The sequence below is a fragment of the Mesoplodon bidens genome (assembly GCF_964165515.1).
Source record: "Mesoplodon bidens genome assembly, chromosome: 2".
Lineage (NCBI taxonomy): Eukaryota > Metazoa > Chordata > Mammalia > Artiodactyla > Ziphiidae > Mesoplodon > Mesoplodon bidens.
In genome coordinates, this window is record NC_138177.1 from 42144110 (window position 1) to 42432467 (window position 288358).

The following is a 288358-nucleotide window of genomic DNA, read 5'->3' on the forward strand; positions in this document are numbered from 1 at the left end:
TTACCAAGGCATTGAGAAATATACTGCTGAGCAGAGAACTACACCCTTGAGAAGCTTTACAGTATGTCTGTAGGCCCATGAATGCCAGTGGGAGATGCATACATTGAAATGGACTCCTTGATGCAGTGGCCATTGCCAAAACTTCAGTGTGTCAGAAACCAAGTAGTTCCCTTAATGCTAGACTAGAAAGGTGGTGTAGTTACTATAATAGGCAGTAGGACTAACAGGGTGGTCAGTATAGTCTGTTTTTTTTGGGTTTGGCTAATTGATTGTGTGATCCAAAGGACAGCCCAACTTTTTAAATTTTTATTAATTAAAAAAAAATTATTATTATTATTATTATTGGCGGTACGTGGGCCTCTCACTGTTGTGGCCTCTCCTGTTGCAGAGCACAGGCTCCGGATGTGCAGGCTCAGCGGCCATGGCTCACGGACCCAGCCGCTCCGTGGCATGTGGGACCCTCCCGGACCAGGGCATGAAACCGTATCCCCTGCATCAGCAGGCGGACTCTCAACCACTGCGCCACCAGGGAAACCCTCCAGGCCTATTCCCATAGCCTTAACATCGCAAGTATGTTCCTCTTTATCTTCTCCAAAGTAACCTGTGGCCGTTTACCAGAGCAATTATGCAACAAGGAAATAAATTCCTAGACATTTTGGGATTACTGAACTGGTCTTGAGTTAGTTCTAATTTGTGGAAACCAGACCATCATGCATTTATTCAGAGTGGAGGCTTACGAAAGGTGATAAAATGGAGTTTTAACCCATATCTGCTACAGTGGCCCCTAAACCCATCTCTTGGTTACTTCTCATTCATTTCATGAGTGTATGGTTAGAGTATTAACAATAGCAACTAGCAGAGTCTAGTTCCTGATGGTGGAGTAGGAACTGGTTTCTTGTGTTTACCAAATTTTAATGGAGGGATACAACTGATATTACTTTACAATGTGATCAACATTTACAGTGTCCTAAATTGCTACTACTGTTATAGTAACAAGGTGCTAATGTAAAATTAGATGGAATTTAAAAGATATTTCCTCTTTAGGTTGATAAAGTACCTTAACAGAGTTCCAGACTACTTCCTACCAAACTTTCTTTGGAAAATCTGCGTGTATATGTGATATTAATACATATAGATATGTAAGTGATTCAGTATTTTTACAGATTATGCTCCATTTAAAGTTATTCCAAATGGGGCTTCCCTGGTGGCGCAGACGTTAAGAATCTGCCTGCCAGTGCAGGGGGCAAGGGTTCGATCCCTGGTCCGGGAAGATCCCACATCCTGCGGAGTAACTAAGCCCATGCGCCACAACTACTGAGCCCATGAGCCGCCACTTCTGAAGCCTGCGTGCCTAGAGCCCGTACTCTGCAACAAGCCACCGTGATGAGAAGCCTGCGCACCGCAACAAAGAGTAGCCTCTGCTCGCTGCAACTAGAGAAAGCCTGTGCGCAGCAACAAAGACCCAACGCAGCCAAAAATAAATAAATTGAAAAAATAAAAATAAAAAAATAAAGTTATTCCAAATGCTTATATTTCCCTGTGCTGTACAATATGTCCTTGTTGCTTATTTCTCTTTTTTCTTTTCTTTTCCTTTAAAAAAATTGGAGTATAATTGCTTTACAATGTTGTGTTTCTGCTGTACAATGAAGTGAATCAGCTATATGTATACCTATATCCCCTTCCTCTTGGACCTCTCTTCCACCCCCCTGCCCCATCCCACCCATCTGGATCATCACAGAGCACCGAGCTGAGCTCCCTGTGCTATATATAGCAGATATCCCGCTAGCTATTTATTTTACATATGGTAGTGTATTTATGTCAAACCTAATCTCCTGGGCTTCCCTGGTGGTGCAGTGGTTAAGAATCTGCCTGCCAGTGCAGGGAACACGGGTTCGAGCCCTGGTTTGGGAAGATCCCACGTGCTGTGGAGCATCTAAGCCAGTGAGCCACAACTACTGAGCCTGCGCGCCACAACTCCTGGAGCCTGTGCACCACAACTACTGAAGGCCATGTACCTAGAGCCCGTGCTCCACAACCAGAGAAGCCACCACAATGAGAAGCCTGCACACTACAGCAAAGAGTAGCACCTGCTCGCCACAACTAGAGAAAGCCCATGCACAGCAACGAAGACCCAACGCAGCCAAAAGTAAAATAATTTAAAAAAACCCCTAGTCTCCCGATTTGTCCCACCCTCCCCTTCCCCCCTCATATGTCCACATGTCTGTTCTCTATTTCTAAGTCTCTATTCCTGCCCTGCAAATAGATTCATCTGTACCATTTTTCTAGGTTCCATATATATGCATTAATATATGATACTTGTTTATCTCTTCCTGGCTTCCCTCTGTATGACAGACTCTAGGTCCATCCACATCTCTACAAATGACCCAATTTTGTTCGTTTCAATGGTTGAGTAATAGTCCATGATATATATGTACCACATCTTCTTTATCCATTCCTCTGTCGTTGGACATTCAGGTTATTTCTGTGTCCTGGCTATTGTAAGTAGTGCTGCAGTGAACATTGGGGTACATACGTCCTTTTGAATTACGGTTTTCTCAGTGTATATGCCCAGTAGTGGGATTGCTGAGTCATATGGTAGTTCTATTTTTAGTTTTTTAAGGAACCTCCATACTGTTCTCTACAGTGGCTGTATCAATTTACATTCCCACCAATAGTGCAAAAAAAGTCCCTTTTCTCCAGCATTTATTGTTTGTAGATTTTTTGATGATGGCCATTCTGACCAGTGTGAGGTGATACCTCATTGTAGTTTTGATTTGCATTTCTGTAATAACTAGTGATGTTGAGCATCTTTTCACATGCCTCTTGGCCATCTGTATATCTTCTTTGGTGAAATGTCTATTTAGGTCTTCTGCCCATTTTTGGATTGGGTTGTTTGTTTTCTTGATATTGAGCTCCATAAGCTCTTTGTATATTTTGGAGATTAATCCTTTGTTCATTGCTTTGTTTGCAAATATTTTCTCCCATTCTGAGGGTTGTCTTTTCATCTTGTTTATGGTTTCCTTTGGTGTGCAAAAGCTTTTAAGTTTACTTAGGTCCCATTTGTTTATTTTTGTTTTTATTTTCATTACATTTCATTACATTTCATTTCATTTCATCTAGGAGGTGGGTCAAAAAGATCTTGCTGTGATTCATGTCAAAGAATGTTTTTCCTCTGTTTTCCTCTAAGAGTTTTATAGTGTCTGGTCTTACATTTAGGTCTTTATACATAATAAATTGTATATCTTAATGCCACACTCCTATCTTCTCCCCCTTTCCCTTCCCCACTGGTAATCACTAGTTTGTTCTTTATATCTGTGAGTCTATTTCTGTTTTGTTATAAACGTTCATTTGTTTTATTTTTTAGATTTCCACATATGTAATAACATCGAGTATTTGTCTTTGACTTAATTTGACTTAGCATAATACTGTCTTGGTTCATCCACATTGCTGCATATGGCAGAATTTCATTTTTTTATGGCTAATATTCCATTGTGTGTGTGTGTATGTGTGTGTTTACCCACATCTTTATCAATTCATCTGCTGATGGGCACTTAGGTTTCTTCCATATCTTGGCTATTGTAAATAATGCTGTTATGAACATTGGGGGTGCATGTAATCTTTTTGAATTAGTGTTTTTCTTCAGATATATACTCAGCAGTGGTATTGCTGGATCATAAGGTAGTTCTGTTTTCAGTTTTTTGAGGAACCTCCATTCCATTTTCCATAGTGGCTGCACCAATTTACAGTCCCACCAACAGTGTCCTAGGGTTCCCTTTTCTCCACATCCTTGCCAGCGTTTGTTATTTGTAGACTTTGATGATAACCATTCTGACCAGTGTGAGGTGGTATCTCATTGTGGTTTTGGTTTGCATTTCTCTGATGATTAGTAATGTTGAGGATTTTTTTTTCATGCGCCTGTTGGCCATCTGTATATCTTCTTTAGAAAAATGTTTACTTGGGTCTTCTGCCCATTTCTTAATCGGGTTTTTGTTTTTTTGTTGTATGAGCTGTTTATATGTTATCAGATATTAACCCCTCATCAGTCATACCATTTGCAAATGTTTTCTCCTATTCAGTAGGTTCTCTTTTCATTTTGTCAGTGGTTTCCTTTGCTGTATGAAAGAAAGCTTTTAAGTTTAACTAGGTCCCATTTATTTATTTTTTGCTTTTATTTCTTCTGCCTTAGGAGACAGATCCAAAAAAGTATTGCTACAGTTTATGTCAGAGTGTTCTGCTTATGCTTTCTTTTGAGAGTTTTATGATTTCAGGTCTTACATTTAGGTCTTTAATCCATTTTGAGGTTTTTTGTGTATGGTGTTTGGGAGTGTTCTAATTTCATTCTTTTACATGTAGCTGTCCAGTTTTCCAAGTACCACTTATTGAATAGACTGTTCTTCACTATATATTTGTGCCTCCTTTGTTGTAAATTAATTGACCATGATTGTATGGGTTTATTTCTGGGCTCTCTGTTCTGTTCCACTGATGTGTGTCTGTTTTTGTGCCAGTACCATGTTTTGATTACTGTAGCTTTGTGTAGTATAGCTTGAAGTCAGGGAGCATTTCTGCATATTAATCTTATGTCCTGCAACTTTACTGAATTCATTTATTCTGATAGTTTTTTGGTGCAGGTTTTGTGGTTTTTCTATATTTAGTATCATGTCATCTGAAAATAGTGACAGTTTACTACTTTCCTTCCAATTTGTGTGCCTTTTATTTCGTTTTCTTGTCTGACTTCTATGGCTAGAACTTCAAATACTATGTTAAATGGAAGTGGCAAGAGTGGGCATCCTTGTCTTGTTCATGATTTTAGAGGAAAAGCTTTCAGCTTTTCACCATACAGTATGATGTATGCTGCCATAATGTCCTTTATTATATTTAGATATATACCAACGTATATGAGATATAACCTTTATACCAACTTTGATGAGAGTTTTTGTCATAAATGGGTGTTAAATTTTGTCAAATGCTTTTCTGTGTTTATTGAGATGATCATGTGATTTTTCATCCTTGTTGCTGATGTGGTGTACCATATTGATTTGTGAATATTGAACCATCCTTGCATCCCTGGAATAAATCCCACTTGATCATGGTGTATGATTTTTTTTTTTTTTTTTTTTTGCAGTACGCGGGCCTCTCACTGTTGTGGCCTCTCCCTTTGTGGAGCACAGGCTCTGGACGCGCAGGCTCAGCGGCCATGGCTCACGGGCCCAGCTGCCTGCGGCACATGGGATCTTCCTGGACTGGGGCACGAACCCATGTCCCCTGCATCGGCAGGCAGACTCAACCAGTGCACCACCAGGGAAGCCCTCCTTTTTATATATTATTTTTATTTATTTATTTATTTATTTTTGGCTGTGTTGGGTCTTCATTTCTGTGTGAGGGCTTTCTTTAGTTGCGGCGAGCAGGGGCCACTCTTCATCGCAGCGTAGGCCTCTCACTATCACGGCCTCTCTTGTTGCAGAGCACAGGATCCAGACGCGCAGGCTCAGTAGCCGTGGCTCACGGGCCCAGCCGCTCCGCGGCACGCGGGATCCTCCCGGACCAGGGCCCGAACCCACGTCCCCTGCACTACTAGCAGGCAGATTCCCAACCACTGCGCCACCAGGGAAGCCCTTTTTTATATATTATTGAATTCAGTTTGCTAATATTTTATTGAGGATTTTTGCATCTGTATTCATCAAAGTTATGGCCTATAATTTCCTTTTTTGGCAGTGTCTTTTTCTGGTTTGGGTTTCAGGGTCATGGTGGCCTTGTAGAATGAACTTGGGAGTGTTCAATTTTTTGGAGTAGTTTGTGAAGGATAGGTATTAGCTCCTCTTTATATGTTTGGTAGATTCTCCTGTGAAGCTGTCCAGTCCTGGACTTCTGTTTGCTGGGAGTATTTTTAAATTGAAGATTCAATTTCACTACTAGTGATTAGTCTGCTCAGATTGTCTATTTCTTCCTGATTCAGTCTTGGAACGTAGTATGTTTCTAGAAATTTGTCCATTTCTTCTAGATTGTCCAGTTTGTGGCATATTGCTGTTCATAGTATTCCCTTATGATTTTTTGTATCTCTGTGGTATCAGCTGTTATTTTTTTGTTTCATTTCTTATTTTGTTTATTTGGGTCCTCTCTTTTTTCTTGATGAGCCTGGCTGAAGGTTTATCAGTTTTGTTTATCTTTTCAAAGAACCAGCTCTTGGTTTCACTGATCTTTTCTGTTGTTTTCGGTTTTTTTGGTCTCCATTTTATTTCCTTTCGGATCTTTATTTCCTTCCTGATCTTTATTTCCTTCCTTCTCTGCTGACTTTGGACTTTCTTTGTTCTTCTTTTTCTAACTCCTTTAGGTGGAAGTTTATGCTATTTCTTTGGGATTTTTCTTGTTTCCTGAGGTAGGTCTGTATTGCTATAAACTTCATATTAGAACTGCTTTTGCTGTATCCCGTAGCTTTTGTCTTAAGGGATTTTCTGATTTCCTCTTTGATTTCTTCATTGAGCTCCCCCACCCCCAGTAGCATGTTGTTTAGTCTCCATATGTTTGTGTTTCTCCCATTTTTCTTCCTGCAATTGATTTCTAGTTCCATATGGTTGGGAAAAATGCTTGATACATACTTTCTGTCTTCTTAAAGTTGTTGAGACTTGTTTTGTGGTCTAGCATGTGACCTATCCTGGAGAATGTTCCATTGCACATGAAAAGAAAATATTCTACTCTTTTGGGATGGGATGTACTGTAGATATCTATTAAGTCCAACTGGTCTGTTCGGTCATTTAAGACCACTGTTGCCTTATTGATTTTCTGTCTGGATGATCTGTCCATTGATGTAAGTGGGGTGGTGAAGTCCCCTACTGTTACTGTATTATTGTCAGTTTCTCCCTTTGTGTCTGTTAGTATTTAGCTGCTCCTGTTTGGGGAGTGTATGTTAACCAGTGTAATATCCTCTTTTTGTATTGGTCCTTTTGTCATTATATAATGCCCTTCTTTGTTTTTTGTTATAGCCTTTGTTTTAAATTGTGTTTTGTCTGGTATGAGTATTGCTACCACCACTTTCTTGTCATTTCCATTTGCATGAAATATTTTTCCATCCCCTCACTTTCAGTCTTTGTGTCTTTAGCTCTGAAGTGAGTCTCTTGTAGGCAGCATATAGAAAGGTCTTATTCTTTTTATCCAGTCAGCCACCCTGTGTCTTTTGATTGGAGCATTTAGTCCATTGACATTAAAGTAATTATTGATAGGTATATACTTATTGCCATTTTATTGTTTTCTGGTTATTTTTGTTATTTTCTTCCCTGTTCTGTTCTTTCTTTAGTTTCTTCTCTTGTGGTTTGATGATTTTCTTTAGTGGTATGTTTGTGTTCCTTTCTGTCTTGTTTTTGTATATCTATTGTAGGTTTTTGATTTGTGGTTACCATGGGGTTCATATATGTTGACCTATATCTATTTGTTTTAAATAGGTAGTCCTTTAAGTTCAAACACATTCTAAAAAGATCTATTTTTTTTTACTACCTTCCCCTACACTTTGTATTTCTTATATTTTACATCTTCATGTTTATCCCTTTACTGGGATATCAAGTATCCCAGTATCAAGTTATACTTGATTTTATAAGTTTTTTGTTTTTTAATCTTTGTACTAGCTTATTTAAGTGGTTGATACTCAGCTTTTACTACATATTCACCTTTACTAGTGGGATTTTCCTTTCCTATAGAGAATTCCTTCTTGTTATTACCTTTTCTTTTCCACTTAGAGAAGACCCTTTAACATTTTATTTTAGGGTTGACTTAGTATTGATGAATTCTTTCAGCTTTTGCTTGTCTGAGAAATTCTTTATCTCACCTTCAATTCTAAATGATAATCTTGCTGGGTAGAGTATCCTAGGTTGCAGGTTTTTCCCTTTCATCGCATTATATATATCATGCCACTCCCTTCTGGCCTGTGGTTTCTGAAGGAAAATCAGTTGATAGCTTTATGGGGGTTCCCTGGTGTATGACTGTTTTTCTCTTGCTGCCTTTAGAATTCTTTTAACTTTCACCTTTTTTTCTTTTTTTTGTGGTACGCGGGCCTGTCACTGTTGTGGCCTCTCCTGTTGCAGAGCACAGGCTCCGGACACGGCTGATGGGCCCAGCCGCTCAGCGGCATGTGGGATCCTCCCGGACCGGGGCACGAACCCACGTCCCCTGCATCGGCAGGCGGACCCTTAACCACTGCGCCACCAGGGAAGCCCCACTTTTGCCATTTTTAATTTTGATATATCTTGCTGTGGGTCTCTTTGGATTCATCTTGTTGGGAACCCTTTGTGCTTCCTGTATCTGGGTATCTGTTTCCTTCAGGCTTTGGAAGTTTTCAGCCGTAATTTCATTAGTACATTTTTGACCCCTGTCTCTCTTCTCCTTATGGGACACCTATAATGTGAATGTTGGTACACATGATGTTACCCCAGAGATTCCTTAAACTGTTTTTTTTTTTTTAGTTTTTCTTTTTGCTCTTCTCATTGGGTAATTTTCATTAATCTATCTTCCCAGATCACTTATGTGTTCTGTATCACCTAGTCTGCTGTTCATTCCTTTTAGTTTGTTTTTCATTTCAGTTATTGTGTTCTTCAATTCTGACTGGTTCTTTTTTATATTTTCTAGTTCCTTTTAAAAATTCTCACTGTATTCATCTATTCCTTTCCCTAATTCAGTTAGCATGCTTATTACTAATGCTTTGAATTCTTTATCTGGTAAATTGTTTATTTCTGTTTCATTAGTCCGCCCCCCACCCCCAGCCATTTTCTCTTGCTCTTTCAATTGGGACACATTCCTCTCTCCTTATTTGGCTTATCTTTCTCTGTCCCTATGAAATTAGGTGTGACAGGTATCTATGGGATTCTTGAAGGGGTCCTTATGTGGGAGTGTCTCTGTATAGTCTGCATGTTTTTTGGTGGGAGAGCTGGATCTGACATAAACACAGGTCACATCTTTCTTCAGCATGTGCTGGCAGCTATCACCTTGGTGGGAGATGGGGCTGGAGATGGAGGGGCTAGGGCTGGAGTCAGGTGTGAGGCAGGGCTTCCCATGTTCTCAGTGGCCTATCAGGGTGGGGTCAGGTCCCAAGTTGCTGGAGCAGAAGCCCTGAGGGTCAGGACTAAGCTGGCTTGGTTACCTTTAAGTGTGTGCTTTTGCCCCTCCTAGCACTGTCACCCTCACACCAGAGGGGAGCAGTGCTGGAGCAAGAGGTGCAGAAGTGGGTATTCAGCGAGGGTCAAGGGTTGAGGTGCTGGCTATGGGGGTCTGGCCTGTCAGAGATCCTGAGTGCCTCTGCAGCACTGCCTGTGCAATTACCAGTGATGGCTGCCCACCTCCCTGTTAAGACAGCCCTTAGGGTTTGAGCTGCCTTGGCATCTTATGGCCAGCTGAGCTTTTTCCTTGGTTGTGGCAACCCTTGCTCCAATGTGAAGATGTGATGCGAGGCAAGCAGTGCTGGAGTATCTGCTCAGCTCAGGTTGGGGGGTATACCAGAGCGTTCACAGGAAAGGAGTCAGCCAATCGCAAGGTTTCAATTTCAGTCTCCCTTTCCGCCCAGCTTTGAGAGCAGGTGAGTATCCATGTGCTCATGAGTGGACTGCAGGCTTCCCACAGCCCACCTGTTAGTCTCACTGGCCCTCCAGCCAGCCAAGGGGGCTCATCTTCCCTTTGTTGGACCCCAGGGCTGAGGCATCCAGTATGTGGCTTGAACCACTCACCCTGCAGGGAGGGCCTTTGCCCATGTAATCTCCCTTTTCCTCTAAGTCCCCTCCCAGGGTCACAGGTCCCAACCCGATTGCTTGTTTTCCCTTCTTACCCCTTTCTGTTTGAATCTTTCTTTCAGCCTTGGTTGTACAGGAGTCTTTCTGACAGTTTCCAGTTAGTTTTCAGTGAGAATTGTTCCACATGTAGATGTATTTTTGAAGTGTTTGTTTGTAGGGGGATGTGAGTTCCACATCCCCCTCCTCCTTCACCTCGACTCCTCTCCCCATACACATATATTGTAAATAATCAGATGGTCCATGTGCTGGTTTGTCTTACAGATTTATAGTAATTTTTCTTAAGTATACAAAAAAAGTAATAACTTTTATTTCTTTTTGTGCTCTTTTGTGTGTTATAATTTTAACTGGCAGGAATAATAAAGATATTTTAATGGTCATTATAGAGACTAACTTGCACTTCACCTGTTCCTTTATTTTACTAAAATTCTATTAATTGGAGACAAGAAAAAGCATCCTTCTAGGACTATGCTGTAATAACACAAAGAGATTTTCTTTTATTTCCTCTAAGTTAATATTCTATGTTGATGCAACCTAGACTCCCTGAATTTCTATATATGTCATGGGAGTGCTTACATGGTGTATTTAAACCTTTCAGTTGTTACTCTCCCTCAATTCTCAAGCTTACTGCTTGTAAAAAGTTACTTCCTCTAACAAGGTAAATATGTATTAAATCCTTGAGACAGAAATCTAAATTTTTGGTATATCTTTTCATCCAAAGTCTTACATTCAAATGAAGCAAGAACAATATTTATTAATGGAAACGAGATTTTTTTCCAACTAATTTTCATAGTCATGTTAGCCTGAGCTACTTGTACAAAAAATTAGCACATACACACACCAAAAAACAAGCAAAACAACAAAAAAACCAAACCACCCCCTAAAAAACAAAATCCTCACTTCATAAAGTCAGAAGGTGACAAGTTTTACTCCTGAGAGGTAGACAACCAAGCAAATGAATATTGTACGTGCATTAACTGAGGCACTTGAGATCACCCAGTTTGTTTAATTCATAACAAAACCTCTCTTCAGAATTTAGTGCTTGTGAACAGTCACTATATAAGAACAGTGGTCTGAATTTACTTTAACAAAATCTTACTCTGAAGTTTAGTCATGTAGACCTTAAACTTAAAAGAAAATGTATTTCTATCTCAGGCAACTATTTAATTTCTCAAAAGCTAGTAATGAAAGATCAATGTGGGGAGAGGTATGATTTCTTGAAATTGGAAATATATTTTAGCTTCTATTTGTGAAAAAATATATTAGTGACCTGAAAGGACATTGTTTCTCCTATTCTATTTACGGTCATTTTAATAAAAGGCTTCCTCTTATACACTACAAACAGAAAAACATAAACATCATGAATCAGTTTAAGCAGAGATGTGATTAAGTATAGTAAAGGATGGTTTCCATAACATACATAAAATTCCAAACACTTTGCATGTGAAAAATTTCTGAGTATTAAACAGTAGGGTGATCTCAATCACAAACTTGGCCTTCACATGAAATGTTTTCATTAAAATTTTAAGTTTTCTTTAAAATAAGAAAAACTTGGAAAGCATAGCTCCCAAACCAGCTAAGTTAGAAACTGCTAATTTTCTGAATGAAAACAGCACTGTTTTTTTTATTTTTACACAACTGAATTGAAAGAATAGAAAAAGCACTACAGTTGATATAGAGAACTATTAGGCCATCAACACAGACATCTGGGAATAAACTTCTTTTACATTTACCATCTTCTGCAGCCACTTGCTTCTGCTTTGTCATTCACTGACATTTCAACCCTGTCGGCTACTGTATCTTCGGACGCTGGTTGGACATGGCCCTCTGACTGTCCTCCAGTGTAGGTGGGGGTGCTGTACTTTAAAAGGATAGATTTAAACTGCATTAGAGGTGCATCTGTACGGATACCCATCGGGTCAAAATGAGTTCGGCTTACTCGAAAGCCTGCTTGAGAAAGACAGCACAAAAACTTTTTTAACCTGGAACAAGGAAAGGAAAAAAATAATGAGGTTCTTGTACTTTTATTTAAATCACAATGTCATTAAAATATTAAATATATACACTGTCATTCACTGACTGTCTTACTTTGGCATATTCATTCCTTTAATACTGTGTCTATGGATGTTGTAATAAAAGGGAGGATGTTCAGTATTGACATCAGTCTTTTGCCTCTTGGCTAAATTTGTGGTTGTTTCGTTACTTCTTCTCTTTCCTGAAACATACATATATAAACACAGAAAGTTAGCATTCTCTTAAAAATTACAAGCCAAATACTTTTATAACTGCGTACTGTCTTCGAGTATAAATCCTCTGACACACCATTTCAACCTATCTATCTAATCTTAATTCTAGATAGCTTTTACTGTAAGAGTAAGATATATATTCTTGATACTTTCACTATCTGTCACCCATGTAATTTTAATATTTAACTGTTTGCTGAATCAGAACTTCTTTTCTACCTTCTTCAATTTTAAGCCTCAAGTCTATTTCCACCTTCTGTAGAAAGCCATTTATGAATTCTGGGCCAGTCATCCCATACTACACTACTCAGAGTTTAAGTTCTGTCATTTTTTGTTTTCCTTGTTTCACATATTTAGGTCTTTTATGTGTATAAATCCTTTCTTCCCAAATTATATTCTAAGTTCCTGGGAATAATGTCCTTTATTTCTATACTTGTATTTTCTACTGAATGCCAATACAGTTGATCCTTGAACAATGCATGTTTGAATTGTGTGGGTCCACTTCAACATGGATATATTTTAATAGTAAAAACCACAGTACTACATTGTCCATGGTTGGTTGAATCTGTGGATGAAGGGCTGCTAAGTTATACATGGATTAACCCTGGGGTTGTTCCAAGGGTCAACTGTATTTGATATACGGTAGGTCTTCAATGAACACAAAACAAAACCAACACAAAATCAGTCTCAAGGGCTTGGATACAGGAATTTAAAAAGGTATAATGTATGATCTCATTGCCTACTTCTTACCACAGTACTTAGCCTTTACATTTTAAGTGAAAGGCAGCTAGCAAGTTAAGTTTCTAGCAGTGTATCCTTCCGAAAATCACAAAAGGAAGACAATTGAGATATCCAAGTTACTATGAGATTCTTTCTGAATGTTCAATTCTATTATTTCTACAAGGATGTTATTATGGCCAAATTTAAAATTTTTATGAAAACATTCACTTAAGCAAAAGTATTCAGAAGCGAAATTTGATGCATGAAAATGATAAACTGCATTCAAAGATAAATATAAATTATTGTTGAACTGTTGCCTCATGACTCCCCCATTAAATCAAATAATTAAAACTTGATTATACTCTCACATTAAATCTAAGAAGATTTAGGAAAATCTGAGACTAAAAATCTGATACCAAACCTTAATAATTACTACCATCAGCAGTACATGGATTTTTTTTTTGCCTGATATTTTCTATCATGGAAGATTCTGTATGTTGATATACTGGTTTAGAATAATCATATAATTTCAGAGCTATAAAAGAACCCAAAGAGATTAGTCTAATTTCCTTAATTTATACATGAGAAAGGCTCAGATTTTAAATATTTTAAAAACTTATGTTTTACCTTATTCTAAAAAGGTTTTATGACAACTCTTTTGAAGGTGGGGGACCTGGCTGAGGTTACACAACAAATGACACAAAGAAGTAGAATGATGCTCTTAAATCTAATGCGCTTCACAGTATACCATAATGCCTTTTTCTTCCTCCAACAGAAATTAAGGAGAAAAAATCATTTAAGTGATTTGAATCTTTGCAAATTAGTTGAAGATGCCAAATGAACATGACTGTTGCAAAGAGTATGCAGTAATTACTAAACCGTAAGCTATTAGCAGGAGTTGAAATTTTCTTGTCTTTGAAGATCAACACTAAAATGTTGAGCAACTAATACAAAATTATAGCTTGTAATTATAGTCCTGTTCTTTCAGTCTTAACACTGTTTTCTTTTTACCTGTATACAAAACACATTTAGAATCTAACATTGTCTTTTAAAAACTATAGACATTAAGGCATTGACATTATAAACCTTAACACCCTTTTGATATGAATTTGCAGTGTCTAATATAAGTAAAATTTAAAGTATGCACACACCCCAAATTGTAAGAAAGGCCATGTAATAAATTCTTACAGCCAGAGTGTAGGGTCTTCTGGTTAATCAATGGAATTCCTATAAATCATATGTTGATGAGAAAGTTTATAAGAATTAGAATAAAATTTAATCTTAACTCTATAACCTTTATCAAATATAATTTGATCTTATTTTGGTTCACATGGTTAAGATCTTATAGCTCTTGCAAGGGGATCACCATATATTAGAGATGTGAACTAAGTACATATTAATAGAAACCTTGAACTGTGCAAATGCCAGATAAACAAGGTTTATTATAATTTTGTTGTTGGTATAATATGAAAATGCATTTTGAAGTACGCTACCAAAGCAATCTCTTCCCTTCCAATTACCCTTCTGCTATGTGCCCTTTTGCACAGACACATACATACATATATACGCACATATATACATACATACCTTGTGCGATGTAATTATCTGTTGTGGTATCATCTGTAGTTTTAATAAATACACCATATTCTTCTAAAATAAAAACAAATGGAAATGATACAATATTTTACAGAATGACGGTAAGCAACAATTCGAAGTTTAAATAAAAGCTTACTTAATTCTATGCACACTACTTTTATGAATATATGAGATTCTGTGACCAAAACAGGCTACAAGAATTCATTTTTTAACCCTTTAATAAGAGCTACTTCTTCTAATGACTCATGACAATGCCAGGATGTCTAACAAGCCCACCCTTACATCAATAGACAGATAAAGGAGAAAAAACTTAGCTTTACTGAGTGATAAGTGTAAAGCTAGCTTCCATGTCTTAATGGATATTACAAAATTTTTGGCCACACTATTCTCTGAGTGATCTCAGAATTCTCTTTCTAGGAAGCAGATGTAGGGTAATAAAATCACAACAGACTTTTATAGTTCTTTTAATCTACTAAAATTTAAAAAATACATCTGTCTTAACAAAATCATTATTTATTTCATGCCCCTAATATAAACCTGAAGAAAACTATGCAATTAAAAAAAAAAGTTAACCGGATTATGATTAGACTCATTAGAGAGGATTTACTTAAAGCACACAACTTATACTGCTTTTGATTATAACATCAAATAAAGATAAAAAGATGGAGTATTTCTGATAACCAATTTGTAAGCCAGTAAATTAGTGTTCAATTAGTCACCTTGCTTGTTGAGATTTGAAGATGCATGAACTGAAAATTGACTTTGAGGAGTACACTCTGACTCAAAGATTAATGTCTTTATTAGGGTCTGAATGTCATCTAAACCATGGTGAAGAGATTCAAATAGCATTCTTTTGAGGAATCCAGTATTGAAAAGGGAACTTGACCTGAAAAAGGAACATAGAATTGGGTTTGAGAAATGTTTTCTTTAAAAAAAAATAAGTCTTCATAATTTAACAAGTAAGATAATTTGCCCACACCTTTTATCATGTCAGTTCTCTAAGCTAGTGGGATTAGTCAAGGATATTTTATTCACATTATGTCAACAAGAATTTATTGAGCCCTTATAAGGTGTATAAGTCCTGTGGTACATAATAGAGGTGTAAGATATACCAAAGTATAAAATTCAGTGTTTACCTTATGAAAGCTTATAAATCTAGACAGAATCTAGACAGGGACATAGTGTAAGGCAGAGGTTTTCACAATGCATATTCCAGCAATAGTAAACCTTAATTCCAGTGTATATATGGTGGGACAGGGTGAGATACATGAGAATTACTATGCTGGTGGTGATGTAGTTAAAAAATGGCCCAGGGCTGAGTCTGATATGCTTCCCATTTAATTTGAGAGTCACAGGTATAATGGACAGAATATCAGTTCCAAGTCAGATAAATTTGAATTCCTGTCCTCGCTCCACCACTCACTAGCTATGAAATCTTGAATAACTACTGCTTTTGAGTCTCATATTCCTCATCATAATATGGAAAATAAAACCTCTCACAGACTTGTTATGGGAATTAAATGAGATAGTACACCTACGATCCCTAGTACAAAGTATATCCTCAAGGAAGAGAAGCTGTTATTATTAAGGTTAGCAAATTATGAAAGGATATGTGATTTTAAGTGTCAAATGAGTGATCAATATAAGCTTTACTAAAAGACAATTTAAAGATTATTTGGGGTTTAAACACTTAAGGAGAAACTTCAAAGAGGATGGATAATTTAAACTGGAGGTGAGGAAGGGGTAAGAGACTGGATGAGTGTAAAGACATGAACAATGGCTTTAAGTGAGAAAATCTTAAGTCACAGTTTAGACCTCAGTTTTGGAGGTCAGAAAACCTGAGTTCTGGCTCTGCCTGTGCTACTAACTAAATTTTAGGGGGTCAGTTTTAGCCAGCACTTAAATACACTGTGCCATAATTTGCTCATCTGTAAAATGAGGGGGGAGTTGGCCTAGGAGATCTTTCTGGATCCAGCAACCTGTTGTTCTTAATTTCCCTAGTTCCAAGATCAGTCAGTAGGATCAATGTGATATAAGTAAGAGAGTACTAGAAGGTAAGGCTGGCCAGGTCATTCTTAATCTACAAGTATTTACATGAAATGAAGATAAAATAATGGGTATCAGCACAAATATGTTTACTATTAGGTTAATTTTTAGGCTTAGTAGATGGCCAAACCTTGGCCTGGTAAAGTAATGAGGTTGAAGTTTGCAGTGATTCTTGTCACGATGCTGTCAGGAATCTCAAATTTCTACAAGAATCTCTAGTAACATACGCTTACGGGAAGGATTCTGAGTAAAAGCAATTCAACTTTAAGGCATTAAAAACACAATAACTAGTTACTAAGGATGCAAAAGCACACATACATTAAATATCTGCAGCTGCGTCCTGTCTAAACAGCTTTACCTAACACAAAAGCAGACGTTTACTTTCACATGCCCTTCTTACTTAAAACCAATTCCTCAAAGACCTTTTATTAATATATTAGTTGACTGGTCTATAAAAGTGACACTTTACAATCACACCCTAGTTCTATAGTTATTAACTGAAAAAAGCCTCATTCTTACTATGCAGAAATAAATTATTTGCAGATCAGCTAGGCTTCTCTTTGATCCTACTGCATCTTAGCCCTGTCATGAACTTGGAAGAATAATGGTATAGAAAAATCTGAAAACAAAACACCTCAGGTTCATAGGGGGAAAAGAATCATAATTATTTTCCTATGCTTAAAAAAAATTGAACCTTAATTTGCTTGTCTTTTACCACATAATCAAAAGTCAACAATCAAATCAATACATACATCAATTTTGAATATATTATGCTTAGGCACATACCATAGAGGTCCAAGTTCTATTGCTGTCTTTCCAGGCATGCTTCCATGACAGTTACAGGGTAGCTGTCTATATGGGTTTTCTGTGAAAAGATAATAAACAGAGAAGTCAAAGGGGAAATGACAATGTAAACAGTAGTAAGTATTATATTAACAATAATTTGCAGCTACAATATACTGAGGATCTACTATGTGCCAGGTATTGTGCTAAGTATTTTATATTCATTAAAAAAATTTAATCCTTACAACTCTGAAGTAGGTACTGTTAAGATCTCAGTTATATAGATCAGAGGATTAAAGCTTAAGAAAGATGTAGAAATCCACATCAAACAACTTATTAGAGGCATAGTTTTTAGTCAGTATACTACCTGAAATAATTTAAGTAGAAGAAAGTCCTGTAAATTCCACAAGATGTCCATATTTTAAAATCAACTGATTGGGGTATAATTTACATGCAGTAAAATGTATACATTTTATGTGAAAAGGTTGATGAGCTTTAACAAATGTATATACTCTGGTAACTAACATCCCATCAATTAAAGACATTTCTTATAAGTTAACTCTTCTGTAACTGGGAAGAAAATGAATTACTCTATTCCCTAGGCTCGATGCATATTCAGCCCCAAAAATCTAGGCTAGAAACTAATTCAGTTTAAAGAGCAATGAGGGGCCTGATGTAATCACAAGGTGACTGGGGAGGTACGAGAGCTATTCTTAGTTTCCAAAAAAGGGTGATATTCTACCATGGACTTTTCAGTTCACTTCAGACCCAGAATAGTCATTTTAAATCAGACTCTGAGTTCCCCCAGGCCATTCCTGGGTTGATCATTCACTTTCTTGGAATGGCCTGATCTGATCAGTGGGTCCTAGATATATCCAGAACCCAGGAATTATGGTGGTAGGGACATGGGTCTATAACCTCTTGCTATCTGGTATCACTCTGTCATTCAATGCAATTAAATGGCAAAATGCACAGTTGTAAAATCTTATATTTACTTAAAGGCTTCCTTCATTGTTCGTTCCTAGGTCTACCTTTCAGCCTTAAAAGAAGGTGTGGTTATCATTAACCTTAGCTTTGTTGAGAATGATGTTCCTCAGTTATTATATTAATATATTCAAAAAGTTCTCCCTGAAACCATTAAATAACTAAACTACAAATACTACAGGCAGGGTTACTGAAATTAGGGCAATTTACAGTACGGTTCTGTCAGTCACACCAACTTACCGCCGACAGCACAGATATAAATTTGTATTTGTTTCCTGATGCATTTTGCAAAATGCTCCCATCATATAAACCTGTATCTTTTTTCAAGCCCCTCACCTAGGATTTCTCAGTGCCTGGTCAGCATCAGCATCTTGAGGGATCAGGGCTCTCATTTCAAGTTACCAGTAGCAAAAAATGAAGGGGTAAAAAAATAAGAAAACTGGTATTTCTATGTCACTGGTAAAACAGGCTATGAAGGTAATTCCAGATAAGGAATTCAAACATATTTAGAGACTTTTATTTAAATGCAATGGACTGAACACATACTTTATCTCTGCTGTTTCTTAAAGCATTATTAAAATGAGAACAAAGGAATAAAATTCAAACCCCAAAGATAAATAAAATCGGAAAGGAGATAACAAAAGATGATGAGAGATGTCAATACAATTTTAGAAGTGGGAAGCACATACACAAGGGGATTTAGCAGGTCAGAGAAAGCTAAAGCCTAAGCCTGAAATGGGTAGAAGGGCTACCAATAAACAGCAAGCCCACTGGTGTGGGGGACCTGGAAAGGCTTCAGAATTGAAGGTATTGATGGTCTCTGAAGATGGGTATAGGGTGGTACCACACACACACAAAAAAGGCCTCGTTTAAAATTTTAAGACTTGTGGATCTTCTCTAATACCAACAGTCAGGCTTCTCCATCTTCCCCATCCCAAAAGAGGAAGTTAATCTTGGGTGAGGCTGAACCACAGAGAATCTGGAACCAGGGATATTAGTCACAGTTAAGAGTGAGGAGACATATGAAAAGAAAGGGACTAAATAAAAGTCTGTACAAATGTTAAGACCTTCCAGTCTCCTTCCTCAACATGGTTCCTAGAAAGCTGATAGAAGACTGCAAAATTCCTCTGTAGAAATACTTACCAATCCAAGAGAAAAGAGATATACACACACACACACACACACACACTCACTGACTGACTGACTGACTGACTGGCATTTGGGGGTTCTTGTAGTGAAAAGGCAGACTGCCTTCTCATTACAGTAAAGTCTATCTGTTTATAAGCCCTGCCGCAAGTACTTCCACATAACTTTCAGCATGGAAAACTAAAGACCACTAGACATTTGAGATATACTATGACAGAGAACAAAATTACAAAAGAGAGCAATAGGAAAGAGAAGAACTAAAACAAAATAATGGCAACAATACAAAAATAAGCAAAACAAAAACCCTATCCTCCCCTAAAATATAAAATATACCCAACTATAATCAATAGTCTTAGGTAAGATTAGATTTTACATCTCTGAAACAAGAATAGGATACTACTAAAAAGGGAGCAATGAAAAAATATGAAATAACTCTTGGAAATGAACCAAGTATGACAAATTTAAGCAGGAAAGTTGGAAAATAAAACTCAAGGAAATCTATAAAGTAGAACTAAATGCCAAATAAATTAATAGTAGAGATATAAAAAAATTAGAATTAATCTAGAAGATCCATCATATAACTAAAATGAGTTCCAGGAGGAGAGAAGAGATATTTTGAGAGAAGAAAATTATCAAAGAAACAATAGAAAAAAATTTACCAGAACTGAAGAACTCAAGTTTAAGTGCTCACAGATTGTCCAGCACATTGAATTAAAAAAGATGAATTCACACACAAAATGAAGTTATTTTAGAATACTGGGTTAAGAAGAGATGTTTTAGGAGCACTCAGAGACAAAAACACAAAGGACCATATATATAAGAACAATAGCAGACTTGTCAATATTGGAGGCTAGGAGACAATGGAATAATATCTTAAGCATTCTGAGGAAAAACAATTTCCAATTTCTAGGCTTCTATACTTGGCCATGCAATCCTTCTCAGGAAGCTATGGGAAAAAGTGTAGTTTCAAAAGGTGAAAGTAAAGAAGGAAAAGTGGAAAATACATAAGATTTAAGATATAGGAAATTCATCAGAAGGAGAAAGCCAAAGAAAATTTCCAGTATGATGGTCTAAAAGGAAGCCCTAGGGCAACAGCTCTCAGCAGACCTAAAAAACAACCCAAGCTAGAGCAGGAGGACTGTCTCCAGGGGAATGAAATGAAATCCAAAGATTACTTGATGTTCTTAACCAAAATCACAGGAACACTGAAACTGGATTATGGATTATGAAAAGTATATACACAAAAGGTGACAAATACATAGTAATTATTAATTCCAGAGTAAGCAAATAGTCATATAAAAATGTTATTACAGCATATTAACTGGTTTATCTGTGTTGTAGCAGCCTTCTAAGATAGATAGGCAGCAATGATTCCTGTCTCTGGCATTCATACCATTCTATAATCCCTTCCTCTTGAATGTGAGATCACTGGATCTAGAGACTCATTTCTAGTGACTAGAATATGGCGATATTCTTTTTCTCTTTCCTTCTCTTCCTTTCTCTCTCTGGTTCTTGCTTAATCCTTCTGACGAAGTGAGCTGCTATGCTGTGAGTATGAAGAGGACTGCATGACAAGCAGTAACCATGTGAATGAGCTTGTAAGCAGATCCTTCCCCAGTCAGGCCTTGATGATTGCAGCCCTGGCCAACACCTTGACTGTGGCCTTGTGAGAGACCCTCAGCTACTGGACCCAACTGAACCATACCCAGATTCTTGACTCAGAGAAACTATGAGATAATAAAAGTTGTTTCAAGCCACTAAATTTTGGAGTAATTTGTTACACAGTAATAGATAACCAATATGACTTGTGAACAATATTTTTATATTTATAAAAATATAAACACTGAATATTGATTAAGCCAACACTGGAGAGGAGAACTACATGCATGTGACTGGGCTGGCTTGAGATGCTGAATACTCTTCTTCCATGAAGGGAAGTTACAGGCAGTATAAGCATGCTACTTAGAAATAGGGAAGACACTAAACATTAAAGACTTTAAATATTAGAAGAAACAGCTATGAGGTTTTACCTGTTGACTTTAGGGAGTGGGGCAGATATCATTATTTTATTAATAAGACTTATGGAACTATCTGACTTTTTAAATTATGTATTACAAATTGATAAACATAAAAAATTCTAAGTGACCTGACATTTTTGAAAGACATAATCATTTACACTCTGCAAGTCCTGTATGATTACAAACAAAATGCAGACAACACGGGCCTCCCTGGTGGCGCAGTGGTTGAGAGTCCGCCTGCCGATGCAGGGGATGCGGGTTCGTGCCCCGGTCTGGGAGGATCCCATATGCCGCGGAGCGGCTGGGCCCGTGAGCCATGGCCGCTGAGCCTGTGCGTCCGGAGCCTGTGCTCCGCAACGGGAGAGGCCACAACAGTGAGAGGCCCGCGTACCGCAAAAAAAAAAAAAAAAAAAAAAAAAATGCAGACAACAAATCATATTGCTTTATAGCAATTTATTAAGTAAAAAATCCTTTAAAATGTTTAATTAGGGGGAGGGGGCAGGATGGATTGGGAGTTTGGCGTTAGTAGTTGCAAACTATTACATTTAGAATGGGTAAACAAGGTCCTACTGTATAGCACAGGGAACTATATCCAATCTCCTGGGATAAACCATAATGGAAAAGAATATAAAAAAGAATGTATATATGTGTATAACTGAGTCACTTTGCTGTACAGCAAAAATAAACACTAAATCAACTATATGTCAATTAAAAAATATTTTTAAAAAAGAAAAGAACCCACTGTAGTAACAGTCCAAAATTATACAGCAACATGAAGCACTTCTGATGGAGAGGGAAAGATGTTAGGTTTTTATGGATTCAGGATCAAATCTGAACAGAGTGTATTTGAGTTTAGTTACTTGTTGATCCTGTAAAACACATACGGTGAGATATGAAAGGATAATAAACTCCATGTAAGAAAGAATTGATTCATAATTTTAAGGGCAGGAATACCATCAGTAACACTGGGGTATAAAGTAAAAAACACTGAGATTCTTTTTTATTGAGGGAAACTCACATTACTGATACCCTTTTAAACACTGAAGAGGTCTGTTATTTCTTACATAAAGGAAAACTGAATTAGGAAAAAACAGAAAAGAAACCATAGGGCACTAAACCAATTATCCAGGAGGACCAAAATTTTCCAAAGTTTCATCAAAGATATTTATGAAATCTATATTTTAAAAAGCCAGAGTGGATTCTGTAACTCCTCTGATTTTGTTGCATTGAAACCAAGATTAGGATGGTGGACTGAGCATTTAAACCTGTCTTCTCTTCTTATTCCAAATCTCTAGAAATGATAGAAAATATATTTTTATGAAAAATTCCTAAGTAGCGCTGGAAAATAAGATGAGTCATCACACATCCCAAATCATTCAGGGCTTTCTGAAAGTCTACAATCTGTGAGATCATGCTACTGGAAGAAAACCACACTGGGGAGAATAGCTATTAAAGGCAGAAATAGCGTAGGGGCTATATGAACCTAAAAAGCAAGGATGAATGACACCAGAGTAGCTCTAGGACAACTGTTAAAGGGATTGGTTAGAAAACTGTACTTGAAGCAGCTTATGATTATATAACTCCTCTAATCCATGATTAGTAATTACACAAGATATTTGTCTTCAGTTTGAAGTGATAAAGGTTTAGGTTGGAGAAGCAAGATAGTGCCCCAAATTTGATAAAAAACAATTATCTAGGGCCCTAAGAAGCTCTGAATTCCAAGTAGGATAAACACAGAGACTCACTCAGACACGTCATAATCAAACTGCTGAAAGCTACACAGAGAATCTTGAAAGCAGTAAGAGAAAAATAACTTATCAAGTATGAGGGGACAACAATACAATTAATGGGGACTTCCCTGGTGGCGCAGTGGTTAAGAATCCGCCTGCCAAAGCAGGGGACATGGGTTTGAGCCCTGGTCTGAGAAGATCGCACATGCCACAGAACTAAGCCCGTGCGCCACAACTACTGAGCCTGTGCCCTAGAGCCCACGAGTCACAACTACTGAAGCCCACGTGCCACAACTACTGAAGCCCGCGTGTCTAGAGCCCGTGCTCTGCAACAAGAGAAGCCACCGCAATAAGAAGCCTGCGCACCACAATGAAGAGTAGCTCCCGCTCGCTGCAACTAGAGAAAGCCCGTGCACAGCAACGAAGACCCAATGCAGCCACAAATAAATAAATAAATTAAAAACAAACAAACAAAAAAACAATTAATGGCTGACTTTTAATCAGAAATAATAGAGGCCAGAAGGCACTGGAATGACACAGTTGAAGTGCTGAGAGGAAAAAAAAACCTATCAACCAATAATTCTACATCCAGCAAAACTATCCTTCAAAAAAGAAGGTGAAATAAAGACATTCTCAGGTAAACAAAAACTAGGAGAATTTGTTGTAGCAGACTCACCCTATAAGAAATACTAAAGGGGGTTCTTCAGGTTGAAATGAAATTTTACAGAGTAACTTGAATCCAAAGGAAGGACTAAAGAGTACTGGAAAGGTAATTATGTGGGTAACTATGAAACATATGTGTGTGTGTCTCTTTTCTTAATTTTCTTTTAAACTCATAAGATTTAAAAAATAATACTATATTATTGGATTGGGTCTGTAGATGTAATTAACATATGACAAAAATAGCACAGGAGGTGAGAGAAAAATAGAATTATATTAGAGCAAAGTTGCCACATTTTGCCAGTCTTAAGTCAGTATTAACCTGAGGTAGATCAAGATAAGTTAAAGGTATACATTATAATCCCTGGAGAAACCATTAAGAAGATAACTGGAAAAAACATAGCTAAGAAACCAACAGAGGAATTAATTAAAATGACACAGTAAAAAAATATTTAACACTAAGAAGGCAGCAAAGGAGGAACACAGAAGACATGAGATACATATAAAACAAATAGTAAAAGTGCTGAAAAGCCAAACATTTTAATAACTACATTCAATATGAATGGTCTAAACACACTCATCATAAGGCAGAAACAATCAGACTGGATAAAAAAGCAAGATCTAATAAGACACTTACAGGTTAAAACTAAAAGGATAAAAAAATATATTATGCAAATAGTAACTATGAGAGTGGTATTTGTATTAATATCAGACTATAGGCTTTCAGATAAGAAATATCAGGGATAAAGACAGACATTTCATAATGACAAAAGAGCCAAAGATGGGGCTTCCCTGGTGGCGCAGTGGTTGAGAGTCCGCCTGCTGATGCAGGGGATACAGGTTCGTGCCCTGCTCCGGGAAGATCCCACATGCCGCGGAGAGGCTGGGCCTGTGAGCCATGGCCGCTGAGCCTGCGCGTCCGGAGCCTGTGCTCCGCAACGGGAGAGGCCACAACAGTGAGAGGCCCACGTACCGCAGAAAAAAAAAAAAAAGAGCCAAAGATGATACAACAATTATAAATATATACGAATATTTTTAGATAAAATGATAGTTAAAGAAGACAGGTTGAAGAGAGCACACGCATAATAGTACAAGGTAAGACAAATATTAGAATTAAAAAATATTTAAGAAAGCTTTCTTGAAATGAAAGAATATTTGAAGCTACACGATGAAAGGGGATGCCATGATTAGGAAAACTGATCCTAAAAATAAGGTTAGAACATAGTATTTCAAAAATAAATATTCCTTTGGGCAGCCAGGCAAAATATTATGTCATATAAAAGAAGGAAAAGTGGGGCTTCCCTGGTGGCGCAGTGGTTGAGAGTCTGCCTGCCGATGCAGACGACACGGGTTTGTGCCCCGGTCCGGGAAGATCCCACATGCCGCGGAGCGGCTGGGCCTGTGGGCCATGGCTGCTGGGCCTGCGTGTCCGGAGCCTGTGCTCCGCAACGGGAGAGGCCACAACAGTGAGAGGCCCGCGTACCGCAAAAAAAAAAAAAAAAAAAAAAAGAAGGAAAAGTTACAGTAATATTCAGTAATAGAAGACAATAAAAGAATTTCGAGAAGGCACTCAAACTTTAAACGTTTTAAGTATAAAGCTATAAACAAGGAGCTTTAAACATGCAAGAAATCAGAGTATTTTCCCCATGAACCCTCTTGACTAAACTCAGAAAGTTAAATTTAGCCAACCAACACATAATTCAAGAAATTATGGCAAGAACACTGATGATGAGCACCGAATATATTTAATGTGTGGGTTATACTGGCAAAATAGAATATAAATGTTACATATAACATAAAAATGGTATAATGGACAAAAACTAGGAAGGGAAAATGGCAGGCTCTTACCTCATTTATGTTACCAAAAACCCAAAGTATATTACTTAAAACCGATAAATCCAAATTACAGAAACATACACATATTTGCTACTACAAAAGTAAACATTAAGAAAATAAACAACAGACTAGATAAATCAGTATCTAATATAGTTAAGAGAAAAGGGCAGAAAGGACAAATACTAAAACTTTAAAAAATAAGGAGAACCATAGAAACCAAAGAAATTAGAAAGAATCATTAGACAACACTTGGCTCAACTCTATGCAAATAAATTAGAAAAGCTGAGTGAATACTATTAACCCTTTAGTGAACAAATAACTCTGATGCTAGCTAAACTGTTCCCAAGCATTGAAAAAAATGTAAAAGTTCCCTTTTTGAAGGGAATTTAAACTAATTCTAAAGCCCAACCAAAATTATTCTAAAAAGGAAAACAATATACCATCTTATTTATGATACTGAAACAGAACTCCTTTAAAAAATTAGTAAACAGAATCCATAATAAAAGAATACTTCCTAACAGAGTAGTTTATTCTAGAAAGTCAGAATGATTTGATATTGGGAAATTTTATTACAATTAATCAAATTAATAGATCTAAGGAGAAATACCATATAATCACCTCCACAGATGCTGAAAAAACGTGACAAAATTCAACATGGTGATAAAACGTAGTAAAATTGTAAATGAAGGTTACTTTCTCAACCTGATAAATGATAGGTATCTCAGATTCAAGTATGAATCAGAAAGCACCAGAGCGAACTAAAACAAGGAACATGACAGGATGCCCTCCATTCCTACTATCAATTAACACTGTAGCAAAAGTATTAACTCTTGGACAAAAGAAAAGCATACTGGGTTCTTAGGAAGCTTCAGAACTGTAACAATATCTCTATCCTCCTCAATGTGATCAAGATAAACCACCAACTGGTTTATTTATTTATTTTTTTGTTAAGCCAAAACAAAGGATCCAATGTCAGAACACTGAAAATAGAGCTATGAGAAGGGATTGTCTTAACGGATATTAAACAACACTAAAAGTCTTCTGTAATCAAAACAGTGGGATAGAGATGTATGAATATCCAACCACTGGAAAAGAATAGAAAATCCAGAAACACACTCAAATATACATGTGGGATTTTAGTATAAGATAAATATGGTAGTCTCATATCAGTGAAGAGGTGAACTATTCAATGAAACAACCTTCCTTGAATAATATAGGATAGGAAAGCTCTTTCCAACTACAGACAAAATTCAGAGTACATTAAAAGTCTGATTAACTTAACAACAGCAACAATGAAAAACTTCTGCATGAAAAGGTAAAAAAAAAAGATGCAAACAGTGACAAAATGAGAAAAAATATCTGCAACTATCGTATCATATCACAAGGGTTAAACTCTAGTATATAAAGGAGTTCTTAAAAATCCATATTTAAAAAATGCCAAGAACCTAACAGAAAACAATGGGCAACTCTATGTCCCAGAAAAGCAAAATAAAAACAGCTTGATGAGGGCACAAGCCACATCTTTTTCCTTGATTCCCCAGGCCTGGCATATAGTAGAGGCTCAATAAATGTTTACTGAATGAATTTTATAACTGATGGCTTTTATATTCAGTCAGAAACATGAAAATTATTTTTATAGAATTAATGATTTGAAACATCCTAGACAAAGAGGTAATCTGACTTAATGTTCCTAAAATTAGTGACAGTGGAAACTAAGTTATTTCTAGATGTTTCAACAGAGGGCAGGGCTAGAGAGCATAAATTATGATGAGTAAATGATTTTAATGAACTCACACGAATGTCTTGTCTGTTGATGAAAGGAAATCCAGTATAGGAAATAAAGTTAGCACTGTAATCTTTAAAATCAAAGGACAACAATATGTATAATTAGGGATGTGATAAAGGCTTATTCATTGGAGGCTTATACATAAATTAAACAGAATATACAGTCAAAAGAAACTTGAATTTACCTTCTACCATATTACCATCCTTCTGAAAAATTCTCTCTTCACACCACTGACAATGGATGAGGTACTGAATCTTCTTGGCTGTTTCATCTGCAGAAGTAGGCCCCCTCAAAACTCTCACAACAACCAATACAAAATGTTCCAGAGCCACTGCAAACAGTACTTCTATGCCTTTGTTACATCGGGCTGCAGCTCTGGAAAAATTTTTTAAAGTTATTTTGGGAGCTTATCATTTTCCTTTGTTTGGCATTATACTGACAATACTAACTTGGACACTAAACTATGGATGGGTTATGGGAAAATAAGGAAAATTCGATTCTTAGTAGCAGTGATTTTAAAAGATCATTATTATAACTTCTACACAAATTGAAACACAGGATATATAGGATGCTTGGCAGGATTTTAGTAACTACACATTTTCCCTTATGAAATCTTCTCAATATTCTCTGGTTTTCAGTGTCACTTTGTTTCTTGTCATCACAACCATCTTTCTTTCTTTTTATCTACTTTTTTCTATAAAATCTTCCTCTAAACAATATGTGTTTATTGAGTACTAACTACATGCAGGAACTGAACAGTCAGTGAAAAATGAATAAGCAAAGTCCTTGCCATTATTACTTTTATATACTTTTGGATTAAATTCTACTTGGTACACCATTTATGTACTTAGTTTTCCCTCTACAGTTCTAAACTAACTTAGACTTTGTATATGTATTGATTTGAATCAAGTTTATAAGCCATCATTTTTTTTAAACTACATAAATAAAAGATGAAATGGACATTAAAAAATGATTGTTTCTAAATCTAAAACCAGGCTTTGCTTTCCCTTTTCATGGTGCTGTCCCCTACATTGTTGAAATAAACTGATTTGAAATTAACTTTCAATGTTTTCTTTCTTACTACTTTAATTATTTTAATAACACTTTAAATTGAAGAGTAAACTATTTTAGGCACAAGCTTTTAAATCAAATTCTAACATAACATAAGATTACCAAACAAATCAAGATTACATATATGGAATACGGAATTTGTATTTCGTGCATATTTTGAAGAATGAAATAAACACTTCTTGTAATACTATTTCTTTTTATCATATACCCAGACGAGGTACACTGTTGGCCATTTGGTACCTTGCCACTGCAGCTACAACAATTCTGGCTGCTAGCTCCTTGTAATATTCAGTTCGGACAATGTTACAGCCGTAGTGACGCCGGGCAACATGTTGTGCCTTGGCATATAAAGAACTGATATCTGTAGAAGTCACCGACACTATGCCAAGGTTTCTTATATTTCTGAATGCAGAATCAAGATAGTTCACAGATGTTCCAAAAGGGTCTAGGTGTCTAAAATCACAAAGAATATAGACATATTTAAAATCATACTAGTATCCAAAATAATACCATTGTCATTATTTCTAATGACAAAATTCCATGGATTCAAAAGGACTTCATAAATCTATTTTAAATACATAATTATGTTTTTAAAGTAAGCAATAAAATGATGATATGTAAGACATGTAAAAATAAATCAGGCTTAAAGGAAATTGTCATGCCCAGGCATTTTATTTCAAATGCTAGAAAATGTTCTTACTGCATTCCTTAGGCCAATGCCAAAAAACTGTATTAATTTAAACAAACAAACAGTGACAAACTATGTTAATTTTTAACGGCCCCCTCCCTACCCTGCCTCCCGCCAAATCCAAGTCAGTTTAGAAAGCGACACAATTTTTTTCACTTACATGAAATCAAAAGATCTCAAATGCATCAGTACATTGGCATCCATTTTGGTCACCTTAATATTACCAAAGTTTTCCTCTCCTTCTTCAGGAATATCATCACTCTCTTCCTTTTCCTTACTGTCCACCACCACTTTCAATTTGTTTAAATGGCAGTTCTCCTGAATCAACGTCACAGAGTTTTCATTCAAATCATTAATTGTAACCTTGACTGCATTTCCAAGGTGTTTTGCCCATTGTAATCCCATTATCCCTTGGGAGAAATTGGAGGAAAAATGAGTTTTTAAATTGTAATAAAGAATAAAAGTAGTATAATAATAATAAAGAATATAATTTTATAAAAAACAAAAACAATTCTTTCAAAATCTTAATACTTTCATTAGTAATTCTTATTCTACTTCCTCACTAAAATGCCTCTGAAGAAAATTTACCACAAGAAAGTGTCCAACAGATTTCCATTAATAGTTTGTAAAAAACTTTTCTATAATCCATGTTCAAATAAAATATCCATCTATGTTCTTTATTTGGGCTTTGGTAGGATTTTTTTTCTTTCTTTTTACAATGGAATACTTTTTTGAAACAAAATCTTACAGAGAAACCCAATATACAATATGAGTAAGAGTGCAGTTACTGTACTTGAAGGGAAGATGGGTAGTTGGAACTCCTCCTGCTGAAGTTTACCCTAATGTACCAAAATATGAAAACAACTTTCCTGGATCAGTGCTTTTCAAATACTGAACAACAGCATCATTGTGAATGAAAAAGAACAACTTTGTATGTGTAAGCAAATGACCAAGAGGAATTGAGACCAAGAGGGCCCTTCTCACAGGCTTTCTATTCCTATTGGACTTGAGTCATAAGGCACATTCACTACACAGTGGGAGATGGTGACACAAGCCTAGCCAATATGGAGTAGAAAGACCCCTATTTACGGGAAGTATTAACCATCTTCTCCCTACATGTGCTTCATAAATGTAAAAAGTTAGCATTTACTATGTGCCATGGTCTTTACATATATTTTCCTATTCTTATAACAAGCTTGTGAAGTAAGTTCTAATATTCACATTTTATATTTATTTATTTATTTGGTTGTGTTGGGTCTTAGTTGCAGCAGGCAGGCTCCTTAGTTGCAGCTCACTGGCTCCTTAGTTGTGGCATGCGAACTCTTAGTTGCATCATGCATGTGGGATCTAGTTCCTGGACAAGGGATCAAACCTGGGCCCCCTGCATTGGGAGCGTGGAGTCTTAACCACTGTGCCACCAGGGAAGTCCCTATCCACATTTTAGAGATGGGGAAACATGCAAAATGACTGCTATGGCTTGATTTAAGTTTACTAAGGCACATTAAAAAGAAAAGGCTGAGAAGATCTTACTTAAATGATAGTTTTAGTGATTTCAGGTAAAAAAATGAGTAGTTCATTGCATCATTATTTACAGTAGCCAAGACATGGACACAATCTAAGTGTCCACAGATGGATGAATAAATAAAGAATATGTGGTGTGTATGTATGTGTGTATATATATATATATATATATATATGTATATATATATATATATATATACCCAGTGGAATACCATTCAGCCATAAAACAGAAGGCAATCCTGCCATTTCACACTACATGGATGGACCCTGAAGGCAGTATGCTAAGTGAAATAAATCAGAGAAAGACAAATACTGTATGATCTAACTTATATATGGAATCTAAAAAAACCAAACTCATAGAAATGGAGATCGGATTTGTGGCTGCCAGAGGTGGAGACTGGAAGGGTGGGAGAACTGGGTGGATATGGTCAAAGGGTACAGACTTGCAGTTATAAGATAAATATGTTCTGGGGATATAATGTCTAGCAGGGTGATTATAGTTAATGATACGGTACTGTTCACTGGAAAGTGACTAAGAAAGCAGAACGTAAAAGTTCTCATAAAAGCGGAAAAAAAAATCTGTAACTATGTGAGGTGATGGATGTTAATTTTTTTTGATGATCATTTTACAATATATACATATAGCTAATCATTATGTTGTATATCTAAAACTTATACAATGTTATATGTTAATTATATCTCAATAAAACTGGAGGAAAAAAAAAGAAAAAAAATGACTCCACTATCAAGAGACGTATATAGTACCCAGTCTAGGATAGACATTTAATAAATTTTATTGAATGTAAAAAGAGAGAGAGAGAGAAGTTGTGTCAGGAAAATGCTGGGAAATAAATCTGGAAAAGTAGGTTGGGTCAGATTATAGAGGATATTAAATTGCAATCTGAGATGCTGAACTCTATTTAGGCAATAAAGATGCATGATTTTTTTTGACTGAGAAGTAATATTATCAATTCAGTGTTTCAGAGGAAGGGCTGTTTGCAATAGCATACAAGACAGACTGGGTGGGAGAGATATCATTGCCAAAAATCATGACATTGGTGGATATGGAATCGAAAAGGAGTATGAGTCATAATAAAAAAGAAAAATTAGAACAGATCAGTGGTTGAGTGTATGTGGGGACAGTGACAGGAAAAGGAGTAAAAACTGATTCAAATTTAAAATACGACTGGTGGGACTTCCCTGGTGGTCCAGTGGTAAAGAATCTGCCTTCCAATGCAGGGGACGTGGGTTCGATCCCTGGTCGGGGAACTAAGATCCCACATGCCGTGGGGCAACTAAGCCTGTGCGCCACACTACAGCTCACCCGCCTCAACTAGAGAGCCTGCGTTCCGCAAACTACAGAGCCTATGTGCTCTGGAGCCCACGCCACAACTAGAGAAGAGAAAACCCGCATGTCACAACTGTAGAGAAGCCTGCGTGCCACTACGAAGAGCCTGCGCCACAGTGAGTGCCACAACAAAAGATCCCACATGCCGCAATGAATATGCTTCATGCATATTCATGCTGCAACAAAGCTTCATGCTGCAACAAAGACCCAACCCAGCCAAATAAACAAACAAATGTTAAAAAAAAAAAAATCCAACTGGCTCAGAGGATGTGATCAGCTTAAAATCACTACTTCATCACTTTTACCATATTTAAAGAGACATTACTAATGATGATGATGATGGTAGTAGAAGTAGTAATAATGCAATAATGATGATACTGAATACTTTTATAGCATTTGCTATATACCAGACACTGTTCCAATTTCTTTACATGTATTAATTTACCTAATCTTCACATTATTTTATGGTGGGTACCCTCCTTTAGATAGATGAGGAAACTGAAGCATAAATTTCCTGTGGTTAGACAGCTGCCATGTTATAAAGCTGTGATTTGAATGCAGCCAGTTTGATTCCACAGTCCATGTTTTTAACCACTAGTTCTCCCTGAGGAGAGGAACTTAAGGAGAGCTAAGTCATGCTTTCATCCTATTGGTACAAACTTCCCAAGAATACTCTCCTATAACCTTTAAGAAGTAAGACGTGGATTAGGTACAAGTGGCTTCTTAGAAATTTTCTACTTTTTCTATTATCTTTTCTCTACTGTTAAGTCCTTTTGGGAAAAATGTTCTCAATCTTTAAAATTTCACCTTACCCTACTGCCTAATGACTATGCAATATTTACTGCACCACAAAAAAGAGACAACCAAACACCAACTGATAACTGATCGCAGTAAATGTGTATTCTTGCAAAAAAAAAAAATCCTATCTGAATCTGATCAAACCTGAAGATCCAACTACCAATTTACAGAAATACGAGAGATAGAGGAACCATGTGATGGTTCATCTTATATGAACCATGGTAATGCAATCAGCAAAAATCTAGACTGTGGGAAACTCTACAGGGCCAATGACCTGTTATATCAACAAATAATTATCACACATACACACAAAATGATGGAAGGTAATATAGATTAAAAAGAGACTTAAGAGACATATTAAACAATTGCAATATATAGTCTTTGGATTCTGATTTGAATTTAAAAAAATTATGAAATAGGCATATCTAAACATTTGATGATATTAAATAATTATTCTTAATTTTTTAGGTGTGATATGGTATATGGGTTTTAATTTTAAAAAGTCCTTGTCTTTTACATATCCCATTGAAATATTTACAGATGAAATGATCTGTGATTTGTTTCAAAATAATGGGGATATAGAATGGAGGAATGAAGTATGAGGGAAAGTGCATGGGAATACATAGACAAGACTGAGTATGAATTGGTAATTTCTGAAGTGAGTGATGGATATAAAGGGATTCATTTATTATATGCTCTACTTTTGTATATATTTGAAAATTTTCCACAATAAAAAAATTTACCTTGGATCTTTTTTTATATCAAAATATTTTGCTACATATGATATCCATATAAATTTCCTAAGAAAAGATACTGTGCCGGAAGATGGGCAAAAGGTACAAATTTCCAATTATAAGATAAATAAGTACTAGGGGTGAAATGTACAACATGATGACTACGTATAGGTAACACTGGTATATAGAAACGTTAAGAGGGTAAATCCTAAGAGTTCTCATCACAAGGAGAAATATTTTTTCTTCTTTCTTCTTATGGTATTGTATCTACGTGAGATGATGGATGTTAGCTGAACCTATTGTGGTAATCATTTCACAATATATGTAAAGCAAATCATCATGCTGTACACCTCAAACGTGTATATCTGTACAGTGATGTATGCCAATTATTTCTCAATAAAACTGGGGAAAAAAATCTCTTCAGGTTCACATGATATAAACAAACCCTTAGTTTTCAAAGTGGCTAAACAACAAGAAAAAAAAAGGGAAAGAAAAGATACTGTACAGATCTGATAAAGTGGGGTTCCAAAAAGGCTTCATTACATACCAGTAGCTCCAAAGGCATCTAGACATTCCAAAGGTTTTCGTTCCTTAGCCAAAGCAGCCAGTGTACAGAATATTAGCTGCCTAGAAGGAAGTATAACAATCAAATAATTTTACAGCACCATGGTTTCATCACTGTAGATTTTATTTTAAGAATAGTGAGAAATGGGGCTCCTATTTACTATGCAAACTATTTTGGAAAGAGACCTAATATTATATTCCTTACTTAACAGTACAAGAACTAAAAATCTGTGAAATTAAACTACAAATCGAATTGGGTTTTTTTAACAAGTATTCATGATGAATAATGATTTTATAAATAAAACTTGCCCACAAACTTGCCCAACATGTTCATTTAATTATATAAAGTTAGACCTATTTTACTCTCTGAGAAAGAAATTGGTTTGGCAGAAAAATAAAAGAGAAAACAATCATTCTGAGGAAATTCTAAAATAAATGATTTTCAATCTATACCTAGTTTTAAGTTTCAATATATTAGAACAAAAAGATTAAGAAAAGGTACATCTGTAATTATTTGAAACATCCTATAACCCTGTTTTCAATGTATCTTACCGATTTAGTTTCATTTTGGGATTAAAATAGGAATCTGTTTTCTGAGGTACAGAATAGTTGGGACAAACTTGTACATCTGTGTCTGCCTCTTTCAAAATTTCATTAGGTGGTTTGGCAGCAGCAGCTAAAATTACAAAAAAAAAATTTCCAGTGAAATACAAAATAATTCTAAATATCAAAACCAATATATATTAAAAAATAACCTTCCTTTATAATATTTCATGTTAATGAAATCAGTTGAGTAGATGCCAAAAAAGTCCCCCCAAACTGACCTACCTAGCACTGTCTCTGGAAAAGAGTAGTAGTACTCAGTTAAGTATTTGGTGAATTAAAGTTTGTCAGCTTAAAATCTTAACTGTCTAGCACATCAATATATCTGTATACCTAGTTAAGAATAATCAACCTAAGATAGCACAAAATCCTAAAATACCTTTATTACTCATCAAACACTACATTGTGTTTATATAGGTTGGTTGCTAAATATATTTTATTGTGGTTTAAACATTAGAAAATTAACCTTTCTGTGTAGTTACATTCCATTAGCTGGCATGGATGACTAAGAGTCACTATATTTCCTGAATGTGCTTGACTTCCGAACACTTTCTCATAATTATGATTTTAAATCACAAATTATATTCAAACAGCTATAAGCTGATGTAAAAAAATATTCTACATTTAATATACATTTAGAATCATTTAGCTATAAACCCAAATGAAACAGTGATGTGTTTGTGTGAATATACTTTAAATATTTAAGAAAGGAGACATGTAATATGTGTGGGGGAAATATAATTGAGATTCTCTATGTTTGGATTTCTTGATAACATTACTATCAGAATGTTAACTAAATGGGAACCATATTTACCTTTCTACAATGCCAAATAAAAGTAATCTTTCCTAGTATTGTGTTATATATCTTTCTATACTCAACAAAGTGTCAAGTCACATATCTCACAAGATCAGCCTTTCTCAAACCAGGTTCTGTGAGCAAATTAAGCCCTTCAAATAATTATTTCAGTGACTTTTTTTTTTCAATTCTTAAAGGGAAGGTCCAGAGTACCATTCTAGATGTATAACAGAGAAGTTCATTCATTACATATAATGGATGCCTTAGGGCAGGAGGGCTTAATTCGTAACTCTTGAGAAGGAACTGTCTCAGTATTAACAAGCTACTAATAACTTGATATCACTCAGGATAATAAAGAGTCTTTATATATCACTCTACCTCCTTTTTCCAGTGTTTTTCGATAATAAGTATAACACAGTTATTGGTACAGGAGCCATCATTCGTAATAAAATTCTATAGTCTTTCATTAAGATACCTATATTTACTTGAACATCAGTTACTTTTTTCTACCCATATTTAATATCTATCCCAGATATTAAATATATCTGTTAAATTGAGAACAGTTGAATATTGTTGGGAGTCTCACAGAAACAAAACAAAACCTGACAGATTAGTAGTTAACTAAATGATTTGGTTAAGTCACTGTATTTTGTCTGCCTGATATCTGAAAAGAATAATTAGACCATTGTTTAAGAATTTACTTATTAACATGTTAATAAGATTGCTCAACTTACCAGCAATATACGTGGATTTAGTCTCTCCTTTATTCACATGGCGCCTAACATGTCCTAGCATATCCGTCCTTCTGGTGATTGTTGCTGAACAAATAATACAATGATAATGGGCTCCCATTTTACTGGATATCTATCAAACAGAGTATTTAATTTAAATACATAAATAAGTTACCAAGTCCATGAAATATAAGTTTATTTAATGTTGTAAATTTATGTATGTTAGTGTATTTAGGGTTTAACGTATAGAAGATAGTATTCATTTTGCCATGTGACTTTGAAAGGATTTTTACTTCCTTACCTATATTTACATATGCTTTTTAATCTTACTTTACAATAGGCCACAAGTTTAATTTCTTAGTTTTTTCCTTTCATTCTAATCAGCAAATAACTGTACTCTATCTTCTATAAGCAGCACTTAACAAACGGTATGACACTAGCAGCAATGTGCTGGTAGATGTATAGCAACTGGCTCTCCAGGAAAATAAAGCCCTGATTTGTAGTGTCTGCAGCTGTCTGTGGTTTATGTACTCTACCATGGCCGATGTCAAGCTACAACTGTGACATGTGAAGCTACCAATGTGACATCACTGAACATGAATTTGGGAAGAGATGTGCAATATCACACCAGAGAACACTGCCACCGTGCAGATACAGAATACATAAATAACGTTAAGAGCACAGGTAAAAGTAAAATGTAGTAAAATAAATGGGAAGTAGTGAGTTGTGAGTATTCATTACCTTTGTTTTTAATATAATTTATTTACTTCTAAGTTTATATAATTTAATTTTTGCTGATGGCCACATTTAACAACGAGCATTCAAGATTTCTGGAAAATTGAGCTAGTTCTAGCACACTACTAAATGTTAGAGACAGAATAAAAAGTCTATTTTTCCAAGTAAAAATTCTCACTTTATAGTTCCTTATTTAGCTAAGAACAAAAACACCACTCCAACAGCTCTTTCCTGCTTTTGATGCCTTTTTACTCTTATGTCCTATTTACTTGGGATCATAGAGCAAGGAGAGAATAGTCAAGAACATTGCACAAGGTTCCTTATGGCATTGTGGTTATCATATTCAAAATATCTTAGATAGGGTTAATGGACTAAGCATTATCCTAACTACTTAAGAAATGTTTGTTTTTTCCCCCCCAGTTCTTTACTTTTTTTAGTGACTTGAAAGGAAAATTAATAATGAGGACCCATTAAACTAATGTGCATTCAGGATAGTGTCACTATAAAATATTTTATAATTCGTATTCCCCAAAGGTCAAATCTATCCTAAAAGTAAACACACATACTTTTTAAAAAAAGTTAGTGAGATTTCAGAAAGTTTCTTCATTCTGTGCTTTGACAAATTAAGAGGAAGAACATAGGGAGGATGAGTATGAATCGACACATATTAAGATATTTACTAAACCACAGAAATTAAAGGCTCTTATTCCATGATCAAAATTTATTTTGAAACAAAAAAATTACTATTTAAAAATCTCCATTGCAAAATTAGTAAGTGGGTTAATTTTCCTTTTGAACACAAGAGAGCAGGTGATTTGACTGAAATTAAAAACTTTAAAATGAAAAGTTCAATACAGCAACTTCTTTCATACATTTCATATTTTTCCTACTATGGTAATCGGAAAGCCCTTGTAAAAAAAATCTTAAACTCATTGCTGAATATGCACATTTTAGTTGTAAAGCAAGTCAAAATTGCACTTTCTTTAGGGACAGCTAAATCTAAAAAAAAAATCTACCATGTGATTACCTGTTCTCCAATAATGTTTGGTTTCACTGGTCGACAAGGTAAGTGACAGATGCACATCCTGTAACCTAGAATGAAAAATGAAGAATTGCTGCTTGTCTATCACTGTTCATTAAGTATTCAATTATTATTAAAAATTACTAGCAAATTTTATTTTATAAGAATAATTGAGATTATTCTTATATTTGTAATGTCATAGTTTATTTGAATGAGATTGCCTTAGTTTTATGTAGTTGCTGTATATGACACAGTATAAAAACAAATACAGGAGATCTAGGGTCAAAATCTGGTTCTGCCAAAAATATCTGTGTTACCTTGGTCTAGTCATTTAGCTTCTTTGGGACTCAGTTTTATCGTCTTTCTGCCATCTTGACTTTTTCTTAGGCTTCATCTTCTCTGCCTTATGCTGCGTTTACCGTTATACAGCCTCTTCTTCATTTATGATACGGCACTATCTTAGTTCTCTTCCCATCTTTCCTACTTAATCTTCTTTACAGATTATTTTCCCTCTCTCATAGTCGAAAATGTAGATTTTCTGTATGCTTGATGTGCTACATAAATTTTTTCTCATTTCCTTGGTAACTGTAGTGCCTTTCATGATTGCAACTATCTCCCCTGTGAGAAGGAATCCCAAATTATAGCTCTCTTACCAACTCATTCCTGAGGGCCAGATCTCTACTTCCAATTGCCTATTGAAGACATATGACTGGTTATTTCAAAACCTACTGTCGGGAATTCCCTGGTGGTCCAGTGGATAGGACTCCACGCTTCCACTGCAGGGCACATGGGTTTGATCCGTGGTCCCTGTTTGGGGAACTAAGATCCCACAAGCCGTGTGACACAGCCAAGTAAAAAAAAACAAAAACAAATAAAAACCCAATAACAACAGAACTCCAAAAAATCTACTGTCAAGGACTAAAATTTTCATTTCCTCTTGAACCAGGTCTCTTTTTCACCTTTTTAATGAATGATAATGCCTTCCAGTTACTCCCAATTCAAAAACTAAGTTATCTTTAACTCCTTTCTTCTCATACTTTACATCCAATCATTTATTTGTATATGTTGAAGTGTCTCAGGACTCAGACCTTGGACAACAACTTTTTTCCACCTCTATGTACTCTTAAGGTTATCCCACCCAGTCTTACGGCTTTAAATACCATCTATATTCTGACAACTCCGAAATATGTATCTCTAGCCCAAACCTTTTCCCCAAAGTCTAGATTCATGTAGCCTCCAGGCTACTTGATATCTCCATTAGATGCATCTCAACATTTGCATGCCTAAATCTGAGGACCTGTCCTTCTTTCTCACACCTAATGCAGTCTTCTCCATCCCAGTAAAGGACAGCATTTTTCTAGTTGCTCAAGTCTCAAACACAAGCATTCTTGGCTTTTTCTCCCTCATCTCACTTCTATTCCTTCAGCAGATCTTATTCAACATATTTGCCAACTACTCTGAAGCCTGCTCACAAAGACAAAATCTATCATGTTCACCATCTACTAGATGACCACCATGTGAAAGAACCCAACAACCTAATGTACATGACAGAGTAAAGCAATACTATGAGCCATCAAAGAGAAAAGAATAACTTGGAGGAGGGAGACCAAACCTAAAGATTAAACAATGGCTTAAATAAAGCAAACGAAAGAGACCTTTGTAATTAAAATGAGATCTTTCCTTTTTGATAAGAAGTCAATATGGTTTACTATACATTCTTATAAATAATTAAACATACGGCTTCTGAATTTGTCTCTAATTCCCTTTTCTCTAAGTAATTAGTGATAATCTAAGAAAATAATTCTGTATAGTTCTGGCTTCTTTTTTTGGGTGTCTTATAATGGCTATTTCATTCAGTCTGGTTGAAATCCCAGATAAGCACATTTAACAATGACTATACTTATATAATCATATACAAATATAAGTATATACATGTTTAAGATTGATATTTAGGGCTTTTTTGGGGGGGTACTTTTTGGTTTTATCCCATATATTGCTATTTTCATTAGTAGTTTACCATGGAAATCCTTCCAAGTAAACTGGTACAGATCTAATATACTCTTTTCAATGGCTGCATAATATTTCGTGGTATGTACATACCATAATTTATTCAATCTCTTATTTTAGTTCCAAGTTTTTGTCACTAAGCACATGCTGCAATGAATATTCTTGTACACCTATCCTTGTGTATTGCTGCTTTTATTCCTAGGAAAGGGAGTGCCTGGTGGATGAATATTTTAAATTTTTAAAATGTTGCCAGATCTCTTTCCAAAAATGCTGTAATATATAATTCACTATCTCAGAATCTAATAATTCACTGTCTCTAAGAAGTATTTTAACTTGGTAAGATGTTGTTTTTTTTCTTCAACTTTATTCATTTCTTTGAGTCCTCCTGTTAAACTTACTCCCTCAAATTGTGTCATTTTTGTCACTATTATAATTGTTTTTTTTCTAATTTCCATTTGTCTAGAGTAGAGAGACTGATCAATCTTGTATCTCACCACTGTTACAAATACTCTCATCAACTGGCTTTTTTAAGCCATCAGCAGAAAAAAAAAGATGCTTCTTTTTTTTTCCAATATTCATACCAATTATTTTATTTTCTTGTTTTACTACATTTATTATATCTTCAAAAATATGTGTAAAATTGTAGTTGTTCTAATATAAAAGGAAAAGTATAACTTATTAAAACATGGTTCAATAAGTAATGTGGATCTTCAGCGCCAAGCAGGTACCCCATACAGAAGAGATGCTTAATAAATGTTTGCCACACAAAACTATTGGTGTCACATCTATCTATTGCCTAGAGAACTATATGGTCTTTTATTAATAAATACATTAAAAGAGGGGCATTAATCCCTCATAATTTTAAACTGAAAATATTTGATTATGTTTTCATTAAAATTCCAAAACTGGTACCAAATCTTTAATTTCGTTTACATCACTTTCAGCAAGCACAAAAATACTAACCTTCAAATTCAACTGAGACTTTCCAGTGTAAATTTTGAAGGTGACGATGAAGCTTATGACTATTACAAGCTCTGAATTTTTCCTTGGGGCACAATGGACAAGCCTGTTTGTTTCCTGTTAAAGGAAAAGAAACTAATAAAGCAAAGAATATACTAGCTATTAATGCTTAAATTTAGCTACAAAAGAAGTAACGGGGAACCTCTCTTGCCTCTGCCCATTACCCCCCAAAACACACACTCACACACCTTAGAAAATATCCTTCTTAACATTAGGGAGAAGTCATTCCTGCCTCAGCAGGTACTTAACAATAGTTGTTTTAGCACATGGTTAGTGACTTATTTTTTTTACCTAAAACTCTCCTCTCTGTGGCTAGCAGATAGCCTTGTTGCCACTGGGAACAGAGAGGATGAGGAACTGATAAACTACATGATATCCCTCCAGCCAAAGAGCTTGTCAGAGAGAATGTCATTCTGTACTTTGGGCAGGAGAAAAGGCAGCAGTTGTCACACTCCCAGAGGGCTAGGAGCTGGGCAGAGAGCATAAGTATCTGCTCTGATACTCTTCTACTCTAGCAGCAACAAAAATAGTTAATGTGCGTAGTTAGAAAAATGGAAGAAGGAAGTGGAAGGAGTACCTTGGATCCTATATAATTGCTATTCTGAGACTGGGGTCATGGTTACAACCACTGTATCCTATTACTAAATTTGTAAGTTCTTCCTTCTTTATTAACATGTTCTTGGAAAGATTATGTATTAAATAAGTTTTATTTAATTAGAAATGTAATGTATCTTAATAAAAACTTTGATAGTATACAAAAGAATTAAAATCTCAAATCCAGGTTTAAAGCAATAAAATATACAGAAATAATAACTCAATTTTTAATCCAACAAATATCTTTCACACATAGCACATGGCAAGTATAAGCACAATTTTATTTATTTATTTATATATATATATATATATATATATATATATATATATATATATACTCTGCCTACTTCAAAAAACTGTGAGGAGATCTTGAGGATGGAATCCAAGCACTAAGGATGGCAAAGTATAAAGAGAAGAGCTTGGGGCGCTGACAACATTGTGAAACTCTGTACCAGCCCTAAATTGCCAGCCTTGGGACTTCTTTTACATGAGAGAACATAAGCCTCCCGACTACTTTTTGGATTTCTGTTACTCATAGTAAAATGTAATTCCTAACTTTTAGCATACAAAGCCCTTATATATCCATGAGACTGTAATTTCCTTGAGAAGTTGTGAAATAACTTATCTCATAGCACCTCTGCATATAGAAGGCTATAATTTCCTAAGTAAAAAACCATTATTTCACTTCTGCTCTAGTTCAGTGAAAATAAACAAGTCTATGCTTAGAAAAATTTTCATGTGTTGAAAGATGACAAATCATTAGAAACTGAGAAAAAACACATTTTCAAATCATGGAAATACCTGCATCAAGATTATCTGAGTTCAGTGAACTGGCAGAGTCAAAATCCCCTTCAGTTACGAAAGCTAACTTCTCTAGATCAGCAAGCTGCCTTTGAATTGAGATGTGTCTCTCTGAAAGGAAATTTGAAGAGTTAGAAAATTATGCTTTAACAATATTCCAACTTCATTTTTATTTGATCATGTCACATGGAATTTTACACTTTTATTTCCTATAGCTCAGTGCCCTAGTACCTAGATGGGAAACTCAGTTTATAAAATGACAAGTGTGCCTACGAAGGCAGAGTTGGGGAAAAAACTCCGCTGTGTAACCTCACAGCTTTCAAATTCTATCTTATTATTCAATATAATTCTACAAAAGAAAGGTTCTAGTCTGTACAAAACACTGAAGCCATGTTTCCTGTTTTCAAAGAACTTTCAACCAGGTGAGAGAGATTAACACATTAACTACTAACTAGAACACAAGGCAGGGTGAAATGAACATTAGGGGTAAAGGTAATATAATGGTGGCCTCCAGAGGAAGAAGTAATTCATTCCAACAAGTGCCCCTGGGAATGTTTTCACTGAAGAAGTGGCATTTGAGTGAAATTTAGGGTATGAAGGGAATTTTGTAAGGTATGAATAGAATTTCAATAAGTAGAGATTTGGTGTCAGGCCTTATAAACTGAAGTAACCTAATAAACGAAGGCATGTGGTGTAAAAATACACAGCCACCTCTATACCACTCCTGGCTGGAAAGTAGTATGTTTGGGGGATAGAGTTGGTAGAAAGATATGCAGCCAAAAATGTATCATGGAAGACATAAATTCTATGCAAGTTAGTTTGGACTTTACTCTTCAGGCCATGTTAATTCAGGTTTCTGAGGAAATCAAAGACATGATTTGAATGCATTTCAGGAGGTTATCTCTGGCTGTAGTACCAAGGATCAATAATTGAGGTGAGAAATTAGTAACAGAAAAGTACTGGAGAAGAGAAGGTAAAAAAAGAAGCAAAGAACTTGGGATGTGAAAGTAAAGGTGAAGATTAAAGGATGATCCTGAGATTTAATAATACCGTTAACCAATAAAGGAAGCAGAAAACACTTTTGGCAGAAAGGAAGAAGAAAGAGGAGACAAGGGAATTTAGTTTTTTTACACAGTGTGTTTGATTACTACTGGTATTAGGTACTCAAGTCCAGTAGGCAGTTGAATTGTTTTTGGAGCTCAGGAGGGATTCTGAATAGATATAACTCATAAATACACATTAGGTGAAACTATGAGCATGAATAAGAAAGCGTAAGGGAAAAATGTTGTGAAACAGAGAAGAAAAAAGCCAAAACTCAGTCCCAGTAACACATTTTTGGGTTACTCAAATATTATACATTCTTCAAATTACATACCTGTAAATTTTGGAATATATGAATAAATCTTTCCAAAATATATTTAACATTCTTGAGTAAGTCATGTGTGGGTTGCATTCCCCAATGCTACTGAACCCACTACTGATTAATATAAATGGATACAATTTGTAAGTGAGGTATGGAGGTATGTAGATATTTGTAAGAGACGTTGAGGAAAATCAAGAGCGTACATTCAAAAAGGAAAAATGGTATGGAGAATCAAGATAATGCAGAAGCCAAGAGAGAAGAGACTGTAAAAGAGAAATGCTCAACAGTAAGTATCACAAATAGTTGCAGAGATCAAGAAAAGACCACTGGATTTAGTATTTAGCAAGTCTCTAGTGACCTTTAAGAAAGAAGGTTCAGTGAGGTGTCAGAGTACAAATGGGATTGGAAGGAGAAACCAAGTATAGAAAATCAGCATAGATTATTTTTTTCAAGAAGTTTGGTAGTATAAAAAAGGAGATGGATGGGATTGTAACTTGTTTTTTCTTTCTTTTTAAGGATAGAGAGACCTGAATATGTGTAGCCCCAAGGAAAGGAACATTTACAAAGTGGAATCCTGAATATGCAAGACTAGGAGATGTAACTGACAGGAAAGGATCCCCAGTGAGATAGGAGTCAATGGGGGTAAACCACAAGGCTCTCTAGTATTAATTATATAATTAGAATATACAATTTCTCGGCACTGCTGTCTTCCTGCCTATCCCTCTCCAAGCTTCATGCCCAGTTGCTTTGTTTTCCTTCTGTATAATTTGTGTTCTTGTTTGTCTCCCCTACAAATAAGCAGTAAGTAGGCAAGGGCTATGTCTTATTCATCTTCGTAACAGTTAAGTGCCTAGTGCAGTAACTTGCACACCACAGGCACTAAAGTTTTAAACTAATTTTTTACAAAAATCATTAGTCTTTTTGGATGCAGTAGCACACTGAGTCAATAATTTTGGAATTCAATTCAGCACTGTCAGACATTCCTGCTAAAATTTATTAAAAAAACAATTTTTACCTAATTCTAAAATGAGAAAAACAAGGAGCAACAAATGCTATTGTTTAACTTCTTATATCAGGTATTGTTCAAATGACTTACAATGAGATGATTTCTATAAACAGGTAAAAATTTTTCCCACATTACAAAAACCTTTAATTGTTAGGTGTCTGACCTTACTGTCTAGTAAGATTCAGGCAATGAATCCACGTGTACAAACCAACCTATATAATTTGAAATCATGAAAGCTTTTGGCTTCCATAGTTCAAAGATCTGTGTGTGTAAAACAAGATATATAGTGCTACATAACGATGTGCTTATTTAAATCATTCCAACTACTAAGTAGTACAAAGTAAGTGAAAGGGGCCTGGTAAGCTAGAAAACTGAAAATCCTGTGGCCCGCTATTGAAGTAAGCTCTAAAAGATCTGTCTAAAGAGTCCTGATATGCCTATGTACATCTCTGAAATCACTTTCTGGTTCAACACAGTAGTTATCAATCTGTACTTAAAATCACTCAATCTTTTTGTAACACACTAATCCAGAAGTCAATAGGCAAACCTCTTGTTAAATCAGATGAGTCCAAGATGCTAGGAGGTTCTTTTAAAACTTCTTTTTCCTCAGTTTTCAATTCTATTTCAGATATGCCATCTTCATCTTGCCCAGTTAAGACTGATTTCAGAGGGCTAACTAGACCATCTAAAAATAATTTTTAAAATGTGATTAATATGTTTCTAATGCATTTCAGATTCTCAGTCATTACCTACTTGTCCCAGCAATGCATTTTTTAGGTTTCTCAAACATCATGCATTCTTCAGATTACATACTTGTAAATTTTGGAATATATGAAGAAATCTTTCCAAACTATATTCAACATATTCTTCATGGTGGGGAGGTGGAGAAGGCATGCATTCCCTAAAGCTGTTCAACCACCTCTGATAAACATAAAAATATCCCATCTAGAGATGAGTTAGGGAGGATACCTTACTCAGGAGAGTGTTCCTCCTCCTCCCTCACTGTAGTTGTGGATGAAGAAACAACTGGCCTTATTTTGCACCTACTAGCTCTGATCTTCTGTGATTGAGGAAGAGCCTACCAGAGGCCTGCTGACTTTGTCTTTTCTGTGATCTGCCCTACTCTTAAATCTACTATAACAATTTATATGTTGTTTTAAAATTGTAAAATAATTCTATTAGATTATAACTGTCCAAATGTTTTATAAACATTAATCTCACAACTGGCTTAGAAGTAGGAAAGACAACGAATTAATTTAAGATATTTTGTTATGATTCAGAAAGAGCATAAAGGTCAATTTTGGGACTAAATTTTTAAAGAAAACTTTCTTAGACCTTACATATGAAAATGTTCAGAAGATTCTTAAGAAAGTGTTACTTATCAATCTTTTAAATTCCTTTATGGTCCAACAAATCATCACTTAGAAAACATGCAAGCACATTCAGAAGCACAATAATACGGGCTATTAATTTTCAACAGCCGACTTCTGATGGGAAAACGTACAAAATTCAATTGGTATTTATGTCTGAGGGAAGACATCTGTAATTTAGCCGACTCTTTCTTAAACTATTCATCAGTCTCAAATTCTTTTTGGAAGCAAGCTGCTAAAGAAAATGAAATAATGAGAAAAACCCATCTCTTGCCTCTGTCGAGGCACAAAAGCTAATTGACAGCAACGGCTGCTAAATCTTGGCAGTTAGCATCTACTACAGTAAACAGGTTGCCTCGGTTACTCTATCCTGTTTTAAAGGACTTAGTGAACCATGGCAGACGGGGCTGAGAGGGAAACTACCAAATTAGGTGTAACTTCTAATTTTTGTACCAAAAAAAGACTCCCTTTAACGAAGAAGCCCACAACCTCATTATTTCCTTCTATCTGCAGCACACCTGCCCCCCACAGACCCTTCACTGTGAAGTCCCCAAGGTTTGTGGAGATGCCTTCCCCCATCCTACACCCGTTTTACCCGCTGTACGGGTTCCTCCTTCCTCCCCCCATTTCTCTAAAACTGCTTTTCCCCACAAAAACCATCCCAGGGGAGAAGGGCCTCCCCTACTTCCCAGCAAGGCGCACTTTCTCGCTTCTCCTGCGGCAGACAGATCTGGGCCTCCTGCACTTACTGCTTTCAGCCTCATCAGGGGCAGAGGCTAGGGACGGGGACAGGGTCGGAGCCTGGGCCAGGGCAGGGGCTGGGACTGGAGCCGAGGCCGGAGTCGGGGCCGAGGCCGGAGCCGAATCCGGGGCCGGAGCTGGGACCCGAGCCGAGTCCAGGGCCGGGGTCGGGACCTGGACCTGGGCCACTTCCACCTCCTCCTCCTCCTCCTTCTCCTGGGGCAGCAGCTCCTCCTCCGCCATATTCTCCATAGTTACCGCCTCCTTGCCAGGCCCGACCGGGGACCAGGAGGGGCTCACGGCGGGGTGAGACAAACTGGCGTGAAAGCCCAGAGGGCCGGATCCGAGGAGTGGGGAAGCAAATGGGGAGGGCGGGATGCGTGCAACAGACAAAAGACGAAGAACCAGGGACCAAATCCAGTCAGCAGAAAAATAAAAAGCAACAGACAGCGATTCGCGGTCCCATCCGCTTCCTTTTCCCCGAGATGTTACGACGCCAGCCCAGACTGCGCAGGAGCGGGCTGGGGACGGCGTCCAATGAGGTCAGAGAGTTCCGTTTCCGCGGTGCGTCTCCGTCCCAGGCGTCAACCACCGAATCCAGCCAAAACTGCAATACCCAGGGTGCACCGCGCCGCACGGGGGGGCGGAGCCGGAGTTCCAAGTCCTCAGAGGAAGTGAACGCAAAGCTAAACAAACGCTCGGGAGCGTTCGAGCGGTACCTGCCTCAGAGCGCAGAACTACATTTCCCAGCGGGCATCGGGCTCGGGGTCCCTTTCCCTTGGCCTGGGCGTCACGAGTCGCCACCGGCGCGAGGGCTGGTGAATAAGGTAGGGAGCCGGGGCGGGGTGGTGGGGGAATCGTTGACGTTACGCTGGGCAGGCTCCGCGCCTCACTCCGGTACCGTAGCGGGCGGCCGGCGGGACGGACGGAGGATTCCGGGTCCCTTCGAGCCTGGGCTGGGCGACTCTGGGGGCGGACCCGGGGTTGAGCCTGCTCTGTGGAGGGTGGGGTTCTGGCCCGGCCGTTCCTCTGAGGCTGCCCCTCGCCCCGGCTAGGGTCAAGTTTGTGAGTACGCGAGCCCGTGGGCCTAGGCGGTTTACAGGACGCTGACAAGCTCGCCCGTCACTCAGGTGGACTTCGAGTTGGGGGTCTGCTCCTCATTTCGCACCTTCACGCACACCGTGACTCGAACACTCTTTTCCTTTTGTTTTTATTTTTGCCCTAACCTACGTATTCCCAGTATCAGCGCTGCGCCGTGGCTGTAAGATTCCTGTGGATAGGGAATTTGGCCGGGTGGGGGCGGGGGGAGTGCTCTGTGCTTATATTTAGGCTGTTAATACCCAAAGCTCGTTAATATGTTGAGCTTCGGGGCACTTGACTGATGCGATTCACATTCCTCAAGGCGTATGGAAGTGAGTTCCCCGGCCCCCGTACTTCTCTTGCCTTTACTCTCTGAGCCTGCTTGAGCTTAAGCCGCGCTCCTTCAAGCCCGCTGGGGTAGGCAAGGGGAAAATTTTTGAGTTTTCTGGCTACTCTGCCTGGAACTGGTCCGAATGTTACAGGCAGCAGGGCAGGAGAGGGAAACTCTTTTTAGTCTCAGGTTCTCGCACTTCAGTTTGGTTTTCCTAGTTAATAAAGCTGATACTTAATGCTTATCTCATTGGTCTATTTATTTTCTATTTGTTTCAGTCCGCAGGGGAGAGCGAGTGTGATTATTTGGCAATTTGAAACTCAAAACAAGAATCTGGCCCTCCCTCCAACCCCCCAGTACCTAGGAAGTATATTTGGAGGGTTCCCCCCCCTCCTCCCCAATTTAATGGAAACACAATTTATCCCCTGGAAGTTTTCGTGAATTATAGTTCTAAAGCCCTCTTCGTGGCCCCATCCCCAAGTTTTAACTGTTATTCCTGGATGTATGCTGCTTCACTGCTCGTAACAGTTGATTAAAAAATGGCATAATAACACGTTATAACTTACAGACATGAGTAGTAGATATTTGCGCATAATCCAAGAACCAGTGATTTTTTAATTTCTAAAAGACTAGATGGTTCATTGAAAGCTTGATTCGGTATGTCAATCTCATTAATACCAGCTGGAAACCAGAGATGAAATGGGTTAGATTTTTAGCCTGTGCATTCTGTGGGAATTTTAATTTTCTAAGCATGGTCCCTGCTCTTGAGACATCCTGAAGAAGGTGTCTTCAGAGTTTGGAAGAATCATATTAAGTGAGTATATTACTTATCTGTTGCTGCCTAAGTTATCTCAAAACTTAGTGGCTTAAAACAACAAAAACACTTATTACCCCACAGTTTGTATGGGTCAGGAATTCAGAAATGGCTTTCTGGGTATATCTGGCAATGGGTCTCATGAGACTGCAGTGAAGATACCTACCAGGGTTGCTGCCATGTGAAGGCTTTCTTTGGGCTACAGGATCAGCTTCAAAGGTGGCTCATTCACATGCCTGGCAGTTGATTCATTTTTGGCAAGAAGTCTCAGTTCTTCCTTGGTGGGCTTCTCTTCGGGTTATTTGAATGTCCTCATGATATGGTGATTGGCTTTCCCTAGAGTGAACAATTCAAGATAGAGTAAGGCAGAAGCCATAATGTCTTATTAGACCTAGCCACATACTACCATATAGCAATATCCTGTTGGTTACGTGGGTTGTCTGTATTAACTGTGAGAGGGGGCTACATAAGACTGTAATTACCAGGTAGCAGAGTTCATCAGGAGCCATTTTGGAGACTGGCCGGCACAGGAAGTCTCCCCTCATTTAGTTTGTATTTTGATTTCCATAGGATCAATATGAATTTCACACTAATATGAGTATAAAACATTTGTCATAGTACACATATGGGTGTTTTTCCTTTGATAGTCCACTATCTGCAGTGGATTTTTTTTCAATTTGTCTTATGGGTAACAGGTTCAATTGTGTTTTTTTGTATTCACAGCACAATGTGAATGGGTTTAAATTGTAAGAGGTAACATAACCAGTCCATTGCCTCTAAGCAGTTCATCTCATGGAAGTTATTATTTTTCATTATGCCTTCCCCTGCTTCACCCCCCAAGACTCCCATGGAATGGGATCCTTGGAACAAGAAAGAGAAATGAAGATTATTCTTCTAATCTGAAAGCTGAACTGTGAATTCAATTATTGCCATAAATTATCTTACAAAGCAAGATTTCTGGGTAATTTAGAATTGTTCTTAGAAGTTTATGTTGGCTATTTTATTAATTTTTATTATTATTAGATTTCTGTTAGCTATCAGCATTTTTATTCTTTCTTCCGTAATCATCAAAACATTCTAAAAGTTTGATTTAGTGTAATTGATCATTCTTTTACAGAACTTCACTTAGTGTGATCATGATTGACCAGGAGTAGTTGCAATTGCTTGGTTTCTAGTCTTTGTTATGTTCATAGTGTCAATACATATCACTGCCAGCAATAAACTCTCCTTTGGACTTTGCTTCTGGACCCCTTTTACATCCTCTTGCCCCAACAAACCTGGTGATATTCCCAATCTCTGGCCTCTACGTTCCAGTACAGGATGGTTGTATACACTATCTTGAGAGTGTTTATGACCATAAGGAATGACTATGTTTGTGTGTTTGTTTGTTTGTTTTCCTATCAGTAACTAACAGTATAGACTTGATCCAGAACAGGGCTGGAAAAGTGAGACTGGGATGGGAAGTGGACAGAGGGACTGGATCAGCAAGAGTTGGAAGTGGCTCAGAATGAACAATGAATATTCTGGGGAAGAAAAATTCACTCATTCATTCACTCAGCAGGCATTTGTGAACACCTCCTCAGTTTTCAATACAGCATATTCTTCACGAAGCTCAGGTAGAAGAAAGACAACCACGTAAGCCAGCATTTGTTAAGACCCTACTGTGTACTATCCTGTACAAGGTATTTTTACATCCATAGTTTCATCTGAGTTCTTCAAAAAGCTCGGATGAGTTGTCTCTATTTTACATATAATGAAACTAGGGCTCAAAAAACGTATGTATTTTGCCTGAAGTCTCACTCAGTGAGTGACGGAGGGTGTGTTGGGAAAATGAAGACTTTTGACTAGTTAGTTTTGAGGTATATATAGGTGGGGCAAAATACAGCAGTCTGGCAGGCAGTTGATAATGGTGTTGTGATGCTTGAGAGAGAAGTCAGGGCTAAAGGCATAGTTTTGAGAGTCATTCCTAAAAAGGTAATAGATGAAGCTGAAGGAGGGGAACAGATCATTATGAGGGAGAATGTAAGTAAAATAAAGTGGAACAATGAGAGAATCCTGTCACCTTGAGAATGGGCAAAATATGGAAATTATTTTGTAAAACTCCAGTCTTCAAGGAACTGAAAAAAGAATAATTTCTAATGTTTTTGTTGTGGCAGTGGTAAAACATAATGTGCTTTTGATATTTATTTTAGCTTTTCAAAATGTCCAGCAAAGAATCTTACGAAAAAAAAGAGAAATCTCAGAGAAAAGGCACCGCCCCATCACCCAATGTTGATGAAGAAGTAAGAATTCTGGTTTGTTCACCTAAAGATACCCTTTTTTACAGTTTATTTTTGTGTAATGAAAAAAATACACCTCAGTTTTAAAATGAGATATGTAAATATTTTGTTCTTCCCTTCTGACCCAGGAAAAGTCACTTGTTATTCTTATTCTTTACTTGCATTATTTTGTTTATTCCTCACAGCTCTATGAGGTAGGTACTGTTTTTATCCCAATTATACAGATGAAGAAACTGAGGCTTGGCGGTGTCCTTTGTGCTTCCTTCTCATCTTCTTTTTTTTTTTGTGGTACGCGGGCCTCTCACTGTTGTGGCCTCTCCCGTTGCGGAGCACAGGCTCCGGACGCGCAGGCTCAGCAGCCATAGCTCACGGGCCCAGCTGCTCCACGGTATGTGGGATCTTCCCGGACTGGGGCACGAACCCGCGTCCCCTGCATCGGCAGGCGGACTCTCAACCACTGCGCCACCAGGGAAGCCCCCTTCTCATCTTCTTAAACTATAATCTTTCAAGTGCCCAGCCTCAGTTCTCCCAGCGTAGTAAACTTCAATAACATTCTTTCAGTTGCTTGGGCCAGAACCCTGGTCTTCATGCTCTACCTGCATCCCATCTATCAGCAAATTCTACCAGCAGAGTCTGATTGCCGCCTCTACTTCTAATTTTATTTATTTATTTATTTATTTTTGTGGTATGCGGGCCTCTCACTGTTGTGGCCTCTCCCGTTGCGGAGCACAGGCTCCGGACGCGCAGGCTCAGCTGCCATGGCTCACGGGCCCAGCCGCTCCGTGGCATGTGGGATCTTCCCGGACTGGGGCACGAACCCGTGTCCCCTGCATCGGCAGGCGGACTCTCAACCACTGCGCCACCAGGGAAGCCCCCGCCTCTACTTCTATCACCGTGATCCAGGCAATCAACTTGCTTTCCTAGGTTATTCAGTAGTTTCTAAATTGATCTCCCTGCTTCCACCTTTGCCTTCTTGTGTTCTTGACATAACAGCAGAGTGATCCTATTAAGATGTAAGATCATGTCACTCCTCTGCTCAATATTTTCTCGTGGTTTTCCACTTCAGAGAAAAAGCTGAAGTCCTTGCTGGGGCTGACAAAGTGAACTACTCTCCCCGTCTCATCTCCATTACATTCTCTCTTTGCTTTCTCCACTTCTTGGCTTCCTTGTTGTTCCAATAAGCCAGACACATTCCTGCCTCAGGGACTTTGTGCTTGCTGTTACTCCCTTTGAATTGAAAAATTTCCCCTAGATATCCACAGGGTTTGTTCCTTCATTTCTTTAGGTCTCTCTTCAGATGTCAACTTACCAGTGGGGCCTTCTTTGACGACTCTGTTTAAAATTGCAACTGCCTCACCCTTGCCTGTCAGCCCTTCCTGACCCCTTTCTCTGCTTTATTTTATTTTATTATTTTTTTTTTTTGCGGTATGCGGGCCTCTCACTGTTGTGGCCTCTCCTGTTGCGGAGCACAGGCTCCGGACGCACAGGCTCAGCGGCCATGGCTCACGGGCCCAGCCGCTCTGCGGCATGTGGGATCTTCCCGGACCGGGGCACGAACCCGTGTCCCCTGCATTGGCAGGTGGATTCTCAACCACTGCGCCACCAGGGAAGCCCTCTCTGCTTTATTTTTTTTCCATAGCATCATCTGACACACTAAATATATTATTTGCTTATTTGTAAATACCTGCACTAGTTTTTAACCTCCATGAGGGCAGGGACTTTTATTGTTTTTCCATTAATCTGTCCTCACTGTCTAGAAGAATGTCTTTGATACATGGTAGGTGCTCAAAATATGTTTGTCCTGGGTCTATTGAATTCAGGATCCACTGAAAAATAGCTGGATATATGGTTTTGCTTTGTAGAAGACGGAATTCCACCATGGCAGTGCCACTTCTCAGCGTCCTTGTCTGAGTCGTCTGCAGCCTTCTGCTGTAGCGCCTGTATCCCATCTCATCCCTAGTTCAAGAGCACCTACATCTTCTGATTTCTAGTTGGGTCTTCCTTCCTCTTACCAATGTTTGTATGTCCTTAAACATTGTTCTCTGAAATTTATTAATGTAGAAAGAATCTTGATTTATAGTAAGTGATGAAATAATGCTCTCTTATGCTGTGCTTATTTTGTGCTTTTCTTTCCTTTTTTTCCAAATGGCATTTTTAGGATAAGAAAGAGAAAAAAACCTCAGCAAATTCTACTAGTTCAGCTTGTTCTGTAATATCAGTTTCAACAGAGAAGAGAAAACTGGTGAGTGTTGAGATACTGTAACTAACTCTAAAAATTATTTATATTTAAGTTTTAATGTGCAGTTAGAAGGTTTATGATATAAATTCCCCCACTACTTTTCCATTAATTTTTTTCTTTATATAGTTTCTTACTTTTTGATAGCCAATAGACAGAAAACCAGTTTTTTCTTTCTGCTGCTCACTAAAAAGCGTTTATCAAGTTCTTTGTTTCTTTGTGCTAATAGACCCTATTATGTGGGATTAGACAGCATGAATACAAATTTAGACAGTTTTTAGGTCTTTCCCCATATATGGTTGTATTTATCTTTACAATTTCATTTTGAGATAGCCAAGGCACATACAGTGTTTGCACTTTCCATTTCAGAAATAGAGATCCAGAAAGTTAAGTGATTTGTCAAAGGACACAAAGTTATTTGCAGCAACAGAGCCATGTCCAGATTTCTTTCCACTGTCTCACAAGTACTTTGAAACAGTGACAGCAGACCAAACACATTAACCTAGTACATGGGTGCTTGTGAAGTACTCACCATATTCAAGTGGGAGTTAGGTGTATATCAGGATAGCTACACAGTTGTTGTAGGTAATAAGAGAAGGTAGTTGTGAAAGTTCCATGAATGCAGAATTGGGTTTTTAAGAATTTATTTTCACGTAATGAAACTGCTGTTGCAATTTATTCTCGCTTTATTAAACTTCTTAAAACACTGATTTCATCATATTTCTCCTCTGTTGAAAAATCTTCACTTACTTTTTTATAGTTTATCATTTAGGACCCTCTTAAATTTGGTCACACCTTAACTATCCAGTTTTCTTTTTTCTTCTTCCTCAAAACAGTCCTGCTTCTAGCGAGGCAAGTTTATTTTCTCTCTGCTGAATTTACACCAGTAGCCTCCAGCTTCTTAGAATGCCTAAGCATTTCTAACTGAGAATGCCTTTTGCTTTTACCCGTTAATCTTTATTCAATATATGTTCAATTTTTAGCATATTTTTTGTCTACCTATTTTTCCTAGATACATTCCAACTTTTGGTGTTTGAGGTTTTGAACTCTTTTTACAACTTACTATTTATTGTCCTGCTTTGACACTTATGTCCTTTATATTAGGTTATTTGTACATATCCTTCTGCTTCTTTCTACTTTATCCTTTTACTGTACTCTGAACTCTTTAGGACAGGGACTATACCCTCTTTCTCTATTATTTTTCTTGTGCCTAGCTCTTGTCCCCAGAATACATAGAGAGACAGGGTGGTAGAATAGAGAGGGTAGACAGATCTGGTTTCAGATCACGGCTCTGCTACTAACTTGCTCTGTGATGTTGAGGATATTTTTGCTCTGTTTGAGCCTTGGGTACTTTATCTGTAAAACGGAGATGATAATAATAGCTGTCTCACAAGATTATTGGAAAGATTTAGTAAATTATTGTGTCAACCTATTCACTAACACATAGGTATGGAAAAAATACCGTCTCCCAATCTCCTTCCCCAGTGCACAATTTGTATTTCCTAAATGATATCTTTTTTTCTTTCAGAAATCAGATCATACAGATATTCTGTACTGTAATGTAAAAAGAAGACAAGAACTGAAAAGGTAAGTTTTCTCTTTTTCTTGATATATTTTCACTTTTTTTAGCTTTTAATTATGAGACTAAATACTTAGATTCACAAAATCCTTTATTTTGTTTAGTACTGTTTTGCAGCAAATATAGCTAAATCACAGATTATGATTAATTTTCTTAATATTTGTATAAATTTAAGAAAAAGTTGAGTGAAATGAGAAGTCTGTCAGAATTCTATGCTATGTAAATACTACTTTCAAATAAAATGTAAATTTTTATCTCAAGTAATTTGATTTTGACGCACCCTTATACATAACTTCATTATATATAGTAATGGAAGAGGTTATGAGGCTGATTTAATAATTTTGGATAAATTATCTTTGCATATTACCCATGAAGAGAATATGTATCTTATTGAATTGGTAAGGGTCTAAAACCATGTTAATTAAAAACAGGTCGGGCTTCCCTGGTGGCGCAGTGGTTGAGAGTCCGCCTGCCGATGCAGGGGGCGTGGGTTCGTGCCCCGGTCTGGGAGGATCCCACATGCTGCGGAGCGGCTGGGCCTGTGAGCCATGGCTGCTGAGCCTGCGCGTCCGGAGCCTGTGCTCCACAACGGGAGAGGCCACAACAGTGGGAGGCCCGCGTACCGCAAAAAAAAAAAAAAAAAAAAAAAACAGGTCATGGCTACAACTAGAGAACTTGGAGAATAGTGTTAGAAATAATGGAGATTATTTCCCCTTAGTTTTCTGTGTCCTTTGGGTAAAAAATTCAGAGAATTTTGTGGTGAAGGAATTCTTGCCACTAATGGGGGTAAATAAGTATAAAAAGTATAATGCATGATAAAAGTTGGTAAGATCAAAGTTTCTCTGAAAACAAGGAGTTACAGGAAAACAATTAAAGTGGCATTAAATCTATGAATAAAACTTCTGCTTCCCTGACAAGCTCAGTTAATGTTTGCTAAAATCAAAAAATCCAGCTTGCCTCTGACTCTTTTTCAGTTTTTCTTTTGAATCATCTTCTTTTTTGTGTGAATTTTTGTCTCTATATTATTATCTGTTGAAGTATACTCTGTCACAAATTTCATGTTATATTGACTATCCCTTTCTAAATTTTTCAGATTTTTAATGCCTTTTGTACTAGTATCTTTTAAAAAAAATTTAAGTTCGAAAACACTGCCTGATTTTTCACTAGTTACCTTTTGCTTAAGAACACATTTTCTAGCCTTGATTTTATATCCATGTATAAGAGTGTAAATGGAGTTCTGATCTATATACTCAACCCCCTTGGACTTATTCATATAGTCTCTGGGAAGAGGAAAAAATAATGTTGAATTATTTTGAGAATAGGATCAAAATTATTCTAAGGATGCAATGAAGTTCAACTTGGCATCAGTATTTACTCAAAATCTGCTACTTGGCTTCAGCCCTTGCATCACTGAATAGTTGAATGTCTTATTCAATGACATTTCTGTATCTCTGAACCCAAGTGTGATCAATGACCATGCTATTGTGTGGTTTATTACCATATCTAATCAGAGTAACAATATCAGTAATATGAATGGTGCAAAGCATCTAGATTTATTGTTAATCTCTGATTATTTACTTTCAGATGTTGGTGTGTAGTTTAGATGTAACTCGTAGTGAAATTTTCTTTTGTCAAAGACAAAAGTATAGCATACAGTATACTTCAGAGTGACCTTGTTGTGCATTTAAACAATGTGGTATATATTTGAAATGTTGATTGGACAAAAGAAAGATGTAATACCGTGCTTAGTAGATATCAATATCAGTAATGCAGGATTTCTCACGATCATTGGTTGCCTGCAGAGAAAATGATTCATTTGAGGTTGTTGTTTACTTTCTGGAGCAGTAAACAAACTTATTTGCCTTAAGGTTATAAATATTTCTTTATGATACATGACATCTTCCGAAAAGATCTCCCTATTCAACTACAGGAAAGGTCCCGAAATTGATGTGCAAACATTGAAAGCTGAGATGTAGGTGGAAAATCAGAGAGAATTTTGTCATCCTGAAAGCCAGTTACATTGTATTGTTACCACAATTCCAGATCCTTGGTTTAAGTGCATATACATGAATTTATTAACAATAAAAATATAAGCAAAGGCAGCAGTCTTTTGAAAATATTCAGAAAGCATTTTGTCAAGTTGCACACAGTTTGTGGGATTTCTTCAATAAAAATTGCATCACAACCCCACTGGCCAAATCTTTAAGTCTAGGAGTTGAAAGGAGATAAGTTTTATCTCAGTTAGTATTAGAGAGATGGTACTGTTGCCATCAGCAGTACCCATTATTGGCAGAATTAACCAAAAAGTACTTTATTCTTCATTTGACCTAAGTTGAAAGTTTAGTATGTGATTTAATATCCTAAATGTGCATTATGATGGCTAATGGAGTAATCTAGCCACTAGTAATGTTGAGCAATTATTTTTCTTGCTGTATATCATGTTTTAAAACATTGGTTACTAAATTTTGGGACTTTCCTGGTGGTCCAGTGGTTAAAACTCCGTATTTCCACTGCAGGGGGCATGGGTTTGATCCCTGGTCGGGGAACTAAGACCACACATGCTGCGTGGCGTGGCCAAAAAAATTAAAGTAAAACCTTGGTTACTAAAATTTAAAATAATCTAATTATAACAATTAAATTTTTGACAAGATTTCACATTTATTTTTGTATCACAAGAGTTCAATCTAGGATGGTGATATTTAGCTTCAGCTGATATTGAGTTTACGCTTAAGTCAGTCATAAAAAAGAAGTATTTGCTGTATGTCTAACATGTCTAAAAAGATCTCAGAACTTTAGTATTTTGGGTTGCAAATATACAACTGCATTATCACAATATAGCATTTTGCAAAACTAGTTGATAAGAGGTAACTTTTAAGATTTAATTTTGTTGGTCTTTTAAAAGGTATTATAATGCTGAGTTTTTATTAATTATGACCATATGGACCATGGTGCATAGATTGCTGTGAAATATGCAGTACAGGGCTGTTGTGAAGAAAAAAATAAAATAGGAATTTTAAACTGCTCAGAAAACTACAGGGTCCTGTTAAAATTTTTCTTTTGTTTGTTGTTTTTCTGATTTTTCTTTAATACAGTTGATGTCTTATATGATATACTATTAAGTGTCAAGCTAGGGTCCTATTAAAGTTTTGTTTTATTGCTACTTATTAACAGATAAATAATGATAGGCAGTCTTTTTGTAGAAAGAGATAGTAAAGAAAGTAAAACCAGATGAAGACTCAGGTGAAACTCCTATAGAAACTCTGAGATGTTTATAGTTTGCTCTTGCATAATTAATTATTTGAAAAGTCACTTATTTACCATCTCTTTCTCCCCTGCTGGACGGTAAATTAATTGGGGGTACGGACTGTATTTGTTATGTCCTCCGCTGCCTCCCAGTGCCCGGCAGAGTGACAGGTACTTAAAAGGCACTTAAGGATTTACTGATATAAATGAATGGATTGTGGTTCGTCGAATTTTTTTCCCCTTTCTTTCTGACTACAAAGTAATATCAAGTTTTATTAAGCAGGAAAATGTTATCACTTCTAGCTATTGCTGCTTCTAAAACTTTTTAGCACATTTCTTTCTAGCTTTTTTACTATGCTAGAAAACTGTTGAGACCGCATTACATGTACAGATTTGTGCCCTACTTGTTCTCTGCTTAATATTATATCAATATGTTTCGTTATGTCATTGAAGACTTTTCATAAACATCATTTGAAATGACTATGACACTCTATCATATTCGATAGAATGACATGTTTTTTAGTCATTGCAAAAATTTTAGCATTTATCTTGTACCTGATTTTTTCCTCTTATAAATAGCCCTGAATTGAATATCTTGCTGTTATTATTTTTTAGTCCATTTCTGCTTTTTTTCCTCCTTGGTATAGATTTCTAAAGTACGAATTACTAAGAAGTCAAAGGATAAGAACATTTTTAGAATTCTTAATTATACTATCAGATTCCTTTGTGTAACTGTTAAATCATTTTGCATTTCCACTAGCAACATATGAGAGGATCCATTTTACAATTTCTTATTGGTGTTTAATGTTATTTAAAAATCTTTGCTAATTTGATAGAAGAAAATGGTATGTTGTAATTAGCATGTCTGTGACTTCTAGGGAAGTCAGACTTTTTTCCCCAAAGTGTTTATTAGCTATTCCCTTTTTCTCTTTCATTAATTTTCTGTTTATGCCTTATTCTAGAGTCTTAGTACTTTTTTTGAATTTTATTTAATTTATTTTTTATACAGCAGGTTCTTATTAGTTATCCATTTTATACATATTAATGTATATATGTCAACCCAATCTCCCAATTCATCTCACCACTACCCCTGCCCCGCCACTTTCCCCCCTTGGTGTCCATATGTTTGTTTAGAGTCTTAGTACTTTTTTATGAGCTTTTTATTTACTAAGGCTAATAAGCTGTCACATAAGTAGTAAATACCATTTCCAAGTTCTTTTAATTTTATTATTTTTTGATATGCTAAAGTTTTAAAGTAAATAGTCATTTACGTTCACTGTTTTCCTTTGTGATTTTTCCCACTGCTATTAAGTTTAGGAAGTTCTCTATTAAGAAATCAGATAAATATTCCCTTTTTCCCCTATGGTTTTTAAGTATTTAATATGAAGTAGAGCAGTTATGGAAATAATAATTATTTCGCACTTAAGTGTTTAATCTCTTTGAAATTATACCATCTGGTAGTATATAAAGCTGTACGTTTGTGGGTTTTTTTCCAAATAGCAAACCAGTTATTCCAATAACTGTTTGTTGAGTAATCCTTTCCACTTCATTCTTTTTTTTTTTTTTTTTTTTTTTTGCGGTACGCGGGCCTCTTACTGTTGTGGCCTCTCCCGTTGCGGAGCACAGGCTCCGGACATGCAGGCTCAGCGGCCATGGCTCACGGGCCCAGCTGCTCCACAGCATGTGGGATCTTCCCAGACCGGGGCACGAACCCGTGTCCCCTGCATCGGCAGGCGGACTCTCAACCCCTGCGCCACCAGGGAAGCCCTCCACTTCATTCTTAATGTAGCCATTTCTTACTTCTTATGAAGTTCCTATCAGGACAGTTCTTTCATTTCCTCACTAAAATGATACAGTGCAATATTACATATTATCAGGTACAATTGTAATGTAACCTAGTTTTCTGTGCTGCTTTACAGACTGAATGTAGAAACTGCCACTCCAAGAAAGAGACCAAAAATTAGTTCTTCATCCCAAGGACTTGTTAAACTCCAAGAGACATCATACTCAAATGATAATCAAATTATTTCTCAGAGTCCTTCTTCAAATGGAACTAAAAAAGGTATAAGTAAATGTGTAGATTTTAAAGTTAAAGATATTAAATTGACAAATGTTAAGAGTGAGCTGGACCATGGAATTAAAAACTTCAGCAGTCCTAAGATTGCCAAAGATGTGAGACCTAAAGCTGAAGGCCAGGCAAGTGAAAAAAAATGGCCTCATTTACTTGCTCAGAGGCAGAAGATGAAGGAACTCAAGAAAGAAAGGTATAATAAATTTAGAGACAGTTCTGAAAAATGTGTTTTGGAGAAATGCAAGAGAATCCAATTTTCTCAGGATTATAAGTCCAACAAGATAATTAAAGAACCCCTCGAATCTAGAAGAAGAAAGATCAATTTCAAAATCCTAGGAGAATCCCGTGAAACCCTTCAGAAGCTTGTAGAAGAAAATGTCTTCAGTTTGGATTTTAACAAGTTAAAGACTAAGCAGGAGAAAAAAGAATGCCTGGAAGGCTCCCAAGTTTCGTTAAATTTGACAAGGCACAAAAGTGGACATTTATCTTCAGATTCCACGTATAAGCAAACTGTTCGTGAGTGGGAAGGAAAATATCATGAGCATCAAAGAAGTAATGATTCAAGTTCTAGTGAAAACCTAACCAAGGTAAGGTAGTGCAAAATGAATATAGGCTTTAGCAAAGAGTTTTAATGTACTTAGGTTTGTGTTGTTTCTATTATAGATAATGATCATAGAGAGCTGATTCTATTTAGTCAGGAAGATAATGTTGATTCTTTTATTTTACCACGATAATTCCAACTTCCTTAGGAGGCTATCCTGGCAAGTATCAAGGATCCAAAATAGGAGGGAATGTGTAAAAATATAGAAAGAAGCCATTATAGATCGTTCTATCAGAAAAGCACTGTGACAGTATTAGGCCCTTCTCTAACTCCAGGAACTATAGAACATCCAGGGGTTATTATTCCAAATAGCTATTCGTTTAACAAATTATTTTTTGAATGCCCTATATGCCAGGCATCACAGTCACTGTCTTTGTTTTCGGAGACTTACTTAATGAGGAGACACAGAAACAGCCACCTCAGGTCTGATCAGTACTTATCACCTAATATGGGAATACACAGCAGGGGATTGACATGGCCTTGGTGCACCGTGGAGGGATTAATTCAGGAAGGTTTACCGGAGGGGATAACAAGTAAACTGAGAACTGAGGATTGAATAGGAGTTATTCAGGTGCAGACAAGGTGGAGTGAGATGGGAGAAGCAGGGATGTTCCAGGCAAAGGGAACTATGTGTACAGAGATCCAGGCTAGAAAGCTTGGCGTATCTTGTTTTGCTTCTAAATTATGTAATAAGTCAGCATTTGTGGACTAATTTGAGAACCTAATTGCTACAGCCTTGTTTTCTATGGCAAATAAAATTATTTATTGATACCTTTAAGACAACTTTTAGAACTTTGGAACTTGAGAAGTTCTGAAATTTAGAGACTGCTTAAAAACAGGTGGTGGTGGAACCTACCTACTTTTAGGAATCAAGACTACAAAGTGTAGTATAAGATACTTCCTTTGAAAAATGGAGGGATCGTAACTAGGGAGGCCAGAAGAGCTTGAGAGAGAGTACTCTTTGTTCACTGAACTTGAAGGAGTCCAAAGAAGGAAAGAATTGAGTTTGTTCTTTTTATTGCTTTCTTAAAGGAAAGCTACAGTTTTCTTCTTGTGCTCTATAACCAGTTCTGTAGAGTAACATGCAAGCAAGGAGTCTGAATTTTCCAGTATGTTTACCAAACATCTTTGTATCATTGTTTGGTGTTCCCCTCGTGCTGTACATCTGAGGAACAGTATGAGAAATCCCTGCACCGCATCTTATAGGTTTTTTTGCTCTCTGTGTAGAATTGCTACACAAACCAAAAGAGATACATAGCATGAATATTAAGTTGTAGGGGAAGCAATTTTTGCATGATTACTTTTCAGTTATTGGAATTAAAACTCTTTATATTCCTTTGATAGCAGTCTTATCTGACTCAAAGTCATGTAGACACAGGAGCATCAAGTAAATATTGTTCTTATCTTGAATATATTATCTTTAGCGTATTATTGACAGTAGCTAATCCTCTTAATAGTATATTTGTTGTTTTGTTTTCCTCATATGTTCCTCAGTAGATAATTATGTTCCTAAAATAATGAGTGTACTTTACAAAGAAATAACTGTATTTTCTGGATTTAGCAATCCTGTTATGCTTTCCTAGGAGAAAGTGACTTATTTTGTTTCTTAGGTTTTATAGTCCTTTGATACAGACCCTTCTCAGTTTGCACCCTCCCCTCACCATTGCTAACTAATGTTCTAGAGATTTGTGGTTTATAGGCCACTTTTATAAACGGTATCCCACTTAATTCTTATGAGTCTGTGGGATAGAGATTCATCAGTTTATCAAACATTAATTAAAGATACCTATTATGTGTTATGTTCTAGGCATTTAGAGATGAATAAGATGCTTTTTACCCTCAAGAAGTTCCCAGAGAGGTAGATTAGTAAAATACAATTGCAAATACAGTGAAGTAAATATTAGAGCCCTAGGAATTTGGCTGGTATTAATATAAATTTGGGAGTGAGTTAAGGAAGGGCTTATTAAGGTGGAGGTTCTTGAGCTTGGTATTGAAAAATGTGTAGAGCAAAGAATAGAAGTGTTATCCTGTCAGGGGAGAGGACCAGTTGTGTAATGGCCCAGAGTTATGAAATTGCATGGCAAGAGCCTGCGTGGGCACTTAAGTTGTTCATTTTGACTTGAGTTGAGATGTGTAGAGAATTTATAGAAGAGGAAGTTGGAGAGGAAGCGAGGGTCCAGAAAATGGATTTCTTTATCTCTCATGGGAAAGGTTGTTTTTTATCTTGTAGATAGTACAGAGCCATTGAAATGTAGTCACGGAAGCAGTATAATCAGGTTTTTAGTTTGGAATCACTCTAGCAGATAAAACCATTTATACCATCATTATTGTTATTCCCTTTTGTCATCTCTAGGGAAGGCTTTGTCCCGGTCCATGTATTTAATAAAGCATGGTAGGGAAAGGCAAACATTTAACACCCACTAAGACTTTCTTTTATAATAAGGAGGAGGTTTTCCAGGACAACTGACATGAACTTTTCTGGATTTGGAGGTAACAGAAAATTTATTGAAATCACTGAAAGTGACCTGTGGTCAAAGAGAGTGAAGGGTAGTAGTAAAAGAATGAAAAGACTTCAAATGCCACGAGTTTCAGGAAGTTCTATAATAATCTCTAGCTTGGTTGGCACTCCTTAGCTGAAGAGAACCTAAAGCTCTAGTGAGATTTAAAGTCAGGTGGAAAAGGCATTGTAAAACCCAGGGTCATGGAATAGTAAAGCTATAATGGGCCTACGTGTGTGATGTATGTGGTGTTGTATCAGGTGAAGATTGATGTTGGGTAGTTTGGGTAGAAGCTGAATTCCCAATAAAGCAACATATGATACACTTGTTTAAAGAGGGTCTGTAATTTTTATACAGTGTCTTGTAAAATACATGTGAGTTTGGTGCTTGGAGAATTCTTAGAAGATGATTTGGTTTAGTAGTGGCTTTTGCTGAGTTCCTTGTCACCTGTATGTAGGGCTGAGTAAGTCTCATCCACTCACCAAAAGTGCCAGTGAAAAATTGAGATTTTCAATCTTTGCTAGGAGACAAAAAATAAAACACCCATAAATGATAACATTTTTCAGCTTTTCCTCCCTCAGCCATATAATAATCTTCAAGTTCCCTTTGTTTTGTTATGTCACTTTTATAAATGGCTCATTTACTCCTGGATAAAAATTTCCCACCACCAAAGGCCAGCTGTTTTTACCTTTGCTATGGTTGTTCTGTTTCTTAGGGTGACATGTTTTATCCTAGAATATGACTATTTTTAGGAATGTATATATATAGATGAGTAAACCCTAAAGAATTTCTACTATGTTTCATAACTTAATAGAATGAGGCTTTTCTATACTAGGGGCAATTTTTCATCTGGGGGCAGTTTTGCCTCTTAGGGGGGCATTTGGCAACTGACTTGATGGAGACATTTTTTTTTCAGTTCATTGTTTTTCTTTTTATTGTGACTGTTTAAGTATGTACCCCCAAACAACATAGTTTACTTGTCTTTAAACTGAAGTATAAATCCTTTTCTCTTCAACTCCATTTACAATCAGATTTTATCTCTATTACTCCACTGAAATTGCTTGGGCAAAGGAATGGAGACATTTTTGATTGTCAAGGTTGGGAGTGGGTAGGTATCTAGTGGGTAGAGGGAAGAGATACTTCTAAACATCCTACAACGCATAGGATAGCCCCCAAAACAAAGAATTACCTGATCCCAAATGTCAGTAGTGCCAAGGTTGAAAAACCTTACTCTAGGTATATGCTTCGTAACTAATAAAATTACTTTTCATTTCAGAGTTTTGAAGCACCATGTTCTTCAGTGTCACTTGAAAGTATTCAAGATACAGATCAAGAGGTTACTGATATATTTATTTACTTTGAATATTTTTAATGAAATTAAGTCAAAGGGTTCCTATTTCAATAAAATATAATGAGTATAAAAACCTTGATAGTATGAAAATAACAGGATGTCTCTGCCTAATTCAATAACGTAAGTTTTTATGAAGCCATGAAAAACTATTTGGAGAAGTATTTACATTTACTTTATCACCTTTTGGGCTTTTTTTCTAATAACCTCTAATCTGTTTTGACAGAGTATCTTTTTTAAAAATTAATTAATTTATTTATTTATTTATTTTTGGCTGTGTTGGGTCTTCATTTCTGTGCAAGGGCTTTCTCTAGTTGCGGCGAGCGGGGTCCACTCTTCATTGCGGTGTGCGGGCCTCTCACTGTTGTGGCCTCTCATGTTGCCGAGCACAGGCTCCAGATGCGCAGGCTCAGTAGTTGTGGCTCACGGGCCCAATTGCTCCGTGGCATGTGGGATCTTCCCAGACCAGGGCTCGAACCCGTGTCCCCTGCATTGGCAGACAGATTCTCAACCACTGCGCCACCAGGGAAGCCCCTCTAATCTGTTTTGAATAAAGAGCATGGAGCCTGTGGCCCACAAGTTACGTGAATTTTAAATTAATGTTATGTTTTTGCATGCTTATGCCTTGGCTTGCCAAAATGCAGTATGATATTAGCATGTTTTGCCTCATTTTTCTAATTAGCAACAAGATGAACATTTGTTCAATGAAAATGAGGGCACATACATATTTATTTTTTACCTGTTGCTTCATTTCTCAGCTAGAATCTCTTGGTTGAACCTCATAGAATTATTGCATACAATTTTATCTTCCCTGCTTCTAAATTAAAATTAGATTCATAGAACACTTTGTGTTTTTCTATTTAAAGGAGACTTTAAAAACATACTGATTGCTTTTTATTTGTGACAGTCAGTTATACTTTTATGTCTTTTGGATGAATACCCCTTGATAGAAGAAAGATTTCTCACCTCTGCTCTAAAGTTAGATTATACTTTAATTTCTTTGCATCAGAATACATCAGGGAACCAATTCCCTGAAGTGAGAAAGGTATTAAGATCTGGATTTCAGTTTTTGATGGTTCATAAACAATCTTAGAACTCTTAGGAAAAGTGCTCATCATCCAGATAAAAACATATTTGGCTCCTAAAATAGTTTGAAGTGAGAATGGGAATGAGAATTAACTTGTTTTGGAAGTCTGTTTTGTACTGGGCTCTGGGTGAGGTTCTTCACATTATTGCATTTAATCCTTACGAAGGATACTAAAAGGATACAGATCTTTAATATTCCTATTGTGTAGATAAACTGAGACCCATGGTTGTTAAATAATATGCTTGCCTAAGGTTGCAGAAATAATAAAGTAAGAAGAGAAGAGCTATATTAGAAACCTTGTGTATGTTTATAAATCTGTATTCTTTTATCATGTGGCTTTCATATTTTTGTAAATATTTTTCTTTCCACAAACTATCTCATATTAAGTGAATTAATTAAGAATTAATTGCTTTTTTCTCTTATTAATCTGCAGAGAAAATAATTCAAAATATTTTACTGCGGGTCTTTTGCAATTTAGATGCAGATTGTAGAAGAGCTTCACGCTGCACGTGTGGGAAAAAGTGTGGATTTACCTGTGGTTCCACCTTCTGGAGAGTTAACAAGTATGGAGATTGACTTGGTGGAAGATGATGTACATTCCTCTTCTGGTATGTCCTATATGCATATGACAGTTTTATGATCTCCTATATTTTCTTAAGAATTAATGTTCCGACATTCAATTTTTATAATATTTAGAGGAGAAATGTTAAGATGTGCTTATTTGAAATAATAAAGTATATTTCTTTTAGCTACAGGAATCAGGTCTAAGATTTGTCTTATCATCATTTGCTTTATATATCTCACATTATTAAGCAGTTAGACATATTTTCTCTTTCTCCTTTTGCCAAGGGGCAGTAATCAGAGTTATGAGCTGTCTTTTATTCTTGCTCTTAATCATAACTTTTAACAATTTCAGCTTTGTAAAGCACTGATCAGAAATAATGCAAATTGCTCAAGGGTATTATATTCATGGATTTCTTATTTATAGAGTAAAATTGTGATTATTCTCACTCCTTGGAGAAGATAATAATAGATATTACCCAAAATATGTTAGTATACTGTTTTGAATTGTATTTGTAAAAATAGTAATGCTATGTTACATTCACATTGGATTTTTCAATTTATTAAGTGTTTTCCTATGCATCAACTTACCTGTTCCTCACATGACCCTATGAAATAACTGTGCTAGTATTATCTTTTTTCTTTCATTTACACATATTTGTTTTTTCAGTTGTATTTCAGAGTACATTAAAATTAGCTTATGATTCCTAAGTACATAACTACCAGTGATAGAGTACAGGGTTTGGCAACATAGTTACTGCTGGTGCAAGTTAATTTGAGTTAAAATCCACCTGTAAGCAATATACAATATTCTACTGGTGGATAATTAAACACTGATTACTGTTCTTTCTCTTAAGAATTGGAGTAAATGCATTTTTGTTTTTATTGTCTAAAGTACTGCCTTAAGAATGCTATCAAAGTTCTGTGATATCAAAATTGTAGTTGTTATACAAGTCTGTTATCAAATGTCATGAAATCCTCACTTTGCTCTTTTTCTCTAGCAAATACTGCTTCAGACAAAAAGCTTTTAATTGTTGTTGACACAAATATACTGATGAATCATCTCAAATTTGTTAGAATTTTGAAGACAACAGAAATCTCAGGTATTTATAGAACATATTTACCGATTCTAATTTTCTTATTTGAGTTGATACTTTATATTAACAGTGATGTGGGTATTTTCCCCCCACAAACTTATTTCCATTTGGATATGCTGTTAAGTATGTGTGTGTATATATATATGAAGCACAATCAACTTAAGTTTAAAAAAAAAAAAAAAGCCTTTACAGGTTAACCTAGCTTCTAAACTTACTCTTCTGTGATTTCCAGTAGTATTTATTTTTGTAACATTCTCTTGACACTTATATCTGATTTTAGTTCCTATTTTTATCTATTATCTCTTCATTTAGATTGTGAATTTCTTTAAAACTTTTAATTCTCCTATAGCAGTTTGATTTAGTAGCTCAATATATATTTGTTGACGTCTAAGGAATCTTTTTATTTTTTAGGCTTTGACAGGCTTGTGTTAATAATTCCCTGGGTTGTTGTGCAAGAGCTGGATCGTATGAAGGCAGGAAAATTCCTGAAACATGCCCAGCACAAAGCTATACCTGCAGTTCATTTCATCAATGACAGTCTCAAAAATCAAGATGGAAAACTATGGGGTCAGTCAATACAACTTGCATCACAAAAACTTTGTAAGTATTGTTCTCTCAGGGTGCTTCCTGATTAAGATTTGTTTGGATGCTGACTCATTAATGAAGGGAAATGGTGCAGAACTTTAAAAAAAATTAGCAGTATTACAGTGTGAAATGGCAGGGCATAGTGATGCTTTGGCATATTCTGTTAGGCTTTGTTTGGAGACCTTTGATTTTTATTTTTCTGCTTCTCCTAGACCTTCTTAGGTTATGTCCATATTTCACAGAGAGTGACTGTATAGTTCTGTATGCATAGTTGTCTATATTACAGTACTTTGGATTCTTTTTTTAAAATACCGTGTTGAGTGATGAGGCCAGTGAGTGATCTGTGTTTCTAATCATCACTGCATGCAGTTAATATAATGCAGAGGCAGGCATTGTTTTCCTCTGGTTTGTCAGAACCTGTAATAAGGAGGTATTTTTATTATAGAGGTCTATAGATTTTCTCCTGATTTTTTTTCCGTATTAGTTTTTTTTTTTAGTCATTTAAAAATCTTAGAACCTAAGTATGTTCTTCATGTTTTTTTTTTTAATACAAATTTAATTAATTTAATTTATTTATTTATGGCTGTGTTGGGTCTTCGTTTCTGTGCAAGGACTTTCTCTAGTTGTGGCAAGCAGGGGCCACTCTTCATCGCACACGCAGGCTCAGTAATTGTGGCTCACGGGCCCAGTTGCTCTGCGGCATGTGGGATACTCCCAGACCAGGCCCCAAACCCATGTCCCTTGCATCGGCAGGCAGACTCTCAACCACTGCGCCACCAGGGAAGCCCCCATGTTTTTATTTTATTTTTTATTTAAAAAAATTTTTTTAACATCTTTATTGGAGTATAATTGCTTTACAGTGGTATGCTAGTTTCTGCTTTCTAACAAAGTGAATCAGCTATACATATACATATATCCCCATATCTCCTCCCACTTGCGTCTCCCTCCCACCCTCCCTATCCCACCCCTTGTTCTTCATGTTTTATATAACTATTTGGAAAAAGATCTGTGTGTAAAGCGACACTGTTGCCTCTGCAGAGTTTATACATACATTTAGAGGACATATTTCATTCTTTAAAAATTGGTTTCTTTCCAACTCAGAAATATTTGTATATGTAGATTTATATTATTTTAAATATGGATTTATGTTGTCTACTGTATCCATATTTACCATAGGATATGAAAGAATTCATCTTTAGATGAATCTAATCATGAAATTAACCCTGAGAAGGCTTTTGGCACAGCTGTCTAGTCTTAAATCTTTGAAGAGAAAGGGCCTCTCCCATTAATTCCTTTATTTATTCCCTTTACAAATATTTATTAGCTCTTAGTATATTCCAAATACAATGTTTATGCATTTTCAGTAGGAACATCATGTGCTGTTTAAGAGCTTTTAAAGGAAACCACTAAAAAAAAATCACTTATTAGAGTTAAGAAAATATTAAAAATATTAAAATTAAAAACACATTATATTAAATTGAACACCTTAGATGGTCTTTTTTTTTTTTTACTTTCCGTTATGAAAACTTTCAAATGCAGTATAATATAATATAATATAACGAATCCCTATGTACCTCTCACTCATTTTCAGTGATTCTCAACAATTTTGTCATTCTTGTTTATTCTCTCATTTCCTTTTCCCCTTCTCCCCCAACTCCTGGAACTCCTGTAGTACTTTGATATGTATTGCTAATAGATAGGACTTTTTAAAAAAACAGCCATGCAGTTAACAAAACCTCTGATCTAAACCATCATTTCAGTAAAACCCCAATCCTTAAGAAGAGGTGGGAATTTTTTTTTACTCTTAATCTTTTATTGTTTTTCTTTGTTAGTTGATACAAATTGTGTTTTATTATATAATTATATAGATGATGATAATAATAGACAACACTTACGTGGCCATTACTCTCCAGACCCTTTTCTAAGTGCTTTACAGCCAATATCTCATTCAAACCTTATAGTACTTGTGGAAGATAAATTCTTTTTAGATCCATTTTATTGATGAGGAAATTGAGACATAGAGATGTTAAGAACTTGTCCTAAATGGAATATCTGTCTCTTCAATAGGTTGACTTTGAGACTTATTTTAGAAGAGCTAATTTTAGAGTAGATATTTTGGCCTCATTTATTATTTATAGATGCTTGTTGTGTTTCTTTTGATTTTTCATTTTTATGTGCTTTTTTGTTACTTTGACTTCTTCAGTCTATGCTTTTTGGGTTATTAAGGAGGATAAATCATAGTAGTGGTCTCAAACTTCTGTGCTGCTTCAATTTCTGGGTCTTCCTTGAAATCCATATTTCACTTTAAAGCTTAAATTGGTATTATTTGATCTTTGTTTTGTTAAATTGCGCTTTTAGTTATAAGGCTGTAGATAGATTATTTGTGTAATTCTCTGTGTCAGATAAATCCTGTATTTGTTTCACTGTATTATTGTTATCTGTCAAACTGATTATTTAAAACATTCTTTATATAAAATCTAATGTACTCAATACATTTAGTCTGTTGATAGTGATTTTATGATATCCTTTAGCAATATCCTTAGTCATGTTTATCATAGTAAAATTATATTTTATATTCTAATGGTAAATTGAAATTCTTATGAAAAAACTTAATTCAGGATTATTGAGTGAAATTAAAGTACTTGCTTGGAGAAAAGCAAGAACAAAACAGTCTATACACTTTATATCTGTGTAGCACATTTGCCACTAACTCTAATAATTGCTTATCTTGCTGTATTATTTTCTTTTATGTAATCCCAGTATTATAACAATGTATTTTTTTAGACAAGCATTTTCCATTAAAAAAAAGAAAAATGCCACAAACTGAAGGCAGATAGTCCGTGTTAAAATAGCCTTAGTTGACCATAATTTTAGTGTTGTCCTTACTCTTTTCAAAATTGTGTTTATTTGATGTAGTATGCATTATTGTGAGAAGAGAATAGGATTTGAAATGTGATTGACCTGGGTTTATAAGCTGACCTAGGGAAAGTTAAAGGTGAGGAAACTGAGTAAATGAAATGGGGGGAAATGACCTCCCCCTGAAAATAATGGTTGTGAAGATTGGTTGAGCTAATATATTACTTAATGATTTATGGTCTGGAATAGGCGATAATTCTTTTGTGTCCTTTTACATGAGAAAGTTATACAGATTGATTAGAAAAACTAAAAATCCCTTTCCCCTAAATGGACATAGATTATTAATAGGGAATTCACAGAAGAAGAAGTACAACTAGTCAGTCCTTTGTTCAAGGCAAATTTTCCTGTCTGTTTGCTGTTTTTAATATTGTTAATTTCTCATGTATAAAGTTTTAGTTTATATCTTTCACTTTTTCCTTTGTTTTTTTTTTTTTTATTGCTTCTATGTTTAGAAAGCTACTCCTTCCCAGCACTTGATAGGAACACAGTGCTCAGTGCATTGGGAATATAAATTAGTAACTTTTCAGGAGAGCAATTTATTAGTGTGTATTAAGAAGCCAAAAGAGGTGGTTCTCTTTCTAGAAATTATTTTAAAGAAATAATCAGAGATGCTCACAGTGATTTATATAAATAATGTTCATCACAGCATGATTTCTGCAGCAAAAAAATTGGAAACAATCTGACTGTCTAACAATTGGAGAAGTTACGTATAATGATGTAGCCATATGAGAGAATATTGTATTTTGAAAAATGTTAATGACGTGTGATATTAAAATAAGATTTAAAAGAATATAAAGTGCAATCCCAAATTTCTTAGATTAAGTTAGAGAAAAACAAATATCATATGACATCACTTATATATGGAATCTATAAAAAATTAATACAAAAAACCACTTAGAAATTTGTCTCAGTTCTGAAGGCTAGAAGTCTAAAATCAGTGTGTCAGCAGGGTTGTTTCCTTCTGAGGGCTTTGAGAGAAGGATCTGTTCCAAACTGCTCTTCTTGTCTTATAGATGGCCATCTTCTCCCTATGTCTCTTCACATCGTCTTCTCTCTGTGCACATCTGTCTCCAAATTTCCCCTTTTTAATAAGAATACAAAGTCCTATTGGATTAGGGCTGACACTAATAGACTCACTTTAACTTGCAAAAAGAATAAAAAACAAAAATAGGATTTAAAAGAATATGAAGTACAATCCCAAATTTCTTAGATTATGCGTGTATACTTATAGATGGTGGGTATTGGTAATATTGAGCTGATGGAATTATGAGTTATTTTAATTTTCTTAATATTTGCTGAATTTTCTAGATTTTCTATAATTATTTTATTTTTATAATTAGATAAAAATAAATTAAAAGCAAAAATAAAGTTATCTGACCCCTCCCACATGAGACATTTGTTCCATCATTTTTATATTTTCTTTTATTATATTTTTGTTGAATCATTTATCTGCCAAATATTTGTACCAGACACTTCTAAGTGTTGAGGCTGCAGCAGTGAATGAGACATACAAGGCCTGCTGTTGAGAAGCTTTAATTCTATTAAATGTTAAAAATTATATTAACTATAATTTATACAGAACTTATTTTGGTATTGAATGTTAGTAGAGGTCGTTGCTGTTTAAGTGCCATTTAAGCTGAGTCTTAAGTAATATATATATGCTACTTAAGGAACACATGATATAAGCATATATTGGGCCAAGTGTTTCATATAAATTTTCTCATTTAATCATCCTGTTAAGCAGTTTGTCCATTATTACATGTCCAGTATGTGGGAAAGCAGGGATTCAAACCCAGATCAGTCTGTTTTCAGAGTCTGTTTTGTTCACTTTTGAATAGTACCTGAGCAGGTGCTCAAAAATATTTGTTGATAAAATATTTCATGAATATTCTTGTAGTTTTAGGTATATCTTCCAAGCCCATGTGTCCTAGAAAAAATGACAGAACAGGTAACCTTGAACTTTGATACCTTTAGAGCATGTACTGTAGCCTTTAAACATCCTTTTTTTGGTCAAATTGAGTTACTAAAGTTAACCAGTGATTTTGAGCTGCCCATTTTGCATTATTGTGGTATTTGTGAGCTAAAAGAAGGAAAATTGACTGCTATAATATATGTCTGTCTATCTGGCTTGTTGTCTGATTAAAGAACTGAATCACATCTCCCTAAGGCTCATGCTGTGAGATCAGTTGAGTTCTGTCTAGATTTCACCATGAGATTGTGAGACCACAAAGAACTTGTCTTTTGAATGTCCAATTACCTAGCATAGGCACCTGGTACAAATTAGACCCTATATAAATATTTATTGAATGCATGAATGAATTTTCTAATTTGAAAGTTTAGAGGACTAAGTAACTGTAGGCTAAAAGTTGAGGGGAAAAAAGGTTATAATCTGGGAACAAAGTTGAGGCTCACTGTCCAGTACATCTTGAATTTCAGTGCGTAAGAGAGTTGCCAAAGGCTTAAATCAATCTTTGGGTCCAGGCTCCAAAGATTCTTTTCCAGAAATGGGTCTGGGTAAGTACCCCAGGGAGTTCTGAGTCAGGTAGTGTAAGGACTTATAGGAAATGCTGTCTTTGCTCCTATTCCTACACATTACATTATTTTCACAAAAAAACAAACTTACTACATGCTTTAAGGCTTGGAGAATGCTAGAGGACACTCTGTCAGCCACATATTAGCATTTGTTAGAAATTACTTTTTGTATTCTCTGCCTAGCGCCTGTGTTGCCTTCTCCTGTACATCTCTCTCTAAATGTTATTGCTTAGAGTTTAAGAAAAAGCAGACACATGAAAGTGGTTCTGTTGCTGGCAGAACAGTTGCTTATAATTTTACAGACCTCTTTTAAGTTGTTAATTTTAAGCATGATGTAATCATATAATTTACTTATGTTAAGTTACTAAGTGACTGAACTGAGACTAGATTTGTAGCTTTTGGTTTCTAATATGGCATTTAACCTACTGATCAGATTTTTCCATTGGGTTTATTAATAGGCATATCCTATTCCATTTTACTGATAGTAGCAAACTAATCAGTTTATTAAACCCACAACTATATGCTGCCTGAATTCTAGATCCAGAATTTTCAAGGCATTGTTTTTGTTGTGTCTTATCTTCCTCTTCTTATTTAAAAAGTTTTCTTTCTTATAGATGATTTGATTTGTAAATAAGGCCTAGATTCTTCATACAGTTCCCAGATTTTTAGTGTGCTTATTGATTGTTGCTTTTACTAAATTTGCAGATGGATTGAGTGATGAAAACAATGATGATCGTGTATTAAAATGCTGTCTTCAGTACCAAGAATTATTCCCTTGTTCTCTTGTTATTTTGTGCACGTGAGTTTCATGATCATTTTACTCTTTTTTTAAAAATAGTGACTTATATTAAAGAATTTTTAAAAATCATACTGTGTCCCCCATACCAAGATGAAAAACATACATACTTTTCTAAATCTGCCAGTAAGTATATTCAGTTATATCTCATATTCTTATAATGTGCAAGCTATAGAAGAATGAGATTTGAATCTCATGGTTTCATTTCAACTTAAGTTATTTGATATTTAGAAAACTTTTGAAAAAGCAAGGAAAGTCAATTTAACATCCCCCCAAAATAGAAATAAAAATCTGACATTTTTGGTCATGAGGCAGGAGAGTTAATTAACTAATTAATTAATTTGTGGAGAAGGGCTAAGTTATGTTGCAGTTATATCCTTGATGCCTGTGATAGAGTTAGAGTTGGAATTTTGGATCTACCACTTAATCAGCTTTGTGACCTTGGAAAGTTGCCTAATGTTTCCTCATGTGTAAAATATAGGGAGGATAATAATACCTGCCTTTATAAGGTTATTGTGAGTATTTAGTCAGAAAATATATATATATGACTTAGAAGAGTGCCTAGCACATAAAATTATCTCAATAAGAGTTTTTTTCCTCCTCCTCCCTTCCTCATTCCATTCCTCCATTCCCAACTAATGTATTCATAACTTAGTTCTAAGGTAAAAGTATCATAATGTTAAGCAAAATTGTATTCATCATGTATAAGAAAAGGCTTTAAAGGAACTGATAAGAGCAATTTTAATTTGCAGTTTTAGTCTGAATTGTATTCACTGAAAAATGGGCTTTTTACAGTTTCATGATCATGCCTAGGTTCTCTGAAATGGAGTGATTATAGAAATGAATAGCCGTAAGATTTTCTTGTAAGGGGGCTTGGTCAATTATCATTTTAGCTGTGTTCAAAGATAATGTTATTTTTTTATATTAAAGGAAATATTAGAGATTTCTATCTCTAGTTTCAAATTATTTTTTAATCTAGGACATAAGATATCATGTTGGAGTTTGTTGAAGGCTGAAATAGTATTAGTAATATGTTAATCATTTTGAATTTGAGATAAACTAAAATTGAGAGATAATTTTTATATAATTGCTATTTTTTTAGTTCAACTTAGAATGAAAATTAAATTGGTGAGATTTTATCAGTTCTCCATTATTTCTGCAGTCACTGTTTTGGAATTAACAGATGTAACAGTTTTTAGTGAAATGAAAATTTGTAGTCAGACTTTACTTTTAACTGACATCATCAGGTGAGCCTGTTTTATATTTTTATTTTTTCCTATAAAGTGTGGTAATCATACTGTGTTAAGTCACACATCCTTAATGTGAGGATACATTTATATTACTTAAATGGATGATGAGTATAATAATTAATATTAATAACAACGGTGATTAGGAGAACCCTTCTATAAACACTATATACTATACCTCATTCTAAGTGCTTTACTCACATTTACCATCCTAAATATGGGCCAGCAACCCCCAGTTAATATCTCCAGTCCATATCTCTCTTCTAAAGTCTCGACTAGTATATTCATCTACTTATTTGATATCTCTGTTTGGATGTCTCATAGACATCTGGAACCCACCATCTCCAAAAATGAACTCCTGATCTTTCCTTCTAAACTGTTCTCCATCTGAATAAAAAGTGCCATCTTCCACCCATTTGCTAAAGCCAGAAACCTAGGAGTCATTTTTGATTCCTGCCTTTCCTTCGTAATCTATATCCAGTTAAATAGCAGGTCTTGTATGGTCTTCTTTTCTTTGTCTATTCTGCCACCATCCGATGTCAAGTGATGTTATTTTTCCTGTTCCTTTTCTGCTCTAAGACCCATTATGCTCTCTACTTCAATACTTACTTTCCATGTATTTTTCAAAAAGTAATAATGGTATTTTTAATTTTTAAAAAGTTACGTGATGAAGATTTTCAACAACTTTCAAAATGAAGAAGAGTTAATAAACTCCTAAATACTCAGTTACAACAATTATCAAGATTCTACCATTCTTCTATTATCTATATTTCCATCTACTCCCTGTCCCCCTATATGATTATTTTTATACAGTTCTTTTTATTTTAAGGGAAAATGTATAATATTAAAATGCCCAAATCTTAACTATACAGTGTTGACAGTGGATACCCTGGTGTAGCCCACATCCCTCTTGATACATAGAATATTTCCATTACCCCAGAAAATACTCTCATGCCCCTTTTGTGCTCTTTTCCTAGTTTCTTAAGGTGGACGCTTAGACCACTTTTTTTTTTTTTTTTTAGACCATTTTTTGAGACTGCTGTAAATTTCCCTTTAAGCACTGCTTTAGCTGCATGCCACAAATTTTGATATGTTGTGTTTTTATTTTCATTCAATTTAATATATTTTATAATTTTCAGGAATTCCCTGGCAGTCCAGTGGTTAGGACTCAATGCTTTCACTGCCAGGGCCCAGGTTTGGATTCGACCTCTGGTCGGGGAACTAAGATCCTGGAGCCATGCGGCGTGGCCAAAAAAAAAAAAAAAAAAAAAATTATAATTTTCCTTATAATTTCCTTTTTGACCCATAAGTTATGTAGATATTTGTTGCAATTAATTCCAAATATTTTCAAAATTTCCAGTTATCTTTTGTTATTGATTTGCTCTTTAATTCTGTTATGACTTGAGAACATAATTTATATGATTTCTATTCGTTTAAATTTGTTAAACTTTGTTTTATGGCCAAGAATAAGGTCTAACTTGGTGAATATTTTATGTGCACTTAAGAAGAATGTATTCAGCTCTTGTGGGTAGAGTATTCCATAAATTTTAAATAGGTCAATTTTGTTGATAGTGTTGTTCATGTCTTCTATAACCTTACTAATTATCTGTCTACTTGTTCTGTGATTACTGAGAGAGGAGTAATGAAATTCCTAGCTGTAATTGTGGATTTGTTTACTTCTCCTTTCTGTTCTCTTTGTTTTATTTCATGTATTATGAAGCTCTGTAGTCAGAGGCATACACATTTAGGATTGTCTTCTTGGTGAATTGACACCTTTCTCATTATACAATGTCTCACTTTGTTACTGATAATATTCCTGGTTCTGAAGTTTCCTTTGTTTAGTATTAATATTACTACAGTTTTGTTTGCTTAATATTTATATAGTATATCTTTTTCATCCATTTACTTTTAACCTATCTGTGTCTTTATATTAAAGTAAGTATTTTGTGGATAGCATGTAGTTGGTACTTTTCTTTTTTTCCATTCTGACAATTTCTGTCTTTTTAATTGATGAGGTTCTACTATTCACAGTTAATTGGTTGGATCAGAATCTACCATTTTGCTAATTATTTTCTATTTGTTCAGCTATTCTTTTCTTCCTTTTCCTTTTTTTTTGCTTGGATTAATTGTGGTGCCATTTTATCTCCATTATTGACTTTATACCTTTTTGAAAAAACTTTTTAATGGTTACTTCAGTGTTTATAATATACAGCTTTACTTGATCAAAGTCTACCTTGAAATAATATTATATTGCTTCATGTGTATTGTAAGGATTTTAATATGCTTCGAATTTCTCCCACTGTCCGTTTTTGCTATCATTGTCATATATATATTTTACTTTTACAGAAACAATAAACAAAATACTTTGCTAATATTTTTGCTTCAGCCATTTACCATCTAAAGCAATTAAAAATAAAGTGAATATTTTAATCTTGCATTCCATTTTTAGCACTCTTCATTTCTTTTTTTGGATCCAAGTTTCTGTCTGGTGTCAGATTTCTGGTCATATTCATTTTGCCCAAACAACTTTCTTTGACGTGTTAAATCTGTTAGCAGAGAATTTTCTGGTTTTATTTGTCTGTATTTATTTATTTATTTATTTATTTTTGAAAGATATTTTTACTGGATGTACAATTCTGGGTTGATTTTTGTTTTCTTCTGGTATTTTAAAGGTGTCACTCCATTTTCTTCTAGCTTGTTTGGTTTCTGATGAGAAGTCTGCTGTGAATGTTGTCTTTTTCCTCTGTGTGTAACGTGTCTTTTTTTTTCCCTCTCGTTGCTTTAAGACTTTGTCTTTTGTTTTTTTAGCAGTTTGTTTTAGCAGTCTTTAGCAGTTATGGCCAGTTGTTTGTGGTAGAGGAGAGGACATTATCCTGCTTAACATTCTCTGAGTTTCTTGGATCTATGGTTTGGTGTTCATTTTTAGTTTTGGAAAATTCTCAGCCAAATATTTCTTCAGATATTTCTGCTGCCCAATTCCTTCTTTTCTCCTTCTGGTATGACAGAATTACATTGTAGTAGTCAGCATCCATGATGGCTCCAGTGATCCCTGCCTCTTAGTATTGTTTGTTTGTTTGTTTTTGTTTTTTTCTTTTTTGGCTGCACTGCATTGTGAGATCTTACTTAGTTCACTGACCAGGGATGGAACCCAGGCCCCCTACAGTGGAAGTGCAGAGTCCTAACCACTGGACTTCCAGGGAATTCCCTGTGCCTCTTAGTATTAATGCCCTTGTGTAGTCCTTTCCTACATTGTACCAGGATTGGTTGTCTGTGTGACAGATAGCACGCATCAGAAGCGATGGTATGTCACTTCTTAGATTAGGTTAGAAAAGACTGGGAATTCCTTCTTGGGCACTCTTGTTTCTTCCATCTCTCTTGGATCACTTGTTGTGGGGAAGCAAGCTCCGTGCTGTGAGGAGCCCTGTGGAGAGGCCCACATGCTGAGAAACTGAAGCCTCCAGACAAAAACCAATGAAGGGCTACTCCCTGCCTAGAGCCACATGAATGAGCAGCAATTAAATCTTGAGATGACTGCAACCCCAGGCAATAGCATGCTTCACCTTTGTGAGAGACCGTGAGCCAGAACCATTCAGTCAAGCTACTCTCAGATCCCTGACTCTTGGAAGCTGTGTGAGATAATAAATGTTTTTCCAAGCTGCTAAATTTTGGGGATTAATTGTTACACAGCAGTAGACAACTAATCCATGCATGTGTATTGGACCATTTGATATTGTCCAACAGCTCTTATGTATTTTTTTAACCTTTTATTCTCTTTTTGCTTCAGTTTGGATAATTTCTTTTGACCTGTCTTAATGTATGTTGTTTCTTTCCTCACTTGTGTTGAGTCTGTTGAGGAGCCTGCTGAGGGCATTCTTCATTTCCATCTGGTTTTACATGCTATTCACCTTTTTCATTAGAGCCTGTAACAGATTAATCAAAATTATTTAAAATTTCCTATCAGATAGCTTCAACATCTGTGTCATGTCTGAGTCTGGTTCTGTTGATTGCTTTGTCTTTTGGCAGTATGTTGCTTTTTTTTCTGGGCAGAATTTATACGCAGGTTTTAGGACTTACCTTCTCTGTGGTTTCCTCCCTTCTTCAGGTTCCCCCTTAACTTTCTATATGCTCTGGCCAGTCCTGAACAGTGCCTTCTGACATTTCAAGCCATAAAGGCTGTGGCTTTCTGTTGTAAGGCATTGATGAATTGGGGAATACCCTCAGGCAAAAGGATAGAAAATTGTAGCTCTTAACAGTGCAGCATCTGCTTCTTGAATGTAGATTCCCCTCCACCTTCTGCCTACATTTGATTGCCTTCTAGTGCCTTCAAATAGGGTTTTTGGGGGTTGTCTTTTTTTGTTGCTTTTAGTCCAGATTTTCTAATTCTTGTTGTGGAAGGGTTAGTCTGACCAAGCTACTCTGCCATTAACAAAAGCTGGAAGCCTGCTAGTTGCAAGAACAACAGTTTGGTAAACACAGATCTGATCATGTCATTTCCCCATTGAAGCCCTTAAATCTCTTTCCATTTATTAATGTTCTTGCCTTTCTCCGTAGCCACATAAACTGGTCTCATGCACTATGCTCTAATCATACTGCTCTTTCAGCAAATAGCAAATTCACATCACTTGTCTTATGCTCACTCTAAGTAAATTTATAATTGCTTACCCTGTGTAAATTACTTATTATGGCTCTCTGTGTTTATCTTGGGATGATCATGTTCTTGTGTTCAAGTCCAAGTCCATCTCCCACTTCCTGGGTATAACTTTGGACAAGTTACTTAACCTTTTTATACCTTGGTTTCTTTCTTTCTTTCTTTCTTTTTTTTTTTGGCCATGCCGCATGGCTTGTGGGATCTTGGTTCCCTGACCAGGGATTGAACCCAGGCCCTCAGCAGTGAAAACGTGGAGTCCTAACCAGTGGACCCCCAGGGACTTCCCATACCTCACTTTCTTATGTGTGAAATGAGGATAAAAATTAGTACCACTCCTACCTAAGAGGTTTGTTGTGAGAATTAAATGGATTGATATATATATAAAGTGCTTAGAACAGTGCCTGGTACCTGGGAAACATTCAATATATAATAATAATAATTATTCTCAAAAGCTCAGATGATTTGATTCTAGTGTATATTTATTTATCTTCTATATTAAAAAAATTGTTATCGTTTGTTAATATATATGCTGAGAATCACCAACCTCTGATTAGATTCCATGTGTTTTTAGTTGCCATGTGATTTATCTTATAAAAAATAAAATATTTTTTCCTCCTAACCCAACCTTAGGGATGATAGAAATTTAAGAAACAAAGGCCTAATAAGTGGTGTGAAGTCACTCAGTAAAGAAGAAATGAGTGCAGAATTATTAAACTTATCTCTGAACACAGTTGTATGTCATCAGCCTTGTATATCTAAACAACAATTGAAAGCAGGTAGTATTCTTACTACAAATAATTAGAAATATATCTTATTTTATGTACTAAGAATATTGATAACAGTTGGAATTAATAGTAAATTTTTATTTTGTACATTGAAAGTAACATTGTTTGGAGTATTTTCTGGCACAAATGGTAGAGATGAATGAATATTATAATGGTAATCCAAGAGAAAATATAACATTATTGCCTTCTACATATACTTTTACAAATTAATTTGAATTTTTGTCTACACACTCACATACATTTTTATATATTTATAATCACTGTGTGCATCATATTTTTTACCTTAGTGTATACCTTCTAAATTTAATAGTAGCTACAGGAAATATTCATTTGAGGTAAAGAGAAATTTTTAGTTTATTTTAAAAATTAGTTCCATATTCATAACTTTCTATTAATACAGTAAAAACTCAGTAATAGAGAAACTTGAAGGACTCTAGTAATAATTTTTTTTTAATTTGAACGAATATTTAAGAAAGCTAAAGGCAATACTGCTGTTTTATCTCTTTTTTTCCACCAGAATAATCTGTTCTATGGCTTGATATTTGTTGAAATATATTAAATCTTACATAATTTAAAAATATATCCCTCCATTTCCCTCTGTGGGAAAAATAATTATTTAAGTCTCTAAAAGCATATGTATATGCTTTGTGTATTCATGTATCACATGCTACTTCTTTGACCTTTTTGATAATAAAATTTCTTTTGTCATAATACTCAAAATGGCATTTAGAGGGAGTAACAGAATATTCTAGTATATGGTTTTTCAAGGGAAACATGCGTTTGTTTGCCCATTATATTACTGTCATTTTAAATCCTTGGTTTGTATTTGTAGAGATAAGCCCCTTAATACATTGAATTTTGCCATAAAGAAATTGCAGTTGTTTGCAGGTGTCAAAGTAGTAATTATATTGAAATAATATCAATTAAAATAATCAAAACTTATTTTAGAAGGGGGAGGAATAAAGGTGGTTAAGTCAGAGCTTTTAGTCTTTTCAAAGCAATTTATTGATATGAGTTGCGATTAGAAGAATATATTATCTTTGGAAGAAAACACATTTTGATCCATAGTTCTTGGTTTTCTATTATAAATAGATGCAAAGCATTATTTTAATTTTTACTTTTTTTGAAAATAATAAAATTTAAATTTTGGTTAAAATATCACACACATTTCTCCAATTTCTATTTTAGTAAAAACATTTCATCTCCTTTTGTCAAAAGATAAAGCTTTTGCTAATGTAATATATTTATGTTGAGTCTAAAACAACTATACTGGAAATAAATGTTTCTAAATACTGTTTTATTTTTATTTTTAAATTTATTTATTTATTTATTTATGGCCATGCCTCATGGCTTGCGGGAGTTCCTCAACCACAGATTGAACCCCGGCCATGGCAAGTGAAAGCCTGGAATACTAACCGCTAGGCCACCAGGGAACTCCCATGAATACTGTTTCAAAAATAAAGTATTCATTTGTTTTTTAGGATCGAATACTAATTATATCCATTAAATGTTTATTATTTATGGCTAAATACTAATTATATATGTAAAATATCTACCATTAGTGTCCTAAATAAAGCCTGTAACTATTTGTTTTAAAGAAGCAACACCTTTAGAGAAGAGCTGTGAGGAGGAATCTACAGACTCTGAGCTATGCATTCTACTTGAAAGCATTGTATCTGATCTCGAAAAATCTCTTGGAACAGCTTTATCTTCAATACTAGAAACAGAAATGAAAATTGCTTTTGGAAACCTTTGGATGGAGGTGATTATTTCAACTCTTAGTTGAAAATTTCCTTTTTATTGCTAAAGATTTATTACCTTATTTTAAGAAATATTACTTATATAAAAGATGTGTAAGCTTCATTGTAATAATCTACATCACATTGTATTTTTTTCTTGAAGATTTTGGAATAACTCTTTGAACGCTAAGTGTTGGGCATTTCCTAAAGATTAGGACTATATTTTATCATTCATTTTTTTTAAATTTTATTTTATTTTTATAGAGCAGGTTCTTATTAGTTACCTATTTTATACATATTAGTGTATACATGTCAATCCCAATCTCCCAATTCACACCACCACCATCACCCCATCCCACCCTTCCCCCCTTGGTGTCTATACGTTTGTTCTCTACATCTTATCATTCATTTTTTTCAGTTAACGAATATTATTGTGTGTCTACAGTGTATCAGACACATTCTCTCCATGGAGCTTAAATTGAATTCAGAAAACCTCATTTTAAGTTTATTTGAGTCAAAATGTCTAGTATAGGGAATTACCTTAGCAATATGTTTTCAGAAAGAGAAGTTAAATGTTGACTTATGTAAATATGAGAATCAGAGTATAAATTTGATATTAGTAAAATATTTTGAATTTTCTTTAGGTTCACATCTTTTCTGCAATCAGTAAAACACCACATTTGGCAATAGTGGCCTTTTTAGTTTAATGTTTGTTTGCTATTCACATTTATCATTAGGAGAAACTTTGTTTCCCATCAATTGTATCTCTTCCCGATATTCAGTGAGATTCTAATATTTGCCAGTGTGGCTTGATTATATTATCAAGTGTTGAACCAAGATGATGAAGAATGATCAGATTCTTCTAGGAAGGTTGACATAAATTAGATTTCATAATAGAGTCTAGGAAAGTCATTGCATATGAACGATTCAAAAAAGGATGTGCTGACATCTTGTAGTACTAAATGATCAATCTTCTTTGTAAACATGTCTTTACAAGAGTGTAGCAAGTGTCAATTATAGTTGACAATTTTTTTCTATATAGAGTATTTTCTCTAGTTTTATGAAATAGATTGATTTGCTCATAGAAGTGACCATGTTGAAAAGTAGATCGACAACTTTTGCTGATTAGAACTATGCTTCTTTTGATTAGAACTGTGTTTTCTTTTTGCACACACAGTTTCTGAAGCTATAAGGATTAATACTAATGAATTTTACAAAAGCAATTTGCAGTGGAATTAGCATTTTAAGATTGTGATTGGCGTTTAATAAAACATCTTTTAGTTTTAAAAGAATTCAACTATTTTTTGCCTGGAAATATATGTAGGAATTCCTAAATAGGTACTTTTAAATAATAGGAATAATAAGTAAATCAATGATGCTCTTTTTTTCTAGGTGCTGTACTTGAAACCACCATGGACTCTAAAACATTTATTACAGTGCTTTAGAAAACACTGGTTGGCTGTATTTGGATTAGTTATGGAAAAGAACTTGCTTTTAACTGTTGAAAGCCTATATGAAAATCTCTCTAAAGGTTTGAATCTTTTATCTTGTCTTTGGAAGTGTTGTATTAAAGTCAGACTAATAGATATACTCCATGGAATGTGAAGATGAATTAATAAGAGATTTGTCAGTTAGTTCTTAACCATTTATACTTCTAATTTCTTAAGGAAATTTATGGCAGCTGGATGAATGGATGCAGTTCCGTAGAGCTTGTAACTGTTAATTGTATCATTGTTGATGTTCCTGGATATTGTGAATATATAATTTTTAATAATGTTTGAAAACTTTTTAAAGTTTATTTAGGTATGCAAATAGAATTATGTGGATTTTCTCATCGTGTTTAACACACAAACTTTGACTACATTTCATGTACTAATTTAAAAACTAGTTTATCAAGGTTTCTATTTAAAATACATGGATAAGGAATAGGAAACCTTTGGCTTTGGTGCCTAGTGAATTTTAGAACCAAGACGAGACTAAAATCAACCACTTAGTTGGTAGTTTTTAAACTATGTTGCACAGAACCTTCTTAAAGTGCCTCTGGAGTTGCCACAGATTGGAGGTGGAAAGGTTGATGGGGAGCCTGATAATAGCGGGCCTTTGGCCCTCAACCCCAACTTTAGCCATTCAGCTTTCTTTTGTTTGTTTATATATAGAGATTCCATGTATGATTAAAAAAGAAAAAGTTTTTCTGCTAAGAAGCAAAAGATGTGAAAAGCACTGGTCTAATGTTATTAAAGTCTGTGTTTTATTGATATGATTAAGGAAACAAGACTCGAGAGGGTAAGTGATTCGTCCAAAGTGAACAACTAGATTTGTCTTGCTATACCTTTAAAAAGCAAAGTATATAACCATTGTTAGGATGTTCAGTTGGTTCTTGACTTTTCTTAAACTTCTAACATGAAGTGATCTATTCTGTTTATTACTTTATGTATTAGTTATATCCTGTCTACTTTTAAAAAAATAACTGAGTATATGTGAGCCTTTACATGACCACCTGAGTACAGGAGGTTTTAAGTTAGGCTTTAAGGTGCAAGAGCCAGGTAATGAAGAATAAGAAAGATGGTTTTACTATAAAACATGTGAAAACAATTGAACACACTTGAACACAGATTTTGACACTAAGCTTCCTGGAAACTAAGATAAAACAAAAACATTCTATGGAGGGGTATGCCAGCTCTCTCTCTCTCCTCAAGTATAAACTCTTTGAAAATGTTTTATATCTTTAAAAACTTCCCCAGGGAATTTAAAGTGCCTAGTCAATACCTTATGACTTATATATGGAATAAGTCATAAGGTGTAAGTCAATACCTTATGAATTATATATGAATATCTTTTTTTTTTTTTTTTTTGTGGTACGTGGGCCTCTCACTGTTGTGGCCTCTCCCGTTGCAGAGCACAGGCTCCGGATGCGCAGGCTCAGTGTCCATGGCCCACGGGCCCAGCCGCTCAGCGGCACGCGGGATCCTCCCGAACCGGGGCACAAACCCGTGCCCCCCACATCGGCAGGTGGACTCTCAACCGCTGCACCACCAGGGAAGCCCTGAGTATCTATTTTTAAAAGCTACTGATTTTAAAAAAAAAGACACGCTTTCCAGGCATTGATCTTTAACTATGGAAAATATTTATTGGGGTATTATTATATAAGGAATATAAATATGTATATATATATACATGGAATGACATACTGGACATGTGTCCAAAGCAGTTTTACAAGATATATAGAAACATTGTCCATATCGTTTACTAGGGGCATGATTTAGTTGATTCTATCAAAAGAGAAAGTCCATAGGGCTTCCCTGGTGGCGCAGTGGTTGAGAGTCCTCCTGCCGATGCAGGGGACACAGGTTCATGCCCTGGTCTGGGAAGATCCCACATGCCGCGGAGCGGCTGGGCCCGTGAGCCATGGCCGCTGGGCCTGCACGTCCGGAGCCTGTGCTCTGCAACGGGAGAGGCCACAACAGTGAGAGGCCCGCATACAGAAAAAAAAAAAAAAGAGAAAGTCCGTAAATCATCTTGAACAAGATTTTCAAAAATGGGGTATCTAGTTGCCATCTTCCATTTGTCCTTTTTTCCAGGGCTGGGCACTGTTTTGCTCTTACACACAGCTTAGAGGTAGTAGTCAGCAGCTCTAACTATTTCTTTCTAGTAACAAGAAAACTGAAGAGATGGTGACTGCTCCTGGTAAAAACTCATTTTGAGGATTATTGTGTGCATAATTTATTGATCCTTGATCTAGAAGAATCTGATGCCTAATATTTACTGACTTGTGAAGAACATATAATAGAATTATAAAAATGCCTTCTGCTCTAAAATAAATTTGAATTAGAAAAAATCAGAGTTTATGATTTTGTTTATAATCTTTTAATAGTATCCTCAGCCGTTGAATTATACATGTGTTTAACTACAGTATACCAAGCATGTATCTTTAGATCAATTTGTAGAAAATTGTGTAGAAGATGAGTAGTAGCTTTTTCCGACTTTGTAGTCCCTATTAACTTTAACCTAAATAATTATTGATCTTATATAAGCATTAAATTATTTCAACTATATAGATTTTATGTTGTGTCTAGGTACTGAATTGATCATTGTTATTATACTTTTGCCCATAATCTTAGTAAAGGATTCTTGTAAGACAGAAATCAAATGATTAATTCAAGGATGTAAGCCCTACCAAACATAGCCTACCCTGGAGAAGCACCCTTAAGAGAAGTTGTGCCCAGTTTCTTCTTCTGAGGAGATTTACCTACATTCTGTCTTCTGTAGCATCTCTCATCTCTTCTTTTCCCACAGGAATTTAAACTAGTCATTGATTTAAAAAATAACTAGGGGCTTCCCTGGTGGCGCAGTGGTTGAGAGTCTGCCTGCTGATGCAGGGGACAGGGGTTCGTGCCCCGGTCCGGGAGGATCCCACATGCCGTGGAGCGGCTGGGCCCGTGAGCCATGGCCACTGAGCCTGTGCATCCGGAGCCTGTGCTCCGCAACGGGAGAGGCCACAACAGTGAGAGGCCTGCGTACCACACACAAAAAAAATAATAATAACTAGAAGTGTTTTGTAAGGAGATAGACTGGTTGTTTGCTTGATAAAAGGGAAGCCAGAAGCTTGGCTATAACCATCACATTAGATTAGAATTTCTGAATTTGTGTAATTAATTATGAAAATCTATTTTTTATTTTCACTTAACCTTTCAATATTTCACAAGCAAATACTTGTTGTGTAAGTTACACAGAGAAACTATTTTTTTTAACTCATAGTGCCAGTGAAAAACCATGCCAGTGTTTCAGAATATAACAGAATTTCTGAAGCTCTGAGCATTAAAAGAAAACAAAACAAACACATTGTAGCATGGTTATTTTAAATGCCTTCAAAATCTATTATGTAGTATTCTGTCTTAATAATAGAAATATTTTTTTTCTGTTCTGAATTTTAGTGACATTAGAAGGTTATTCAACTTCATTGTTCATAACTTTTTGAATCTGAAATTATTGACACCACTTTTCCCAATTGGTTTGAGAATTTAATGTAGGCGATTTTAGTTCCTTGAGAGAAAATTGTTATATCTTTAAATTATTACTTGTAGATTAACTCACTTTGCTAATTTATGGGGGAAAAAAATTCTACTAGCGTCTCTTGCCCACAGCTCACTGTTACCCAAATTGCTTACTTTTTGCTGAGGTTATATTGTGTCCAGAGAGAACACATTTTCAATAAATCTAGTATTACGTTTCATGTAATGAAGTTTGAAGGTAAATCACTACATGGTAACTGAGTTGATTATGAAAGGTTCTGCATATAATTTAAGTGCTTACCGCCAAAATGTGACTCTATGATACCTCAACAGTAATATGTATACAAACAACCTCAGTTTTGAAAATCTGTAGTTTAACTTGTTTGGTGGTTATCTCTTTTCTGAAGAGTTTAATGTTCTTTCATTTTCTTTTACTTTTTTTAAATTGAAGTATAGTTGATTTACAATGTTGTATTAGTTTCTGGTGTACAGCGGAGTGATTCAGTTATATTTATATATGCATATTCTTTTTCATATTCTTTTCTGTTATGGTTTATTAAAGGGTATTGAATATAGTTCCCTGTGCTATACAGTAGGACCTTGATGTTTGTCTATTTTATATATAGTATGTTGCACATTTTTCTTTTACTTTGAAGTTGACCTTGTTGAGGGACATTCTGGAATCTGAATGTAGTCTTGGTATCCAGGACCCACAAGGATAGCAAAATTCTCAATGCTCAAGTGCCTTATATAAAATGGTATAGTATTTGTGTATAACCTACACACATTCTCCTGTATACTTTAAATCATCTCTAGATTATTTGTAATACCTAATACAATGTAAATGCTATGTAAATAGGTGCCAGTGCACAGCAAATTCAGGTTTCACTTTTTGGAACTTGATGGAACTTTTTTGCCAAATATTTTCGATCCATGGTTGATTGAATCTATAGATGTGGAACTGGTGGATATGGAGGGCAGGCTGTACAGAATACCAGAATCATCCCCAAGAACTTTGTCTAAAACTAAGTCTAATTGTTGCTTTTTACACAAGAGAGATAAATTAGGAGTGGCCTGTAGGTGTAAATGCATACACTTCTTAAATTTCATAATTATTATTACATTGGTTTTCCAAAAACATTTTTGTGTTGTATACTCATTCTTACTTATTTTTTCCTTCTTAATTTTCTGTTACCAGCTAACAATGCAGTGGATTTTACAACAGTGAAATTGCTGCTTCAGGATTCTAAAAGTTTGCTGCATGCTTTCAGTACAAGGTCAAATTATGATGGTATTCTTCCACAGGCCTTTGCTCAAGTAAACAAACTACTCCAAACATTTATAGAGGTAAGAGACCTTTGGAATGCCACTTAGAGTAGCTAATCACATGCATTCTAAAAATGTATTGGGCAGACAACAGTAGGTAAAAGATTTTAACTTATTCTAATGTACTAAAAGTAAATATTAAGTGAATTGAATGGTGAGTAAGCAATCCTTATTACAAGTTATAAAACACACATCCTCTTGTGGAAGCAGTGTCACAGCAGTTGTTGGGATTTTATATTATTTCATTTATGAATAGAGGAAAGCTATGCATTGTTGCTGACTACTCATTTTTCAGTGCTCCTGACCAGTGGATCACAACATGCATCAAGATACTTTGGAGATTTTTTAAACATGCAGATGCCAAGCCCCTCTCAAACTTTACTGAATAAAACTTCTGGCAGTGGTGCCCAGCAATGTTTTTTTTCTTGTTTCATGTTTTATTTTGAAATATTTTCAAACTTACAAAAAAATTACAAGAGTAATATAAAGAATTCTCATATATATCCTTTACCCCAATTTCCCAATGTTAGTATTTTATCACATTTGCTTTATTGTTTTCCCTATCTGTCTACTTATCTAACCAAAATATTTTTTCTGAACTGTTTAAGAGGATGTTACAGATATCATTCTCCTTTACCCCTAAATATTTCCATATATATATATCCTAAAGAATAAGGATATGTTATGTAACTAGAATAATTAATCAGAAAATTAATATTGACATAATTAATTATCTAACCTGCAGACCCTATTCAAACTTTGCCAATTGACCTACCAGTTTTTTCACAAGTCTCCTCATGTGAGTCTTACGCAGTCCACCTAGCACTGATGGCCTTTTTGTCCCTTTAAAATAACTATGGGAGTTTTGTCCCTGGTAATACTGTATTTCTGCAGTCTTCAAAGTTCAAATCTAGAAAATTCTGGATAGTTTATATGCCCGAAATAGCTCAAAAAACTCAGCATCACAATTACTAGATAAGCTATTAATGGTACTTTCTTCTGGTATGTATATATCATATTCTTTTTTTCTTTTGAGTTATTGAATTGGCCAGGTTTTTCTCAGTGATTTTTTCTGGTAACATAGGTCCCACTACTTATGAAGTAATGAAAGGATTAGATGATATTAAACTTAGTCATAGTTGGTGAGGAAAGAACTTACTTGCTTAAGAGAGTATCTTATGGAGTAAAAGAAGCATCTTTTTGATAAACTCATAGGAAATATGTGATAATTCTTGAGGAAAGAATTGATTTAAGGGGTGAATGATCTTTTGGTTTAAGATGACCAAAACATCGGTAGTTGTATTTTTCTATGGCAAGTGTGACTTTTAGAACCTTTAGTAGGGAAGAATGGACCTGGAAATGTAGGAGTTGCAGCTTGAGTACTGTACTTGAACTGTGTAGGGGAAAATACATTATCCTTTTCCCTCACAGAACTGAGCCCTAAAGCCCATCTTTACTGAAACAGACATGGTGAACAAGATGAAAAGTTCACGATACTCACAGGGTTATCAGTTTTTGAATTAAAATTATGGAGAATAAAAAAAATTAGGATTGACTGAGATAAAAATGTTAATGAATATCAAGATTCTTTCATCAATTGGAAACCTAGCAGTGGGAGTTACCATGAAAATGTGATGTTAAAATTTAGGGTTGTTTATCACATAATGGTATGCCTAAGATATATTGCCCCCTTTTAAAAATATTGAATTATTGCTTAGTAAGTTATTTCTTCTTGGATCCTGATTTTCCAGTTGTCACATTAGTAAGCTTCAAGAAGGCAAGTGGCAAAGAATCTAGTATCCTCATTAGTGCATTTCCCTCAACACTTGGCATTAGTCTGATTGCTTGAAACAACCTGTGTTGTTTCCACAGTTAGAGCTCTCAAGTGTTGCTTTATTTTCATGTTTGAAATAATTCATTGTCCAAGTCAGCCAGGAACATTGTGATTTAGCTTGGGCTTTTGAAATACACTTTCAATAGGGTTTTGTTTTGTAGAATACATTAGATTAGATATATGACCTGAATACTTAGTCATGTGTCACTAACATGAGCAACAACAAGAAATAGATTACCTCCAGGAATAGGATATCTAAATATAGTAACTATAAAAAAAAATCCCCCGTATCTGAATTTACCAAGTATAGAAAATCTGGAAAAGAGAAATATTCATTATTTGTTTGCTTCTGAGAAACAAAAATGGAAAGTTAAGTAGCATCATTTTCCAGATTTTTATATAGATAGGGTGGAGAAAAGGATATGTATTTTTTTCTTTTATAAGCCTTTTAACCACCATAAAAAAAGAAGACTTGCTCTTCCAGGAGATAGAATAATTAAAATAAGTCTTGTTAATAAACTTTAGGGTTGTGTGCCTCAGACTTCCCATGCTGACTAGTTGTGTTTTTACCTTCTGGTTATTTAAACTCTCTGAGCCTTAATCCCTTCTTTTGTAAAAAGAGTATAATGATCTCTGCCTTAGACCTTTCATGACAAATAAATTAATATTTGCAGAGCACTTAGTGCCTAGCATATAGTAAGTGCTATATAAGTGTTTGAAAAAGCAATCCATTTGCATAGTTGTATACACTGCAGTTTGAGAGCTGAGGAAAAGCACTATGTGGTGAGTAAACATTTATTTCAGAACAAAATACATCTTTCCATTCATGTTTATTTATTAAGTTCATAATTAATGTAAACAGGCAATTTTCTTCCTGCCTCAAAAGAAATAAAAGGGAAATATTCTCTTTATAGTTGGAGAGAGATTATAACCCCATTCATAGACTACTGAAGGTCAAATTCTGTTCATGCCTCTTAGCATCTGTGTGACCTTGCGTGAGTTACTTATCCTTTCTGTGCCTCAGTTATAAAATATAGATAATCACAGCATCTGCTTCATAGAGTAATTGTGAGGATTAACTTTATATCTATATATAAAGTTCTAAGAAAATTATAAGTAAAGTTCTTAGAAATTCTTGTACATGAGAAATGCTCAATAAATATTAACTGTTACAGTTTTGGAAATTTCCTTTTTTAAAAATTTGATAAACATGAAACTAATAAACCATGAATAATCCATGAAGCTAACCTTTGAAATCATACTTTTATCAACAAAGGAAACCTAGAGATTTTACTTAAGTTCACAAAGAAGTTATAGTAGTGCCAAGTCAAAAAACCCAAGTTAAAATCATAGTTAAAACTTTTTTTCCATTCTATCAGATATATTTTTCACCTAAGTTAATATTTTCCCCCAAAGTGATGTTTTTAAAAAATCACTTGAACCAGTAGTATCACTCTTTTACCTTGCTTAAAAATATGCTCAGATCTATTCTTAAATACTTTTAATTGGTCATGCTATTTACTGTACCATCTCCTTCCATCAACTACCAAACTTCTTAAAAGAACAGTCTATAACAATTGTTTCCATTTCTTTGCTCACTTATTTCTTCATCCCTTACAAGTAGAATTTTACTTCTATACTCTGTAATAAATAGATTGGAAATATTGTTTGATATAAATGGAAAAGGAAAATTTTTTTTAGCTCTGATGCTATTCTGGGAATATTCTATACATAATCAAGGAAAAAGAATAATCAGCACTTCCCAGAAAGCTAGAACATTTGTAAGCAACAATTAGCATTCTTTTTCTCTCACTTACTAGTGAAGGACTAGCTGTATATTATGTAATTCTTATTTCCCCAGGTCAAGGCAAAACTTAAGCAAAATCCTTCAAAAAATACAGCGGGTGAAAGGCAAGAAGATAATTCTTTGATGAAATCTAATAACCAAGAAATCACCGTTTTCTCAGGTTCTCATCTTCCCCAACCCAACAGGCATCAAGAGATCTGGTCTATCCTAGAGAATGTTTGGATTACAATATGTCAAAACAGGTACTAAATTTCCAAGAATTTTTGAGTTTTAGGGTTTTCCATCATTACTCTTATTCATTAAATAGTTAGTGTTTGGGTTGTGAGTTTAACAATATAGTTTGTACTAGATTATCTTAAGAGGGCCTTTTGTCAAATTTGTACCCTTAGAAACAGTGATGCTTAACTAGGGGTGCACATTACAATTATCTGGAGAGTTTAAAATATATATATGCCTAGGTTCTAAGAAGTGCTGATTCAGTAGGACTGAAGTGAAGCTGAACTAGTGCTTCTCTTCAGGTGATTCAGATGTGAAACCTTGATGGGAATCATTGCCTATTTATGTCAAAACCAATGAATAGTCACCAAGATTAGCTAAACGAATTAGCAGGATACAAAGCCTTAATCAGATTTAAAATAATGTAAAGAAAACATCAGTCTGGATTAGGGAAAATTCATGTAAATTTTTTTTAAAAGAAAGATAAATACTTTTACTTAAAACGGAGAAATACTTTTATTTCATACACATGAAGTATTATGGTCTTGGTAAAATGAAAAGATAGAGACCGTTTGTGAGTAGTCTTTAAATAGGCTGCTGCTAGAGTAACTTAAAAAATAATTGAAAACAACTGTTTTAAAGTTGTTTTAAAGTAGGCCAACGCTCCCTTCCATACTTTTCCCCAAGCCCATAGTCTTTGTATAATTAATATGTTAATCTTACTATATGTTTTGTAGTATGATTTTGCCTCGAGGGCCCAGTTTGTTGTTTTGGATTAAGATCATTTATCTGTTCTAGTTGTCTACAAGAGCAGCAAAGTAATATTAGCACTCCACTTAAACATCTATTCTCAGTCAGTCATAGATTTGGGACCCATTTTTAGTCCTTGACAACAATTAAACAAATATATAGCCTGTTATCCTAAAGAAATTCAAACAAAAATATAGTCTGTTATCCTAAAGAAATAACGATATCTGACATGTGAGGTAAAAAAACATTTAAAATTTTGTATTTTCATATAAAGCAAAGGTTTTGTTTGTTTTGTCCAATCTTAACGTATTTTTAATGTTGTGGCTTATCAGATATTTTTGTTAGCAGAAAGTTGTATATGCCAGAAATGATCACTTTAAAAATAAAGTAGTTTAAAACAATATCTAAGATATCTTAATGTTCCTTTCATTTAGAAAACATTTGAGTACTTTATGTACCTTAGACCTGACCTATAATATACATACATTTGTGTTGGATGTTACAGAGTTCTTGGTAATTTCTGGATAATAGACTTTACATTATAGTACTTCAGTAAGTGAAAAATGCTTATATTATTTTATTGGTATATAGTTTTTAAAGCCTACTTCATTGTTTCCCATGCCTGGTTGTGTACCAGAGTCACTGTAGAACTTCTCAACATATTCATGCTTGAGTCTTTCACATAGAGATGCTCATTTGAAGATCTGGTAGGCCCTATGCACAATTTTTATAAAATAAAAATAATAGTGCTTATAAAACTATTATTAGAGCACCTATGCACAACCTTAAAGAGGTTGGGGTTAGCAGGTGTAAGCTTTTATATATAGAATGGATAAACAACAGAGTCCTGCGATATAGCACAGAGATCTATATTCAATATCCTATGATAAACCATAATGGAAAAGAATATAAAAAAAGAATGTACATATATGTATAACTGAATCACTTTGCTGTACAGCAGAAATTAACACAACATTGTAAATCAACTATACTTCAATAAAAAATATTGAAAAATAAAATAACAGAAATCTATTCACTCCGTTCTGGAAGCTAGAAAGTCTGAAATCCAGGTGTCTGCAGAGTTGGTTCTTTTAGGAGGTTCTGAGGGAGAATCTATTCCATGACTGTCTCCTAGCTTCTAGTAGCTGCCAGCAGTATTTGTAGATACATCACTCCACTCTCTGCCTTTGTCTTCACATAGGGTAGTGCCCACCCTAATCCGGTATGACCTCATTTTAACTTAACTAATTACAAAGATCCTATTTTAAATAAGGCCACATTCTGAGGTTCTGGGTGAACATGAATTTTGGGGGGACACTGTTCAGCCCATACAGCATATGTTTTGATTTTTTATATGGTTGTTATTATTTGAGTACATTTTGTATACCTTAATTTTTCTGTTTCATAGATGGCATAAGCATCATTTTAATAGTTGTTTGGTCTTTCATCAGGTGGCTAATTTACTATTTACTTAACACTTTTTTTAATATTGTTGAACATTTAGGTGATTACTAATTGTAACCCAGTTATGAATAATTATTAATGTGTGATAGATTTCTAAAATTGGAATTATCAGAGTAAGGTGTATGAACACTTATAACATCCAGTTTCAGCAAACTCTAAATCTGATGTCTGATTTTTTTTCTTCATCCTTATGTACGGGAGTACTGTCAGTACTTACGTACTGACTTGAATATAAATTGATATTATTACTTCCATCTCTTATGGTCTCTTAGAGTGAAACATTATTCACCTAGCTTTTACAGTATTACTTTAGATTAGACCTGTATAGTTGTTGGTCCATATCTTTTGCATGAATGGTAGCCGGGACATTCACAAGTCACTGTCTTTTATTTCTAATTTAAATAGATAAGCATTATGAGAGATGAGTTATAAATATTACCTAATGTTATACATTAGAAATCGAAATACTTGAATTACACTAAATATGCATGTGTACCTATGAGCATTTTTTTCTCTATTTTAGCATGGATGTGTTTCAAAGATTGGGCTCAAATGCAGCTCTGATGTCTTCAAAAGTAGCATCATTTGAAGAAGCATTTGTATATCTTCAAAAGTTAATGGAAGCTGTTAAGGTTATTCTTGAAGGAATTCAGAGGTAAATACTAACTAATTTTAAAGTTTATTACTTTCATCTTTCTTTTAGGTTTATCAGCTTTTTCAGAGTTGCTGGGAGTCTTCCAGCAAGTTTTTTAAACTAATGGCTTTTAGATTTAACTTCTTTCCCTCCCTTGCAAAGAATCCCTATTTCTAATTTGGACCACACGAATCTTTCCACTTTTTTCCTTTCTATGAAAAAATAGACCAGACTGTAAGCTTCATAAGGAACTCTATTTTCTTTATTGCGTAACTATAGCTACAAGAACAGTGCCTGACACATAATGGCACTCAGTAATTACTTGTTGAATGAAAAATATGTGTTAAGGTAATTATCACTGCCCTTTAAAAACAAATATATGTTAATGTTTGTAAACATGATTGATTTCATCCAATAGAGTCTCACAGTACCACAAACTGAAAAAGTTTGAAAAGCAACCTAGTTTTATGATGCTTTGAGACAATATATATGTGATTATTTTAAATATTTGTGACGTATATAGAAAACATAGTTCCAGAAAGGTACAGAATGGACCATACCACCTGTGTAGCGTGAAGTCACATGTTTTCTTTTGTGGCACTGAAGAAGAATACTAAACTTAATCTTGCAATTTTTTCTTTATATACCAAAGTTGCTTGACCTGAATTGGCATGCAGCTTGCTGACAGAAGAATACTGTTCTTTATAAATTAAAAAAACAAAATCAGGAGGGGGCTTCCCTGGTGGCGCAGTGGTTGAGACTCCGCCTGCCAATGCAGGGGACACGGGTTCGTGCCCCGGTCCGGGAAGATCCCACATGCCGCGGAGCGGCTGGGCCTGCGCGTCCGGAGCCCGTGCTCCGCAACGGGAGAGACCACAGCGGTGAGAGGCCCGCGTACCGCAAAAAAAAAAACCAAAAAAAAAAAGAAAAATCAAAACTGATTTGATTTTAGCATGTCCAAGTTTTAAAAACTTGGATTTTTAAAACAATAGCAGCTTTTGGTTTTGTTTTCACTTCTCTTTAAGGGTTTTTGGAAACTTCATCTCGTTGTTAATGCACAAAGCATCTGTACCTCTTTTTGGATCACTTGGCTAATATGATTCTTAGAATAAAAAATGACCAAAGCTTTTTGCCACTCTTAAGTTACTAATGAATTGAAGATGTAACAGATCCCAAGACAAGTTAAGTATCATCTCTAAGTGCATGTAGTCTCTTTTTTTATTTAAGGCAATATTAAACAAGAGTAGCTCTATGAAGAAGAAATATTTAGTTCTGATGTTAGCTGTGTAAAAGCTGTTGCACATGGTACATTGCATAAAAGCCATGCTTGACACATTACCTTTTCTACAGAAAGTAGGGATATTAGTCTGAATTCAATTACTCAACAAATGTTTATTGAGCACCGCCTGTGCTTGGCATCATGCTAGCTCTGGGGAATCAAAGAAAAATGAGATACAAACTCTGACTCCAGTGAGCTTGTAGAAATAGTGCAAACAGTCACATTGAAACAGATAATTGCAATAGAGAGTTATTGATATTTTAATAGGAATACAGGCAGTGGAGCCAGGGAGAGTCTGGGAAAAGATAAGACTGGATCGAGGTTGGAGGGGAATGTCTTGTAAGCTGCATAAAGCAGTTTCCACTTTATCCTGTAGGCTAGTATTTCACACATCCAGAGCTGTCAGTTATGTGCCTTGACAGAAGTGTTTCTGGTCCAAAAAACTTCAGAAATATTGCATACTATATTACCCACTCAGAAAATCACTATACATCCATTAATAGCTTTTATAGACTTTGCTGTAGAGAAAGCTTCTTAATTTTAGGACCTTTAAACATATTGTTCCCTGGACCCCACCCCAGAGATTCTGGTGGAATTGGTCTGAGGGTGTGCCTAGCTATCAGGATTTTAAAAATTTCTCCAGGTGATTCTAATGTGTAGGCAGTTTTGAGAACCACTAGCCAGTATGCTTAACCAGTTCTCAGAGTGTGGGCACAGAACTAGCATCATCATCACCACCTGGAACTTGTTAAAAATGCAAATTCTCAAACTCTCCCAGACCTCCTGAATCAGAAACTCGTGGTAGGGCCTTGCAGTCTGTGTCCTCCAGGTGATTCTGTGCAGACTAAAGGCTGAGCACCATGGGCCTAAGTGATGCTCAGCCCTGGCGGCCAATTCCAATCATTTGGGAGCTTAAAAAAAAAGAGAACAATGGCCGGGTGCTGTCTTAAACCTATTCAATCTGATTCTCTGGGAGAGGGACCTGGGTGTATGCATTTTTACAAACTCCCCTGGTGAGTCTCATGTGGAGTCATGGTTGAGAAGGTATAGCATGTACTGCTTTCATAAACTATATCTAAGGAAGTAAATACTTGAATTTTAAGGCTGATTCAGTTTTGTTAATCTTTCCTGTAAGTGTACCTACCTCCAGGAATAAAAAAATGTTAGTTGTTCTGCTACTTTTTATCATGTGACCTGGAGTAAATTGTCTTGAGCCTCAGTCTTCATCTATAAAAGAGGCATAATAATGCCTTCCCAGAGCTTTTCCTAAAGTTACTGTGCTTTGAAAGTCGGGTGTTGGTATAACTAACCAAACCAGTGATTCTCTGCTTATTTGTTGGGGAAGGTAAGAGTTCTAGATCTTATCCCAGACTTACTGAAATCACAGTATCTGTAGGTATTTTGTAGAGGAGGGAAGTTGTATTTTTAACAGGCTTTCCAAGAGATGTATATGCAGTTGGTGGGAGACCACAGTTAAAGAAATTAATCCAACCTCCTGTAATAAATATACTAGAAGCTCTTGAGTTACCAGCAGAGGGCATTATGATTAAAAAGTTTGCCCGTTTAAGCATTCATTAATCAACGGAAACTACTAAAGTTGCAAGTTTTTTTTTAAACCTTCAAACAGTGGACATTTGAAAAAAACGTAGTAAAAGTTAATATATATTGTTTTGTCCAGTGAATGTGTGATCCTAAAATCCTTTAAAAAACAGAGTCATGTTAAAGTAAGTTCAGTTAAAAAATTGAAGGTTGGCTAACTATGAGTGGATTTTTAAACGTTGAAAAATACACTCAAATTTGTAGTGACTACAAATTCATTAGTATTTCGGATGCTTACTAAAATGAAATAGTTTCATTTAGTTTTGAGATGCATGCTCAGTGAATATATGTCAACTCTATTTCTTTTTATTATAGCAGATCATTTATAGTGTTACATTAGGAATCAATAATAGATGACCTGTTAACTGGGTCCTTCAGTTAAAGAAGTGAATGAAAATGAGTTTGTTGAACTAAGAGTTTGGGCTTCTAGTTCCAGATCTTTCCCATTGTAGCTGACTTCAGGCATGTCATCTACCCTCTCTAAGCTACAGTTTCTTTCCTTAGTAAGTGAGAATACTCATCCCTTCTTCACATGATGTGTATGAAGATACTTTTTAAACTGTAACATATTTACAAGTGTTAGTCTTTATTTTCTCTTTAAAGCTGATATGTTAAATTTGAAATGTTTAAAAGTGTGTTATTTCAATTTTAGTAGGGGTCTAAACATGATTGTTGTAAGTTAAGATTGAAAATATTGATGTAACAGTTGTTCACACAGTTATACAATTAGGAGCAGAATACCTAATTTGGTAGAAGTTGAAAATGGGATGAGAATATTGCTGATTTCTATACTTTCTGCACACTTTCTTCTTGGGTAGGAGAGTGAACTTATTTGCTATTGGTTTAGAGATTGCTTGTCTCTTATCTTTCCTTTTATACATATACAGGATTAATTTGAGCACTTTTGTTAATGGTTTTCTTATCTAAACACTAGCGGACTAGTCAGTACTCTTTCCATGTAAACAAAAGTGTTTTCAGATTCATTTTTTAGGGCAGTACAATGTAGTCTCATACTTCAGTGAACTGATGTCTAGATTGATCAAGTTACTCTCAAGATCACAAAAACCTTTTGCTTAGTATATGAAGATTATAAAGCTTCATTTGGAGTGAAAAATTAATCGAAAAGTCATATGGCAAATTCTAAAACTAAGAAAACTTCTACTTGTACATTAATCAAAAAACATTAAATGTCTTGTGCTTAGATTGACATATCTACAAAGTTAACTAAACAGGTCATGTAATCCAAATCTGAGGCATACTATAAATGTGTGCAGCTTTAACCTGAAAGATAATACTCACAACAACAATGAATGTATGTTTTTGTGTCTGTGAAGTAGATGATGAGCTGCCTGGTTTAGAAGCAGAGGAGAGGAAAGGGGGAGAGTGAGGGTAGGAAATTGCAGTCTGCCTACATTTTATAATCATGTTTGTGTGTTTCACCTTTATAACATAATGTTGAAATTATTAAAAAGAAAAAAATTGCCAATTGTAGCATTTGAATCCAAAACTATAACTAGACCATGCTTAAGTGTGTATATTCATTTTATCACTTGGTTTAATATGCAAAACTTTGTATTTCTGTGTCAATTTCATGAACTCTAGATTTCCAGCTCAAGTAGCCTTGGATGAAGTGGCTAAAATAATGAATGTTTTCTCAATTTCATATTTTGAATCTTATGGGGGGGTTATCAATAACTTGGCACATTTTGTGGGGGAGGGAACTTTTTTTTATGAGGGGATATCTCAAGTTTAATTAATTAATTAATTTTTATCTCTTAAGCTTAGATGATTTTTTTCTCTAGCTGTCATATTTGGTTTGATTATTTTTGAATGTAGACTGAGTGCTAAATGGTGCCTTGGACACAGTCATATTCTGGATGGACATTCATTTGTGATCATAGTATATGATTTTGGAAAATGAGACTTCTGCTTGAATTTAGGAAAGGAAGATGATTAATTTTTATCATCTTCAAATGCTTTTAGTAATCTTCAAAACCTTTGTAACCTCTGTTACATTCCTGTGGCTTTGGTTTGAAATACCTTACAGAGCTGATTTTCTAAAACAAAACAATTATAATCACGAAACTGGGGATGCTTATGTGTGTGTGTGTTATTTACATATATAAATTCTTATTAAGTCTCAAAAGAAAGAATTTTCCTATTACTCTCTTACCCCATTTTAACATAAGAACAAAACATGTACTGGTATAACCATACATAATTCCTGGGAAAAGGAATCCTACAATCACAGCAGTTTTTTATATCTACTAATGATTTAGTAGCTTCAAAGAGTGTGGAGTTCGCATTTGAGAGAATATTAACTTAATATTGTATGTTTTGATAGCTGACCTCTTGAGGTTTTAGAAAGGTTATTTAGGAAAGGTCATCCTTCGGTTGACACAAAGATAACACTCTTTAGGCTGTTTTATAGATTAGGTCAATTGTTGAAACAAAAGTTTTTATGAAAGCCGTAGAAAATAAAGACCTTAAAATTAGTGGCTTTTTAGCATCTTGACTCGTTGCAGTGTGCAAGATGTTCAGCCATTGATAAAAAATTTTCCTTGTCTAGATTAGAGAGGTTTATCCATGTTTAGGTCTGACCTACTTTCTTTGAGGCTTGGCCTTTCTACCCTTAGATAATTAGACTTCACCTTCGCTCCCCCATTAGGGTTTCCACAGATATCACTGCACCTCTTTATCAGCTTTTTCATATACCCCATGTCCTGTATATCAGTCACTATGTTGAGTAAGAGAAAATAATACAACCTTTTATTTTAAAATGAAAAGGTTTAGTTGCTTCACCCCCCATGCCATCATTTTAGACCTTTTTCATAATTTATTTCATAATCAGCTCCCTAAGACTTTGACCACTTTTAGGGCAGGAACTTTGCTTACTTTTCTTCATTTTACTTTTCTATACCTAGATTTATACCTGTATGACGCATAGCAGATGGTTAAAAAAAAAAAGGCGGGGGAGGGGTGTTGACTGGTTGAATGAGTCTTTTATAGTCTATCTGGTGGAGGGCAACTTCTTGTAGGGCTGAATGCTGCTAATAGTACTACATTATGACATTAGATGAATAGGTAATATAGAGGTTCCAAAAAAGATACAAAAGAGAGAAGCGCAAGCTATGAAAGGGTAAAGAATAAGAAAATCAGGAGGGGGCTTCCCTGGTGGTGCAGTGGTTGAGAGTCCGCCTGCTGATGCAGGGGACACAGGTTCGTGCCCTGGTCCGGGAAGATCCCACATGCCGCAGAGCGGCTGGGCCCGTGAGCCATGGCCGCTGAGCCTGCGCATCCGGAGCCTGTTCTCCGCGGCAGGAGAGGCCACAGCAGTGAGAGGCCCGTGTACCGCAAAAAAAAAAAAAAAAAAAGAAAAAGAAAAAAAGAAAATCAGGAGGAAGGAGAAAGACTGGAACAAAGAGATTAAGGAGATTAAAAAGGTATTTATGTCTAGAACAGATGATGGAGCCTCCAGTAATTTGCCCAAATGGCTCTTGTGGTCCCATGTTATCCTTAATTGCTTAATTCTGATCTCTCTGTATCAACTATCTAAATTAGGGTTAGTAGAAGGAAAGATGAGATGTAATGGAAGTGATTGAGACTTAAGGAATATAAGCAGGCATTTCTTATATAAGACATATAATGTATATAAAATATAGACAATAGGGGCCTCCCTGGTGGCGCAGTGGTTGAGAGTCCGCCTGCCGATGCAGGGGATACGGGTTCGTGCCCCGGTCTGGGAGGATCCCATGTGCCGCGGAGCGGCTGGGCCCGTGAGCCGTGGCCGCTGAGCCTGCGCGTCCGGAGCCTGTGCTCCGCAACGGGAGAGGCCACAACAGTGAGAGGCCCGCATACCGCAAAAAGAAAAAAAAAAAAAAAAAAAATATATATATATATATATATATATATATATAGACAATAAAAGCTTTTTATGGTATCTATATTACAGTTTGATAAACACAGCTTTAACATAACATTTATATTAAATGTATGTAATACATAGTAAAATTTATATTAAATTAGCTGACAAAATATATGGCATCCACATATTAATCTGACTGAATTATCCAACACAGCTGATATTTTTTTAACCTTCCTCTTTAATGCTACTGAAGGTAATAGATCACACATGACTTACTTTTTAGAATAACTAGATTTCATTTTATACATTTGAAGCTCTTATCTATGCTTCCTAGCATTTGTAATTCAAGAATAGGAAATAAGGACCTTTATTTTTATCCTAAATGTCAGCGTTGTGATGCCAGTTATTCCTGCTACCCCTAAAGCATTTCTAAGTGTTGGTGTTCTTCTGTTTTAGTCAGTAAAATCCAGTTTTGGTGATGGAGTTAAATATTTCCCATCATAAACTTCTTGATCACACCAGAATCAAATAATCAAATATAAATGAAGATTACTTCTTGAAGATAACAAATATTTTACTTTGTTTATAGAGTTGTTTTTATTTAAAATCAATACTTTAAAATTTTCCCTTTGTAGCTGGTTATTTCTGCCTAATGATTTATTGATCTGATAATTTAACTAAAATTCCCTGCTATCCCTACTATTAAGTCACCCTAAGAAATGCTAAAACTACCAAACACTACATTTTTCAGAGAAGCAGATGGGATGAATGACTGACTAAATCAGTGGGGTTAGACATCAGTAAAATAAATGAAATGGAGTGGGGGATCAAAGTTGCTCAACAAGGGCTATCATAATAATTTTAACTTAAATAATTAGTATATAATAAATACATGGGTAAAGCCGGATGATCAGTTCTAATTCCTTCTTACAGAGTAGTTGTACAAAAAAAGGTTTAACGTTAGAGTGTACCCTAGACTCTAGGATTAGTCTCATCTATTTTGAGAAATATCTTCTTGTGCCTCTAAAGAACTTTAACACTGTAGTAGACCAGCCATCTGCCCATAGTGAGAAGTGATGCAATCAATGTTCTCAAGGCTGTTTCCAGTAATATAAAAGGTTGAGTCCAACTCAGGACAATGTTTTCTCCCTAGAAGGTAACTCAGTAAACATTTATTATACGTCAGAAACCCCTGGAATTTTTTTACATTTTGATGTCCAATCCTTGTCAATAAGGCATAATAAACCTTCAAGAATCAACATTTACTTAACCATTAGTAATAATGTAACTGGAACTATAAGTTGTAGATTTTCCAATTAATGTTTCTTTTTTGCTAACATTAAGATAGATTATGTTTTGACAGCACATAGCTATATATTTTCCCCAACCTGATTGTTGAGCTAAGACAAATAAGTAAAATCATCAACATTATATTTTTATATTAAAGATAGTAATTTATGCAGATTTTATTTAAACTCTTGATAACATAGATGAAAAAGTGTGAGTACTTTTGTACAGCATTGGAGTGTAAGGTAGTATAAAGACTGTATCAGTCTTCTTTTTTCTTTTTTTTTTTTTTGCGGTACGTGGGCCTCTCACCGTTGTGGCCTCTCCCGTTGCGGAGCACAGGCTTCGGACGCGCAGGCTCAGCGGCCATGGCTCATGGGCCCAGCCTCTCCGCGGCGTGTGGGATCTTCCCAGACCGGGGCACGAACCCGTGTCCCCTGCATCGGCAGGCAGACTCCCAACCACTGCGCCACCAGGGAAGCCCAATGTATCAGTCTTCTTTAAAAGGATTTGCCTCCACTTACTAGGGTGACTCTGAGAAAAAGTGAAATACTCAGACCTTTTGGGGGGTTACTAGATACTGACTCTGAGTTAATACTAATCTCCGGGGATCTAAAATTTGACTGTAGTTGGAGAAATGATCAGGGAAACAGATCTACCTTGATTAATAATCAGTGACTACTGGTTTGTTTGGAAACGGAAAAAACAGAATTTGAGGATTGGTGACAGGAAAGTCTAGAGGAGAGATGTGTGGATGGGCATCTTGTAATGGGCACAGAGTTTAAGGGTATTTGTGTCCCATGTGAATACTCATCAAAGACTTCCCACTGCAGTGGAGACTCTCAGTAGTCAAATGGACAAGATGAGCTGTCCTGTGGGTGTCAGTCACCCTCTTCCCCTAGCCACCCCAGTGTTTGGTCAGTGAGCTCATATGCAAAGGGACAATAAATAGCAGCCTGGATAACATGAGCTCAAACGTGGGACTTCCTTTTATGAAGGCTGCTCTGGATGCTACCACTGCTGAGAGCCCAAACTGCCAACAGCTGAGGCAAATGCTAAGCAGTCTAGAAGGCACCATTCCCTAGGGTACCATCGTCACTAGTGGCAGTGATTCAGACCCCTTCCATCATGAAGGGGGCAGTGATTTGTCCTCACTGGAATAGACACCTCTTTTAAATATGGAATTAAGTTCTCTCACTGCAGTGCTTCTATCAGCAACTCCATCTGTTGATTTAAGGGATTTGTTGGCTACTGTCTTGATAGCCCATACAGCTAAAAAACTAATTTTATAGCAAAAGAAGTACAGCTATGGTTACATGGAATTCGCTGGCTTTATCATATACTAATCTAAGGAACTGGCTTGGTAAAACACTGTAAAAGACTTATTTTCCATACCAGCTGTAACCTGTGAAGTTAAGGTGTTGTCCTATGATGCTGTTTCTCCCTTAGAGAATTGCTCCCTTAGAGAATTTACATTCTCTCCCCAGAATGTAAATCCAAGAATCAAGAGAAGCAAGTGGTAATGGTTTCTCCACAATTAAACCAAATAACTCTTCTGTTAACAAGTACTGTTTCAGTCATTGCTGAGTCAGGAAAACAAAAGCCACTCCAGGTATTTCAAACAAAATTTAATATACAAATTTAATTTCAGTGCTATTGGAAGGACTGGAAGAGCAAAGGGGAGAAAGTGGTAATATCTGGAGGGGCAAAAAAGAAGAGGGTTTTTAATGAATTTTGAAATTTTCTGTATCTTGGTGCCCTCTGTACTATAGGAGCACAGTACTACATGATTACTGTACTTATTTTTAAAACAACAGTTCCTCTAGATTGCTTGGAAATAGTTGTAAATAATTACAAGAAGTGGATGTGATCCTATAAAATATTTTGTGTATAGAAGTAGAAACATTCTTCAGTCTAGTGTTCCATTCAATTAAGGTGTAATTGTTATGCTTCCTTTACATATATAGGCTTAGGACCTAATGTACAAGCAACCATCTGTTCTCAAACAAAACAAAGAAAATCTAACTTATTTTCAGAACCTTTATTCAGGAATTAATTTTCTTTCATAAATGTGTAAATTTTCAAAGAAGTTACAGAAATTTTATTATAACCTGAGCCAATGCATTTTTCATACCTATGTGTTTTCAACTTTCCATTGAAAAGTCGCTTAAAATAGAACTCCATGTTCAGAAATTTAACTGCCAGTTCTTCAACTTAGATACCTCTGTGACAGAATGACTGATGTAGGAAGGGGCCATTGTTTATACACCTACTCCTTATGAATTTCTACACTCCACCTCAGGTCTACGTCTTACCTGGGCTCAGGGGTGATTGGTTCCTGCTGCCACAATCATATCTGTCTACCACCAACAGAGGTACAAATTTCTCTTCTCATGCTGAGATATGGAAAATATTCTCTCTTAGTTCAACTAAGATACCGTAGGACTTTATAGAAGGAACCTTCACTAAAAGGCTAATGAATATATGACTAAGCAAAAGGAAAAAAAATAGACAAAAGCAGTTCAACAATTCCTCGTGCTGAACCAATCAAAAGATTAGCTGCAAAAGAAATTTCATACTTCGCAGTTTATGTAGTTGATGTTTTTTTCCCTTACCTCAGTCCTCATGTTCTGGGTCACCTGTTGCTAAATACCAGAACTTACTAGCTTAAAACAATAGCAGTCAATTATTTATTTTCTCTAATGGTTCCAGGGCTTGACTGGACACGTGTGGGTAGTTCTCACTTGAGAGTTCTTGTGTGGTTGTGGTTAGATGGTGTCTGGAATCATCTCAAAGGCTGGCTGATGCTGGCTGTCAGCTAGAACACGAACATGTAGCATCTCCATGTAGCCTGGGCTTCCTCATAGACTGAAGGCTGGTTTCCAAGATCATCCCAAAATAACAGGTGGAAGCTCTATTGCCTGTAATGACATTGCCTTTCTGACTGAAAGTGTTATTTTGCTTTCATTCTTGATTGATACCTAACTGTGTGTAGATTGTAGGTTGACAGTTATTTTCCCTAGGCACTTTTTTAAAAATATTTATTTATTTATTTGGCTGTGCTGGGTCTTAGTTGTGGCACGTGGGATCATTTTAGTTGCAGCATACAGGGTCTAGTTCCCTGAACAGGGATCGAACCCGGGCCCCCTGCATTGGGAGTGTGGAGTCTTGGCCATTGGACCACCAGGGAAGTCCCTCCCTAGACACTTTGAAGATGTAATTTCATTATCTTATATCTTCCTGGAAATGAGTAGTCAGCTGTCAGCATACTGGTTTTTTCTTAGCTGGTAATCTCTCTCCTCCCACCCCCATCCCACCCTGGAATGCTTTCAAGATTTTCTTCTGTAACGTTTATGTTTGGTAATTTTATCACAAGATGTCTAGGTATAGGTTTTGTTTTATTTATCTTTCTTGAGATGTGGTGTGTTTTCTTTAATCTGAAGACTCATATGTTTAACTCTGGAAATTCTCAATTATTATCTCTTCAATTATTCTCCCCCTCATTCTCCTTAATTCTCTTGTTTTGGAATTCCTATTGCTGACTCTCCTCATTCTGTCAGCCGTATCTCTTGACTCCTTTTTTCCATCTCTTTTATCCCTCTGTGCTATATTCTGAATAATTCTTCAAATTTATTTTCTGATTCATTAATTATTTTTACCAATTTTTAATAATTTTATTTAATCATTAAAAATATATAGGACCTTCACATTGCTTAAAAATAATTCATTAGGTGAAAAAGAATATACAGTGAGTGAAAATTCTTCTTTCCATGTCTTTTACCTCAGTCAGCTCATTATCTTCAAGGACAATCAAAATTAATTAGTGTAGACTCTCTCTTGTCTATACTTTTGCTTATGCTACCTGTTTTAAAGTGAGACTAGCCTGTAAGCTCTATAAGGACAAGAACTCTTTGTTTTGGTTTTTGATATATCCCCACCTCACCCAGGAGTTAATGTATAATGAGTAATCAATTAGTACAGAAATAGAGAGAAAGAAACTGCCTGGTCATCTGGATCTTAACACCATGATTTCATAGTTTTGGAAGAGTTCATCCTCAAATTTGTAAGTTTAGGAATTTTATTTTACCAGTTTACTGAAAACTTACCAGACTCAACAGACTTTCTTCTAACCAAATTTAGAAGAAAGCAAGCTGATATATCAGAATGCCCATTTATTTATTTACATTGAAATCAGTAACTCCCAGCTGAACCGAAATATTTATAAATTAAGTGACTCCTAGAGGAAAGTTTACGCTGCAAACTAGATTACTACCAAGTTTTCTTTCTGACTGCTGGGGATGTTGACCTCAAGCTAAAGTAATCTCTTTTCTCCTCTGGAATTTTATTTGCCAAATAGGTCAGCCTTTCCCCTATACAGGGATATTCTTTTTCTTTAATCCCCTTTTCTAAGCTCTGTGCAAACTACTACTTTTTGTCAATTATGTCAACTAATAGTTATCTGAAAATGTCAAAACACAACTGGTCAGATTTCAGTGTTATTTGCATTGCTTAAATTACATTCCTATTTCCCTAAGGTGCTATCTTGATGACTTTGATTAGAATTGGCTGATTGCTAAGGTCTATCAGCAGCATGTTTGCACACCATCTCTTAGGGTTGGTATTAATCTCATGTGTTACATATCTAGAGGCATTTTGTATACTGGGTAGGAAAGTGGTCATAGAGCCATCTTCCCTGGGTTCATATCACTGCTCTATTACTTCCTAGGTTTTTGACCTGGAGCAAGTTACTTAAAACCTTTGTCCTCCATTTCCTCAAAAATGGAGAAGTAAAAGTATCTTCTCACAGGATTAATGAGGAAGTGAATTACTATATGTAAAGGACTTAGGACAATTTAGAACAGTACCTGACAAATAGTATATAAATTATTACTATTGCTGTTGTTTTGTTGTTATTATTCTTACTGATTTATATTTCAGAAAAAAAATTTTTTTTGCCTTGGTTCTAAATTTTGGAGGTTTACTCTCTTTGGAAACCATACTCTGTGTGGACTAACTACAGGATCATTCTTATACTGTTCTTGTTCAGATGCAGCGTTATCTTAGATTACTGTGTATTCCATAACTGATCCTGTTGATAATCCCTTTACTACTTTTCCATATTAGTATCCTTTTTTCCTACTGTTAGCAGAACTTCTGGTTCCAGCATTAACTCCTTAATGCCTGGACTCTTGTGATCATCTTCTAATAGGTCTCCTTGCCTTTAGGCTCCTTTGACAATTCCTTAAACTCCTTAAATCATATTTTATGGTTTCATTTTTTTCCTTTGTTCAAAAACATTTATTTTCTCTTATTCCCCTCTGGTTCAAATACAGCCTTTCCAATTTGTCAGACAAGGCTTTTGACTGCTTGGTCCTAACATACCTTTTTAGTCTTATAGTCCTCTAGACTACTTTGTAGTTAAGCCAAATTAATTTTTTTGTGGTTTTCAATGCAGGCCTTATGTTTTCTTAATTCTGAACCTTGACGCAATATCTTCTCAGAGCTTGGAGTGACCTCTTAATCTACATGTATTTTTCAAAGTTTTATCCATTTGTCCAATCCCAGTTCAGAAGCCACTTACTACAAACAGACTTTACAGTTTGTATTGAACCCTTAAGCTTCTTAGCACATGTTGCCTCCCATTATAATTATTTGCAGACATTTTATCTCTGCTCCTAAATTGTGAACTCCATGAGGCAGGATCAATATCTTATATCCTTGGTATTCCCGAGATATCTTGCATGTTGCTTTGAACCCAGTACTATTTGATAATAGTAATAAATGAATAAATAAGTAACATTTATTAAGTAGTTAGTATGTCCCAGTCACTGTACATAGGTAAAGCTCTTTACCTATGTGATCTTATTTAATTCATACAATAACCCTCTCAAGAGATGCTACTGTTACTGAACCAGGCTCATTTGCCTTTCTCATAACGAGCCAAATGCTGAGATGTCAAGGTTTGCAACAGAGAAAGAGTTTATTTACAAGGCAGCCAAGTGAGGAGACGGGAGAAAAGATTTCAGATCCACCTCTCTGAAGGCTGGGGGGCTTGGGATATTTATGGGCAAAGCGTATAGCGTGGTCAGAAGTGCAGGGGAAGGTGACTGGAGGTAGGGAAAAGGTGCGGTAATTGCTGCTTTGCTCAGCCGTATCTGAATTACATGCTTCTTCATGGGATGCATGTTCAGAAAATGGCAGCGTTAGCATGCTCTGAAGATAGTTTTTGACCCTCTGATGTGGAAAGGTCATTCCCTGGACAAGTCTCTTCTGCACAGACTCTGATTGCCCCATTGGTTCCACACAGTTTCAGCCAGTTTTGTTGTCTTATGAGCATAGGGGTTTTTAACAAGCTGTTCCCTTATCTGCTCTTCTGTAAGACAAGCTCAAGAACTTCTGTTAATCACCAGTTTCTATTAAACCTATGGGGCATGGTTTCAGGAAGGGTTTTTTAAGCCTGTGGGGGGCAGGCTTTCACTATCACACCCATTTTACACATGGAGAAGTAGGATCACAGGGATTATATCATTCCCCAAGGTCACACAGTTTATACTTGGCAGAATGACTTATTGAAATTGGTCTGATTCTAGAGGGCTCACTTTTTAAATACACTAAACTTTCTGACTGAAAAAATTACTTTAAAGTTAGTTATATTCCAGAGGTATTTTTAGTTGATTTTATAGAACTTTAGAAAACTTCTAAGTTTAATTTAAAAGAATATTAAATGACTGATCAAAAAAATACAAAATATCTTTGCCTTAGAAGGAAATTTTCCTTCTTTGTTTTTCCAAATTTGTCTTTTCTACCTTTCATTTTTCTGGGAGGAGAATGAGTCCAATTACCTTGGTTGAAATGAATATCCCAAAAAAGGTTTCCATTGGTAGATGGTCTTGTCTCTAGAGACAGATGTTAACAAATGAAACAACTGGGGTAACAAAAGCATGAAAGAAAACTGTATCTGGGTTATATTGCTGACAGTCAGCCCCATGCAATTTGGAAGAGTGGTTAAGACATGTCTTAAAGCTGGAATAAAAAATTCCATCCTGTGGAATGCTCAGACTAGGTCAAGATTAAGTTAGCATCCATGTATCAACACAGTGGGTTATTCATAGAAAAACAAATAGGTAAATTTGTTGTTTTCATGCATTTTAAAATGTGTCATTTGCTTACATTTTTTACTTTGTAATGGATTAGATATGTATTTTAGAAATGCCTTAGAATTTACAATGCATAGTTGGATTGGAAACAGTATTTCTAAGATTGAGAAGAGAAAGGAAAACAATGGTTATTTATTTTAGAGGAAGAGTGCACATGGTATCTTAGGTAGTACCAGAGGGATAATAAAGATATGTGAAACTATCCTTAAGCCCAAGGGGCAAATGTGATGCTAGAAATTTGAGGTAAAAACGCATAAGAAAGAAACCTGGAACACATTGGAAATGAGTAGAGAACAAAGGACAAGGGAGGAAACAGGATGAAAGATCCAAAACATTCTTGTTTGAACAGTGCTGGAGTGCTCCTGCCTTTTTAAATTGGCCATGCCTATGTAGCAAGGGTGGATTAGCCCAATTTATTATTACAGATCTGTAAAAGCAGACTGAAGTTGAATTATCAGAAAGATAGACTGAAAAGTTCCAGAGACTGGCAACACAAATATCTGGAAATTCCCTGGCGGTCCAGTGGTTAGGACTTGGCACTCCCACTGCTGGGGCCTGGGTTCCATCCCCGGTTGGGGAACTAAGATCCTGCCAGTCTCATGGTTCGGCCAAGTTTAAAAAAAAAAAAAAAAAAATCAAGGAAAGAAGGAGTTCCAAAAGAGAAGGAATCTTTGACAGTGTCTTGTTACTACTGAGAGGCCAAAAAAAAAAAACGCTGTCTGTTAGATTGAGCCACATAGAAGTCGTTGGTGAATTTGTTGGTGGCAGTTTCATGAGAGTGTGGGGGCAGATGTTAAACATCAGTAGGACGAGTGGGGGCAGCAGAAGGACGTTGTGAAACTGTGGGAGGTCATGAGGCCAGGAGAAGAGACTGTGTTCCAGATTTCCTTGAGAAAACAGTCAAGTCAGTGTAAATGTTTCTTAGATAATATCAATATATGAAAAGATAAAACCATTCACAGTAAACATCAGAGTTACAGCAAAGACAGTGATTTTGTAATAACAATACATGAGGTTATTCTTGACCCCTTCACTGCAGTAATTCTGAAGTCTTCTGGTTCCTCAAAAAGGCCTTTCTGCTAGGATTTGCCCTCTTATAAATGGAATCATACAACATTTGTCCTTTTGTGACAGGCTTATTTCACTTAATACAATGTTTTCAAAGTTCATCCATGTTATAGCCTGTTGTAGCCAGAATTTCCTTTTTAAAGCTCAGTAATGTTCCACATATATGCCACATTCTGTTTATCCATTCATCTGTTGGTGGACATTTAGGTTGCTTCTACTCCTTGGCCATTATGAGTAATGCTGCTGTGAACAAAGATGTACAGATATCTCTTTGAGTCCTTGCTTTCAGTTCTTTTGGGTACATACCCAGAAGTTGAACTGCTGGATTATGTGGTAATCCTATTTTTTATTTTTTTTGAGGAACCACATACTGTTTTCCGTAGCAGTTATACCATTTTACACTCTCACCAACAGTGCACTAGGCTTCCATTTTCTCCACATCCTCATCAATACCTGTTATTGTCTGTGTTTTTAAAAATAACCATCCTAATGGGTGTGAGGTGGTATCTCCTGATTTGGTTTGCCTTCTTTTTATAAAAAGTCTAATGCATTTTAAAAGCTCTTTCAGTGTTGATTAGTTAAATGTATTTGTATTACAAAAGAGTTTTATTGTCTTCACATTTTTTCCCCAGATTTATTCTAAATAGAACATTTCTCTAATGTTTTTGATCTGTTATCAATGTCTATATATGGTGAGGTGTGCTTATAATAAGGCAGCAATAAAATTGTGTCTCAGCCCCAGTTGGATGTATTGAGATCTTACAGCACTAAATGGTGGGAGCACAAGCTAACTCAGTCTTCTGCTTCTTTCACTGTGAGCTCTTATCTTGGCTCTGCCCCTTGTGATCTAGAGAGGTCTTATTTGCCATGTTACAATGGAAAGATAGTAGGTACCTGGCAGTGAGGTGTGATTAATCAGCTAGGAAATAACATTCATAAAATATTAGGAGGAACTGTGATTGAGTCTTATGCAGATTTAGCTGGCATGTAGTGGGCATAGGACTCACTGAAGACCTAGTTGTGAAGACCTAAATTGTGAAGACATCGTTGAGCCCGATAGGAGCCTCAACACTAAGTAGAAGAGAAATGAGTTGGTTTTTCATACTTCTGGCCCCTTTCAGTACATTGTTAGTACTACGCCTGGAACTGGCCTCCAGCAGCACCGTCTCGAGCAGTAAGGTTATCTTTTAGCAAGAAGCATAATGCTACGAAGCAAAGCAAAGTAGTTCTTTGGCAGCTAACTACTCAGTGAATTCCACAACGGTCTCACATTATGGGAAGTGGTCCATCTTGCTTCTAACCTTGAGGACCGTGGCTCCTCAAAGCTGAGCTCCCAGTATTTAGGAATGTCAGCTGTATTCATTTGCTAGGGCTGCCATAAGGAAATACCACAGACTTGGGTGGCATAATTTGCTTTCTCACAGTTCTGGAGGCTGAAGTCCAAGATCAAGGTGCTGGCTGGGTTAGCTTCCTCTGAGGCCTCTCTCCTTGGCTTGCAGATGGCTGCCCTCTTGCTGCCTCTTCGTATAATCATCCTTTTGTGCACGTGCATCCCTGGTGTCTCTGTATATCAGAGTTCCTCTTATAAGGACAGTCAGATTGGATTAGGGCTCATCCTGATGGCCTCATTTTAACTTAATCACCTTTTTATAGGCATCTCCAAATATGGTCACATTCTGAGGTACTGGGGATTAGGGCTTTGACATATGAATTTTGGGGGGAACACAGTTCAGCCCATAACAGTAGCCAAGGCCCAATAACAAAAATAAGTGCTGGATTTGAGGAAACTGGGAGTGTTGTGATAAAACTTTTGGGACACATGATGGCTGGCATTTTTCAGAATTTCCTGAATAACGGTATAGGATCCTAGGGTCTTCTGACCTAGCCTCACTAGACCAATCCAGATCCCTTTGCTAAAAAATGTCTCTTTGGTTGTGAATGGAGAGCCATCCATCCAGTACTTGACCAGTGTATCACAGAAGAAGATGTGACAGAGGCTTGGACTGCACCTTATCATAGACTCATTAGCTAAGCTAAGAATATGCTGCTTTGTGAACATAGTTAAGATTCTTCTGAAGATGGCTTTTAATTGAACACTAAACCTAATTAGTGAGATGGATTTTTGATACCACCACAAGCAGTCTTTTCGTCAGTCAGAGATTCTAACTATTTTAGGTTCATTTCCATGACCTTTGTGGGAATAAATTGTAGTACTGATGTCACTTCCCATAATTCATATGAAGTCACATAAAGATAAAACTGAGACTAGGAATATGCATGTTTTGTCTGGGTTTGGCCAACACAGCTAAGCAAAGTTCAGTAATGTGGCTGCAGCTGATGATCATAGCAACACCTTTTATTTCTAGGGCTGCTCCTGGATCCTGGTAATGTGAAACAGTATGCTCTCATCTGGTTGGTAGCCAATGGGTAGGGCATAGTTCCTTTGTTTCTCCATGTTCAGATCATATTTTATAGATTATGTTCTGTATTGATAATAATCATGTTTTTGTTAGAGTTTGGATCCACCTTTACCTTAATTGCAATAATTAGGGATTGAAAATGTTATTGGTTACATATTGGCCATCTTCTTTGCCTTTCATTTTTCTGGAATTCCTTATTGATGTTTACGTCAACATCCAAGACTAAAGAGAGAAGATTGTCACCATTCATATGGATCACATAAGAGTTCACTGCTGGACAGACTTTACAAGGAGATAACAAGTCCCCAAAGGGTTTGAACTAAATATTTATTTAGTTCTCAGTTGATAAGCTACAGTGATAATTGGGGGTGTTTTTTAAGGTAAGAGGTAGAATAATAATAATAGCTAACATTTTGTTGAGCCAAGAACTGTTCCAAGTATGTTATATATATTAACTCATTTAATCCTCTTAACAGTCCTAGGAGATAAGTACTGTTATTGTCCATGTTATACATGAGAAACATAGGTGCAGAGAAGTAAAGTAATATACCTGATGCCACTCTGCTGGAAAGTGGTAGAACTGTGATTTAACCTAAGCAGACTGAGTCCAGAGACCATGATCATAATCATTATATCCTTATGCTTAAATGCCAATGTAGAAAATACATTGGTGGAAGAGGCTGGTGACCCATATAAGAGAATTAGTGGAAAGTGTATGGATATAGGGTGTTTTAACTGTTCTGCAAAATTAACAGAAAGCTGTAGTATTTGCCATTATGTTCTAATTGTATGTTTGTTTATGTGTAGCACACATGTAAGCCGTATAATCTTTTCCTTAATCTAAATGATATTTTCTTTCTGTAGAATTTGCTTTTATAATTAAATTTCAAATGTAGTCATTAAAATTACCTATAAACTCTCCTTGTTCCTACCACCAACTTTAAAAAAAAAATCTCCAGTGTTCTGAATAGATCAAATTTTAATTATTAATTGTATCCAAACTAGTCCAAAGTTCCTACATTTAATACCTATATCTACAAAATTCTTTGCTCTAAAGGGGAAACAGGAACATAAAATAATTTATTTTGTTTAAGTTGCTTAACTTTATTTTTTGCTTTTTACCTTTTTTAATTGCATATGGTGTTCTTTTAAAATCTGGGGCTGATGGATATCTTCCACTTGCATAACTGATTTCACCAAATTAACTATAGAAAACATATGATTTTAATTTTACTTGTAATAAAGACTCCCAGAAAGGTACTCTTAAGATCCAATACTCTTTTCCTGATGAGTATATCCTATTGTTAATTTGATAAATTTTCACCCAGTTTATCAGTAATACAACTTAAATTCATCATCAGCAAAATTCAGTTTGCATGTCACTGTATTAAAATAAGAGGAACATAGATGGAGCTAGAGATTATCATACTAAGTGAAATAAGTCAGACAGAGAAAGACAAATACCATATGATATCACTTATATGTGGAATCTAAAGTATGATACAAATGAACTTATTTACAAAACAGAAACAGACTCACAGACATAAAAAACAAACTTATGGTTATTAAAGGGGAAAAGAGGTGGGGGGAGGGATAAGTTAGGAGTTTGGGGGTAGCAGATACAAACTACTATTTTTAAAAAAGAAGAAAAAGGACAGAACTCTAGGGTCAGAATGATCTGAAGTTGAATCCTAGTTCCATTCATTTACTATCTCTGTCACCTAGATATGTTAATTAACCTTTTTTGTATTTGTTTCCTAATCTATAAAATGGAGTTTATAATAATTGCTTTATTAAATTGCAGAAATTAAAGGAGACAGCATTTGTTCCATCCCTGGCACTTGGTAGATGCTGAATAAATATTGTCCTCAATAAAGATGTAATAGTTGATTCATAGTAAAATTTAAGCTCTGAGTCAGTTCTTAGCTTTGGAGAGTGTACAATGAGTTTTTAAAATAATGTAAACAAACATTTTTACTTCATGTAATTATGTATTTTTTTAAAATAAATTTATTTATTTCATTTATTTTATTTTTGGCTGCGTTGGGTCTTCGTTGCTGCGTGCGGGCTTTCTCTGGTTGCAGCGCGCTGGCTTCACATTGCGGTGGCTTCTCGTTGCGGAGCACAGGCTCTAGGCACACGGGCTTCAGTAGCTGTGGCTCTTGGGCTCCAGAGCACAGGCTCAGTAGTTGTGGCGCACGGCCTTAGCTGCTCCACGGCATGTGAGATCTTCCCGGACCAGGGCTCGAACCCGTGTCCCCTGCCTTGGCAGGCGGATTCTTAACCACTGCGCCACCAGGGAAGCCCTAATTACATATTTTTAATCTAACTTCTTTATTGTAGTAAAATACATGTAAAATAAATCTACCGTTACCATTTTTAAGTGTTCTTAAAAATGTATTAATGGGGTATTAAATACATTCATAATGTTGTACAACTGTCACCGCCATCCATATCCATAACTCTTTTCATCTTGTATAACTGAAACTCTATTCCCATTAAATAGTAACTCCTCATTTACGCTTCCTCTCTAGCCCCTGGTAGCCACCATTCTGCCTATCTATAATTTTGACTACTCCAGGTATATACACAAAAGAATTGAAAATAAAGTCTTGTTACTGTACAAAGGGGTTGCTGCCCAATTCGCATACAAGCCAGTACTATGACACCAGCTTTTGAGAAAAGGAAAGACTTTATTGTGAGGTTGACCGGCAAGGAAACAAGGAGGCACGGCTCTCAAATCTATCTCATCAATCTGGGGTTTGGTCAAACTTTCATGAGTTAGGGGAAGAGGTTGGTTTGAGCCCTGGTGGGGCAGGTTTCCATTGGAGGGCTTTGGAACTTGGCCATCTATGGTAAGGTTAGGTAAAGGGGCTTCAGCACTGGATCTTCCTGAACAACGGACCCTTCACTTCTGAAAGGGTTCTGGTCACATCCGGTCCTTTGGTTCTCTGGAGGGGAGAAACTTTGGTTCCAGGTGTTATTTGAGGTCAAAATTTTTTCTTCTGCATGTGCTTCGGCTACATGACTTGTGGTTTTGTTTTGTTGTCTCTGAAAAACAACTCAGTATCTTGTTAGATACAGGGCAGGGCCAGTTTGGGCTGGTTCTGCAATTATAGTGTCAAAGAGATATTTACATACCTATGTTCATAGCATCATTAGTCACAGTAAGTAAAACATGAAAGTAGGGTTTCCCTGGTGGCGCAGCGGTTGAGAGTCCGCCTGCCGATGCAGGGGACACGGGTTCGTGCCCCGGTCTGGGAAGATCCCACGTGCCGCGGAGCGGCTGGGCCCGTGAGCCATGGCCGCTGAGCCTGCGCGTGCGGAGCCTGTGCTCCGCAACGGGAGAGGCCACAGCAGTGAGAGGCCCACGTACCGCAAAAAAAACAAAAACAAAAACAAAAAAAAAAAAACAAAAAACAAAAAACATGAAAGTAACTCGTGTCTGTCAACAGATGAATAGATAAGCAAAATGCGGTATATGGATAACAATGGAATATTATTCAGCCTTAAAAAGGAAGGAAATTCTGACACATGCTACAACATGGATGAATCCCGAGGACAGTATGCTAAGTAAAATAAGTCATATAATTAGTTTTAAACTTATTTTTAATTTTCTTCAAACATGAAAAACTATTTAAAATATTATATTAATGTGAAACTGCCTTGCCAGCAGGGAACATAATTTATTCAGTTCTGTGGGTTGTAAGTTAAGATTTATAAATACCCAAGAATATGCTCTCTCTTCTTTTGAATTTCTAGAATTAGATATTAAACTTGAATATTCTAGACTTATTTCCCCACTCCTGAGTCTGGTGCTTTATTTCTCCTATATAGGAGAAAAGTTTTATTTCAATTTTTTAAATCCTTATTTAAAAATTAGTCCATTTTAATGCATTATTTGATTTTTTAATTTTAGTCAGATTATATTAACTTTCATTTCTTTTTAAAATTTTTGAGTAGCATAGTCTTTTTTTCTTGATGAGATACATTAATATTTATCTAATATTGATGAGATGGAAATGAAATTTGTTTAACTCAGATTAACATGTTGCTTACTTAATGTTAATTGCTCGTAAATAAATAGAAAACTCAAAGTGCTTATATGGTTAAGAGTCAGGACTCGTTGGTTCTGCTGCTGACTTCCTCTGTGGTTTTGAAAAAGATATAACAACTACAAAGATTTAGTGTTTGAACATACACAGAATAGTTTGCCAGAAGCATTTGATACAAGGCAAATTAAAGAGGTTTTTTTTTGCTTACATATGAAATTCTTAAAAGATTTTAAAGAACTTTATTTCATTTGATTTCATAAAATCATTTAAGGCAAGAAGATGTGAGGGTTATCCTTTTTTATTAGTGGAAAAAGCATGGACTCCAGAGTCAAACCAATAGAGATTTAGGTACCCACCACCACTCTGTAATCTTGGGCAAGTTTTTTACAACCTTGAGCCTTGGTTTCTACATCTGAAAACTGGTTTTCATAGCACCTAATATTTATTGACATGTGCCAGGCATTGTGCTAATAAACATTTTGGTATTTTAGATACATTATTTTATTTACTTCATATAATAACCTTATTCAGTAAATACTACTTTCTCCTCATTTCACAGGTGAGGAGCTGGGGTACAGAAAAGTAGGTAACTTGATCAACTTGGTTTGTAAATAATCTGCGAGCTGCAGATTAAATCCTACTTCAGTCTATTTCCTAATTCTGATTCCAAAATTCTAAAGTGAAATTTCAAGATTATAACAACTTGAAGATAGGCAACCATGTCTTTTTTCCTTCATATTCCATAGCTCTTAGTATCATATACACTTGAGAGAATATTATGCATTTGATATATACTTACTGATTGTTATGAATTTCTCTTGAAAAACAGATGTGGATATATTTATATATTAAAAAATGGCCATTTTCTCTAAGGACTAATTCTTTCTATTCTTTTTAAAAGTTGCCATTGAAGGGTAATTTTAGGACTTTCATTCTAAGAGTCTTTTGTCTTTGTGCTGGTATTTTAAAAAGAAATGAGAAAGCTGTAGAGAAGGCTGACCTCTCAAGAATTTTTGTGTGGGGAATTACTAAGGCATGAAAGTCCATAAACCATTTTTCTCCATTTCATTTTTTGTGTATTTTCAACAAGCTGTACTTCTAGTTAGTAAAAGTTGGCAGTTTTTGTTTATACCAGGCCAAATTCCATTCTCATAAACTCAAAGTTCATTGGACATAATGAAGTCTAAATTCAACCCTAAATTGAGTGTATTTTAATAAATATTGTCTAGTCTCTTTGGGGCTCAATTTACCTCAAAACATTTTTTTTAATTGGGGTATAGTTGTTTTACAGTGCTGTGTTTCTACTGTACAGTGAATCAAAACGTTTTTAAGAGTAGCAAATTTTATAACAAATCCTATAATGTGTATCCTTCTTTTAAAAAATAACATGTACAATATTATTCTGATTATAATAGTAATATATTTGTGAATGATGCTGACATCTCAGTAAGCCTTTTTTCGTTAGAATATAATTCTGTGATAATTTTGTCAAATAATCAGGTATTTAAGTTTGTACAGTGTACATCATTGTACATCTCAGTAAATTTATTTATAAAAGTCACTGAATTGTTAAAATGAGTGAATAGTAAGACTGTTAAAAAAATAAACAGTAAGACTGTTAAAAAATGGTTTTACAGTCTTGAACAGTAAGACTTAAAAAAATAAAACCATGCTGGGAGTTAAAAATTTTTTCAATTTTTGCTAATTGGAAAACTAGGATGATGTAATTGTTTTCTTTATTTCATACTATGGCTATGACTTGTTGCTATAGATAAATGACTATTTTACCTAAAACTAGTTTCTTTGCAAAGTATTTCAGGACAGAGAAATACTAACTTTATTCTCTGGCAAAGAGCGTACTTTGCCTGAAATTTATAAGCCTCTCTTGTAAAACATCTTGTTTTATCTATTTTTTTACCCTCTTTATGGACAGTTTGGATTATTTCCAAAGCTATAAAAAAGAATGGGTGTAAATTATTCTACATTGCTTATAGTATGTTTACACTAGGTTACAAAGTTGGAACACACTATTTTTCCATTGCTTTTCTAGAAGATTGGTTTAGCTTACCTATATAGCTTTCTTCTCATATTTGAAAACAAATTATGGACCCTCTCCAATGTATTTATCCTCTTGTTTTTTCTTTCTTTTTTTCAGTATTGAGATTGTCTCTTAAAATTACTTGTTGGGAGAATAATTTTTTCTATGAAACATTTTTAGGCAGATTTTTTTTCTTTGTTTTTTTTTTTTGGCTGCACCGTGAGGCATGCAGGATCTTAGCTCCCCAGCCAGGGATCAAACCCGTGCCCCTTGCATTGGGAGCACAGAGTCTTAACCACTGGACCTCCAGGGAAGACCCATAGGCAGGTATTTGTATGTTCTTAAAGATATTCTGTATGTGTCTCCTCCAAAAGAGTATGACCCATTTAAAAATTTGACTATATCCTGAGAAATTATTTATAAAAGCTCTCCCACAAGTCTGATGAGGGCCAACTTGTTTAAAGATCTAATTAAGTTTATTGAGATCAGTTAACTCTAATATCTGACATCATCAAGCATTGGCAAGGATGTGAGAACCTAGAGACACTGTTGTAATTAAAAGGCACTTGGAATTTAAGAATTAATTGGGGTGGATTGATTTTTCATTAGTTAAATCATCATGAACTTATTCTGTGGCTTGAGACTATTAGGCATTAGATGGTAATAGTTGTTATTGTTACTATTTTATATATACATATATATAGTACTTGTTGTATATCAGACACTGTTATAAAGACTTTACAGTAACTTGTTTAATTGTCACTATAATCCTATGAAGTAAAGACTATCACCATCCTCATTTAGCACATAAGGAAAATAAGTCGCACAGAACTCACTCAAGAACACAGAACCCAGGCAGACATTGCTCTTAACCACTTTACCATAATGAAAGGACTTCTTTCCTTTTCTTTCCCTTTTTTCGAAAGAAAAAAAAATCATCTTGAAAGAATTTAAAAAAATACTTAGTATAAGAAAATGAGAATTAATACTTTACCACTAGAGGGAGAAACATGGTCTTCCATTTCCTTCTTTTTATTTCTTGTTTCCATTTTTTGTTTTTATGTTATTTTTTTATTTTTATTTTTATTTTTTCATGGTACGCGGGCCTCTCACTGTTGTGGCCTCTCCCGTTGCGGAGCGCAGGCTCCGGACGCGCAGGCTCAGCGGCCATGGCTCATGGGCCCAGCCGCTCCTCGGCATGTGGGATCTTCCCGGACCAGGGCACGAACCCGTGTCCCCTGCATTGGCAGGCAGACTCTCAACCATTGCGCCACCAGGGAAGCCCTGTTTTTATGTTATTTTTATGAGTCAGTGTTATTTCTAACAACTGACATAGTCTGGTTACTAATGCTTTTTCATCAACTGCTATGCTGTTAGTTCAAACAGTATTATTTGAATTTAGTCACAAAATCTTTATTAGGATTGTTTTTTTATGTGTTTGATAGTCTATATCAGTTGTCCACTTGGATTGGTTGCACATTTTTGTGGAAAATCTTTAAGCTTTATCTGCAGCTTAAAAGGTAAGGAGTGTAAAGGTATTTCACATTTCTACCTACCTTTTGAAAAATCTATATCATTGTAACTCAAAATGTGAACTATAATTTCATGTTAGAATGCTAATGGTTGTTGATTAACTGATGATGTAAATATTAATATAAGCAAACAAAAATATTTTAATAATTTGATATTTGATATCAATTGATAATCGATATTTGTTGAAATAAGCTCATGGTTTTATAACTGTAATTGATAAATAAAACCCCCAAAAGGTTGTAAACATTTTAATAAGCTTATTATACAATAAGGTATCTCTCACAGTATGAATATATGCTGGGAGAAAAGTTCAAGGTATTGTTTTTTCTTAAATCATTCATTCCCCCTCCTTTGTTTTCATTTTATTTTTTAGGATTTTGGCACCCAATAGTGATTATCAAGATGTTGAGACCCTCTATAACTTCCTAATCAAGTATGAGGTAGGAGAAATATTTTTAAATGTTTATCATATTTCCATTATAATCAAGCTTTAATATAAACAAACATAGGTGTTCTAAAATGTAATCAAATGCTATTTAATTGATATTTGCTTTAAATTCTTGAATGCCACAGAAGTTTGCCAGTGATAGTCAGGTTTTTTTTGTTTTTTTTTTTCATTCTCTAAGTAAAAACATACAGTAGAGACCTATAATAATACACTTTCTCCAACACAGAATTGTTTCTCATCAGGGGTGCTGTTGGCATTTTGGACAGGTCATTTCTTCATTGTGTGGAACATTGCAGGATGCTTTAACATCTCTGCTCCTCAGATACTAAATGCCAGTAGCTCCCCCAGTCAGTGTGACAAGCAAAAATACCTTCCCACTGCACCCCACTCACATACCCAGATGGCCCCTAGGGAGGAAGAACCACCTCCGGTTGAGAACTACTGATTACTGAAAAAGAAAGCTATAATTTAGTTTCCTCCATAGCAGCAGCATAGACCCTGGAATTAAAGTTCTCATGAGGCTCCAGTGTATTTTGTAAATTAATCTGCATGTTTTTCTTATCCTTGTTGATCCAAGGAAAGTATTCTGTTGATCTTAAGTTTTTGTTTGCCTAAAGTTCTTTACTCATGTGCCCATATATTCTTTCTTTTTAAGTGTGTGTGTGTTTAATTTTTAAAATACTCTAAATAAAGGAATATGACATATTTTCATGTGTCACTTTTCTTATGGAGTCAAACTTCTTTAAATATATTTCTTCACTTTTATTCCTGGTTAGCTCTTTATTTAACTTTTTTATGCCACATCTTACATTAAGAACCTAGTGACTAAGAACAGAGACCCTGAAGTCAAACTACTCATGTTCAAATGTTGGTTCTGCCGCCTATTAACTGTATGATCTTAGATGAGTTATTTAATTCTCTTTGCCTCAGTTGCCTCATCTGTAAAATGGGAATAACATAAGTAGATAAACTACAGCTATTCTTTAAAGACTAAATAACTTAATATATATAAAGTGCTCCACACAGTACCAAGCACAGAGTAAGTGTTCAATAAGTGTTACTTATTTTATTTAAGGAAAGAGTGGTTGTTTACATGTACTTTTTTAAAGTTACATGTACTTTTTAAATCATCTCTTTTGAGATGATTCAGTGAAATAATTATTTCTTTATACTTTCTGAATTTCAAATTCAATAAAAATATATTTGTGGAAACAATGGGGACAATTTTAAAATCACATATCCTGGAAAAATCTGATATATAGGTCCTCTTTGGATTTAGTGCTTTCTGTTGCTGAGAGCCTTAGGAGAAAATACCCAACTTGCTATTTATAAGAATATGTGGATCTGAGTCCCAGATTTTGAAAGTATTTCTCTTAGCACAACTTCCTCCCCAATACCAGTTACTACATTGGATATATTTGTTTCACATCATAAACAGTGATACAACCATTTAAAATTTTTAAGATGTTTGGCTATTTTTATACTTAACCTTTGCCTTCTGATCTTGATTTTTTAAGAATTAAAAATAATATAGTCATTTCTGATATTTGGCATTCACTGTAAATAGTACAGCTAAGAATTAACGACACCAATTCCATAATCCATTTACAATCACAACTCTAATGTTTACTGACGGGGAGGCATCTTTTAGCTCTTTGTTTTCTGGGAGTTATTAAATGATATTTAATAATGTAATTTAAAATGTCCCAATATGAGTAATTTAGAATGTCTTGTATCAAAATTAATGAATATAATGAAATGGTATATTTCAGGCTAGAACCTGTGATGTATGTCATGAATTTGTGTTTCAGTTTTCCTTTATTAGTAGTAGATTAACTGCCTACTTTATATGTCATCTGCTGTAGCCTGGAGCCACATCACACTTACACTCCAGCCACGTTCTGGGATAAGTGTCTAAATATACGTGGATGATTGTTTTTTATAGTAAAGATAAATCTAGATACTTTTTGCTAAAAATCTACTAATGGCTTCAAAAACTATTTTGTATTCATATTATATCAGGTTCAAAATCAGTTCTTCAGCTGATTTTTCTTAGCAGTTGATAGAGAATAGATTATTCCATTCATCTTCTGATCAAAGATCTGCAGTGTTGATTGTTGAAATTTGCTGGCCTAAGTTTGGATACATTATAGGTCCTAGGATGTTGGGGCAATAGTGAAAATATCAAAGGCCCTTGAGACCAGGGCAGAACATGTAAAGAAATAGGAATTGGACTGGTCGATAAGTTAACTCTAAATGTATATTTTAGAACATTTTTGGAAGATTCTTTTGATAAAAATTATAAAGCACTTAAAAAATTAATCATCAGTTATATACCAATTTCATAAATCATTAAATATAGTAAATATTATGTATAATTAAATAACATTAAATTGTATATAAATATATAATCCTAATTTTAAGTGAAAATTTAGGATTATATACATTTCAAATGTTATATTTAAAAACTATGTGTTTTTAACCTTCAGTGAATGGAACATTTTCTATACAAATACGGTGACCTTATGAAAATACTGAGGAAGCTCATAGAACTTTTGCAAATAAGCAAAACCCTAAAATCTATAGAAGACTTTCATGATATAAATCTTTAAAGTAGTGTTAATTAAATCTGGGTAGGAGCATTTTTCCTCATCAAAAAACTGCTTATGGCTAATAATAGCTTGAGTATTTTTAAAAGTAAATTGAATAGAAGATAGTCTCAGTTTCCCTTCACTAGTACAGAATTTCTAAAAACTTAGACACTAGATTATATCTTGAGTAATCTGATAAAAAGAATTTCCTTCTACAAATTTCCAGATTCTACCTTTCAACTTAAGTAGAATACTGTCTAAATCAGTGGTAAGTCGCAAGAAATACAGGATTCCTTCAGTGTGTTCTCCACATGTGTGCCACAACAAGTTTTTGTATGATGAAGGACTTTTATATTTATAGTGTTGTAAATTGTCTCTGAATTATAATATTTATAAACTTAAACATATTAGTTTAAATACTTAGACCTCAGTAGTCTGAAAAACACGTTTCTTTAGAAAATGTCTATAAATCAGGCTTTTTCCTAAACAGGTAGATCTTTCCACACAGTTTATAACCTTAGTGTTTAAATGAAAGTTATTCAGTAATAACTTTCAGAAGTGTCAATCATAGTATTCAAATGTTGTTAGAGTTGAATATTTAACTTTTTCTTTCAGCTTGCATTATTTCTATTGTTCATGAAATAAACAAGAGCTGACTGATTCTGCTTACAGTAGTCTACCTATGGAACCCCAAATCTACTCTAGTCTTTTAAGTACAGCTGTTAAAAAAAATTTTTTTAACAATTTATTTACTTTTCCCAGAAAATAAATATTGAATAAGTACATTAGGGCTAGGCTAATTGATGCATGAATCTGTTGATAAGAGCCAGTAGTGGTAGAATTTAGTGTTTCATGTACTACACATTTTTTTCTGTCCGTTTGATGTATAAAATGATCATCTGCTTTGTTGAGATTCCCACTAACCCCAGGACCATCTCACTTCTTCTGATTCTCTGAACAGATTAAGTTGTAACAATAGGACTAATATTTTTACACATAGTTCAGTGTTAGTATTATGGTCACTGATCTTCTAATTGTTATTATTTAGTCCTTTTTATGCAAAAACTAGAAACTTGACATTCTGCTTCCTCAGAATATGGGCCATTCTAATTGTGTTCTCTCCACTCATTTGACTTAATATGCATTTTAAATAGCTATATCTTGGTTCTTTTCAGACAAATAAAAATGTCAGATTTACTGCCCAGGAACTTTATGATTGTGTTTCACAGGCTGAGTATCGGTAAGTCATATCTGTGTGTAGATATATCAGTGTAATACGCTTTTACCATGTATAGCACTACTTGGTGGCGGTGCTGAAGGGTTCTTTTTATGTCTTCACTAAACTATGATTTTTTTTAACCTTTCTAAATATGAAATATACATACGTAAGAGCTGTGTGTGTATGTAGGTATGCACATAGCAAGTTTAAGTTTTAAAGTGGTTCTCAAGCTTTGGGGCATCAAGGTTCTTTTATATTTTTAAAAAATACTGAAGACCCCTAAGAGCTTTTGTTTATGTGGGTCTTATCTATCTATATTTACTGTATTAGAAATTAGAATTGAGAAATTTAAAAATATTCATTTAAAAATAACAGCTAATTACATGTTATGATAAGTAACATAATTATGAAAATAATTTTTCCCAAACACAAAATATTACTTAAAAGCATGGCATTGTAAGTGATTTTTGCAAATCTCTTAATGTCTGACTTAATAGAAGACAGGTAGATTCTCATAGCTTCTTTTGCATTTAGTCTCAATAATCCCATGTTACATATCTATGGAAAACTGTTGTACACTCTCATAAGGACGAGAATTCAAAAGGCAAATCACATCTTAGTCTTACGGAAATAGCTTTGACCTCACAGACCCTTTGAAAGAGTCTACATTCCCCAGTCAATGTTTTGAAGAACAGCTGGTATAAAGAATACTCATATGCCTGCCATTCAGCTGATAAAATAGACCTTTACCCACCCTTATTTGTATCCTCCCTCCCATTTTCTCCTTAGTGAGGACGTGTGTGTGTGTGTGTGTGTGTGTGTGTGTGTGTGTTTGTATGGTTTCTTTCATAGCATTCATTTGTAATAAGAAGGGGGAAGTAGTATAAATCTGATTCTGGTATGCACAGGGTATAGGTGTAAAGCCCTTCAATCCTGGGCCAAGGCAAACAAATTCATGAGGATTAAATACCCATTTAACTCTTCCAGGGTTGCCCTCCAGTCCCATACCCCCTGCCCCCAACCCCCAACCCATATTGGTTTTTTAAAATAATCTTATTGAAGTACAGTTGATTTACAGTGTTGTGTTAATTTCTGCTGTACAGCAGAGTGACTCAGTTATACCTATATATTTATATTCTTTTTCATATTCTTTTCCATTATGGTTTATCACAGGATATCAAATATAGTTCTCTGTGCTATATGGTAGGACCTTGTTGTTTATCCATTCTAAATGTAATAGTTTGCATCTGCTAACCCCCAACTCCCAATCCTTCCCTCCCCCACCCTGCCTCCCCCTTGGCAAACACAAGTCTGTTTTCTGTATCTGTGAGTCTGTTTTTGTTTCAAAGATATGTTCGTTTGTGTCATATTTTAGATTCCACATGTAAGTGATATCATACTGTATTTGTCTTTCTGACTTACTTCACTTAAAAGGTCCATCCCTGTTGCTGCAAATGGCATTATTTCATTCTTTTTTATGGCTGAGTAATATTCCATTGTGTGTGTGTGTATGTCTGTGTGTGTGTGTGTGTACCACATCTTTCTGCATTCGTCTGTCAGTGGACATTTAGGTTGTATCCATGTCTTGGCTATTGTAAATAGTACTGCTGTGAACACAGGGGTGCATGTATCTTTTCAAATTATAGTTTTGGGTGTATGCCCAGGAGTGGGATTGCTGGATCATATGGCAACTCTTATTTTTAGTTTTTTGAAGAACCTCCATACTGTTTTCCACGGTGGCTGCACCAATTTACATTCCCACCAACAGTGTAAAAGGGTTCCCTTTTCTCCACACCCACTTCCATTCTGACTGGTATGAGATGGTACCTCATTGTACTTTTGATTTGCATTTCTCTAATAATTGGGGATGATGAGCATCTTTTCATGTGCCTACTGGCCATCTGTATGTCTTCTTTGGAGAAATGTCTGTTTAGGTCTTCTGCCCATTTTTCAATGGGGTTGTTGGTTTTTGTTGTTGTTGAGTTGTATGAGCTGTTTGTATACTTTGGAAAATAAGCTGTTGCCAGTTGCATCATTTGCCAATATTTTCTCCCATTCTGTAGGTTGTCTTTTCATTTTGTTTATGGTTTCCTTTGCTGTGCAAAAGCTTATAAGTTTGATTAGGTCCCATTTGTTTATATTTGCTTTTATTTCTGTTGCCTTGGGAGACTGACCAAAGAAAACATTGCTACGATTTATGTCAGAGAATGTTTTGCATATGTTCTCTTCTAGGCGTTTTATGGTGTCTTGTCTTATATTTAAGTCTTTAAGCCATTTTGAGTTTATTTTTGTGTATGGTGTGAGGGTGTGTTCTAGCTTCATTGGTTTACATGCGGCTGTCCAACTTTCCCAACCCCACTTGCTGAAGAGACTGTCTTTGCCCCACTGTATATTCTTGCCTCCTTTGTAGAAGATTAATTATATAAAGAAGTATTTAGGGTTCTTATCAAAATACTAGCTTTACCAATATTTTTCTTATCTTTTTCCCATCACACCATTCTGCCCTTTAGCTCATGTTAAAGGAGGGGAAGGGGGCTGGTGGATGGGGAAGAAAGACAGCCAAAGAACAAACAAAAATTACATACAATAATGGTGGTCATATATTCTACAAGTGATAGCCATTTTCAAATTTTCCATCAGCCTCCATCTTTAAAGGGACCCTCTCAGATGATATGAATGGGGAATCAAGGCTTATTTTGTTTTTATTTTTTGAACTTTTGAACTTTATTTAATTTATTTTTTATACAGCAGGTTCTTATTAGTTATCTATTTTATACATATTAGTGTATACATGTCAATCCCAATCTCCCAATTCATCCTACCACCACCACGACCCCCGCAACTTTCCCCGTTTCGTGTCCATACGTTTGTTCCCTACATCTGTGTCTCCATTTCTGCCCTGCAAACCAGTTCATCTGTACCATTTTTCTAGGTTTCACATATATGTGTTAATATACAATATTTGTTTTTCTCTTTCTGACTTACTTCACTCTGTATGACAGTCTCTAGATCCATCCACGTCTCTACAAATGACCCAATTTCGTTCCTTCTTATGGCTGAGTAATATTCAATTGTATATATGTACCACATCTTCTTTATCCATTCATCTGTCGATGGGCATTTAGGTTGCTTCCATGACCTGGCTATTGTAAATAGTGCTGCAATGAACACTGAGGTACATGTGTTCTTTTTTTTTTTTTTTTTGCGGTATGCGGGCCTCTCACTGCTGTGGCCTCTCCCATTGCGGAGCACAGGCTCCGGATGTGCAGGCTTAGCGGCCATGGCTCACGGGCCCAGCCGCTCCGCAGCATGTGGGATCTTCCCAGACCGGGGCACGAACCTGCGTCCCCTGCATCGGCAGGCAGACTCTCAACCACTGCGCCACCAGGGAAGCCCACATGTGTATTTTTGAATTATGGTTTTCTCTGGGTATATGCCCAGTAGTGGGATTGCTGGGTCCTATGGTAATTCTATTTTTGCTTTTTTTAAGGAACCTCCATACTGTTCTCCATAGTGGCTGTATCCATTTACATTCCCACCAACAGTGCAAGAGGGTTCCCTTTTCTCCACACCCTCTCCAGCATTTGTTGTTTGTAGGTTTTCTGATGATGCCCATTCTAACTGGTGTGAGGTGATACCTCACTGTAGTTTTGATTTGCATTTCTCTAATAATTAGTGATGTTGAGCAGCTTTTCATGTGCTTCTTGGCCTTCTGTGTCTTCTTTGGAGAAATATCTATTTAGGTCTTCTGCCCATTTTTGGAGTGGTTGTTTGTTTTTTTAATATGGAGCTGAAGGAGCTGTTTATATATTTTGGAGATTAATCCTTTGTCCACTGATTCATTTGCAAATATTTTCTCCCATTCTGAGGGTTGTCTTTTTGTCTTGTTTGTAGTTTCCTTTGTTTTGCAAATGCTTTTAAGTTTCATTAGGTACCATTTGTTTATACTTCCATTACTCTAGGAGGTGGATCAAAAGAGATCTTGCTGTGATTTATGTCAAAGAGTGTTCTTCCTGTATTTTCCTCTAAGTGTTTTATAGTGTCCGGTCTTACGTTTAGGTCTTTAATCCATTTGGAGTTTATTTTTGTGTATGGTGTTAGGGAGTGTTCTAATTTCATTCTTTTACATGTAGCTGTCCAGTTTTCCCAGCACCACTTATTGAAGAGACTGTCTTTTCTCCATTGTATATCCTTTCCTCCTTTGTCATAGATTAGTTGACCATAGGTGCATGGGTTCCTCTCTAGGCTTTCTCTCCTGTTCCATTGATCTGTATTTCTGTTTTTGTGCCAGTACCATATCGTCTTGATTACTGTAGCTTTGTAGTATAGTCTGAAGTCAGGGAGTCTTGATTCCTCCACCTCCGTTTTCTTCCCACAAGACTGCTTTGTCTATTCGGGGTCTTTTGTATCTCCATACAAATTTTAAGATTTTTTGTTACAGTTCTGTAAAAAAATGCCACTGGTAATTTGATAGGGATTGCATTGAATCTGTAGATTGCTTTGAGTAGTAGAGTCATTTTCACAATATTGATTCTTCCAATCCAAGAACATGGTATATCTCTCCATCAGTTTGTGTCATCTTGATTTCTTTCATCAGTGTCTTATAGTTTTCTGAGTACCGGTCTTTTACCTCCTTAGGTAGGTTTATTCCTAGGTATTTTATTATTTTTGTTGCAGTGGTGAATGGGATTGTTTCCTTAATTTCTCTTTCTGATCTTTTGTTGTTAGTGTATAGGAATGCGAGAGATTTCTGTGTATTAATTTAGTATCCTGCAACATTACCATATTCATCGATTAGCTCTAGCAGTTTTCTGGTGGCATCTTTAGGATTCTCTATGTATAGTATCATGTCATCTGCAAACAATGCCAGTTTTACTTCTTCTTTTCCAATTTATATTCCTATTATTTCTTTTACTTCTCTGATTGCAGTGGCTAGGACTTCCAAAACTATGTCGAATAATAGTGGCTAGAGTGGACATCCCTTTCCTGTTCCTGATATTAGAGGAAATCCTTTCTGTTTTTCACCATTGAGAATGATGTTTGCTGTGGGTTTGTCATATATGGCCTTTATTATGTTGAGGTAGGTTCCCTCTACGCCCACTTTCTGGAGAGTTTTTATCATAAGTGGGTGTTGAATTTTGTCAAAAGCTTTTTCTGCATCTATTAAGATGATCATATAGTTTTTCTTCTTCAGTTTGTTAATATGGTGTATCACATTGATTGATTTGCATATATTGAAGAATCCTTGCATCCCTGGGATAAATCCCACTTGATCATGGTGTATGATCCTTTCAGTGTGTTGTTGGATTCTGTTTGCTAGTATTTTGTTGAGGATTTTGCATCTATATTCATCAGTGACATTGTTCTGTAATTCTCTTTTTTAATAGTATCCTTATCTGGTTTTGGTATCAGGGTGATGGTGGCCTCATAGAATGAATTTTGGAGTGTTCCTTCCTCTGCAATTTTTTGGAAGAGTTTGAGAAGGATGGGTGTTAGCTCTTCTCTTAATGTTTGATAGAATTCACCTGTGAAGCCATCTGGTCCTAGACTTTTGTTCGTTGAAAGATTTTTAATCACAGTTTCAATTTCATTACTTGAGATTGGTCTGTTCATATTTTCTGTTTCTTCCTGTTTCAGTCTTGGAAGGTTATACCTTTCTAAGAATTTGTCCATTTCTTCCAGATTGTCCATTTTATTGGCATAGAGTTGCTTGTAGTAGTCTCTTATGATGCTTTGTATTTCTGCGGTGTTTGTTTTAACTTCTCCTTTTTCATTTCTAATTTTATTGATTTGAGTCCTCTCACTCTTTTTCTTGATGAGTCTGGCTAAAGGTTTATCAATTTTGTTTACCTTCTCAAAGAATCGGCTCTTAGTTTTATTGATCTTTGCTATTGTTTTCTTTGTTTCTATTTCATTTATTTCTGCTCTGATTTTTATGATTTCTTTCCTTTTTCTAACTTTGGGTTTTGTTTGTTCTTCTTTCACTTGTTCCTTTGGGTGTAAGGTTAGATTGTTTTTTTGAGATTTCTCTTGTTTCTTGAGGTAAGCTTGTATTGCTACAATCTTTCCTCTTAGAACTGCTTTTGCTGCATCCCATAGGTTTTGGATCGTCATGTTTTCGTTGTCTTTTTTCTCTAGGTATTCTTTGGTTTCCTCTTTGATTTCTTCAGTGATCTCTTGGTTATTTAGTAACGTATTGTTTAACCTCTATGTGTTTGTGTTTTTTACATTTTTTTCCCTGTAATTGATTTCTAATCTCATAGCGTTGTGGTCGGAAAAGATGCTTGATATGATATCTGTTTTCTTAAATTTACCAAGGCTTGAATTGTGACCCAAGATGTGATCTATCCTGGAGGATGTTCCATGTGCCCTTGAGAAGAAAGTGTAATCTGCTGTTTTTGGATGGAATGTCCTATAAATATCAATTAAATCTATCTGGTCTATTATGTCATTTAAAGCTTGTGTTTCTTTATTAATTTTCTGTCTGGATGATCTCTGTCCATTGGAGTAAGGGCGGTGTTAAAGTCCCCCACTATTATTGTGTTACTGTCAATTTCCTCTTTTATAGCTGTTAGCAGTTGCCTTATGTATTGAGTTGCTTCTATGTTGGGTGCATATATATTTATAACTGTTATATCTTCTTCTTGGATTGATCTCTTGATCATTATGTAGTGTCCTTCCTTGTCTCTTGTAACATTCTTTATTTTTAAGTCTATTTTATCTGATATGAGTATTGCTACTCCAGCTTTCTTTTGATTTCCACTTGCTTGTAATATCTTTTTCCATCCCCTCACTTTCAGTCTGTTTGTGTCCCTAGGTCTGATGTGGGTCTCTTGTAGACAGCTTATGTATGGGTCTTGTTTTTGTATCCATTCAGTGAGCCTGTGTTTTCTTTTGGTTGGAGCATTTAATCCATTCACGTTTAAGGTAATTATCGATGTGTATGTTCCTGTTACCATTTTCTTAATTGTTATGGGTTTGTGTTTGTTGGTCCTTTTCTTGTCTTGTGTCTCCCCCTTAGAGAATTTCCTTTGGCATTTGTTGTAGAGCTGATTTGGTGGTGCTGAATTCTCTTAACTTTTGCTTGTCTGTAAAGCTTTTGATTTCTCTGTTGAATCTGAATGAGATTCTTGCCGGGTAGAGTAATCTTGGTTGTAGGTTCTTCCCTTTCATCACTTTAAATATATCATGCCACTGCCTTCTGGCTTGTAGAGTTTCTGCTGAGAAATCAGCTGTTAACCTTATAGGAGTTCCCTTGTATGTTATTTGTCGTTTTCTCTTGTTGCTTTCAATAATTTTTCTTTGTCTTTAATTTTTGTCAGTTTGATTACTATGTGTCTCGGCCTGTTTCTACTTGGGTTTATCCTGCCTGGGACTCTTTCCGCTTCCTGGACTTGGGTGGCTATTTCCTAACCACGTGAGGGACGTTTTCGAATGTAATCTCTTCAAATATTTTCTCAGGTCCTTTCTCTCTCTCTTCTCCTTCTGGGACCCCTATAAATGCGAATGTTGTTGCGCTTAATGTCATCCCAAAGGTCTCTTAGGCTGTCTTCATTTCTTTTCATTGTTTTTTCTTTATTCCATTCCGCAGAAGTGAATTCCACCATTCTGTCTTCCAGGTCACTTATCCGTTCTTTTGCCTCAGTTACTCTGCTATTGAGTCCTTCTAGTGTAGTTTTCATTTCCGTTATTGTATTGTTCATCTCTGTTTGTTCTTTAATTCTTCTACGTCTCTGTTAAACATTTCTTGCATCTTCTCGATCTTTGCCTCCATTCTTTTTCCGAGGTCCTGGATCATCTTCACTATCATTATTCTGAATTCTTTTTCTGGAAGGTTGCTATCTCCACTTCATTTAGTTGTTTTTCTGGGGTTTTAGCTTGTTACTTCATCTGGTACAAAGTTCTCTGCCTTTCCATTTTGTCTGTCTTTCTGCGAATGTGGTTTTCCTTCCACAGGCTGCAGAATTGTTCTTCTTGCTTCTGCTGTCTGCCCTCTTCGTATTGTTCCTTAATTCAACACTGAGATTCATCCATGTTGGGGCATGGAGCAATAGTCAGTTTACACTCAGTTCTATTATAACGTGACATATGTGTTCCTAAGTATCACTGTTATGCAGATTGCATACTGCATACTGAACTATGCAAATTCATGCAATAAAAGCCACAGGTCTCAGAAAAGGTGGAGTTGGGGTACATCACTCAAAAACTTAAAAAGAGGGCTTCCCTGGTGGCACAGTGGTTGAGAGTCCGCCTGCTGATGCAGGGGACATGGGTTCGTGCCCCCGTCCAGGAAGATCCCACATGCCGTGGAGCGGCTGGGCCCGTGAGCCATGGCTGCTGGGCCTGTGCGTCCAGAGCCTGTGCTCTGCAACGGGAGAGGCCACAACAGTGAGAGGCCTGCGTACTGAAAAAAAAAAAAAAAAAAACAACTTAATAAGGGACATTGAAAAAAAGACAGGAACCTAATCTAAATAGTATCACAGTATTACACATGTTAAATGGTTAAAAAATACCTAAGTCCTAAAATAAATCTAACACTTTACCTTTAAAAGAAGGTGAAGTTTGCTTATGGATGTGATCATAGGAAAGGTTGTAGCCTGTGGATTAGTGTGATGGGGTAGAATCTGAAATTGAATATAAGGGTGTAGCACCAGATATGAATAGTTGTGGCTCATAACAGAAGTAAAGCTGAGGTAACTGGTACATATTTGAAGTACATGCATGTGTGTATTGTGTGTATTCCTAAGCAGTTTGGTTCAGCTGTGGTGCAGTTTTCTCTGTTCATCTAGCATTTTTCACTGTTGAAATCCTGTTTAAGAAAATACGAAATTTTTGTTGTGCTCAGATTGTTCCTTAATGTATCAATGGTGTTGCAACAAATTCTTGTGTTCTAAACAAGAGCTGTAACAGAACTGATGGTATTTTCACTGCTATGTAATGTGCCACTGTATCACTAAACCACAGTTTATTTGTCATTTGTAATTTGCAGATACATTTGTGTAGCTATAAAATTGTATGAGCAGACATGGTGACAAAGTTAATTATCAAGGTGCTTCTACTGGTAAAACTCTAGATTGATAAATATATTTGATAATATCAAGACACTAGGATTGTTACTAGGCAGCATAACTATGAAAATTCACTCACTCACTAGATTAAAATAAGTTTTCTCAGAAAATCTGAAGCCAGTGGGGCATGCATTATCTGTTGTAGCTGGGGGTGAAAATGGTTTTTTACCCTGATATTCAGACTCTCAATTAATCAGTTGTACTCTTATTTATATATCTTTACAAATAATCCACATTTAAAGGGATTTGTATCAAAATGAGATTTGTATCAAAAATATAATGTCTTCCAAGCTTAGTGATACTTTTGAAGGTGTAGAAAGCTCACCATATATAACTTGGAGGGCAGAGTCCCTTGCAGGATGGTTTCAATCAAATGTCTAAAGTTATTTTGACTTCAGCTTACTGTTTAAATACTTTGGAGGTTTTGATTTTTTGTTTCTTTGTTTGTTTTTTGCAGGGGGGAGGGGTGCAAGGGTCAAGCTTGAATGTTCAAAGTTAAAGTGGTAGTACCCATTTTTTCTCTTCTTTGTTTTCCTTCCACTTACTATGCCAGGGATTTGAATTATGATTAATTAATAAGCTCCCTCTTATATCCTAAAAGTGTGAGTTTTAAGAGAACTCAAATACATCTAATATCTTGAATGGATTGGAAAATGGGGATTGCTGTTCAATGGGCTTTTGGTTATTAGCTTTTAGATTTGTTACTCTGTTGTTTGTTTTCAAATTATTTGCCATATTTTCAGTGAATGTTCCCTCCCATATTAGCCTCTGGTGTACTCCACAGCTCACGTAAGCTGCCAGAAGACAGAGGTTCTTTTTGTTTCAGTAGTTTATACTAGACACAGAGCCAAACACAATAGATACGAGGTAGCAGAGTTTCCCTGTGACTCAGAGGTGAAAATAGAAGAATGATTTAACTTGGCAAAGACAGTTACTTAGATTGTCTGAATTTGCTAATCTTTTTTTTGATTTGTAAAGTGTTCCTTGTGAAGGAAGAGGCTATTGATGTGCCCAACACCATATTTATTGCAATAGGGAGGAAATTAAGTAGCTCAAGAACAGAAAACTATTTTTTAGGTTCTGATAAAGCAAGTAATTAAGGTTTCAGATTGAAAGTAGTAGCTTTGATCAAAAGTTGAATTCCATGACACAGTAGAACCTTGGTGTTTATATGTATAAATCAGTGTTTTCTGTCTTCTGCAGTTTGTAGGTTCTTTGTTATAGCTTTTGCTCTTGCCAGTGGGGTCTGAGCACTGCTTACCCTGAGCAGATGAGGTGTTTGCTCAGAAAATCCAGAATGGTAAATTATAACAAGATTGTCAAACAAATATCTTGTGTGATATCTTCTACATATATGAGAAATAAGTTAGGAACAGTATTTAATTCACTTTGTTTGACAGAATGTTTTGGCATTTTTGCAAGACAAGTCTCTAAGGTCATTTTTTCTATGTGAAATGCACATTAGTTTGTGACATCAGCTCCATAAAGTACCTGGCATATCCAGATGATATGCCGCCTGAGGCATGTGTATCAGGAGCAGCTTTGTTTTCCTTCCAGCAGGTGCTTTCAGGGATTACTGCTTTCTGACTCCAGGAATTGGCTCCATGGTAGTATCTTCTAGATTACATTAGAGCTGTGGTTCCTGGACCCGAGTGTCAGCACCACCTGGGAACTTGCAAGGGAATGCAAACTCTAAGGCTCCAGCCCGGACCTTCTGAATCAGAAACTGTTTATATACTGTTTTTATATGCACTACACTGTATTCCATTTTTCCTTTATTTGAGATGCACATTGCAAATGTATAGAAACATTGAGAGAGTTGTAAAACAGATATCCATTGTAGACTTTTTTCTTGTACCTAAAAAGGATTTTGGAAAAACTGCATCAAATATTGGAGTTAGGGCACTTAAATTCAATACTGCCATGCCACTTTGACAAAACTAGCTAAGGAAATGAGTCAGATAACCACTGGAATTATTTTTTAATTGATCTGATCAAATTTCCAGTTATTTTGACCCATCTGAGATTTGGTCAAATTAAGTTTGATACTCATAATAGGACAATTTAGAAAGACAGTGGCAGTTCTCTAGAAGTTTCATGAGCAATATAGAATTGCAGAACTAGAAGCAACCTCTAGTCTCGAGCTTTGTTCCAGAAAGGATTAGGAGTTGGGATTGTTCAGTTTGGAAAAGAGAAATAGGGTCACTATAAGGGACATAAAATATTTGTACTATTGGAAGAAATAAGGATAACAACTTTTTGTTTTGTTTTAATTTAGGCAGACAGGTCAGATAGGTATTTTTTTAAGGCCCAATGTAAAGGAAGAACTTTCTAGCAATTAAGAGATATCAAAATATGTAATGACCTTTCTCTCAGTTGTAAATATCTCATCACCAAGAGGTGAAAGCCAAGGTGAGATGATTCATTGGGGATGCCACAGAATGGTAGACAGAAGTGTTAATATTCTGCCATATCTAATATTCTGCCATTCTACATATAATCCACAGGGAAAAGGAACTCAAGAATTCCTATCTTCATAGTCTAGTATAGACCCAACACATGTGATGAAAAACACCTGGTACTTTCCTCAGCCAGCAATGACAACTTGATGCAGGAAACAAAATCTGTAGGTGATAATCCATTGTCAGAATGCTGACTCCCACAAATAAAACCAAATGCCATTAGGATGAAGAGAGGGGATAGGACTCTCCTCTTAACTCTGAGAGGAGGAAATCAGAGGAGAAGAAAGAGAAAAGACATCGAAATAGATTAAAAGTCTAGTTACTAAAGGAATTTTCTTCCACATGTGGAATAAGTAACCAAGAACAGGAATAGGGGCCTGCCCTTTTAATTTCATTTTCAAGTTTATAAGAAGACATTTTACATCTCTCCAATTTTGGACCTCTTAGGATCTTCGGAAAATCATTTTCTGAGCAGTTGTAAAGAACTGGCAACGACATAACACTGATTTTAAGCACTCCAAATACAGGAAACAGGACTAGAGTAACACAAAGCCAAAAGTCAGGTTTTATCCAGCCCCAGGGAAGCCACACATCTTCAGGCAGTGAGGCTGCTCAAAATACAGTGTATTTACTTGGCTGCGGCTCCTAGCTCTCATCCTAGTCCTTGAGCTCTTGATTGACTTCTTTTTTCTTCGTACCCTACGTCAAGGGATCCGTGAGGGTGGAGGGGCAGAGGAGGGGCAGTGTGCAAAGGTAGCTGGAAGTCCTCCCCGACACTCTGGACATGGTTCAGAGCAATCTTAGAAGCCAAAGAAGTCATAACAGTGTAATTTTCATAACTGCCATTTCTTGAACACCTTATATACCAGATGCTGTACTGGGTACTGCGTATTCTTCGTGAACTTATGTAGACCATCTCTCAGTAGATTTAAATAGGTTTCCATGAGATTTGAACTCTATAGACACCATGTATAATGGATTGGTACTTTAACCAGTAACCTGAAGACCTCACAGCTTGTAGGCCTCCTGTCAGCTTTTGAGAGTCCAGCCAGGCTTCATCTTAGATAAACTTGTGAGTAGTCATGGCAAATATCAGGCCTTTACTCCCTGCTTCCCCACCTCTGGTTTAGAGTAATTATCTAGTATTCATTTGTTAATGGCTAGGTTACCTATCTTGACAATTCTCTTTAAGAGTTGAAGCTCTGTCAACTTCCTATCCCCTCGCCAGTGTCTGTTCCTGTCTGGAGGTGCACCCTCTTAGTATCCTCCAGTTTACCTGTTCTCTAATTCCCAAGCCAAATAAAACAAAAATATGTGATCTGCTCCACAGCATTCTTGTTGACAGCGGGTCTGCCATGGGAACCTTTATTCCTGAATTAAGAAATTGCACCAAAATCATCTCCATGTTGACTGTCTGCGAACCCGTGCTGCTAAGTGCTTATCCTCCCATGTTGTTTGGTTTGGGCTAAGGATCCATAACTTTGGCATTTTTGCTCTCAAATATCAAATAATGTATTTCAAATCCCAGTGTTCTCCTGTTGTCTTAATATTTTTTTCATTTATCTGACTAGCTGTCTTGTAGTGATATAAAATTTCTTTATCCCCTAGGGAAAAGTTAACTATTGGATGCCACCAGCTGGTTGAGATGGAACGTACCATGCAACAGTGCAATGCCTCCGTCTATATGGAGGCCAAAAACAGGGGATGGTGTGAAGACATGCTCAACTATAGAACCTAAGTGCTGATTTTGTAACTTAGAAGGAACTGCATCTGTCTTCAGGAACAACAGAGTAGCTTTCAACCTTTTGTGCCAAACCCGGGAGACTTGCAAGAAATGTCTCCAGAAATGTCTCAAATGTCAATGTCTCATATATACAAAAAGATGATTGCCTATTACCGACAATCTCATTGAGGTTCTAATGCATCCATTGTGGGATAAACTGTGAACTCAACTCGTCTGAAGTTGACTTTACCTCCCTACCTCTACTCCTAATACTGAGCCAGTGTGTCTAAGGAAAGGAGAGCCATCTTTTTGGTCATCTTAGGGCAAGAGCCACTGTGGCATCTGAGGAAGGCCCAGGACACAGTGTTAGCATCTCTCTCAACAATAAATATGGGTATGTGACCAGAGACGTTTCCAAACCTCAAGAAAGAATTAGGACATGACCATGCTCACCATATTCCACAAGAGAAATCTCACCCCTAGGCTGTTTTATGATCAAACTGTCTTCCATGTAGACCTGATCAAGTAATACGTATCCCTTCCACTTCCCCCAAGGTAAGGGAAGTAGAATTTTGACTTCAGCTCCAACTTGCTACAGTAGCCTCTTTTCTTCCCTGGCCTTGTCACTTCCCAATGCATTTCTCATGGGAAAAACAGGGAGACCCCTCTGCTCAGTGTCCTCTTAAATGTGAAACAGCATGGATTTATCAGGTAGCAGTGGCTGATGTTTGCCCCTGGCTAAACCAGGTGTTGAACTGACTTCTTATTTAGTTATACCGTAAGTTGGAAATCCTTGTTTACTAAAGTATATTATGCTTTTGTTAATACATTAGATTAAATCTAATTTGGCATTCTATTATAAATGTTAATTTATTTTTTTTAAAAAGCAACGAATTATTTTTAGTGATTTTGCTTTTCATTTTACTTCCAAATTTTGTTTCTGAACTGCATACAGGTATGATTATAAAAGTGAACCTCCAATGAAAGAGAACTTTGCAGGATGCCCACTAGCAGGAAGAAGGATCCAATGAGCTTTGTTTGCTTAGAAAGCCACACCTCCTCCTGGGGCTCAAAGTGCCCTCAGGGATATGAGCCTGGGTAGAAGGAGAAGCTTCTAGAGCACCTCTGCTGTCTGCCTCTTTCCTTTTCCATCCCCTCCCCCTACCAAAGATTTCTTCAGACTTTTATCCCTCAGCTGCTTCTAGTTGTTATTGAGTTTTGCTCCGCTTTGTTTTTGTTGCTGTTGTTGTTGTTTTGGTCGCAGCTTGCAGGATCTTAGTTCCCTGACTAGGGATTGAACCGTGGGTCACTGCAGTGAAAGCGCACAGTCCTAACCACTGGACCGCCAGGGAACTCCCTGCTGTGCTTCATTACCTCCCTTTTTGTCTCTTTTCAATATGTTATACTTTTTAGGAAATTTCTTTTCACTCCTATCATCTGAATACTTCTACGTATTTCACCCTATACATGTGGATTTTAATTTTATCCTAATCTATGTGTCTTTCACTTTGTGCGTTGTCAATTTTCAACCATTTTTAAATATTTATTTTGATACGTGAAAATGTTTTAACTTTCTAGTCTTATTTTTATCTTTAGAAGACATTCTTTAAAATTTTTTTAGTGTTTATTTCTTTGAAATGTCAGGTTTTTTTTCTTCTTTTTGTTGCCTTCTTTTCTTACCTGAAACTTTAATTTATACTTTTTTTCTAACAGTACAGTGTGGGAGTTGAGGGATCCCTTTCCTCCCATCCCCTGCTCTTTCTTTTCTGGGTCTCCCCTCTGGATTGGAGTAACTCAGTTGACATAAGGATCCTAAGCCCCACCTTGATAAGTTTGTTTTCATGGGAAATTATCATATCTTTAGAACTTCAGGTTTTAAAATCTCCATTCAGTATACATAGCTATTGTATTTTGGGCAGAAGCTTCATAAGCATGCCATGAGCCAGGAGGGACTGATGGGAAAAGTCACATGAGGGCAAGGGCTCTCTACATAAAGTCTTGCCTTAGTGAGGAGCTGGTGATAACTTCCTGAGAAGCATCCCTGAGGATTTTGACAGCAAAGTTCCTGGAACCATTTTACACTAGCCTTTTCCAGCTTACTTCCACAAGATAGTCCATTTCCTTCTGGAAAGGACCAGGGAGGGTCCTCTGGCTTGGCCAGGCCTCAGCTCTTCCAGCACTCTGAGCCAAAGAAAAGTTGGCTAAAGACTTAGAGTCTGTTGTGCCCTACTGGGTCCTCCTGTTAGGACCTGCAGTGAGCAGTTGGGACTGCACAGATTGGAACTTCATAGATGAGGTAATTTCACTTTGCCTGTCATATGAAAGACAGGGGACACAAGACAAACCTGAAACTTTATTTCCTTTATCTTTTGGCCATCATCTTAAAACATAAGTTCTTTCACTCTTTCAGGGTTGATCCACAATTATTTAGTGTCATGGTCTCCCTTAAGAACCTAGCTTTTATTGTTCATACTCCTTATGTGACATCTCCCCACGCCCACCTATCTATTAGAGCCTTTTAGCTCCCTATTGTGTGAATTGGGATGAAGTTACCTTTTTCTTAGAGGGAATACACCTGACTATTGAATAATGAAATGCATCTTCCACTTAGGAAGTGCTGCCACCCATACTCCTTTTCTGATTTAGATTGGACTGACAGTCCAGTCTCCCTCCCAGTTGGTGGCTCTTTAAGCTATTTTGCCAACAAACAACAAAAAACCCCACTCCAGTGAAAATAAGCAACTCCATGAGCTTGAGCAGAATTTACAGCTATGAACCTAGAAGGTAAGGCAATAAGACACTCAAATTTCAGCTACCAACATGGCTCAGTGTTCCTAACTACAAACCAAATTCAATATCCTAGCCTTCACAACTCTTATTGTAGACTGTTATCGGCTGAACTACATTAACTCAGTACATAACCCTTGCATGGCCAGTGGGGATGAATGGTTCCCTGATGTGATTTCTAGTCAGGTAAAATATTGACATGTCCTAGACTTTTTAAAATTTTTTTAATTTTTATTTTTTTGCAGTATGCGGGCCTCTCACTGTTGTGGCCTCTCCCATTGCGGAGCACAGGCTCCGGACACGCAGGCTCAGTGGCCATGGCTCACAGGCCTAGCCGCTCCGTGGCATGTGGGATCTTCCCGGACCGGGGCACAAACCCGCGTCCCCTGTATCGGCAGGCGGACTCTCAACCACTGCATCACCAGGGAAGCCCACCTAGACTATTTAAAAAAGGCTTTTCCTTTAAAGGTTTGGTTAAGCTAGAAAGACAAAACTTTTTCAAGTGTAAAACTGTAGTTTTGAGTTTTGTCAAACACAATCACATAATCACCAGCACACTCAAGTAATGAGTTCCATTGCTCCTCGAAATTCCCTTGTGCCCCTTTGTAGCCAACTCCCATTCCCATCTCTGGAAGCCATTAATGTGTCTGCTATCCATGTAGCTCTCTTTTCCAGAATGCTATGCAAATGGAGGCTTTCGAAGCTGGCTTTTCACTTAGCATGATGCTTCTGAGGATCCATCCATGTTGTTTTATCAAGAAATACTTCACTGTTTTTATTCCTGAGTAGTAGTCCATTGTATTGATGTACCCTTCCATCCATTCACCAGTTGGAAGGATATTTGAATTTTCAGTTTTTGGTGATTATGAGTAAAGCTGCTATATTCATACACAGGTTTCTGTAAGAACATGTTTTCATTTCACTTGGATAAATACCTAGGAATGGGATTAATGTGTCATAAGATATTTTTTATAAAAAACTGTCACTTTTTCCAAACTGACCTTACGATTTTGTAATTCCTCCAGCAATTTGAGAGCTCCAGTTGTCATTTTGCTTTTTACATTTTCCTAATCTATGACAGTAAGCATGTTTTCATGTTATTATTGACTCCATTTATCTTCTTTGGTGGAGTGTCTTGTTCCAAACCTTTTGCCCATTTGAAAACTGGATGGTTTTATTGAGCTTAGAGAGCTCTGGATGCAAATCCCTTATCAGATGTTTTCTTTCAAGCCTGTACCTTGTAAGGATTTGGCACCACTTTTGGTTAAGATAGAGACAGAACACTTGCATAATGCAGAAGGTAGATCTTACTATCATGATTTGAGAGTAGCCTTAATGGATAGCTGGCCCTGTTAATTATTGATTGGATGACCACCATTACATTTGATAGATGCCTTCAAACTTGGCAACTCTTAACTTGCAGGACAGTTCAGTTCATCTCTTAAGAAGTTTCAGTCTCTCGCTCATTGGTATTCTGTGTGCCTTTTTCCAGGCTAAAATTGTATTAGTCCTGTTGTTCTCTCTGAGCAAATATCTTGTATTTCCACAAGATATCAACCCTGTATATACTCAGCTTAATAACTGAGCTTTTGCTTCTCACCCTTATTCAAAGCCCCAACAGAGCATTGAGCTCCTAACAGTGAAGCCTTTTATTGGCCATTGTGCTAGTAACAGTAAGTTAAAGAACCCATGATATGCACTTGAGTACATCCCTCTCTTTATGTACTCTACTTACTGCTCAATGTATCATTATCATTTTTAAGACTTAAGAAACTTCTGGTCTTATTAAGAAAACCGATGCTTCACAGTAATTGCTTTTTAACCTTCAGATAATTTATTTAATAGGACTCCTGTTAACAGGACCAAATTTGTGGCTTGGCCTTACTAAGTATTTGAGATTGATATACTCGATTCATATATTGGTATTTCCTCCTCTTTTTTCACTCAGTTAATTTACCCTGTATCTTAAGTCTCAATGAGAGACTCTTCAAATCCTTTTTTGAAACAAAGTAGGGTACAAAAAATTGACTAATACTATAGAGACCATGTTTTCTGTGACTCATAGTCTTCTAAAGGCAACTCTGGAATTACAGTAATGTCCTAAAGGGACTTTTTCCTTTGCCTACTTCAGTTTTAAGTTAAGAATTCTGAGATCTGGAGGGATTATAGGGTGTACACCTAATAAGCACTAATTATATTCCCAAATCCAGGTCTTTTCCTAAAATATGATTATGTAAGGAATTCTAAAACATTGAAATGGTAAAGTATTTAAGACATACTAGAAGCCAAAAATCAAAACCCTATCCTTGAAAATCACAATAAAAGAATTTATTGTGATTTATGCTTGAGTATAATCAATTGTTTTGTTAATTCAAACAGGTATTTTATAGTTTTGCCACTCTTTTAGGGATTTAGTCTAGTATGTTTTGTGCATTATTACTATTGATTGCAAGAGTGGTTATTACCAATATCATTTCTAAACTATTCCAAAACCCATACTGGTTTAAAAAAAGATTCTTTAATTAATGCTGAGGCTATGCCATTTTCTCCTTCCCTCAAAAAAAAAAAAAACTTAATGTGGATAAACAGAACTGGTCACTGAGCACTATTTTTTTCTTTATGAAACCTTCTTACATTCAAAACATACTTAAAGAACGTAATTTTAGCTACCAAACTACCTGTTTGGCATCAATGGTACTATAGGTAAACTTTGACCCAAAGTATTCCCACATATTATTGCATTAAGCATGTTACATAGGAATTGAGAAGTGATTTCAAAGACACTACACTGACTCCCCCCACTAAAATCTTATTTCCTTGTGCTAAATAAATAGAACATACACAGATCTATTTTAAAAATATTCATCGTATTAGGCAAATTCAAATCTGCCAACCCAGTTTTAGTCCAGAACCAAACCAGTGACAGTCAGGAACTACACAGCCACCAGGCGAACTGATTTCCTTTCTTGTTGGTTCTCTGTGGGATAGATGAGTGAAATAAGGTGTCAAAGTCCCAGTGGAACATTTGTAAAAAAATACCTAATTTTCTTCTCACCCAGGTTAGCCAGTGGATAGTCATGTTGTCCCAGTTGGCTCATTAGATTCCTGTGTGCCTCTGTCTCCCCAGAGAAAACAAAACAAAACCAAAAAACCCCCTTTACATCAGTCCTTATTTCAGATGTAAGATGCCAGTTAACTATTTTCCCACAAATACCTTAAGCTCATTTTTACTGGAAAAAAAAAATTTCCCCCCAAAACTTTTAGTAATGAATGAGTACACAACAACATTTGGATAGTAATCCCATGGTGCAAGGATTTCCTGCAAAGTACCTTTAATATGTTTGCATCAACAGCAAGCATTAGGATGTTCTAATTTTGGCACCGTAAGTTATATGTGTAGCATTACACATTAGATAGATACCAAGTTACCACCCCAACCAGTATTTATCCATATGAATAGGAAAACTGAACAAAAACATAGTTCTGATAAAGGCTGCATTCATAAACCCAATACAGTTTAAGGTAATTTTTTTTTTTCTTTTTACAATCAAGGGCTGCCATTTAGGATTGTTTTTTTAATGATAAATAAAAAATAGGAATTATTTAGAAGATAAAATACTTCACTGTTCTTTACTGTTATTAATATAATATTGAGTGTTTTGCTATATAAAATATACTCCCAAGAAGTCAAAGTATTTAAAAACAGTGTATCAAATAAAAATCACAGCCATGTTACTGTTCAGCAACTCCATTCCAATAAACATTGGTATTGCATTCTCAAAAAAAAAAAAATTGTAGCTGAGGCAAGAGCTCTCTGAAGCTTGCATTCTGGGCGTGTAAAACACCTCACTGCATACTTTTAAGACTGTCACTCTGCTTCAGTAATTTGAACCTGCCACATTTTACTTCAACAAGTAAAGCAGTCTGCTGAGAATACAAAAATTTATAAAAAGGCCATCATAAAAGATTAAACCTCGGTAGGCATGTAAGCTTTCTTTTAATAAAAACAAAAATAGTCATTGTCATCTAGTTAAATAAGTCTCTTTGTTATAGAGTGTTCCAGTTATTGAAAAAGGGCCCTTAAAAAACCCAACTGCCTATATCTTAAAACCCTACCTCTCTCTTGCCCCATAATACACATTTGAGGGAAGAGTCATTTAATGTGCAAATTGGCAAACAAATGTGGAGGAGAGGGGACTTCTTGAAATGATGTGCCCAATCAATTCTTGGTTTATTCTTTTACAATATCAACTTCCAAAAAACTAAAATAACCAAAGTAGCCCTAAAAATACACAAAACAGACCTTCATCTTTGCATTCCTTTCCCAATAAACACAAAAAGTATATACAGCATGTTTAATAATATGCAATATGCAAAAGCTTTGTGTTGCCGTTAGCAACATCTATACCCACCCACCCTCCTTATTCACAAGTGTACCTCTACCTAACACAATTACATCACTAAGCCTGTTAGTTTGAAAGGGTCTTCAATTTGTTAAAACTGGAAAATCTTGGTATAGGGGCTCCACTCATTTGACTCAAGGTTATAGACTTCCACCGTATTCAGAAAATCATTGCCATCAAATCCTCCCACTGCATAAATGGTGTTCCCTACAGTTGCAATCCCAGCATTGCTCCTTGGTGAAGTCATGTTTCCCATCATCTTCCATTCATTTCTAGTTGGATCATACATCTCCACACAACTGATGGCATGAGAACCATCAAAGCCACCACCTACAAACAGTTTTCCTAAAAGAGAAACGAGACAAGGTTAATCTAGAGAGGCTAAGAAAGAAACCCTTAAATTGATCTTTTGCTAAAACAGTGGTTCTTGGTAGAAAAGCCTGTTCATTCTGTCAGAAAGTATTTACTGAATGCCTACTAATGTGGTAAGCACTCCCTAGAAGCTGGGGATACAAACGGAATAGAATTGAAAAGAACCCCTTTGTGTGTGTTACATCAGGCAATTTAAAGGAAGGGAGGCACCATCTAACTACAGTGCAATTCTCACAACAATTCTATGTGGTTGTTTCTATTACTGCCATTTCACAGATGAAGAAATAATGAACAAAGAAGTTGGACAACTTGCCTAGAGATGCAACTAGTAAGTGGCAAACCAGAGTAGTTCTGTGCACTGGAAGTTCTGTTATTAGTCCAGTGCATAAGAACTAAGATTCAAAGTAAGTTATAGGAAAGCAGGTTTCAGATAACTGAACATTTTCTAGAGCTCTCCAACTATATAAAATGATTTTGGCATTTCTAATTTCTTCTTGGAAACAGACTGAACTATGACTATTTTCAAATATACATGCAGGACAGTTAATAGTTAAATTATTTTCAGACAAATAAAATGTTAGCATTAAATATTCTCTGGAGCTTAAGGAAAAACCTTATTAGTGATTCTCGAATTCATTATTTTCTCATCTGACTGTCACTTAGCCTACCTGCATCCATGTACTTACCCATAAAAGAACCGACAAGGCTCATAGTAGGCCAGGGGTTGCAGGCCAGTAGGCTACTTACTGGCAGGCCTACACACTTAGGCTCTTGCCAGTTGAGCCACAAGCTTTGTTCTAAAAACAATTCTAACTGAATTCATTATTGTAATTATGTAATTAAACATTATGTAAATCCATAAAATGGATGTGAAAAAGCTGTGTCTATATATGATGATTTGCAAACACTTGTTAAAAATAATCTAAAAATATTAGGCATGGAGTAGACAATTAGAAAAGACTAGATTTAGATGATTTGCATCTCTTTTGTTTTACAAATCAAATTTTTAAAAATTCTTGCTCTAAAGAAACAAACTCAAATTCCAAGATGATGCATTATGAGTATGATTTATGGAAGAAGATGAATTAATATATTTATGTTATATATTCAGTACTGAGTGATTAGAAAAGACATTTCTAAAAGACAAACCACCAATCCCCACTGCGTCAGAAAAGGCTAGTTCTGAATTCCTAATTATACAAGTGGATAGTTATCACTGACATTCTCTTGGAATTTTAGAACAAACTCTTGCTACTGCCTACTCCTCAACTCTCCCAAATCCCAACACTCACCGCCGAGAACAGCCACTCCAGCTCCTCGCCTAGCCACATTCATGGATGCAATTAAAGTCCAGGTGTTATTTTCAGGATTATAACGTTCTACTGTGTTCAGACAATTCCAAGACTCTGCGCCTCCGATTATGTACAAATAACCACCAAGCTCACAGACTGCAGACTGGTGTCTACCTATAAAATCAAGTCAAACCAAAATTATTATTCTATCTCCCAAAACTGTAAGTGTGCACTACACATACCGTTGATTCAGAGGTCTTAAAAAAAAAAAAATTAAAAAAAAAAATCAACTTACGAATGTTAAGAGGAGCACAGCTTGTCCATGACTTTGTTACAGGATCAAATACATCACAATTTTTCAGTCCTTTTTGGCCATATGGATCTGAGCCACCAACGATGTATAATTTCCCATTCAGAGCACACACTCCTATATGAGTATAAAATAAGGTTATAAATTGATAACTTAATTATCATACTTAAATACTGATGATCTCAGCAGAAAAGTATTACCTGCATTACAACGGTTAGTTCTCAATTCTGGAATAGGAGTCCAGTCATCTATGTTTGGATCATACATCTCTCCACATCTCAGGTCATCTGAGTGGCCATTTGATCCACCTACCACATAGAGCTGGCCCTATGCCAAAAGCGAGATTAATATTTCCGCCATTCTCAAGTTCTTAGAAAAAGCTAAATGTGGGCTGCTTCTTCCTGCAATATAGTGCACTTACCATGAGTACGGCCATTTGAAATCGGGCTCTTGGTGTCCTCATGGGAGCAAGAAAGGACCAATGATCTGTATGTGGATCATAGCATTCAACTGTTCGAAGACACTCCTCTCTGTTATAGCCACCTGGTACAAGAACCACAAAGAGTTATGTTTAAAATATTAAACTGGACCAGGGTTTCTGGTCTAGAATGGTTTAAGTAATCTGTACAAATGAGAAAAAGAATCTTTGTCCACAAACTTAATAAGACCACATTAGTTGACGTTTTAACTAAGTGCTTGTAATAGCTGAATGACAAAATTATGAGTGTAAGTAAATTGCTTAGTCTTGACTTGAAAATTAGGAGAGAACAATTACCCACTTCACAGTTTTTTAAGAATTAGAGACAGACATTAACTTGAAGGCTCAGCAATACTATAGTATTGACTTTTTATTTCTGTCTTCTTAGAATGTGGTAAAGTGGAATGCCACAGAAGAAGGCATATTAAACAAACCCTGTCTTCCAAAGTTTGCATGTCACAAACAAGCATAAACGTCCACTTACAGAGGCTTAGCCAGTTGAAGGTTTCTGATAAGTCACTCATCCTTCTATTCTTACCTGCAGCTATGAGTTTGCCATTCATCTCTGCTGTCCCCAGACCAGATCGTGCATACTGCATAGGAGACATGGGCTTTTCTATTAACTCATCTGGTTGCATCTCAAAGCTTAAGCTTTTAATGAGTTTTGGAGTACTTGTTGGTGAGCTCTGTGGGCTGTTTCGCCCATGAAGGAAAATGACACAGAAAATACCATCCAGCACAGCCAGGCACAAGTAAGTGTTATCTGTAAGCACAAGAGTTCCATGTTTAAAGATGCAGTTTTTATTACTTTTGGTTGCCGTGTGATCCTGAATTGGACTACAGATTCCAGACAGGGGATGACCTGCTACTCTTTTCCAAATTTAGTTGCTTCTGAGTTTTTTCCTCAATCACTTTAGAAGTATTATATGGTTCCACTTAAAACTCCTTCTTAAAAAAGAAATAAATTGAAGGCAATCTGACAAGTGTAATACACTTACTTGAAGTCTTTTCCGAAGCAACAATTTTCCACTCGTGCTTAGGGCTTTGTATTGTAGCATTTGGAGAAGAGAGACATCCAATGGAACTGCTACTTATCTGCTTATGGCCATTCTCACGTGGTGGCTTTTTCTGCAAAATCAAAAGGCAGCTACAGAAACCTAGCCAAAGACCATACCTGGTGTACCTTTGCTCCTGAGCTATTCCACAACACTGAGAAAACCCTTAGTACCCTCCACTTGTGCATGACATTTATAGCACACCTAGATTTAACACAAAACACCACTTTCTGACTGACACACATCACTGGCATTCTTCCATCTCCACTTAATAAGGAAACAACTACACCTACCCTGGTCAAGAAAAAGTTCAACAGTTAAAAAAAACATGTTGTGGGTCAAGTATTAGAATAGTCAAGAAAGGAAAAAACGGAACCTCCTCCTTCATAATCCACATAGTCTTTATATTAAGTATAGAATCTTCCAAAATGTTATAAATCTAAAACAGCATGAATTAACTGAGAGAATACATTTAACCCACTATCTCCATGAAACTGTGAAACTTAACTAAATCGTATGTACTGGTATCCTTCATATTAGCAGATATATATCCATCCAATCTCTCTGAAAGTTATTTTACAGGAAAAAAAGTGGCAATTATAAGAAATATTTACAAGTATATTTCTCTAGGATTCCCTTAAAGGTATTATAGAGTGGTTTTCTAGACAAGTAAAACTACATCAAAACACAGAAGTAAAAATGGTAATCAGAAGTTAATGAAGAAATAATACTAAAAGAACCAAACATTTTTAAACGAATACATGAGAACATAAAAGAGGGAGAAATGGGCAAAGCTACAAATTTTCAAATGACTGTAAGAAGATTACATTGTGCCCTCGTGTATGAGTTCCCTTTGATGGTTTTCTTCCAATTACTTTAGCTCTTGACACTTCCAAAGGATATGATCACATGGCATTAGAAGAGTCAAGATTACCCTGGTAGGAACTGCCTGCTGAATGAATAGGTACCACCTTCAGTACCTGGCCAAGTTTGCTCATCCACTTATTTTGATCCCCAGGGCCACAGCCTCATGGGTAGACAGAATCTCTAATGGAAATTTCTGTTTCGAGTGGAAGAAAAAGGCCATGAAACAATAGAGAAAAAGATTTTGGTAGCTACTTGAAGCTGTGAAAAAACTATCAAGTTTGGTGTAAGCAATTCAGCAAATGTGGTTATAGCTTAAGTAGGCTATTTTGAGAAAAGGCGGAGAATGTACCATGCTAATGGTTATAATTACATTCCATTTAGACATTTATTATGTACCTAGGTGTTATATTAGGCACTTTATTCACACTGTCTCTTTTAATCCAGTAAGGGCAATATATCTCTCCATTTTATAGGTAAAAATACTGAAAATGAGAGAGAAAATATGCATTGTCTAAGGCAATGCAAGAAAAATAAGGATTAGGAATTCTGAGTATAAAGCCACTCTTTTATACTATGACAGTCTGTGTGTCCTGTGCTACTAGGAATTACAAAGTACATAAAACCCTATCCCAATCTGTGGGAAGAAGGGATCCAAAGTAACACAAGTTGATGATGCTTCTTTAAGAGCTTTTACCGTAGTAAGAAAACTGTTCTAATGTATGGCTTTAATTGAGAGAAAATCAAATGTGAAAAGAAAGCACAGTAACAATGAAGACTACTTAGTGTTATGTAACTAACCAGCCTTATATAGAAATGCTGGTTAACTCTTTTATGTTCCTTCCAGAACATTTTCAAGCCTAATTCTTTACTCTCCTTTATTTTCAAACTTTACCCTATCAACTCCTCCCACTCAGCCCACCCACTGGCCCACACTTTCTTTGCCGCTGACCTCCCCAAGGGGTGGTCCCTGGTAGCTCTTTCTTTTTCAGCCACCATCACTTCTCAAGCTAAGCGTTTCTTAACCTTAATACTCTCTGGAAATTATACCCACTAAAGGTTAGAAAGTGGCTTCCTAAAACCAGTGTAGAAGAGATATCCCTAATCTTCTTTTACATGACCTCCCAGAGGATGATCTGACACAGTTAACAATCTAGTCCTCCTTCAAACTTTCTTCTCCTATGTCAGCTAGCTTGTACAACACAATTCGATTCCAATGGCGGCTTCTCAACTTTTTCTCTTCCTGAAGCTTAGTGTGTTTCCTCATCCTTTTTACTTCATCATCTCTATTCATGGCACTTCCCTGGAATAAGTCACACAGGTCAGAGTCCTACTCACCCTCAAATTCTTCGTTTCCTTAATTTTCCTAATCTAAACAATCACTAAAGACCTTTGCAACTATAAATGTCTAGAGTCCACCCTTTCCCCTTCTCGTCCTTAGATCAAGCCCTCATCTTTTCACCTGAACTACTGCTTGTAATAGTCTACAAATTGGTCTCACAAGCTTTAATCTACCCTCTGTACCTGGTCATAAAAATAGAAGGGTTCGATGCATTTAGTTAAGTAAAACAAACAAACAAAAAAAACCCTCACATCAGCTGGAATCCCACGACCCAGAGACTGCCACCTGATAGTTAACTATCTGTCTAAAACATGATAATGAACATATAGATCTCTGCTGTATGGAAATACCATAATTTAACCAATCCCCCTACTGTTGGACTCTTGTCCAGTTTTTCACTATTATTAAAGTTGTGAAATATATCTGTTCAGATCACTCTACTCCTTTGTCTAAAATTCTTTGAAAGTCCCACACTACTTGTAGAACAAAGTATGATCCCCGATCAGATGTTATTTACCTACTCTCCCAGTCATGTGACCTGCAATTCCAACAGTATCATCCTTTCACAGGTATCCTTTGCTATCTGACACACCTCTATCTGCTATGCAAACTCTTCCACATCCTCAGATGGCTCAAATGTTGCCTCCTTTGTGAAATTTCCCTAGTTTTTCTCCTTTTGGTTCCACCCTCCCCTTAATGTCTTCCGTAGGTAATTCGTATAAGTCTGTTCTGTTTTACCTACTCCTGTAAGGTCCCGGAAGCAGAAACTGTCTCTTACACATTTTGGGGCCCTCTTACCTAACATGACGGCCTGCCACTTATCAGGCACTCAACCACTGCTTATTGAAAGAGTACTTTAAAAAACCATTAACTTACAGTTTAGAGATGTTTAGAGATAACAGGGAAAATATCCTCAGTGTTCAAAATGCACAAACATGAACAAAATTCTCAACTAACTCAGCCCCAAAAGCTTTTTGTGAAAATAAAAATATTCAGCCACTACTGACACAGAACACCTGATAGTATCACCATACACGTTATTTCTGAGTCTATCATTTACCTTCTAATTATTAAAGGAAAACAGCCATTAACTTGGGTCGATTCAGCCTACTTTATAGTTATCCCTCACAAATACAATGTTGAGCTAAAGGCCAAACAAAAAGAATACATATTGTATAACCATTTACATAAATTTCAAACACAGGCAAACTAATCTAATGCTTCAGAAGTTGGGATATAATGGCTTCCTTTGGGGAAGTGTAGGGCAGTGACTGGGAAGGCGGCAAGAGGAAGGCTTCCAGAATGCTAGAAGTCTCTTCTTGACCCAGGTAGTGTTTAAACCAGTGGGTTCACTATGTGACATTTATTCTTTGTATTCTTTTCTCTATGTTATTTATCCATAAACTAAAAAAGTTTATACCTGAGATTTTTTTTAAAAAATTGGGTCTAACAGTTATTCCCATTACAAACAACTATTTTTTATAATCTGACCAAAATAACAAATAATTTCTATTTTGCTTCATCTTATTGGCCCTTTTTCTTACTACTTGTAAATCCTATTTGAGAAAAAAATCTTAAGTGGGATTTCCTACTTTGTTCTGTTAATTTCTTTTTATGTGGCAAAAATGGTAGTAATGGTATGAAAGGTATGCTTGTTTTCTCCCACAAGTGTTTCTGTCCAGTTATACCAGTGAAGCTCTTCCACTTTCCTTTATTAAAGGAAAATCTCAGTATGCTATAAAATGCTCTAATCAAATTTCAACCTGAGGTTACCTCAGATGTGCAATGTGTACCTGCACAAACTGAATGTGGTCATCATCACTGCCAAACACCTCAGCCTGTCCATCTAGTAGGTTCCCATCAAGCAGCTTGTGATCAGCTGAGTAGTACAAGGTTTGAACCTGCAAAACAGCAACAGAACACCCATGTGGCTACTGTCTCCATGGCTACTCCACTAGTATGCAGATCACACAAACGCCTCAAGGTAACCTCCAGTGTGCTTCTTGAGCTTCTTGACATCTTACTCTGGCAGGATCCCAAAGTAAAGAAAATACATGTCATGGTGGTAAAAATGTAAAAAACAAAAATAAGATACAGAATCTTCTAATACTGGCTGAAGAGTCCTTGGCTTGGGTGGCTTGAAAGAAATCTTCGTTTTTTCATAGCTTCTATGATACAGCATTAAGAAAAAAAGGCACTAGTACAATATATAGGCTCTTAAAGAATACAGATATTTATAATAAAATACTGAATATGGTTTACACCTTTGAAGAGTAAGTGGTCTAATGTGCATAAACATATTTCTGTCCTGCGCAAGCAATGTCAAGAAAAACAGATAAAAAACAAGTGCAAAAATTCAAACACGCTTCAGAGACACCTCCCTTAACAGATGCAAACATATGGCTAATGCATCTGATTTTCAAGTGGGAAAACATATAGATAAAAATCACCTGTTAGCCTTTTTAGAGCATAATGGTAACTGTGTTTTTAAAGGCCTAACAGGTTTGGTAAGCCTTTAGTGAATCCGAAAGGCTTAAGTGGAGGGATAAACTCAAGGTCACTCCACTGTTCCATCTGCATGCTTAATTCCCACCATTTCTCCATCAGTTTTTTCTTGCGTATTTTTCAAAAAGTAGCCCAAGTGAGTGACTATATGTATGAACAACACCATTGAAAAACACAAAGCTTTAAAGACAAGAATCCTGTAAAGGAGTAAACACCATTAAATCATCATCGTTCTCTGCCCACAGCGGATTTTTCTTAGGAGAACTGGGGCAGGACTGCTGCTTCTTTACGTGTCAATACACTTGAGGATTCTTCTTGTTTCTTCAGTCTTGGGTATCCTAGTTTTGTTAATAAACCTATGGGGAGATAAATCAATGGGGAGGAACAACCATTAGAAGCTTTTACCTACTTGTCAATTTAAAGCAAAAACCTGTGAAGAAAAATTAAGAATCTACAGAAAATTTCAGTACCACCTCCCATTTCTAAAGCAAATTACATGCTACTTTAAAGAAAGTTAACAGCACATAATAAGCAAAGAAATAAAAAAAGAAAAGCAGAAGACCAAACTGAACAGTTCATTCAGCTCACCTGGACACCCCCCCTGTTTCTCAGCTTAGGGGTACCTATAGCAAAATTTAAATTCTTTAGGGTCATGGTTATAAAATAAAAGTGAAAGGGAATCCTTCATGTTATAGCAAAATAATTTTTAATAATTGTTGAATCCCATTTACTTTAAAACTAACCTCTTCCATCAGCTCTTCCAGACTGTCTCCATTCTCCCAGATGCTACGCTGCACCCAGTTGATTACCTTTGTGTACAATTTGCCATTGCTGGGCAAGCAAACATTATCTTCAAGCATTACCTCCAACTAGAGTTGGGAAAGAACAAAGACACATGGATCAGTGTTGAGCCTCTAATTCTCAATTTCATAATAAAGAGGTCATAGATGCCCAACTGCACTCCATACGTTTACTCTAATTTTTAAGGAAACCAGTAGCCAAAAAAAAAAGAGAGAAGAAAAAGAAAAGAAAGTAAACAAACTGGTAGGCAGAAAACCATTACACTGCTAAAAATAACCATATGGTTTCAATGTATTGTCTTTTTCATAACCATTACTCACTTGCTTGAAACATGGAGAAAGATTACATTCCTGGAACTAAGTAGTATGTACCTCTTTATTTAACCTTTACATCTTTCATCTTTATAGATTTTACCTTTAGCCGTGGAAGTTTAAGAAACTCTTCCTCTTCTGAAATTTGTAACAAATGCTCCTGAATATAAGCATCAACCTTATTCAACAAACGGGAGTCTCCCATACAACTTGCAAAATTTCGGTAAGAGATGCAGCTGGTAACATCCATTCTAGATAGTAAATAGTCACCACAAACCTTGGAAAAGAAATACACGAGTGCCAACATTTACATACATTTTATTTAAGAAATATTTAATACTCAGTGTGTAAGTACTATGTGAATATATAAAGATTAACCCAAAATCACTGCCTTAGAACAAGTTTAACAGTAGGAAGAATACATGTATACAAATGATAAACATCAAAGAATGCCATTCAAATATATAGGATGCTTAAGGAAAAATGAAACAAACTGAAATGCTATGAAAATGCACATGAAATGTTCGGACAAGTATTTCCAACTAGAATGATAGATCAGGCTTCATAAAGGCAGTAATCTGAATGGGGCTCTACAGGGGAGATGACACTGAATGCACATAGAAACTAGGGAAGATGCTGCAACAATTTAGTTTGGCCAGAACAAAAGATAAGACAATCAGGAAATAGTTTTGGAAGAACAGCAACTATATGAGGGAGAGCCTGGACTTCTAACCTGAGGGACGTGTGCTATGACCACAAAAGGATTTTTAAGCAGAGTGAGGGGCTTAGCAAACTTCTTCTCAAAGGGCCAGACAGAAAGCTTTTAGGCTTGTGGGCCGTACTTTCCCACCACTTCTCAACTCTGTCACAGCAGGTGGAAAGCAGCCATAGACCGTATGTAAATGAAAGCTATGTCACCATAAGATGTTATAAAAGCAGGCAGCTGGCCTCAGGCCTGCAGTTTTCTGACTCCCACATTAGAGGATTAAATGCCTTTTTTCCTGTAAATTATTAAGCACTTCTCAGTGGCATTAAATTCTAGAAAGAACACTTCTAAAGAACAACCGAGAAGTGTAGAAGAACGGAGAATTAAGGATATGAGTTATATGATTAACTGAGAAAATCAAGACTTACCCTGTCAGAGAAGACTATTGAAAGAGCAAGATTGTAGCTTGAATTATCTGAGAGGAAGTGTGACCCTGCTGTGTTACATTGGCTAAACAGTTAAAATTACATAAATATTCGGTTCTCTAGGGGAAAAAAAGGGACATTTTCAAGTTCTTGAGTCCAACAGATGTCTTATAACAAATTGTACACACTAATCATATAAAATAAGACCCCCTAGTAACAGTACTCCTTGTATATTACTTCTGTTACTCTACCTGCTTCACTCGGTCCATCTTCAGCTTCTTTGCTGCAGAATAAACGTCTTTGACTAATTCCTTATCGGCTTTCAACCTATTAGAAAAAAGGTTCTTTATCATTTATCATACCAAGGCCTTGAAACACAGATACTTAATTTAAATAAATTTAGAGGGACTTGGAATTTCATTCCCTAGTTATATGATGTACTTTCGAGAACTTACTGAGCAGTGTAGGCATAATTCAACAAGACTTCAACAGCTTCCGGATTGAGATCATCAAACTTAACGTGAGAAACTCGGTGAGGATCACTATCATTATTAAAGATTTCAAATAAATAGGGACTGCAGCAAGCCAGGACTGCTCTGTGTGCTAACATCTCATGGCCACAGACCTGCAAAGTGAGGAATTAACATTAGAAGCATTGTGGACTATGTATTTCTCTAGCTAATTACTACATCGTATCCTTCATCTTACATTTCTGGGTAAATCATTCTTTTTTAAACTTATTTCATTAAATGCCTCCTATGAAAAACAAAACAAGCCAATCCAAGAACATATGGTTTTTTAGTAATGAAAGATCAATTCTGTAAGTTTCCAATTACGCTTTAAATACCTGAAGTCGAACATCACAGAACTGGCCACTTTTCCTCAGGGCATTTAATTTGGCAACAGAAGACTCAATGAAATTTTCGTCTTCAAACATTAAATATCCATTGGGAATCATTTTTCCTTATAATTTGGCTAAAGGGCAGAAAGAAAGCCAAGTTACTTTTACTTATGAATGGTGATTTTTATAACATTTTAAAGAGTAATGCAGTATCTTTAATTTTCAAATTTCATCCTATCAACAACACACAAAAATTTTATCATACAAAAACATTGCTAAAACACCACTGGCACTGAACGTCTAAGCCTTTGTACCCCTATACTTTGGTCCTAAGTCTTTTCAAGGATTCATACAGTAGTGTTATGGTGTCCCAGCAATTTTGGCCAGGTTTCTATTCCTATTAGTACACTCATTGTGAAGGGGAAAAAAAATGTAAACTCAGCCCTGCCCAAACCCATATAACAAGCAACTGAAAAGCCTGGAAGGATGTGAAGTGGTCATCATCATCACATATAGATTCCTTGGTTGGGGCTGCAGTCATTCCTTTACTCACTGATATATACGACTAACTTACATTCTGTTTCCTTTGCTCTACTCAATATTCTGTGATAACCTATGTGAGAAAAGAAGCTAAAAAAGAATCAATATATGTGTAACTGTATATGTATATGTATAACTGAATCACTTTGCTGTACACCTGAAACTAACACAACATTGTAAATCAACTATACGCCAATAAAATAAAAATATTTTAAAAATTCTGTTCCCTTTTCAGGTTTCATATATTTTAAATCACTTATCTCAAAAACATACAAGATAGAAATGTATGTTCTTTAAAAAATTTTCCATTTCACCGTTTCCTGTGAACAAGTGACTAATGGCTACACAAAATGCATCATTAAAAAGTGGTGATAGAAGATTTCAGTTTGAAGTAACTGATTTATTTAAATTCAAAATAGTTTATAGAAAGGAAAATATAGCAAAATTTTTTTTCTACGAATATTACTGACTTCGCCTTTTAAAAAAATTATGAAAGGCTGTTAGTGTGCTTGGCACAGTCTTCAGAAAACAAAAAATGTGTGCACTGGGCACTGACTATCCACTTACCTACTATACTGGTGAGAAATGTATTTCCAGGGTGTTTTAAATAATCCAAGGACAAAGGAAACTCAGCACTTTGTTGAGGTATGAAGACAGGTGGCTGAAGTGAAGGCAGAGGTGTCTGAAGCTCTAATGGTGATTCCAAAACTTATCAGGCTTGAAAATGATGTAATCAAGTCCTTTAAAGCTATAGACACGAACTTCTTCTGTGATAATCATGCATCATAATCTGTAATAATGACAATTGTTGGATATTCAGAATGATCAAAGACTGCCATTGATCTAGGTCGATCAGATCATGCAAAGTCCTGATCTTGGAGACATTTTGAGGTAAATGGCACAATACAGAAAATAACACGAATGCAACTATACATAAGCATTTTCATTTAACCTGCAACCACTCAGGTGATTAAAAAAAATAAAATCCCTCCCCAGAAGGAGCTAGTAACTTTTACATTTAAGTGAGATACACAAGCACAAAATTAGAGGAAAATATAAATATTGGTTAATCCTAATATTCTTTACTATTAGATTCCAACTAATATACAAACATGTGTTCTGTCTGTGTTACCAGCCAGCAAGCAACCATCATTATTCCCCGACATGTATACAATGTTACAGTCAAACCAGATACACTGTTTCCCAAAATGTGCTCTGTACTTACCCACCTCTGTAACTTCAAGTTTCCTTCTCTCGGAATACCCTTAACCCAGCCTCTGCCCGCTGAAATCTTACCTCCAGAGCCCCTGCCAAATCCCTTCAGCTGAGTAGTTCCTCCCCATCCTCCACATACTGAACCCTCTCTGAAAGTGTGTGTGTGTGTGACCTTCCAGCTGGTCTGTTCTGGCTTATCTTCCTTGATTCAAGGCCTCTTGAAGGCAGAGCCTCTGTTTTCTTTATCTTTGTATCCTTCCCATCTCCCCCCACCAAAACAACTAGCCTAGAAACCTGAATATAAAGATGAGTAATTTGTTGAAATGAACTAAATAAACAAAAAGGAAAATATTAATGTCTATGCTTTGTATGATCATTTTTCTCATATACAGTAATAAACTACCAACGGAATAATTCTGGTTCAAATCAAATCTTCAGGGAAATCACATTCAGTCCTCCCCCCATTTTCACATGTCATTAACTAAAAGTGTCAAAGTCAGATGGTACTTATTTTTTAATCATCTGAACTGCTATTACACTACTAATTCAGCAAGCCAGAACTAAAATAAGAAATTATTTGAAAGATGTGCATACTTTTTAAAATGGACATCTTCAAATTACCTGTATTTTCCTTATATATCAATCAAGCCGACAATTCTAAATCTAACAATTACATTAATGTGAATGGTCCCTTACCCCGGAACCCACTTGAAGGCTAGTCCAGTTCCATTTCAACAAGCTATTGTATTAAGTGCAACACATGCACAATCTCTATCCCGTATGCCTTCACTGGTTTCTCCATAGCTTAGGTTTTATTTCAAGGAAACCTGAGTATTCTGACTCAGGTTGGGACTGTTGTCAATGCTTACTCCTTCAATGAAACTATTTCATACCTTTATGTAATATTGATTTCCTCTGCTCTACACTTGCATCCAGATTAGTTAATTCAGCTTTTCTTAAGAAACCAGTTCTAACAAAACAAATGTTTTCCAAGTAACACACAATTCTATGTACAGAGAGAACACACTATCCAAAAGAAACCTTCAAACATTTTCAGCCAAGACCTAGCTCAAGTTGGGAAAATCTATACAAGGGTGAAAGGGGGGGACCCCTCCATGCAAGTTATGTTGGATATGATTAAAATGTATGCCCTCTGAAAAACCAAAAACAAAGGGAGATTTATAAGTATTTTAAACTTTGACCAGTTTTATTCAGTATTTATTTGTAAACTAGCCTAGATCTTACCAAGAATAAAAATGGCATCTATAAATATATAGACATACCTCGTTTTACTGCACTTCACTTTTTGTGCTTCACAAATACTACCTCTTTTTTTTTTTTTTTTGCAAATTGAAGGTCTGTGGCAACCCTGAGTTGCCAGCTGATGGTCAGCATTTTTTAGCAATAAAGTATTTTTAAATTAAGGTATGTATGTTATTTTTAAAGACATAATGCTTTGGACACTTAATAGACTCCAGTAGAGTGTAAACATAACTTTTATGTGCACTGAGAAACCAAAAAACTGGCGTGACTCGCTTTACCTCAGTGGCCCAGAACCAAACTCACAGTATCTCTGTGGGTGTATTTGATAAATTGAAAGTTCTACCTTAAATTTATTTTGGAAAACAACAAGAACAACAAAAACCTGGATGGTTAAAATCACTTCAGTCCTTTGGGAGAAAATACTGGAGAACTTTTGGAGCAACTCTTGCCATACAAATTTGTACAATACTATTAGTTTTGCAATAGAGTGAGTACTACTACATTAGTACTCGATTTTCTCGTACAGCAAGGTCTTAACATGAACCTCATCTCTTTAACATCTGCTGATCCGTATAACCCTACTTGATTTTAAAAGCTAGCTCAAGTCCACTCGACATTTAAGTTAATGCAACAAACTTTATTTAATTACCGTCCTCATATACTATATGCCCCTACTCTCACCCACCCCCAAGTTGGAGGAGGTCACCTCAACTTCTGCCTGCAAAACCATGTCTTTCAAAGTTCACATTCACTTTCACTAAAGTTAGTGTGGACAAATTGAGTTTTAAGCCATTCCAAAGAGTCATAGATCTCAGTTTGGTCTATGAAACTCAAGCTCAGTGACTGATGGAATAAAAATGTGGGGAGAATTTTTTATCTTTGAAAAGCCAAACCGAAAGCCCCAACATCCCAGGCTTACATAAAGTTACAAAATTTAGAATTTTGATATTTAAAAAACACATTCGACTAATCCACTTTTAAAATTAAAACTGAGATCAAATGCAATATATTCTGGTAAACAGTCTTCAGTTTCTTAATATGGCCAGTGCAAGAAAAGGGATACAGACGACTTATAAATGAGTAATTGAATTGCTTTAGTAAAACCCAGAAGTTCACATGTTACCACAGCCCCCCAAAAGATCAGCTGAACCCAAATACAATTCAGTAAGCCTTATCAAGGAGCTGTAAAAAATGTAGGCACAATATGACCTGCCCCCAAATTCTTCTTGGGCCTTCAGTAAGAGCAAGATAAAATGTTATCAAACTTTCAAAGAATCCTTAAAACCTCAAGGCAAATTACAAGTATTATTTAAGTTTCAAGGCAATCTTTTGAGGGTAGCCAACTCACAAAATAGTAACTAACTCCATTTTTAAAGGACAGACTTTATAATACAAAGTAAGTCAATGAATCTTTTAAAAACCAGAAGTTATACATTCCCAATGTCTGAAACGATCCATCTATATCAAAACTCACCAAACTCAGTCACTCACTCCATGCTTTTAACCTCATTGTTCTGTAATTCTTATATCCCACAAACATTTATGGCTCCAAACATATGGCAGGCACAGTTTGGAATGGGATGCTCATAACACAATGGAGTTAACTCCATTCCCCAGCCTTGAACACTCCACAGACCAATCAGAAAGACAAACCAAGCAGTGAAAACAGTTCAAACAAAAGGGGAAAAAGGTATGAAAGCACACATATTCCAGAAACTGCAGCAATCTCTGTTTAAATAGACTGTAGTTTGCAGAATGCATATGGTAAACAGTAGGAGAGGAAGTAAAAGAGATCAACATTAAGGTTTAAACAGAGCAGAAGTTTTAGCACAGAGGCATAGGACACTAGCAGAAATATAGGGGATGGTCTGGAGGAATGGGTAAAACATGGATGCAGGGAAATTATTTATAACCCTTGCTTATCCTAACTAAGGTAATAAGGATATTTTAGAGTGGATATGCGGCATCAATATCAAAATTAGAATTCCAAAAAGCATAATAGAGACATTTTTAGTTTGCTGCATGCTTAAAGTTGGGAAGGAAAAGAGGAGTTTGCTTTGGGACATTATAAGGCTGAGGTACCTGTTGGGCATCCAGGTTGATACCAAAAGTGTAAGGATAGTGAGCGATGTATCGGTTTATAAATCATTTACAAGGCGGTAATTGAAGTTTACAAGTGGTTCTAACAAAAACTCAGAAATACTCCTTTATTCATTAATTCCTCCATTTACACTCTAGCACAAGGTAGGAGGCTCCCCAACCTTCTTGTAGATTTGACTATACAATCATACTGTTGAAAAGTCAATGAAATGATTTTTAGGGGTACTTCATCTTAATATCAATGATTAAGACAGTTCCCCAACAGGAAAACATTTTGCATTAAAAAAAAAACACAACACTTATTTGTGAAACACATTCAATCGCCACCTAAAATATCCTTCAATCAAGGTCTTATTTATTGCAAATAAAACCAAAACCTGGAACACTTTGTTTTGGGGAGAAAAGTCAGAACAACAGAACTACAAATTAAGATAATTAAAAAATTAATATTAACTAATGATAGAGATTTCATCTATTAGGAAAACAGGAAAAACCATTCTGGGTCTCCTTTAGGTCAGTGATGCTAGTCCAGTTTTACCTCTCACTACCAAATTACAGACATTTGACAAGTAGCCTGCCAGCTGGTATTAAATTATAGTATTCTCAATCCAATTCTAAACAGTCAGTGTACACCTCATCTCCAGATATACAAAGAATAACTGCTCCTTCAGCATCTTTCAGAGAAGTTTTGGCATGATTATGCCTAAAGCTACTCATCAGTATACTGTTATCCTTAAACAACCACCAGTGCTAGAATTAGTAAAAGAAAATATTGCCTCTGGTAGTCTAGTCCATGCTGTACTTGTTGAACTGTTTAGAGTAGTACTATGCTTACAGGGTTGTTATTTACTACTAGACAGAAGATCACCACACGCAAGTTCTCAAAGAACAGTTTGATGCCAGGGTGTTCTAATCCTCCATGACTGACAACAGACATTAAGGAAACAAAAATAAACCCTTTAGGCCTCTGATTTCTACTTATCTAGTTTTTGAAACGTCAGCGGCCTCAAACAATAGATCTGTCTACTTTGTATTGGGGAAAAAGTAAATCTATTTCTAAAGTATTTGTGGTTCAAGTTTCCCTACGGTCAATCCTCAATCTGATACTGCCTGCTACCTTCCTACCATCATGAGCTTACAATCAGGTCCCTTTGCAAGATGCGCAGAAGGACGGAAAAAGAGCAAACCTCTCTGCCGATTTTCTTTGGCAAAAACAAAGTGGCGAGCGCCCCAGAGTGACTGGAGAGTCCTGCAGTCCCAGGCCTTCATCCCCGCGCGGCGGGGCGGGAGCCCACTCCAAAGGCTGGGAGGCAGAGCGCCCAGCGTCTGCACACCCCCGCCCAGGATTGGCCAGCCCCGCAGTCATTCAGCGCGACACGTCAGGGCAGCCGCTCCCTTCCTCCCTCCTCCCGCCCCCTTCTCCCCGCGCTTGGCAAGAAAAGCGGGCAACGTGGAGCGGGAACAAAGGACCCCGCGGCCCACGGCGATCAGGGGCGCGGTGCCACCCTACCCCAGGCCCGGGGTACCGATGGGGCCTTGGGCCAGCTCCCCGCCCCCACTCGCCGGGTCCTGGAAAGGCTCACGGAAGAGAGTCCAGACCCCGGGCCGACCCCAACACTAGGCATCGGTTCCTGACAGCAGGAACTGAGATTCCCGCGCCCTCCTTCCGGGAGGTCATCCCTGGCCCGCGCGCGGCGTCTTGACCCAGGCCCCCGAGGACCCCTCGTGCAAAAACTTCTCGTTCCTCACGCCCTGCTTCCTCGACTCCAGCGCTCTCCGAGGCGGCCCGCGCCCGCCCTTGGCCGCTAACGCGATCCGGCAACCACAGCAGCACCGGGAGCGCGAGGGCCGCTCGGCTGCAGCTCCTCGCCCCCAGAGAGCGGCGGCGGCAGCGGCCGCGGCTTGGGGAATCCTCCTCCCGGCACCCGGCACCGCTCCGCGCCATCCCCCAGTTCGCAGTCTGGCTGCGCCCTCTTCCTCCTCCACCGTCGATGGGACCGGCGCGTATTACCTGGTTCATCTCTAAAGAGACGGAAAAACTCATCTCTGGAGCTTCAAAGGGGAGCAGGAGGAAGCGGGCGGGAATCGGCCCAACGGAAAACGCCTCGAGGCCACCGAGGAGGGAGCGGCCGAGCGGGGAGACGAGCGGACAGCCCGCGGAGGCTGCGAGGAAGGGGAGCGCACCGGAAATTCGCGGGGACTCGCTAGCTCGCTGGCACAGCGGCGCTGAAGCCGCAGGCGGCGAAACTGTGCCCAGCAGTTCCGAGCGACCGACCTCCACGCGCGTCCCGGAGACACTGCCCTCGCCGCCGCCGCCCGCTAGCGCCTCACCCCCTCGCACGTCACCACGTGCGCCGCTGCCGTAGCCGCCGCCAACACCTCCCCGACGCTTCCGGCTGGAAAGCGTCGGCAAATGACGAGCGAGCACAGCAATATAGCGCTCGCGGCCCCGCCCACCGCTGGCCCCACCCCCACCCTTCCCCCCGCCCCCCCACCCTTCTCCCCCGCCCTGTTTGGTTCCGTCCTGCGCATCTCAAGTAGGTCAAAGCAAGGTGATCTTTGGAAGAGCGGGTGCTCGGGGCCCGCCACTTGTCGCGCCGTCGGCCCTCGCCCTTTCAGACAGTCCGGGAACTGGTTCCCTCCAGCCGCCCTCACCTGTTCTGCCATCCCCTGGAGGCACAATATAGCCAGAGAGATTAGATGTGAGAGATTAGATTTTTCGGCGTCAAATGTACATCTAGGCAGCAGCCCTAGGACTGGAGCTGGCCGCAGTGGACCTAAGAGTCCGTAGCTGCCCGTCTGCCCTCACCTTTGTAGGAGGGTGGTGCGAGGAGGAAGCGTGGTGATTGTGAGGAAGAGCAGAGGCACGCTGACGAAAAGGGGTGAGAGGATTCAGTAACTTCGAGAAAACAGTTGGAGAGGTCAGAGAAGGCCTAATATTATATCAGTGTTGCTCTGAAAAACTGTTTACTTCTACTTTTCGTCCCCGGGATTTGTTTTGTCTGAGTGCAGCTCTCCTCTCGGCGACACTGAGTCAGCTCTTTGCTGGGCTTGCCCTCTTGGAAAAAGAAAATAACCTTGAGACCAGATAGCAACCTTAATTATCCCCATGCACTCACCCACCTTTCCCCCAGAAGACAAACCTGTTCAGGGGGAGCGTGGGGGTATAGCAGGCTGACAGCAACTTCATGGGACTCTGAAGGGCACACTGGAAAGCTTCCTAGATTGAAGGTGAGGGGATTTTGTGAGGTAAAAGTGTTTAGAGTTTGGCAAAAGCTTCCAGGTTAATGTCCTGTTAGCCTGGCCTGATTTGGTGAGGGCACTTAAGCCATCTACACCTGACCTTGTTTGTATCTGATCCCTCTGCTTAATTAGTAGACATATTTCTAGGAGCTCTTTGTCATCACTCCCCACCATTCTTTATCATTAACTATTTCGTATATGCTTATGGGAGCAGGAAAAATGTTGGGGCCCTTTATCTGCAATAGAAGCTTTACAACTTTTTATTCTAAAATATTGAGGCAAGGAGATTTTTGTTTAGTTTTGTTTCCAATTCAATTGTGGAAGGAAACAGCATCTAAGATATCTATAATTCTTATACCCTTCTCAAGGAGAAAAAGACTGACATTTGCCACTGACCTCTTGTTTTTGTCTCCTGATAATAATTGACAGCAGTGTTCACTTTTATTGCAAATGAAACTATTCAAGTACATACCTTTTACATTCCTTTAATACCATAGACTTCATCTTTCCAGAGAGAGAGTATGAACTGCCCACTTCAGGTAGGCACATGACTTTGTGGCCTGCTGGACACATGGTCCCACTCGCTGTACTCTAAATAGTGCCTCTGTGACCTGAAACAGTCACCACTTTCTTAAAGCTACAGTGTGATCAGTCAATGCATTTTTGCCTTGTATGGAATTTCACATTTGCATATTACCTTCTCTATGAATAATGAAAATTTCTGCATTCCATTTGTCTTCCAGGCAACTCCAGATTTAAGCCTATCTTTCCAATTACTATATAATCCAGATGAAAATTTAACAATGGAACATCGTGGACAATTTCAACCCGGTAAAGTAACAAATTATAAGATTTCACTCAATATTTTAATTACACAAGATATATTTGGACAGTGTTTAATAAAAATAAAAACTATCAACTTCTATTTTATGTCAGGCACTGAGAAAGATAAATTAGGGATTGATGCCAACCTGCAATCTGCCTGTTTTCCTCTCTGATCCTGCTTTAAATGTTGTCCCAGTCCTAAACTCTGGCTTGTGTTTTATTCTTTATGTATTAGTTTGCTAGGGCTGCTGTAATAAAGTACCACAAACTGAGTGGCTTAAACAACAGAAATTTATGGTCTCACAGTTTGTACTTCTAAAATCAAGACGTCTGTAGGGTCCTGATTCCCCTGTAGGCACTTGAGAAGGATCTGTTCCAAGCCTTTCTCCTGGCTTCTGGTAGTTCCTTGGTTTGTGGCACCGTAGCTCCAGTCTTTGCATGGCATTTTCCCTATATGCCTGTCTGTGTGTCCAAATGTTCCCTTTTTATAAGGACACCAGTCGTACTGGGTTCGAGGCCTACCCTAACCCAGTATGACCTCATCTTAACAAAATCTCCATTTCCAAATAAGGTCACATTTTGAGGTACTGAGGGTTAGGACTTTAACATGAATTTTGGAGGGGACATAATTCAACTCATACCCACTTTAGTTCAGTGTTTCTCCAAGTTTGGTCCGTGGACCACATTTATCAAAATAACGTGGATGTTCTTATTAGAAATGAAGGTTCCCAGGCTTCACCCTAAACAAGTGATTCTCAAAGGAGGGGAGTGATTTTTTTGGCCCCCAGGGGACATTTGGCAATGTCTGGAAACAGGACTGGGGAGAGGTGCTACTGGTGTTGCTGCTAAACACCCTACAATGCATAGGACAGTCCTCCACAACAAGAAAATGATCCCACCTCCAATGTCAACAGGGCCAAGATTAAGAAACTGTACCCTAGGGCTTCCCTGGTGACGCAGTGGTTGAGAGTCCGCCTGCCGATGCAGGGGACGCGGGTTCGTGCCCTGGTCCGGGAAGATCCCACATGCCGCAGAGCAGCTAGGCCCATGAACCATGGCCGCTGAGCCTGCGCGTCCGGAGCCTGTGCTCCGCAACGGGAGAGGCCACAATAGTGAGAGGCCCGCGTACTGCAAAAGAAAAAAAAAAAGAAACTGTAACCTAGAACTGCTAAATCAGAATCTCTGGGGCCTTGAAACGTACATTTTGACAAGCATCTCAACTACTTTTACCCACACTAAAGTTTGCGAAACACTGCACATACAAAAACCTTTTCTAGGCATATGTGCATGCTCCATTTTGTTCCAGATATTAGTTACCCCTCTTATTTATTAGCCATGCTAATTATGATAAGATAATCTAATTAAGTATTACAATTTAGCAATTCACACAATTTATATGTCTTTCTGTACTGGAAACTTGTTTCTATTTTAAAATTTCTATACCATATTACGTTATTTTGGGTCAACTGTCTACATCCTCTGGATGCCCTTTGGTGAAAATTGTTGCCAATCTCTGGCTTTGGCAAAGCAATGCTGCACCTCCTCCAGTCCACTAGTTTCTCCTGTACTCAGAGTGCCTGCCTTGTCTGTTTCATATATTTCTCTCATCCCTTGCAGTCATGCTGCTCTTCTCTCAATTTCTTTCTCTTCTTTACTTCTGGCATTTGAAAATATTTTTAGGGTACATTAGTGGTGCCTTAAAAGCAGAAACAAGAAAATGGTAGAGTCATAAAAGACACAAGAAGCACAGGGAAAAAAATCTTAAAACTTCCATTAAAATAGGTCATTGGACACTGTTATATATTTCAATGTATGACAAACTGAGAACTTGATGCCTCTCTAAAAAATTGTTTTAAATATTCCCTTTTAGAGAGAATCTTCCATTTTCCTGATAAAACTTCCATAGAGAACAGGCAAGCTGTAAGAAATATATATATATATATATATATATATATTTATTTATTTAATCCAGAGATTATAAAATCAGATTATTTTGGTCCTGCATTATCCTTACTGGCTATTACATTATCCAAGCTGACTATTTTACTTTTGCTAGTTTTCTAAAGTCATCACTGCTAAAATTTTGAGAACAACTCTAGCCTCCTGTTCCAACAACCAGAATCCCCTAATAGTTTCTTTCTCTTTCAACAATTTCTTAGGAATTAAAACTTCTCATGTCATTCAAACATACTTTCTGTGACGTTATATGACCTTTAAGCCAGCTGCCTCTTTGTGGCCATCAATCATATATATATTCAGCTCTTGAATTCGAAAATGCAACCTAACCTTTCCAAAAGCCTTCATCCAAAAAGCCTTTTCTGCTTTTTTTTTTAATCGATTGCTGAGAATAAGCAAGGCATGGAATAAGCAGCCTTTATACTAAGCTGAGTTTTTAATATAAATATTAAAATCAAACGTATAAACAAAAGTGTGGTAACATATAGCACAGTCTGTATAGTTCGATCCAGAAAGAGATCTTTTGTGGCATTTGCATCCAAAATTTGATACCTGATGGAGGAAAGTTACACAATACAGTTCAGCCGGACTAGCCAGCCAACTGTTGCTAGTGTAAACTGATCACTTAACATATGAAGTCAAGAGACTACTTCAAAAAAATCAGAAAGGATAAAGCAGTGGGGTTGTAACATCAGTTCTCCCTTCTTCTATAATGCTTTCTACTGTCTGAAGGAGACCAGAGTGAAGTACAATGAGAAAATGATGAAATTTTACAAGATTCTTGTGAACTGGGCTTTCGAAACTACTGAAGATGGAAAGTCATAAAATTGTTATCTAAGAATTCCTACCCTGGGCCTCCCTGGTGGCGCAGTGGTTGAGAGTCCGCCTGCCGATGCAGGGGATACGGGTTCGTGCCCCGGTCTGGGAGGATCCCATATGCCGCGGAGCGGCTGGGCCCGTGAGCCATGGCCGCTGGGCCTGCGCATCCGGAGCCTGTGCTCCGCAACGGGAGAGGCCACAAGAGTGAGAGGCCCGCATACCGCAAAAAGAAAAAAAAAAAAAAAAAAAAGAATTCCTACCCTGAGAGTAATCCCTCCTGGCCACAGTTCTCCAAAATTGGTACCCTAGGGAACAGAATTATCAAGTGAAATGTTATCTTTCCCAGTCATCTCTAATGTCTTACTAGAGAGAAAAATGTGAAAGAAAAAACTTTGGTGGTGACGTAGTCTACCAGTGCCCTTAGAGGTGACTATGCGTGAGATACCCTTCCTCTCAGTACCCACCAATCCTTCAAGACCCAGTCAGCACTTTGCCACTTCTAAGAAGTGGGCTCAGATAAATGGAAAGAGTGCTGCACTTGGAGGTCTAGGTCCAAATCTTGGCTTTGTTACTTAACTATTTAAGGAAAATCTCTTGTCTTCTTGGTGACTCTGTTTTCTACTGTTCAAAATGGGAACAATAATACTTGCCTCACAGAATTCTATACTTGGCACATGGTGGGCAATGAGTAAATATTTCTTTACTTAAAAGCCTCCTCCAATTACTCCAGCATACATGACTTTTCTCCCATCTCCCTGAACCCTGGCACATCACTTATAAAATTCATTTGTCTCTTAATCTACCTTGGGGTACTTTTATGCTCGCAGGGTTAAGAGATGAGTGGTTTGAAGCATAGCAGCAACCCAGGCTCTTAAGCAGGTTGTTCCTCTGCCCTCAGACACCTTGAAGTGTTGGATGAATGAATGTCTAAACCACATGTGCCTCTCGTGCCTCTTTCTATCAGACTGATGTTTCCAATTAGTGAAGATAAGTGCTAGAGGAAGCTGGAATGCTAGAGGACTAGGGAAATAAGGACGGAAATGGTTATTGAGGCATATCAGGAACCAGAGGGAGTAAAGGCACCTCAAATGGCAGAACAAGGACGTCGGATCTCCTTGGCTGATTTCCTTTCTCTTTCTCAAAGGGGTCTCCAATGTGCTGAAGGGGATGTAGGATTCTCAACTCCATCTTCCCTTCACCTAGGGAAGTGTGTATACAAACATCCTAAATACTGCTTCCTGTGTCTCTTCCAAGTGGAAAAGTGTCATTCTGTAGCTGTTTCTCAGATTTTTTACATAAAATTATTCTTTACCATAACAAAATACATCCTGATTTTTTGCTCCGTATTTCCTAGAAAATTAGGAGAAGCCTATGATCTGAAACACGGTGGGGGTCAAGGTTCTTCCCTGTGTGCATCTATGCCAGGACGCAAGATCTGGCCCTAGCAAATCTCAATGTTCAATTTCCTTTTCAGCCACACTGAACCTCTCCCTTCCTTAATACACCATGCCCTTTGGGTGTACCATGGCACCAACTGAAGCACCCTTTACCTGGTTAACTTCTACTCATCCTCCAAACCTCAGTGTAGAACTGTAGAAAACTCAGTTCTTCCACGCAGCCTTCCTGGATGGGCCTAAGCTGGGCCACTGTCCCTCCTATGAACTCACACAATATCCTGGGACATCTCCCCTCTTTGTAGCGTGAATCACACAGTAATGAAAGTACCACCTGTAGGCACCCCATCTGTATACTATGCTTTGGGAGGACAGATGCCATCCTGTTCATCGTCATATCTTCAGTACCTGCCCTGGGCCAGGCATGTAGAGATCCTCAAAACACATCACTACAGCAAATGAAGAAGGGAAAGGTATGCATTATTGTTGTTGCCTTGAGCTTTGAAGACATGAAAATGTACAAGAAGTGACTTTTGCCTGAATTTTTGTAGTGTGATGATCAATTCGTTTTAGCTTTAAAATTCTAACCTAAAATAATACACGATATTCACAAAGCTTGTAGTCAAGGAAGTACCATGTAGGTACTTCTCTGTCACTTTTCAGAAAAATGCATCAGTGGGGCCACTGCAAGCCTTTGATGTGACTCTGTTTACCTACATGTTATGGCCCACATGTCAACAGTAGTCACCAAACAGCAAGTCAAGCACACAAATTCTTAACAGTTTGAGTCATTTCATTTTCTGGAAGGTAATGTATCCACAATTTTGATATCAGTCGAGGGAGGTCTCATTATTCTAATGTTGCACATACGAGAAGCCTCTCCTACTCTGCAGAGCCTGTTTCTGGGTTTCTTAAGCTCCTCCATTATATCACACCCTTCTTGCATGTCTTCTCCAGATTTTAACAGCCACAGTGCCAAGCATGATGCCGGGCACATAGCAGATGCTTGAGGGAATTACGGAATAGCAATTTTGACTGTTATAGGGGCATATAGTCACTTCTGATGTTATTTTATTCACTTCTTACAACAGCCTCAAGAAGACATATTAGCATTCTTATGGGTAAGGAAATGGGAATTTAGAGATGTTGGGATGCTTGCCTGAAGTCATGTTACTTGAATGTTGGTGCCAGGAGTTCAATCCAGGAGGGTCTGATCTGAAGCCTACCCCTGCTCTACCACCACCCCCTGCCTTTCAGTACATGTTTACTAAATTGATTTATGACTAATTTCCATAGGAGACAAATGAATCAGCTAGCACAACTAATTCATCTAGGGGAAGGGTCAACAGAGAGGATATTGATAGGTTATATAACTGAAATTTGTCTTTGGTGCTAGTGGAATTAGCCACGAAGAATAATCAGAAGCACAATGTAACCAGTACCTAGAGCTGCAGACACACCAATTTGGCAGGCAGACCTAAGAAATGGAGTAACCCTTCTTGATAAACAGCATTAACCTAACTCCGTGAACAGGTCTCTAAGAGAAACAAGGAGAGGCAAACATGGCTGGTTGCCTATGTTGTCCATCCATTCTCCTTTTCCTCCTTAGAAACATGGTGCTAAAGGCCACAGTTCCTAGTCTCCCTTGCAGCTAGTTATGGTAAACTGAAATGTGAGGACTTCATAAAAGTGCTCTTCCAAGGAAAAAGGAGTACCTTTCTGCCTTTCCTTTTCCTGCTGACTGGGATGCAGATGTGATGGGTTGAAGTCAAGTAGCCATTTTGGAAAAGTCGAGGATGGCCAGAGCAGTGTGCTGTAGGAAGAGCCTAGCTTCTGATGATGACCTTTGAGCTGCCATCCTGCTCTGGTCTGCCAAACTCTAGAAATACTCTGTGTGAAAGAATAACAAACTTCCATCTTGTTTAAGCCAAAAGTGGAAGTGGAAATAGCCAGTTTAGTGATTTCCATTATTTGCAACAGTGTCCCTCCTGCGTGTTATTCTGTTTCTGTCCAATTTATTTCATTTTACAATACTGCAGATGTTTATATTTCCTGGAACCTACGCTGCACATTTGAAACTAGCAAGCAGCAAACATCATTTCTATGTCATAGACTGTTTGGTTACTGATCCTATCTAACAAGTTCACAGTAAGTCCTTTGTAGGTGACTTTGATGAAAGGTCAGGAGGCCACATGTAAACTCTACAAATAACCTCAAGTTTTGAATTATGCAATTTAGAAGTTTAGGCCCTACCTCAGCTTTCTCTTATCTGACCACTGATCTAATGCCGCATCATTTTTATTCTGCCAAATGGCATATTAGCCTACTTGATGTTTAACTGCAAATGTTTACTGAGTTTACACATAATAAAGTGTAAAACATGTGCTGTATACAGTGAGTTCACAGATGGATTGTAAATGTTTTGATTCTTTAATAATCAGTTTACTGAATGGGGGTAAACTCTGTGGGGTTATAAATAGGGAATGGGTTTATTTTTCTCTAACCTTCAAATATGGATTCTCTCATTATAGGTAACCCTTCAGATAGATCCTATAGTTTTTTAGTCACTTTTTAGTATTTAAGGCTTACTTTCAGGTATTAAAGACAAATACATTTCAGTCTAAATCAAAACCTTACACTGAATTCTCTAATCCAATTACATCTAATCTCACATGTAGTTCAGAGTTTCCCCTGGCCTTCCCCACCCCCAGCCCAGGCCTGATCCAAGGCTCAGGCGCCCACAGTGGGCGTGAGGAGGGGGTGTGATCTTTTTCTCACTCTGCCTTTACTCTCTACCCATTGCATAGAGAGTAATCTCTGCCCATTCTAATCTCTGCCCTGTTTTCCTGTCGTGTGCCCTCTTGCTCAATTCTCTCCAGTCCCATTGGCCTCCTTTGCATCCCAGAACATGTTAAACATGTTTCTGCCAAGGGCCCTTGAGTTTCCTATTTCTCTTCTCTCTTCCCCCAGCCATCTGCATGGCTTGCTCCCTCACTTTTAAGCCTCTGCTCAAATGTCCCCTTATCAGTGAGGCTTCCCTGACTACCCTATCTCGAGTGACACACACCCACACCCATCACTTCCTTACTCTGCTTTATGTTTCTCATCTCACCATCTGATAAATTACACTTCTGCTGGGAAGCAGGTGCGTATCTCCCCTCCTGCTGTCTTTATGAGGCAGGTCAGGAGGTAGCGTAGCTTCCTGTCTTTGTGAGAAGAAGTGGAAGAAAAGCCAAAACGCTCTCTGCTCCTTTGAATTCCTGTTCTCCTTGACTTTCTTCAACCAACTTTCACAATTCGGTCTTGTGGTATAGAAGCTGGAAGTGAGAGTTTCATAGATACTGGACTGATGTGTCTTCTTTTACTAAGTCTGCCATGGATGTGTCAGGCACTCTCTTTAGAACATGGGGGCAATTGTCTCTTATTATTCTCAGCTTTGGGACTTCAGCTCAGATATAGAGATGAAAAGTAAAACTTCATTCAACATGCTGTTAACTAAGAACATTCTCACAGTCTAGTGTGTTCTAATTGACACAAAGAGAACATTTGAACTTGAGGTAACCGTTGTGATATGAGCAAGAGGCTCCATGGATTCAGGATGTCCAATTTTTAGGAAATAGGAACCTAGGCATTTACACAGTTCAAAAGCAATTAAAACTGGTTATGCAGTGATACTGCCACTAGATCCAGCCATGCTAAAGTCAATGCCTGGACTTTTTATATGAATCAATTAATTTCTCTTTTTTTCTTAAGCCAGGTGACTTGGCTTTTCATCACTTGCCACCCAACAGTCCTGGCTGTCCCCATGCCATTTCTTTACTTAAACTGCTGCCTGTGTATTGTCATCAGAGTTGCTACATTCCTGGCATATTTTCTCAAGTTGGACTTTTCCCAGGGAGTGCTGATAATTGAAAGGATTTATTAATGTCCCACTCTCGAATTCTTCTGGCCACAGAGCACAATAGAAGAAATATTGTTAGTAATTGTTTTGACAAATTCAGTAATGCTATGTTTGGATGCATAGTTGTGTTTGCAGCTCTGAATTATATTGCCCTACATATGGCTGAAGAAAATATTTTCTTATTTATTTTCCATAATAATCCAACAAAGTAGGCTCATATTCTTGGTAATCATCATTTGCATTAGTTAGTCTTTAGATAAAGCATACAAATATCTTTAGGTTATTAATCTTTTATATTCAAATATGAGTTATATACCTAACTCCAAAGGTACTATAATCCTTTAAGGAACTTAAAGTCCTTTAACATTCATTTATTCTCCCTAGTGCCTGAGACATATTCCTCTAATAAAGAGATTTATAAAGTAATATATAACCCAGTCAATGTGGTTTACATCTTTGAGAATTTTTAGCAATGTTACTGTTGGGAGAATTTATTTTCTGGAAGAAATCGGAAATTATTGCTAATTTCAGATTTTAGCCATAATTCAGAGTGTGATAAAAACCAGGGTGTGATTTTATACACCCACCAAAGTTCTAACTTTAATTTCCTGTTTTTACTCTGAAAAGAAAATGTTTATGGGAAGAAGTACCAAAAATTGAGAGGAAATTTGAAATCAAATTCATTATAGATTCACCCCAAAGAAAGAACTTTGAGCCCCAGATAACATAAAATACTACACGGGGTCTAGTTTTGGATTCCTCCTTCTGATAGGGATGTGGAGATAACAGAGAGGTTCCTAAGAAAAACAGGAAAAGATTGTGGGGTAGGATTGGTAAAGTAAGATCCAGTGGTTCTTTACTGAAAAAGAAAAGCTGATCTCAAATTCTTATGTCTGCTTGTTTATAAATTAATTCATTAAACAAGTGTTTATTACATGTTTACTGTATACCAGGCGCTATGGTGAGTTTTCATCCTGTAGAGTTGGAGACAGACAATGAAATAAGTGACTATAATCACTGTAATAACGCTGAGGGAGTGAGGGAGGTTCCAGGCCCTATGGGAGTCTGGAAGAAGAGCAGGTGAGCCTGTGAAGGCAGCAACCAGAGAAACCTCATGAGGTGCGGTTTGACCTGAGACTTGAAGGATGGGTATGAGTTTTGCTGGTGGATAGGGAAGGACATTTTAAAAAGCATATGCAAAATAAAAAGTGTGTCTGAGGATTCCCGGGTAGATTATGATAGGGAGGGAGTAAGACGGGAGAAGACTGGACAACGAAATGAAGGTGGGAAGAGAAGCAGTTACCTTACTCCTTATTCTTTAGAGTTTGGAATTGTCTTAAAGGCAATGGGGAGTGGCCGAAGGATATTAATCTAGGGAGGAACATTATCATATTTGCATTAAAAAAAGCTTTGTGGAGTGTTTTCACAAGGAAAAAGCTAATGAGTTCCCCATATCCACAAGAGAGAATAAGAAGGAAAAAGATGAGATAAAAGGATTGAATCATTGCAAGAGAGAGTTCGATAAGACAAAGAACTTGACCCTGTGGTCAGGACAGAGGTTGTGAAGACCTGAAGATGTTTTATAAAGGATGGTCATCTTTCACATTTTAAAATATGTGTCTGGTTTGAGGCAAGAGGTTCCATCTGCTGAGATTTCCTAAAGTATGTTCTTTAGAAGAGTTGTTAATAGATGTTCCTTGAACAGAAAACAAAATTTTACTGCTCTCCAAAAGTTTGGCTTGGGCGCGCTGGAGAGGCCTATCTATTTGCTGTAGGACTTTTTACAGCCTTTAACATGCTAATGTGCCTTGTGAATCTTTGAGTGGGACATTGGATTCAGGGTTTCCAAACTTAATTTATCACAGGACCCCTATGGTCTTCTGTTCTAAAGAGAACACTTGGTAAAATAATGAACCAGATATATTTGATTCTTTTACCAACTCTAAGATTTTTCCCTTAGGTTCTGAAATCCTAAAAAGTATTTAAGACTTGGAATTACTTTTCCAGAGTGTTAATCCATTACAAGTCCATGATCTTACAGTTCTCAGACAAGTCTGTCAAAATTTAATAAAAACTAGGCAATGACTACTTTTTAGATCCCTTATTTTTAGGATATAATTGGATAAAATATGAACATATATGCTGGCCTTAAACTCAAATCAAACTAGAATCCTAAGGGTCAACTTTTTTTTTTTTTTTTTTTTTTGACTGCGCAGAATGCGGGATCTTAGTTCTCCGACCAGGAATCGAACCTGTGCCCCCTGCAGTAGAAGCACAGAGTCTTAACCACTGGACCGCCAGTTTGGCCCCTCCTAAGGGCCAACTTAGTAGACAATTCAGGAAACCAAAGGTATACTCATTTCAAAAAATTAAAAGACAACAGGGAATAGATAAGCTGTCCCTCATCCCTCCACATAAAGATATTTCCTGACAGCAATTCAAAACTCAGAGAGGGAATTAGAATTCTAATGCGTAGTTTTAACAGAGAGATGGAATTTTGGAGTCATCTAAAGAACATCACCTTTGGGAATGTGACATTAGGTTGCCGGGCATAAGACTTGGGACGTTCAAAAAAACCTCTCAAAAATAGATTTTCTAGTGATTTAATCTAACCCTCGAATTGCAAATAGACTTCAATTTAGATGTCAATTCCAATTAGTCGGCAGTGTTGCTTGAAGTATTAGGTTGTGAAGAGTTGAGAGTCTCCATCCACTTTTGAAGTCATACTTGGAGGTATGTTAGGTCATAAAGTGTGCTGGTAAGCTGGATTGGATGAGAAACAACTATTTGAGAAATATAGGCTATTTAAAAATGATTCAGAAGATCTTACCATTCACTCTTAAGATGATTCCTAATTATTTGTTTTTGTTTTGCTCTTTTGAGATATTGTTTAATTATTTTTTCTCTCACTATCACTTGTATGTAGGAAAACGATTCATTTTTATAAAAGATATTTTTTAACCAGCAAAAAAAAAAAAAAAAAAAAAAGATCTTGTCAGGTCATTCAATGTATGTAACCCCAGAGGTCTGGAAGAAGCTGGTGTCCAAGAGAACCATATTACATTGATGGAGGTTAAAAATGTGAACTTGGCAGAAATGTGATACAACAATGGACCCCATAGAAAGGGGTCCTTGACAAGGAAGTTTACAAATCTCTTTTACCGCATGATGTGCAAGTCTTCAAATTTAATCTAGTGTCTATATGCAAATTTCTGTTGGAGGCTGTATGGTTGGTCTTTTCTGTGAGTACATCGAGTTTGTGTTCATTATTCTGTTTTGCCAAGCAGGACTGTAAATCCTTAATGAAATTCTCAATATAAAGAGTTAAGGATTTTCTTTCCTTTAGCAAATGGGGCCTCTGTTACCCACAGGTATCCCACAGTCCCTGCAATGGGTGACACTGTCAAAGGGAAGGATATTTCACTGGGAATAAAGAAGGAAAACAGTAGTATGTCCTTGTTGATCACACAGTCCAGACATATCCTGACCACCATCTCCTGCAGGGGCAGGGGGCTTGCCCTGTTGGCAGACAAGCTGCTACTCAAGTGGAGTGATGCACCTGGTGAGTCAGGACCCCTTACAACTTCACACCCAGCTTCCTGCCCAAATCGGAGCCAATTCTGTTTCTTAGCCAAATGACATAAAAAACAACTTGAGGAAAATATAAAGAAAGTTATGCCCTTTTGAGACAGTTTATTTCCAGTAGTGTCTAGCCTGTCGCTAAAATTCTGGACTTGAAATTAGGAGAGCTGAGTACAGACTAGGCAAAGACAGAAATGGAAAGTTCTCTGTGCCTTTCCCAGCTTGAACACGCACTACTTCAGAAACTTTGACAATTCACCTTCCCTGGGTCTCAGTGTCCTCATACTTTTCTTTTTTTTTTTTTAATCTTTAATTTTATTTATTTTATTTTTATTTTTGGCTGCGTTGGGTCTTCGTTTCTATGCGAGGGCTTTCTCTAGTTGTGGCAAGCGGGGGCCACTCTTTTTTATTTTCTGCTGTGGAGCACAGGCTCCGGACACGCAGGCTCAGTGGCCATGGCTCACGGGCCCAGCTGCTCCGCGGCACGTGGGATCTTCCCGGACCGGGGCACGAACCCGTGTCCCCTGCATCGGCAGGCGGACTCTCAACCACTGCGCCACCAGGGAAGCCCAAGGGGGCCACTCTTCATTGCAGTACGCGGGCCTCTCACTATTGCGGCCTCTCTTGTTGCGGAGCACAGGCTCCAGACGCTCAGGCTCACCAGTTGTGGCTCACGGGCCTGGTTGCTCTGCGGCATGTGGGATCTTCCCAGACCAGGGCTCAAACCTGTGTCCCCTGCATTGGCAGGCAGATTCTCAACCACTGCGCCATCAGGGAAGCCCAGTGTCCTCATATTTTTAATTGGGATGAGAGGAAGGCTGGAGGTGGCGACAGTGAAGAAAGGGATTTCATATTTCATAAATTCTAGATAATTTATCTAAAGAATTCCCTGCTTTCCCCAGACAACACCCAATGGGCTCATGAGACCAGCAATGAGATGATCATCCCACAAACTGGAAGAAATAGAGAGATCCCCCCCCCCACCGAATCCCCTCGCAACTGCTGCAGGAAGTCCCCAAGGTTTGTCAAACAAGTGATTTGGAATTTCTGTGGTCTCTCTGGCTGCCTTGTAGTTTCAGATATAGCCAGTGCCCTGAGACTCCTGAGATGCACACCGTCATGAGCGTAGTACCTCACTCCTCACTGTGTCATAGTCCACCTTACAGTGGACTATGAGGTCTGGGTAATGTGGCCCCAGGTTATTGTTTCCCGGTACTACTGCAGGTGTCCTTTCCCGAGGATGGACAAAAGCTTCTGAGGATCAGGCTGGGAACAATCCAACTGCATTCAAAATCACCTTTTCTGTCAGAAGACCTGTTTCTAAGCATGGGTATAGACTGGCATAGAACTTCTTTCCTTAAGTTCCTTGGACCACTGGCCTTCAAACTTTCTGCTCTCAAAAGCTTTAAAAGACTTTTTGTAAAACTCTGTATCTCTTTATGCATTATCAAGTCAACATCTGAACATGTTGTACAAAGAATCTATTTTATAACATCTTCATTCTTTAAATACTTTTCCTCAAAATCCTGGAGTTGCAGGTTTGCCTCACTCAGGTCAGACGTTATTCATTGTAAAATGAGAGAGCAAACTATCTGGCCAAAGTAGAATGATTCTTTTTTTGGTCAGGAGAAGGCTGACTTCATTTTTATCTTTTTTATTGCAAGTAAGTGTGGTTAAATGCATGTCTGTGCAGTGTTACTCCTTAATTCAAGTTGAGATTAAGCTGAGAGAGAGAAGGCTTGGAGCTTTCTGGTGTCTTTCTTTGCTTTGCTCTCTCTCTCCAGAAATCTCCTCAGGAAATCTCCATTCCCTCATGGTCCCTGGGTTTGTGGCCTGGAGTTGTTTACCCCTGGAGCAAACACACAAAGGTTATTTGCCCAGTGGGGCTTTGCTTTCACTTTCTTTTGTAAAGTGGTGGCAGGGCCTCTGGTTGGGAAAGGGGATGTGGAAAAAGGGAAACACGGGCCATGCCACCGCAGTGTTCTCTTCAGTAAGCCAATGTTATGAGAGGACACGTGGGAGTTCAGGATTTGAACACGGATTCTGTTCAAACAGTCCCTGCCTGTGAAACCCTCCAAAGTATGTGTGTGTGTGTGTGTGTGTGTGTGTGTGTCTATGTGTCCACACATACCCCAGTTAAGTTATGGGCACCCCAGTTTGAAGACCACTGTCTTACACCCCCTTATTCACCCCAGCTGGTAGGTTTGATTGCTCTTTTTAACTTAGGCCTGGAAATTTGAATATTGAATATTTGCAATGTACCAGTCAACTTAGCTACCTAAGTTTATCTTCCTGAAGATCTTGTTACAGATAATTAACTGTGCCATCCAAAGTCACTGTAGCAAAAGACTCAGGAACCAGAGTGAAGTTCTCTTAGTGTTTTTTTTTTTTGTCCCCCCTACCACAAAGGCATTCTTAGTTGTACAAGACTTGGTCAGCTGAGTATGTGAATTAAGGGAAGGATTAAAAAGGAAACCTCAGCCTTTATAAACTATTTCTGATTATTTTCCTCATCTTCCGTCCACCCCACATAGTATCTCATCACTTTGGCCTGCCTGCAGCAAGAATCCTGAACCCTTCATGTTTCCTCTTAGTACCTTTCCATTCACCAATCCTCCCCTGCTCTCTACTCCCACCCCCTTCTCTGCTCCTTGGCTATTCCTTGTGTTGGGAGCCCATGTCTCTTCCCTACTAAAAAAAACCCCATTGTAGTAGCCCACCTTGAATAAAGTCTTCCTTACTGTCTTTAACAAGTATCATGAATAATTTTTTCTTTAACATTCCAGTAGGGCTTTAGATAATCTTGTGAAGCAGTTTGATTTACTTAGAGAAATCTTCATAATATTATATTAATTAGATATAACTCATAAAACAGTGACTTGTTAATTCATAGAACAATTTTCTAATGTCTTTTTGAAATTTACTACGTAGTAGAATAAAAGATTCGACAGCTCTTAAATAGCTTTTATTGAAAAAAAGATCAATTGTATCCGAATTACTCCTAAATATTATAAAAATCATTTCCCTTTAAAAATAGCTGGCCAAGAATCCAGAAAAACTCTTCATTTTAGAGACTCTCCCTACCTTTTGCTTTTCTTTTCTCTTATATCAGTCATTTTATTTGTTTATCGTGGACAGTAAGAAATCAGTTTTTACTTTGAAATGAAAGACACTCACTTTTGTCTTTAAATTTTTTAAACTATATTGCTTATTTTTTTGGTAATGTCTTAGGCTAACTTGGCAATTTCTAGAGTTTTATTAATGAAAAATTTTTTCATTTTCAAAATTAATTAAAATTTTTTTATTAATGAAAAATTATTAGATTTACTGCCTCTATCCTGTTGGGTATAAAAGGAATAGTATCTAATTATACTCTAATTTCCCACTTTTTTTTTTTACTTTTAATTGTTTATTTTTTCCACTCAAAAACTGAGATATAACTCACATAGGCTTAACCCTTTTAAAGTGTACAATTCAGTAGTTTTTAATATACTAACTTTCTTTTTAGATAGCATCTAGGGTCACCTTTTTTTTTTTTTTTTTTTTTTGGCGGTATGCGGACCTCTCACTGTTGTGGCCTCTCCCATTGTGGAGCACAGGCTCCGGACGCACAGGCTCAGCAGCCATGGCTCATGGGCCCAGCCGCTCCGCGGCACGTGGGATCCTCCTGGACCGGGGCATGAACCCGTGTCCCCTGCATCGGCAGGCGGACTCCCAATCACTGCGCCACCAGGGAAGCCCAGGGTCACCTTTTTAAAGGGCAGATTTCTACACTGCAGTTCTTCCAGTTTACAAATGAATGGCTTTTCTGTTCTTGAAGCACAGAGCCCAGCACAGTGCCTGGCAATTTATTGGTCCTCAACAGACATTTATTGAGTGAATGAAAGAACTGAAATGTCTGCCTTTGGTTACTGAACTGCTCTTGAACAAGCTTAGAAATGAAAAGCTTTGAAGGATTTCAGCATCCCCTTGAACATAATGATTGGCTGCTGTGGATTCTTCATCTTGCCCCCTTTTTGCGAACCACACTGGCAAACAGAACACAGACTAAGATTACTACCCTCACTCAAGTTACATTCAAATCTGGGTGTTGAAAATGTCACTCATGTTTCTGTAGTCATATTTCTATTATACATCTCTTTACAGGCTTTAAAGAATTTATTTGCCATTAAAGATATATCTGATCCTGGAACTTGAACCTGAAGAAAAACCAAGCAACTTTCAGTGTAGGGTCTACCAATCCACTTTGAGAATGTGTATGTGCATATACAGTTGCTTGCTTCTTTCTCTCCCGGGAGCCCTCTTGAGTCAGAGCCCTGGGACAATGGGGTCTTCAGTGTTTGCTGAAGATAGATCAAGGCCTATGGAATTCAGTTTATAGTGTATAATGCATGAGGAATACAGCTGCCCTGAAAGAAGAAAATATTTCGTATTTTGAAATAGTTTTGATATGTTGGATTGATTGATTGATTGATTGATTGATTGATTTATGGCTGCATTGGGTCTTTGCTGCTGCACACGGGCTTTCTCTAGTTGCGGCGAGCTGGGGCTACTCTTCATTGTGGTGCACGGGCTTCTCATTGCAGTGGCTTCTCTTGTTGCGGAGCACGGGCTTTAAGCTCGCGGGCTTCAGTAGTTTTGTGGCATGCGGGCTCAGTAGTTGTGGCTCGCGGGCTTAGTTGCTCCACGGCATGTGGGATCTTCCCAGATCAGGGCTCCAACCCGTGTCCCCGGCACTGGCAGGCAGATTCTTTTTTTTTCTTTTTTGCGGTATGCGGGCCTCTCACTGTTGTGGCCTCTCCCGTTGCGGAGCACAGGCTCTGGACGCGCAGGCTCAGCTGCCATGGCTCACGGGCCCAGCCGCTCCGCGGCATGTTGGATCCTCCCGGACCGGGGCATGAACCCATGTCCCCTGCATCGGCAGGCGGACTCTCAACCACTGCGCCACCAGGGAAGCCCCGGCAGGCAGATTCTTAACCACTGTGTCACCACGGAAGTCCCCGTTGGATTTATTTTTTTGTTTGTTTTCATCAGCTTATTTTTAAAGCCAAATCATGAGTCTATATTGAAAATTTGTGTGGTTTAAAAAAACGTTTCCTGAAGGAAAGCTGTATCAACTATCAATAGGGACTTTCAGTTTTCTTATTCATGTCAAGTTCAACACAGTAAACAAGTTCTACTGAAGCAAAGATGCACATAGAACTTTCCTCTTACAGATAAGTTCCTTTAGGACAGCCTAGCAGGGTGTTAGCTCTTCACTCCCTCTCCAGGAGTAAGTGTTCTGTGAGCTACTGCAGCCCCCAGCTGAGCCACAGCAGATGTTGGGGCCCCTCATGAATCAAAGCACGCAGGTATAATCCTGACCCTGAGGGAGCAGTACCTCTATAGGAAATCATTATGCTTCTAATCAATTCAAATTAATTGATTCAATTTTACAGTTTAAAATTCGCATTTATACTAGTCAAGCAAAGGATCCTTTATGAAACACTAATTTTAGGGCTTCCTCACCTCTTGCCTGGATTGTTGTCATTGTGTCCTAACTGGTGTATCTGCCTCTTTTCTCAGGGCAGTTGAATACTGATTAGAATTGCCAGATAAAATACAGAATGCCAAATTAAATGTAAATTCCAGAAAAACAAAAGAAATTGTTAGTATAAATTTGTCCCAAAATATTTAGTATATCTTGCCCCCATATATTACATAGGATGACTGTAATATATGATGGAATGACTTATCATGCAATCTTTAAAAAATTCTTTCCATCTGTCAGTGCTGACCACTTCCAAATCTCAGTACCCAGCCTCATCATGTGCTCTAAACCAGCAGTTCCCAACCTTTTTGGCCCCAGGGACCGGTTTCGTGGAAGGCAGTTTTTCCATGGATGGTGAGTGGGGCATGGTTCAGGCAGTAATGCAAGCGATGGGGAGCGGCAGATGAAGCTTCGCTCGCCCGCTGCTCGCCTCCTGCTGTGCAGCCCGGCTCCTAACAAGCAGGGGACTGGTACCAGTCCGTGGCCCGGGGGTTGGGGACCCCTGCTCTAAACTGAGTATCTTCATTGTGATGGCTTGCAGACAAGTTGAAATCTAAATTCATTATCTTCCCTGTCCATGTTCTCAATTTCAACAGTGTTGCCACCATCCATCCAGTTCCTGAACTGCCCTGGACCATTCCCTTTGCTCCAGTCACACTGGCCTCCTGGTTATTCCTCTAGGTTGGCCAAGTTCCCTCCTACCTCAGGACATTTGCACTTGATAGTTTCTGTACCTGGAACACCTCCCACCTCCAATATTTACATGGCGCTCTCATTTCTACCAGTTTTATCAAATGACACCTTACCAGTGAGACCTTCTCTGATCACCTTATTTAAAATTGCATCCCCAACTCTGACAATCCTTATTTTCTTCTCTGCTTTATATTAATTAATTTTGCTTATTTATATTCCTTATTATCTATCTCTCTCTACTAGGAGGTAAGCTTTTTATGATAGGGATTTTTTTCACTGCTAAATTCCCAGCACCTGCAATAGTGCTTGGTTTGTAGTAGGTGCTCAATAAATTTATTTGCTAAATAAATGAATAAGTCAATATGTACATCTGTATATCCACTTTCAAATCTCATTGTCTTCTTACAGGAGAAGATGCCTGTTCTGTGCATCAATGTACCCACCTTATTGCCTGGCACATAGTAGAGATCCAAAAAGTGATTTTTTAAAATTAAGTTCATTGAAGTTGGGAGTGGTAACAATGGAGAGGGAATAGTGTGTGTCACTTTAAGAATACTTATGTTTTTATTCATCGTGTTTATAACCCTGACATTACTACTCTGTACACAACCCTTAAAAGAGAAAACTACCAGTCATTGTATTCACTTGTTTACTGGGACAAATGTTTGGCTTACACTGTTTGTAAACACTAAAAAATTGGGGGGACATATTATATGCGAGCATTGTGGGAAAAGAATTTTGTTGGTTTCAAAGTAGTGACACTTGCCTGCACACAGTTCCCATTTTTGCTTTAATCATAATCAAATAGAATATAGGTCCACAGTTCTTTATTGAAAACGTTTAGGAAGCTGGGTTCAGGATTCAGACTTTTCACCCCAGATTTTAGAAGGTAGAATGTGCTTCCTTATTCATTACATAGTCAGCAGTCTCGGGCAGACTTGACCAACCATGTCAATACTTCTGCAGAGAGAATTCTGAATAGTCACGCTGGGTAGGATATGGACCATTAACAGCCCACATAGGTTCCATTCAGGTTTTTCCACAAAAATAAGTTTGACGCCAAAAGCATGGGAAAAGTTGGTTTTCAGAGATTTTGAGTTGTTCTCCTCGCCTGGGGGTGTTATTGTGGCTGAGTGGTAACACTCAAGTGCTGCATGACCCAGAAGGCTTTTGACTTCAAGAAAGTTCCTGTTCCTGTTCGGAGTTCCAACCCCAATGATAGAACAAATGATACATGATTCTGATTGAATGACAACTCAGTGCCACCCAATAAATCGATCATTTAATTTTGAATGACTTAATCTATAAATATAAATAATTCAAGCAAATAGATGCAAGAAGGAAAATATACTTTTCTATTCAATATCCCAGAACCATGACTAAAAGAACATGGTCACATCATTAGTTGTGCACAAATCAGGGTTTTCATTTATTGCTTCTAGTTTGAAGTCCTTAAGGCAGAGTTTCTCAAAGTTTAGTGTTTAGACTGTACAGCAGGGGTTGGGAAACTTTTTCCTGCTAAAGGGACAGATAGCAGATATTTTTGACTTTGCACATCGCATGTCTTGTCTGCATGTGAGTGTGTTATTTTCCATACCTCCTCTGCCCCACCACCTCCACTTTCTGCCCAGAGAAAACTGCCTGACCCTGGAATTGTCGACATGTTAGGATAAAGCCATCAAAGAAAAATCTTGTTGGCATTTGGCATTTGGATTTATAAAGTATTTTGTAAGAGTTACCCTTGATCACATAACCACTCTTTTCACTCTAATGGATGACAACCAAATTATTTCTTGCTGTCAGAAAACAGCTTCTCAATGAAAAGGCACTCCTGGGAAGAGGCTCACCTCCAGAAGGAGATGGCCCCGATAAAGACCATGCTGTCAGCGAGGGGCGGGGTGATGTCATAGCCTGCCTCCTGGGTTCTAGATGTCTTCTCTAGGACACTGTTTAGGTATCCCTTATTGGATCCATAGCATCTAACTAAACAAAATTCTGATTTTTCACTTATTCAAAGTTAACTGCCAGCCTGGGATATTTCTGTTAAAGGGTACTTTTAAAAATAGGAGATATTTCCGTTAAATAAATAAAATACTACTTAGAATAGCTAACATTGTGCTATCCACTGTATTAAAGCACTTTACATCAGTTCTTCAGGGTAATCCTCGCCACAACCCTGTGAAACAAGTATTATTAAGAAACCAAGGCTTAGAGCAAATGACTTCTCCAAGGTCACCCAGTTAGTGTCAGAGCTGAGCTTCTAACCCAGATCTTATAGAGTCAACCTTATACATTTAAGTATTATAGAATATGGCCTCATAAATATATATAATTTTTTGCATGAGAAGAAGAAAGGCCTATTGGTTATGCCTTGATTTTTTTTGTAGATGATCTTACCATGAGGAATATTTAAAAACTGGCTTTGTGTATAGTGCAATTGATGCCATTCTTTTTGTCTGAGGAATGATGGATGCCATGACCTTTTCCTTTTGTAGGGATACTGACTCTTTTCTTTGTAGCATAATCTTCTAGCAGGTTGTTGTTGAATTTTTTAAAATGTGGCTTCTAAAAAATTAGCTTGAATTTTTGTCACAAAGATTTTGTTTCTAAGAGAAAGTTAAAACCTTCCTGACATTTTTTCTATCCTAAGCCATTAAGACAGTTTTAATAAGGTTTGAACCTTCTGTAATCATGAAAAGTGGTGAAGAAATAGAAAACCATTAAGTTGTTAATTTAGTACCTATGGTATGACTAATAGTCTTCTCTCAATTAACTTATGATTAAAGGCTTTACATTTCCTTTTTTAAAAATGTATTTATATTACTTATTTTATTTTTGACTGCGTTGGGTTTTTGTTGCTGCACGCAGGCTTTGTCTAGGTGCAGCGAGCGGGGGCTACTCTTTGTTGAGGTGCGTGGGCTTCTCATTGCGATGTCTCCTCTTGTTGCGGAACACAGGCTCTAGGCACTCGGGCTTCAGTAGTTGTGGCTCGCGGGCTCTAGAGTGCAGACTCAGTAGTTGTGGCTCACGGGCTTAGTTGCTTCGCGACATGTGGGATCTTCCCGGACCAGGGCTCAAACCCGTATCCCCTGCATTGGCAGGTGGATTCCTAACCACTGCGTCACCAGGGAAGCCCTGGCTTTACATTTCTTATTCCCTAGGTTTTCTGTATCTAAAGTAGAGAAGCAACAATAATACTAATTATTTTAAGCTCATTGAAATCTTTAAGAGCCTATATTTTATCGTTAGTGCATGGGCTAAAGGCTGTTTTTCTCATTATAGGGTTGAAGACTGACTGACCCTAGAATAGAAAAGTAATAAACATCCCCTTGGAGACTTTCTCCTGAGAGAGGAGGTAAGAAGCTGCCTTGTAAAGGTAATACCCTTTATTTTCTCCAGTAAATACCCTGTTGGAGAAAGTGATGAAAGAGAAGGAAAGAGCAGCTATGCTCCTTTTGCCTTTTGTACCTAATACAAGGGATTCCAGGTATCAGAACCAACAGAAAGTATTTTCCAGACAAGCCTCCTTTTGCAGAGGCAACTATTTTAAGTTCTGCTGTTAATTTCTATTTCTTGATTTATCAGTCTGGGCCATATGTACTGACTTCTTGCTGTAAAGGATGAGAAGAATTCTCATAGAACCTTCTATCTAAATTACTGTCTTTTGTCTCCTGATATTTGTTACCTCTAGCATTATATTCAGTTCTAGAGGTTGCCTGGAATGACTAGACAATATAGATGGCCTCTGTTTTCTGACAGACTTTTAGATATACCTATTGACTCCTTTCCTATGAAAGTTGAGGAAATTAGCACAGGTATTCATTTTCTACTTTTTTCCTCCCAATTTTCCTTAGTTATGTTTTTATTTTTAAATGGCCATGGTTTATAACATGCTTCATTGCCTGGTCACATCCTTATCAGCCCCTGATTGCCCTCAGGATAAAGTCCTTATTCTCTACTATAGTGAATAAAATCCTTAACCACCTGGTCCCATCCTATCTCCTAATCTGCAGTACAGGAGTTCTCACTGTCCTCAAGGTACCATAGCTTTTTTTTTTTGGCAATAGCGGGCCTCTCACTGTTGTGGCCTCTCCCATTGCGGAGCACAGGCTCCGGACGCACAGGCTCAGCGGCCATGGCTCACGGGCCTAGCCGCTCCACGGCATGTGGGATCTTCCCGGACCGGGGCACGAACCCGTGTCCCCTGCATCGGCAGGCGGACTCTCAACCACTGTGCCACCAGGGAAGCTCCAAAAAGTTTTTATATCATCTTTTTAAAAATTTCTATTTTGTTTTATAATGTATAGGATATTTAGCATAGAGGTACATGTAAATAATTTATGAATAAAAGTATAAAGATACAAACATTAGGATTACATTATACAAAAGGTTTTATTGATGGGGTACATAATTTTTTAAAAGTTGGAAACTTCTGGTTAAGATCAATTCAGCTGCTTTGCCTTCTGTGAGCTCCATAAGGGTTTCAAAACATCTTTTGCTGTGGTTCTCAAATTTTAGTGGGCATAGGAATCATTTGGGTTGCTTGTTTTAAAAGCACACTACATGGTTCCAAACCAGATATACTGACTCAGTAGATCTGTGGCAGGATCCAAGAATCTGAATTTTTTACAAACAACCAGGTAATTCTGCTGCAAGTGGTCTCAGGGGAAACACTACCTCACAAGGCTGCAGTAAACTGGAGCATCTCCCCCTTCTCCCACCATCACTTTTCAGATACCTTGATGCAGTTTTGAGAACCAAAGGGATAAAGTTCTCCTAGGTTCTCCTAGCCTATTGGTTATGAGCTTAATGCCTTGAAGAAAAAATATGATGGTAATAATAATATTTTAAAATCAGCTACCATTTATTGAATACCCACTTAGTATAGATTATTTCTAATCATCACAATAATCCTACAGGGTTGCTATCATCAGCCTCATGATAGAAGAGGAAATGGGTCTGAGCAAGGTTAAGTAAGTTACCCAAGATTTTCTATTAATTTTTCTAAAAGCTTTGAGTCTCAGAAGAAGAAACTTTCTTTATAATTTCCCGACAATCCATTGTCCCACTCATGTGTGGGAGAATTAGGTTTATAATCTTGATCTCTTTCTGCATTCAGATTCACATGACTCAAAGGTTGCTAAGAATCATAGTTCTGGTTTCCTTGTTGCCAGCCACTACCTTGTCTTTGTTCACAATGAGCTTGGAAACTCCAGAGATGGCTTATCTATACTCTACTGTAATAATCTACCCACAAACAAAGGTTAATTAAAGATAGATGACTCTTTTAAATACAAATACTCTGAAATATTTATGTAAAATTACCCTTCTCGGGCTTCCCTGGTGGCGCAGTGGTTGAGAGTCCGCCTGCCGATGCAGGGGACGCGGGTTCGTGCCCCGGTCCGGGAAGATCCCGCATGCCGCGGAGCGGCTGGGCCCGTGAGCCATGGCCGCTGAGCCTGCGCGTCCGGAGCCTGTGCTCCACAACGGGAGAGGCCACAGCAGTGAGAGGCCCAGGTACGGCAAAAAAAAAAAAAAAAAAAAAAAAAAAAAAATTACCCTTCTCATGCCCTCAACTGCCATCTTTGAAATGGAAGGTTTGGGCTAAACACGTGCTCAAATCCTTCTATCCCAAATGTTAAAAAAGGATAATTTACCACTGCTTTCAGCAATGTGTAATAGTCATTTATTTAAGACTTCTCCTGGTTTCAGTGCCAGAGCTATCTCCCACCTTCCACATCTTCCAGCATGGACTCATCTGCTTCCCACGTTAAAGCAAGTTAGTCACTCTTGTGAAGTCCACACTACTGCCAACTATAGTGGCTGTTACAGGCACGAAGAAACAAAGCACCTTAGTAGTACCAAGACTGTATAAACTCAAAAACCCATTTCCAAAAGCCACGTTAATTACAGTCCTACTTCCTCTCTTAGACCACTTACTTTGAGAGAAGCTATCTGTCTTGTCATGTCACTCAAGCAGGCCCACAGACAGATTGAAGGCAAAATAGAAGGAACTGAGGCCTCCAGCCAGTTGCCATGTGAATGAGCCATCTTGAGCCAATGGTGCACCATCTTGGAAGTAGACCCTTGAGCCCCAGTCCAGCCTTCAGGTGACTGCAGTCCTGGCAGACACTTTGACTGCAAGCTCATGAGAGACCATAGGAGAAAACCACCCAGCTAAGCCACTTCCAGATTCCTGACCCTCAGAAATTATGTATGATAATAAATATTTGTTTTTTTAAGCTTAAACACACACACACACACACACACACACACACACACACAAACAGCAACAACACTCCTAGGACGCGTCTCTGAAATAGAGTGCCTAAATCACCCCCTTAGAGATTTATCCTGGAAGGGAGTCTGGCCTGAACACCAAAACAATGTTTTATAATTGTGTTTTGTTGATTCCTCTTCCTATATCATCAACCTCCAAATGGTTATCAAGAATTAACATACCCCTCCCTTCTCACTGCATTCCTGGATCTAATCAGGAGGGGAATGGTAAGTGTTGGGCCAGCTGTGGGTCTGGTCATTAACCATAAACTCATCAAGTGTTGGCCTGTCACTCTGACCAGGATCATTCTGACCTTGAACTATTCACCAAGCTTATGCTTAAGTGGGCTTCAGCTACATGCACTCTACCCACAATAAAGACATTGTGACCACTGACCTCCGGGCTGTAGGAGCTTCTTAGAGTCTGCAAGAAACATAGGTTGGCCTTGTGGTCTTTTGGTGTGACATTCAAGCTACTGGGCCATTGTCTGTATTCTACTCTGTGAGATTCCTAGGAATTAATACAAACAGGTGTCAGAGATGAACTGTGGATTTCATATTGTCTCAAAAAGAAGCGAGGGGGATTCTGCTTATTCAAACAAGGAATTTGTGAATCTTTGGACCTTAATGATACCTCTTTGTGACTGTAAATAACACCAGTAAGTTCTTTGGCTGGGGCAGCATGCCAATGTAATAAGATAAAGACCAGCCTTGTTTTTACTTGCTCATATGGGCCTGGGGGCATATCCTCACCACAGAGTTCATTCTCTGACTTCAAAGAGAATTCTTTTGTGAAGAAGTGATGCATTTAGAACTTAATGAAACTAAACTATGCCAGTATATAATGATGGTTGGAAAGACTTTTTTTTTTTTTTTTTTTTTTTTCTTTTTGGCGGTATGCGGGCCTCTCACTGTTGTGGCCTCTCCCGTTGCGGAGCACAGGCTCCGGACGCGCAGGCCCAGCGGCCATGGCTCACGGGCCCAGCCGCTCCGCGGCATATGGGATCCTCCCAGACCGGGGCACGAACCCGTATCCCCTGCATCGGCAGGCGGACTCTCAACCACTGCGCCACCAGGGAGGCCCTGGAAAGACTTTTTTTAAACTTCCTTGTCTGTTTTGCAAATCATAGATTTTTAGTTTGAAATGTGTACTGTGCACATGAAATGGCCCAGATACAATATAGTAGTCTTTTTTTTTTTTTTTTTTTTTTTTTGTTGTTGTTTTTTTTTTGGTTTTTTTTTTTGTGGTGCGCGGGCCTCTCACTGTTGTGGCCTCTCCCGTTGTGGAGCACAGGCTCCGGACGCGCAGGCTCAGCGGCCACGGCTCACGGGCCCAGCCGCTCCGCGGCATGTGGGACCTTCCCGGACCGGGGCACGAACCCGTGTCCCCTGCATCGGCAGGTGGACTCTCAACCACTGCGCCACCAGGGAAGCCCAGTAGTCTTTTTGATAGAGAATTCTTTTTCCATTTTACTGTCCTTCATTTTATGCAATTTACATTGAGTTTCAACGATATGAGCATTTAGTGATTCATTATCTTTTAATTTCATAAACAAAAGTCAGAGTTCGAAATAACTTCTGTTGTTTTTAGATTTTAATGGTTATTTTTCTTTTTGCCATAAAACTTTCTTAATTGCTAGGACTGGATCTTAGAGAAGCCATGTTGCCTTCCCTTATCACGTCATTGACACCCATCTACACCATTCCAAACAGCTGCAGGTTGAACCATTCTGCCACTAACTAGCTATGGAATGCTGGGCCTCAATTTCCCCAACTTTATATCGGAAGTCCTGGACTACATGGTGTTAAAGTTGCTTTCCCATTATAATATTCTATAAATCAAAAAAAAAATTTTTTAAGAAAAACTTGTGACAAATTAACCTTTATTTTTAGTTATAAAATTTAGGTAGAATAAAAATAGTCTGGCCCAAGATACTTCCCAATACACTTCCAACATTTTCTTTGATTATTTGTATCTTTTCAGAGAAGTCAGCCTTTTCTTTTACCCTCTGGATCTCCCTCTCTCTAAGTATGTTCCTTGGTTGAACAAATTTTGGAAAAGCAGTTGAAAAAAAAAGAACACTATAGCACTACAATCAGTTTACTACAGTAGTTTCTAACCTGACTGTGGCCATCAGATGTGGACTGTGGGGAGAGCCGAAGTGGGTAATTGGATATACATAGTCATTCTCTGTTCATCAAATATCTTCCCCCTCCTTTGAAAATGTGACATTGTGAATCCTATTCTAGTTTGCTGTCCTAATCATCAGCGGTTACAAACTGACCACCTACAGACTTTCTGTGGCTTCTAGAGATATTTTCCTTATCCTCCACATTCTAGAAGGGCCAACTATGTCAGTTTTCCTGGGACTCTCTCTGTTTTAGCACTGAAAGACCCATGCCATAGGAAACACCTTGGTCATGGACCAACCAAGGATGATTGATCACCCTATTAAAAATGTTGGTGCAAGAGTTTTTTGTTCCTTTTTAAAATTTTTTGAATTAGTTGCCAAGATTTAAATATCAGGTGATTTCATAGAAAAATCCTGATTTCTGGCTTCTCTATAAAAAATGAAATATCTGGCACTACTGGGCCCTCTTTCACAGCAACAATCAGCAGGAGCGGAATAACTGCTGCCCCAATAGACAAGGCATGTTATTTCCAGGGTCCCACAGGCCCTGCCACTCCACAGGACTCCCCCAGAGTGAGGCTGAACACCAGATACTCATCAATGCCCTCAGGCTGTTGTTTCTCCTATGGTAAAGTGGAAAGTGAAATAGTTCCTATATCTATATCTCTATCAGAAGGGGCAAAAAACGAAAGATCTACCAATAGGAGAAAACATATTTTTGGGTGTGTAAGTGAAGAATATTCCTATCTGTTAATAGACCTGACCCTCCACACCTGGTACACAGCCTACTGGCCCCTCCAGGCATTGAAGTCCTGGTACACATAACGGGTTCTGTCATTTATAGTGGATGGCTGGTTAGTACCTTGACTCAGGAATTTGGCACTGTTGGCCAATGTGCCAAAACTACTAGCATCCCCAGACATTATTAAACTATGTCTTAAATGCTTGATCCTTCCTGACAGGAGCTCAATTTCTGTCATTGCTTCTGCCTTATGTAGAAATCAGATAACCCTTATTTTCCTCACCAGGGATTCCTTGAGTTTCAGCCTCTCTAATTAACTTCTGGGCTTCATTAATCTTTTTTTTTTTTTTTGGGGAATTGGAGACTTTATTTTGAAGATTCAAAGTTTTATATTTACAAATTTTAATATTAGTGATTATGAATGTTAAGGAGCTATTTTTTTTCTTTATTTTATTTTTACTTTTTTTGCTTTATAACAAATTTAATCAGTTATACATATACATATGTTCCCATATCCCCTCCCTTTTGCATCTCCCTCCCACCCTCCCTATCCCACCCCTCCAGCCGGTCACAAAGCACCGAGCTGATCTCCCTGTGCTATGCGGCTGCTTCCCACTAGCTATCTACCTTACGTTTGGTAGTGTATATATGTCCATGCCGCTCTTTCGCTTTGTCACAGCTTACCTTTCTCCCTCCCCATATCCTCAAGTCCATTCTCTAGTAGGTCTGTGTCTTTATTCCTGTCTTACCCCTATGTTCTTCATGACATTTTTTTCTCTTAAATTCCATATGTATGTGTCAGCATACAGTATTTGTCTTTCTCTTTCTGACTTACTTCACTCTGTATGACAGACTCTAGGTCCATCCACCTCATTACAAATAGCTCAATTTCATTTCTTTTTATGGCTGAGTAATATTCCATTGTATATATGTTGGGCTTCATTAATCTGGAAGTCATCAAGGACTCTAAGCAAACACATGTAACCTAGGGCAGGTAGTCAATTTTTTTTTTTTTTTTTTTTGCGGTACGCGGGCCTCTCACTGTTGTGGCCTCTCCCGTTGCGGAGCACAGGCTCCGGACGTGCAGGCTCAGCGGCCATGGCTCACGGGCCCAGGTGCTCCACGGCATGTGGGATCTTTCCTGGACCGGGACACGAACCCATGTCCCCTACATTGGCAGGCGGACTCTCAACCACTGCGCCACCAGGGAAGCCCATGTAGTCAATTTTAATATTCTCTCACATGGGAATATTTATAAAATGGCCATCTCCGACATTAAAAAAAAATGGCAATCTTCACATTCTTGTCTGTGTTTGCAGGAAGTTAATCCTCATCTATAAATCCTGAATAAACAACCAGCTGGAGGGTGTAGAGATTCTCAGCTCCATACAGGCAGGGATGGTGCCCTTTTTGGACTCATTATTTTAATTCCAGAAAACAGTACATGCCTAGCCCATAGGGAGTCCTTGAGTAGCGTTAACTGAATAAATGAATGAATGAGTGCGTGAATAACTAAATGTTACAGGAGAAGGAGTAAGCTCAAGCTGAGAGGACTTGAGGTCAAATCCCAATTTCTAACCGCAGCTCTGCCTCTCACGAGCAATTTCTCTGAGCTTCAGTGTCTCCATCGGCATAGCAGAAATAATACCTATACCTCACAGGGAAGCTATGAGGCTTAAAAGAGAGAATGTTCCAGGTCTAGCACACAGAAGGTACTCAAAAAAGGGTAGCTATTTAAAAAGTCCTTTGCAGGGGCTTCCCTGGTGGCGCAGTGGTTGAGAGTCCTCCTGCCGATGCAGGGGACACGGGTTCGTGCCCCGGTCCGGGAGGGTCCCACATGCCGCGGAGCGGCTGGGCCCGTGAGCCGTGGCCGCTGGGCCTGCGCGTCCGGAGCCTGTGCTCCACAACGGGAGAGGCCACAACAGTGAGAGGCCCGTGTACCGCAAAAAAAAAAAAAAAAAAAAAGTCCTTTGCAAAGGATATTGGAGAGAAAGAATGGAAGAAATCCTTAAGCTATTTTAAGCATGAAGTACTTAAAAGGAAGAATTTAAAAGTTGTAGAGTTTTCCTAAATTTGATAAAATCGCATTCTTAAAAGTACATTCTCAAATTTTGTTTAGGTTTTTCTCTATCTCTATATTTTTAGTTGAGCAGGGGCTCTCCGATTATCATTTCATATTGATTCTATTTAAAGTTAGATTTTAAGTGTGTAAAACAGATAAACCAACAGCATCTATAATTGCAGTGAACTTTTTAAATATTGAAAAGCATGCAAATATAAGGTTAAGAATAAAAAGACTGTGACTTTTATCCTTGAAAAAAATGAATTAAGTAAAATACATATACACACTGCATTATGTGACCTGATGTAAGTGTAGACAGTATATGTTATGAAAATAGAGTCATTCAAATAAATAACCTTTCATAGATTTCAAATAATAAAAATGAAATCTAGTACTGAATTTCTTTCTTACCAGTACAAATCTGAGATTCTGTCCAGTTTAAGCCTTTCCAAAGACTTGAGTTTGAACACTGCCCTAAGTTCGAAATAAATGTACATGACCAGCTATGAAAAACGGTGCTCAGGCTGACGGATCTTACACTTTTCTTGTAGGGCTATAAGGTATAAACAGTTCCACTATGCAGGAGAGCTCAGATCATGGCTTTAATGAGCTTGCTTTGCTGGGACTGATCTTTAGGAATGGTGATAACTATTCATCATATGCTGTTGTATCTTTGAGAAAAAGTAATCATTTCCTGAAATTGTATGAATGCTACCCATCAGTACTGTGTATAAGAGACTCTTGACTATTTGACTTGTATTTGGGGCAAACTTTTTGCCCTGCAGATATGAAGTTGAAGATTCATTTGTTTTTTTTTTATCTCTTATTTCTCTATCCTGTCTTACCACCACACCTGAATGTGGTAAACTGGCCCTCCACATTCATTCTAATCTCCTTCCAATGTACCTGCATGTGGTAAACTGGCCCTCCACATTCATTCTAATCTCCTTCCAATGTGCCTGCCTGTGCTGCAGAGCCTGGAAAACTAAAAGCCACATCTTCCCAGACTTCCCAGAAGCCATGTTTTTGTTTTTGGTTTTGGTTTTGCAGTACGCGGGCCTCTCACTGTTGTGGCCTCTCCCATTGTGGAGCACAGGCTCCGGATGCGCAGGCTCAGTGGCCATGGCTCACGGGCCTAGCCGGTCCGCAGCATGTGGGATCCTCCCGGACCAGAGCACGAACCCGTGTCCCCTGCATCGGCAGGCGAACTCTCAACCACTGCGCCACCAGGGAAGGGAAGCCCCCATGATTTTCCTTTGAATTTGTTCCATTAATCAGAAGTACTGCCATGAGAGCTGGAAGATCAAGCTCGCTGGAGGGCAAGCTTCGTTGTTTTGCTCTTTCTACCGGCCAACACTGGCATGGTGGTATCTGACTTTCCTGGGGGTGGTTTTCTGATCTTGACAGCTCCTGTCAAGGGTGCTGACCTCCTTCTCCTGCTAGCTGCCTGATCCTGACGGTGGTGGTCTGGTCTCAGAGCCAGCAGCTGGAACCTCAGCTTCTGGTTCAGCTAGAGGTTTCCTGATTGAAGAGCATTCTCTTCCTTGGTGGGACAGTCAATGTGTGGCTTTCAGAGTGGTCCGTGAGAGCTCAATGTGGAGGCTGTTTCTTCAGCCTTCTCAATGATTCTGTGAGCCACAGAATTAATGCTGTAATTAAGCCCTTTCAGCTTAAACTAGCTAAAGTGCATTCTCTTCTTTGCAACTGAACCTTGACAGACACAACCTTTAATTCCTAACCATTGAAGTCTCTTCCACTCTGAAATCGACTAGGAGGTAGGCTTATTTGTTCAATCAGTACACAAACTTGGGCCTGGAACTGTTCTAGACTGTGGGGTTGCCATGATAAATAAACACATAATGTCAAGTGCTCAGAGAACATTCATTTAAGAGGGCAAGACAGAAACTCACCGTGTAAACAAATACTCATGTCAGAGATGGATGTAATGAAGAAACGAAATCAGAGTAAATGATAGAGAGTAACTCTGGCAGGCAGGGAGGGTCATATTGGATAGTGTGATCAGGGAGGAAGGCCTCTGCGAACAAGTGACATTTAAGTAGTGACCTGAGTAAAAAGCTGGGATCTGCCATGTGATGACCTGTGGTTAGAACTTTACAGGAGCGGGAGCTAAAAGAAAGAGGCAGAAAGGTGAGAATGAGCTCAGGATGTACAAGAGGCAGAAAAAAGGCCTGTGTGATTAGAGCATAATGAGCTCAGAGGAACAAAGGTAGGAGTCCATTTCACTTATTCACTCATTAAATATTTCTTGAGCACTTACTATGTACCAGGCTCTGTTCTGGGTGCTTGCACTACAGCAGTGAATGATACAGACAAAAAATTCCTGTTCTCCTGGAGGTTATATTCTGGTGGTGGGGAAGAGAGGAACAATAAACAAATAAATAGGTAAAACACATATTAGATCATGGTTCTCCACCGGGGATGACTTTGGCCCTCAGGGGGCATTTGGCAGTGTCTGGAGCTATTTTTGGTTGTCACACTGGGGAGAAGGAGGTGGTGGGTGTTTAGTATTTAGAGGGTAGAAGCTAGCAACATCTCTACGTTGCTAAACGTCCTGCACTGCCCAGGGCAATCCCCCCAAACAAAGAATTATCCCCAAATGTCAATCATGCCAAAGTCAAGAAACCCTGTATGGGCTTCCCTGATGGCGCAGTGGTTGAGAGTCTGCCTGCCGATGCAGGGGACACGGGTTCGTGTCCCGGTCTGGGAAGATCCCCCATGCCGCGGAGCGGCTGGGCCCGTGAGCCATGGCCGCTGAGCCTGCGCGTCTGGAGCCTGTGCTCCGCAACGGGAGAGGCCACAACAGTGAGAGGCCTGCATACCGCAAAAAAAAAAAAAAAAAAAAAAAAAGAAACCCTGTATTAGATGATAAAAGTTATAGAGAAAAAAAAGAGAAAGATGATAGGGAATACCAGGGGCAGGACATAGGAGGGCAGGAAGCTGTTTAGGGAAGAACGCAGTAGGAATATGACATTTGAACAAAAACCAGAAGGAGGCAAGGGAATGAGTCATGTGGATATCTACCGGAAGAACATTGTGGGACAGGGAATAGCAAATGCAAAGGCCTCAGGAATGACCATGTTTGGCAAGACCCAGGAGAGCAAGGAGATCAATGTGGCAAGGGCAGAGTGAGCAAAAGGGAGAGGAGCAGGGATAAAAATGACAAGGTTACAGGGGCCCTGAGTTTTGGCTTGCGCTCTGAGTGATCAGGAATCAATTACTAACTCAGATCAATTAAAGAGGTTTGGTCAGACATGATTTTTAACTTCTTCTTTTTTTTTTTTTTTTTGCGGTACGCGGGCCTCTCACTGTTGTGGCCTCTCCCGTTACGGAGCACAGGCTCCGGACGCGCAGGCTAAGCGGCCATGGCTCACGGGCCCAGCCGCTCCGCGGCATGTGGGATCTTCCCGGACCGGGGCACGAACCCGTGTCCCCTGCATCAGCAGGCAGACTCTCAACCACTGTGCCGCCAGGGAAGCCCTGACTTCATTTTTAAAGGGATCACTCTGGCTGTTGTTTGGGAAATGATTCATTAAAGAATGAGGACAGAAAGCAGGGAGACCAATTAGGTGGCATTAAGTGGATGGTGAGAGCAAGAGAGGCAGTGAGGATGACAAGCAAGCTTCTGACATGAGCAAGTGGAAGGTCTGAGTTGCGGTGCACGGAGATGGGGAGAACAATGGGGGAAGCAGTTTGGGAGGCAGTGGAGATCAGGCATTCCATGTTGGACCTGCTGAGTTTGAGACATCTACTAGAAATCCAAGTGGAGGTGTCACAGACTGCAGAATATGAGTCTGGGGTTTAGGAGAGAAGTCTGGGCTGAATATATAAATTTATTAAAGTCAACAGTTAGGTGGTATCAGGACTTCCCTGGTGGTGCAGTGGTTGAGAATCCGCCTGCCAATGCAGGGGACACGGGTTCGAGCCCTGGCCCGGGAAGATCCCACATGCCACGGAGCAACTAAGCCCGTGTGCCACAACTACTGAAGCCTGCGCACTCTAGGGCCCGCGTGCCGCAACTACTGAGCCCGTGTGCTGCAACTACTGAAGCCTGAGTGCCTGGAGCCTGTGCTCCGCAACAAGAGAAGCCACTGCAATGAGAAGCCCATGTACCGCAACGAAGAGTAGCCCCCGCTCACTGCAACTAGAGAAAGCCTGTGCGCAGCAACAAAGACCCAACACAGACAAAAAATAAATAAAAATTTTTTAAAAATCTGAAAATTAAAATAAAACAACAACAGATGATATCTAAAGCCACAGGTGTAAAAAACTCACTAAGAAGTGTGTCTCAGGACTCAAAAGCTAAGCAGGGTGGGTCCAGAATGTGTAGAATATTTATCAAACTGCTGAAAATATATAGTCAAATACTTTGCTAGAAAAGACCAGTTATAATTATAAATTGGAAACCTGCTTATAAAATGTATTACTTCTGTTTAACCTTCATATATTCATCTTTCACATTAATTCTCAAGAGTTGATAATTATGACTACAAATTCCTTAAGGAAAGGCTAAAAATAAGGTATTTAAAGTAATGGTATCATGGATTACTAGGATTGTTTAAAGAATTCCATAATTGGACCAAAAACATCATCTAATCTGAATCCAAAATATTAGAGATGACAAAATTGAGGCCCCACGTGGCCAGGGCATAGACTAGTGGGACTTCAGAGTGTCATTTGCCCAAAGTCACATGGCAAATTAGGGGCATAGCCAGAATAGGAAGCTTAATCTTCTATTTCTTATTTTGATGCTCTTTCCACTTTATCACGCTGAGAAGTCAACCCAAAACAAAAAACCCTTCTGAGATAATGATTTCCGTTGGGGGAGAATTTTGATTTGTTTACAAATATTTGATATCCACAAAACTCATCCTATAGACAGCCTGTAGCATAAAGCAATGCACCTCTGTATCTGCAGACGAATAAGAATCAATCCTGTGCACTAAATGCAAGGATGAAACACCAAGGGAAGGTAAAATAAGCTACTGACCCTGGTGCTGTAGCAGCTAGGAGGAAGGTAAGGAAGTGAGTCAACATGGTGACGTAACTTGGTTAGCCCAAGATTTTGTTCTTACCCTGTAATAAACAAGCCAACATTGAAAAAAAACGCTATTTATCCCTGATGGAATATCCCATGGGTATTGTTGGTGCAACAGTCATAGGAGGGAAAGTGATTCTGTGCTTTGCCTGCAGGGAACAAGAACTAATCTCTTTTGATCCCTGTCTCAAAGCACACTCGCAAATACACTCGTTTATTTCTGTGGCATGAAGAAAGGTGCTGAGGATTGCTAGGGCTCCACTATACACAAAGGAACAGAAACATCAGAAGGGGAAGTGAGCTGGCCCTGTCATCTTGTGAGTCAGTGGTGGAAGAGGCTGCATTCTATCCTGTGGTTTAGCCACTGAACTATATGCCTCCTCTGTGCCTGGTAAACAAACCTGGAGAGACAGAGCAGTCTGGGTCTGGTCGAGCCCAGGGTAGGGGGAGAGGAACAAGAGAGCTTACATTCAGGCAGGGAGTAACACGTATGGCACAACCAGGGAGTGCAAGTCAAAAAATCTCAGACTTCAGACCTCTGCTGTTCCTTTTATGCCAAGGTTTTCCCTCTTAGCGTTTGTGTTCTATATGACAAAATCTGGGTTGCTTGCCTTTTTGCTCATTCCTTTTTAAAATTTTCTGAATAAAAGTACCTTTAAAAATATCAACTTTGGGGCTTCCCTGGTGGCGCGGTTGTTGAGAGTCCGCCTGCCGATGCAGGGGACACGGGTTCGTGCCCCGGTCTGGGAGGATCCCACATGCCGCGGAGCGGCTGGGCCTGTGAGCCATGGCTACTGAGCCTGTGCGTCTGGAGCCTGTGCTCTGCAACGGGGGAGGCCACAACAGTGAGAGGCCCGCGTACCACACACACACACACAAAAATCAACTTTGGATATTTTTTTCAAAGGGGGTATGGTTTAAGACTGCTTTCTGGAACTCTATTTACTTCCTTTCTTCTGTTCAGTATAAGATTATTCCAGGGACAGGAAATATGGTTTAGTAGGAATGTTCTGTTGAAAAAGAGAACTACTGACATCATCTTTGAAAAATCAAAGAGTACAATAATCTAAATTCCCAAAGCAAGTCCTTTAATGGAAAGTTCCCCACTGTTGCCTTCTGGGAAGTAGGGTCCTTAAGCAAGAGACCTGAATCCTATTGAATTATTTTCCCATGTGATAGAACTTTGCTTATATTCTAGGCCATTCTGGAAAAGTCTTTCCAAATTCTACTCACAATTTAAGGCCAAGCTCACAAACAATCTCTTCGCTGAAAGTTCCCTGATTATTCCTCCCAGGCAGTGTGTGTGTGTGTGTGTGTGTTGTGTTTACATTCCTCCATTAGACTGAAATGTCCTTAAAGCTAACCCAAGATTCTAGTCTGTATCACTCAATCCTATACTCTCTCTATAGTACCCAACATAGAACTTTTGTATAAAAATAGAGGTATCTCAAATAATTATAGCTAGAAATAAATGGTTACTTGGCTACCACACTGAAGGGAATGTTCCTAGAAGATTATAGATAGTGCGGGGCTATGTAAAAAGTCCTAGAAAGGTTACTACCTAAATGTGTATTTAAGTGCATTCCATGTCATTGCAGGTCTGTAGGCAGAAAGTGGATAATAAAACTTAAGAGATGCTGTAGAGGAATTTATATAGCAGGTAAGGACGTAAATCAGATGACCTCTAAAGCTTTTTCCAACTGTAAATTTCAAAATGACTTTTTAGAAGGTTTTGCCTTAGGTGAATAATCTTGTTGCACTATTGCCCCCAAGGACACTGCCCCTACAGCAGGCAACTCTAGAAGCTTTTTTTCCAAACCACCTGATTAAAACACCTCAGTTTACAGCTTCTAAGGAATGCATCATAGAAGCCTCCTAACCTTGATGTAATCCCACCTTCACTTTACTTAGGTATCATGGAGGCCCATGGTTCAGGAAGTCCACAGAGTAGTTAGAACCCGGATTCTTAACTCTCAACCCCAGATTCAGAAGTTCAAGTTTAAGTGCCCATTTTGTACTCACTTGTTCTGTGTGTTTGATCTCTCCAAGCCTAACCCAGATCCAGAAGAGAGTCTGAGAATGATTATTCGAATAGTCATCATTGTTGCTCTTTCTTCTCTGTGTCGTCAGTGGGGAACACTGAACGGACTTTGGGGTACTGCCATTCCTTCCCAATAATTTTAAGTGCCAGATTAATGCCACAGAAAAAGAAAGTGGCAGAAAAGTTGAAAACATGCCCCTTGAACATGCCATACTTCCTGATCATTGATGTTCCTCGAGGTAGCATCCTCACTCTCTGAAGCACAGGAACAAAACACTGCTGAAGCAGACTATGCCTAACACTATATAGAGTAAGTGGGATTTCAGGCACCACTGGGTTTGGAGACTAAGTTAGGAAGAATGTTTCATTGTTGTCTGTCCGTCTCTCTGCCTGCCTATGTATCTATCTATGTATCTATCTATGTATCTATCTATGTATCTATGTTTCTATCTATGTATCTATCTTCTAATCACAAAATATATCATAATAGTGCTAGTTCCTATGTGTTGTAAATGCAGATTTATGTAGAGCAAACAGTTGAATGGATGAAAATTAACCAGGACCTAAAGACAGCTATGTTATAATATGGTAAGCTGTTTCTCTATTCTAATTGTTCTACTATCGATACTTTAAAAGAAAGATTGATAAAGCAAAAAATACCATAACAGACCTGTCACATGTTTCTTTTTACCAATCTGCTTCACAAAATAAATCTTTTTGTGCGATGAATACAACTTTCCCAAGCTAGAGACTATTCTTATCAATATAAGGGTAAATACCCATATATTAAACTCTAAAGTATCACAAATTACTTAAAGTAATTCCACCTAATTGAAAAACAAGTTCTCCATTTTAAAATGATCTGTGATGTTTTCAAGAGCTTCTTTGCCCTCACTGAGGAAATATGAGCTGTCTGGGTATCTGTGGAAGTATCAATATTTACAATGCAAAATAATCAAACCACCTCCTATGATAAACAACCCAACAAATGACAGCAAAACCATTACTGCTTCAGCTTCTAAAAAGACTTCTCCATGATATCACTGTCAGGCTCAGGAAGATATTGTGTTGATTCATTGCTTATATGTGAATATATTGGATAATGTATATCCTAACAGTGTTGTAATGAATCCAGTAAAAAGGCTCAAACCTCTGTTTTAAGGACAAAATATTTATTTATTTGTTTGTTTACTACATATTTCCAAACCCTTCCTGATTTTCTTGTAAATATCAAATTTAGGTTTCTGTAGCCTAGCACATGTTGGTTACACATTAAATAGTTGTTAGATTGAATTAAATCAAATGCCCACCAAATCTGGTTAATCAAACACTGAATTCACTCTTCTGCTGACCAGAAAAGAAAGAATGAGGCATCTCACCTCAGCTGCTATAAATCTGGTGTGTTTATACAGGGACAAGTGATCAGAATCAGATTAGTTACAGGGCGCTCCATAATTTATTGTGAGGCTATAAACAAGGAATCATATCCCTTCCTTTTCCTGCTGAAAATCACTGACCAGGGCATGGAAAAATCCCAAACCCAGCACCTCTGCTTTTTTTTTAAATCAGTCCTGCTGGCGTCTTGGCAGACCAATTTGGAAACCATGATTAATCCCCTGGTAAACAGAAAATAGGCTCTGGAGCCAGGAGAAGCCAAACCTGAGTCACTCTCTGGAGACTCTACCCTCAGCCAATCTAACTCTACCACCTCCTCCAGGAGCTGGCGATTTTCAGCAAACAGAAAGGCCTTTCTGTGGTGACAGAGGAGCCCAGTGAAGCAGAGACTAAAATGTCACTGTAAGTGACTGACCACAAACTGGTGTAACCCAGATACATGCAGGGGTTACCATGTCCTAGATTATTCAAATGAAATTGGCTAGACCTCCAGGCTACATGAAATGGAAAACTCAATATCCTTCGCAATTTCTCCAGGGATTGGGGGGAAGGAAGACAATGTACCTAGATTTTTCTTTGTCACCTACGGCTCTAACTTAGTTTGGTCTGTGATCATCTTGCCAGTGCATGAAAGCTACCCTTGCTGTTGCCCCTTGTTGGACATAGTCCTGCTCTCTGCACTCACTTTATGTACTTCCGCAAATACCCCTGACTCAAGACACTGGGTGTTAACTACTTTTATGGAAGAGTCAAGGCAATGGAGAAAATTTACATGGAAGCACCAAATATAAGAAGATGTGGTACATATATACAATAGAATGTTACTCAGCCATTAAAAAGGGTGAAATAATGGGGCTTCCCTGGTGGCGCAGTGGTTGGGAGTCCGCCTGCTGATGCAGGGGACACGGGTTTGTGCCCTGGTCCGGGAGGATCCCACATGCCGCGGAGCGGCTGGGCCTGTGAGCCATGGCTACTGAGCCTGCGCGTCCGGAGCCTGTGCTCTGCAGGGGGAGAGGCCACAACAGTGAGAGGTCCGTATACCACACACACAAAAAAAAAAGCACAGAAAAAGGGTGAAATAATGACATTTGCAGCAATGTGGATGGACTTGGAGATTATCATACTAAGTGAAGTAAGTCAGACAGAGAAAGACAAATATATGATATCACTTATATGTGGAATCTAAAAAAATGATACAGGGACTTCCCTGGTGGTCCAGTGGTTAATACTTCACACTTCCACTGCAGGGGGCACAGGTTTGATCTCTGGTCCAGGAACTAAGATTCCACATGCCGTGTGGCGTGACCAAAAAAGTAAAATATAATAATAAATAAATAATAAAACAAATTAACTTATTTACAAAAAAAAAGGAAAAATTAAATATCCCTGTTCTTAAAAACCCTTCATCCATCCTGGCCCCAGAAATTTCTTACCCATTGTCCTTTCCTCAAGCACTGGCCTCCTCTGGCTATGCCCTCCCCTCTTTCTCCAGCTAAGCCCCTCTCCCAAATTCCTGCCACTTTATTATGTAAATGTTGCTTTGATTTCCCTGTTTCCTTGCAAACAGTATCCTCACCTTATACTCTCAAAATATTTTCCTAAACAAACACACCCCTTTTCCTAAGAGGAACTTTATGCCAGGTGTTCATATAGTACATTTACACACACCTACACACATAGATGAGCATGCGCACACACACACACCTATGACTGTCAGAAAACACTTGCACAGACAGAGCTGTGAGTTCTCAGGAGCTGTGTCCATAGGACTGGAATAGAAAAATGGGAGAGAATGGGAGGATTTTCAAGTTGTGGGTTTTTTGGGTTTTTTTTTAACATATGAGTACTGCTTCTCCCTTACTTTTCTAGGGTACAGTGTTCACTAGAAATATTAAAGATTCTCACTGCTGTTTAACTGTCTGAAACCAGGTGGCACCAAGAAGCCCAGCTTCTATTCCTCAGGACACATCCATGGTGCTTCTGGTAGCTCAGGGTGATCCCTCTCTCCCCGTGGGTTTCACAGGCTGCTTCAGCCTCTACTCTCTGGTTCATTCTCTCTGCAAGGCACACCACCACACACACCCTTTGACACCTAGAATGCTCTGAATCAGATCTATTCTTCAAAGTTCTTTTTGTATGAAGTCACCCAGATTGTGGCATTTGATTTTATTCTTTTCTTCTCCTTACTCATTTCATTTACGTAGACATCTCCTCCCTAATAGACACGTAAATTCTCTTGCATGCAAGGACGGTGTCTGGCCCTTTCTTTGTGTTCCCCACATTGACTAGCACAGTTCAAGACATGCGATAGATGCTCAGCAACTGCCTACTGGGTTGAATTAAACAGATCACAGGACCTCTGAACCCCAGTGTAATTATCCATAGCATAATTAACCACACACACTAATACACCTTCTTGAGGGCAGCTAAGAAAACTTGGATCCCTGGAAGTGACGTCGTACAGCCAATTTGGGTAGTTTCTAATCTCAAATCCAATATCTACCTTTTTTGTAACCTTGGGCCAGTCATTTAACTTTTCTAAGCATCATTTTTTAAATCTGTAAAATAAGAAAAATAAAAACACCTACCCTGCTCAGCTCACATAGCAGTTATAAGGATTAAATGGGAATATATACATATGAAAGTGATCTGAGAAGCACTGTGCACAAGACAAATAAATTATTGTGACTATTAAGATGTTCCAGATGTCTTAAAAAGAGCTTGAATATTTTAGCAAGTAGCGTAGATTATTGATTAAGAGTCTTCTTATATTTATTATGAAGTATTTTCCTATAAATAAATGCCACTATTATTTTCCAAGAATATTTTCTTATCCATAAAGGAAGAGGTATGACAGCGCTCTAACCTATGCAAATCTTAGCTATAAGCAAAATGTCTCTCATTTTTTCTCTTCTACCCAAGATAATTTGTTTCATTTCCTGCAGGATTAGCTATCATAGGAAAATCAAGGTATATAAAAGCCATCTTTGATGCTAATATTATGAAAATTACTACACTTTAACACTCAATGGTAAACTATGTTGGGAAAATGCTTTTAGATGTGGCAAATTTTACTTAACACAAAAGACTATTTTTAGAGTTGTTAAATAATAGCAAGCATATTTTTTATTATAAGAATCTAATGAATTTTTAGGTACTTTAGCCTATAACTCTTCTTTATTTCAGTGTATATTAATTTCCTGTGGCTGCTCTAACAAATTACCACAAACTTGACGACTTAAAGCAACAGTTGCAGAGAACAGATGTTTGAAATCAGTTTCATTGGGCTGAAATCAAGGTATCAGCCAGGCCACCCTGCACTTCTTCCACGGGTTCTGAGGGAGAATCCATTCCTTGCCTCTTCCAGCTTCTGTGTAGTTGTCAGCACTCCCTGGCTCAAGGCTGCATCACTTGAATCTCTGCCTCGTGGTCATGTTTCTCCTCCTCTTCTGGGTTCCAGGGATTAGAACAAGAATATCTTTGGGTGCTATTTTCGGCCTACCACGTAGTAGTTCTCAATCATTTATCAGAATCACCTGGGAGGTTTGTTAAAACAGAGTGCTGGCGCCCACTCCCAGAGTTTCTGATTCGGTAAGTCTGGAGTGGGGTCCAAGATTTTGAACTATTAAGCAAATGCCCAGGTGATGATGGTGCTGCTGGTCCCAAGCTCACACTTTAAGAACCACTAACTTACGTTATCCAATGCTTTAAAAATTACATTCATGTCAATTTTCCCACCTCAATGTTTTTATCAACTTTTTATATGTCTTTTGTGCATGTTGACAGAAACAGTGCAACTGACACTTTTTTCTCCTGTAGATTCTGCCATGCTTTCTTCTCTGTCTTAGAACTCTGCAGTTAGACATTTCTAGAGATCAAAATGTTTCTTCTATGGACTCATTTGATGCTCCTGTTGGTTTCAGCAAGAGAAAGTATAGGGTTTATTTTAGCCTGGCATTCAAGGGCCTTCAAAATATGACTTTAAATCATGCCTACAGTCCACAGCCAGATTCTTTGCAGCTCCCCAAACACCCTCTGAACATTTCTCCAAGTAGGAGACTACCACACTCAGTGGTTCCTGCCTTTCTGGCAGTTTCATTATATGAGCTTATATGGTTGCCATTTTTGCCTACTCGGCTTCAAGTCAGATTCTGTCTCTAGTAGTCAAGAGTCCCGACTAATAACCTATGTGAAGGGTATGACTCATAACCCTTTAGTAACTCTTGTAAGAAAAGTGGCACCTCCATTGTCCTGATGAGAATTTCTAACCCCCTCTGTATATTAGACCATGCACTGTCCTTGAAGACACTGGGTATAATGGAAAATTATATATAACTCATTGTTATGAACCCAAGGCAATAGAAAAAGAAAAACAGAAGAATCCAACTCTTTCTCTTCAGGAGAAATTTTCACAGGAATCTTGGTGTGGGAGTCCAATCTTCTTAGTTTTACTTTTGATAGTTCAAAAAGGTAAAGCCCAGAAAGGTCAACTAGCTCACTTCTGTCATTAAAAATAGCTAATGGAAGGGGAAAGACATGTAAATAAATTAAAAATAAAATGTATGGGTACAGTGGTAGAAGTATACACACACTACGCCAGTGGGGCACAAAGAAGGAGTGGGTATTTCTACCTAGAAGCAAGAGAGAGAGAAAGGGCTCGAAAATGACTTTAGGGAGGTGGCAACTCTAGAACCCAGTTTCTCGGGACAAAGACTGCCTTACAATGTCAGCTCTTTCTAGTCTTCCGCTCATTTGCATAAAAATCATATATCATTAGGTCAACAAGTATTTGTAAGATACCTATATATATGAGGTGCAAGTTAAATAAGGTAAGGATTCTTTTCTCAAGAAGCACACAGAATGACACAAAAAAACCCCTCAAATTTTAAAGTACAACATGGTTAGAAGATAAAATGATATGCTGCCTAGGATATTTTTCCAAAAACAAAAAAAAGTGGGAGACAGGAAGTGGGTGGAGGAATAGATGAAACAAGGCTTGCCATGGGATAGAAATGGTTGCAATTAGGTATGATTGCTTTGCAATGTGATGACTTGGCTAGGCCGAGCTACATTTCCCAGAATTCTATTCCCTCTATGTTTCTGGTTAGGGTGGGCCATAAGAGACATTCTTGTTTGGAATTTGGGGACTGGAAGTAAAGCTGCAGCCAATTTTTTTTTTTTTTTTTTTTTTGCAGTACGCGGGCCTCTCACTGTTGTGGCCTCTCCCGTTGCAGAGCACAGGCTCCGGACGCGCAGGCTCAGCGGCCATGGCTCATGGGCCCAGCCGCTCCGCGGCATGTGGGATCTTCCCGAACCAGGGCACAAACTCATGTCCCCTGCATCGGCAGGTGGACTCTCAACCACTGCACCACCAGGGAAGCCCTGCAGCCGTTTTTATAACCATGCATATTGTCTTTATCTGTTGGTTCACCACATTGGCATGAGACAGTGGACAGGCCTGAAACTGCTCCACCTACTTCTGGAACTTCCTTCAGCCTCTCCAACTCCACAGCAAGGTACCTGTGCCTAGCTCTGTGATGAAGGGCCCTGACTTCTGTAAGACAGCCTCAAACCAGGGTCTAAGGCAAGATGAGTTTCCGTCTGTCCTCGAAGTTTCCAACTCCAGCATGTTCTTGTCTCCCACTTTATACTCATCTTCCCCTCCTGACTGCCTGCCCTGTGCACTTCAAATTCCAGCAATCGATTCAAGGGCAACAGCCTTACAGCGACTGTTAAACCAAGTTCCACAAAGGCACAGTTGTATATGTACAAGCATACACACATATATGTATATTTAGACGCACACACATATTCACACATGTCCTAGTAGTTCCACTTAACTTTTTTTTTTTTTAATCCGAGTTCTTCTTAGAAGCCCATATGATTTAAATTTATTTATTTATTTATTTATGGCTGTGTTGGGTCTTCGTTTCTGTGTGAGGGCTTTCTCTAGTTGTGGCAAGCGGGGGCCACTCCTCATCGCGGTGCGCGGGCCTCTCACTATCGCGGCCTCTCTTGTTGCGGAGCTCAGGCTCCAGACACGCAGGCTCAGTAGTTGTGGCTTATGGGCCTAGTTGCTCCGTGGCATGTAGGATCTTCCCAGACCAGGGCTCAAACCCGTGTCCCTTGCATTGGCAGGCAGATTCTCAACCACTGTGCCACCAGGGAAGCCCCTCCACTTAACTTTTTGAACAGTGACTGATACAGTGGGTGATGGGTACATTGTACTCTTCATATTATTTTCAATTTTTTGGATATGTTTGAAATTTTTCCCATCAGTACTTTATTTTAAATTCACTATGGAAGAGTTTGGCAATAGAGTCTGTATAAGATGCTATGGAATCACCGGAGGGGAGCCATCTCCGGCATATGAGGAAGCAGCAGAGGTTTCCTCCTCCCAGCGAATCTCTCCCTTTGCTTCCCCAGCTCCCTTTTGTGTTCCTTCCTCCTAAATGCAGGTCACTTTAATCCTCTTAATCCTTCTTCCTAAGCATCCGCCCCCAAATTTCAACCAGGCTATGGCATAATTCTTAATTCTCTATAAATATATCTGTCCTGTTTCTGGATTTCCAAACTCTTGTTTCTACCTATATGTTAGATGTCTCCTTATTCATGGACAACCAACATCTAAACAGTGGCATTACTTTGCAAAACTAAAAGCTAATCCTTCCAACTTCCAATTTCTCTTGGTCATTCATTCCTCGTCCCTGAGCACAAAATCCAGGGTTATCTTGGACACCACCTCTCTTCCACCCAATCTTTGGCCATATCCTGTCAATTTACTTCCACAGATCTGCATTCTAGGGCATCACAAAAGTTTCTCTTCTCTTTATTATCTTATCCATCTGGTCATTCTTGTATTCATTCCACAATGGTTTTCCAAGCATCTATTAATATAGAAAATCTTGAGATGGATTGAAGGAAGAAATACATCCTTATCCTTTATCATTGCTTAAACACTTACAGCCTCTCCATTACTTACAGAATAAAACCCATGCTGTTAGTCTTTAAGGTCATCTAAAATCTGGCCCTGTGTGTGGGAGATGTGACTGCTGCTGGGGTGATGAAACTGTCAAAGAGGCTTTGGGGAAGGACTGTTTCCAGAGCAAGAGCCTCCTTAGAAGTCAGAAGTCGGAAGTCAGGCTAGGAGAATCAGAAGTCAGGCTAGGAGAATCTCTGTCTTCCCGCGCCTTTCTTTCTTTTTCCTTTTTTAAAATAAATTTATTTATTTATTTATATTTTTGGCTGCGTTGGGTCTTCATTGCTGCGCACAGGCTTTCTCTAGTTGCAGCAAGTGGGGGTTCGTTGCGGTGCGTGGGCTTCTCATTGTGGTGGCTTCTCTTGTTGTGGAGCATGGGCTTTAAGTGCGCAGGCTTCCGTAGTTGTGGTATACGGGCTTCAGTAATTGTGGTTCACGTTCTTAGTTGCTCCACGGCATGTGGGATCTTCCCGGCCCAGGGCTCGAACCCATGTCCCCTGCATTGGCAGGCGGGTTCTTAACCACTGCGCCACCAAGGAAGCCCCTTCCAGCGCCATTCTGAATCTGGCTGGGAGTTAAGAGAACACAGCTTTTAATTTCTTCCTATGTTAACAAAACAAAACAAAACAAACAAAAACCTGTGATTATACAACTGATATGTGTTCTCTTTTTTTTTTCTAACTTCAAAACTACAAAGAAGCAAACAGAATAAAATAACAATGACCTCTTAATACCACCACCCAGAAACACCTAACCACTTTTCATATTTTGGTGTGCCTTCTTAAAGAATATTTTAGTTTTAATTTATAAACTTTGGATAACACTGTACATACTGTTTTCTAATCTTCATATTTCATTTAACAATATATTGTGAGCAACTTTCCATGTCAAATAAATTTCTGCATCATTTTTGAAGGCAGCACGCTTATTCTTTTGTATGGATATAACTATGTACATGCTTCCCTTTTTTGGGACATTAAGGTTATTTCTAATCTTTCTCTACAACAAAAAAATTTGCAATAAGTATCCTTATAGATGAATCTTTTTCTGCATCCTCATTGTTCTCTTTAGAACAAACTCCCAAAAGTAAAATTCCTGAGTCAAAGGGAATGTATATTTTTTAAGGGTTTTGATATAAGACCATATATTTTTCTGAGGATCATTTGGAAAACTTGTATAGGATTTCAGCAACATGCCAATGGTATAAGGAGTCTAAATGTGGCAGAACTACACCTAAAGTTGCCCTTAATCACCCACCTTCTGAGGATATTAGAACTCTGGGGTGCTAGTAGGTTAATTACTTCTTTAGTATGATATATATTAACCTGATAGTTTGAAAGACAACAGTTTAATTGATATGTAGAGAAAGTACATTATAAGAATTTTATTCATCATTTTATAGTATTATTTAATTTGCTCCAGGGTTTGTTTCTTTGGATAGACATTTGGGTTGCTATTGTTATTTTTCAATATAGACATTTTCTGTTTTAGCACAAGACAGTAATGAGTTTGTGAATGAGATGGCATGACAGAAAACTTCCACTCCACCCTTCTATAACAATAGAACTCAGCCAACCACCTGAGAGCTATGTTTCCCACTTTTCTTGCAGCTAGGTGTGGCCATGTGACAAGTTTCTGGCCAATGATAAGTAAGCTGAAGGGATGTACACCCTCCCCTCTACCCTTCTCAACTTCCCACTGGCTGGAATGCAGACATGGCAGTAGCTGCTGCAGGAGCAGTCATATTAGACCACTAGATGGAAACTTCACATTGAGGGTGGCGGAGCAGCTAGATAGAAAAACCTAGTCCCTCGCAGCGTGAAACTGCCAAGTCTGCCACAGTCTACTTAATCTTGACTATTCTGTGAGAAAGAAACTTCTATCTTGTTTAAGACTGTTATTTTAACCTTTGTTTCAGGAGCTAACACAGAGGGAAGATTTGGGGAGCTTGGCCATTTATTTTCACTGGCCACTAATAAAATAGTCCCAGTGGCAGATTAAAATTGTAACAGAGACTTTTTTAGGTTAAAGGACAAAGAATATGTTGACAGTCAAGTAAATCGAAGCCAAGATATGTTACGATAGAAATATGTGCAAACTCTTTCAACATCTAATGAGCTTTTTCTTTGAGTCAAAAATCCAGTTATGTAGGGCTTCCCTGGTGGCGCAGTGGTTGACAGTCCACCTGCCGATGCAGGGGACACGGGTTCATGCCCTGGTCCGGGAGGATCCCACATGCCGCGGACCGGCTAGGCCCGTGAGCCATGGCCACTGAGCCTGTGCGTCCGGAGCCTGTGCTCCACAACGGGAGAGGCCACAGCAGTGAGAGGCCCGCGTACCGCAAAAAAAAAAAAAAAAAGTTAGACTCAATGACTTTGCTTTAATTTTATTTTTATTTAATTTTTGTGATTATATAGATTTTGTGATTATATAGATTTCTTCCTTGATGTTCAGGGATTTTATAAAGATGAAAAAAAGATGAATAAATCTTCAAATTACAAAATTTAACTCCATGTAAATTGCATATAAATATATGCATACCCACTGTTTTATAAATTATAACTGTACTTACATACTACCTTTCTAAAATGATCTAGATATCACCAACTAAATAATAAATTTTACATTACCTAGTAAATACATGAAGTTGATTATTTCTATATCCACTTTAGAGGTAAGGAACATGAGAAGAAAGAAGCAATTATGTCACAGATGAGTTTCGTGAAGACCCAAGAGACTTACTGTAAGTCTTATACTGTGTATGTGTGTGTGTGTGTGTGTGTATCCATATATACATCTCCAGTAACCATTTCTTTCTTCCGAGTAGCACCCAGATTTCCTCTTGTGGAAAAGCTCACTGAGCAGTGACCATCCTATAAATCCAGATGCATGCCTCCATGGAAGTTGAGAAGACCACATCCTTCCCGGCCCCTCCACTCACCCCAGCCAAGGGGCAGGCACATGAAGAGTCAGCCAGGCAGTTGCTTTCCCATGGGCTTTTGAAACTTGAGTGACACAAGGAAACAGCAATGGCTCTGACCACAGGAAGTTTTCCAGAGTGCCCAGCCTGTTTCCATGCCCTGCTCTGAAATACCACATCAGTTCTGAGCACACCATCAGCACCACCAAACCCTTTGCTCCAATAAATATACTTTAGCTTCACTTGGCCAGGTCAGTTTTTGTTAGCAGCAGCCAAGGGACTCTCACTGCCACAAAATCTCTTACCACCATATGACCTAACCTCTCTTTCCCTAGTGAATAATCTTTGTTTAAAACCTAAATGGACAAAGCAAATATATGTAAAATCATGTTTCAAATTTTTACAGGGTATAAACAGTTTTTTGTTGGCTACAGCTTGAGAATTCAGCATATGGGTTTTAGTGTTCTCCCTTTTCATTCTAAGATGTAAATATTTTCCATCTGAAAATTTAACCATATACTTCAAAACTTAGGTAATTTTTTAATATCCTTGAATTATTCCTTTTTATATACTAATTTACATCTTGTGAATTAATCTGTTCCTTAAAAATAATTAGTAAATACCATGATACAGCTTCTGTCTCATATTTTATCTTTTCCACACAGAGAACCATAAACTAAGTTGGTAGCCAACTTAGTTGTTAAAACAAGTAACTCATCACTCCTAATGGACACAATTATTTGCCTCTGATTTGCACAACTTTCCATTTTAAGCATCAGCCAAGCAGAAAAGACTGGTGGCTAAGCAACAGCTTTCCTCTCAATGACCAGAAATAGAATATATAGAAGGCTAATTTATAAAATATTCTATACATATGTAATATATAAAATTAAAGAGAAACCCAGCCCCACAGTCTGGCTGTTCACCCAGAATGCTTGTCATGAATATTGAATTCGTGACAGTGTGTGAATTCCGAATACATTTGATCCATGAATTCTAAAGTAACTATATATCATCTTGTATCTTCCTCATTACTGAAAAACCAGCAAGTAATATAGAAACTAGAGTTTTGAAGCAGATTTCCTTAGAAAAAGTATTGGTGGAGTGTACACTTAGGTTTTGTTGAACCAAGTCATTGCTAATGTAGCATTCACATTTCTGTTGCAGTACTGCTCTCTTGGTTAAAACTACACATTTGATGCCCTAGGAGGACATACCTCAAGCAGTTAGTAGTGAACACCATGGGGAAATGACCGTTTGCTTTTTCCTCTGTATTCTTTATGATGAAAATTAAAATTGCTAGTAGTTGCTGGACGTTTATGAGGTGCTGGACACTGTTCTAAGATCATGTGTGTTTAGTCATGTTAGCATTCTCCATTTGGCAGATAAGGAAAGAATCTCAGAGAAGTTGTGTAACTTGCTCAAAGTTATGCATATAGAGAACAACAGAGAGCTGGGATTTGAACCCAAGCAGTGAAGCTCCAGGTCTTCAGTACTTCACTAGTTTTCCTTTTATAAGTGTGTTTATAAATATACATAGAAGTAATCCCAGAACCAAATATGCATTATTATATATTAGGGAGCAGTGTGAAGTGTGAGGAATCTTAGATTTCTAGAAAAATGTAGATTGTATCCACTTCCTTATTTCCTTAGTCTCTGTGCTTAAGTTTCTTCTCCACCATTCTGCTGAAACTGCTTTCAGGAAAGTATCCAATGAATTACAATTGGCCAGATTTCCTTTCTGAAGGAATATGATATTTGACACTATTGTCTACTTCCTCCTGGACCTTCTCTTCTTTTTAGCCTCCATGATGTTGCCATTGAAAAGTTTTCTGCTGCTCCTTCCCTTTCTTCACCTGCTCCTTAAATATTGATATCCAATATTCCATACTTAGTCCTTTTTCCTTTTAGTACTATAAGAAATTATGAACATACAATATGAACCAAATCATGCATGCCCATAGCAGACATTGCTATTTGATTTTGGCAGTTTTCTCTGATCCCCGATGCTATCTTAGAATTCTCAAAAATGCTTCAGGCAACAATCAAATGATCAGAGTTTGCAGATGAGAAGAAACTTTTTTTCCACTCCTGTTTTACATACCCATCTTGGAAGAGCTCATCTGTAATCATGACTTTAAATTCCAAAAATCCTGGGACTTATTCATTAGTGTTTTCAGAACCTTGCATAGTGCCTGCAGAGCATGGTTTAGGTTGGTTGAATATTTGAAGCACAGATGTTAAAATGTTTGATGAACTAACAATATCCAAGTATGTCCTGACATGTCTTGGGTGCTTGAAAATAATTAAAGTTGAAATGTAGGGGTCCTAGAGTATATACAACATAATGACAATATTACAATGAGGTGTGTACATTTCTTTTAAAATTTATTTATTTATTTTTTGCTGCGTTGGGTCTTCGTTTCTGTGCGAGGGCTTTCTCTAGCTGCGGCGAGCGGGGGCCACTCTTCATCGCGGTGGGCGGGTCTCACTATCGCGGCCTCTCTTGTTGCGGAGCACAGGCTCCAGACGCGCAGGCTCAGTAGTGGCTCACGGGCCTAGTTGCTCCGTGGCATGTGGGATCCTCCCAGACCAGGGCTCCAACCCGTGTTCCCTGCATTAGCAGGCAGATTCTCAACCACCGCGCCACCAGGGAAGCCCCGAGGTATGTACATTTTGAGAAATTTTATTTCTGAACAAAACTTCCTTTTTTTTTTTTTTTTTTTTGGTACGCGGGCCTCACTGTTGTGGCCCCTCCCGTTGCGGAGCACAGGCTCCGGACGCGCAGGCTCAGCGGCCATGGCTCACGGGCCCAGAGGCTCCGCGGCACGCGGGATCCTCCCGGACCGGGGCGGCAGGCGGACTCTCAAACACTGCGCCACCAGGGAAGCCCCAAAACTTACTTTTTATACAAGACTTTATAATTATTTTCAAATAAGTAAACTTAACATCTCAATAATAAGAAACACCCAAGGGAACTGTGGAAGTTTCATTTGGGGTTTGAGGAGTTGGTAGCAAGCTAATCCAGTGGGATATTTTCTTCAAAGTTATAAAATGCAGTTCAACGGCCAGTGAGAATAAAATGCGCTTTCTGGGCTTCCCTGGTGGCGCAGTGGTTGGGAGTCCTCCTGCTGATGCCCGGGACGTGGGTTCATGCTCCGGTCCGGGAAGACCCACATGCCGCGGAGCAGCTGGGCCCGTGAGCCATGGCCGCTGAGCCTGCGCGTCCGGAGCCTGTGCTCCGCAACGGGAGAGGCCACAACAGTGAGAGGCCCACGTACCGCAAAAAAAAAAAAAAAATGCACTTTCTATTTATTCCTAGCCAAGGTTTTAAATAGTAGCGTATAATTCTGCACTGTACTTTGTAACCATTTGAAAGAATTATATATCCTCAATAATCAGGGTTGCAGCCTGATATTTTTTCCGAAAATTAATAAAGTAAATAAATCTCTAAAATGTTTACTACAAAGATGCTTCCAATAAAACATGTTTATAGAAGTAGAATAAAGTGTTGTAAACTTTGAGCCTGATTTTTCTCCTTCCTCATTGTTTTATGTTTAGATTGATCTATAAAGGAGAATTGTTATACAACAAGGAAGTATTTTCGACTGAGGTAATATTGCCTAAAATTTATTTATTTATATACCACTTTTAACATTTTTTCTGTATTCTTATAAAAGTACAATAGTACCTAGCATATAGTGCTAAATAAATGTTAGCAGTTATATATTATCAAAGATGCTTGGCTTATGTTGAGGGTGAGAAGTGTACATTTTTCAAGGCATGTAATAATGTGGTTCAAAGTGTGACCTATAAGCTCATATAGCATTTACACTAGTGCACATTCAATTTCAGGGTGTAACCAGAAAACAGCAGCACAGAGGTGGTGTAGAGCCTAGGACAGGAGGGCCAGCTTGTTTATAAGGTATCAATTTTCTCATGGAGCCTAGGACAGGAGGGCCAGCTTGTTTATAAGGTACCGATTTTCTCATGAAGGTATCGGCAAACTTTTTCTGTAACAGGCCCTTTGGTAAACATTTGGGGCTTTTTGGCCATATGGGTTTTGTTGCAACTACTCAACTTTGCTGTTGCAATGCAAAAGCAACCACAGATAATACATAAATGAATGGATGTAACTGTGTGCCAGTAAAATTTAAAAAAAAAGTGGTGTCCTGGATTTGTCCCAGGGATCATATTTTGTAGACCCCCTATGCCAGTGGTCTGGTTTTTGTGCTCAATTAGTTTTCTTAACTGCAAATTCTTTTTTCGTTGTTTCGTCCTCTGTGTGTGTGTTTGTGTGTGTGTGTGTGTTTGCCATTGCTATGTGTTTCATTTTTATCTCGCTCATTTTTAATGTGGACTGAACTTCAGTTTGCTCTGATGCAGGTAAATTCTTCTGGACACTTTCCACCTTATCTGAGATTTGTTTCTCTTCCATTCAGTATGGTTTATAGGCTGCATATTGAGATGGGAGCTACATGCAGTCTTTATTGGAAGACCTGAGCTCTGTGCTTTGATCTGAGATTACGATAAATATTCTGTAACAAAGAGCAATCAAACTAGTTGGGAGTATATTTTATTTTTGGACAGATTCTCTCGGGCTTTTGTTCATTTTTCCATTCTTCATGAAGCCCTGGAAAATGGTAAAGCCTGGAGTATTAACTCCTCCTGACATTGCCAATGCACTCCTTTATTTCACTTATCTCCAATTTTTTGGGGTGTTGGTGGTGTTAGCAATAATTTTCTGGATTTGTTTGACTCAAAATGTTAATTCAGTATTGTTTCTGGTAAGTGGGAATAGGATTAATAGATATTCTCAATCCCTTTTATTTCTTCCTTATTTTTTTAGATGCCTCTTTTCAAAGTTTATGACATTAAGCATAGACTCTTTCCTTGAATGGTAACTGAGGACTTTTTTTTTCTTCATCCTATTCACATTGCTTGTTTGCCTATTTTGTCTGTTTGTGAGCAGAATAGTATGGTGGTTAAAGATACAAACTCTGGGTTTAGACTGCTTGGGATCATATCTGAGGCCTACCAATTACTAGTTAAAACCTGTGCTTCAGTTTCTACATCTGTAAAATGGGATAATAATAGTATTTTTTCATAAATGCATTATACTATTGAATGAGATATTATATATAAAGTTCTAAGAATAATGCCTGGCACATATTAAGTACTATTCAAATTGTAAGTATTATTGATATATGTTTTTGATTTTTGTTTTCTCAGATGTTGGGATAGGTGATTTTGCTATTTGGTTCATTCTGCCATATTGACCTTCAGCTATAATATTTTTGAAGCTCTATAGTCTTTCTTTATTAGAAATTAAACCTAAAAACTTACAACAAACTCTATTATAATCACTTATGGACAGTAGAAGAAGAAAGAAGAGGAGGCATTTAATATGCTTAATAAATAAGCAAATATGAAAGAGTTAGCCTTGCAGCTCTGTTTACAAATGAAATTGATTCATTTTCAGCTTCGTGTAGACTTGGTTTATTCTGCCAGCCTGGCTCATATATGACTTGACTCACTTCAGAGCATACACTTTCTACTTTGTTTTGTCTGTTTGTCTCAAACCAAGGCTCTTCCAAATCCCCTTTCCTGACCTTATCTTTTGGCCACAAATGCCTTTTCTCACCTCCTGCCACCTGGAATGATGTTGGTTCCACTCTTTCCATTATTTCCCCTGTAAAGGAAGCTTTTGTACTCCTGGCTCTAAATGGCAGAGACATTGGTTATTGCTTGCTTATGTTTTCACCCAGAGTATTAGGTACAGACTTTGTCCTTCATTTAATATGAATGTGGGGTTTAGGGTGAAAGGATTCTATCCAAATCCAGGATACTGGTTCCTTAGAAATCTCTTAACTTATAAAGATTAATGGAACTTTTTCAACTGGTTGCACTGGGACTCAGGATTTATAGATAGGCCTAGTTTTGTATAGCTTCTTTACAATTCCTACCACCATGTCCTCTTACAGTATGAGTTTTTTAAATCTTAGAATTATATTGTAGCAAAATGGAAATAAACAATTATGTTCAATAAAAGCAGCATCACTGGATGGGATGCACAGTTAAATTAATTTTTTGATAAAGTGAAGATCAGCTAGCAACCCATTTTATCTCTGTCTTTCTCTCCAACCTTAATATTGAACATGCGAAGATTAGCTTGACTTGGCGCTGACCCTAGGACTTAATCTGAAAATCAAAGTATACCTTTGATAATAGTTTATTTTTGTTTTCTTCTAAAACTAGATGTTTTTCCATGAAAGAAAGTTTGTTTCTTGAGTTCTGATTAATTGAGGGTTTGATATTTTTCTCTTAGCTCTTGTTTATATGCTACCATAGAACGAGGTGTGACCATAATATTTGGTCAGTCTGAGTTACTGTGGCTCATGACGTCAGTTACATAAGTCCAGGTCTAATATTTCCAAGTTTCTGTGTAGCCAGTCTACATGAGAACCACATGATGAACCAGATCTTTTAGTCATGTCTAGTTCTACCATATTCATATGAATATGACAAAAAAGGAAAGAATGGTAGCATACTTCTTCAAACCAATTAGGCAACATTTCAAGTATTCAGATTAGTTCTGAAAATAATATAACAGACCCCTGGGTTACTGCTGTCCAGATTTATCACAGGATTTGAGGACTTCTAAATCCTCAAAAAAGTAAGTGTAAAAGGTGAAGGTATCTCCCTCCCCTTCATACTCTTCCTTTCCCTCTGTCCTTAGAGGTCATTGTACTGAAGATGGCATATGCATCCCTTATTTAATGCTGTGTAAAAAATTTACCCCTAAGACTTAGTGATGTAAGACAACAACCCCTTATTATTGCTCGTGAGTCTGCAGGTCAGCTGAATAGTTCTACTGATATGAGGTAGGCTGGGCTGATCCGACCTAGGATTGCTCATGTGTCTATGGTCAATTGGCAGTTCAGCTGAATAGTTCTACTGATATGAGGTAGGCTGGGCTGATCCGACCTAGGATTGCTCATGTGTCAATGGTCAATTGGCAGGTCAACTGGGTTCTGGTTTGTCTTACTACAGCCTTACTCATCTGTCTAGTGGTTAGCTGATTGTAGGCTAGGGTGATGGGGTTGACTGGGCCATGTGGTGTTCATCACTCAGCAGACTAGCCCAGGCTTGTTCACTAGACACTAGCAGGGTTCTGAGAGGGAGAGTAGAATGGAAGTGTGTTCGGCCTCTGGCAAAACATTGCTTTCAGTGTATTCTGTGGGTGAAAATGAGCGTCACAAAGACATGAGATTCAAGGGGTGAGCAAATAGACTTCACTTCTTGGTGGAAGGAGTGGTAAAATCACATTGTAAAAGAGTAGATTTCTAGGAGGGGTGGGAAATTATGGCCATTTTTGTGATCCACTGCAAATCATATGTATTTTTTCTATGTATGTACATGTGTTTATATTTATGCATAATATTTCCTATTGTTATAAAAATTAGCATAATTAATATCCTATTCAATATATGGCTTTACACATTTTTTAAAAAATTCATAATTATTATATATTTTTGAAGTTTACTGTATCGATGAATTTAATGCATCACAACTTATCTATACCTTCTCTTATGGATGGACACAAATTATTTCCCATTATTTTTTGTAATCACAAGCAAGGCTGCAATGAACATGCTTGTACACAATTTAATGTGCATATATGAGAGTTTCTCTAGGTTCATTTCTGAAAAATGGATGGATTGGGTTGTACGATACATATATTTTCAACTTTACTAGATATTGTCAAACTCTTGTCCAAAGTAGTTAGACCTATTTACACACCCCATCAGGGAGTAGTTTCATTTCTCCTACGTTCTTATGAATCACACTTTGTGTTATTAGACTTATTTTTATATTTTGTGGAGCCAGTTGGAGAGTATCATCATTTAAATTGCATATTCAGTTAGCAAGGTTGAACATATTTCATATGTATACTGGCCAGATAAATTTCCTCTTCTGTGAATTAATTGTCTGCTCATATATTCCAACATTTAAATTTTATTTTAAACACTAAAAGTATTTCCATTGAGTTATTTGTCTTTTTTATTATTTACAGTTAAAATGCATATAAATACTGGAAACCGTCCTTTTTCAATTATATGTATCATCTTTTAGATTGTGGCATTTATTTTAACTTGGTTTATTGTGTGTTCTATTATACAGATGCTTTTGAATAGTAGTATAGTCAAATATTTCAATATTTTCATGGTTTATGGTTTTTTTAATCTTGTTTATAAAAACTTTTCCTACCAGGATGTCATAAGTATATTTTTCTGTATTTTCTTTTAAGGTTTAAAAGTCTTTCTTTTTGTTTAGTTTCTTAATCCCTTTGGAATCTACTTTATGCATGATGTAAAATAGGGATCTAATTTTATCTTTTTCCAAATAGAAAACCAGTTGTCCTGGCACAAGTTATTAAATACGCAGTCTTTTCTTTCTCAATGATTTGTGTTGCTAATGTGTCATATCTCAAGTTCCTATGTAGACATAGATTTATTTCTGGGCCCTTTATTCTTTTCGGTTGGTCTTATTTTTCCATCTCTGTACCACTGATATGCCCTTTTAGTGACTGCAGCTTTACAATAAGTTTCATATTTGGTAGGGATAATATCCTTTCTCATTCTCCTTCAAAACTGTTTGGCTCTTCATGGCCCTTTGCTCTTTCATATTAAGTTTAGGAGCAGCTTATCAAGTTAAAGGTGGAAAATTCCATGCAACAAAAAAAACAGAACAAGGTAAGGGAGATTGAGAGTGCAGGGGGAAATTTATATGGTTAATTAGGGTGATGAAGATAGGCCTCATTGAGAAAGAAGTAGAATTTGAGGGAAGACATATAGGAGTTAAAGAATTTAGCCAGTTTTCTGGAGGAAGAGTCTTGCAGGCAGAAGGAACAGTCATTGCTAAGGTTCTGAGCCAAATATGTCTGAGAAAGAGGAAGGAGGCCAGTGAGACTGAAGCAGAGTGAACAAGGGGGAAAGTAGTAGAGTTAAGGTCAGAGTGCTTATGGGGGCCAGTAAGCCACTGTAAAGATATTGGCTTTTGTTTTGTGTGTGATGGGAAGTCATTGCAGGGTGTTGAGTAGAGTTGTGACATAGTCTGACTTAAATTTTAAAAGAATCACTCTGGCTCCTGTGTTGAGAATAGAATGCACGGAGTAAGTATAAGAGTAGGAGACCAGCCTGCTTAAAGATGGTGGAGGAGTAAGACGTGGAGATCATCTTTCTCCACACAAATACATCAGAAATACATCTGCATGTGTAACAACTCCTACAGAACACCGACTGAACGCTGGTAGAAGACCTCAGACTTCCCAAAAGGCAAGAAACTCCCCACGTACCTGGGTAGGGCAAAAGAAAAAAGAAAAAACAGAGACAAAAGAATAGGGACAGGACCTGCACCAGTGGGAGGGAGCTGTGAAGGAGGAAAGGTTTCCACACACTAGGAAGCCCCTTCGTGGGCATAGACTGCGGGTGGAGAAGGGGGGAAGCTTAGGGGCTGCGGAGGAGAGCACAGCAACAGGGGTGCGGAGGGCAAAGTGGAGAGATTCCCGCACAGAGGATCGGTGCAGACCAGCACTCACCAGCCCGAGAGGCTTGTCTGCTCACCCGCCGGGGCAGGCGGGGGCTGGGAGCTGAGGCTCGGGCTTCGGTCGGATCCCAGGGAGAGGACTGGGGTGGGCGGCGTGAACACAGCCTGCAGGGGGTTAGTGCACCACAGCTAGCCAGGAGGGAGTCCGGGGAAAAGTCTGGACCTGCCGAAGAGGCAAGAGACCATTGTTTCGGGGAGCACGAGGAGAGGGGACTCAGAGCACCACCTAAACGAGCTCCAGAGATGCAGCTATCAGCGCGGACCCCAGAGACAGGCATGAGACGCTAAGGCTGCTGCTGCTGCCACCAAGAAGCCTGTGTGCGAGCACAGGTCACTATCCACACCTCCCTTCCAGGGACCCTTGCTGCCCGCCACTGCCAGGGTCCTGTGATCCAGGGACAACTTCCCCAGGAGAGCGCACGGCGCGCCTCAGGCTGGTGCAACGTCATGCTGGCCCCTGCCGCCGCAGGCTCGCCCCGCATCCGTACCCCTCCCTCCCCCCGGCCCGAGTGAGCCAGAGCCCCCGAATCATCTGCTCCTTTAACCCCGTCCTGTCTGAGCGAAGAACAGATGCCCTCAGGCGACCTACACGCAGAAGCGGGGCCAAATCTAAAGCTGAACCCCGGGAGCTGTGCAAACAAAGAAGAGAAAGGGAAATCTCTCCCAGCAGTGTCAGGAGCAGCGGATTAAATCTCCACAATCAACTTGATGTACCCTGCATCTGTGGAATACCTGAATAGACAACAAATCATCCCAAAACTGAGGTGGTGGACTTTGGGAGCAACTGTAGGGTTGGGGTTTGCTTTCGGCATCTAATTTGTTTCTGGTTTTATGTTTATCTTAGTTTAGTATTTAGAGTTTATTATCATTGGTAGATTTTTTTATTGATTTGGTTGCTCTCTTCCTCCTTTTTAAAAAATATATAGATATGTATTTTTTCCCTTTTTCTCTTTTTGTGAGTGTGTATGTGTATGCTTCTTTGTGTGATTTTTGTCTGTATAGCTTTGCTTTTAACATTTGTCCTAGGGTTTTGTCTGTCCTTTTTTTTTTTTTTTAGTATAGTTTATAGCACTTGTTATCATTGGTGGATTTTGTTTTTTGGTTTGGTTGCTCTCTTTCTTTTTTTAAATTACTTTTTAATTTTTTTATTTTTAATACTTATTTTTTATTTTAATAAATTTATTTTATTTTATTATTTTTTCTTTCTTTCTTTCTTTTACCTCCCTTTTCTTCTGAGCTGTGTGGCTGACATGATCTTGGTGCTCTGGCCGGGGGTCAGGCCTGTGGCTGTGAGGTGGGAGAGCCAAATTCAGGACATTGATCCACCAGAGACCTCCCAGCTCCATGTAATATTAAGTGGCGAAAGCTCTCCCAGAGATGTCCATCTCAATGCTAACACCTAGCTCCACTCAATGACTAGCAAGCTACAGTGCTGGGCACCCTGTGCCAAACAACTAGGAAGACAGGAACACAACACCACCCATTAGCAGAGAGGCTGCCTAAAGTCATAATAAGGTCAGAGACACCCCAAAACACACCACTGGACGTGGTCCTGCCCACCAGAAAGACAAGATCCAGGCTCATCCACCAGAACACAGGCACCAGTCCCCTCCACTAGGAAGCCTACACAACCCACTGAACCAACCTTACCCCTGCAGACAGACACCAAAAACAATAGGAACTATGAACATGCAGCCTGTGAAAAGGAGATCCCAAGCACAGTCAGTTAAGCAAAATGAGAAGACAGAGAAACACACAGCAGATGAAGGAGCAAGGTAAAAACCCACCAGACCAAACAATGAAGAGGAAATAGGCAGTCTACCTGAAAAAGAATTCAGAGTAATGATAGTAAAGATGATCCAAAACCCTGGAAACAGAATGGAGAAAATACAAATGTTAAACGTTTAACAAGAACCAAGAAGAACTAAAGAGCAAACAAACGATGATGAACAGCACAATAAATGAAATTTAAAACTCTTTACAAGGAATCAATAGCAGAATAACTGAGGCAGAAGAACAGATAAGTAACCTGGAAGATAAAATAGTGGAAATAACTACTGTGGAGCAGAATAAAGAAAAAAGAATGAAAAGAATTGAGGACAGTCTCAGAGACCTCTGGGACAACATTAAATGCACCAACATTCGAATTATAGGGGTCCCAGAAGACGAAGAGAAAAAGAAAGGGCCTGAGAAAATATTTGAAGAGATTATAGTTGAAAGCTCCCCTAATATGGGAAAGGAAATAGTTAATCAAGTCCAGGAAGCGCAGAGAGTCCCATACAGGATAAATCCAAGGAGAAACACGCCAAGACACATATAATCAAACTATCAGAAATTAAATACAAAGAAAATATTATAAGCAGCAAGAGAAAAACAACAAATAACATACAAGGGAATCCCCATCAGGTTAACAACTGATCTTTCAGCAGAAACTCTGCAAGCCAGAATGGAGTGGCAGGACATATTTAGAGTGATGAAAGGTAAAAACCTACAACCAAGATTACTCTACCCAGTAAGGATCTCATTCAGATTTGACAGAGAAATTAAAACCTTTACAGAGAAGCAAAAGCTAAGAGAATTCAGCACCACCAAACCAGCTTTACAACAAATGCTAAAGGAACTTCTCTAGGCAGAAACACAAGAGAAGGAAAAGACTTACAGTAACAAACCCAAAACAATTAAGAAAATGGTAATAGGAACATACATATAGATAATTGCCTTAAGTATAAATGGATTAAATACTCCAACCAAAAGAGACTGGCTGAATGGATACAAACACAAGTCGCGTATATATGCTGTCTACAAGAGACCCACTTCAGATCTAGGGACACATACAGACTGAAAGCGAGGGGCTGGAAAAAGACATTCCATGCAAATGGAAATCAAAAGAAACCTGGAGTAGCAATTCTCGTATCAGACAAAATAGACTTTAAAACAAAGACTACTACAAGAGACAAAGAAGGACACTAATGATCAAGGGATCAATCCAAGAAGAAGATATAACAATTGTAAATATTTATGCACCAAACATAGGAGCACCTCCATACATAAGGCAAATGCTAACAGCCATAAAAGGGGAAATCAACAGTAACACAATGATAGTAGGGGACTTTAACATCCCACTTTCACCAATGGACAGATCATACAAAATGAAAATAAATAAACACAAGCTTTAAATGATACATTAAACAAGATGGACTTAATTGATATTTATAGGACATTCCATCCAAAAACAACAGAATACACTTTCTTCTCAAGTGCTCATGGAACATTCTCCAGGATAGATCATATCTTGGGTCACAAATCAAGCCTTGGTAAATTTAAGAAAATTGAAATCGTTATCGAGTATCTTTTCTGACCACAACGCTATGAGACTAGATATCAATTACAGGAAAAAATCTGTAAAAAATACAAACACATGGAGGCTAAATAATACACTACTTAATAACCAAGAGATCACTGAAAAAATCAAAAAATACCTAGAAACAAATGACAATGAAAACACGACGACCCAAAGCCTATGGGATGCAGTTCTAAGAGGGGAGTTTATAGCAATACAATCCAACCTCAAGAAACAAGAAACATCTCAAATAAACAACCTAACTTTACACCTAAAGCAATTACAGAAAGAAGAACCAAAAAACCCCAGAGTTAGCAGAAGGAAAGAAATAAAGATCAGATCAGAAATAAATGAAAAAGAAATGAAGGAAACGATAGCAAAGATCAATAAAACTTAAAGTGGGTTCTTTGAGAAGTTAAACAAAATTGATAAACCATTAGCCCTACTCATTAAAAAAAGGGAGAAGACTCAAATCAATAGAATTAGAAATGAAAAAGGAGAAGTAAAAACTGACACTGCAGAAATACAAAGGATCATGAGAGATTACTACAAGGAACTATATGCCAATAAAATGGACAACCTGGAAGAAATGGACAAATTCTTAGAAAAGCACAACCTTCTGAGACTGAACCAGAAAGAAATAGAAAATATAAACAGATCAATCACAAGCACTGAAGTTGAGACTGTGATTAAAAATCTTCCATCAAACAAAAGCCCAGGACCAGATGGCTTCACAGGCGAATTCTATCAAACATTTAGAGAAGAGCTAACCCCTATCCTTCTCAAACTCTTCCAAAATATAGCAGAGGGAGGAATACTCACAAACTCATTCCATGAGGCCACCATTTTCACAAAGAAAGAAAACTACAGGCCAGTATCACTGATGAACATAGATGCAAAAATCCTCAACAAAATAATAGCAAACAGAATCCAACAGCATGTTAAAAGGATCATGCACCATGATCAAGTGGGGTTTATCCCAGGAATGCAAGGATTCTTCAGTATATGCAAATCAATCCATGTGATGCACCATATTAACAAATTGAAGGAGAAAAACCATATGATCATCTCAATAGATGCAGAAAAAGCTTCCGACAAAATTCAGCACCCATTTAGGATAAAAACCCTCCAGAAAGTAGGCATAGAGGGAACTTACCTCAACATAATAAAGGTCATATATAGACAAACCCACAGCCAACATCGTTCTCAATGGTGAAAAACTGAAAGCATTTCCACTAAGATCAGGAACAAGACAAGGTTGTCCACTCTCACCACTATTATTCAACATAGTTTTGGAAGTTTTAGCCACAGCAATCAGAGAAGAAAAAGAAATAAAAGGAATCCAAATCAGAAAAGAAGTAAAGCTGTCACTGTTTACAGATGACATGATACTATACATAGAGGATCCTAAAGATGCTACCAGAAAACTACTAGAGCTAATAAATGAATTTGGTAAAGTAGCAGGATACAAAATTAATGCACAAAAATCTCTTGCATTTGTATAGGCTAATGATGAAAAATCTGAAACAAAAATTAATGCAACATTCCCATTTACCATTGCAACAAAAAGAATAAAATACATAGGAATAAACTTACCTAAGGAGACAAAATACCTGTATGCAGAAAACTGTCAGACACTGATGAAATAAATTAAAGATGATACAAACAGATGGAGAGATTACCATGTTCTTGGACTGGAAGAATCAACATTGTGAAAATGAGTATACTACCCAAAGCAATCCACAGATTCAATACAATCCCTATCAAACTACCAATGGCATTTTTCACAGAACTAGAGCAAAAAATTTCATAATTTGTATGGAAACACAAAAGACCCTGAATAGCCAAAGCAATCTTGAGAAAGAAAAATGGAGCTGGAGGAATCAGGCTCCCAGAGTTCAGACTATACTACATAGCTGCAGTAATCAAGACAGTCTGGTACTGGCACAAAAACAGAAATATAGATCAATGGAACAGGATAGAAAACCCAGAGATAAACCCATGCACATACGGTCACCTTATTTTTGATAAAGGAGGCAAGAATATACAATGGAGAAAAGACAGCCTCTTCAAAAAGTGGTGCTGGGAAAACTGGACAGCTACATGTAAAAGAATGAAATTAGAACACTCCCTAACACCATACACAAAAATAAACTTAAAATGGATTGAAGACCTAAGTGTAAGGCCAGACACTATAAAACTCTTAGAGGAAAACATAGGCAGAACACTCTATGACATAAATCACAGCAAGATCCTTTTTGACCCACCTCCTAGAGAATTGGAAATAAAAACAAAGATAAACAAATGGGGCCTAATGAAACTTAAAAGCTTTTGCACAGCAAAGGAAACCATAAACAAGATTGAAAGACAGCCCTCAGAATGGGAGAAAATATTTGCAAATGAAGCAACTGACAAAGGGTTAATCTCCAAAATTACAAGCAGCTCATGCAGCTCAATATCAAAAAAACCAAACAACTCAATCCATAAATGGGCAGAAGCCGTAAATAGACATTTCTCCAGAGAAGATATACAGATTGCCAACAAACACATGAAAGAATGCTCAACACCACTAATCACTAGAGAAATGCAAATCAAACTATAATGAGGTATCACCTCATACCCGTCAGAATGGCTGTCATCAAAAAATCTAGAAACAATGCTGGAGAGGGTGTGGAGAAAAGGGAACCCTCTTGCACTGTTGGTGGGAATGTAAATTGATACAGCCACTATGGAGAACAGTATGGAGGCTCCTTAAAAAACTAAAAATAGAACTACCATACCACCCAGTAATCCCACTACTGGGCATATACCCTGAGAAAACCATAATTCTAAAATCATGTACCACAATGTTCACTGCAGCTCTATTTACAATAGCCAGCATATGGAAGCAACCTAAGTGTCCAGCAACAGATGAATGGATAAAGAAGATGTGGCACATATATACAATGGAATATTACTCAGCCATAAAAAGAAAGGAAATTGAGTTATTTGTAGTGAGGTGGATGGACCTAGAGTCTGTCATACAGAGCAAAGGAAGTCAGAAAGAGAATAACAAATGCCATATGCTAACACGTATAAATGGTTCTGAAGAACCTAGGGGCAGGACAGAAATAAAGACGCAGATGTAGAGAATGGACCTGAGGACACAGGGAGGGGGAAGCATAAGCTGGGATGAAGTGAGATCGTGGCATGGACATATATACACTACCAAATATAAAATAGCTAGTGGGAAGCAGCCGCATAGCACAGGGAGATCAGCTCGGTGCTTTGTGACCACCTAGAGGGGTGGGATAGGGAGGGTGGGAGGGAGACGCAAGAGGGAGGAGATAAGGGGATATATGTATATGTATAGCTGATTCGGTTTTTTATTTTTTTTATTTTATTTTTTTTATTTTTTATTTTTATTTTTTCATAGTTTTATTGTGGTAAATATACATAACATAAAATTTAACCAATTTTTAGGTGTAGAGTTAAGTAGTATTAAGTACATTCACATTGTTGTGCAACCATCACTACCATCCATTAGCAGAACGCTTTTCATCTTATAAAACTGAAATTCTGTACCCATTAGACAATAACTCCCATTCTAACCCCATCCCTTGGCAACCTCCATTCTACTTTCTGTCTCTTATATATTTGACTACTCTAGGTGCCTCATATAAGTGGAATCATATCGTATTTGTCCACTGGCTTATTTCTTTTTTTTTTTTTTTTTTAAAGTTGAAAAATTTTTTAAATTAGTTTCTGCTTTATAACAAAGTGAATCAGTCATACATATACATCTGTTCCTACATCCCTTCCCTCATGCATCTCCCTCCCTCCCACCCTCCCCATCCCACCCCTCCAGGCGATCACAAAGCACCAAGCTGATCTCCCTGTGCTATGCGGCAGCTTCCCACTATCTATCTACCTTACATTTGGTAGTGTATATATGTCCATGCCTCTCTTTCGCTTTGTCACAGCTTACCCTTCCCCCACCCCATATCCTCAAGTCCATTCTCAAGTAGGTCTGTGTCTTTATTCCCGTTTTGCCCCTAGGTCCTTCATGACTTTTTTTTTTTTTTTAATTCCATATATATGTGTTAGCATACGGTATTTGTCTTTCTCTTTCTGACTTACTTCACTCTGTATGACAGACTCTAGGTCTATCCACCTCATTACAAATAGCTCAGTTTCGTTTCTTTTTATGGCTGAGTAATATTCCATTGTATATATGTGCCACATCTTCTTTATCCATTCATCCGATGATGGACACTTAGGTTGTTTCCAGCTCCGGGCTATTGTGAATAGAGCTGCAATGAACATTTTGGTACATGTCTCTTTTGGAATTATGGTTTTCTCAGGGTATATGCCTAGTAGTGGGATTGCTGGGTCATATGGTAGTTCTATTTTTAGTTTTTTAAGGAACCTCCATACTGTTCTCCATAGTGGCTGTACCAATTCACATTCCCACCAGCAGTGCAAGAGTGTTCCCTTTTCTCCACACCCTCTCCAGCATTTATTGTTTCTAGATTTTTTGATGATGGCCATTCTGACTGGTGTGAGATGATATCTCATTGTAGTTTTGATTTGCATTTCTCTAATGATTAATGATGTTGAGCATTCTTTCATGTGTTTGTTGGCAGTCTGTATATCTTCTTTGGAGAAATGCTTATTTAAGTCTTCTGCCCATTTTTGGATTGGGTTGTTTGTTTTTTTGCTATTGAGCTGCATGAGCTGTTTATAAATTTTGGAGATTAATCCTTTGTCAGTTGCTTCATTTGCAAATATTTTCTCCCATTCTGAGGGTTGTCTTTTGGTCTTGTTTATGGTTTCCTTTGCTGTGCAAAAGCTTTGAAGTTTCATTAGGTCCCATTTGTTTATCTTTGTTTTTATTTCCATTTCTCTAGGAGGTGGGTCCAAAAGGATCTTGCTGTGATTTATGTCATAGAGTGTTCTACCTATGTTTTCCTCTAAGAGTTTGATAGTTTCTGGCCTTACATTTAAGTCTTTAATCCATTTTGAGCTTATTTTTGTGTATGGTGTTAGGGAATGATCTAATCTCAAACTTTTACATGTCCCTGTCCAGTTTTCCCAGCACCACTTATTGAAGAGGCTGTCCTTTCTCCACTGTACATTCCTGCCTCCTTTATCAAAGATAAGTTGGCCATATGTGCGTGGGTTTATCTCTGGGCTTTCTATCCTGATCCACTGATCTATCTTTCTGTTTTTATGCCAGTACCACACTGTCTTGATTACTGTAGCTTTGTAGTATAATCTGAAGTCAGGGAGCCTGATTCCTCCAGCTCCGTTTTTCGTTCTCAAGATTGCTTTGGCTATTCGGGGTCTTTTGTTTTTCCAAACAAATTTTGAAATTTTTTGTTCTAGTTCTGTGAAAAATGCCAGTGGTAGTTTGATAGGGATTGCATTGAATCTGTAGATTGCTTTGGGTAGTAGAGTCATTTTCACAATATTGATTCTTCCAATCCAGGAGCATGGTATATCTCTCCATCTATTTGTATCATCTTTAATTTCTTTCATCAGTGTCTTATAATTTTCTGCATACAGGTCTTTTGTCTCCTTAGGTAGGTTTATTCCTAGATATTTTATTCTTTTTGTTGCAATGGTAAATGGGAGTGTTTTCTTGATTTCATTTTCAGATTTTTCATCACTAGTGTACAGGAATGCCAGAGATTTCTGTGCATTAATTTTGTATCCTGCTACTTTACCAAATTCATTGATTAGCTCTAGTAGTTTTTCGGTAGCATCTTTAGGATTCTCTATGTATAGTATCATGTCATCTGCAAACAGTGACAGCTTTACTTCTTCTTTTCCGATTTGGATTCCTTTTATTTCCTTTTCTTCTCTGATTGCTGTGGCTAAAACTTCCAAAACTATATTGAATAAGAGTGGTGAGAGTGGGCAGCCTTGTCTTGTTCCTGATCTTAGTGGAAATGGTTTCAGTTTTTCACCATTGAGGACAATGTTGGCTGTGGGTTTGTCATATATGTCCTTTATGATGTTGAGGAAAGTTCCCTCTATGCCTACTTTCTGCAGGGTTTTTATCATAAATGGGTGTTGAATTTTGTCAAAAGCTTTCTCTGCATCTATTGAGATGATCATATGGTTTTTCTCCTTCAACTTGTTAATATGGTGTATCACATTGATTGATTTGCATATATTGAAGAATCCTTGCATTCCTGGAATAAACCCCACTTGATCATGGTGTATGATCCTTTTAATGTGTTGTTGGATTCTGTTTGCTAGTATTTTGTTGAGGATTTTTGCATCTATGTTCATCAGTGATATTGGCCTGTAGTTTTCTTTCTTTGTGACATCCTTGCCTGGTTTTGGTATCAAGGTGATGGTGGTCTCGTAGAATGAGTTTGGGAGTGTTCCTTCCTCTGATATTGTTTGGAAGAGTTTGAGAAGGATGGGTGTTAGCTCTTCTCTAAATGTTTGATAGAATTCGCCTGTGAAGCCATCTGGTCCTGGGCTTTTGTTTGATGGAAGATTTTTAATCACAGTTTCAATTTCAGTGCTTGTGATTGGTCTATTCATATTTTCTATTTCTTCCTGAGTCAGTCTTGGCAGGTTGTGCATTTCTAAGAATTTGTCCATCTCTTCCAGGTTGTCCATTTTATGGGCATAGAGTTGCTTGTAGTAATCTCTCATGATCTTTTGTATTTCTGCAGTGTCAGTTGTTACTTCTCCTTTTTCATTTCTAATTCTATTGATTTGAGTCTTCTCCCTTCTTTTCTTGATGAGTCTGGCTAATGGTTTATCAATTTTGTTTATCTTCTCAAAGAACCAGCTTTTAGTTTTATTGATCTTTGCTATCGTTTCCTTCATTTCTTTTTCATTTATTTCTGATCTGATTTTTATGATTTCTTTCCTTCTGCTAACTTTGGGATGTTTTTGTTCTTCTTTCTCTAATTGCTTTAGGTGCAAGGTTAGGTTGTTTATTCGAGATGTTTCCTGTTTCTTAAGGTGGGATTGTATTGCTATAAACTTCCCTCTTAGAACTGCTTTTGCTGCATCCCATAGGTTTTGGGTCGTCGTGTCTCCATTGTCATTTGTTTCTAGGTATTTTTAAATTTCCTCTTTGATTTCTTCAGTTATCACTTCGTTATTAAGTAGTGTATTGTTTAACCTCCATGTGTTTGTATTTTTTACAGCTCTTTTCCTGTAATTGATATCTAGTCTCATAGCATTGTGGTCAGAAAAGACACTTGATACAATTTCAATTTTCTTAAATTTACCAAGGCTTGATTTGTGACCCAAGATATGATCTATCCTGGAGAATGTTCCATGAGCACTTGAGAAAAATGTGTATTCTGTTGTTTTTGGATGGAATGTCCTATAAATATCAATTAAGTCCATCTTGTTTAATGTATCACTTAAAGCTTGAGTTTCCTTATTTATTTTCATTTTGGATGATCTGTCCATTGGTGAAAGTGGGGTGTTAAAGTCCCCTACTATGAGTGTGTTACTGTCGATTTCTCCTTTTATGGCTGTTAGTATTTGCCTTATGTATTGAGGTGCTCCTATGTTGGGTGCATAAATATTTACAATTGTTATATCTTCTTCTTGGATCGATCCCTTGATCATTATGTAGTGTCCTTCTTTGTCTCTTCTAGTAGTCTTTATTTTAAAGTCTATTTTGTCTGATATGAGAATTGCTACTCCAGCTTTCTTTTGGTTTCCATTTGCATGGAATATCTTTTTCCATCCCCTTACTTTCAGTCTGTATGTGTCTCTAGGTCTGAAGTGGGTCTCTTGTAGACAGCATATATATGGGTCTTGTTTTTGTATCCATTCAGCCAATCTGTGTCTTTTGGTGGGAGCATTTAGTCCATTTACATTTAAGGTAATTATCGATATGTATGTTCCTATTCCCATTTTCTTAATTGTTTTGGGTTCGTTATTGTAGGTCTTTTCCTTCTGTTGTGTTTCTTGCCTAGAGAAGTTCCTTTAGCATTTGTTGTAAAGCTGGTTTGGTGGTGCTGAACTCTCTCAGCTTTTGCTTGTCTGTAAACGTTTTAATTTCTCCATCAAATCTGAATGAGATCCTTGCTGGGTAGAGTAATCTTGGTTGCAGGTTTTTCTCCTTCATCACTTTAATTATGTCCTGCCACTCCCTTCTGGCTTGTAGAGTTTCTGCTGATAGATCAGCTGTTATCCTGATGGGGATTCCCTTGTGTGTTATTTGTTGTTTTTGCCTTGCTGCTTTTAATATGATTTCTTTGTGTTTAATTTTTGACAGTTTGATTAATATGTGTCTTGGCATATTTCTCCTTGGATTTATTCTGTATGGGACTCTCTGTGCTTCCTGGACTTGATTAACTATTTCCTTTCCCATATTAGGGAAGTTTTCAACTATAATCTCTTCAAATATTTTCTCAGTCCCTTTCTTTTTCTCTTCTTCTTCTGGAACCCCTATAATTCGAATGTTGGTGCGTTTAATGTTGTCCCAGAGGTCTCTGAGACTGTCCTCTGTTCTTTTCATTCTTTTTTCTTTATTTTGCTCTGCAGCAGTTATTTCCACTATTTTATCTTCCACCTCACTTATCCGTTCTTCTGCCTCAGTTATTCTGCTATTGATCCCATCTAGAGTATTTTTTATTTCATGTATTGTGTTTTTAATCGATGCTTGATTCATCTTTAGTTCTTCTAGGTCCTTGTTAACTGTTTCTTGCATTTTGTCTATTCTATTTCCAAGATTTTGGATCTGGGAAATAGAATCTTGGATCATCTTTACCATCATTATTCTGAATTCTTTTTCAGGTAGACTGCCTATTACCTCTTCATTTGTTAGGTCTGGTGGGTTTTTATCTTGTTCCTTCTCCTGCTGTGTGTTTTTCTGTCTTCTCATTTTGCTTATGTTACTGTGTTTGGGGTCTCCTTTTTGCAGGCTGCCGGTTCGTAGTTCCCGTTGTTTTTGGTGTCTGTCCCCAGTGGCTAAGGTTGGTTTAGTGGGTTGTGTAGGCTTCCTGGTGGAAGGTAGTAGTGCCTGTGTTCTGGTGAATGAGGCTGGATCTTGTCTTTCTGGTGTGCAGGTCCACGTCTGGTGGTGTGTTTTGGGGTGTCTGCAGACTTTTTATGATTTTAGGCCACCTCTCTGCTAATGGGTGGCGTTGTGTTCCTGTCTTGCTAGTTGTTTGGCATAGGGTGTCCAGCACTGTAGCTTGCTGGTCGTTGAGTGAAGCTGGGTGCTGGTGTTGAGATGGAGATCTCTGGAAGATTTTCGCCGTTTGATATTATGTGGAGCTGGGAGGTCTCTTGTGGACCAGTGTCCTGAAGTTGGCTCTCCCACCTCAGAGGCACAGCACTGACTCCTGGCTCCTCAATTTGGGATGATTTGTTGTCTATTCATGTATTCCACAGATGCAGGGTACATCAAGTTGATTGTGGAGCTTTAATCCGCTGCTTCTGAGGCTGCTGGGAGAGGTTTCCCTTTCTCTTCTTTGTTCTCACAGCTCCTGGGTCTCAGCTTTGGATTTGGCCCCACCTCTGCGTGTAGGTCGCCGGAGGGCGTCTGTTCTTCGCTCAGACAGGACAGGGTTAAAGGAGCAGCCTCTTCGGGGACTCTGGCTCACTCAGGCCGGGCGGGAGGGAGGGGCACGGAGTGCGGGGCGAGCCTGCAGCGGCAGAGGTCGGCGTGACGTTGCACCAGCCCCAGGCGCACTGTGCGTTCTCCCAGGGAAGCCGCCCCTGGATCCCGGGACCCCGGCAGTGGCGGGCTGCACAGGCTCCCGGAAGGGCGGTGTGGACAGTGACCTGCGCTCGCACACAGGCTTCTTGGCGGCGGCAGCAGCAGCCCCAGCATCCCACGCCAGTCACTGGGCTCCGCGCTTTCAGTCGTGACTCGCGCCCGTCTGTGGAGCCGCTTTAAGCAGCGCTCTTAATCCCCTCTCCTCGCGCACCAGGAAACCAAGAGGGAAGAAAAAGTCTCTTGCCTCTTCGGCAGCTCCAGAGTTTTCCCGGACTCCCTGCCGGCTAGCTGTGGCACATTAGCCCCCTTCAGGCTGAGTTCTCGCCGCCAACCCCAGTCCTCTCCCTGCGCTCTTACCGAAGCCCGAGCCTCAGCTTCCAGCGCCGCCCGCCCTGGCGGGCGAGCAGACAAGCCTCTCGGGCTGGTGAGTGCCGCTCGGCACCGATCCTCTGTGCGGGAATCTCTCCGCTTTGCCCTACCCAGGTATGTGGGGAGTTTCTTGCCTTTTGGGAGGTCTGGGGTCTTCTGCCAGCATTCAGTAGGTGTTCTGTAGGAGTTGTTCCACGTGTAGCTGTATTTCTGGTGTATCCGTGGGGAGGAAGGTGATCTCCGTGTCTTACTCTTCCGCCATCTTACCCGGAAGTCTGATTCGGTTTTTTATAAAGCAGAAACTAACACACCATTGTAAAGCAATTATACTCCAATAAAGATGTTAAAAAATAATAAAAAAGAGTGGGAGACCAGTAATGGGGTTATTGCAGTAATCCCGGTGAGAGATGTTGTGGCTTGGACCCAGGTAGTAGCAGTATAGGTATGAGAAATAGCTGGATTCTGGATCTATTTTACAGGTAGAGTCAACAGGATTTCTTGATGGATTGGGTGTTCGGGTGTAAAGACAGATAGGAGTCAAGGATGACTCCAAGGGTTCTGGCTTGAGCAACTGGAATAAAGAATTGCTATTAACTGGTTAGGGAAGACTGTGGGAGGAGCAATTTTAGGGGAAGATCAAAAATCGGTTTGGGGCATGCTGAGTTTGAGATGCCTATTAGACATCTAGGAGGAGATGAGTCTGGAGTTCAGGGGAGAGATTCAGGGTGGGGATATAGATTTGGGAAAAATTAGTATATGTCCGGTATTTAGAATGTGGAGACCAGATGAGATCATCTAGGAAGTGAGTATAAAGACAAGAGGTTCAAAGACTGAGCTCCTTGCTAAGTCAAAGAAACACATACAAGGGACCTTTTGGGCGAAATGGAAATATTCTAAAACTGTATTGCAATGGTGTGGTCACGTGACTTTGTACATTTACTAAAAATCATTGAACCGTACACTTAAAACGTGAAGTTTATGGTATGTACCTTATGCCTCAGTGTAACAGCCTTATTCATATACATTTAAAAAAAGAAGTCAAAGAGGTGAGAAGGCCCTAGTAAAGGCTATTTGAGGAGTGGCCAATGTTAAGGGGAAAAAGCCAGGAAATTACGGGGTTCTGGCAAACAACTCAGTATGACTTTCATTCTTTCTGTTTGTCCTTCCTTGTGTCATTTCTCTACTGTATTTTTTACAGCTAAAGTTGGATAAAAGAAGTGGAAAATGGTGTTACTTGCATTTGCTTGAATATATTCTTAATCCAGGTTCACGTCCCTGTTCTGTCAGCTTGTTTTTGGATCGAGTGAAAAACTTTAAAGTTTTGCTACCTTGAATTCTCCCAGACTAAAGGAACTGATAAATATTGGAGAATAGGGGTAATGAGAAGGGGAAAAGGTGACTTCACACAGAAGAATCTTTGCTTAGATGAGCTCTGCAGGTGTATAAACAACAGTGGAGAAAGGGGTCATCCGGATGGGAGTCCTGGAGCCCTGGGCATCCGCCATAGCGGTGGTGGCATCTTTGTAAATAGAGAAGCAAAGTTCACAACAGTTTAAAATGACGTTAAACAAATGTGGAAAATCCGGTGGCAATGGCTTTTCCTCCTTTTATATGAAGGCTAAGACGTGGGTCATGCTTTATGGCTTTGGGAACTGATAGAGTAAGAGACACTGGCAGATGCCTGTCTTCTCATATAAGGGCTCCGGTAGCATTATGCAAAGTAGTGTAGGGTTTAGTCATCATCCCATGGAAGCCTTTGCTTTATTTAAAGGGTGTGATGTGTTGCCAGATGCATGAAGTCACTTCTTAGAGGCGTACTTAATAAGGGAGGATTAAAGAGAAGCAAATACAGTTCTGAGGATCAGAAGAATAACTTGTGAGCAAATACATATTTTAATTTTTTTTTCCTCCACGCTCAGAAATTATGTAAAATTTTGTAAAAGTTTTCAGAAATTATGTAAAAATCTGAGGCCCAAATAGGGAAACTGAAAAATGAACTCAATATATTGAAATATAAAAATTAGGAGGTCAGGAAGTAACCTATCATAGGTGGCAAATTAAATCGGAACAAATTCATGCCAGCCTTTTATATCTTCTATTAGATAATGTGAATCAATATGTTTCTTGAGGATGAAAATAAATGAGCTAAAGATCTCGAGTGAAATACTTGTATTTTGATAGATTGGAGTGTGGAGCATTTCACTTTCACTGCTCCATTAGCAGGGGAGATAATATTTGTTTCAGCACATCTCATCCAAGAAGCTCAAGACTAATATAAGTGGATTATTTTGGTTAGAAAGAAACCATTTTCCCCCTAATAAACAACAGTTTATTAGATGTGGCTAATCCACAAATCACAGAAACCTTTTAAAATTAATTTGAACATATTGCCATTTCATTTTAACTGGTGAAGAGGACCTGCCATCCAGAAGGAGCAAGAAAGCTGGTCCATTGGCCTCTCAGGCAGGGTCTGCTAGGGCTGGGGGTGGGCAGAAAGGAGCTAGAGTGGTTAAAATGCTCATTTCTGATAGAATGGTGGTAGTTGAAGAGAACGGGCTCCCTCTGAAGCATGGAGATTGCACTCCTGTTCCTGCAGCCATGGGAGAAGGAACAGAGTGGCCGCCCGGAGATGTGGCTGCTTTGTTTCCTGAGGGAACAGTGCTTCTAGTGGCACTTCACTCATAAGTGAATTTCTCTTCTATGCCAAGCCGTAGGGACAATAAATAAACTGTCCTGTTGAGTGGGCGCTTCCTGACTACGGGTGAGTCGCCTGAGATGGTCAGTGGGATCAGGCAGCATGGAGTAGCCGGGTGGATGAAGGTAGCCATTTGCTCACCCATCCATTTAAAATGTTCCGTTGGGCTTCCCTGGTGGCGCAGTGGTTAAGAGTCTGCCTGCCGATGCAGGGGACACGGGTTCGTGCCCCGGTCCGGGAAGATCCCACATGCCACGGAGCGGCTGGGCCCATGAGCCATGCCCGCTGAGCCTGCGCGTCCGGAGCCTGTGCTCTGCAAGGGAGAGGCCACAACAGTGAGAGGCCCGCGTACTGCAAAAAAAAAAAAAAAAAAAAAAAAGTGCCGTTGAGCATCATCTAGGTGCCAGGAATGGTAGTATGGTAGTAGGTGCTAAAATATAATAATGAGCTAAGTAGACATGGATCCTGCCTCCGTTAGTTTAGTAAACTAGTATAGAATTAGAACCTGCGCTAAGTACACTGTAAAGGAAAGGCACAGGATTCTGTGAGAGAGCACGATGGGGTGTGGGGAGGCAGGAGCTGAGGTAGTAGGGTGGTCAGGGATATGAAAGGGAAGAGAAAGGGGGCAGCGAAAGGGCCTTGCGGCCTTGCCCAGTTTTTCAGGAGGTGTGAGGCCTGCCCTGAAGGAGCCGGAGGCCAAGCAGAAGGGCCACTTCTGAGAGTGGAAGCTCACCTGGGTGAGCATAAGAAGGAGCGTGGGGGTGGGAGTGGGGTGATGGTGGCAGGGATGGGGGTCAAACAAGGTCTTCAGAACAAAGCTAAGGCACAAATGCATCATGCACGGGGGAGGAGGGAGTGCTGCCATCCGTGCGGCCTAGTGGATGTTAAAAATGAAAAAAAGCAGTTACCTGCTTATTTGTAGGCAAAAAACCCTTAACACAATACAGCAGTCCCACCTTGTCCACGGTTTTGCTTTCTGCACTTTCAGTTGCCCACGGTCAGCTTCGGCCCAAAACTATTACGTGGAAAATTCCAGAAATAAGCAATTCATAAGTTGTAAATTGCACACTGTTTTGAGTAGTGCAATGAACTTTCTCACCGTTTTCTTCGTCCCACCCAGGATGTGAATCATCCCTTTGTCCAGCATATCCCACCCGTTTAGTTACCTAGTAGCTGTCTCTGTTTTCATATCGACTGTCTCCGTATAGCAGTGCTTGTGTTCAAGTAACCTTCATTTTACTTAACAATGGCCCCAAAGCACAAGAGGAGTGATGCTGACAGCTTGGATATGCCAAAGAGAAACTGTAAAGTGCTTCCTTCAAGTGAAAAAATGAAAGTCCAGCTAGAAATGAATCCCAGTGTCTCTCTCCCTGGACAGGGCTGGGTAAACCCAGATACGCTGTTATTCTTGTGCTATCATTTTCTTTAAGTTGTCATGAACCACCATCCTTCAGTTAGCCAGTTTACATTTAGCATTAAAACAACCAAATACTTGGCTTCATGGCTCTGTCAGGCAGTTTTAAAAAATCAAAAGTGAGCCATGACTTGAAATCATTTAAGGAAAAGGAATAAAAAGTTAATGAACAAGAAAGACCCCAGAAGGACATCCTCCATATTCATGACGGTCTTACTTTTTGTTCCTCATTTAATTCCACATGCTTTTACTTTTGAAACAAACTTCTAAGACTTTCTTAACATTGTCTTTTTTACTTTAACTATCCACCCCCTTTTTAACCTTCCTTCCCAATTTTAATTGACTGCTATTTTTATTTATGCCTTTGGACTGCAAAACTCAATTGGGATGTTTTCTTCTTTATTATTTGAATATTGTACTGTGCTTCCATCTGTGTCTTATACTTTCTCTCCTATTTTTCATGATTTGTCTCAAATCCCCTTGATCCCTCAAGCCATTCAGGACCCTCACCCACGCAGTTCTCTTCCTTTTTACTTTTTGAGTTACCGAATGACGTTTCACCACCTACTCCTCCCTCCTCCACAGGTGGTTGTGATACCAGAGTAGAGTTCTCCATTATGGACTTCGAAGACTTCATCGGTGCTTGAGTGGCTGCTCTCCTGATGGGCAGTGGCCATCTTGTGCACTTCTCTTATTGCTAAGAGACAGGGTGAGGCCATAGTCTTTCTCATATTTTATTGACAGATAAATTGAAGTGATAAAGGTTAAATAGCTTTCCCAGGAACAAACAATGGGTCAATGATAAATGTTTTGCCAATCTTCTCTCCATTAGAAGTTGGTTCATTGACAATATTCTTCTTTCATAATAAATCTCAAATAAACATAATAAATACTCTTCTAAACAGAAATGACAGCTTTGTGAAGATCCAAATGCAGGCTCTTGGAAGGGTTCCCTGTTCCTCTGCCCTCTAGTCCTCTGAAGCACCCTCTTTTTCTCAACCGGTTCAGATGTTCAACCCAACTGCTATCCAGCCCAATCTTCCTTCTAAGCTGAGATCCTGTGACCTACTTCTCCTCCCCTTTAACAAAACAAGTATCAGAGGTTAGAGTTTCCCAAAGATTACTGAGCACTTAATTTGTTCCTACATGCTTTGCTTAAGGTCTGTGCTATTATCTCCAGCTTACACACGTTTAATACCATATATTTAAGGCCTGATTCAATCCCTGGAACTGTATCTCTTGGTTCTCCCTGTTCAAACGTACAGAATCTCATAGAATATGTCTTTCCGTTAACGTGTTTCCAGTTTAGATGTCTTGACTGTTCTGATGGTGAAATCAGTGTGGTTATATCTGGACACTGGGTATTTATGTGTGGTAAGATGGGAGTGTTGCCTAAGGATTGGATGAGGCCTTCTCTCCAAACATCTCTGGATGGTTCATTGCAGTAAATCATCTTCCTTTCACCCCAGGAAGTATCACAAAGAAATTTCCCTTATGTGTTCACAATACTGGATCTATTTCTGCTGCATGGCATGAGGTGGTTTTACAAACTTAAAAATAGCCTCTTCCATTTTTTCCCATTCTTCTGTTACTCCACCCCTCTGCTCTTCTTATCCTTGTTTCTTCTCTTATCAAGTTATTGTATTTGCTGAAGAATATAGAAGTCCCATGATGGGTGAGGGGAAGGAGATGGGACTGTAAATTGGAAACACAGCTGCAAAATGGAGGGAGGTGAGGACAATGCTTTTCTCTAATTAGAAAAACAAAACGGTTTCAAGTTTTCAATGATCATATGGCCATGCTTATTAATCATCATCACCACACAAATAATAGTTAACAAAATGCCATGTACTTTTACATGTACTAAATCCTATACGATATTTAAGACATGTTCTTCCTTTTTTTTTACGTTCACTTTACAGGTGAAAAAACTGAGGTTTAGAGTTTGTACAGGTTGCCCAAGGCTACACAGGCAATAAATAGTGCAGCAAGTTTCAAACCCAGGTCAGGATGACACCCAAGCCCACATTGTGCTGCTTCTCTGCATTCAAAGGTGGTGTGAGAGGTCCATTGGGAAGAACTTGTTGCTATAAAATAAAACATATATAATAAAAACACAAAATCTGTGCAACCTGATATGTTGCAGTATAAATGTAAATGGAAGCACACGCAAATGGTTCTAATTAGTATCACTCTTATGCAGTCAAATCAATTTTTTACTGTTTCTTTCCTCATTTTGCTAGTTTTCACATATCTCCAACCACTTTTCCCAGATGCCTGGAAGGTCATTTCCTATCTTCCAGTGATATGCATGTAATGATGACATCAAAGGCTCTCTCTGTTTGGGAGGTCCTGGGTGTTGCCAGGTAGTTCCTAGTTCATCTTTTCCAAGATCAAACTGTAAATAACTATTATCTCAATCCAAATGTATTAGTTTTTCATGCTACCAGAATTTTATAGTGCAGTGATGCAGTGATTGAGAAGTTGAGATTTGGCATTTCGTAGGCTATTGTTTGCAGTTCTCTCTCTGCCATTTCTCTGGTTCTGTCACCTTGGCTATATGCTTTCTAAATTTCAGTTTTCCTCTCTGTAAAAGGGATATAACAAGAGTACTTAATGTGGTTATTAGGATTAAATGAGCTAAAGCTGAAAAGCACCTAGTACAATCCTTGATGTAATAAACACCCAATAAATGTTAGCTGTTACTATTAAGAGTAAAATACTAGTCTCATACTTTATTATGCAGGGAGAGAAGGCAAGAAATGGCTGAATGAATCCTCTGAATTGTGTAATATTAATTTAGATTTTTTTTTCAGGGGCAATATTATGTTCTATAAATCCTATAATGTAATAGGAAGTATCCATTCTGAATGGATCCTTCTGAATTAGGAGATTGAAAATATTAGTGAACAGCTTTCAGATGGATTCAGTTCATTTTGTTTTCCCTCATTTCTTTTAAATGTTATTTCTATTTATTTTTCCTAGTTTTATTGATGCATAATTGACAAATAAAATAGTATATATTTAAAGTATACAACATGATTTTTTATAACTGTATATTCACCTTATTTTTTGTTCAGATGAAGGTTTAATTGACAAATAAAATTGTAAGATATTTAAAGTGCACATCAGGATGATCTGATGTACATTGTGAAATAGTTACCACAATCAGGTTTATTAACACCTCATCACCTCACATAGTTACCATTTTTTGGTGTGTGTGATGAGAATGCTTAAGATTTATTCTCTTAGCAAATTTCAAGTACACAATACAGTATTATTAACTATAATCACCACGCTATACGTTACATCCCCAGAATTGATTCATCTTATAACTGAAAGCTTGTACCCTTTGACAGCATCTTTCCATTTTCCCCACCACTCTGGTAACTAATGTTCTACTCTCTGTTTCTATGCGTTCAAAAAAAATTTTTTTTTAGAGTCCACATATAAGTGACAGCATACAGTATTTGACTTTCTCTGTCTTATTTCACTTAGCATAATGTCCCCTAGGTGTATCCATGATGTTGCAAATGACAAGATTTGTTACTTTCTTATGGCTGAGTAATATTACATCTTATGTATATATATTTGTATATATAGATATACAAATATATATATGTATATATAGATAAATCTCTATATATACATGTATAGCACATTTTCTTTAGCTGTTTGTCTTTTGATGGACACTTAGGTTGTTTCCTTATGTTGTCTGTTGTGAATAGTGCTGCAGTGACTGTCGGAGTGCAGGTATTTCTTTGAGATGCTGATTTTATTCCCTTTGGATGTATACCAGAGATGGAATTGCTGGATCGTATGGTAGTTTTTATATTTTTAATTTGTTTGTCCTACTGTTTTCCATAATGACTGTACCAATTTGCATTCTCATAAACAGAGTACCATTTTTTGGTGTGTGTGTCAAATATTTTCATGTGAATGTAAGAGGATTTCAAACTCAGTTTTTAAATCTGACTGAGCACTGCTCTTTCTTCCCAGAGTTTAGGGTTAACATGAGGAGAAACTGTATTTTCTATTCTGGATAGTTTTTTTTTTGGAGATGTTTCCAGGACTTGTTTCTGTGTTTCAGAGACAGCCACAAATGTTGTCTTTGTACCCTTACAAACCAGCAGACGTCATTTCCCAGGCCATCTCTAAACAGGGACCTGGTGGACAATTTTGATGAACAGCTAAGCTCAAGTTATTTATGAGGCATGTGGAAATATGCATGAAGCTTTAAGGATGCTGCAGAAGACACTTAAAACACAAGACTTGATGTCTAATGCAATGAGAAGGCTGTGCTTTAAGCAGAAAAGGGAAATCTCTCTTCAAAATTGCACTAATGGTTTTCAGTGTTCTTTTAATTTTACCATTCCAGATACTTAAAGTCTGTAAGCTCTGCCAGTCTCATACCTGAAAAGAGTTGCTATAGGGATATTTGTGTCTGGTAAAAGATCATAGGCAGATCTTGAGATTAATTGGCAGGAGGGCATAACTCATGATAAATTCTTTTGAGGTTTTTGTTCAGAATTGCATTGATTATCTTAAAGTTGTTTTTTTACAGGAACATGGGCAGAAGTTCTCTGTAAACTGTAAAGTTATGAATAACTCTTACAATAAACAATATGAAGGTCTTTTAGCCTTAAATAAATGATTAAACTTATTCTGAATAATCTTAAGGAGAGTGCATAAGACTAATGAGAGAGAACATCTAGCATGGCAGAGAGAGGAACTCTAATTATCAGAGATGTTTTGGGGGAGCAGTGGGCTTTCTTGGGAACTAGTGAGTTTGCAATCACTGAGCATGTTCAAGTGTGACCCGTGTGTTTACTTGTCACGGGTGTTAACAGAGAATGTTGACGAGACCAGCGACTTTCATTCTTACTCTCTTACAAGGGTATAGTGGAGTTCTCCAGAAGCTACAAGATCTGCGATTTCACAAGTGATTAAATGCAGAAGTAGATATAAGAATCCAGCTATCTTCCATTAAAGTAGACATAAAAAAGATTTGTAAAGTTGTAAAATGATGCCATTCTTCTAACTAAACAATTTTTGTTTGGGAAAATTGTTATTTTTCACAAAAATGTTATTTATGTTAACATGTATTATATTTATTAACATTATTTTTAATGAATTATTACACAAATATTTTTAACACTTCTCACTTTTTATTTCTAATAAGGTAAATATAAAGAGTTATAATTCATATACACACCAGTTGTCTGAGATCCTTATATTTGTTATCTGTTGCCATGTAACAGATCATCCCCCAACTTAATGGCTTAAAAGCAACAAATATTTATTATCTCACAGTTTCTGTTGGTCTGGAATTCAGGAGCAGCTCAGCTGGGGAATTCTGAGTCTTACGAGGTTGCAGGCAAGACCACAGCTGCCGTCATTGGAAAGCTTAACTGGGGCTGGAGAATCTGCTTCCAGGAAGGCTTACTCATTGGCTGTGGGCAAGAGGCCTCAGTGCCTTTTGTTATGAATCCTCACAACATCATAGCTGGCTTCCTCCAGAATGAGTGGTCCAAGGTGGAGAGAATAAAATGGAGGGCACGGTGTCTTTTGTGACCCAGACTCAGAAGTCAAACTTTATCATTTTGCCACATTCTCTTCATTAGAAATGATTAAGTACAGCCCACATCCAAGGGGAAGTGCATTAGGTTCCATTGATGGGATGAGTATCAGAGAATTTGTGGACATATTTTAAAACCACAACTGTCCTCTTTAAGGACCCCTGGACTGGATGATCTTAAAGGGTATTTTTAACCCCAAGTTTCCATGAGGAAGGGAAATGCGGTAAATGTTTAGGTCAGAATAAAGATCCAAGAGGCCCTCTTGAAAGGATTTCCCTTATTACCTACCTGGCAAATTGCCATAATTCTTTAAAACTAAATTTGGAAATTACTTCCTTCTGAAAATATTTAGGTCTCTTCCTCTGTACTATCTCTGTACCTATGTATATGTCTGATATTATGCTTTTCACTCTGTACTGCAATTATTTTGTTTCTTATTCTCTTTTCTTATTGGACAGTGAGATTTGGAGGTCAGGGATGTTATCATATTGCTTTCTTTCTCCAGTATCTAGCACTGTGTCATACTTATTCATCTTCTGAAGTCACATTTACTCTATGTTGGTTCATTTATTCTTTCCTACTGTTCCATCTTTAGTGCCCTATACTGTGTTAGGCGTTGGGACAAGATTCCTGTTCTTATGGTATATTTTACTAGGAAGACAGACAATAAATAAGTAGACAAACAAACAAGATAGTTTCAGAAAGTGACCCATGCTATGAAGAAAATAAATGCAGACTTAACTATGTGGGTTGCATGGAACAGGGGTTACTTTAGGTGGGGTGGTCAGGGCACACTATAAGTCTACATGTCTGGCCTTCAGTGGCCCAGCCTTGTGTCTGAAACTGGGATGGACCCAAGTCCCCCAGCATGGGAAAGAAGTGAACAGACCTCAGAGTTCTGGGTGTAGGGCCTTAGGACATTCAGAAAATGTCAAATGCAAGGTTCCAATGTAAAAGCAAAAAACAGATCTGAGGTGAAGAATCTGTAGGGTCAGTGTGGCCAGAAGGGGCACATCGGTCACTTGCCTCTGGCCATACCTACAGACTGAGAGAGAGTAAGCAAGGTTGCCTGGGCAGAAGTGTGAACACAGTGGAGGCTGCGAATCATCCAGGGTCACCCAGAGCCCACAGTAAGTAGTGGAGTTGAGCCTCAAACCCAGGCCATGGGCTCAAAACAAGTACATTCTTGCTGTCTCCACTAAACTCTGGGAACTTAATGGATGGGTATGAGACTTGCCTATTTTAGAGGATCAGAGAGTACAGGTGGTGTCATTGCAGTGTGTGTGGGACATGGAAGTGCAAGGCAAGGCGATGAGTATGGGAGCTCAGAGCTCATTCTAGCCTTTTGTGCTCGCACTAGTCCCATCCCTTCAGGCCAGTTACCCTCATGTTCTTTTCCTCCCCTGTCCAAACCTGCTTTCAGGGAAAATTCCCTAGTCCAGGAAATGTTCAGCTGGTGCATAATACAGGTGTGGTCCAGCAGGTTTCTGCACAGCAGACATGCTCAGTTCCCAGAATCTCCTGGGGGAAAGATTCTGAAGATTTCTCATGACTTTGAAAATATTTTCAAAATTAAGTCTTAATATCCTAAAAACAAGCAATTAACAAAGTAACAAACAAAAAAACCCTCCAAATCCTCAAATGTTGGCTCTTCCGTGAAACCTCCCCTGACTGGTCAACCTTCTCTCCTTTTTGTGGCCATAGCATTTTATATATGCCTCTTTTCAAGCCCTTCTCATATTTTAAGCAATTAATTGTTTACAGGTCTCTCTCTTTTGAGGGCAGGGACTGCCATTTATTCACTTTTGGTATATTTTACTTGGGTAGATGTTCAATAAAGGAAAAGGGGAAAAAGGAATCTAAAGCCATGCACACAAAGGTGCCACAGGCTGGTGTCTGCTTGAGACATTGCCCCTTCCCCCAGATGATATCAGTGTACTGCCACAGGAGGCTGGTTAGCTGAATGATGGCATATCTTTCTTACAAAGAATCCCTAATAAGGGAAATGCTTATGTTATAATATTAAGTAATAATAGAGCCAATTGAATTGAATGTAATGTATAATAATGCATAGGAGGAAGATCTGGAGGGAAATGAACCAAAATGTTGAAATCATAATCTCTAATTGGTAGCATTATTTATGATTTTATTTTCACCTCTCTAATTTTATGTGTCTTCTGAAGTTTCTAGAATAAGTATGTGTTAATCTATGTGAGATAAGGAAATTTGGTCTCCCCCCGCAAATATCTCTCAGGAAAGAGGGAGTCTCCTTACATTCTAGTGATTCCAGTGTCCTTTGCATTGTGGAATGCTCTCTCTGACATTTTTTGATCCACAAAGTACTATCTGGGGAAGACACATTAGTTTTAAATGACCTCAAGAAATCATAAAATTTTAGATGATTATGGTGACCTTCTAAATAAAAAAAAAGAGAGCAAAGACACTTAACATGAATTTAATGAATTCTTCCCTAGGGATAAGATCCCTAAATTGCAAGCCTTAGATGTCACTGTAAGTCAGCTTTCTGGAGGTCCCTTTACAAAGCAATAATGTAAGTGGTTACACTGTTAAGATTATGAATATACACTTGTAGGATAAATGGAAAAACAACTGTCAATATTTTGTGAATAGGTACTTGTGGCTTGATATAAAAATTCCAATGGCAGCATCATAGTTAAAAAACACACACATGGGCTTCCCTCGTGGCGCAGTGGTTGAGAGTCCGCCTGCCGATGCAGGGGACGTGGGTTCGTGCCCCGGTCCGGGAGGATCCCACATGCCGCGGAGCGGCTGGGCCCGTGAGCCATGGCCGCTGAACCTGTGCGTCCGGAGCCTGTGCTCCGCAACGGGAGAGGCCACAACAGTGAGAGGCCCGCGTACCACAAAACAAAAACAAAAACAACAAAACAAAACAAAAACACACACACATACACAACAGATTAGATGAAAGAGAAGATTACATCTGGAAAACTGTCAGATGATTCACAAGTGTCTGTCATGATATGGAGGACACTTGCCACTAAAGACACATATAGCAACTTTGAATCAAATACCTTAATGGATGGAAGAGTAGGAGAAAAAATACTTCTAAATTGAATGTTATTTTATATAATATGATTTTAAATATGTACACTTAATTATATTAATAAGTTGAACACTGAAATTAGATACATAACTATTTCATCTATATCCCTAAAGGCTTATATTCAAGTTAGTCAAAACCATTAAACTTTTTTTTTTCTCTTTGGGAAAGTGACCTTATGTTAGGGTCACTTTCTATTCCTGTATACTTTTTAATAAGAGAAAAACCAAAAGCACAAACTTGTTATCCCTTCCAGGGACTCTTAAAATTTAACAGACATTTATGCTCTTATGTAAGGATTTAAACTTTAATGGTGAGATCCCATTCATCAGCTGGTGGATGGGGAAGATATTTAGGGAGGCAGATGGGTCTCACTGCCCTCAGAATTTCACAAGGCAGGACATTGACTTGAACCTGAGTGAGGCTGGCTTTGCAGGGGAAGTTTCCACCAGGGGAAACTTCTTGGAGGAGTGACTTTGGAGCTCACTCAACGAGTAGATGGAGGACATATTAGGAAGAAAGGAATAAAAAGGTATGTGATAGTGATCTACTGCTGCATTACCACCCCCCCAAAACCTAAGTGCCTAAAACAACACCCATTTATTTATCACTGTTCTTTGGCTTGGCATTCTGGGCAGAGCTCAGCTGGGACCGCTCAGCTCTATCTGTTGGCACCTGTTGGTGGTTTAGTTGGTCATGGAGAGCCTCATTCTCAGCTCACAGTGTGGGGCCTGGGTAAATGATCCTGTAATGGCTGGACTGCTGGGCCTCTTTCCCCATGTGGTCTTTTTCATCCTCACAGATGGTCTTGTTCACATGGCAGCAGTGTCCAAAGAGCATGAAAGCAGAGGCTTCAGGGCTTGTAGAAGCCAAGGCTTGGAAGTCATAGGATTTCACTTGTGCCACAAACTATTGGTCAGAGCAAGTCACAAAGTCAGCTCAGATTCAAGGCAGTGGGGAAATAGTTTCCACTGTTTAGTTTTGATGGGAGTTGCTGTAAAGAATTTGTGGCCATATTTAACTTATTGTAGGGCATCATATGGGGAGAGAAGAGCTTCTCGAAGGGAATAGAGACAAGAAAATGTAAACTGTGTCATAGGAATTTTAGGGAGTTGAGCTTGATTAAAATAGAGGAAGCCTTTTGGTGAACAGCTCGAAATGACACTGGGTAGGCATCCTGAAGGGCCCGAGGGCTGTAAACTTAGAACCAGGACTTTGATGTGAAGGTTAGCAAACCCAGTGCATGTGCCCTGTCCACTGCCTCAAATGATTCCTTTTAATTCATCTTCAGTATTGTTTTCACTTTAGAAGTACTTTTTGCTTTGAGATCTTAGACGACCCTGTGTCATTAAAGTGCCATGTCCAGGAATGGACTTGACCAAAGTCCTTATGGACTTTCAGAAGACAAGACAGCACAGAGGCAGTAAAGGACAGTGGTTAAGCACATGAGCTCTGGAGCCAGACAGATCTTGGTTCAAATCCTGTCTTTACCACTTGGAAACATATGACATTTGATTAGTCATTTAACCATTTTGAGCCTCAGTTTCCTCCAATATCACATGGAGCTAAAATAGTACCTACCTCACAGGATGGCTGTGATGATTAGATAATATTTTTGCAGATTTACCTTAGGATCTTAAGCATTAAATATGTAAGTTCTCAGTTACTGTTAGCTGTAATTATTGCCTTTGGATTTTCACTCTTCATCTTTAAAATGAGATACTACTACTGAAATTCCAGGATCTTATTCTTAAAATAGCTAATGAAACTGAGTATAAAGAGATTTGCAAATATAAAGGGCTTTGCCCGTTCCCAAGGATAGTGTTCTTTATTGTGATCTGCATCTGAAGAAGGTCTGTTTCAAACTAATTGCTTCTCTTCCTTGAAAGAAAACTGACCTCATGGCAAGCATGTCTTACACAGAGTTGATGCTTTGAAGAATAAATGCACCTATTTTCTATTTGAATGTATTATATAAGATGAATCAGGATGCTGGAGCCTGCTCACTTTTAACCACATATTTCCCCTATTTAATAAAATTTTCTATCTCCTACTGTCTTACAGGCCCTATGCTAGCTAGGCATTGGAGATAAAATGGTGAGTGAAATCAACATTGTTGCTCTCAACAGCTCTGCATTAAATAAAGCCTAAGTAAAAATATACATAATTTTTTTTCTCCAGGGAATATTTACAAATAGATCCCTTAATTTTTTGTCCTCAATCCTGGGCCATTATTAATATTAATTTACTAGAAGTAATTTAACCTGGTTTTTAAAAAACACAATTATTTTGATAGAAAATTCTAGAGCCAACCCTAAGTCAGACAGTCCGTCTGTCTGGCAAGTAGAGTGACAGCTCCATTGACTAATAGTGTAGGGCTTCCCTGAGTCCAACACCCAGGGAAAGAGAGAACAGCTTCTAGAAGGGAATAGAGGCTGGTTGGACCCCTCATAGTTTTGGTGGTACCACATATAGTAAGGGAGGTCTTTAACCACAGGTGCATTAAAAAAAAAATAATCTGTACTAATCTGAGTCAAATTAATGCCTCCCAGACCATTTTATTTGGAATTTATCCTTGGTTGTATTCATGTTTTTCACCTATCTACAAATGAATAACCTTATTGACTCAATAAATAGAAAGCATCATAGTCACATATAAAGGGGCTCAACTGAGGTTTTAGAAGACTTCAAACTCAAGCTTAATGTCAGTGAAACAAAAACTATTTGATAGGTTATGGAACTAGGTTCAGCAGAAAAATAGGCAAGGTTCTGGCTTCATTTCTGTTCCAGGAAAGGGCATGGTACCTAGTTGTGGATGGATCTTTGTCCCAAACTGGAGGTCACAGCCAGAGAAAAGTGTTGCACATCATCCTGATTATTTCATTCAGAGCATCTAGAGAAAGAACAAGAAAGATCCTGGCCTCTGCACTCTTTTTCACTATCATTTAACTTTCTGAGGCTCTACTTGGAAGCATATATCCACCACTCCTCGTCTCTTTCTCCCACTCCTGATTCACCTTTGTAATGCTTCTTTAAACCATTTCCCAGAAAATAGTTGAATCAGTTACACTGTTTTATGTCATATGCTTTAATTATAATCCAAAAAGCAGGAAATAGAAAGTACTGGCATACAGCTAATTATCAGATAAAAAAGAACGTTTCTTCAAATGTGGTGAGTAGAATAGCATGTCATCTCCTGTCAATTAACTATGAATGTGCCCATTCCAGCACTTTTTAAAAGAATCCCTCAAGAAAACTGAGAAATACATTTTTAATGGAGTCACCTGTGCCTCTAGGCCTTGAGAACTTTAACAAGGATCACTCCATGAAAAAGTTGCTATAGGCATGTATAATAAATTAAACATGAATTTTAAATTATTTACTGAGTCTTCCTAAGGGATTGAGATGCTGTAGGGATAATGAAAATGCAATGTTAATAAGCAATCAGTAGTAGATTTTTAAAGGGGCTGAAAAAGAAGGGTCCATCTAAATGTCACCTTTGCTGAAAAATGACCTAAAAGGATAACTTCAAACTAGTAGTACTGATTAATGTAAACTTGCAATGCAAGGCATTACTTTTTTTGACATACTAGTGCAATTTCATTTGTTCATATTTTTACATGTTTAATCATGTACAACAGTGTAGCAATAGAGCTGAGGGAGAAAATAATAATAATATAATAATAATAATGATAGATGCTATTTATGAGTTACTTTGATTGGACTTTTTTGTAAATTATCCCCAGGTTGTATAGGAGACAACTGAGTATAGAAAGATTTAATAGCTTGCTGATGGTCATTGAGCTAGGATTTGAACACTGTCTTTTGTGACTGATCCTTGTGTTTCCTTCCAACTACACTCTTCTACCCAAATCCTATTGCCTCCTGAAGGTGGATTGATGAAGAGAAGTAGCTAAGGGCTCTGGTGTCAGAGTTCTTAGTTCAACTACCATCTCTTCCTCTTTTTTTTGTTGTTTTTTTGTTTTTTGCGGTACGCGGGCCTCTCACTGTTGTGGCCTCTCCCATTGTGGAGCACAGGCTCCGGACGTGCAGGCTCAGTGGCCATGGTTCACGGGCCCAGCTGCTCCGCGGCATGTGGGATCTTCCCGGACCAGGGCACGAACCCATGTCCCCTGCATCGGCAGGCGGACTCTCAACCACTGTGCCACCAGGGAAGCCCCCATCTCTTCCTCTTACTAGCTGTGTGGCCTTGGATAGTTTCTTCCTATTTAAAATAGAGAAAATAATGTAAGGGTTAAGTGGGAAAATGTATACAAAGCAATTAACCCAATGCCTGCTATTCAGTAAGAGTTCAGTATGCTGTATTGTTATTGTTACTGAAAGTAAACAAAAGGAAAAAAGAATGGTGTGGTTACCTTTGATGACAAACAGCCCCAAAGTAGTGCCATATGTTCTTGCTGGGTGTGGGAGAGCAGCAGACTGCTCACTCCGTTGCGTCAAGCCTGGGTGATCCCAGCCTGTCTCACTCATGGTTTACTGTCCAAAGTCCCCTAATGCATCTGACTGGATGGTGCTCACTCCCATCCTGCACCATCTGGTGACAACGAAGGAGACACCTCAGCTCCCTTTGGGTAGTGCATGGCAAGTTCATGGTCAGGATAGTTTCTTTTTCTTTTCTTTTTTTTCTCAGGTTCTCCTCCTGGAGCTGAGCCAGCAGGGAACTCTCCAACAGGTTTCTCCTTTTTGAAACATCTCTTCCATCCCTGAGCTGCTAGGGCTTTTCTCTTTAAAGGAAGCCTGATTTAACATTCCTAGCTAAATCAAAGAACATTCTGTGGCTTTTTGAAATTCCTTTCTGAAGATGGGAGGAGAGTGTGACGGGTTGAACTGTGTGCTTTCAAAATTCATATATTGAAGCCCTAACCTCAAAATGTAACTGTATTTGGATAAAGAGCCTTTAAAGAGGTAATTAAGGCAAAATGAAGTCATATGAGTGAGCCCTAAGGCAATATGACTGGTGTTTTTATAAGAAGAAGAAGTTAGGATGGAGAGATGACCATGTGAGGACCCAATGAGAAGGTGACTATCTGTAAGCCAAGATCCCAAGAAAACAAACCTGCCTAGTGTTGGACTTCCAGCTCCCAGAATTGTGAGAGAATTAATTTCTGTGTAAGTCACCCAGGCTGTGGTGTTCTGCAATACAGGTCTGTCAGATGAATACAGGTAGAATGGTCTTCAGGTGGTCCTGAAGCAGGATATAGTGCCTCAAGTGCTCTCTGGTGAAGCCTGAGTTAGAGGAAGAGCCTTCACTGACAGGTCACTGAGGGTCTCATTTTGTGAGGGGCAGTGGAGGGACAAGAGTGCTGGGAACTTTGAAGTCACCCTCTTGAGAGGGTCTTCCATCTTAAATATCTTTCTCCAAAGGTCTGAAATTATATCATTAGCAATTTATATGGAAGTCTCTTTTTTAATATCTTAAAATTTTATTTGTCAATTATAATTCAATAAATCTGGGAAAAAAAGAATTACATTTACGAAAGGAAAGAACTAGTAAGGCAAGCAGATCTAAATACTCGGATTGCCTCATGGCTGGCATGCAGTCCTGGGGCCAGGCATCTGTGTCCCAGGGTCAGGCAAGTCTTTTTTTTTTTTTGGCTGCATTGGGTTGCTGCACGCGGGCTTTCTCTAGTTGTGGCAAGTGGGGGCTACTCTTCGTTGCGGTGTGCAGACTTCTCATTGCGGTGGCTTCTCTTGTTGCAGAGCACGGGCTCTAGGCGCATGGGCTTCAGTAGTTGTGGCATGCGGGCTCAGTAGTTGTGGCACGTGGGCCGTAGAGCGCTCAGGCTTCAGTAGTTGCGGCTTGTGGGCTCAGTATTTGTGGCTCGCAGGCTCTAGAGCACAGGCTCAGTAGTTGTGGCGCACGGGCTTAGTTGCTCCGCGGCTTATGGGATCTTCCTGGACCCGGGCTCAAACCTGTATCCCCTGCGTTGGCAGGCAGATTCTTAACCACTGCACCACCAGGGAAGTCCCAGGGTCAGGCAAGTCTTGCAGCCTTTTTTTTTAGTTCAACAAGCTCATGATAAAATAAGAATGCAATAGATCACTGGGATACTATTGATAGACTATGGATGTGGGATGTGGATTTTGGAGAAGGGTTCCAGGAAAGGGGCAGTGAAGGAGAAGATGCAAAGGCACAGATCATCAAGTCCTTTCCCTCCCAGCTCTGCCCAGAGCCAACCCTTCTGACTGGGTTTACAGAAAGAACAGTGGAGTTTTGTTTCTTCCTTGGTACCTCATTCCAGGATAGTGAGGCTCTCTGGGCTGGGGGCACAAGGCTGTGGTGATTGCTTCATGGTCAGTGGTTGAGATGGCTGTCCTTCAAGAACCTTCTTTTGACCTTGTAGATGCTGCAACATTTTGATCAGAAATTTCTGCTTTAAGTGTAAGGGATGTGGTACAATTGAGGAAGGAAGTATGGAGAACAATCAAAACAAAACACTCTGGCCCCAGTTCAGTAAAGTAGAACACATTCCTGCCTCCTGCCCTCCACCAAAGTGTTTAACTTTTCCCTTTTTGTTCTTACTTCTGATTCTAGTGTGGTATAGTTTATAACTTTGATATTTTTATTTGTCATCATTTTGCCTTAAACATGGACACAAAGAAGACTTCAACAGCAGTAAACAGTAGCTTGTGGAAATGCTTTTGTGTTTGAAGTTTGATTAAATTTGTCCTTCAATAAGATTTCTGCTCCTACCCACACTCTCTCTCCTTCCTTCCCTGAAATCTTCCCCCCAACACCGCAGCCCATCCTCACACCCTCAGGATGTTAGCAGGTTTAAAGGAAAAGGATTTACTTTTTAAATGAGACTGCTGAAGACTGAAAAAAGCCTTTAAGACTCTGCAAAATGAATTTCTAAGTAAATAATTTCTGACCACTAGGGCAGATTTTGTGAAGCAGGAGACCATCCCAAAGTTTCCAGTAGGTTAAGTCTCTATACTTAATGAGAGTTTTGTGTGTGAGATGTAAAATTATGAGCTGTTACTTGTCTTTTTTTGCATATTTTAAATTGTATACCATGAATAATCAGTCTCCTAACATGTATATTCACACTCAACCTTATAGCAAAAACAAAAAACAAAAAACCAATCCTGTACCTATTAGAAAGAAAATTATCTCATTGAGTATTTATAGCATTATTTAAAATGGATGTATATTATTTCATTTTATATACTATACTTTATTTAACCAACCCCCATTTCTGGACATTTCAGTTGCCCTCATTGTCTTTGCCATTATGCTTATAGCACCCACACCTGTGACTTCATGGGGTGTTAGCTTCATTCAGGTAAAGGGGAAAAGCATGAGTCTAGTTTACAGATGGCTCTGCTGACGCCAGCTGGACATGGACTGCTGAGGTGCCAGCAGAGCCACATGCCCTGGAGGTTGGAGGTGGGAAATCCCCCCCACGGGCAGCACTTTGAGCAGTCCGCCTTGTGATCCATTTTGCCTGGCGGGAGAGAAGACCTGAGGACTGACGGCAAGGAGGCTTAGGAAGAGTCAGGTGGATGATGCTCTTGAACTTGTGCCCCACATGAATGCTGTCCAAAGAGCATCTACTCCAAAGGCAACTCTCCATAAAAGGGTGGATATGGTGAGCTGCTCTGTGGATATCACTCAGCCTTGTCTCCAGCTATACCTGTGCTTGCCCAGTGTTTTGTGAACAAGGTCAGAGTAAGAGCTGGAGTCTGTGAATACCTGCAACAACAAAATTTCACCTTACAAATACTGACTTGGTCACTGGCCCCTTTGAGTGTCAGGTTTTCTAAGCAATGTCCAATCCGGAACATTTCATATGGTGCCATATGCTAAGTGAGGCATGGAGGGATTAACCACCTGTTTGGGTCATTTCTGACCTAGCAGCACCAGTTGTGGAATACTGAACTACCAGGACTTGTATCACTTTTTGGAAACAATATCAGGGCTCAGTGAATGGGGTGGCTTGGCTTTCTACAAGGATTTATCTGTTGTCCTGGTTAACTCTGCTCCAGAGAGCCATCCCCAAAGCACTAGAGCACTCTGAAGAATCCATGGTGGGTTACAACACCATTCTGTAGGTATTCTGCACTAAGTGAACTGGTGACAACCTTTGACTGGTAGGACTAAGAGATGAGTTTCCACCATCATTTCGTGTGGGTTTGTATTCACTCTTATCTAGATCCAGCCTTGTAGGAATGACCATATCTTGTTATAGACCATGGGTGACTAACTGTAATAATGTCTTAGGGTATGCATATGCTCTTCTTCAAAGAGCAGGCTTGGAGGGCAGAGAATCAGTTGGTTTCTATGGAAGGCTTTGCTTGTTTTCTAATACACCCCGCACAATACTGGTTCCCTTGCACAATACTGACTTGTTAATCCAGGAGATGGTTACATATTCTGTGGCTTAAATTTTTTATTGTAGTAAAATACATATACCATAAAATTTACCATTTTAACAATTTCTAAGTATACAGTTCTGTGGCATTAAGTCCATGGCTTTTTGCCTCTAAACTTGAGCCCACCATTCCTTTCTATGGAAGCTTCATTCTCTCCAATGCCATGACCATGTTTCCTTTATGCCAAGATGCCATTAATTGTAAAACAAGCCACTATATTAATAGGAACATTTCATTAAAAAGTTATTCCTGGCAAGTTTCCTTGAATGTCAGTTATAAACCACATTCCTATTTCAGAAGAATTAATACGTATAAAATGCACATGACAGAATGAGGAAATGTGTGGGTTCTCTGTGTTCTGTGGCAATGGCAGGAGTTTAAAAAAATGTTTCTGAGGGGAGAGACACTTTCTCTATTGCATCTATGAGGATCAAACTGGAAACCCATAGCTTATTGGGCAGTCACAGGAAAACCCCATGACACTGCCAGTGCAGGGGACCTCTGAAATAAAAGGAATGTTTAGGTTTGTGGAGAATAACAGGCTGTCATGACAATCTCAGGAAAAACTTTATTGAAGACTAAATAACCACTACCACAGGAAAGGTTTTCATACTTATTGAGCATCTACTTTCTGCCGAGAACTTTATGTACATTTCTCACTTTACCCTCAGTGCAATCTTGGGAGGTAGGTTTGATATTTTACGGAGGAAGATAAGCAGGCTCGGACTGTTTAAATAATTTCCAAGATCTGATGCCTGGCAAGTGGTGGTACTGGGGTTTGACATTTGGACTGTATGACTCTAGTACCTGCATCCCTCTCCTTCATACCAGTTACTTAATGGGTTCTAGCCACTCTGTAACATGATAGAAACAACGGAGTTCCCTAGTCTCCTTCTAGGCTTGAGGTTTTAATATGATCTTCTGCTTTAAACCCCCATGGTGGCCATTCCTATAGAATCATTTGTTGACTGATCATGTGCTACTTTGTGATGGGTTTCTATTTTGACCCATATTTAAAACTTTGTTACTTATTTAACATTTTATATATTTTTGTCCTTTCTCTCTCATAGATTGTAAACCCTGAGAGGACACTGATTTGACTGTTGTATCTCCCACAGCATTTTACAAATATTGGTGGTCAATTACTACCTATTGATTTGATTTTAATGAATGTTAGGGAGACATTTTCTGATATAGTTGATCTGAAATAAACGTCATTGTCAAGATCATTTAAGGCATTAAGGTGTGGTTCATGGGACTTCTGACAATTCTTACACCCACAATGTCAGAGATTTAGGGAGATTGATGAGGGAATAAATGGAATTTTGAAATTTGAGAATAGCTTTTTTGTTAAGGATTTCTAGAAAATATTTGCACTACTTTCTTTTTTTTATTTTTATCTTTATTGGAGTATAATTGCTTTACAATGGTGTGTTAGTTTCTGCTTTATAACAAAGTGAATCAGTTACACATATACATATGTTCCCATATCTCTTCCCTCTTGCATCTCCCTCCCTCCCTCCCTATCCCACCCCTCTAGATGGTCACAAAGCACAGAGCTGATCTCCCTGTTGCACTGCTTTCAATCTTTGCTGTTAAAATCCCTGTAGATTTTGATCAGCATTTTCATTATATTCATATTTTGTCCTCAATCAGATTATTGTCCACTTTCACCAGGGAAACTTCCCTTACCAAATAAGCAACCTTATTATTATTATTTTACCTCTGAGCCTTACCTTTTTGAATATTTCAGAAAACTAATACTGAAAATTTTTCATGCTGAAATATCTATCAAGATCAAAGCAGGGCAGGAAAACATAAGCTAATTTTATTCAGAAGGTTCTATTCTCTCTTGGCCTTGGCGATTGTTTCCTGCTCAGGACACTTCCCCTGAGAGGGTGACACTGGACAGCAGCCTTGAGAGTCAGTGAGAATGGTCTCAATGAACAAGAGAAGAGATAAACAAACCCTCTTTCCCTTCATGGTATTACTTATTTTTCATTGGAAAATATGCATAATTCAAACTACTACAATTCCCATTCTTATGCCAAATGTAATCCTGGAGGAGACTATCGTTGGCATGAGGTCTGGAGTTTGTACTGCCTCAAAGCCAGTAGCTTGTTTTTCCATCTGGGCTAAGCACAGAGTTTGCAAGCTTTTTTTTCTGACTTATTCTCTGGTAAATTCCAGCCTTGGGCTACTAGAGGATATATGCAAGGCTTTGCCCCAAGAGCTGGAAATGTACTATGGCCCTTGTTTAAAAATGTTTTGTTACTGGAAGTACAGAGGTTTGTGTGGCCACCTCAGGCTTGTGGGTTCAGTTCAGAGTTTCAGTTTAGCTCTACAAGCTTTTATGGCTTGGCTACCTGAGTGGCTGGCTCTCACACTATTCCTTCCTCCAAGCTGGGAAGATCTGCTGGAGTACTTGTCTAAAGATTTCCACATTTTGCTGTGGAATAGTCATGGTGATGGCTCAAGTGTTCTTGGAGGGTGTTCATATCTGGAAGGCCCCTATCTGGTCTGACACTTCTCCAGTGGTTGGCTTTTCCTGATGGGGAAGTGTTTAAGTACTCCATCTTAAGAATGTACTATCTGTTGCACTGAATTGATTTATGTAGGTTTTCTCAAAGTTTGGAGCCTGTGTTTGTTTCCTGTTGCTGCAGCAACAAATTCCACAAAGGTAAAACTCTGCAAATTTATTTTCTGGTGTTCTAGAGTTCAGAAGATCAAAAGAAGTCTTAAGAGGCTAAAATCTAGGTGTCAGCAGTCCTGGTTCTTTCTGGAGGCTTCGGGGAGAATCTGTTCCTTATCACTTCCACTTCTAGAGTACCCAAGCAGTCCCTGGATGCATCACTTCAAACTCTGCTTTCAGGGTTACCCTGCCTTTTCCTCTACTGTAGACAAATTCTCTCCGCCTTCCTACTACAAGGACTCTGATTACATTTAGGGCCCACTGGTAATCCAGAATAATCTCCCCATCTCATGATCCTTAATCACATCTGCAAAGTTGCTTTTGCCATATAACGCTCTGGGGAATTGGACGTGGACATCTTGGCGGAGGTTGGGGTGGGTGGAGGAGGGGGCACTAGTCAGCCTACCACGGAGCCTGATGCATCTGAATTTGAATCCTGGCTTGAACAATGTTAAACTTTCTAAAGCTTAGATTGCTCATGTCTAAATGGTGATAATAGTGCTCATCTCTTACTAGGTTGATGTAAGATTTTGATGAGTAAAGTAAGTAAAGCATCAAGGACCCCATAGGCTTTTGGTTAATGTTAGTTTTTTATTTTTTTCTTCCTGTCTCCTCTTATAATATCTGAAAAATTAAAGATTTCAGTTTGAAGGCAAATGAGTCTTTCAGCTTTATAATTATTGTAGCACAAATACAAAATACTAAAAATACTTCTTCTGAAGTGATTGTCACACAGACAAAATACTGGTTAATACCGAGTTAGGGATCCAAGTCAGCATGAAACTATAATGTAATGCAACAGAGAATGTATTATTGTGTTTAGAAATGTACATATCGTAATGTGAATGGAATTAGAAGCTTTCAACTTAAATATCATATTGAGGATTTTCTCCTTTCAATGTCTACTCTGCTTTGTTTCCACAAATCAGACCACTTTGTGTCTGGGGGAAAGGGAGTGAGAGGGGAAGGTGTATCATTCTTCAAATGCTAGTATGGTTTTTATTTTGGCATGGAATAAATCAAACCAATGATAATTTGTTTAACAAATATTAATTGAGCATCTCTGATAGACAGTGGTCAAGATGTTGGTAACATAAAGATGAAAAGCCATGATTTCTACCTTTAAATGGTTTATAATCTAATGGAGAGACAGAAAATAGATAACTCCAATAAATTAGAAAGAATTATAATTGGTATAATGGAAGCACTGGGGATGAAGTACTTAAGTCTGCTGGAAGAATTGGGTAAGATGTGGAGGACAGGTGGTCATTCTTGAGCCAACTCTTGAGGGAGGGAAGGCATTTTCCAGGTGAATATGGGGATAGAGTAATCTAGGCAATGGAAGCTGTATCTGAAAGTGTATGAAGGACCATAATACATGCTCACAAAACCGTCACTAGCTTAATGTGGTACGGGCAGATAGGTGTAGAAATTTATCGTGAGAAACAAACATCCTTGACATTGAATTCAACGATGAATTCAGGTTCATTTTGTATAGGTAAACCTGGATAACCTAATATTCATTTACTCAACAAATATTCGTTGGGCAGCTACAGTATGTAGGAGAGAGTGCTCTGGGCATACAAATTTTAGAGGACTCCATTCTTGCCCTCCAAGTCCTTAGAGTCTAGTATAAGAGCTTGTGATCAGTGTGTTCAAACTAGAAATTTGAAGAGTTTGCAGTTAAATGCAAGTGGATGTTTCTTGGGCTAAACCTTTATGAAAGTTGAGAGCCTTGAAAACTGGAGTTAAAACAGAACTTAAAGCCCATTTATTTTATTATCCAATGGCAGTGGCGATGACTGGCTCTTTTGAACATTTTCATTCCCCTTTCAGAGTGAGGAGTAGTTACTGGGCGGTGGCTTCTTGGAAGTGACCAAGGACTGCATTTCCTAATTCTTCTTACATTTCAGTGGAGACATATGACTAGTTTTCACTATTGGAATCTGGCGCACATAACTTGTTGGCTGAAGTGGTTAAGAAGCAGGTGCTTTTTCCATCTTCTCTTTCCTCCCTCATCTCTGGCTGGATTTACAAAAACAGAAAAACAAAAACAAAAAAACATACAAAACAAAAAACCCTGTATGATTCTGAGGATGGTGTTGGTAGAGGCACAAGACAGGACTTGGTCCTTGAGTCACCACTTCCAGGAAAGCTACCAGTTGACTAGAAACACTCTCATTGATTAATACAGGAGTGAGACATAATATTATATTGTTCAAAGCTACTAAAAGTTTGGTATTTATTTGTTTAAGCAACTTGTATTACCCAAGTTATCACAATAAGGGTTCTCTTATGCAACATACCACGATTCCTGGGATTGGGTCTTCATCGTATCATGGAGGGCCAATGATTTTATTTGACAAATCTAATTGTTAGACATAGCTCCCTTTTATTAAGATAAAATCTGATTAAATTCTTTCTTTTTAGCCATTATTTCTGTAGCAAGGCCAGGTAAGAAAATGTGCATGTGTTTGTGGTAAGAAGGGGCTTCCTTATTACATCATCGTAGAGGGAAGAGGCAAGTTTCAGAGGCCAAGTCTAGTTGGTAAGCATGTTAACTGGAAAGGGATTTAAGAAAAAAAATCCAGCTGAAGACAGTGTGGTCAGAGGCAGAGATGGTCTTGAGAAGGGCTATCTAGAAGCTCAAAGTGAGCCTATGAGCATATGAAGGTCAAGAAGACCCTCTCGTGATAAACACCATGAGGACTGAGAGTTCAGCATCTAAATCCAATGATAGGCATGAGGGGCTAGATGTATCTTTCCATGGATGGTGGTGGGAAGCTTGTTCCTTAAAGGAATAAGAGTAGATGAGACAGGAGCAAGAGAAAATAATTTACCCTTCTCTTTATGTCCTTCATGAGTTTTATCTTTTCCAACCTAAGCAAACTCTTCTTTCTCATGTTTTTATTATAGACTTTATAAAATTATTTTTACTTTCTTCTGGATTCATTTCAAGTATGTGTAGAATTAAATACAGTACTTCACACGTAGCCAGTTTATTACAGAGGTCAGTGAGAAGATTATTCTAATATCTGAATGTTATATGTATGGTAGAGTGTTAGGAGGCTGGACTTTGAAATGAAATAGGTTGGGTTTGACTTCCCAGTTTGACTTACAAACTTGATGCTTTTGGGTAAAATACTTCTTTGAGCCTCAATTTTTGCATTTATAAAAGAAAAAATAATACTGTATCATATGACTACTGTCATGTTAACAAACCACTCAAGACTTAATGTCTAAAACAATAACCACATATTATTTCTCAAGAGACTATGGGAGGGTTGGTTGAACTCGGCTGGACTCTCTTATATATCTGGACTCAGTAGGTTGACTGATCTAGAATGACTTCAGCTGTGATGACTTAAATGGTCTCATATTTTCTAGCAAGCTGGTCTACACTTGCTCATATGGTGACTAGCAGGGTTCCAAGATGAGGAGAATGGCAGCACACAAGGCCTTGTGAGACCTGGTTCAGAGCTGGCATGATGTTACTTTGGTTGCATTCTTCTGGCCAAAGAAAATCCAGCAAAAATTCAGGGGGTGAAGATTCCATCGCTTGATGGGGCAGAGAGGGGATGGGAAAGGAAGGAAGAGGTACAAAGTCACGTTGCGATGGATGTGGATAGAGGGAAGCCACTGAAGCCAGTAATGCAACCAATCTACCATAAATACCTTCCTCCAAGAGATTTAATCAAGGGTAAACAAAATATACGTATAAACTACCTAGCACCCAGTAGACAATCAATAAATTCTAGTTCTTCCCCTTTTATTCCTCTCCTTTACTTCTTTTCTGTTAATGAAGTCTGAAAGTTTATTAGTTTTCTTAGCTGCTACTTATTATTCTTGGACTTGAAATAAATCCCAAACTAATTTTTTTTGGTATGAATCTGTCTCTCACCTTCTATATTTATATAACATGTTATATTTTCTGGTCCTCAATTTAAGGTTTAAAACTTATCTTTAAGTAAATTAAAATTTATTATGTGCATAGTAATGGCCCATATATTGTGCAAAGTGTTGTACATAATAGTGTGGTGATTAGGGGCACCGACTCAGGAAACACACTTCCTGGTCTTGAATCCTGGCTGTGCCACTCAGTAGCTCTCTGACCTTGGGCAAGTTAACTAACCTATTTGTTGTAGAGTGGGAATAATAATAGTATATTTTATCATATGATTGTTGTGAGAATAAAATGATTTAATATTTTTGAAGCTCTTAGAATGGTGCTTGGCACATAGGAAACTCTATATGAGTAATTGTTAAATAAATGAGTGAATAAACCAATCTCTTCTTTCACCTTCAGTTTATCACAGTTTAACACTGTGAGATCACAGTTTAGTGTGATCTCAACTCTACAGCTCAAGACATTGTTGAGTGATTTTAGCACTTCCCTCCTGAACACATAGGAAACTTATATAAATAGTTATTAAATAAATGAATAAAAAATCCCTAACTTCAAGATATTGCAGCAATACACTGTGTTGAAGGGATAAAACCACAAGATATTGCTGATTGATTCAAGGCTCTTCTCCCCAAGCCCTGTGTGCCTTTGGAATTCCTCTCAACACAGTATTCCAACAGCTTTTACAAATTATTCCAAGCAGATACCCAAGAAGCAAACTGTTTTTCCTACCTTGTCTTCTGGGTTGCTCTGACCCTGCATTCTAACTTGTCAAGATACTTTTGAGTCTTGATTCCTTTGTTTTTTTCTATTATCTCCCAGTCTGATTCATCCACAAATTTGAAAATTGTGTTATCTTATTTTTTGGTAAAAATATTTAAAGATTACCATTAAACAAACTCTGTTGCACCCAGTGAGGAACCACTTTCCATGTTGGCACAATTGTGTCTTAACTATCTTGAGTGTTTGGATTATCCAGCAAATTTATAATCCATACAGGTTAACTTTCATCATTTTATCTACGTGGATATTATGAGAAACTCCAACTGTTTGCAGAAATCTGTTTACATCGTGTCCATTGCACTTTTTAGCTCACCAACCTAACAGTTCTATCAATAAAAACAGTGAAGTTGGTTTGAAATCACCTAATTAATAGTAAAATTTTCTATTAATTATTATTAATCACAGTCCAATTTTTCACAAAAACACGTTTAAGGTTTTTCTCTACATGTTTGTCAGGGAGTGGTCTATATTTTACAGACTCTAACCTTTTTCTTCTAGTTATTCTTTTTTAATTGATTATAATATTTGGACAGTATATTTTTCCTTTAAAATAGCTTCAAAATTACTATAGTTATACATATGCATTGTAATAAGTACAGATAATATTAAGAGGGAAAACAAAACTTTAAAAGATCACTATATGTAATGGAATATTATTATATATAATACTTATAATAATATATAATATTATATCTATATATAGTTGAATATTATTCAGCCATTAAAAGAAGGAAATCCTGCCATTTGTGACAACATGGATGAACCTTTAGGGTATTATGCTAAGTGAAGTAAGTTAGAGAAAGAAAAATACTGTATGATCTCACTTATATGTGGAATCTAATAAAACCAAACTTATAAAAACAGAAGATTGGTGGTTGCCAGGGACTGGGGGGTGGGGGATATAGGGAGATGTTTGTCAAAAGGTACAAACTTTTAGTTATAAGATGAATAAGTCCTGAGGATGTAATGTACAGCATGGTGACTATAGTTAATAATACTGTGTTGTGTACTTGAAAGTTGTTGAGAGAGTAGAGCTTAAATGTTCTCAAAACACACACACACACACACACACATAACTATGTGAGGTGATGGGTATGTTAACTAACCTTTTTGTGATAATCATTTTACAATGTATATTTGTATAAGATCATCACCTTGTATACCTTAAACTTACATGATGTTCTATGTCAAATATATTTCAATAAAGCTGGGGAAAAAAATCACCCAAATTTCTACTATCCCGAGTAAACTGCTATTAATATAATGGTGTTTCCTCTTCCCTTCCCTTCCCTTCCTCCTTTTATGGAAAAATGCTATCCATACTGTTTCTTAGCTTTTTTCCACTTAACAATCAATTATTAACGTATTCCTATATTATTAAATATTCTTCCACAGCATCATTTTTGATGGTTGCATACAGCTTGGTTGTATGAATGTAACATAATTTAATTAGCAATCCTCTATTTTGGGGCACTTGTTTTCAATTTCTTAGATCATAAATATTGTCATTTTGAACATTTTTATGGATAAAATTTTGTGTACAATCATGATTATTTTATTAGAATATATTACAAAAAGTAGATTTGTTGAGTCAAAAGATTCATCATTTTTAGCTTTTCAATAAATTTGTCAAACTCCCCTCTCCCTCCCAAAATATTGTTGCTGTTTGTATCATACTGTTGTCTGTTCTGGGCATTAACATTAACATTTTTTTTAGTGATTTTGATAGGTACAAAGTTATCTCATTGCTTTAATTTGCACTTATTTGAGTAATAGTGAGGTTTAACTTTTAAAAAATAAATATTGGCCCTTTAAATGTTCTCTTTCGTGAATTTCCTACTTATTTCCTTTGTCTGCTTTTCCATTACTGTAATCAGTTTTTCCTATTTATTTGTACGTGTGCTTTATATTTTAGTGTCAGTGACTCCTTGTCTGTCATGTATGTTACCAAGCTTTTGTTCAGTTTGCCATTTGTCTTTAATTTTGATTTTGTTGATATACGTACAATTTAAAATTGTATGTAGCCAAATCTAGCTACAACTTGAAAAAATTGTCTTTGGTATTGTCTTCCAGTAATATTGTATTGATATAATTAAATATTTAAACCTTCCAGAACTGATTTTTTATGTATTACTGAAGCCAAGACCTCACTGGATTGGTTTCTTATTCCCATCCTTCCACATTCATGTCAGTGAGAGCAGTCACACTCAGGCCCAGGAGGCTGAGTTGGAAATACCATTGTTCTAACTAGTGTGGCATCCACAGCATACATATCAGTGAAGCCAGAGGAACATTCTGATAGAATTTGTGTTTGCGCTGATCTCATCTTATTTTCTTCTGCATTTTCATCATCATTGGTTTTTTTTTTCAGTTGAGATAACCACTTCCTTCCCTTTTTTCTGAAGTTCACTTTAGTGAGCTCAATGGGTGCTACAAACTGGCTAAATCTAATTTAAAAAATCTAGCTGGGCCCACAGGCATTCCTTTCTATTATAAAGGCCTTAATATTTTTATTATTTTAGCTCAACAGCATTTTTTTTTCCGTATTAGTATTAGTTTATGGGAAATAGGCAATTACACAAAGTACAGGATGGGAACCAAAATTTGTTTTCAAAATGTGAGTTTTGAGTCTTGGAGGATTTCATTCAAAACTCTCAATTATATAATTACAAAAAAATTCATGTTTCAGGAAAACATACTTAATTTTAACATTATCACAAAGTTAGACAGTCAAGTATTTCAAGGGGAAACAAAACAGAAGCAGTGTTTACAAATTTAGACTACATGAGACATTGTGGAGACTCTTTTGTTAGTCAACAACACAATACATAATTTTACACTACACTTCAAAAATGATGCATCTGTGAACAATATGATAAAGGTCATAGTGTTGAAGACTTTAAATTCAATATTGGTAGAGTTGAAGACTAAATTCAAGGTCAAAGTCATACTAACAAGGTTGTTGTGATGAAAACTCTAAATTCAAGGACAGATTGTCTAAGAAAGGACAAACAACTAGCATTCAAGCTATTTAGTCAATTAGTTCCCTATGAGTACAAAATATATAGGAATCACTAAATGGATTAGCCTAATTACAAATTCTGTTCATTTCTAAATAACTTATAAGTCTTTTCACAGAATCATTGTCACATATTTTCTCTCTATCCTTGTGTAGGTATTTCTGCCTCATTTTAAATCCTTATTCAAAACAATTCTCTCCCAATTCCATATTTTTATAAGTATAAAATATTTTTAAACAAAGAAATGTCTGTTCTAGACATTTCTAGAGAACTATTTTCCCACTAGAGAAAAAAAAGATTCCCATTTCCTCCTCTACCTCAAAAACACAAAGCAAACCCAAACAATCCAATTCCTAAAGTAGCATCTCATAGAACCCAGGGCCTGGCACAATATTTCATGCTACTTTTCCTCCTATAAGCTGAGAACAATTTGATTATTTACATTATTGAGAAATTTGTTTAACAGGCTGCATTCATCCCAGGGCTTCCATCAGCATAGGCTTGCTTTAAAAAAGGCTAGAGCAGTGGCATCTTTGAATAAGAACATCAAAGAATCTCCTCCATCTCTCCTCCTAGTATTCTTCATCAGATTCATCCATATCTGCCAAATGGTCATAATCGTCTATTTCCTCCTCCTCCTCTTCTTTCTCTTGCATCTCTTCATGTTCATTAGGACCCATTTCCAATCGAGCTATAGACACCCTGAGTGTCGGACATGCCATATGGAACCAGGGAATGGTGACATTAAATATCTTGTCTTTAAAGTAAAAAAAAAAAAAGGAAGATATAATATCCTTCCATAGAGCGTGATGTTATATATGAATATACAACTTGTGTATTCATATACCCAGCCTGGACTGATGATTGGAAATTTACCAACAACTCCAGGTCCTTGAACTTCTTCCTCATCACCTTTATTTTTAAATTTTTTTTAAAAGATTTTTTTGATGTGGGCCATTTTTTAAGTCTTTATTGAATTTGTTACACCACTGCTTCTGTTTTATGTTTTTGGTTTTTTGGCTGCAAGCCATGTGGGATCTTAGCTCCCTGACCAGGGTTCGAACCTGCACCCCCTGCACTGGAAGGCGAAGTCTTAACCACTGGACTGCCAGGAAAGTCCCTTCACATCACCTTTAGCATTTGTTATTCTCCAGTAGTGACTGTCTAACTGACAAGCCTTCTCAGGAAGTGCGTCTTTTGACATTTCGGTCCTGATTCGGTGTGTGAAGAAATAGTGGGTTGGGTGTACAGAGCTGAGTTCCTGCAGAAACGATGTGGAAACTGAAACTGTAATATCCCCAGTCATTGCTACACACTCTGGATCATAAACATATCTGAAAATTTGGTCTCTGATGATAGGGAAGCCACCTGATACAACATTATTGACATAAGAAGTAAACCAGTCAGTAAAAGTAGCACCTATGATAAACATGTTAGTAGCAGCTGGACTCCGAGCCATTTGGTCAGACATTTGGTAGTGAGGTAGGAGATAGATGGGCCCCTGGGCTGGACAGCTGGTATTTGTCAAGTGGAGTAAAACTGAAGCTTTGTTCTCACGCAGACGCTCCAAGGACAAAGCTAGTGGCAGAAGCTGAGCTCTGCTGAAGTAAAGAGATAAGATGACCACTCCTGAGGTCAAGGAAAACTTCCCTGTCTGCACATGCTCAGTAAGCCTCCTTGGGGGTCAAAAAGGGAGGGTATGCCACCCCATAGTAAGTGTGGACATACCCCCCACAGGCCTCTGGGGTGGGATCCACCTTAGCAAAAAGTTGTGCAGGCATGTTGGTGAGGGTCCTAGGGCAGGTCAGGTGTGAAGAAAGAAACAAGAAAATTGGCCAAAGGTAAACAAAAACCCGGAAGGACTGTCCTATATAAGTGATTTAAATCACTTCTTTATTGTGCTACTCATTTAGGACGCCCATACTCTTTCTCTCAGGGTGTGTATTTCTGCCTTGCTTCTGACTTAAATAAACAAACTGCTTCTCTGTGTGCTCACCCACGTGTTATGTTGTATCTCTAATGATAAACTTTGTACCTGTTTTTACAATTTTTGCCTCCTTCAAATATTCTTGCTTTCAAACAGGGGAAAGAGCCAGGGCCACTTTGCTGCTAGCCTCTAGTGCCTGGTGGTCTAGTGGCTAGGATTCCTGGTTTTCAACTCAGGCTATGCATGTTCAATTCCTGGGCAGAGAACTAAGATCTCTCTTCAGGACCACTCATTGCTGTCTCTCCAAGATCAGTAGAAGACATCATTTTTGTTTCAGCCCTTCCACTGCTATGTACCGACTCAAACCAGTATGTATGCAAAAAGTTAAAGGGAGAAAATATTTCAGTCTCTGTCTCTTCTGGAAGCCTCCAGCAGCTGTATAGATGTCTAACAAATCCTCAGAGAGATAGTGATTAGACAGCACCATGCTTCCCAGCAACCCAGGAACCACTAACTTCTGCCCATTGTGCATATGATAGTAACATCGATAATCATCTGGAAGTGTGAAGCCCATCTGAGCTTCTGCAGCATCTAGGTCTTCCTCTTGAGCACTCTCTTTCAGAGAGAAAACCATCTGGACATCTGGGTTACAAATATTTCTTGAGATCGTCCAAGGCCTTTGTAATAGCAGCATAATGGTCAATATATCTTCCTATATCAGAAATGTATCAGTGAAGAGGGATTTCCAACACTGGTTCTTCTGTGTTTTCTCTTCCTCAGGTATCAGCCAGTATTTTTTGCAATGTCTTCTTCACGGCGGATCATGACTTGATAGCTAAGTCTTTAACTGACATAGTAACAATTGATTAGGTCTCGGTAGTCCAAGAAGGATAAGATGAGGAGCAGGGGATTGGTGGGCAGTGATTCCAGGGTCAGGGGCGCTGACTGGTCTCCATGGCCGCCATCTTGCCTGGCTCCTTGCAGGCCTGGCTCCATGCCCCGCCCCTCCCAGACCCCGCGGCCACCACCCGCCTCCATGGCATTTGTAAGCTGTGCATTCTATCCATGATGTGTATCAGGTGGAGGTAGCTCGTCATTAGCTCCAAAGCCCTAGAAATCTTTTTGTCCCTAAAGAGGCAACATATAAGTGAATACTGTTGTGAATACCCAAGTGAATCAGTAAGCAATTGTGATATGATGGAATCTGCCACTGATTCCTGATATAAAATTGTGCAAGGGAAAGGAACTAACATTTATTGGGAACCAGATACTGTAAGTACATTTACATAATTAAGTCCAAACTACAGTTTTGCTGAGGTTACATATTAGCAATCTGATTTTCAGAAGAAAAAATTGAAGCTAAGGGATTAATCATCAATTTGCCTAGAGTCACGTAGCTGGTACAAGGTGGAGCTGACATTGAAATAGAGCTCTTAAAACATTTAGGCCACTGAGGATCATGCCTGCCTTTATCATAGTTCAGTAATCAACTGAACTCTTGGCTCAAGAATATACCTTAAATGCCAAGATCAAGTAGCAAATGGATGTGGTATTGGATAATCTACGTCTATTTCCTCTGAGGTACCCAAAGTTAGAACACAGTTATTTTGTGGTCCCTTCCTCTGTACCTAGTTCAGTGATGGTCAGTAAGTCTCAGGAATCTGACTGCTCCAGTACTTCTTTCTTATGTAGTCTCAGAATTTCTGATAAAAAGGAGTTAATACTTACTAGCCACAGATTTATAGTTCTAGAACCACTGACTTAGATCATCTAATAATCTTACTTTTAATTTTTAACACACATACTACTATAATGGGAAAAAAAAATTGACCTTACCAAAATTCATTGCAAGACATACTTCTTAGACAAGACAGTAATGAGGCAATGTCTGGTTCCTGTTAAAAGTGAAAAATAAATGATTCATAACCCAAACAAAAGTATAGACTTTATCATAAACATCATTACCCAATGCATTGTCAGTAGAACATGCTATGAAAAATATGAAATTAGACCTTTCTTTATACCTTAATTTAATTTAGTCATCACTTGAATCCTTCCTGACAGTTTAGAATCCAACCTATTTTAAAGTGGCTAGAGAAGGAGAGATACATACTCACACCTGGAAAGAGTTGCCATATTTATCCAAAGTTCACACCAGGAAGGGATCAGTGTGTTGTTTGTTTTGTTCATAGTTATATAGTTTTGTCTCCATAGACGTTTGAATTTCACGCTCAGAATTAAAAGTAGTAAAGTGCCAACAAACATCAGTGTTTCTGAGAAAGCTATGTAAGATTTCAAATCTAAATGTTGCAAGCATTATTCCTTTCTTCCTTGTTTGCCTTAATCTGTTTTCCCTTCCCGTGGAAACTAGCTTTTGTTTTGAAATCTGACATAGTAATAGATTGTTGCAAAGGAAAACAGGAGAAAACAAATATTGTTTTAAAATATTGCTTATATGCCTGAGTATAATGTGTTTATTATTTTTAAGCCAAGCATTTGTTTTACTTGTTTGGAAAAATAAACTCTGTGCCACAGTGCATTGCCTGCTAGTATCTTATAGAGCCATGTATGGCTGGTCAGTTATTTTGGGGGGTGATGGGTGGAGGATAAGAATCTCATGCAAAAGACATATATAGGGTAGCATAAAATGAAATTTACTTTTCAGTAAGAGTCTGAGGGGCAGCCTGACGTAATGGAAAAAATCCTGGATTCAGAGCCAGGAGATCTGTGTAAATGAGAGGTGGTTGTGTTGGATTTCACTTTGAAATATTCTGTGACAGGAAATGGTCTTGGGAGAGGAAGGAAGAGGGACTTCTGGAGCTTCAGAGTGGGACCATGAACATTAAACAGAAAGGATAGCTCTGGACAAGGCTGTGTGATGTCCTGTCCTGTGGAAAGACTATTACTTGGGGAGAACTGGGCATGTGAATGAACCTGAGGATGTGACCTTGGAACCCTGTCTGGTTTTGGTGGGGAGTATGCTTGGTTAAGTGCAACCTAATTTCTTCCTGGAATCATCCTTGCTTGTCTCTTTAAAGACTGTGAGGCCAGTCGGGGATCTATACTCTGCTGGTGGAAGTAACTGGAACCAGAGATTCAGGTGACATCACCTGGGAAATAAATGTAGGTTGAGAAAAGGAGAAAATCCAAGGTCACCCCAAAGTTCAGAGCTTGAGTAGAAACAGAGGAGCTCAAGAGTGAAAAAAAAAAAGTCGGTGAGGTAAGAAGAAAATTAGGAGAGTGGGTGACACTAAGGCCAAGAGAGGAAAGTGTTTCAGGAAGTAGGAGTTGGTCAATAAAGCTACATGTTGCTAAAAGTCTCAGTAAGATGGAGGCTCAGGTGTGTGCATTAGGTTTGGCAGCAGCAGGTTATTGGTGACCTGACTAGAAAATGGAAGAATCAGAAGCTTGACTGGAGTGATCAAGATGAGATTGGGAGGTAAGAAAGTGGAGACAGGAGGTATAACTACTCTTTTGAGGTTTTTGCTATATAGAGAAGGAAAGAAATGTGGTGAAAATTAGAGGGTACTTTGGGTCAAGGGAGGGTGATTTTTAAGACCAGATAAACTAGATCAGATGAGACGGATTCAGAAGAGTGGAAAAAATGGATGATGCTGGAGAGAGAAGGCAAAACTGCAAGGTAATGAGAGGATGTGGATCAGGAGATCCCAGTGGAGCAGGTGGGCTTTTTTTTTTTTTTAGAAGAATAGACACAACTAAGTAATGTCAGGAAGGAAGGTAGAAATAATAGGTACAGAAGAAAGTAGATAAACAGAAAGACAAGGGAACACCATTTAAATTGCTTCTTATTTCTCAGGAAAATATGAGGTAGGGTCAAGGGCTAAGGTGATGTTTGAAGAGAGAGGAGGAAGTATGTAATAGTTGTCTACGAGAGTTGGAAAGCAATGTACTGGGGAAGTGTAAGTAGAGTACGTCTCGGGAAGTATCAGGTAACCATTTGTGACTCTGAGTCATGAATTTATTATGGAACTAATTAGGGGTATTAAATAGTTTTCTTTTTTGTGTGTGTGTGTTAGTTTCTGCTTTATAACAAAGTGAATCAGCTATACATATACATATATCCCCATATCTCCTCCCTCTTGCGTCTCCCTCCCTCCCACCCTCCCTATCCCACTCCTCTAGGTGGTCACAAAGCACCGAACTGATCTCCCTGTGCTATGCAGCTGCTTCCCACTAGCTATTGATTTTACATTTAGTAGTGTATATATGTCCGTGCCACTCTCTCACTTTGTCCCAGCTTACCCTTCCCCCTCCCCCTGTCCTCAAGTCCATTCTCTAGTAGATCTGCATCTTTATTCCTGTCCTGCCCCTAGGTTCTTCATAACCTTTTTTTTTTTTTAGATTCCATATATATGTGTTAGCATACGGTATTTGTTTTCCTCTTTCTGACTTACTTCACTCTGTATGACAGACTCTAGGTCCACCCACCTCACTACAAATAACTCAATTTCATTTCTTTTTGCGGCTGAGTAATATTCCATTGTATATATGTGCCACATCTTCTTTATCCATTCATCTGTCGATGGACACTTAGGTTGCTTCCATGTCCTGGCTATTGTAAATAGAGCTGCAATGAACATTGTGGTACATGACTGTTTTTGAATTATGGTTTTCTCAGGGTATATGCCCAGTAGTGGGATTGCTGGGTGGTATGGTAGTTCTATTTTTAGTTTTTTCAGGAACCTCCATACTGTTCTCCATAGTGGCTGTATCAGTTTACATTTCCCACCAGCAGTGCAAGAGGGTTCCCTTTTCTCCACACCCTCTCCAATGGCATTTTTCACAGAACTAGAACAAAAAATTTCACAATTTGTATGGAAACACAAAAGACCCCAAATAGCCAAAGCAATCTTGAGAAAGAAAAACGGAGCTGGAGGAATCAGGCTCCCTGACTTCAGGCTATACTACAAAGCTACAGTAATCAAGACAGTCTGGTCCTGGCACAAAAACAGAAATATAGATCAATAGAACAGGATAGAAAGCTCAGAGGTAAACCCACGCACATATGGTCACCTTATTTTTGATAAAGGAGGCAAGAATATACAATGGAGAAAAGAGAGCCTCTTCAATAAATGGTGCTGGGAAAACTGGACAGCTACATGTAAAAGAATGAAATTAGAACACTCCCTAACACCATACACATAAATAGTTTTCTCTATCAAACTTCAGTTTCTAGAATGTGGCCAGAGTTGAGTTTAAGCAGATTTGATGTTCCAGGCAAGTAGGAAGGAGGGAGAGAGGGGGAGAGTGATTTTCTGCGCTTGGAAGATAATGAGGACATGAAGGGTGATGAGCTGAGAAAAAGTCATTGGTAAGTGGGGGGAGTGATCAGGACATTGATATATGTGCTCTATAAGGAAGTGGAAGTGAGTGAATTGTAGGCCTATGGTATGGGCTTCAAACGAGCTGGGTATTTTAAAGAAAAAAAAGGGCAAATGAAAGCTTTGAAAGTAGCACTAGGAGCTAGGAGGATACCAACCAGCATCTGAAGTTCATGGGCTATAAAGAAAAAAGCAAACTCTGCTTCTATCCTTAGGAAGAATAAGATTTCAATTAGAGAAAGAAGGTGAAAGAACCATTCAGAGAAAGGGAAGACAGACTGGGGGTTCCATATGGCCCAGTGAAGCAGAGGGTAGAGAAGAATGGAGAGGGTGGACATAGGACTATGGGATCCAGACTGGAGGGCAATGGGTGGATGAATGATAGGACATTAGAGTTCTGAGAGTGGTTGAACAGAAAGGGATATAAGGCATGAGAGGTTAGTCTTGATGGCCTCTTAATGGAAGACCCAGCAGTTCAGATCTGTCTCATAATATAACTATAAGGAACAGGGAACTGTGGACAAAAGATACTGTACAGGCTTCCTTGGGTTTCTGGACTCTATTGGGGTTATTACTACTAACTAGCTGCATGCCCTAGTTTTGCATGGGCAAGTTCTTGTCTGGCTCTCACTTTATTCATGTACAAAGTGAGTCACTTCCCAGGACTCATGTGCTGTTTTCATTTTCTGAAATGACCTTTACTTTGTTGCCAGGCTGTTGAAATCCTAACCATTCTTTAAGAATCCTCTCAGAAACCATCTCTACCATTAGGCTTTTCTCAGTTTCATCACCCATTTCAACCAGATGTGAGCTTTATGTTTTCAGAATCACCGTAACACTGTCTGAACCATCCTAATGGCAGATATCAGTCTTCCAAATAATACAGTTATTTGTGTTTATCTCTCATCCTTGTTAAAAACTCCATGAGATAGGAAATGCAATACATTCTTTTTGCTCAAGTAGATGCTCAGTAAGTGACTTTCGAATGAAGTCACTTACTGAGTCAGTAAAGCATACTTCTGGAGGACACAACAGTATTGAAGTAACAGAGACTATTAGAAAGAAAAAGTGAAAAATACCTTGTATGATACTTCAAATTTGCATGGGACATTTCGGTAAGTAGAAAATGCAAATTCACTAGGTCTAAGAGTTGTTTGTATACCTCTTGCTACAAACTTGAAGCAATTACAGATACAGTAAAGCTATTAATAGGGGCTTAAGGAATCCTGTCATGTTAAATGGAAAATAACAGAGGAAGAAAGGAGGTGAAAATTCATATATTTAAAGACTATTGGAAATACAAGGAAAGCTAACTGAAAGACATAATATAATTCCTAGGCTTTAAAAAATGCCGATGTAGAATTTGTACTAATACAAATTAGTGAAGAATTTCTCTAGGCAACGCCTAAAAATGTATCTGTATTGGGAAGCGTATTAGTTACTGGTCTGTGAGATTGCATGACATGATTTGGAATGTGATGTTGCTTTGTCTGTTAAGCAGAGTATTTTTAAAAAAAATTATTTACAGGCTACATTTTAAAAACCGAAATATAATTGACAGTTAAAAATAGTATATGTGGGGCTTCCCTGGTGGCGCAGTGGTTGAGAGTCCGCCTGCCGATGCAGGGGACACGGGTTCGTGCCCCGGTCCCGGAAGATCCCACATGCCGCGGAGCGGCTGGGCCCGTGAGCCATGGCCGCTGAGCCTGTGCATCCGGAGCCTGTGCTCTGCAACGAGAGAGGCCACAACAGTGAGAGGCCCGCGTACCACAAAAAAAAAAAAAAAATAGTATATGTGGGCTTCCCTGGTGGTGCAGTGGTTGAGAGTCCACCTGCCGATGCAGGGGACACAGGTTCGTGCCCCGGTCTGGGAAGATCCCACACGCCCTGGAGCGGCTAGGCCCGTGAGCCATGGCTGATGAGCCTGTGCGTCTGGAGCCTGTGCTCCGCAACGGGAGAAGCCACAGCAGTGAGAGGCCTGCGTACAGCAAAAAAAAAAAAAAAAAAAAAAAAAAAAATAGTATATGCTTAAGACATACAGTTTGATGATTTAATATACATGTACATCGCTAAATAATCACCGTAATCAAGCTAATAACATGTCCACTGATACAGGCTACCTTTGAACCAAGGCCAAATCTATCCTTTTTTTGGGCGCTGGGTGTGGAATTAATTAGACTTAATACTGACGAAAATAGGGTGGGACTATAATTTTTTATACAATTTTTAAAGGTTACACTCCATTTACAGTTATTACAAAATAGTGTAAATGGATTATTTTAGTAGCTGTATTTTTTGAATCCAGAGTTGAGTCACATGGTCTGACAAAAAAAAATAGTGTACTTATTGGGACCAATGGGACATAATGTTGGAAACTGGAAGTGTTGGGAAATTCCAGAAGTTTATGTTGTGTAACAATTCCACCACCATCACTACCACCACCACCACCACCACCAAAAATAGTAACATTTTCTGAGCCCTTACTATGTGTCAGTCTCTATTCTGCTTTACATGTTGTACCAGTAAGAGTTCAACCAGAGACACAGAACCAGTAGGAGATATAATATATATTAAGAGATTTATTTTGAGGAATTGCCATATGGGATTGTGGGGGGTCCATAGGCTGGGTTGTTAGGAAGGACAGACAAGCTGGAACTCTTGTGTGTGAGATGAAGCTGCATCCACAAACAGAATTTCCTCCTTCTCTGGGGTGACTCAGGTCTGCTCATAAGGCCTTTCAACTGATTAAATCTGGCCCATTCAGATTATCGAGGATAATCTCCCTTTCTTAAAATTACTTGGTTATGGACTTTCATCACATCTACAAAATGACCTTCAGAGCAACATTTAGATTAATGTTTGCTTGAATAACTGGACACTGTAGCCCAGCTAAATTGTTAGATAAAACATGTATTATCTGATTTAACCCTCAAAAGAATTCCTCTGAAGCAATTCACACAAATGACAAATCTTGGAGCAAGGGTTTGAATCCAGGGATTGATGTAGGGCCCTGGGATTATATACCATGCTGGAGTGCATTGTAGGAGAGAAACTAAAGCCATACATAGCTTCTCCTCTGAAACATCTCTTGGGACAGGCCCCTTGTATTTCCTAGAGAGCAATCAATCCCTTATAACTAGGATTGGTGGCTGCTCTCAGGCTGTCACATGGAGGATATTATTCAACACCCAAGTTATAGTGATAAAAAGAATTTAAATTCATTAGCTCCCTGGAAATTGCTTAGTTCCCTTAGTTTCATTCAAAGGGTACAAGGGAAACCAATCAGTTTGTCTTTGTCATCCTGTTTACCCCTCGATACATTTTACTAAGACCATGAATGTAAAAATTGATATTGAGACGAGTATTAAGCTTAAGTTAAAATTTAGGTGATGACTATAGAGGGTTTATTTTAATCTAAATCTTTCTTAGCTATAATAAGAAAGAGCAGACCATCTGGTAGAAAGAGTAGAACGAGATGGAAATGCAACAGAACTGTGAACAGAAAGGGCAGTCCAGTAACTGAACTGTAGGTGGGGGTGGATCGGCATGTGGTGACTGTCTCTGCTTGAGCCTCTGGCTGCATACGAGTCTTGGGGGTCCTGGTGGAGAGGCTAAGATTGGCTGGTGTCAGGGTGGACCCTTCAAAACCCATAGGTAGGTTTTGGAAAATACTGTTGGTTTCCAGCCCAGTGTCCTGCTGAGGCTGGGATCTATCTTCCCTGGGCTTTCCTGGGACCACGCTCTTTCTCTCTTCCAGATCCCCTACTGATTGGATTTTACCTCTCAGGAAGTGCATTCTCCTTCAGGGTCTCAGTTAGATACTCTGACAAACAACAAGGGCAACAAAAGCACAAACACTTTGCTCCTGTGTCTGTGACAGACTCTGCATGCCTTACTTTGATTGCAAGTTTTCTTGAGCACTGCTCTTCCTAAAAGGGAAGAACTATGTGAGTAGGCTGACTATTGACCCCCAAAGATAGCAGATCCTAACCTCTGGAACCTGTAAACGTTACCATAGATGGAGAAAGGGTCTTTGAAGATGTGATTAAATAAAAGATCTTGAAATGTGAGATTATTTTGTATTATCTAGGTGGGCCCTAACTCCAATCTGAAGTGTCCTTATAAGAGAGAAGGAGGGCTTCCCTGGTGGCGCAGTGGTTGAGAGTCTGCCTGCCGATGCAGGGGACACGGGTTCGTGCCCCGGTCTGGGAAGATCCCACATGCTGCGGAGCGGCTGGGCCCGTGAGCCATGGCCGCTGAGCCTGCGCATCCGGAGCCTGTGCTCCTCAACGGGAGAGGCCACAACAGTGAGAGGCCCGCGTACTGCCAAAAAAAAAAAAAATAAGAGAGAAGGAGATGTGACACAGAGAAGGAGAGGGTAGTGTGAACACAGAAATGGACAGGAGTGATGCAGCCACAAGCCAAGGAATGCCAGCAGCCATGGGGAGATGGACAGGCAAGAACAGATTCTCCTCTAGAATCTCTGGAGGGCTCTGGGGAAGATGGTGCTCAAGTGATACTGATTTTGGACTTCTGGCCTCCAGAACTGTGAGAGAATAAGTTTCTGTTGTTTTAAACTGCCAAACTTGTGGTATTTTGTTACAGCAACCCCAGGAAACTAATACAGCATCCTAACTTTTCCTTCAGATGACTCCTAATATCTCATCATCTCTATTAAGTCCTCTGTGAAAAAATAAAGAATCCTCATAGCGATTCTACACCTCATCCAGTACTCTATTTACTTGATCTTCAGGAGAAAACTCAAATGTTTATTGGTTTGTTGTATTGTATTTATTCTTTGTTTGTTATAAGCTAAAGAATGGAAGGGAAGTTTTCATTCGCTTTGTGAAATAGCCAACATAATGCTCTATAGACACTGTTTTAATGATAAGAACATGTAGAAGACTTTAAAAGAGAAAGAATTATGAGAATAATGGTGTTTGGCCTTCAAATCAATACCTGGAAAAGGCCATCTGTCTCTTTCTTTTCTTATTGTTGCTACTGATTCCTGGCTCTGTTACTTATGCTGATGGAAAGGTTTCTATTGTTCATCAATTATTACAGCTCTTTTAGCTCAATGGCTTACTTAGTATTGCAATTCTCTGTATTAAATGCCTTGAATCAGTTTTTAGGCCAATGACCCAATGGTAATAACAATGATAACACCAACAATAATAATGTAAAAGTGGGCTTTATACTATTTTATGTCACTTACCACAAGAACCTATAAAGGAAGTACTCCTGTAGATGAGAAAACTGAGGTTCAAAGCATTTAAGTGACTTATCCAAGGTCAGAGCTAGTAAAGGGCAGAGCTGTATGCTTAACAATGACATGATGCAGTTTTTAAATCTTAAATCGTTCAATCTCATTCAATAATGATCACAGATCAGTATCCCATATACAGCTCAGGCACTTCAACTCACTCCCCCTTGGAAAATGGTCCCCCCGGTCCCTCTCTCCACTCCCCACTTTCCAGAAAGGCTGGGACAGCCGTCTCTGAGACCTAAATCAGGTTCCAGGCATGAGGTCTAGGGAGTCTTGGGAATATGATATAATTTGTAGCAACTGGTCCAGTCCTCTCCTCACCCGCCTTTTCTCAACTCTGCTTAAACCTCTTTCCCTGAGGATTTGCATGTATCAGTGTACATATGAGCCCACTTGGATTATTCTACAGCTGAATTTAGAGCTAGAGAGGTCTTAAAAATATTTAGTTCAAACAACCCCTTTGACAGATGAGAAAAACCACATTAAAAAATACAAAAGATTTTAAGAGAAACAGAATTATGAGAATAAAAAGTTAAAAAATAAAAAGACAACTCTCCTCTTTCATTAGAATGGATTTCGGATTAGAATGGCCTGCTTGTCCAGTTGCTAATGTAAGTTAAAGTGGCAAATGTAAAGTAAGCAAGGTTATTCTATGACATTCAGAGTTTTCTGATTATCAGTACAATCTTTTTTTGCAGATCAATGCATTTTAGCATTTTATTACAACATGTAGAGTGTACTTAGATCCTTTAGTTATCCATCTTATATTACACTCTTAGGCATGCTTTAGGATACAGATCTTTGGAACAGCTAATCTGAATACCAATGATTTGGTTAGGGTCTTAATTCCTAGAGAAGATAGGTTCATTTGAATTTCCAATTTAGGATATAATTTCATCTTGTTTTGTTTAAAATGTCTTGATTGGTAAAATTTGTGATAATTTGGCTTTTCTGTACTCCCAAATTAAAGAATTTACAAGAGAAGCAAAAGTCAAAGAGATGTGTTCAATATACGAGACAATATTAAAAATCAGTTCATTTTAACAGCAACATTGAGAATTTATAGTATCGCAAATAACACTTTATTTTTCTCAAATCTGGATTTGATAGATGACTTGGCCACATCTGTTACTCTGCATGAGCACCCCTAACATGAATTCTGTCTTACAGGAAGGGAGCCACTGATTTACTGTACATTTAGAGTGGCTTTATTATGTGTACAGAAAGTTTTATGTAAAAGGATGTTAACTGCAAATGCTAGGAAATTGCCCAAGTGCTTATTAATAAGGAACTGGTTAATATAATATAAATCTATAAAATGGAACATTCCATTAAAAATGCAGTAGCTATATATATGTATATATGTATCTGTGTGTATATATATATATATATATATATATATATATATATATATATATTATACATATAGGTGGTGTAATCCTCAAGACATATTTTTAAGTGAGAAATGAAAGATGGAGAAAAGTCTATACAGAACACTGCTATTTGTGTTTTTAATTAAAAATTTACTTTTCATTTTGAAATAATTTTATATTTACAAACAGTTGCAAAACTGGCATGAGAATTCCTGTTTATCCTTCACCTAGTTGCCCCCAAAGTTAACAATTTACGTGACTGTGGTACAATGATCAAAACTAGGAAATGATCATTGATGCAATTCTATTAACGAATCTGCAGACTTTTTGCAATTTTTTTCAGTTCTTCCACTACTGTCCTTTAGGGTACTTTGATCTGGGGCAGCATCTCCAGTTCATCAGTCTTTGCCTTTCATGACCTTGATCCTTTTGAAGAGCATTCATCACATATTTTGTACAGTGTTCCTCAGATGGGTCTTTCTAATGTTTTCTTGTGATTTGACTCAGGTTACAAATTTTGGAGGGTCAGAATATTGTAGAAGTGGTGTTGTGTACTTCACTGTTCATATCTGGAGACACCTCTCATTGCTGGAGGTGTCAACTTGATCACTTGGTTAAGATGGTGTCTTCCAGAGTTCTCCATGGTCAAATTATTATATTTTCCTCTTTTATTAATAAGTACCTTATGGGGAGTTAATTTGAGACTGTGTGAATATCCTGTTATTTATCATACTTTCTTGTCTACTAATTTGAGCAGCCATTAATGATTTTTGCCTGAAACAATTGTTACTGTGATGTTTCCATTTGTGTTTTTAAAAGTGACGTACACACCTATGCCTGTGTCTACATAAAATATCTTGAGAATGATATATCAGAAACTGCAAAAAGTGATTAGCTCTGGGGAAGAGAATTGGGGAAGAGGGCAGCTAGATAGCCAACTCAGGGAGATGTTTCACCATGTAACCTTTTATGCAGTGTGAGTTTACCAGGTTCATATCTTATGATTTGGGGAGGGATAGTGGTAGGATCAAATCTGTTGATTTAAAAAGTAAAATCATCTTTTCTAGTGACATAAGAATACTGTTTACTATCAAATTAATTTATGATAAAAATTACTGGGAGAGAAGTGAAATTCTACTTAACAAAAAGGATTTTGCTATTTTCTTAAATACAAATTAGAGACTGTTTCATAATATTATCTGAAATCATAACTACTTGGGTTTGTGATCCAGAACTGTAGCTAGCTGGTAAATTTTATCCCTAAAATATAAACAGCATTAAAATTTTACTTATTGAAAATTGTGATAGATTTTTAAACTAGGTCTGTATTGTATAATCATCTTTTGGTATAAATATTAATTCTAAAGAAACATCAGTTCAGGAACAGAATATGGCACTCCTACTATTGAGAGAAGCCATGCTGAGCAAGCGTATTAGAATTTTATTTGTAATGTTCTGATATATTTCTTTTCACAACTAAGAAAAAAAATGCTTAAAAAATTCCAGGTCTTATGTTAACTATAATTTCTTATCACAATCATTATTCTAAGAGAAGTTTTGGAACCGTTCAGAAAATTTTAGAAACACTGACTTTTCTTGAGCTCTGCTGGTCAAATATGCTATGTCTATGCTACTTGTATAGCTGATGGAATACCAGTCTTCCCAGTTTGTGAGCAAAATGGGTGACATTTATATTTGTAACATGGACGTCTATGCCTCTCTTCACCAGAGGGCTCCTCCTTTTTTTTTTTTTTTTTTTTTTTCCGGTATGCGGGCCTCTCACTGTTGTGGCCCCTCCCGTTGCGGAGCACAGGCTCTGGACGCGCAGGCTCAGCGGCCATGGCTCACGGGCCCAGCCGCTCCGCGGCATGTGGGATCCTCCCGGACCGGGGCATGAACCCATGTCCCCTGCATCGGCAGGCGGACTCTCAACCACTGCACCACCAGGGAGTGGTTTAACATGTAAAACCACTCCTCCTTTGACATGTAAAAGTAAGTAGGAGGCTTGATCTTACAGATTTCTTGAGTTATCCACACAGAAGTCTCTTCAATGCCTTATGTGATTTCCCAGCATTCCAAGTTCCTCCATGACCCCCAATGGTGATACTGTTGACTCTTGTTCTGTTCTGTTTCTCTGTCATCCTTGGCTGTGATGATGCCATCTCACTAAAACCACTAGAGAGTCATGAGGGGAAAGTGTGTGAGTGTGTGTGTGTGTGTGCACGTGCAATTACTTTGTTTCTTTAACCTTCCTGAGACTTGTGTAATAGTTAAAATAACACTGTCAAATAGATTTTTCTGCAGTGGTGGGTATGTTCTATACAACTGGCACTGCCTGATACAGTAGTCACTAACCATATGTGACTAATAAACACTTGAACTGTAGCTAGTGCAACTGGAAAATAAAATTTTAACTTCATTTAATTTTATTAAAATTTAAGTGTTCACGCGTGACTAATGGTTACTGTAGTGGACAGCACAAATTGAAAGCATGGTTTCTGGAATCTGATTATTGCCAGCTGTGTGATCTTGGGTCAGCCTAATTTTTCTCATCTGTTGGATGGAGGTAATTATGTACCTACTTCATAGGCTTGGTCTGAGGATTAAATGATATGTGTGGAGCACAATGCTTGCTTTATGAAAAGGGATCAATAATACTTAGCTGCTGTTTATTATACAGATTACCACAGCTCCAATCCTTCTTATTTGCAGGAGTGTTTCATCTTTTTAGAAGATTACCTGCTCTAAGTATTTGTAAGTTTCCCTTTGATGCACACTGTGGCCAGGAATTAATGCTTTTAATGCTTCTTCGCTATCACCTTGCTGCTGGGGTTGGGAAAGGAAGTTAGTGAATGTTTCTTAGTGAACTGACCCACCTGCAGGTCTTGAAACCCCATTTGCTTCCATGGTTCCCTCTGACCCTAATGCGTCCATGGTGAGAAAAAGGTCATATTCCCCTTCAATATTAGGCCCAGTCAGAAGAATCCCCAAACAAGGGTATTGGGGCCCCAAATGAGCACTTTAATACAACAGCTCTTTCAGTTTATACACAGACACTTTCTCCAAGGCACTTATATAGAGGACAACTTTTAACAAGTTCTGGCAGCTGCTGCATACTGTGTCCATGCCACTATGCCCAAGGACTATGAAACCCTCAACCACCATGGTGAATTTCCACTTGGGATGTCTGTTTTTCTGTCTTCACACTGATGTCCTAACATCCCTGGGGGTAAGCCCTGTGACTTTCAACGGAGTGAATATGGGTCCTCGGCTTTTTACTCCCATGAGACTTCTCATCTCTAAATAATTTATAGCAAAATGGATTAAGTGGGAGGAGAGATCACATTTAACTCTACCTGGTAGCATCTGAGGCCCAAATGCAAATGGCTCTACTGGGGGAAGATGAAGAGCCTCAGAGTCTTCACGTCCTCTAATGTTTGACGTTTCCTGACTTAGTCCCTGAGAACCTTAGCCCCGTTCTTTTGTGATTCCTTCCACTAAGCAGTGAACTTTCCTAAACAATTACCAAAATAGGAGGGTATTCATCTCACAGTAAATTCTTCTTAACTTAGGGGTTTATTGATATCTGAATAGATTTCAAGGCAGTCCTAGAGAGATATTTGCTTTACAGGATAATTGTGAAATATTAAATATGAATTCACTATGCTAGCAATAGGAATTCTGTCTGTTCAAAAGCGGGAGGTATATATGTTTCAATCACTTTTTTAAAAAAGTGGTGGTGGTATGTTTCCACCTATTGGTTTTTGAGGCTTGTCTCTCCAAATGCTTGCTTGAACAAAGAAATAATCAGTAGCTATTATTGTGTATAGAAGGAAAAAAAATTCAATCCTGTGTGATATGCAATAGGGAGGAGTATTTTGAAAATGCATTTTAGTTATAACACAATGAATATATAATGACAATGATTCCCTGAATTTAACCCTATGGGTTATGTGCATTAAGCACTATTTCAACAATAAAGTAAGAAATTCAAGAAAATTCTGTTTGTAAAAGACCCATAATAATACAAAAGTGAGGGCTGCTGAAGGAAAAATAATATAAAACATCCTTTCACAACTCATTTACTTTGTAATTATTAGTTAATGATCCCATATTTTTTGGATTGAATTTCTTTTTTGGGGGGGGAATTAAAAGAAATTTTATTTATTTTTTTATTAATTTTTATTGTAGTATGGTTGCTTTACAATGTTGTGTTAGCCTCCACTGCACAACAAAATGAATCAGCCATACACATACAGATATCCCCTCCCTTTTGGACTTCCCTCCCATTTAGGTTACCACAGTGCATTAGGTAGAGTTCCCTGTGTTATAAAGTATGTTCCCATCAGTTGTCTATATTATACATAGTATCAATAATGTATATGTGTCAATCCCAGTCTAGCAATTCCTCCCTCCCTACCCCTTTCCCCCTTTGTATCCCTTGGTATATTCTATGTCTCTATTTCTGCTTTGCAAATAAGATCATCTATACCATTTTTCTAGATTCCACATTTATGCGTTATTATATGATATTTGCTTTTCTCTTTCTGATTTACTTCATTCTGTATGACAGTCTCTAGGTCCGTCCACATTTCTACAAGTAGCCTAATTTCATTCCTTTTTATGGCTAATATTCCATTGTATATATGTACCACATCTTCTTTATCCATTACTCTGTTGATGGACCTTTAGGTTGCTTCCCTGTCCTGGCTATTGTAAATAGTGCTGCTGTGAACATGGGGGTGCATGTTTCTTTTTGAATTATGGTATTCTCTGGGTATATGCCCAGTAGTGGGATGGTTGGGTCATACAGTAGTTCTATTTTTAGATTTTTAAGGAACCTCCATATTGTTCTCCATAGTGGCTGTATCAATTTACATTCCCACCAACAGTGTATGAGTGTTCCCTTTTCTTCACACCCTCTCCAGCATTTATTGTTTGTAGATTTTTTGATGATGGCCATTTGG

The 288358-nt window shown here is 37.9% G+C and overlaps 3 protein-coding genes, 2 long non-coding RNA genes and 1 pseudogene across 10 annotated transcripts; 3 read left to right on the forward strand and 3 right to left on the reverse strand.

Annotated features, from left to right (window-relative positions):
- Positions 1 to 10489: 10489 nt before the first annotated feature.
- Positions 10490 to 47326, reverse strand: TRMT1L (tRNA methyltransferase 1L). The gene is made up of 16 exons (XM_081224633.1): positions 46830 to 47326; positions 45258 to 45395; positions 42342 to 42452; positions 40890 to 41003; positions 37926 to 37990; positions 36167 to 36296; positions 34586 to 34709; positions 34017 to 34096; positions 29229 to 29478; positions 28621 to 28833; positions 27494 to 27684; positions 17153 to 17231; positions 15040 to 15206; positions 14312 to 14374; positions 11850 to 11976; positions 10490 to 11743 (listed from the first exon to the last, which is right to left on the reverse strand). Exons 1-16 carry the CDS (start codon positions 47071 to 47073, stop codon positions 11491 to 11493), a joined length of 2349 nt encoding a protein of 782 aa, XP_081080759.1. The 5' UTR covers positions 47074 to 47326; the 3' UTR covers positions 10490 to 11490.
- Positions 47327 to 47501: 175 nt separating this feature from the next.
- SWT1 (SWT1 RNA endoribonuclease homolog) lies at positions 47502 to 146988 on the forward strand. Of its 3 annotated transcripts, none has more exons than XM_081223513.1 (19): positions 47502 to 47648; positions 51239 to 51328; positions 53484 to 53567; positions 55090 to 55148; positions 60303 to 61041; positions 64830 to 64889; positions 66467 to 66596; positions 67551 to 67652; positions 68058 to 68246; positions 74385 to 74478; positions 81001 to 81146; positions 82754 to 82917; positions 84287 to 84425; positions 89102 to 89250; positions 92925 to 93112; positions 95824 to 95955; positions 122609 to 122675; positions 126450 to 126514; positions 139632 to 146988. In XM_081223513.1, the coding sequence occupies exons 2-19, from the start codon at positions 51248 to 51250 to the stop codon at positions 139759 to 139761; spliced, it is 2718 nt and encodes a 905-aa protein (XP_081079639.1). In that variant the 5' UTR covers positions 47502 to 47648; positions 51239 to 51247; the 3' UTR covers positions 139762 to 146988. The 3 variants fall into 3 exon arrangements, with proteins under 3 accessions (XP_081079639.1, XP_081079637.1, XP_081079638.1); XM_081223511.1 differs by lacking the exon at positions 47502 to 47648 and adding an exon at positions 47692 to 47951; XM_081223512.1 differs by lacking the exon at positions 47502 to 47648 and adding an exon at positions 47975 to 48082.
- IVNS1ABP (influenza virus NS1A binding protein) lies at positions 146741 to 165739 on the reverse strand. 3 transcript variants are annotated; one of them, XM_081223518.1, is made up of 15 exons: positions 165368 to 165665; positions 159346 to 159568; positions 158245 to 158372; positions 157853 to 158022; positions 157649 to 157724; positions 156370 to 156543; positions 155898 to 156023; positions 154443 to 154550; positions 150387 to 150516; positions 149927 to 150151; positions 149332 to 149453; positions 149111 to 149237; positions 148896 to 149027; positions 148601 to 148774; positions 146741 to 147281 (listed from the first exon to the last, which is right to left on the reverse strand). In XM_081223518.1, the coding sequence occupies exons 3-15, from the start codon at positions 158353 to 158355 to the stop codon at positions 147028 to 147030; spliced, it is 1929 nt and encodes a 642-aa protein (XP_081079644.1). In that variant the 5' UTR covers positions 158356 to 158372; positions 159346 to 159568; positions 165368 to 165665; the 3' UTR covers positions 146741 to 147027. The 3 variants fall into 3 exon arrangements, with proteins under 3 accessions (XP_081079644.1, XP_081079645.1, XP_081079646.1); XM_081223519.1 differs by lacking the exons at positions 155898 to 156023; positions 156370 to 156543; positions 157649 to 157724; ... (2 more) ...; positions 159346 to 159568; positions 165368 to 165665 and adding an exon at positions 155370 to 155506; XM_081223520.1 differs by lacking the exons at positions 146741 to 147281; positions 148601 to 148774; positions 148896 to 149027; ... (3 more) ...; positions 150387 to 150516; positions 154443 to 154550 and adding an exon at positions 155369 to 155510 and having other exon boundaries at positions 165368 to 165739.
- A 133-nt stretch (positions 165740 to 165872) lies between these two features.
- On the forward strand, positions 165873 to 188659 carry LOC308610215. Its single transcript, XR_014014454.1, has 3 exons — positions 165873 to 166587; positions 167343 to 167430; positions 188582 to 188659. It is a non-coding gene; the product is annotated as an uncharacterized lncRNA (long non-coding RNA).
- Positions 188660 to 209982: 21323 nt separating this feature from the next.
- On the forward strand, positions 209983 to 215365 carry LOC308610230. Its single transcript, XR_014014459.1, has 3 exons — positions 209983 to 210522; positions 214658 to 214728; positions 214813 to 215365. It is a non-coding gene; the product is annotated as an uncharacterized lncRNA (long non-coding RNA).
- A 54624-nt stretch (positions 215366 to 269989) lies between these two features.
- On the reverse strand, positions 269990 to 272375 carry LOC308612115 (F-box only protein 3-like; annotated as a pseudogene). Its single transcript has 3 exons — positions 271749 to 272375; positions 270615 to 270997; positions 269990 to 270395 (listed from the first exon to the last, which is right to left on the reverse strand). The product of its transcript is annotated as an F-box only protein 3-like (transcript).
- Positions 272376 to 288358: the final 15983 nt, after the last annotated feature.

Coding starts and splice junctions, on each gene's coding strand:
- SWT1 (XM_081223513.1), top strand. CDS start 51,248: ATGTCCAGCAAAGAATCTTACGAAAAAAAAGAGAAATCTCAGAGAAAA. Junction 68,247..74,384: donor ACTTGCATCACAAAAACTTT/GTAAGTATTGTT, acceptor CTAAATTTGCAG/ATGGATTGAGTGATGAAAAC. Junction 89,251..92,924: donor TACTCCAAACATTTATAGAG/GTAAGAGACCTT, acceptor TTATTTCCCCAG/GTCAAGGCAAAACTTAAGCA.
- TRMT1L (XM_081224633.1), bottom strand. CDS start 47,073: ATGGAGAATATGGCGGAGGAGGAGCTGCTGCCCCAGGAGAAGGAGGAG. Junction 36,297..37,925: donor CAAACATTATTGGAGAACAG/GTAATCACATGG, acceptor TCTGTTTGATAG/ATATCCAGTAAAATGGGAGC. Junction 27,685..28,620: donor GTTGTAGCTGCAGTGGCAAG/GTACCAAATGGC, acceptor AAATTTTTCCAG/AGCTGCAGCCCGATGTAACA.
- IVNS1ABP (XM_081223518.1), bottom strand. CDS start 158,355: ATGATTCCCAATGGATATTTAATGTTTGAAGACGAAAATTTCATTGAG. Junction 149,454..149,926: donor TGGCAAACTCATAGCTGCAG/GTAAGAATAGAA, acceptor TTCTTGTACCAG/GTGGCTATAACAGAGAGGAG. Junction 147,282..148,600: donor TGGAGTGGCTGTTCTCGGCG/GTGAGTGTTGGG, acceptor TTTCTCTTTTAG/GAAAACTGTTTGTAGGTGGT.